General features: G+C 46.5%; 1 protein-coding gene across 2 annotated transcripts; it reads right to left on the bottom strand.

Annotated features, from left to right (window-relative positions):
• Positions 1-70,666: 70,666 nt before the first annotated feature.
• LOC147098519 (paladin-like) lies at positions 70,667-285,014 on the bottom strand. Of its 2 annotated transcripts, XM_085970316.1 has the most exons (18): positions 284,906-285,014; positions 277,848-278,027; positions 270,789-270,953; positions 267,373-267,533; positions 264,493-264,568; positions 258,157-258,308; positions 257,398-257,494; positions 254,543-254,647; positions 250,648-250,743; positions 249,545-249,679; positions 236,540-236,650; positions 234,866-235,045; positions 232,148-232,345; positions 223,601-223,741; positions 222,205-222,276; positions 220,965-221,105; positions 131,230-131,385; positions 70,667-72,047 (listed from the first exon to the last, which is right to left on the bottom strand). In XM_085970316.1, the coding sequence occupies exons 1-18, from the start codon at positions 284,975-284,977 to the stop codon at positions 71,898-71,900; spliced, it is 2,388 nt and encodes a 795-aa protein (XP_085826442.1). In that variant the 5' UTR covers positions 284,978-285,014; the 3' UTR covers positions 70,667-71,897. The 2 variants fall into 2 exon arrangements, with proteins under 2 accessions (XP_085826442.1, XP_085826441.1); XM_085970315.1 differs by lacking the exon at positions 284,906-285,014.
• Between the last annotated feature and the right edge of the window lie 3,344 nt (positions 285,015-288,358).

Here is a 288,358-nt window from a genome sequence, read left to right as displayed (position 1 = left end):
GTATGGCCTACTCCTGCTCCTATTTCTTATGTTCTTTGTGATGTCACCTGGAGACAGGTTTTAGCCCCTGGTTACAATTCATCAGTTGTAGTTACCGTGGGCAGGAGCTGGAGTTGGCAGCTGACACCGTGAGTGAGTTTAGTCCTTAGAAATAGGGGCAAGGACAGAAAAGCACAAGGTAATACTAAAGAAATTGAATCAAACACTGTTAATGACAAATATAATGATATTAAATATAATCAGAGTCAGGTAGACAGAGCAGGGTAAAACACAATCGGAGTGGATCACAAGCAGAGTGGAAGCTGGGAATGAGGTGATAGTAAAAATTCGGTGGAGAGGAGGAAGGTGGTTTCTCACATCCAGCTCCGGTTTCTCACATCCAGCTCAAAAGAATGAGTGCAGCCAAGAATTCTAAATTAAGTATCCAATATTTAGGTTCTTTGGCTTAGAAATTCGGTGGCGCCCCAACGCCAGGGCGCCGGAAGTACCGCCCCGGAAGGAGTCGCGAGCGCCCGCCGGAAATTCAGTTTGAGCGCCCCAAACGGAAGCGCAGCGCTACTCGAGGCGCCCCGCATCCGTCTTGGGGCGCTGCAACTGAAGTTCGCAGCGCAACGTGCCACAGCGCCACACGCTGCGGCACGGTGCGCTGCGGTACTGCAGGCCTTCCTCCCCTTCTTAAAGGGGAGGGGCCTGCTGCAGCGCGATCTAAGATCGCGAGTGCCGGCAAAAGAGCCCGGCACCGAGGAGAAGTGCCGGGCTCTTGGGAGACGGCCGGCACAATGCGGGGGGGGGTGCTCAGGAGGCCGGGGACGGCTGCGCGAAGAGGTGCTGGCAGGCGGCTAGCAAAAAAAAGGCCGCCCCACACCTCAGTGCCTCTACCGCCGCAGGTAGGTCCCCTTGAACCGGTTGCAAATTGCGACCGGCGTTACAGCAGGGGGCGCTACCAAATTTCGCGATCGGGGCGGTAGTGGGGCGCTGCGCACACCGATGATGTCATCGGTGGCGGCGCAGCGCTAACGGCTAGCGCCGCCATTAGCGCCCTTCTAAATTTTGCGGGAGGCGTGGCCAGTGGCGCTAAACCCACTAAGTGCCCTCTTTGGGCGCTAACTGGTGGCGCAGCCCACCGAATTTCTAGGCCTTTGTATTTTGTAACTCGGTGGTTCTTGTTAAGCTTGGGTAAATAATTTAGTCTTTGGCTAGTTTGGTATGAGGGGCGAATATAAAAATTGCAGTGTAGTTTAGACATAGTTAATAGCACTTCTATAAATCACCTTGTTTCTAAGTAGATTACTTTAAGATTCTAATTAGAATGGAGGGACAGCTACGACCTGTAGCCTGCAATTCCTGTGCCATGTGGGAACTTCAGGACTCTGCATGAGTCCCGGAGGCCCATGTTTGCAGGAAGTGCCTCCAGCTGCTCGAACTCATGCTGAGGGTTTCTGAGCTTGACGGGCAGCTGGATTCGCTGCAGGACATACGGGTGGCTGAGTGTGTCCTGGATCGCAGGTTCCAGGATGTGGATACTGCTCAGCCAGATGGAATTCAGAATGGCAAGTGGGTGGCCACTCACAAGGGTGGGACGAGGCAGGCAGTGCAGGTATCCTCCGGGAGTGTGGCGCTCTCAAACCAATATTCACCATTGGTTACTGCTGAGGGTGACGACAGCTCAAAGAAGTGCAATGCCGAGCCTGGCACCGTGAGCCAAAGGACTGCACAAGGGCTACTGGAAAGTGTAGGAATGCAGTAGTAATTGGAGATTCAACAGTCAGGGACGGACAGGCAGTTCTGCTACTGTCGATGTGAGACCCGTATGGTATGTTGCCTGCCTACTGCTAGGGTAAGGGACATCATAGAAAGGGTGCAGAACATTCTCCTGGGGAAAGGCAAGAGCCAGAAGTCGTGGTCCATGTCAGAACCAACGACATAGGGACAAAGAGGGCTGAGGTCCCGTAGTCAGAATTTAAGGAGCCAGGGAGGAAGTTAAAAAGCAGGACCTCAAAGATGGTAATCTCTGGATTATTCCCAGTGCCAGGATGCGCTCGTGAGAGTACATAAGAACATAAGAAATAGGAGCAGGAGTAGGCCAATTGGCCCCTCGAGCCTGCTCCGCCATTCAATAAGATCATGGCTGATCTGATCCTAACCGCCAATCCACTATGACAGGACTATCTCCTGAATCTAACAGAATTAGACACACGAAACAGGAGCAGGATCAGGCTACACGGCCCCTGGGCCCGCTCCGCTACCCACAGGGCCATGACCTATCCGAACCTAGACTCATGTCCAAATTCCTGCCCGCTCCCCGTAACCCTTAATTCCCTTTTCTTCTAGGAAACTGTCTATTTCTGTTTTAAATTTATGTAATGATGTAGCTTCGACAGCTTTTTGGGGCAGCATATTCCATGGACCTACCACCCTCTGAGTGAAGTAGTTCCTCCTCATCTCAGTTTTGAAAGAGCAGCCCCTTATTCTAAGACTATGCCCCTTAGTTCTAGTTTCACCCATCACCTGGAACATCCTCCCTGCATCCACCCGATCCAACCCCTTCATAATCTTATATGTTTCAATAAGATCGCCTCTCATTCTTCTGAACTCCAATGAGTAGAGTCCCAATCTACTCGACCTCTCCTCATATGTCCATCCCCTCATCCCCGGGATTAATCGAGTGAACCTTCTTCGTGCTGACTCGAGAGCAAGTATGTCCTTTCTTAAGTATGGACACCAAAACTGTATGCAGTATTCCAGGTGCGGTCTCACCAATACCTTGTACAACTGAAGCAATACCTCCCTATTTTTATATTCTATCCCCCTAGCAATGAAAGCCAACATTCCATTGGCCTTCTTAATCACTTGCTGCACCTGCATACTAACCTTTTGAGTTTCGTGCACCAGGACCCCCAGATCCCTTTGTACTTCAGTACTTTCAAGTTTCTTGCCATTAAGATAATAACTTGCTCTACGATTTTTCCTGCCAAAGTGCATAACCTCACACTTTCCAGTATTGTATTCCATCTGCCAAATCTCTGCCCACTTACTTAGCCTGTCTATGTCCCCTTGCAGGTTTTTTATGTCCTCCTCACTCACTACTTTCCCTCCCATCTTAGTATCATCTGCAAACTTTGATGTGTTACACTCGGTCCCCTCCTCCAAATCGTTAATATAGATTGTAAAGAGTTGGGGACCCAGCACTGACCCCTGCGGAACACCACTGGTTACTGATTGCCAGTCTGAGAATGAACCATTTATCCCAACTCTCTGCCTTCTGTTAGATAGCCAATCCTCTATCCATGCCAGAATATTACCCCCAATCCTGTGATTTTTTATCTTAAGCAATAATCTTTTGTGTGGCACCTTGTCAAATGCCTTTTGGAAGTCTAAATACACTACGTGCACTGGTTCACCTTTATCCACCCTATATGTTACTTCCTCAAAGAACTCCAGCAAATTTGTCAAACATGACTTCCCCTTCATAAAACCATGCTGACTTTGTCTTATTAAATTATGATTATCCAAATGTCCTGTTACTGTCTCCTTAATAATGGACTCCAAAATTTTACCCACCACAGATGTTAGGCTAACCGGTCTATAGTTTCCAGCCTCTGTCTGCTGCCCTTTTTAAATAAGGGTGTTACATTAGCAGTTTTCCAGTCTGCCGGGACCTTTGCTGAGTCCAGGGAGTTTTGGAAGATTATTACCAATGCATCCACAATCCGTACCGCCACTTCCCTCAAGACCCTAGGATGTAAGCCATCAGGTCCAGGTGATTTATCCGCCTTGAGTCCCATTATTTTACCGAGTACCACTTCCTTAGTGATTTTGATCGTGTTTATCTCCTCCCCCCCCCCCCCCATAGCCCCCTGCTTGTCAAGTGTTGGGATATTCTTGGTGTCCTCTACTGTAAAGACTGATACAAAATATTTATTCAGTGTTTTTGCCATCTCCATATTTCCCACCATTAATTTCCCGGTCTCATCCTCTAAGGGACCAACATTTACTTTAGCCACCCTTTTTCTTTTTATATAACTATAAAAACTCTTACTATCTGTCTTTATATTTTTTGCTAATTTACTTTCATAATCTATCTTCCCTTTCTTAATCAATCTTTTTGTTATTTTTTGCTGTCTTTTAAATTTTTCCCAATCCTCTATCCTCCCACTAGATTTGGCTACCTTATATGCCCTTGTTTTTAGTCGAATACTATCCTTAATTTCTTTACTTAGCCACGGATGGCTGTCTTTTCTTTTACACCCTTTTTTTCTCAGTGGAATATACTTTTTTTGGAAGTTGTAAAATAACTCCTTAAATGTACACCACTGATCATGTATCGTCTTATCCTTTAACCTATTTTCCCAATCCACTTTACTCAATTCCGCTCTCATACCTTCATAGTCTCCTTTATTCAAGCTTAGCACGCTTGTTTGAGATACAACCTCCTCACCCTCTAACTGAATATGGAATTCAACCATGTTATGGTCACTCATTCCAAGGGGATCCTTTACTAGGACATTTTTAATTAATCCTGTCTCATTACACAGGACCAGATCTAAGGTTGCTTGCCCCCTGGTTGGTTCAGTTACATACTGCTCAAGAAACCCATCCCTAATACACTCAATGAACTCATCCTCAAGGCAGCCCTGCCCAATTTGATTTGTCCAATTTATATGATAGTTAAAATCCCCCATAATTATAGATGTTCCCTTATTACAAGCCTCAACTATTTCCTGATTGATACTCCGTCCAACCGAGTTGCGACTGTTCGGAGGCCTATATACTACGCCCACTAGTGTTTTTTTCCCCCTTATTATTCCTTATCTCCACCCAAACTGTTTCATTATCCTGATCTTTTGACCCAATATCATTTCTCTGTATTACAGTGATTCCTTCCTTTATTAACATAGCCACCCCACCTCCCCTTCCTTCCTGCCTGTCCTTCCTGATTGTTAAATAACCTGGTATGTTTAATTCCCAGGCATTGTCACCCTGTAGCCATGTTTCTGTAATGGCCACAAGATCATACCCATATGTAGCTATTTGTGCCTTTAACTCGTCTATTTTGTTACGAATGCTACGTGCATTCAGATAGAGAACTTTCAAATATGTTTTGTGACACTTAGTTCCTGCTTTTGCCCTTTTTATTACTTTACCTTTTACTCCATACCTTCTGCCCCTTCCTGACACGCTCTGGTTTTTAATTTCCCCACTGCTACCTACGTCTTTGACCTTCTCTGTTGTCATTTTTATTATTTGTTCTCTAGGAAGCTCCCCCCCACTAGTTAGTTTAAAGCCCTCTCTACAGCCCTAGTTATATGATCCGCACTGGTAGAAATAGGAAGATATGGAAGGTTAATGCGTGGCTAGAGACATGGTGCAGGAGAGAGTGCTTCAGATTCCTGGGACATTGGGACCAGTTCTGTGGCAGGAGCGAGCTGTTCAACACGGACGGGTTGCACCTGAACTGAGCTGGGACCAATATCCTTGCGGGCACATTAACGAGTGCTGTTGGGGTGGGTTTAAACTAATTCACCAGGGGGTTGGGCACCAGGGTGTAGTATTAAAAAGTAGAAACAAGGTGCACAGAGGACTGGGAGAGACGGTTCTAGTTAGAAGAGTTCTAAGTGTGTAAATGTACACAGTGTGGTTCATAAGGTTGGTGAGCTGCAGGCGCAAATAGCTGCGTGGGAATATGATGTAGTGGCGATAACGGAGACCTGGCTCAAAAAGGGGAGGATTGGATGATTAATATTACTGGGTACAAGGTATTCAGGAAAGAGAGGGAAGGGAAAAAGGGAGGAAGGGTAGCAGTTTAGATTAAGGGAAATATTCCAGTGCTAGAAAGTGAGAATGTCCTTGAGGGGTCAAAGACAGAATCTATTTGGTTGGAGTTGAGAAACAATAGAGGAGCTATTACACTGCCTGGTGTATTTATGGGCCAACCTGTGGGTTGGAGATCGAGGAGCAGAATTGGAAAGACATGACTGAGAGGTGCAACAACAATAGAGTGGTGATAATGCGAGACTTTAGCTACCTCAATAGAGACTGGGATAGTAATTGTGTTAAGGGCAGGGGGGGGAGGAATTTTTGAAGAGAGTTCAGGAGAATTTTCTTGATCAGTATGTTTCCTGCACAATGAGGAAAGAGGCATTGCTGGATCTAGTCCTGGGGAATGAAGTGGATCATGTGGAGAATGTCACAGAGGAGGTGCATCTCGGGAATAGGGATCATAGTATTGTAAGGTTTAGATTAGTTATGGAGAAGGACATGGAACAATCTAGAATAAAAATACTTAACTGAAAGAGGGCTAATTTCAGTGAATTGATGAGGGATCTGGCCCGGGTGAATTGGAGTCAAAGACTAGCAGGCAAAATGTAATGGAGCAATGGGCGGCCTTTAAAGAGGAGATGGTTCGGGTACACTCGAGGTACATTCCTACATGGTGGAAAGGGAGGGCAACCAAAGCCAGAGCTCCCTGGATGGTGAAGGAGTTGGAGAGTAGCATGAAGCAGAAAAAAGGGGGCATATGACAGATGTCAGCTTGATAATACAAGGGAGAATCAGGCTGAATATAAAACGTACAGAGGAGAATTTAAAAAGGAAATAAGAGGGGCAAAGAGACAGTATGAGAATAGATTGGCTGCTAACATAAAGAGGAATCCAAAGGTCTTCTGTAGGCATATTAACAGAAAAAGGGTTGTCAGAGGAGCAGTGAGACCGATTACAGACCAAAATGGAGATCTATTTGTGGAGACAGAAGGCATGGCTGAGGTAGTAAATGAGAACTTTGTGTCGGTGTTTACCAAGGAAGGGGACTTTGACAAAGCTATGGTAAACGAGCAGGTTGGTGGGATACTGGATGAGATAAAAATAGATAACGAGGAGGTACTAGAAAGGCTGGTGGTAATTAAAGTGGATCATCACCCGGTCCGGATGGGATGCAACCTAGGATGCTGAGGGAAGTAAGGGTAGAAATTGCGGAGGTTCTGGCCACAATATTCCAAGGCTCACTGGATACAGGGGTGGTGCTGAGGATGGCAGGATAGCAAATTTTGCACCATTGTTCAAAAAAGGGTAGAAGGATAAACCTGGCAATTACAGACCAGTCAGTGAAAATTAACAACCACTTGTAAAAGTCTGGAATAATAAAGGACAACCAGCGCGGATTTGTTCAGGGCAAATCATGTTTGCCTAAGGTGATTGAGTTTTTTGTTGAGTTAAGAGAGAGGGCGGATGAGGGCAGTGCAGTTGGTGTTTGTGTATATGGACTTTCAAAAGGCTTTTGATAAAGTGCCACATAGTAGGCTTGTTAGCAAAATTGAAGCCCATGGGATAAAAAGGGCAGTAGCAGCATGGATACAAAATTAGCTTAAATATATATACAGGTATATATAAAAGTAGAGAGTTGTGGTGAGAGGCTGTCTTTCGGACTGGAGGGAAGTATACCGTGGAGTTCCCCAGGGTTCCGTACTAAGACCACTGCTGCTTTGAATAAACATTAATGACTCGGATTGAGGGTAAAGGGCACATTTTCGAAGTTTGCAGATGACACGAACATGAAAGTGTAGTAACCACTGAGGCAGCTAGTAATAGACTTCAATAGGAAATAGACAGGTAAGTGGGTGGGCAGACACGTGACAGATGTAATTCAACACAGAAAGGTGTGAGATGATACATTTTTGGAGGAAGAATGCGGACAGTACAACTTTTAAAATGTTTTCAAATTTTTTTAAAAAATGAAATAAAAGCTGAGGGAGCCTAAAAGGGGTTTGTTTGTTTGTTTGCCCTCCCCCTACCAGCAGTGTGTATGCACAGGGTGCAGCCTGTCTTGGCCTTGGCCATTGAGCCTCCTATCCTGGGCGCCCTCCCCATGGGGAACTAGTGTGTCTTTGGGCCTTGTTTCAAAGGGCGTGCGCTCGGCCTCCCTGGGCGCGTGAGGCGGGCTGTCTCCTCACGCTGGCGCTCGCGCCCTGCTCAACCCTCAGCCGCAGCGTTCTGATTGGCCGCAGCGCCGCTCACGTGTCTCCCTTCTAACGGCCCCGCCCCAGGGGGAGGCGGGCGCTATAAATAGAGGCGGTGTTGCCGGGCAATGGGCAGAAAGCGGGAGGCTGCAGGAGGGGGAAGGAGGTGTGCGGCTGGGCGGGTCTTTCACAGGGCGGGCGGGGAAAGCACATTCTCAGTCATTTCACACTTTTACGGCAAATGCTGACGGATTGCAGCTCAACAAAATAAAAATCCGGTCACAAACTATTTCTGACCAGAAAAGGAACAAAAATATCCTGAGGCAAAACCAGGAGCTTGGCAGGGTTACTTTTAGTGAGAAAGAGACTGAGGTCGTGTTAGTCTGAGGGAAAGTCAGAAGAAAAGACCACTTCAGATATTAGTGCCACATAAACTAAACACTGCTGCTAACAGGAAAGTCTTTCACTCAGATTGGACTTCATTTTAGCCCTGTGAGGTGACAGAAAAAAGGAAGAAATAATCGACCCGGGGGCAAAACCATTGAAAAGACTGAGGGATCGAGAAGGGCACAAAACTTGGAGGGAAAGGTTGAGTAAATAAGGTGGCCAACCTCAGGAAGGTTTGGGCAAAACTCAGAGTGACAGGGAAGATACTGAAGAGGGAAAGGCCGTGTCTGAGAAGAGGAAATCGGAGGTGAGATGAGGGCAGATTTGAAATGGAAACCAGAAAGAAAATGCTGGAGAAATGTATTGTTTGCAACTTGAGATGGGGAAGATTCAGCTGCTCAGTCCCAAAAGATACCAATCACAGTAATACTGTCAGTAGGGAGTGGCTGAGTTCCCCAGTGTTGAGATTGGATCACTAACATTAATATTGAGCAGTGAGGCCATTTGGCCCATCGTACTTATCTTCCAGTAGAAACCTAAAATTCCCTTATCACAATATCTAACTGCTTAAATTAATTCATTTTTAGTTTTTTGCCTCTACTACCCTCCCCAGTGACCATTTCAGGTACTGATAATTCCTGCTGTGACCATATTTCTGAACTTCTCTTTTACCAGGTTTATCCTGGTCTTGTAGTTACAATTTAACTGGAAGTACCGCTGTGGATTTGCCTTTCCTATTCCTATTATTACTTTAGGTCTGATCAGAGACTGAGCAAACCTCCCAAAACATGAGGAGTGATCTGGTCGAGGTGTTTAAAAAGAAAATCCAGCACCATCTTCTCAAAGCAACTAGGGATGGGCATTAAAGATGGTCTTGTTAGCATTGACCACATCCTGAGTAAAAATTAAAAAGTGAATTGACAAGATAGATGAGTTCCAGTACTCATTTTGCTAATAGGGGGATCTGTAATAAAGGGACATCTATTTAAAATTAGAACTCAGCTGTTGAAAATGTAATCCTGGAGAAAATTCTTAACGCAAAATGTAGTCGGATTGTGAAAAGCACGACCACAGGAGGCCATTGATGCAGATTTAATTCAGGTATTTAAAAGGGGATAGATACTTAAAGTGGGGAAAAATGAGGTTGAAAAAGTAGATCTACCATTGTAAATAACATGGCGAAGCTTGCTGAATGGTGTTTTGCTGTGTTCCTTGAAGTTACTAGATTGATCTCGACTATGACGTTCGGGTGAGTGTGAATAATTTCACACTGAAGGGGAGGAATCGGAGGCATTCACTATGGATGTCCTTGAATAACTGGCTCAAAAACAGCAGTACCAAAAAACCTGCTGTAAGTTGTTTGACTACAGTTTTCTATGGAATGTTGCATGTGAGCATAAAGAAGGTGAGGAAGAATAATTTAGAAAAGGGGATGGTGTGTGGTATCATTTTTAGCCATTTTGTTTTGCTTTTCGAGACATCCTCTGGAGCAAGGTAGCACCAACACTGATTGTAGAAGGTCTTGAGACAACTTTCCGTCAAGACATTTCAACATCATGCTGCCACGATATTGATGGCTCCCAATAACGGCTGGCTGTGCCGGCCCATTCAAGTGGTGTGGAGGATATTCTTTTAAAGATTGGCAGATCTGACAGGGTAGCTAATCTTACATTTGTAGAGCTCTAGTTTGTAAAGATTACAGATTTAATGCCTAGATGTATCAGAAATTACATTCATTTTATTTCTCCAGATTCTCGAGAAGCTTACAGACATTGCCGTGTATCGTTTCAAAGATGATTGGGCAGAGCTAAGTGAATGGGTAGACATCCGTTATAAGAAAGTGCAGCAGAACTAAGAAACCATGCTTGCAATAGGTTTGTACAAAATCAATTATTTTCTTCCTTTCAGCATTTCTCCCTTCCTGTCCTGAACACTCTGATTCGTACTGGGATACAGTTCTTCCAATATTACACCCAAGTGGATGTTCTCCTCATATGTGGTTAGATATTTTGGCTGGGATTTTCCATCTCACCGCTGCTGGCACAGATTAGGAACGCATATCAGGAAATGTAGCACCTCCATCCTATGATTCACTGAATATTAATTTATGACTTAATCGGTGCCGTCTCCTGCTCTCGCCCTGAACTAGAAAATTTCATTCACATTTGCTTCCAATTTCCACCCTTCCCTCACCTTCACATGGTCCATCTCCGACTCTTCCCTTCCCTTCCTCGAATTCTCCATCTCCATCTCTGGGGATAGGTTATTGACCAACATTCACTACAAGCCCACTGACTCCCACAGCTACCTGGACTACACTTCCTCCCACCCCGCCTCCTGTAAGGACTCTATTCCATTCTCCCAGTTTCTCCGTCTCCGCTGCATCTGCTCTGACGATGCCACCTTCCATACCAGTGCTTCCGACATGTCTTCCTGTTTCCTTAACCGACGATTCCCCTCTACCGTGGTTGACACGGCCCTCGACCGTGTCCGTTCTATCTCCCGCACTTCTGCCCTCACCCCTGCCCCACCCTCCCGGAACCACGATAGGGTTCCCCTTGTCCTCACCTTTCACCCCACCAGCCTCCACATTCAACGGATCATCCTTCGCCATTTCCGCCACCTCCAGCGTGATCCCACCACCAAACGCATCTTCCCCTTACCTCCCCTTTCAGCATTCCGTAGGGACCGCTCCCTCCGCGACACCCTAATCCACTCCTCTACCACCCCCAGCACCCCTTCCCCTTTGCTCGGCACCTTCCCGTGCAAGCGCAGGAGATGCAACACATGCCCTTATATCTCCCCCCTTACCACTGTCCAGGGCCCCAAACACCCCTTCCAGGTGAAACAGCGATTTACTTGTACTTCTCGCAATCTAGTATACTGTATTTGCTGCTCACGATGCGGTCTCCTCTACATTGGGGAGACCAAACGCAGATTGGGTGACCGCTTTGCGGAACACCTCCGTTCAGTCCGTAAGGGGGACCCCGAGCTCCCGGTGGCCTGTCATTTTAATTCACCGCTCCATTCCCACTCAGACTTCACCGTCCTCGGCCTCTTGCATTGTTCCACGGAAGCTCAGCGTGAGCTCGAGGAACAGCACCTCATCTTTCGATTAGGCACTTTACAGCCCTCTGGACTCAACATAGAGTCCAACAATTTCAGATCATAACCTCGGCCCCTATCACATATATATATTTTTTTTTTCCCTCCCACATGGCAGCTGTCCTTCATTCTGCCAGTGCAATTCACACTCCAACTAGAGCCATCCTTTATTCCTTAATCTGTCCCATTACCATCTCCTCTCACCTTGAATATCTCTTAATGTCTCTTAATCTCTCCTGCTTTCTATCCTATCACTGACCTTCCCTTTTGTTCTTTCATCCCCTCCCCCTTTTCCCAGCCCCTAACTTGCTTTAAAATCTATTCTATTTCCTGCTTTTTTCCAGTTCTGACGAAGGGTCTTCAACCTGAAACCTTAACTCTGTTTCTCTCTCCACGGATGCTCCCTGACCTGCTGAGTTTTTCCAGCGTTTTCTGTTGTTATTTTGGATTTCCAGCATCCGCAGTATTTTGCTAGAATATTAATTTAATTGCCTTGAAAAAATCCTGTCTGAGTGTTGGTAGTCGTGTGATGTGCGGGACAGCACAGCTGATCCTGATCTCACCTGACTATCAGAACACCTCCTATTGTGACAATATGGGTTTCCCCCCACTCTTTGTGCAAAACTACTAAATGATTGTCATTAAAACTAAATGAAGAATAAAAACAGTAAATATTAGAATAAGGGAGGAAAGCTCTACATCTCAGATGTCATCAAGGACCTTCCTTTCCCTCAGAACTGAGAGTGACCGTCAGCTGTCACAAATGTTAATCTCCTTCCTTTGGACTCTCCAATGGGTCCAATAGGGAGCAGTGGCATAAACAAATACTGGGAGAACAAGACTCTTAGAGGGCATGGGTCTGAGTGCTGTGCTCCCAGCTCCCCAGCATAACATAAAAGCACCTTTTCGTCTGATCAGTCTGTGCTGGATTTAAATCCAGATGCCATTGATGAAAGGAAAGCCTCTGTGCTGCTCTTACCTGATATTATTCTAAAATGGTTCGATTCAACAGATGCCTTACGTCAGTAAGTTGTCAAATTAAATACAGGCAATTATCAGCTGTAGATGAGTGGAATATTTTAACTTTCACAGGATTGAATGTACCAAAACCAGTGTTCATGTCAAGACCTAGCAGTGGGTGCCAACCCCGTGTGTATGTTTCTAGTGACTCGGATGAGGAGTGGACGCCTAAACATCTCGTGAAAAACCCACCAAGTAAATTGAATGTGTTTTCTTTGTTTAAGTATTAAATGTGCTTTTTTATCACCCTGATTATAACCAGTTTGTCCAGCAGCTAGTACATATTTTTGTCAGGAGACAGTTACTTTGAAGTTTTGGCGAGCTGGAGAGGTAAGTAAATTGTCTGATCACATTTTCCCTTATACTTGTGTAAGTTTTCTTTTCCAATTTTTATCTGCATAATGTATTGATTTTTTCGAGCCTGAATAAACTAGATGGGGTCGATTTTAACTCAGGTGCGGGGAATTGTCGGGTTCCCCGAATTTCGTGTTTCCCACACGAATCTAAATGGGTGTGTGAGATTGATGCAATTTTAACTCAATTGGCCAATTGATTTCTAACATGTGGGAACCCTTGGCAAATGAGTATTTCCAGTCAGAAAGTCACATAATATGACGTCATCATTGCTGCTGCATTTAAGGTCTGCAACAAGCCTTGCTTCTTCTGCAGGCTGCCAACGTTTTGGCATTTGATGGCACAGGAACCTGCAGGAACAATGCCCAGCGGGAGGCCAAGATCATCTCCTAAAAGCTGGCTTGACATCTGTTGTGAGGGCGGATTGAAGGTTGTCAGCAGCTGTCCAGTGAAGGTGCAGTGTTACTTGTGTCCATTGCTTCTTTCTTAGTATTACTATTTGGCATCTCATTCTACTCTCTAAAGTGCCTCGGGGCACTAACCATGTGAACAGTGTGTTATAAACCCAGGTTATCTGGGGAGAATCCTGGCACTAAACCGGGGAGGCAGTTCCCAAAATAGTCATTCTCAATGTCAATTGAAAATGAAAGTTCTTTAAACTTCCAGGGAGTGAACGGTTAACACTGTGCTGATTGGTTGTGAGTTCTAACACCTGTAATTGAAAGAAGATCCAGTTGTTTCTTGGCAAGCTGTGTGGTAATGAGAGTTTGGGAGTTAAGTACTTCCAAAATAAAGCCTATTATATCCCAAGTTAATTACTGTGCCATTAATGGGCAGCCATTCTGTTTGTTAAAGTGTTATTTAGACCCACTTGTGCCTCGGTAGTCAGTGATTATTCAACAGGTTTCACATTCTGCACGTGTGTGTCTTGGTGCCACCCACAATTATCAACGCGTGCTATTATTTTATTTTGTCGTGGTATATAAATGGCATGAGTCACACAACATGGGTCGCCATCTCTGATTGGATGTATTCCTGGCGCTTTCGTCATGTGACCTGCTAGATGCAACCGCCTTTTTCCCCCGTCTCCAATCTATCTATATATATATAAATCGGTCGATCTGTCTGTCTATCCTTCTGTCTTTCTGTCTGTCTGCAGGTGTGCGTCTGGGCGGCTATGCGCTCGAAAGTTACAGGGCGTACCTACACGTGCGTTACATCGAAAGAAAGCTTACCTTTCCAAAACGGTTTTAAGCGTATTAACGTTTCGGCCGGGCTAAAATTGCGCCCGCGGTATCCGAAAAACCTTAACGTTCCGCTCATTAGCATCTCATTATCCGCTCATTAGCGACAGCGTGGCCTCGAGCTCGACCAATCGTACGCCGGGTTGCTGGCGTGTGCCGCCGGGCCAATCGGTGCGTGTGTGGGCGGGCCTTATCGTTCTGAACCGAGGTGAGTAGCCGCCATCTTGCTTCCATTCTTTTTCCTGCTTTCTGCTTCTTTCTTTTCAAATATACATTTCCAGCACAATAAAATTGAATTTATTAAATTGTTTTAAAATAAATCACTCATTTGTAAATATTTTATCTAACCTGAAGATTCTTTTTCCTACCTTTCCCCGTTTTTTTCTTAGGCCTGAAAGCCTGCGCCTTTCTTGCCCAGCCACGCCCGAGCTAGGTGATTGGGCCTCTGCCAAGCTCCTCACCCCCCCCCCCCCCCGTGTCACGTTACCCAGGGCAACGGCGTCAGCCACGAGGGTCAGGGTGCACGCGCAGCAGGAGCAGGTGAGACGCGGCGTCTCTGTTCCGCGCTCGGCTCGGGCGGGGGGGGCGGGGCTCTCGACAGTGCTCTCGGCCTTGGTGAGTGTTCCGCGCTCGGCTCGGGCGGGGGGGGGCGGGGCTCTTGACAGTGCTCTCGGCCTTGGTGAGTGTTCCGCGCTCGGCTCGGGCGGGTGGGGGGGCGGGGCTCTCGACAGTGCTCTCGGCCTTGGTGAGTGTTCCGCGCTCGGCTCGGGCGGGGGGGAGGCGGGGCTCTCGACAGTGCTCTCGGGCTTGGTGAGTGTTCCGCGCTCGGCTCGGGCGGGGCTCTCGACAGTGCTCTCGGCCTTGGTGAGTGTTCCGCGCTCGGCTCGGGCAGGGGGGGCGGGGCTCGGACAGCGGGGCGGCTGGGGCTTGGAGAGCAGGGCTCTCGAGAGTGCGGGGCGGGGGCTCCGAGAGCGGCCCCTTCCTCCCTTCCCCCCCGCCCCTTCCCCCCACCCGCCCTCCCTTCCCCCCCCACCCGCTCTCTCTCTTTTCCCCCCCCCACCCGCTCTCTCTCTTTCCCCCCCCCAGTCGCTCTCTCTCTTCCCCCCCCAGTCACTCTCTCTTCCCCCCCCCAGTCGCTCTCTCTCTTCCCCCCCAGTCGCTCTCTCTCTTCCCCCCCCAGTCGCACTCTCTCTTCCCCCCCAGTCGCTCTCTCTCTTCCCCCCCCCAGTCGCTCTCTCTCTTCCCTCCCCGTCGCTCTCTCTCTCTTCCCCCCCAGTCGCTCTCTCTCTCTTCCCCCCCCAGTCACTCTCTCTCTTTCCCCCCCAGTCGCTTTCTCTCTTTCCCCCCCCAGTCGCTCTCTCTCTTCCCCCCCAGTCGCTCTCTCTCTTCCCCCCCAGTCGCTCGCTCTCTCTCTTCCAACAACAACATGCCCTCGAAAAAGCCTCGGCACCGCCGGGCACTCCAGCTAGTATATATATAAAAGATAGATCTGTCTATCTGTCTGTCTGTCCTTCGGTGTGTCTGTCCGACTATACACTCGAAAGTTATAGAGCGTACCTACACGTGCGTTACGTCCAAAGAAAGCTTACAATTCCAGAACGGTCGTAAGCGTATTTACTTTTCGGTCGGACAAAAATTGTTCGCGCGTTATACAAAAAACCTTCAAAATTCCACTTATTATCCGCTCATTAGCATTGATTGACTGACGTCAAGGTCGACCAATCCTGTGCCGTCATCATTGACCAATCCTACAGTTCAGTCACCTCATGGTTGGCCAATCGCTGCGTCTGTGGGCGGGACTAATGATTTTGAACTCGGGCATCGGGCAGCCATTGCTTCAACTACTTCCAGCTCAAAATCTGCTAATCCAGCTTCGAAAAAGTTAGTATCTCTTTTAAAAATAACATAAGATTTACCAAAAACGTTTTATAAGTACTTTCACTTTCATCTTTGAAGGTATTAAAAGGTTGAAATGTTGCCCGGCAGCAGATTCACAGAGGGACAGAGAGACAGGGCCCAAAGCCTGGGACTCTATTTAAACCGCCCGGCCCAAAACAGCCCTGGCAACGCGGGGCCCCCCCAGCTAGTATTTTTATAAATGAATGAAAGTGGTCAAAGAAAATGGGGGAAAAAATCATTTTCTTTAATGCCCTGTTGACTTTATGCCAGGTTTGCTCACAGCTGCAATTGGGAATGGTAGCATCGTGGTTATGTTACCAGACTAGCAATCCAGGGACAGACTTAAATTAAACAATCTGTGAGACATGAGTTCAAATCCCACCATATAGCAGCTGGGGAATTTAAATTCAATCACGTAAATAAATCAAGAATAAAAAGCTACCATTAGTAATGATGACCATGAAACTATTGGATTGCGCTAAAATCCCACTTTGTTCACTAATGTCCTTTAGGGAAGGAAATCTGCTGTCCTTACCCGGTCTGGCCTATATGTGATTCCAGACCCACAGCAATGGGGTTGACTCTTTAACTGCCCTCTGAAATGGCCGAGCAAGTCGCTCAGTTGTACCAAACCGCTCCTGTGGGAGTACCTTCACCTCATGGACTGCAGCGGTTCAAGAAGGCGGCTCACCACCATCTTCGCAAGGGCAATTAGGAATGGGCAATAAATGCTGGCCTTGCCAGCGAAGCCCACATCCCACGAACGAATAAAAAAAAAATCCAGGAGATTAAATTCCTGGAGACTCCGGGACATCCTGCAGAGTTGGAAACCCAACACACTACTCTGCCTCTCAGTATATGCCAAGTGTTGTCTTGTTTCCCCCACTCAATTCTTCACCCCCAGCCCCTCCCCACTAGTATTTGTTTTTGTACCAATTCACTACTTTGTTATTTAATTGTGTTTGGAGGAGTTCCTTGACGTGGCCTGGGACTTTGAAAGTGCCACTGGTGTTTTAGTGACTGAATAAGCCCAATCCAGGTTTTACTGACCGGGGGATTTGGCAATTTAGTTACTGGAACTTCAGGGATCACATGACAGAATTCCACCAACTTATAATTCCATCCACTGTAACTTTCAGAAGGGAATTGGGTAAATGCTTGAAAAGGAAAAATTTGCTGGGCTACAGGGAAAGAGCAGGAGAGTGGGGCTAATTGAATAGTGCATTCAAAGAGCTGGCAGAGGCACGATGGGCTGAATGGCCTCCTGTGCTGTATGATCTTGACCAGTCCCTGACAGGACATTACCAGCTACAGCGAGAGTTAGTGGTTAGTTTAGGTTGTCATGTGTTGGGAGTTGGAGAGCAATTGGCCAGAGGTTTTTCCTGAATTGGCCATGTTTCTTTGTCTGTTTCCAGAGATAGCGTAACTGGTAGGTCATACTGTCTACTGGATGGGGTGAGCTTAATGGGCCTGATAGTCTTCATCTACTTTTGTATGTCTTTTTGTATGTTTGTATGTGCAGACTGGGGAATCAATCAGGGTCCAGCCTAGTGTGTGGCTCAAAGAGTTCACCCAGTCAGTAACTGAGCCCAGGGACAATCAGAACTCATCTCTTCCCCTTTCTGTTCCCTTCAATGATCCGTGCACAAATCAGGAGACACACAGTAAGTTTGTTCATTTTCAATCCACGTTTATTTTCAGATGTTAAACTTCTCATATTTCAGTTATTGAAACATGACTTGTAATATACGAAATATCACGTACAGGAAAAGACTCTCTGGTCCATCCAGCCTTGTCCATCGCAATATATACACCCCCCACCATGTGATCTTCTGGGAGAGGCGAAAAGCCAGACATAAAAACCCAGGCCAATTTGAGAAAAAAATCTGGGAAATTCCTCTCCGACCCCCTTAGGCGATCAAAACTAGTCCAGGAGATCATTATGGCCCAAATATTCTAAGACAATTACTTTCTCACTTCAACTCTGCTAACATCAATTGAACACAGTCCCCGGGAGCCTGGTCTTCAACAATCTCCAGTCTAGTTCTGTAGCAGCAGTCACAAACCCAATATTCAGCGATGACGAGAAACTGATTGGCAGGTTGTCTAGAGTTCCCACTTCTGTCGTTCCAGGTTGAATGAAAACTGTCCCCAATCTTTTCTTTAAAGTGTTAACTGTGACACCGTTTAATTTGCTGGGAACATCCATTCCTAAACATTGACAGGCCGAATGTGGATCTAATTACCGGGATGCATCGGCACAATTTGCCTGGGGAAAATCTCAAGGCGTGACCTTCCTTGTTAAGACATTTTGTTAAGACATCCTAACTTTGAAGGACAAACCAACTTGTTTTTCCCCTCCCTCCCCGACTCCCGTGCAGTGTTAACTTTTAGCACACCCCAGAACCCAGTTTGTTGACACCCAAAGACAACCCAGAACGAGGAAAAGACATACCAACACTCCCCACTAGACCCAAGAGACAACCAGGTGGGTGGCAAATGCCGCATCACTTGAAGAATGAAGAGGAGCTTACAAGGGAGCAGCTGACACTGGAACAGCTGACAAGGGAGCTGTGATCTTCATTCAGGCATTCTGCACACAGGGTATTTCAGTGTTGCTGTTTCCTCCTTTGTGGTATCTCTGCTGGCATTGATGTGATTTTGGTCAGGATGTGTGATCCAGTTGTCTTTGTGGTTTTGTTACTCACAACTTTAGTCTGTTGGTAGTTTGATGAAATCGTCCATTTCCTCTCACTCATCCTGACACCAACCGTGTACCTGTGGCAGAAGAAGAAATGACAAAAATCACTGGATTGCAACAAGGACAACGACGGGCATTTTATTGCTCACCTTGTATAGTAAACCATATAACCTGTAAAAGGATTTATCAAATTCCCTTTAAAAAGTCAACACCTGGGCCAGCGTCGAGCTGTGTGGGCAGGTAACAAGCTCGGTCAAGGCAGCTCCAGTGGCATTACTGCCCAGGAGTACATTCTTCGAGTCTTAACCCTGAGCTCTCAGTACTGGTGAACACTTTGAGAAACTGATTATTCAGTTGTTCACTCTCCCTGTCAGCCTCTCTTATTTAGACCCATTCATTCAACACCAATCAACGGTTTCAAGAGGGACGCTCTTGACTTTTTAAATGGTCGGGCTGAGCTATCCCACAGACTATCCCCGTGTCCAGGACAAATTGATCAGAACAACCAGCATGTAATGACCTGGTTTCAGTTTCCAGGATTTGAGCCTTTACATCTGCACGGATTTTGCTGTAACTCACTCTGACTTTCACGGGGAATGATACAAGCTGGAAGTACAGCTCCAAACACAGTTAGTCACAGTCAGTAAATAGTTGTCGACATTTACAGAGCAGGGAGTGAGCATTAAACTCCAGGACTGGGAGGAGCCGGTCAGTGAGGATCTGAGAGTGGGGCTCAGTAACCATCAGTAACCAGGCTCCGGGACCCAGACTACCTATGAGCAATGCTATGGAAGAACTAGCAATAACAAACTGAACTATTCCACCCGACTGTGAATCAATATTACTGTATCTGATAAACTGTTCATATTGCTCATTATGACTTTCACTAATAATACAAGATAAACAGGTTAAGACATAGAAACATAGAAGATAGGAGCAGGAGTAGGCCATTCGGCCCCTCGAGCCTGCTCTGCCATTTAATGAGATCATGGCTGATCATCCAAATTCAGTACCCTGTCCCTGCTTTCTCCCCATATCCCGTGATCCCTTTAGCCTTAAGAAATATATCTAACTCCTTCTTGAATATATTTAATGAATTGGCCTCAACTGCCTTTTGTGGTAGAGAATTCCACAGGTTCACCACTCTCTGGGTGAAGAAATTCCTCCTCATCTCTGTCCTAAATGGCTTACCCCTTATCTTTAGACTGTGACCCATGGTTCTGGACTCCCCCACCATCGGGAACATCCTTCCTGCATCTAGTCTGTCTAGTCCTGTTAGAATTTTATAAGTTTCATTGAGATCCCCTCTCATTCTTCTAAACTCCAGCGAATATAAGCCCAATCAACCCAATCTCTCCTCATATGTCCATTCCTGCCATCCCAGAAAGACAAACCTTTCAAAGTTCACGAACTTCTGTCCACGCCGCTGGTTGATTGTTCGTGTTGTCTACACAAAGCAAAGCTGTTCAGATGTTCGAGCCGACCGCATTCAGTCCTAGACAGAAAAGCCAGTTAGTCAGAGTCAGAGCAGCTCCCTTTCCTTCACTTAAACTGGTTGTATCGCCTCCTGCCTCACATTTATCTAGTTTATAAAGCTATTGTGATGTCTCCTCTCAGTGTGATGTGCAGTGTGAGGGTGAGGCTTACTCTGTGATGTCACGGTTTGACCCGTCCAATTAAAGTGGCCTCACCTTGAAGCCATATTTGGTAAAAGGGGCCTCACCTTGAAACCATATCTGGTAAAAACTTTTGGGCTTTACTTAAGTTACACTGACTTGTTTCGCTAGAAAGCAATAACAGGTTTCCATGTGGTTACGACCCAGAGCACAGTGGGCGATGGGCAGTGATGGGATTGTTTGCCTTCTACCAATTATGTTAAGTAATTGCATACATTTAAAGCAACAGGAGTAGGCCATTCAGCCCCTCGAGCCTGCTCCAGCATAGACCATGGCTGCTCTGCACCTCAAATCCATTTACCTGTCTTTGATCGATATCCCTTGATCAAATTAGGAACAGGAGGAGGCCTTTCAGCCCCTCGAGTCTGTTCTGCCATTCAATTCAAGCATGGCTGACCTGTATGTTAACTCCATTTACCCACCTTGGTTCCACATCCCTTAAAACTCTTGCCTAACAAAAATCTACCAATCTCATTTTTGAAGTTTTCAATTGACCCCCAGCCTCAATAGATATGGGGGGGAGAGAGTTCCACAATTCCGCTAGCCTTTGGGAGAAGGAGTGCTTCCTGACATCACATCCCTGACCAGGCTAACTCTAATTTTAAGCTCATGCCCCTTTGTTCTGGATTTCCCCGCCAGAGGAAATAGTTTTTATTGATCTACCCTACCAACTCTTTGAACATCTTAAACACCTCAATTATATCACCATTTAATATTTTATACTTGAGGGAATACAAGCCCAGTCTCTGCAACCTGTCCTCATAATTTAACCCTCTGAAAGTCCACACATACAAGATCCAGAGACACTCCCTTGTCCATGTTACTGACCTCCTCCGAAAGGTTATTAGATCAGTCAGACATGACCGGCCCTTCACAAATCCATGCTGATTCTCATTGACTACCTATGAGCAATGGCATGGGAGGTCTACCAATGATAAGTGGTTGTCTACATTTACAGATCAGGGAGTGAGCACCAAAATCAAGGGCTGGGAGGAGCCGGTCAACAGTGAGGAGCTGAGAGTGGGGCTCAGTAACCATCAGTAACCAAGCTCCCAGCCCCAGACTACCTGTGAGCAACGCCATGGAAGATCTACCAATAACAATGAACTATTCCACCCGACTGTGCACCAATAGTACTGTATCTGTTAAACTGTTCATATTGCTCGCTGCGACTTTCATTAATAATACACGATCAACAGGTTAAGACAAACCTTTCCAAGTTCACCAGCTTCTGTCCAATCTGCTGGTTGATGATGTTTTCATTGTTCATGTTCCCTTCACAAAGCAAAGAACATAAGAATATAAGACATAGGAGCAGGAGTAGGCCATTCAGCCCCTCGAGCCTGCTCCGGCATTCAATAAGATCATGGCTGATCTAATCTTGGCCTTAACTCTACTTCCCTGCCCGCACCCCATAACCCTTGACTCCCTTACAATTCAAAACTCTGTCTATCTCCACCTTAAATATACTAAATGACCCAGCCTCCACAGCTCTCTGGGGAAGAGAATTCCAAAGATTCACGACCCTCAGAGAAGAAATTCCTCCTCATTTCCGATTTAAAAGGGTGCCCCCTTATTCTGAAATTATGCCCCCTAGTTCTAGATTCCCCCACGAGGGGAAACATCCTCTCTGCATCTACCCTGTCAAGCCCCTTCAGAATCCTATGTTTCAATAAGATCCCCTCTCATTCTTCTAAACTCCAATAAGTATAGGCCCAACCTGCTCAACCTTTCTTCATTAGACACCCCCTCCTTCATAGAAACATAGAAGATAGGAGCAGGCGTAGGCTATTCGGCCCCTCGAGCCTGCTCCGCCATTCAATGAGATCATGGCTGATCATCCAAATTCAGTACTCTGTCCCTGCCTTCTCCCCGTATCCCTTGATCCCTTTAGCCTTAAGAAATATATCTAACTCCTTCTTGAATATATTTAATGAATTGGCCTCAGCTGCCTTCTGTGGTAGAGAATTCCACAGGTTCACCACTCACTGGGTGAAGAAATTCCTCCTCATCTCAGTCCTAAATGGCTTACCCCTTATCCTTAGACTGTGACCCCTGGTTCTGGACTCCCCCACCATCGGGAACATCCTTCCTGCATCTAGTCTGTCTCGTCCTGTTAGAATTTTATAAGTTTCAATGAGATCCCCTCTCATTCTTCTAAACTCCAGCGAGTATAAGCCCAATCGACCCAATCTCTCCTTATACATCATTCCTGCCATCCCAGGTGTCAGTCTGGTGAATCTTCGCTGCACTCCCTCCATGGCAAGAACATCCTTCCTCAGATAAGGCGACCAAAACTGCACACAATACTCAAGGTGTGGTCTCACCAAGGCTCTGTACAACTGCAGCAAGACATCCTTGTTCCTGTACTCGAACCCTCTCGCTACGAAGGCCAACATACCATTTGCCTTCTTAACCGCCTGCTGCACCTGCATGCTTACCTTCAGCAACTGGTGCACAAGGACACCCAGGTCTCGTTGCACTTCCCCTTCTCCCAATCTATTGCCGATCAGATAATAATCTGCCTTCCTGCTTTTGCCACCAAAGTGGATAACCCCGCATTTATCCACATTATACTGCATCTGCCCAATCACCCAACCTATCCAAATCATACTGGAGTTTCTCGGCATCCTCCTCACAGCACACACGCCCACCCAGCTTTGTGTCATCTGCAAACTTGGAGATATTACATCTCGTTCCCTCGTCTAGATCATTAATATATATTGTGAATAGCTGGGGTCCTAGGACTGATCCCTGCGGTACCCCACTAGTCACTGCCTGCCACTCGGAAAAAGACCCGTTTATTCCAACTCTTTGCTTCCTGTCTGCCAACCAGTTCTCTATCCAAGTCAGTACCTTGCCCCCAATCCCATGTGCCTTAACTTTACACGGTAATCTCTTATGCAGGACCTTATCGAAAGCCTTCTGAAAGTCCAAATACACCAAATCCACTGGTTCTCCCTTATCTATCTTGCCAGTTACATCCTCAAAAAATTCCAGTAGATTAGTCAAGCACTTGGAAAACAGTGACAGGATCGGACAAAGTGAACATGGATTTACCCTGGCGACTAACCTCCTCCATGGCCGTAGCCCTCCTCTCCTCTACCGTAGCCCTCCTCTCCTCTACCGTAGCCATCCTCTCCTCTACGGTAGCCAGCCTTACCACGGAGGCAGCAATCATTTCCACGTAGGTTGCCATCCTTTCCGTGTTGATGCGTTCATGCGCCACTGACTCCACAAAGGCTCTGCTCATGGTCGCTATGGACTCCTCCATTCGCTCCACACTCGCAGCAACCTTGCAGACAAAACCTGCCAGAGACTCCTGCATCTGTGCATGGAGTTCCATCACCTCTGATCTTATGGATGGACCCAGAGGCAGAGGGTCGACATGCAGCTGAGCCGAGCTGGCAGAGTCCTGCGCCCTCCGACGAGGACTCTCCACTGCTGTCCCTGTCTCCACAATCTGCTGATGCTCACTTGTGAGCTGTGATACAGCAGGTGACAACACTGCTCTATGTCCCGAAGCTCCCCCCGAGGTGTGAGTGTCTGCGCTGGTGCTGGGTGCGCTTATTTCTGCTGACGCTGCGCCCTCAGAGGTTGCAGATTCCTCTGAGGAGTCTGGCTGCTCAGGCTCTTCCTCCTGCACAGTGGGGACGGGGGCTCTCGATGATCCTGTGGGGGAGTAATGGAAAGAGTTAGAGATGTGATGCCAAGGTTACATGCACATTGCATTTTGCAGATGATCATAAGTCCATATGATGTAGCTTCAGAATCATTATCAGCGACTCATGCAATGTCAATGAGAGATGGAAAACTATTCTTTCACCAGCTTGCGGGGATGCACCTGTCTGTCCTTCCCCAACTTCCACCTCTCTATCATCCCCGACAATCTCCAGGATGGCTTCCTCCCAGGGGGTGAGCTGGGCTAATGAGGGTGGCCCTCCTCCTGTCCTGGCTTGCTCTCTCCTGTTGTGAGCTCTCTTTTCCTGCAATGAGGGAGACAAGTGGAGGGTGAGTGTAGAGATTGCATAGCATTGATACTTAGAAGGAGACAAAGATGGAGTGAGGTTGCAAGACCAAGGGCCCTCCCTGTGTGTTGTCAGTTGTGTTCAAAGCATCAGAGTGAGAGGGAGTGTGAGGGCTGCATGGTGGCATAGTTCTGTGAATGTGAGCATAGAGAGAGAGGGAATGGGTAAGGGTGCATGGATGTCAGTGTCAAGTGGGATGTGGAGGAAGAGATTGCTAAAGCTGAGTGCTGGTGAGGAAAGGCAATGGGGATCAGATTGAGGGTGATGGAAACTTCATACTTACTTTTCCAGTGCGGTGAAGGTCATGGAATCTTCTCCTGCACTGCATCCAGGTGCGCCATGTGAGCCCCAAGGAGTTACCTTCCCCAGCCACCTGTAGCCACACAGCCTTCGTCTGACTGGGAGGCCTCTTCCTCCCTGTGGACCCTAGCCCCATCCAACAATGCCTGCAGTGACGCCTCATCAAATTTAGGAGATGATCTTGGCCTCCCGCTGGCCATTGTTCCTGCAGGTTCCTGTGCCATCAAATGCCAAAAGGTTGGCAGCCTGCAGAAGAAGCAAGGCTTGTTGCAGACCTTAAATGCAGCAGCAATGATGACGTCATATTATGCGACTTTCTGACTGGAAATACTCATTTGCCGAGGGTTCCCACATGTTGGAAATCAATTGGCCAATTGAGTTAAAATTGCATCAATCTCACACACCCATTTAGATTCGTGTGGGAAACACGCAATTCGGGGAACCCGACAATTCCCCGCACCTGAGTTAAAATCGACCCCCTGATGTTTTGCATACTGGCAGGATCTGACTGTGTACTCTTTGGATCTCACTGAACATCACAGACAGCCCTTTCCTGCTCTTGCTGGTTCTTTTTAGTCACTTTCAGTACCAGTGGAGCATTACATCCAATGTCCATTGTAGGCAAAATACTGTGGGTTACAACTCATCTATGTAGCTGATAATGTGCCAATACACCCAAGCATCTACCGCCTCTGCTCAAACATTGAATTAACATGCACTGCACATGCAATTTGAGAAACTTGGAAAATGGGGCAAGTACTGACTGAGCTAACCTGAACAAGCCTAATCTGAAATGCTATAGTGCTGATAAACCATTTTCTCCCAAAGGTAATGGCCCAGAAATTCCGTTCGCAGCCCTCCCGCGGGCCGAGGGCTGCGATTTGGAAAAATCTCCGCCTGGACCGGAGGGCTCCCGGGAGGCGCAGAATTCCGTTGCTGTGCCTCTTCAAACTGCCGGTGTGCAGGGCACGCATATCCCAGGGGCGCAGGTAGTTCGCAGCGTCCCTGGGATCACGTGGGCCATGGGGAGTCAATCAGAGCAGGGAATCTCCATTCATAGATTTGACAGGAAGCCCTGTCAAATATGAATAGAGATCAGCCCCAAAACATAAGTAAAACTTCAAATACATTTTTTTTTTTAAATCACATTTTTAAAATGACTATAAATTACATAAATTAACTATTTTAAAGAAAAATTTAAATTTTTGAAAAAATAATTAAAGTTTTAAACGGGGCTAAAAATAAACCTACCTTTAAAGTATTTTAAAATGATAAATCAGTGGAAAAATTTTTTTTTTTTTTTTACTTCACCTCTTAGCCTGGTAAAAGCAGGCCTTGCGCCTGCTTTTCCAGGCGCAGCTGTTTCAGACTTACCTGGACTGAAGCAACTGTGGAAAAAACGGAAGTTTCAGCCGTACGCGCTGCCTCTCCGGCGCAGGCGTTTGACCTGTGAAGCCCTTTCTTCAAAGAACGGAATTTCCGGTTTCCAGCGCATGCGCAGTGCATGCCTAAAACCAGCACTTCTGTTGGCCCTACGGGTGAGTACACAGCGCGTACACACCCGTAGGGAACGGAATTTATGGGCCAATAGTTTCCTCTTACCCCTGCTCCACTGAAGGTGATGACTCATGCTTAATGTACTGGGCCAGAGGTGCCAAAACCTTTCCAGTACGTCAGTGTTCCCGTGCGAGTCTGACTAGTGAATATTAATAAAATATTCAAGTTTTTCTTAAAAGATAATCTGCTTTAATTCCTGGGAAGATTCTGAAAAAGTGAAGAGATTATAGTGTTCAGCTTAAGTCCTTCAAAAGAGAGACTCTTTCTAACAAACAAATAGCAAAGTAGGAGTAACTTCGATGTTAAAATTGCCTACCTAAAATCCTCTCCTTCAATATTGCAAATTCTTCAACTGTGTACTGTTTCTCAATGGTACTGCAATACGTCACTTGACAGGAAATAGCTACACACATTTCTAGAACTATTTCTTAAAGTTTGTGATATTGTTTAAAAAGGTGCACAATTAAATTTAATTGGGGTCATGTCCAGTAGTATGATTGATATGCCACAAAGGCCAGCGTGAATTTGACATTCTACAATATCATGGCCTAGAAATTCGGTAGGCTTAGCGCCGCATTTGAGGCGCTAGAGGGCCTAGCGCCGGAGTTATGGCCAGTTGAGAAATTCCCTGGGGCCCTAAATCGGCGTTGCACCGGTAGCGCTGCGCCGGCACCGATGACGTCATCGGTGTGCGCAGCGCCCCGGTTGCCGTGGTAACCCGGCCCCAAGCCGAAATTCAGTTGCGCCCGCCTCGCCCGTGGCAGGCGCAACTAAGACTCTGGCAACAGAGTCTTCCCCCAGTGTGCGCCGGCGCATAAAGGTGGAGCGGCGGCCGGCCGCGTTCCCGGCGGCCGCCTGCCCGCACCTCCCTTCCCGGACTCCTGCATTCCCCCCCCGCGGCCCTGATCAGTGTCTCATGCGAGCCCGGCACTTCCCCGAGGTGCCGGGCTCAGATGTCGGGTCAATCCGCCGGACAGTTGTCGGCTGCAGGCAGCTCCTCCTTAACAGGAGGAGGAGGCCTGCAGTTCCACCGCCTGCCGCACCGCATCGGGTGCCGCAGCGGGGGATTAGCGCCGGGAAACCCAAGTTCACGCCCGTTTTGAGGCGCTAAAGGAGGGTTTTAGCGCCCGCCGCCGTCTGGGCCCGGCGCACCCGAATTTTCGTTGGGCGCTGCCGCATTACCGCTGGCACAAACTTTCTGGCGCTACAGCCCTGGCAAGACCAGAACCCAATTTCTAGGCCCATGACTGTATATAAAGGGGGAGAAATTGGGTTGTGTAGCGCCCGTCACTAATAAATCCAATAGGGAATTTAGGAGAAACTTCTTTACCCAGAGAGTGGTTAGAATGTGGAACTCGCTACTGCAAGGAGTAGCTGAGGCGACTCACATAGCTACATTTAAGGGGAAGCTAGATAAACACATGGGGAGAAAGGAATAGAGAGATATGTTGATGGGTTCTGACGAAGGGTCATCGACCTGAAACGTTGGCTCTGTTTCTCTCTCCATGATGCTGCCTGACCTGCTCAGTGTTTCCAGCATTTTCTGTTGTTATTTCAGATTTCCAGCATCCGCAGTGTTTTGCTATTGTGATATGTTGGTGGGGTTAGATGAAGAAGGGTGGGAGGTGGCTCATGTGGAGCATAAACACCGGCATGGCCCTGTTGGGCTAAATGGTCTGTTTCTGCGTTGTAAATGCTATAGCCTTGAAATTGGGGTGGGTAATGACGGTGAACTGTCAGTGTTCGCCGTCATTACCCCTCTGAAACTGACCGCAACTTCAGGATTTAGCACATGCGCATCAAAACGTGGAAATCCTGAAGTTGCGGTCGGTCATTTATTGCTTCGACACAGGCTGTGCTGTGGACGCTCCCCCTCCATAGCCAGTAATCAGTGAAACTGATGAAAACTTGGGTTTTTCCACGCTAATATTACTGCTAAACAAACGGTCTGGCCCTGAAAAACTAATTTTTATATTTGTAATATTTGTGGAGTGTCAAATTTCTCCATTATGATAAAAATTTAAATTGTTTAAAACTTTAAAAAAAACATTTTTTAAAGTTTGTTCATGATATTTCAGCTTCTACCTGTTCCCTATGTGAAATATCCAATCTTTATTTCGCTCTCTAACATTTTAAAAATGTCCAGATTAAAACAGCTTCTCATTTCTTGGTTTCCTGTCTCTGAGAATTCTTCAATGTGATTGGCTGCTTAGACAGCTTGTTGACGTCACAGCAGCTCTTCACTGGAATTCCCCATGACAGAGCGCTGCGATCAGTTGAACGTCAAAAAAGACAGCAGCTTTCTTCGGGGCCAGCAGCGAGTGCCTTTGCTTCACCGCTGACCGCAAATTACACGCCTATGTAATACTTTGTAACTTCAATCATGGATGGCAAGGCTCCATTTATTCCCAATCCCTAGTTACCCTGAGAAGGTGGTGAAAATCTCTAATGATTACAACAGACTTTGATAGGTCTCTTTAGAGAGTGTGAAGAATCAGCCACATAGGGCTGGATTTTCCGCCCGGAGGCGGGATGGTGGCGGGTCCGCTGTTTGGCGGGTTCTGATCCTGCTGCCAGTTGCAGCCGCCCTGCAATAATGATTTTCCCTAGATTGGCCTCATTAAGGACGCCGTGTGCACTACCCGGCCCAATCGGTGGGTGCGGGTCGGGTGATCATGCTTGATGACGCGCTGGGAGCCTCTATATTTAAGGGGGCCATGTCCCCTTTGATTATAACTTTCTTTTTTCTGCACCCGAATGCTGGTTGCTACAGGCATGGCAGCGCAACGATTAAAGGCTGCTCCCCGGTTTGATGATGACTCTCTCCATGCTTTTGTGAAGGGAGTAAGAGGACGCAAGGAGGTCCTCTTCCCTTCAGATGGAAGGAGGAGGCCTCCTCAGCACATAAAGGCAGCCTGGCTGCAAATTGCTGAGGTCGGTCGGTCTTTACACGCACCTGGGTGCACCCTCACCCATCCCTCTCTATGTACAGAATCACTTCACCATCTTACTATGCACCCCTCACACTCCCTCTCACTGTTATGCAATGACAACAACTAACAATGCACAGGGACGGACCTTGGCATTGGCACCTCACTCCATCATTGTCTCCCTCTAAGCATCTATGTTATCCATTATTTACATTCACTCCATCAATATCTCTGAAAATCCAATTGTGTCCCTCATTGCTGGAAAAGAGAGCCCACAATAAGAGGGAGAGGGGGAGGACAGGGGGAGGCCCACCATCCGTGGCACATCTAACAACCGCTGAGGAGGCAGCTCTGGAGATCATCGGAGGTGGAGAGGAGCTGGAAGTGGAGGACGGAGAGACGGACGCAGTACAGCAAGCTGGTGACAGAATTGATTTCCAACCCTCTGATTTTGCATTCATGAGTGACTCATATGGGATCTGATGTTCATAGAAATTGAGTTCTGATCATCTGCACAATGGGATGTGTCTGCAACCTACATATCACGTGTCTAACTCATGCCTTTACTCCCCCACCGGACCATCGAGAGCCCCTCTTCCCACTGTCCAGGAGGAAGAGCAGGAGGACTCCCCAGAGGAACCTCCAGCCTCTGAGGGAGCAGCGTCAGCAGAAATGAGTGCACCCTGCACAGCGCAGAGACGCACACCGCGGTGGGTCATTCGCGAGATAAATTAGTGTTATCACCTGGTGTATCACAGCTCACAAGTGAGCAGGAGCAGATGGTGGAGACAGGAACAGCAGTGGAGAGTCCTTAGCGGAGGCCACAGGGCGCTCCTAGCTCTGCTCAGCTGCATGTAGACGCTGTGCATCTGGGGCCATCCAGAAAGAGAGCAGCGCTGGAGCTTCAGGAACAAGAGCAGGAGGCTCTGACTAGGTTTGCAACCACAGTAACTGCGAGTGTGCAGAGAATGGAGGAGTTCATGTCAAACATGAGCAATGCCGTAGTGCATGCAATGGCAAATGTAGGTGCTGCCATGAAAAGGATGGCAACCTCCATGGAGAACACAAATCACCAGACACAAACCAATATGGTGACTCTTCTAGATAGATGGTCAGCTATGGAGCATAGATGGTCAGCTATGGAGCATAGATGGGCATCTATCGTGGAGAGGAACCAGAGGTACATGGACATCCCCATTATGAGAACTGTCAGTACAGAGAAGGATCCACATGGCCCCACTGATGTGCAGCAAGGTGCTCCCCAGCTACTTGCTAGCAGTGAAGTGTGGGTGACCCATGAGAGGGATGGTGGTGGTCAAGAACAAGGAAGTGGGGGCTCCTCTCCAAGCGCTCACACCCCCATGCCACTGCCGAGCCCTCGGTCAAGCCCCAGATGCCTCACCCAACAGAGATAGCCATCTCTGCCCCTGCACAGCCGCAGGAAGATCAGACTTTGGCAGTTAATTAGGGAAACTAGATTAAACTGGTTTTCCTGTAGCAGGGCTCAGCCAGCTCCTTTGTTTCAGGGCCTATAAAAACAGGCTTCGCAGTGTCATTTGCACTGAGTGCGGTTTAAACAGAGTGCTGGGAGTTGGGTGAGTCGGGGAGTTAGGTGAGGAGTGGAAGGAGGAGCTCCCTTGCTTCGCCTTTGCTTTTCCTAACTTTTCACCCTGTAGGAATTGGTTCTCACTTTACACCAAGGAAAGAGTCCGAGAGCAGGAGCAGCCAAACAACAACAACAACAACTGCAAAACCGCTAAAGTGACGTCACAACCAGGGAAGGAGCTGATTGGTAAGTTGGACCTGGTGAGTATTTCTACAGTCCAGCCATTAAAGTAAAAGTAAGGTCTCTAGTTTAGAGTAAGTAGTGTGTAAAGTGAAGTAAGGTCCCTAGTGTATTTAATATTCTTTAATTTAGAGGAAGTAAAGGGTGTAAATTAAGGGTAGGACATGGCAGGGTAAGCTCGGCAGCGTGGAGTGCTCCTCCTATGCTATGTGGGAAGTCAGGGACACTTTCGGTGTCCAGGGCAAACACATGTGCAGGAAGTGTCTCCAGCTGCAGCTACTCGAAATCCACATTTCGGATCTGGAGCTGCGGCTGGAGTCACTGTGGAGCATCCGCGAGGCTGAGATCTACGTGGATAGCACGTTTAATGAGGTGGTCACACCGCAGGTAAAGAGTGCACAGGCAGAAAGGGAATGGGTGACCGCCAGATAGAATAATAGAACTAGAAAGGTAGTGCAGGAGCCCCCTGGGTCCATCTCCCTCTCCAACAGATTTTCCATGTTGGATATTGCTGGGGGAGATAGTTTCTCAGGGGAATGCAGCAAGAGCCAAGTCCGTGGCACTACGAATGGCTCAGCTGAACAGGGGGGGAGGAAAAAGAGTGGGAGAGCAATAGTGATAGGGGATTGTATCATAAGGGGAACAGATAGATGTTTCTGTGGCCGCAGACGTGACTCCAGGGTGGTATGTTGCCTCCCTGGTGCCAGGGTCAAGGATGTCACTGAGCAGCTGCAGGACATTCTGAAGGGGGAGGGTGAACAGCCAGAGGTCGTGGTCCATATTGGTACCAACAACATAGGTAGAAAGGGGGACGAGATCCTGCAAGCAGAATATAGGGAGCTAGAAAATAAATTAAAAAGCAGGACCTCAACGGTAGTAATCTCAGGATTACTCCCAGTGCCACGTGCTATCGAGAGCAGAAATAGGAGAATAGACCAGATGAATACGTGGCTGGAGAGATGATGTAGGAGGGAGGGATTTAAATTCCTGAGGCATTGGGACTGATTCTGGGGAAGGTGGGACCTGTACAAGCTGGACGGATTACACCAGCAGAACCGGGACCAATATCCTTGTAGCGGGGTTTGCTAGTGCTGTTGGGAAGGATTTAAACTAGTTTGTCAGTGGGTTGGGAACCTAAGTGTGGGCCTAGAACGGAGAGAAACAAAGCTGGAAGTGCAAGTTAGAAAAGTAGTCAGCAAAACTAGTAGGGAGCAGAAACAAAGGCCAACAGTAAAGGGCAGAAAAATATTAAACAGGCAAAGTTGAAGGCACTTTATCTAAATGCACATAGCATTCGCAACAAGGTGGATGAATTAATGGCACAAATAGAAGTAAATGGGTATGATGTAATTGCCATTACAGAGACATGGTTGCAGGGTAACCAAAGCTGGGAACTGAATGTTCCAGGGTACTCAACATTTAGGAAGGACAGACAAAAAGAAAAAGGAGGTGGCGTAGCGCTGTTAATAAGGGATGAGATCGACACGGTAGAGATAAAGGCCTAGAAATTCAGTGGCCTGCGCCACCAGTTTGCGCCCAAAGAGGCCACTCAGTGGCTTTCGCGCCACTGGCCAAACCCACCGCGATATTTAGCGGGGCGCTAATGGCGACATTAGCCTGTAGCGCTGCGCCGCCACCGATGACGTCATCGGTGTGCGCAGCGCCCCGCTACCGCCCCGATCGCCATATTAGGTCGCGCCCGCCTCTTCAGCGCCGGCCGCAAAGAGCGACCGGTTCACAGGGGCCTACCTGTGGCTGTAGTGGCGCTAGTTAAGGTGGAGGTGCGGGGCGGCCGCCTGCCAGCACCTCCGTCCCCGACCTCCTAAACACCCCCCCCCCCCCCCGCGGCATTGCCGGCTGTTTCCCGAGAGCCCGGCACTTCTCCTTGGTGCCGGGCTCATTTGCCGGCACTCGCGAGCGGGGCTCGCGCTGCTGCAGGCACCTCCCCCTTAACAGTGGGAGGAAGGCCTGCAGTACCGCAGCGTGCCATGCCGCAGCGTGTGGCGCTGCAGCCCTTAGCGTGCCGAAATTCAGTTTCAGCGCCCCAAGCGGGGCGCGGGAAGCCTCGATTAGCGGCCCGCTTCCATTTGGGGCGCAGAAACTGAATATCCGGATGGCGCAAGTGGCTCCGCTCGCAACGGTAATTCCGGCGCCCAGGCGAGCTTGGCGCCCCAAATGGCGCCCAACTGAATTTTTAGCCCAAAAGATCTTGGCTCGGCCGATCGTGATGTAGAACTGGAATCAGTTTGGGTGGCGCTAAGAAACAGCAAAGGGCGGAAAACATTGGTGGGAGTTGTGTATAGGCCACCAAACAGTAGTGGTAATGTAGGGTGACGTAAGAAAACTACTAGGCACTTGGTCTAAGTGTTAAACAAAGCTTTAATCAACTGTTTTACAACATGGAGGTCTAGTTGTGTCCTTCACTAGTTCCTGTTAAGAATGTCCTATGCAAGCTGGGCCCATGCCCGAGTATTTATACTCTCCCTGGACAACGCCACCCGCAGGCCGCTCAGTTGATTCATATCATAGGGCACAGTATCAATCAAGAAATTAGAAGTGCATGTAACAAGGGCAATACGGTAATCATAGGGGACTTTAATCTACATATTGACTGGGCAAATCAAATTACCACTAATGGTGTGGAGGACGAATTCTTGGAATGCATACGAGATGGTTTCCTGGATCAGTATGTGAAGGAACCAACCAGGGAACAGGCGATTCTGGATCTGGTACTCTGTAATGAGAAAGGGCTAATCAATAATCTTGTGGTAAAGGGGCCTTCAGGGACAAGTGACCATAATATGATTGAATTTTACATTAAGTTTGAGAGTGATGTAGTCCAATCTGAAACTAAGGTCTTCAATCTAAACAGAGGAAACTACAAGGGTAAGAGAGACAAGTTGGCCATGGTAGATTGGGAGACTACACTAAAAGGTATGAAGGTGGACATACAATGGCTAACATTCAAGGAAATAATGCATAATTTGCAACAAACATATATTCCTCTAGGGCATAAAAACCCAAAAGGAAAAGTGATCCAACCATGGCTAACAAAAGAAATTAAAGCTAGTATTAAGTCAACGGAGGAAGCTTACAAAGTTGCCAGAAAAAGCAGTCAGCCTGAGGATTGGGATCTTTTTAGAAATCAGCAAAGGGGGACCAAGAAATTGATAAAGGAAGGGAAAATGGAATATGAGCACAAACTAGTGAAAAATATAAAAACGGATTGTAAAAGCTTCTATAGGTATGTGAAAAGGAAAAGACTGGCGAAGGTAAATGTAGGTCCTTTACTGTCAGAAACGGGAGAATTTATAATGGGGAATGAGGAAATGGCAGTGAAATTAAATAAATATTTTGTTTCTGTCTTACGGAGGAAGACACAAAAAACCTCCCAGAAATACGAGAAAGCCAAGGGTGTGGTGAGAATGAGGAACTTAAAGAAATTACTATTAGTAAAAAAACAGTACTAGCAAAATTAATGGGACTAAAAGTCGATAAATCCCAAGGACCGGATGACCTACATCCTAGGGTTTTCAAAGAGGTGGCCATTGGGATAGTGGACGCATTGGTTGTCATCTTCCAAAATTCTATGGATTCTGGAACGGTTCCTGCAGATTGGAGGATAGCAAATGTAACGCCGCTATTTAAGAAAGGAGGGAGAGAGAAAACAGGGAACTACAGACCTATTAGCCTCACATCAGTAATTGGGAAAATGCTGGAATCTATTATAAAGGATGCAATAACTGGGCACTTAGAAACTAATAGTAAGATTGGGCAGAGTCAACTTGGATTTATAAAAGGGAAATCCTGTTTAACAAACCTATTGGCGTTCTTTGAGGATGTAACGAGTGGAGTAGACAAAGGGGAACCGGTAGATGTGGTGTATTTGGATTTTCAGAAGGCCTTCGATAAGGTCCCACACAAGAGGTTGATGAACAAAATTAGGGCACATGGAATTGGGGGTAGTATACTAGCATGGATTCAGAATTGGTTAACAGACAGAAAACAAAGAGTAGGGATAAACGGGTCTTTTTCAGGATGGCAGGCTGTGACTAGTGGGGCACCGCAAGGATCGGTGCTTGGGCCCCAGCTATTCACAATCTATATCAATGGTTTGGATGAGGGGACTAAATGTAACATTTCCAAATTTGCTGATGATACAAAGCTAGGTGGCAGTGTCAGTTGCGAAGAGGATGTGAAGAGGCTTCAAGGGGATCTCGACAGGCTCAGTGAGTGGGCGAGAACATGGCAGATGGAATATAATATGGATAAATGTGAAGTTATCCACTTTGGTAGAAAAAACAGAAAGGCAGAGTATTTCCTAAATGGTGAAAGATTGGGGAATGCAGATGCTCAAAGGGACCTGGGTGTCCTTGTACATGAGTCACTGAAAGTGAATGTGCAGGTGCAGCAAGCCATTAGGAAGGCAAATGGTATGCTGGCCTTCATTACAAGAGGATTTGAGTACAGGAGTAAAGAAGTCTAACTCCAATTATATAGGGCCTTGGAGAGACCACACCTGGAGTACTGTGTACAATTTTGGTCTCCTTACCTAAGGAAGGATATACTTGCCATAGAGAGAGTGCAACGAAGGTTCACGAGATTGATTCCTGGGATGGCGGGACTGTCATATGAGAAGAGATTGAGTAAACTAGGCCTGTATTCTCTTGAATTCAGAAGAATGAGAGGGGATCTCATTGAAGCATACAAAATTATTACAGGGCTTGATGGGGTGGATGCTGGGAGAATGTTTCCCTTGGCTGGGGATTCTAGAACCAGGGGCCACAGCCTCAGGATAAAGGGTAGGCCATTCAGGACTGAGATGAGAAGAAATTCCTTCACAGAGGGTGGTGAATCTTTGGAATTCTCTACCCCAGAGGGCGGTGGAGGCTCAGTCATTGGGTATATTCAAAACAGAAGTCGATAGATTTCTGACTAGTAAGGGCATCAAGGGATATGGCGATAGGGCCGGTGAATGGAGTTGAGGCAGAAGATCAGCCATGATCTCATTGAATGGCGGAGCAGGCTCGAAGGACCGAAAGGCCTACTCCTGCTCCTATTTCTTATGTTCTTATGTTCCAAGGCTCCCAAACCCAGAGGACGACCGCCAAAGGCGTCTAAGCAGGCGCAGCAGGGAAGTGAGCACGCTGCCTCCACATCTGCTGAAGCCACAGGGGAAGCACCACGTAGAAGTGCGCATAAGAGAAAGCTAAAACACAAATAGTCACAAGGGTATCACTTGTGTGTAGTAGGCGCAGGCAGGTAGTGCAGGCGTCCCCTGTGGCCATCCCCCTCTCAAACAGATATACCACTTTGGATATTGTTGAGGGAGATGGCTTATCGGGGGGAAGGCAGCAGCAGCCAACTTCCTGGCACCATGGGTGGTTCTGCTGCACAGGATGGGAGGAAAAAGAGTGGGAGAGCTATAGTGATAGGGGAATTCTATTGTAAGTGGAATAGATAGGCGTTTCTGCGGCCGCAAACGAGACTCCAGGATGGTATGTTGCCTCCCTGTTACAAGGGTCAAGGATGTCTCGAGGCAGCTGCAGGGCATTCTGGAGGGGGAGGGTGAACAACCAATTGTCGTGGTGCATATAGGTACCAACGATATAGGTAAAAAATGGGATGAGGTCCTAAAAGCTGAATATAGGGAGTTAGGAGGTAAATTAAAAAATAGAACCTCAAAGGTAGTAATCGCAGGATTGCTACCAGTGCCACGTGCTAGTCAGAGTGGAAATAGAAGGATATTTCAGATGAATACGTGGCTAGAGGAATGGTGCAAGGGGGAGGGATTCAAATTCCTGGGACATTGGAACCGGTTCGGTGGAGGTGGGACCAGTACAAAGTGGACGGTTTGCACCTGGGCGGGACCGGGACCGATGTCCTAGGGGGAGTGTTTGCTAGTGCTGATGGGGAGGGTTTAAAGTAAAATGGCAGGGGGTTGGAAACCTGTGCAGGGAGACAGAGGAAAGGGAAGCAAGGATAGAAACAGGAAGGAGAAAAGCAAAATGGAATGCAGAGAAATCAAGGGTGTAAATCAAGCAGGGCTACAGTAAATAATAATTCTAAAAGGACTAAGGGTGTTAAAAAAACAAGCCTGAAGGCTTTGTGTCTTAATGCGAGGAGCATTTGTAATAAGGTGGTTGAATTAGCTGCGCAAATAGATGTTTTCGGATATGATGTAATTGGAATTATGGAGACATGGCTCCAGGGTGACCAAGGCTGGGAATTCAACATCCAGGGGTATTCAATATTCAGGAAGGACAGGCAAAAAGGAAAAGGAGGTGGGGTAGCATTGCTGGTTAAAGATGAGATTAACACAATAGTAAGTAAGGATATTAGCTCTGATGATGTGGAATCTGTATGGGTAGAGCTGAGAAATACCAAGGGGCAGAAAACGTTAGTGGGAGTTGTATACAGACCCCCAAACAGTAATGCTGAGGTTGGGGATGGCATTAAACGGGAAATTAGAGACGCGTGCAATAAGGGCACAGCAGTTATCATGTGTGACTTTAATCTACATATAGATTGGGCTAACCAAATTAGTAACAGTACTGTGGAGGAGGAATTCCTAGAATGAACACTGGACCAATATGTCGAGGAACCAACTAGAGATCAGGCCATCTTAGACTGGGTATTATGTAATGAGAAAGGATTAATTAGCAACGTTGTTGTGCGAGGCCCCTTGGGGAGGAGTGAACATAATATGATCGAATTCTTCATTAAGATGGAGAGTGAAGTAGTTGACTCAGAGACTAGGGTCCTGAATTTAAATAAAGGAAACTATGATGGTAGGAGGCACGAGTTGGCTAGGATGGATTGGGGAACGTTACTTAAAGGGTTGACGGTGGATAGGCAATGGCAAACAGTTAAAGATCGCATGGATGAACTACAGAATTTGTTCATCCCTGTTTGGCATAAAAATAAAACAAAAAAGGTGACTCAACTGTGGCTAACAAGGGAAATTCAGGATAGCATAAGATCCAAGGAGAGGACATATAAATTGGCCAGAAAAGGCTGCAAACCTGAGGATTGGGAGCAGTTTAGGATTCAGCAAAGGAGGACAAAGGGATTAATTAAGAGGGGGAAAATAGAATATGAGAGTAAGCTAGCAGGGAACATAAAAACTGACTGTAAAAGCTTCTATAGATATGTGAAGAGAGAAAGATTGGTGAAGTCATGCATAGGTCCCTTGCAGTCAGAATCAGGGGAATTTATAATGGGGAACAAAGAAAAGGCAGACCAATTAAATACATACTTTGGTTCTGTCTTCACAAAGGAGGACACAAATAACCTTCCAGAGATGTCGGGGAACATAGGGTCTAATGAGAGGGAGGAATTGAATGAACTCAGTATTTGTAGGGAAGTGGTGTTAGTGAAATTGACGGCATTGAAGGCCGATAAATCCCCAGGGCCTGATAATCTACATCCTAGGGTACTTAAGGAAGTGACCCTAGAAATAGTAGATGCATTGCTGGGCATCTTCCAAAATTCTGTAGACTCTGGAATAGTTCCCACGGATTGGAGGGTAGCTAATGTAACCCCACTATTTAAAAAAGGTGGTAGAGAAAAAACGGGGAATTACAGACCGGTAAGCCTGACATCGGTAGTGGGGCAAATGCGAGAGTCCATTATAAAAGATGTAATAGCAGAGCACTTGCATAACAGTGACAGGATCGGACAAAGTCAACATGGATTTACAAAAGGTAAATCGTGATTGACTAATGTACTGGAATTTTTTGAGGATGTAACTAGTAGAATAGATAAGGGAGAACCAGTGGATGTGGTGTATTTGGACTTTCAGAAGGTTTTCGATAAGGTCCCGCATAAGAGATTGGCGTGCAAAGTTAAAGCACATGGGATTGGGGGGTAAGGTACTGATTTGGATAGAGAACTGGTTGGCAGACAGGAAGCAAAGAGTTGGAATAAACGGTCTTTTTCCGAGTGGAAGGCAGTGACTAGTGGGGTACCACAGGGATCGGTGCTAGGACCCCAGCTATTCACAATATATATTAATGATCTAGACGAGGGAACTAGATGTAATATCTCCAAGTTTGCAGACGACACAAAGCTGGGTGGACGTGTGTGCCCTCAAAAAATTCCAGTAGATTAGTCAAGCACGATTTACCTTTTGTAAATCCATGTTGACTTTGTCCGATCCTGTCACTGTTTTCCAAGTGCTCTGTTATTACATCTTTTATAATGGACTCTAGCATTTTCCCCACTACCGATGTCAGGCTTACCGGTCTGTAATTCCCCGTTTTCTCTCTACCACCTTTTTTGAATAGTGGGGTAACATTAGCTACCCTCCAATCCATGGGTACTGTTCCAGATTCCATCAAATGCTGGAAGATGATCAGCAAAGCATCAACTATTTCTAGGGCCACTTCCTTAAGTACCCTAGGATGTAGATTATCAGGCCCTGGGGATTTATCGGCCTTCAATCCCATCAATTTCCCTAACACCATTTCCCTACAAATACTGATTTCTTTCAGTTCCTCCCTTTCATCAGACCCTATGTTCCCCGACATCTCTGGGAGGTTATTTGTGTCCTCCTTTGTGAAGACAGAACCAAAATATGTATTTATTTGGTTTCCATTTCTTTGTTCCCCATTATAAATTCCCCTGATTCTGACTGCAAGGGACCTACGCTTGACTTCACCAATCTTTTTCTCTTCACATATCTATAAAAGCTTTTCCAGTCAGCTTTTATGTTCTCTGCAAGCTTACTCTCATATTCTATTTTCCCTTTCTTAATTAATCCCTTAGGACTGAGATGAGGAGGAATTTCTTCACCCAGAGAGTGGTGAACCTGTGGAATTCTCTACCACAGAAGGCAGTTGAGGCCAATATATTCAAGAAGGAGTTAGATATATTTCTTAAGGCCACAGGGATCAAGGGATATGGGGAGAAAGCAGGGACAGGGTACTGAATTTGGATGATCAGCCATGATCTCATTAAATCGCGGAACAGGCTCGAGGGGCCGATTGGCCTACTCCTGCTCCTATCTTCCATGTTTCTATTTTTCTATGTTCATATAATCCAAAGTTAAGTTTGTTATCTTTATTTCTATTGTATTAAAGTAATGCGATGTGAATGATTCAATGCGTTGCCCTATGTGTGCTTAGAATTGGAAGTCCCACAGTGAGGGTTGAGGGCGGCTTTCATCTGCAGTGATGGTGGGGAGAGTGATAGGAATGCACAGTTCATTGTACAGATGCTGTATGGTGTGGAATGGAGGTCCTGCCAACCCTCATGTGCATGTGCCAGCCACATGTATGTGCTGCATTAAGTTACGCAAATCTGGCATGGATTAGTCCATCCCTTGCCTCATGGCCAGCAATGAACTCCCGTGCTAGTAGCACTGGGACAGCCGCCTCCGCCAGGTGTTCCTCAACTGCAGCCTCATTCAGTTCTTCCTCCTCCTCCGAGGAAGCTGTGCGCTCTGCCACTTGTTCCTCAGGCAGCTGTAAGCCACGCTGCAGTGCGATGTTGTGCAGGGCACAGCAGACCACAATGATTCTGGACACCCTAGCTGGTGCGTGTAATGATATCAGCAAATAGTGATGGTATTTGCCTGTTTGATTATGATGCCTTACCAGCATATTTGCCTGTTTGATTATTTATGCCTGACCAGCAGAGGGCATGTGACAGAGGCAGAGTTTAGTTTTAGTTTCGTTTTAGATGGATCTCTAACATGGTGTCTCCTGTAATGCTGTTAACAGAGTTGAACATACTTTAGATTAAAAGACATTCTCTTTCATAAATGTCTCGTCATTGAACCCACAAAGAAATCAATACATGGTGTCAGAAGTGATTGAAAGAGACGAAGAGGAAAAATCTGAAGTTAAATCAGCTCTCCACATATTAGCAAGCCAAAAGAGAACATCGTTACTTACCATTGGAGAATAGCTAACGAAGTGAAAAAATGGAAGGTTTACTCCCACCGGCGAAGCTTCAGTTGACAGGTAATGTGGCTGAAAATTGGAGGAGATTCAAACAACGTTTGGAGTTGTATTTAGCGGCAATCGGAGCTGACGAGAAAAGTGATAAAATGAAAGCGTCAGTGTTCTTACATGTCGTGGGTGATGAAGCGCTGGAGGTGTATAATAACTTCACATTCGCTGCTGATGGAGACAAAATGAAGCTGGATAAAATAATGGAACTGTTTGAGGCCTACTGCATACCTAAACGTAACGTGACGTTTGAGAGGCATAGATTTTTCACGTGTACAGAAAACGGGAGAGACTATTGATCAGTATGTGACTGAACTGAGAAACCGAAGCAAAACATGTGAATTTGGGGGACTGACAGACTCGCTGATAAAAGACAGACTGGTGTGTGGTATTCCAGATAATGGTCTAAGGGAAAGACTGCTAAGAGAGCAAAATCTAGACCTGGGAAAAGCCATAGCACTGTGTAAGGCTACAGAGACTGTGAAGTCGCAGGCAAAGGAGCTGTTCAGTGACAGTAGCTGTGACGTGGATGCAGTGAGAAAGAACGGACACAAACCGTTTAACAAAAAGAGCGCCAATGTGAAAAAAGAGGCGTGGCCAGCGAACAAAAATGAAAGGGGCAATCGAAAGTCATGTAGTCGATGCGGTACACAGCATACACCAAAAAAGTGTCCAGCATATGGTAAAACATGCAATAGTTGCAACAAAAACAACCATTATGCCCGTTGCTGCAAGAACCAAGCGCAACAAAGCAAGGTCCATGCAGTAGATGAAAGCGGGATAGAGGAGTTTTATGTAGATGTTGTGTCTGAAAACAAAAAAGAAAAAAGAGACTGGATGTTGACACTAAAAATGAATGACATACACATTCCATTTAAATTGGATACTGGAGCACAAGTTAATGTGATATCAGAGACTGATTTTAAGAAAATTAGACCCAGACCAAAGATACATGGAATAAAAGTGAAAGTGACAGGATACTCAGGTACTGATATACCAGTGAAAGGAAGATGCATTGTCAAAGTAACACACAAGGACAGAGAGCACACGCTAGCATTAATCGTGGTGCCAAAGGATGTGCAGGCCATACTAGGTTTAAAAGCCTGTGAGAGACTGAACCTGGTAAAGAGAGTCCTCGTTGTGGAAAGCGAAGGAGAGACAGTCTATGATGAACTCATGAAAGAGTACAACGACCTATTTAAGGGTCTAGGCTGCATTCCAGGAGAACACACGATCAGAGTAGATAAAAGTATGCCAACGGTCATACATCCATGCAGAAAAGTTCCGTTTGCTCTTCAAAAGCAACTGAAGGCAGAGTTGGACAGGATGGAAAGCCTGAACGTGATTCAGAAGATAGATGAGCCAACTGAGTGGGTGAGTTCCCTCGTCGTCGTGGACAAAAAGAATGGAAAGCTTAGAATTTGCCTGGATCCAAGAGATCTAAACAGAGCAATAAAGAGAGAGCACTTCAAGCTTCCTACACGTGAGGAACTCATGTCACAGTTTGCAAATGCAAAGTATTTCAGCAAGTTAGATGCATCATCAGGATTTTGGCAGATGAAACTGGACGAGGCAAGTTCAAGACTGTGCACGTTCAACAGTCCATTTGGCAGATACAGATTCCTAAGGTTACCATTTGGCATTGCCTCAGCTCCTGAAGTGTATCACAAAACTATCCATATGATCTATGAGCACCTGGAGGGAGTTGATACATCAATGGATGACATCATAGTATGGGGAACCACGAGAACTGAGCATGACGAGAGACTGAAAAAAGTGCTGGAAGCAACAAGGAAAACAAACCTGAAGCTGAATAGAGAGAAATGCCAGCTCGGGGTGACAGAACTGACATTCGTGGGAGATATCCTTAGCAGTGAGGGCATCAGACCAGATCCCAGAAAGGTGTCCGCCATTGAGAATATGCCAAAGCCACAATGCAAAAAGGACGTGCAGAGGTTTAATGGAATGCTCAACTACATGGGTAAATTCATATCCAACCTCTCAGAAAAGATGGCGCCACTGAGAAGAATAACTGAAAAGAACATAGAATGGGAATGGAATCATGAGCATGAGAAGTCATGGAGCGATCTAAAGAAACTGCTCACAGAGGAACCAGTTCTGAGGTTTTATGACCCAGTGAGACCCATCAAGATATCATCAGATGCATCACAGAGTGGGCTCGGTGCCGTTCTTCTGCAAAAATATGACTACTGGCAACCTATTGCATATGCATCACGCTCAATGACAGACGCGGAGACGCGATATGCTCAAATAGAAAAGGAGCTGCTCAGTATCACATACGCCTGTGAAAGATTTCACCAGTTTGTGTCAGGACAAGCAATCAGTGTAGAGACTGACCATAAGCCCTTGATTGCATTGTTCCAAAAGCCACTAAATAGCTGTCCGCTTAGAATACAAAGAATGATGATCAGGCTGCAACGCTATACACTGAATGTTGCGTACACCCCGGGTAAGCTGATGTATACAGCAGACACGTTGTCCAGAGCTGTAGAGCCAAGTGAGCCCGCAAACACCATAATGGATGAAAAAGTGAACGCCTACGTGGACATGATCACAAGTGCACTGCCCATAGCAGATGCAAAAATGGAGCACATAAAGACTGAGACAAACAAAGATGAAACAATGAGACGACTGAGGAAAAGCATCTTGGATGAATGGCCCAACATGAAGCAAGACTGCTCACCTGACATGGCAGAGTACTGGAACTGCAGGGCGTAACTATCGCTGGTCGAAGACATCATCTACAAAGGAAGTAAAATAGTTATCCCAAAGAGTCTGAGAAAAGAGATGCTAAAAAGGATCCATGGAGGACATCTGGGAATCGAAAAGTGTAAGAAAAGAGCACGAGAGGTGATGTACTGGCCACGAATCAACCAAGATGTGACAAATGAGGTGTCAAACTGCACAATATGCCTGAAATATCAAGCAAGCAATCCGGTAGAACCACTAAAGCTACACCCAGTGCCAGACAGACCTTACCAGAAGGTAGGCGCTGACCTATTCGTATGTCAAGGGAAGGACTATCTTGTAGTCACAGACTATTACTCCCTGTATCCAGAGGTTTCTAGACTGTACACCACCACTGCAGATACTGTGATAAGATGTATGAAAGCAATATTCTCCAGACATGGCGTGGCAAGTGAGGTCTTCACAGACAACGGACCCCAGTTTTACAATGCAAGTTTCCGACACTTTGCCAAAGAGTGGGACTTTGTCCACACAACGTCAAGTCCTCACTTTCCACAGTCCAATGGACTAGTGGAAAAATCGGTCCAGGCAGTGAAAAGACTGATGTACAAGGCAAAAGACAGTGGAACTGACTTCTACCAGAGCATGCTTGTATACCGCACAACGCCGCTCGAGTGTGGTATGTCACCAGCCCAACTCCTTATGGGACGTCTGCTAAGGTCAAACCTACCCATCCCAGAGAACCTCCTGAAAACAAAAGAGGGGGAGAAAGTGAGGAAGTTCAAAGAACAACAGAAAGAAAAGCAAAAGTACTACTATGACAGAGGAACACAAAACCTACCTGAACTCCACACTGGTGACCAAGTAAGGTTCAAAGACAAAACAAACTTATGGACTCAGAAGGGAACTGTCCTGAGTGAAGTCCAACCAAGATCATACACCATTCAGACACATGAGGGTGCTGTTCTAAGAAGAAATCGTCGGGATCTTCTCATGGGACCAGCCACAGCAAGTCAAAAGACTGATACTGTTGAACAACCTGATCACACAGCAGGTCAAAAGACTGATACTGTTGAACAACCTGATCACACAGCTGAGAAATCATCATCTGAGGCAACAACTCAGATTCAAGGACAATCAATCAGAAAATCCTCAAGACGCGTGAAGCCTCCTGAGAGACTCATTGAGCAAGTTTAAGGACTATTGTTATAGAAGGAAGTAATGTTATCTTATTCTTCAAGTTCTAGTGTATTTACATATTTCATGTGAACACACAAAACAAGGTTAAAAAACCTTGATAATGATAATGTAAGTTCATTAAGTGTTACAGTTAAAATGCAGAGTAATACAAAGAAAACATGTTGTTAGATAAAAGTAAAATACTTTTGTTTTAAGAAAGGGAGATGTAATGATATCAGCAAATAGTGATGGTATTTGCCTGTTTGATTATGATGCCTTACCAGCATATTTGCCTGTTTGATTATTTATGCCTGACCAGCAGAGGGCATGTGACAGAGGCAGAGTTTAGTTTTAGTTTCGTTTTAGATGGATCTCTAACATGGTGTCTCCTATAATGCTGTTAACAGAGTTGAACATACTTTAGATTAAAAGACATTCTCTTTCATAAATGTCTCGTCATTGAACCCACAAAGAAATCAATACAGTGCGTACTATAGGGCTCCACCAGATCTGTCCAGGCATATGAAGCGCATTTCGAGCAAGCCTATGGTTTGCTCTATGATGTTTCTGGTGGAAATGTGGCTCTCATTGTAACACTCCTCAGCTTTGTTTGCTGGCCTCCTCATTGGTGTCATTAGTCACGTCTTCAGGGGATAGCCCTTGTCTCCAAGTAGCCATCCAGAAAGTTGGGTTGGCAGATTGAAGAGCTGAGGCACAGTGGACTGCCGCAGCATGTACGAGTTATGCCAGCTGCCAGGGAACTTTGCGCACACATGCATAATGTTCTTCGTGTGGTTACACACCAGCTGCACGTGAAGGGAGTGGAAGCCCTTGCAGTTCACAAATACAGCTGGGTTGTCCTGATGGCCACATGTGTGCAGTCAATGACGCCCTGCACCCTTGGGAAGCCTGCCATATTGGCAAACCCAACCGCCCGCGCGGTAACACTTGCTTCATCCGTTGAGAAGTGGATGTAATTGGCCAACTTGGCATCGGTAACCTGCGTTATGCATCTGTGTGCGGCCGACTGGGAGATGCTGCTGATGTCTGCAGCTGATCCCTGGAAGGACCCTGATGCAAAGAAGTGGAGGGCGGTGGTGACTTTGACAGAGTGTCCACCTGCTCCTCTGGGCTGCAGGTCTTGGTGCAGCATTGTGCAGATGTCTGCCACTACCTCTCGCGAAAGTCTCAGCCTCCTTTGGCACTTCTGCTCAGTCATGTTGAGGAAGTTCATCCTCTGCCTGTAAACCCTGTGTTGGGGGTATTTCCTGTGGCGTGGTGCAGCCCTGCACTGACGATTTCTGACTTGTGCAGCATCAGGTGACTGAGGAGACGGTTGGCGCTCTTGTTGTTGGTGCTGCTGGTGTGCCTGGTTCTGCTGCTGCCGCAGCTGCTCGTCCTCTGAATATGAGGACCAGGATGAGAGAGTATAAATGGTTCCCATTCTGCTGGTATATACGTCACTTGAGGATGAAATGTTATAATCACTCTGTCAATGTGGAGAGAGGTTATTCCAAGGAGGTCACAGTGCATATAGATCTCACAACACACACTTACAACCTCAATACACCTGAAATATGTCTTCCAAATGCTGAAATCAGAAAGTTCTGGCATTTGAAATTGAACTGATGTGGCAGGTTAGCTTTTATGGTGCATTTGCAGGTGTGATCTATTCAGCTTGTTGGAACACATATGTGTCAAATGCCGTGAAACACGGTGAAAATGTGGCAAAATTGAAAAACCCTGTCAAAATAGCTTGTTAACTACCTTAAGTGCCTCCCCTGCCGCTTGGTGTCAGGTCTGATCTGGAGTCGCAGACCTGACACTTTGGAAAGTCGTGTGGAGGCGGGTTCGTGGCGGGTTTGCCATTTTGGATTTAACTCTTGACCTGCCTCCAAACCCGCCCTCTGAGCGCCAGCAAAATCGCAGCCATAGTGTGGGGACTGGAATCACATGTAAGCCAGATCAGGTGTGGCAGGTTCCCTTCCCTGAAGGGCATTAGTGAACCAGTTGGGCTTTAAATGACAATCTGCCAGCTTTCATGGTTAATTTTTACAGCTCCCAAATTGCCAGATTTATTAAATTCAATAAACCTCTGGATTGCTAGTTTAGTGCTGTAACCAATATGCAATTGTACCCCTTGTGTGATAATGACATGAAATTTTGCTACTGTATTTGTAACAAGCGAGCATGTCACAAGGCTTGTGAAAGAGAGAGTATTTTGAGTGCGAGGAATTTAGGCATCATGTATGTCATTCAGAAAATAAGCTGGTTCCTGAAGCAAAATAATTGGCATGAGGGATTTATCAAGTTTCCTCTCCCCTCCCCCTCCTCATTTAGCCCTGACAAGTCTTACGGAATTTTCTTAATGTGTCTGAATGAACTAAGCCTTCTCCACTGCGGGAGCGGATAGGTACAGTTACTTCTGAAATATAAACAGGAATTTCAGATGTTTAGTCTGTTCGGTGAGCCGTCGTGTCCGCAGGTATTTCTGCCAATGACAATCTCTTGGTTACAAAAACATAAGCTGAATGTCATATTTTTTGGTCTACTTCTCATTTTTAGTAAAAGGGATTATATCAACAGTTTCATTTTGTTTCTTAGACACTTTAACATGAAAGCTTCTATTTCTGTAATCAGATCTCAGTTTTAAGGAAAATCTCACATTTCTCGAACTGCTTGAAATGCGTACACCGAGTTCTGTTCAAGTTCTGAAGAAGGGTCCACACCCAAAGTGTAAACTTGTCTGTTCTCTCCACAGATGCTGACTGACTGCCGTGTCTTTCCAGCATTTTCTGTTTTGATTTCAAATTTCAGTATTTTGCTTTTTATTTCAGTTAAAGTTGATCTGGAGATGTTTTATTCCTCAAGCTGTAACAAAATTCCCAGGTTGCATCAATCATTGATAACCTTTCACAAAATGGTAATGAATGTAATTAAGCACAAGTTAATAGCAGGAAACAGGAAAACAAAATTATCGGACTGATTTTAACTGGAGACTAGTCTGCTGAAGTAACCAGTGAATCACACATTTACTCACTTCTACATTTTGTTTGTAAGTTTTTACATATTACTTCTCTCTGGTCAGTCACATAAGGCTGCGATTTCACCACCGGAGGTGGTTGGCGGGTTCCGGTTCCATTCCCATTCCCGGCTGCAGCCGCTCTGCAAAAAGGATTTTCCATTAGTAGGGCTTGTTAAGCCCGCCCTGTGGGGTTGCCAGCCAATTAAAAGGAAGCGAGTCTGATTAAATCATTTGATGACATGTCATCAGTCGGTTTCCTTAAAGGGACCATGGCTAGATTCATTTTGATAGTTGTGCTGTCAGTGTTCTTCAGATGTGAGAAGTCACACACCAGGTTATAGTCCAACAGCTTTATTTGAAAACACAAGTGTTCTTCAGCATTGAGGTGCTGCAAACACTGACAAGCACTGCACAAAGGTGCACGGCTGCACCCACGCTCTCGCATGACACCCTCCATATGCTTATGGAGGGAGTCACAGCACGCAGGGATGTCCTCTTCCCTTCCAATGGGCGGAAGCGACCTCCCCAGGAGACCAACGCAGCCTGGTTACACATTGCACAGGAGGGCAGAAGCAGGGATGTCGTCAGGAGGACCAGGCTACAATGACGCAAACCTTTCAATGATCTGAGCAGATCACGAAACGTTACTGCCAAGCCACACTCAACCTCATCCTGCTGTGCCACTCATCACATCCCCATCACTCTGCCTTCCCTACCATACTCCTGCACATCTTTACCCAAACCAACTTAGCTTGCACCTCCACCCCTCTCTATCTACATTATCACTTCCCCATCTCACTAGCCACCCCTCACACTCACCCTCACCCTCATCCTACTGCAAGCATACCAACTAACAACACACAAGGGTAGGCACTTGGGTAGTTTATCCAATGGTCATGTGAAGTTTCTGTTCATGTGCTGTCAAACATTGAAATCTTTATTTTTAACACTTTGCATTCTTGGACAGATTTGAACCTTATGAAGTGGCTTAGTGAGTTGCAGTGAATGGTGAGACATAACCTCCCCCCACCCCCACCCCCCAATGGCGATGAGTGTGAAAGCAATGGCTTGGTCATTGTAGGAATGCTTTATGGTGCTGGTGTGGGGTGGTGCCAACCTGATGCATCATGTGGCAGCCAGGGTGTACAGTGTTAAGTGAAGCAAATCTGGACATGGTGAGGCCATTGCTGGCATCCCGGGCAGCAGTGTGCATGGTTGATGATGCCCTGTGTCCAGTGCAGCATCAGTTGATTGCGGAGAAGGTTGGTGTGGATGTTGGCGTGCCCGGTGATGTTGGTGTTGGGGCTGATTGTGAAGGGATTCAGATGACCAAGGTGAGATTTTTCAAGGGCACCGATGTTGCTGGAATAGATGGCAGCTGATATTGAGATGACAGAAGTGATCTGTCAATGGTGAGAGAGCTTGCTCCAAGGAGGTGACAGTGGATAGAGAGTTTACTCCAAACACTTCCAAACTGCATACAGCTCAAACGTTTCTTCCAAGTCATGAAGGCTCAAGCTTCTGACATTGGAAAGTGACCAGCTGTGAAATGGAGGCTTTCATACCACTTTTGCAGCTGTCACCTATTCACAGCAATGGGGAGACACAGAGAACCCGACCCACTTACCTGACATGATCTCCGAACGACGTGAATCCCATTAAAAATGTGGTAAAATAGAAAAAGGCTGGCAAAGTTGTAGTGTATGTACCTTTAAGAGAGAACTACTTTTACAGCTCCTGTATACTGTAGTACCGGCAGTGACCACACCTGTATATAAGCCTTGAGCATGCCTCTGTACTGTTAGTCTTTAGACTACCCTCCTCCAGTAAACACCTGTTGATTGTTAATTTACAGCCTCCGTCTAGTTATTGGAAAACATCATACTTTAAGAATCACGGATTCAACAAAAATAGTAGTAAACAAGCACTTAACAAGCAGTTAAGTATCTTAAATGCCTCCCCCGCCGCTTGGTGTCGGGTCTGTTCTGAAATCGCAGACCCGACACTCTGGAAACTTACATGTGGGTGGGTTCGCAAAGGGGTCCCAACCTGCTGTCAATCATTTCGATTTTGACAGCGGACCCACCTCCAAACCCACACTCTGAGCACCGGCAAAATTCTGCCCAAAGAGTTTGCACAAGGTGTTTTACTGACATTAGCTACACTCCACCTTTATTTTTTTCCTAATTGCTTTGTGGACCTTTTGAGCTTTACTGCATATATCACAACCTAACACTCTGTCGATGAGTTAGCTATGTGAATATTGTACCTTTTTGATTTTGTAGCTTACCTCATCACCCATTAATGAATCATAACCACACAGCAAAAGCCTCGAAACATGTTAATACTGGCAAACTATTCATGAAAGATGAGAAGATAATGCAATCTTTGTTCAATATATATGTTATTTTAAGCATTTTCTGCACTCAGCCGTCTAACAGTTTGGTTTGCTTTTGTATAAAACCTTTACTTAATACTGAAGAACCAGGATAATGCATTTAATTAGCAGGTTAAGCAATTCTAAATAATTCATTAGTACGATAGCAAAATACTGCAGATGCTGGAAATCTTCCCGATGCTTTGTTTTAATTAAACAGTCGGATTCCCCTGGTCCGCACCAGTTCTAAGTCAGCTGCTAGGCGCCGGCCGAGGCCACTTGCCTGCCCGGAGGCCAACGAGCACCGCAGCTGGGGCAATCCACAAACAGGACTGCCCTGGTAAACCCATCGTTTCAGCCTGTTCTTGCCCCACGGAACTTATCTCTTCCTATCTCGACTCTATCTTTTCTCCCCTTGTCCAGTCTCTTCCCACCTACATCCGCGACTCTTCGGACGCCCTCCGCCACTTTAACAGTTTCCAGTTTCCTGGCCCCAACCGCTTCCTTTTCACCATGGACGTACAATCCCTCTACACCTCCATCCCCCACCAGGATGGCCTGAGGGCGCTCCGCTTCTTCCTTGAACAGAGGCCCGACCAGTCCCCATCCACCACCACCCTCCTCCGCCTGGCTGAACTTGTTCTCACATTGAACAACTTCTCCTTTAACTCCACTCATTTCCTCCAAATCAAAGGTGTTGCTATGGGTACCCGGATGGGTCCTAGCTATGCCTGCGTTTTCGTGGGATATGTGGAACACTCTTTGTTCCAGTCCTACTCAGGTCGCCTCCCTCACCTCTTTTTCCGATACATTGATGACTGTATCGGTGCCGTTTCCTGCTGTCGCCCCGAACCAGACAATTTCATTCACTTTGCCTCCAATTTCCACCCTTCCCTCACCTTCACATGGTCCATCTCTGACTCTTCCCTTCCCTTCCTCGACTTCTCCGTCTCCATCTCTGGGGATAGGTTATCGACCAATATTTACTACAAGCCCACTGACTCCCACAGCTACCTGGACTACACTTCCTCCCACCCCGCCTCCTGTAAGGACTCTATTCCATTCTCCCAGTTTCTCCGTCTCTGCCGCATCTGCTCCGACGATGCCACCTTCCACACCAGTGCTTCCGACATGTCTTCCTTTTTCCTCAACGGAGGATTCCCCTCTACCATGGTTGACACGGCCCTCGACCGTGTCCGTTCTATCTCCCGCACTTCTGCCCTCACCCCTGCCCCTCCCTCCCGGAACCACGATAGGGTTCCCCTTGTCCTCACCTTTCACCCCACCAGCCTCCACATTCAACGGATCATCCTCCGCCATTTCCGCTACCTCCAAAGTGATCCCACCACCAAACGCATCTTCCCCTCCCCTCCCCTTTCAGCATTCCGTAGGGTCCACTCCTCTATCACCCCCAACAGCCCTTCCCCTTCGCCTGGCACCTTCCCCTGCAAGCGCAGGAGATGTAACACCTGCCCCTATACCTCCCCCCTTCCCACTGTCCAGGGCCCCAAACACCCCTTCCAGGTGAAACAGCGATTTACTTGTACTTCTTGCAATCTAGTATACTGTATTCGCTGCTCACGATGCGGTCTCCTCTACATTGGGGAGACCAAACGCAGATTGGGTGACCGCTTTGCGGAACACCTCCGTTCAGTCCGTAAGGGTGACCCCGAGTTTCCGGTCGCCTGTCATTTTAATTCACCGCTCCATTCCCACTCGACCTCACCGTCCTTGGCCTCTTGCATTGTTCCACGGAAGCTCAACGTAAACTCGAGGAACAGCACCTCATCTTCCGATTAGGCACTTTACAGCCTTCCGGACTCAATATCGAGTTCAACAATTTCAGATCATAACCTCGGCCCCATTACATTTTTACTTATATTTTTTTTCCACCCCTTTGTTTTGGGTTTTCCCTTCCCCCCCACTTTCCTTTTTTTTTCTCTCCCACATGGCAGCTGTCTCTCATCCTGCCAGTACACTTCACACCTAATCTGAGCCGTCTTTTGTCTCCACTAGTCCTATCACCATCTCGTCTGGTTTTGAATACCTCTTAATGTCTCTTTACTTCTTTTGTTCTATCGCAGCCCTGCCTTCGATCTATTTCATTTCCTTTCCAGTTTTGAAAAAGGGTTCACCCGAAACATCGATTCTAATTTCTCTCCACGGATGTTGCCTGGCCTGCTGAGTTTTTCCAGCATTTTCTGTTGTTATTTCTAAATAATTCATGGTGTGATCTTTCTGATTTTTGGTTGACGTGGGCTATGACAAAAATAGAATCTACAAGAATGTAGGAGGATTCTTTTGATCAGGAATTAATTCATATAAGAGTTTTCTTTGATCCCAATCACACTGTGGATCAATCACATCCTGCATGAAATGCAAATAAAGATTGCACACTGTCAGAACCTGAGCAGACACTGTAACACTACTGTCAAGTACACCTCAGCACGATATAGTTTAGCCTCATTTGGGTAGATTTTGTCTTCACCACATGGGCGGTAACCTAGCGGAGCAGATCACCCACTCATTGTAAATGCCGCCGATATTCATTCCATTGATTTCACTGTAAATGATGCTGATTCACTCCACCAGATTACCGTCCAGGTGGTCACGCTGGGAATCTACCCCATTGTATTTTATACAGGGTTTCTTTATCCCTCTACAACAGTTAGTTCCTACAATATTGTATTTTAATTTTACAGTTTGCATTATTGTCATATATCAAAATTTGATATTTTATTCAAACAAATTTGACTGGCAGTGATACTTCAAAAGCGGAAAGTGTCCATAAAGTGGGACTGTATTTACAGCTTTGACGTTCATAGCCTAGAAATTCTGGAAGGCCCGCTCATCCAACAGAGGTGTGGCTAGATGTGATTTCAGCCTGCCCATCTGTCCTTGCCCCAAATGCCAAGGGTAGGGTCTATAACTAACAGGGGCAGGTGCCCATGTCATTAATGCCACTACTGCGAAAGAAGTAAAGCAAAATTCTAATGTGTTCCTGCCGTTAAATTCGACAGGACCTCCGCCTTCCCGGTATTCCCGGCCGGTGACAGGCACCCCCATTCCCTCTCTGCCTTCCCATAAATATCGGAACCAATAGGGGGAATTTTAACACGCAAAAACGGGTGGGTTTAGGTCGGGTGGGAAGTAAAATGCAAAAAATCTCAAATCCAAAACCAACCCGCCTTGAACCCACCCACTTCCGGTTTTAACGGAGACGGGACGGGGTGCACCACCAACCCGCTCTCAGGAGGTGGGTCCCTCATTTAAATATTTTAATGAGGCTGCGTCCCTCAGATTTTTTCACTGTTCCAGCTGTAGCACTGGCCGGCCGGGTTTCTTGGGAAGCCCGGCAGCTGAAGGCGGCGAAGACTGCTGCATGGAACAGGTAAGTGCCTTTACAGTATTGCTTGTGGGCCAGGAGGAGCAGGAATGTGTCCCCCCCGGCCCACCAAGGAAACCTATTAATCTCCCCAGCGATCGGACCCACGCCCCACCACGATTCGATGCCCTCCTGATGTATTTTTTTCGTTCATGGGATGTGGGTGGTGCTGGCAAGGCCAGCATTTATTGCCCATCCCTAATTGCCATTGAGAAGGTGGTGGTGAGCCGCCGCCTTAAACCGCTGCAGTCCGTGTGGTGAAGGTACTCCCACAGTTCTGTTAGGGAGGTCTCCCCATTCTCTCTGGATCCCCGTGATCTTCTCCCCTCCTCCCCTGAACTCTCTGGCCCCTTTCCTGATCTCCTCCCCTCAATCTCTCCAGGCCACCCCATCGATATTCCCTCCGTAGACAAATAACATGTCTATGGATGTTATTTATATGGACCTCCAGAAATCATTCAATAAAGTTCCTCATAAGAGACTGTTAGCTAAAGTTGAACTAACTAGGTGAAGCTAAAGTCATGGAATTGAAAGCAAATTATTGACCTGGTTAGGAAATTGGCTGAGCAGCAGTAAACAGAGAGTTGGGATAATGGGTAGATACTCTAATTGGCAGGATGTGACTAGTGGTGTCCCACAGGGATCTATGTTGAGGCCTCAACTATTCACCGTATTTATTAACGACTTGGATATGTGGCTCTCTATCCCATCACCTAAGTTTGCCGATGTCACAGAGATAGGCGGCATTGTAAACAGTGTAGATGGAAGCATAAAATTATAAAGAGATATTAATAGATTAAGTGAATGGGCAAAACTGTGGCAAATGGATTTCAATATAGGCAAGTGTGAGGTCATCCACTTTGCACCTAAAAAGGATAGATCAGAGTGGTGAAAAGCTAAAAACAGTGACGTCCTAAGAGACTTAGGGGTCGATGTACATAGATCGTTAAAATGTCATGGACAGATACAGAAAATAATCAAAATGTCTAATGGAATGCTGGCCTTTATATCTAGTGGATTAGAATACAAGTAGAAGTTCTACTACAGCTATACAAAGCGCTAGTTAGACCACACCTGGGGGGATAATTCGGTTGCTTTGTGCCTCCCGTTAGTGCCCTCTTAGGGTGCTAACGGGGCGCAAAGCAACTAGCGCCCAGGTGCAGCGATGTTTGTGCCTCTCGCGAAATTGACCAGACATTTTGTGGTGGCGCTAAACACTACCGCCACGATCTCCTGCGCCCGCAGATCGTGGTGTCAGTCAAGCGTGCAACACCCCGGAAGCATCCTGGACCGGATATTGAGTGGTGCCCCCTGCCTTTCCGCCTGCCGCTAGCAACGACAGGTACAGGGGAGCGTTTTGCAGTCAGGAAGGGACTGGGGGAGCGCTATTTAAAGCGGCCGCTTCCTGCCTTTTGTTGTTGGTGACATTTTTGCACCACGCATTCAGAGAGAGAGACTTCTGAAGAGATTCAACGCTGTATGAAGGAGTTTTGGGTACTGAGCAGCACTTTGCAGGTTTATTTTGATTTGCCCTTCCTTGCTTCGCCAGCACTCTGAGGTAGCACCTCACTCCTCGGCGTTTGCGCCTTAAGACAGGTGTGAAGCGCCTGATTTAGCGCTCCAATCACCTCCAGGGGCGAGAAAAGCCAAGTTTGCTGTCGGAGGCGATAATTAGCGCCAGGCGCTGAACTTTGCGCACGGCCGATAATGGCACCCCAAATGGGGCAATACCGAATTTTTCCCCCATGTTTTCTACAACAATATTGCTTTTCATAGCCTCAGGTGATTTAGAACAGGGCAGAGATTGCTTGGCAGACAGAACCTCAATTGGGCTGGAAAACAAAGGGGTGGAAGTTAGTTACAGTTATATAAAACTGTAACATTAACTTAAGAGATATTACATCTATATAAAGATATTATATAGATGTAATATCTCCAAGTTTGCAGACGACACAAAGCTGGGTGGGCGTGTGTGCTATGAGGAGGATGCAGAGAAGCTCCAGTATGATTTGGATAGGTTGGGTGATTGGGCAAAAGCATGGCAAATGCAGTATAATGTGGATAAATGCGAGGTTATCCACTTCAGTGGCAAAAACAGGAAGACAGATTATTATCTGAACGGCAATAGATTGGGAAAAGGGGAAGTGCAACGAGACCTGGGTATCCTTGTGCACCAGTCGCTGAAGGTAAGCATGCAGGTGCAGCAGGCGGTTAAGGCGGCAAATGGCAAGAGGATTCGAGTACAGGAGCAAGGACGTCTTGCTGCAGTTCTACAGGGCCTTGGTGAGACCACATCTTGAGTATTGTGTGCAGTTTTGGTCACCTTATCTGAGGAAGGATGTTCTTGCCATGGAAGGAGTGCAGCAAAGATTCACCAGACTGATACCTGGGATGGCAGGAATGACGTATGAGGAGAGATTGGGGCGATTAGGCTTATATTCACTAGAGTTTAGAAGAATGAGAGGGGATCTCATTGAAACGTATAAAATTCTAACAGAACTAGACAGACCAGATGCAGGAAGGATGTTCCTGATGGTCGGGGAGTCCAGAACCAGGGGTCGCAGTTTAAGGATAAGGGGTAAGCCATTTAGGACTGAGATGAGGAATTTCTTCACCCAGAGAGTGGTGAACCTGTGGAATTCTCTACCACACAAGGCAGTTGAGGCCAATTCATTAAATATATTCAAGAAGGAGTTAGATATATTTCTTAAGGCCACAGGGATCAAGGGATATGGGGAGAAAGCAGGGACAGGGTACTGAATTTGGATGATCAGCCCTGATCTCATTAAATGGCGGAACAAGCTCAAGGGGCCGAATGGCCGACTCCTGCTCCTATCTTCTATGTTTCTATGTTAGCTCTGGCTAGACCTCATTTAGAGTCACTGTGTTCAATTCTGGGCACTGCACCTCAGGAAGGATATATTGGCCTTAGAGGGGCTGCAGCGCAGATTCACCAGAAAGATACTGGGGCTAAAAGGGTTAAATTATGAGAGATTGCATGGACTGGGCTTGTATTCCCTTGAGTATAAAAGATTAAGGGATGATGTAATTGAAGTGTTTACGATGATTGAAGGAGTTGATAGGGTAGATGGAGAGAAACTATTTCCTCTGGTGGGGGAGTCAGAACAAGGGTGCATAATCTTAAAATTAGAGCTAGGTCATTCGGGAGTGATGTCAGGAAGCACTCCCCCACACAAAGGGTAGTGGAAATATGGAATGTTTTCCCCAAAAAGCTTTTGAGGCTGGGGGTCAATTAAAAATTTCAAAACTGAGATTGATAGATTTTTTTCAGGCAAGGGTATTAAGGGTTACAGAACCAAGGTGGTTAGATGGAGTCAAGATGCAGATCAGCCATGATCTAACTGAATGGCGGAATAGGCTCGAGGGGCTGAACGGTCTACTCCTGTTCCTATGTTCCTAAGGGCTGATTTTCCTGGGGTCAGCTCTTAGGGAATACCTATTTCCTGGGCGCAAAGGTGAAGCAAAAGTGGGCAGAGACCCAAAGTGTCCTGTCTCTGCCCCCTTGTTTAGCCCTAGGATTTGCGGGGCTGCTCGAGGGGCGGAGCAGATTCTGTGCCTAGTGGGTACAAATGAAGCAGCGAGATTTAAATGAGGGGGGAAGGAATGTTCACAGCTATCCCGCCTCATTTTTCTGTACTATGACTGGTTGGGTACCCAGCCACAGAGGCACCCTAAATAAACTGGCAATGGGCCTTCCATCTGGACCTTCCTCAGTTCAGAGGTTTTCCAACAGCCAAAAGGTTTTGACCATGGCAGCCATTGGTGCAGCATCAGGGACTGACTTTTCTACCCAACTTCCAAACACAAGGCCCTGCCAGGAGGTGAACCTGCACTGAGAGCAACTGGGCCATCAAGTTCAGGTGTTCCAAGGCATGGACAGGTGCAGTGCACTTTGGGATTCTGAGCCTGTCCAGCATCTGAATTCAGGAAACCCAAGAAAACCATTCCTCTAATATCGTGAGGGCTGGAGACAGGAAAGTTTCTGATTTCTAAACATTGATGAAGTTCCGACCAATTTCAGTCCTCAAAGAAGAGAATAGGAAAGGTATACTTACACCTGAAAATTCTGGCCCCACCTCCTGTAGCGCTGTCGGAGGTAAGGCCTTGTTTGATGCAGTACTAAGTCATACAGACTAAAGGGTCGCAGGTCTGTGTTGAGATAGTCGGCTTCAGTCGAAGTGGCAGTTGGACACCAAAACTGGAATCAGTGTCCCTGGGCTAGGGGAGGGGGAAATCAATCTTCCGATTGCTGTCCACTTACTCCAGTTGGGGAGGTGTAATTGCTTTGCGATCAGCATCGGACTCGGTTATGTTACTTTTTACGGTAAAATAGCCTGTCAATACTCAATGTCTAGGATCAATTACAAAGAATGGCTACTTGGGCAAAGTACCCAAAGGTCTCTGGAACCCAGTAAGAGTCGGATTTAAATAAATAAAAAGGAAGACATTTCTGGCATTATAATTCTTCACAAAGTTTGCGCCGAGTGGAGCTGGATTGCTTAATTTTCTTCATGTGCATAAAGAACAAACTTCCATTTATGGAGCATCTTATCACATCTGTCAAGATGTACCAAACAATATAATGGATTACTTTAGTATATTTTGACTATTAACTATTGCAGTGTCATGGTTTTCATTCAGCCTTTTCAGCCATTTTGTGCAGAGCAAAATCCCACAAACAGCAGAAGAGATGATTAACCAGTTAGCTTACTTTTGGTGGCATTAGTTGAGGGTAAAATGTTAGTCAGGAGAGCTTCCTGCTTAGTGCCATGAGATTATAAACATCCACCTGAATAGCCAGACAGGGCCTTGTTTAGCATCTCATTTGAAGGACAGCTCTGCCTCAGTACTGCTATGGGGTCAGTCTGATTTATGTGCTTAAGTCTTGGAGTGGAATTTGAACCCACAACCTTTTGACTGAGGCGAGAGTGCTACCAACTGAGCATAACATGGCTCACAGACTGAATATAGACTTAAAACTATAAATAGTGAATGTATGACTCGGGATGAAATTTCCAATGTGGAAACAGTTACAGGAAACTTTCAATTTACCGGCACCTAAATAACCAGAAATCTCGGTTAACTGGCAAAATTCAGGAGTAGGGTCAGGTAAGTTTTACTTCATATTGTACTTGCCTTCCTCCATCTGTTGCTGTGCAAGGGTGTGGCTGCAGCTGTTGCTAAGCTACAGAGACGCTTGGAACTTGTGGCCATTGTTCTGCACTTGTTGCTAAGCAACAGGGTTTGTTGCTTTATACGGAGCTGTCAGCTCTCCGTATCTTTTACTATAGCTTTCGGTTATCCGGAATTTTTGATGAACTGGCACCACGTCGGTCCCGTCGGTGCCGGATAAAAAAAAGTTTCCTGTATTAGGCGTGGTGTAAAACGGATTGCTGATTTGCTATGAGCCCGTTTCGGGCTACTGATGCTGAAGTTTCTATGGTGATGAAATACTTCTACAAGTGACCATTTGGGCCATCATGCCCGTGCTAGCTCCGCATTGGAACTACCTACTATAATCCCATTTCCCTGTTCCTTTCCTGTACCATTCAATATTTTTCCATTTCAAGCCTTTAACTAATTTGCTCTTAAGGTCAATGATAGATCTGGTTTTGATAGCCCCTATGCTAATTCACTCCATATTCTAATAACCTTTTGTACAAATGATTTCTTTTCACCTTTCCTTTGGTGCTTTTACTACTAATCCTAAATTTATGCCCTCTTCTTAATGATATACTAGCCAGTGGAAATAATCTTTCACACTTTGCCCTATCAAATCCTTTCAATTAAAACTTAATCATCATTGCTCTATTGAATACAACCTAGTTTTTTCATGTCTCTCACCATAACTATAGTCTCTCATCCCTGGCATCATCCTAGTAAATCTAAGTTGCATCTTTTCTATGACTCCAACATCCTTTCTACAATAGGGTTTTGAAAACTGAACACCCTAAGTGCAACCACCAACAAGATGATAGCAAGGACCACCACATGTATCACCAACACACATATGCCTGTGTCACACTCCTGTATATCACATACTCTGTGTCACGCTCCTGTATATCATTGCCACCCAGGTACTTTTGCTTTGTGCATAGGTCTCTGTTTGAAAGTGCAGTACATAGCCGGCTTTGAACAGCAAATATTGAAAAGCGGCATGTTCCTAAATAGTATTTTGACTGCTGCCGAAACACTGCTGCTGCTAACTATCTGCAGCAGAATGAAAGCAGGGTGGGGGCATAGAGCAGAAGAGGGTTCCAGGAGCAGTGGGTATCAGGAGTAGGGGACAGGCAGTAACACTGGTTTCTGAGTTAACATGAGGTGTTATGGGAGCAGAAGAAATGGCACAACAGTTTGGTATGGACGGAGAAGCTTACATAGTATAGGCACTTTGCCTCCTTCTCCCCCAAACATGTGTTGGTCAGGACTTTAATGGTCACTGGCTGCACCGAGCACTTCAACTTTGGTCTAAGAAATGTCTTGTACAGATTTCATCTCTTCCTTTTGTATTCAGTGCTCCTCGATATAAAGCTCAGAATCCAGTTTCTTCTTTTATAGCTTTTTGCATCTTCAGCATCTGAGAAAAGAATATTTTTAAAAGACTGGCATAAAATACCAATGATATGATTTCTTAGCAGATTTTATGGAATGCAGATATAAGTCAACAATGTGCTGTGTGCTTGTATGTGGTGCGATTTGTTTTGGCATCTAGGTTATAGCAACCTAAATTGGCACATACAGCAATCCTGTGTGCTGATTTTTTTTTTAAAAGTGAGCGATATAATATGACAAAAAAAACAAGAATTCATTAATGTGCTCTTGGAATCATAGAATCTTACAGCAAAGAAGGAGGCCATTCTGCTCATCGTGCCTGAAAGAGCTATCCAATTATTTCCACTCCCCTGCTCTTTCAAAGAGCCGGCACAGTTACTATTGAAACTGCTTCCACCAACCTTTCAGGAGGTGCATTCCAGATCATCATAACTTACTGTGTAAAAAACAGTCTCCTCATCTCCTGCTGGTTCTTTTGTCAATTACATTAAATCTGTGTCATCTGGTTATCTTCCCTCCTGCCAGTGGAAACAGTTTCTCATTATCTACTCTATTAAAATCCTTAATAATTTTGAACAGCTCTATTAAATCTCTCCTTAACCTTCTCTGTTCTAAGGAGAACAATCCCAGCTTCTCTAATCTCTCCACAAAACTGCAGTCCCTCATCCCTGCTACCATTCTAATAAATCTCTGCACCATCTCCAAGACCCTGACGTTCTTCCTCAAGTGTGGTGTTCAAAATTGAACACTCTACTCCAACTGAGGTCTAACCAGTGATTTATAAAGGTTTAGTATAACTTCCTTGCTTTTGTACTCTATGGGGGGGTGATTTTCATTCAGAAGTCGGGAAGGAGGCGGGACTACAACTTTCGGGGTTGTAGTCCCGCCTCCATCGAGATGCAGCCAATCCACACGATTTTAACTTGATTGACCTTGTTGAGCCCACCCAGCGGGCTCAGCAGGCCAATTAAGGGCCACCCGGCAACAGGTGACGTCACAGACTGAAATTTCATCTGTCAAGACGTTTTGACAGATGAAATATCAGTGTTTCACAGCTGTTTGAAGCTGTCAAACACTGACAGTCTTACTTCTAACCTGAGTCCTTCTACACAGACTCAGTTAGAAATCTCACCGGCCCAGAAAGCTGCAGGCTGTCACTTTTGACAGTTCGCAGCCATTCTGCTTTCTGTGCTGGTTAGATGATGGACGCCCGAAACCTAGAGGAAGGAAGGCTGTAAAGGTAAGTACAGATAATTTAAACTTCTTTAGACACACCAAACACACTTACCTTTGCACTCATGCACCCATCACTCACCTGAACACCGACATCTCGACCCCTCCAAGTCCTTCAACCCGACGGCCCGACTCCTCTAACTTGGTTTGGAGCCGTCGGGAATCCCACACTTCAAGCTTTAAAATAGGGATTAGGCTAAAAACTGCCTGTTAACATGCAGTTAATTGGCACTAATCCCTTCCCGCTTCGGGTAGGCGGGTCCCAGTGCGGGGCAGGTAACCGTCTCCTTTGAAATTTACATGGTGGCGGGATGGTGTCAGGACTCCCGAATTCGGGACTTTAACCCCCTGCATGCCTCCAATCCCGACTCCACGGGTCAATGAAAATCGACCCCTATGCCTCTATTTATAAAGCCCAGGATCCCATGCCGTTTTTATAGCCTTATCAACTTGTCCTGACAACCTTCAAAGATTTGTGTATGTGAACCACTGAGATCTCTGTTTTCCTGCACCCTTTTAAAATTGTACCATTTAGTTTATATCCTCTCTCTTTCTTCACACTTCTCTGCATTAAATTTCATCTGCCATGTGTCTGACCATTTCACCAGACTCTCTATGTTCTCCTGAAGTCTGTTACTATCCTCCTCACTGTTTACATTTTGAAATTTTGTCTCATCTGCAAACATTGAAATTATGCCCTGTATTATCAAGTCTAGGTCATTAATATGTATCAGAAAGAGCTGTGGCCCTAATACCAACACCTGGGGGACACCACTGCACACTTCCTTCCAGTCTGGCAAATGACCGTTTACGACTACTCTCTGCTTTCTGTCAATTTCGTATCCATGCTGCCACTGCCCCTTTAATCCCATGGGCTTCAATTTTGCTAACAGGCCTATTATGTGGCATTTTATTGAACACCTCCTGAAAGTCCACACACAAAGCATCAACTGCACTACCCTCATAAACCTCTCCGTTATCTCATCAAAGAACTTTTCTCACTAGAAAGGTAAAGGGGGAGAAATTCGGTATCGCCCCGTTTGGGGGTGGTAACTTTTGAAAGCTGGGAAACTTAGCAGCAGGCGCTATTGATCCCCAGCTTTTTCTAAATTCGGTGTTTGCATTGCAGGAAGGAAGTGGAGTGCTAAATCAAGCGCTCCACTTCCTTCCTGCAGTGCTAAAGGACGTAGGCGGGGCGGTAGAGGTGCAGCCCTGCACAATGTCCCGTGCAGCGCTGCCGTGATCCGAGGCTCCTTCCTTCCCTTAAAGGGAAGGCCTATCGCTGTAGGCTCTGCATTGAGACCAGTTAGCGGGTCCCCGACGGCAGCCGCGATCTGGCCCGATCAGCACCATGCACTCCATCAGAGTGCTGGACTGATTGATTGCGGCCAAGGAGAATTGAAAAAATGTATTTTAGAAATTTTCCTACTTACCTCGGCAACCTCCCCTTTAACTTCCGTCACCGAAGTGCCCAGCCTCCCGAACAACGCCTCCCAAACAATCGGCCGGCGAAGCTGCAGGGGGCGGAACCGAAGTTCGGGTCCAGGGCGCTGTACACGACAATGACTTCACCATCTCCGGGCGCAGGAGATCGTGGCACAAAGTGTTACCGCCGCCACAAACCTCCCGGCCAAGCTAGCAGGAGTCGTTCATCTCGCTCCTCTTCCTGCTCCCGCACCATTACCTCTGGAGTCCCCTGAGGATCTATCCTTGGCCAGCTTGTATTTCTTATCTACATGTCGCCCCTCAATGACATCATCCGAAAACACGTCAGGTTCCACATGTACGCTGACGACACCCAGCTCTACCTCACCACCACCTCTCTTGACCCCTCCACTGTCTCTAAATTGTCGGACTGCTTGTCCGACATCAAGTACTTGATGAGCAGAAATTTCCTTCAACTAAATATTGGGAAGACCAAAGCCATTGTCTTCAGTCCACGCCACAGATTTGGCCCCGAGCCACCGACTCCATCCCTCGCCCTGGCAATTGTCTGAGGCTGAACCAGACTGTTTGCAACCTTGGTGTCGTATTTGACCCCCAGATGAGCTTCCAACCACATATCCGGGCCATCGCTAAGACTGCCTACTTCCACCTCCGTAACATCGCCTGACTCAGCCCCTGCCTTCGCTCACCAGCTGCTGAAACCCTCATCCATGTCTTTGTTACATCTAGACTTGACTATTCCAATGGACTTCTGGCCAAACTCCTATCTTCCACCCTCCATAAACTTGAGCTCATCCCAAACTCTGCTGCTCGTATCCTAACTCGCACCAAGTCCCATTCACCCATCACCCCTGTGCTCGCTGACCTACATTGGCTCCCGGTTAAGCAGCGCTGGGATTGTAAAATTCTCATCCTTGATTTCAAATCCTTCCATGGCCTCACCCCTCCCTATCTCCGTAACCTCCTCCAGCCGTTCAACCCTCTGAGATGTCTGCACTCCTCCAATTCTGGCCTCTTGCGCATCCCCGATTTTTATTGCTTCACCATTGACAGCTGTGCCTTCAGCTGCCCAGGCCCTAAGCTCTGGAATTCCCTCCCTGAACCTCTCCACCACTCGTTCCTCCTTTAAGACGCTCCTTAAAACCTACCTCTTTGACCAAGCGTTTGGTCAGCTGCCCTAATATCTCATGTGGCTCGGTGTCAAATTTTGTTCGATAATGCTCCTGTGAAGCGCCTTGGGACATTTTGCGATGTTAAAGGTGCTTTATAAATGCAAGTTGTTGTTGTTGCCCTTGATTGTATCAATACGACTGTCCAACTCCTTTTTTCAGTTTTGATACAGGGATCACACACAAAACGTTAACATCTCTGCTCTTCCCACCAATACTGCTTGATTAGCTGAGTGTTTCCAGTATTTTCAGTTTTGTTTCAGATTTCCAGCATCTGCAGTTTTTTGTTTTTTTACTTAAGCACATCTCTTTTTGCTGGAGTAAGTACTTTTGACCTGATGCATCTTCAGCCTTGCTGAATTTTTACAATGTGCCACTTTCTGCCTTGCCAGACTTTTGAGGTCATTTTGCCATTCCTGCAATTTTCTAAATCCTTTTTGAGAATGTATTTAATTGAGTCATTTTAGCTGAGAACTTATTTTCTGTATACACATGGCTTTTTTGAGCCAAGAACTGCAACTTTTTTTTTAGAATCTTTAACTAAAATATGGAACTTATAATCGCTAAAGCATGCCTTACTGAATTTTGTTTCCTCCCAAGTCTACAAGATTACTGAAGGTCAACTGGTTGATTTCCAGTTAAGTTTAATTTGCAAGATTGCATCCGGCATTCTGTGGGATGGTGTAAATTACTGCCGGGGATAAATTAAGATGCAAAAACATTGCTCATTACCGCTTCAGTGGGTAAATACCACTAATTGCTCCTGCTCAGTGCTTGGGCAGTTAATAGCAGTAATTACCCCAAGTTTAGTTTTTTAAATAGAATTGTATAGAATATACAGCACATAAACAGGCTATTCAGCCCAACCAGTTTATGCTCCACTCGAGCCTCCTCCCATCCTCTCTCATCTAATTCGATCAGCATAACCCTCTGTTCCCTTCTCCCTCATATGCTTATCTCCTTTCCCTTAAATGCATCTATCCTAGTCACCTCAACTATTCCCTGTTGTAGTGAGTTCTCACGATTCTCTGGGTAAATAAGTTTCTTCTGAATTCCCTATTTGATTTCTTGATGACTATCTTAAATTAATTGCCTCTAGTTTTGCTCTTCACCATAAGTGGAAATAATCTCTCTGTGTCTACTCTATCAAAACCTTTCATAATTTTAAAGACCTCTATTAGGTCACCCCTTACCTTTCAACTCGCAGTTCTGGTATCATCCTTGTAAATCTTTTTTGTACCCTCTCCAGTGCCTCTATATCCTTTGTATAATATGGCGACGAGAACTGTACACAGTACTCCCCAAGTGTGGTCTAACCAAGGTTTATAACTTCTCTACTTTTCAATTCTATCCCTGTAGAAATAAACCCTAGTGCTTGGTTTGCTTTTGTTATGGCCATATTGACATGAATCGCAACTTTGTGTGTATTTTTACACCCAGATCCCTTTGCTCCTCTACCCCATTTAGATTCTTATTTTCCAAATACTGTACTCTTAAATGGCTGCAGACAGGGTGATTCATCCGATTGATTTTCAAAACCATCTATCCCATACAATGGGTTTTAAATTAGTGCTATCCGCAGTAAATTTAAAATTGAGCACTTTCCTTCCAAATGCTGTTTCCCCACACCCACCCCCTTCCTGCAAGCAGTACCATACACAGACCTAGGATGGTCTGAGAGTATGACCTCTCTGGACAATTGTATATCAAAAGTGGTGCATTCGGATTAATTTTAGTACACATTTCTACTTCACAGTTGATAGATTATTAATATAAAGAAACATTGGGGGGGGGGTGGATAGTCTTAAACCCCCCCACAATGGGCAGGAGAGAGTCAAGGGCGGGATTAAATCAGCAAGTATACGAAACCCGACTACAATCCGCCGTGAAAGCGCCTACTTCTGGTTTAACCACGGTAGGTTTGGGACATTAGAGTAACCCGCTCTGGAGAGGCGGGTCTGTGATTACAATATGTAAATAAGGCTCTGTTCCTCAGATTTTGGCAATCATTTAAATTTAACATTTGCTGGCTGGGTCGGCAGCTAAAGGCAGGCGGCAGCAGCTGGATCCAGCAGGTAAGTGCTTTTTAGAGCTCTGCTTGTAGGCCAAGAGGAGTACTTCCCCTCTGCCCCTCAAACAAACCTTGTGCCACGATTGGCCAACTCCCCCCCCCCCAACACCATGATCTCTCCCGGTCCCCCCTACCTCCCGATTGCCTTTCCGACCCCCACACCCCACCGAGCTGCGACATTCCCTGTTGCTGGCGACTGTCCCCAACACTATAATGAGGTCCTGCTATTAAATTTGGCAGGACCTTTGTCTTCCCAAGTTTCCCTCCCGCAAACTTGTGTCTCCGCCTCTCTGTAAATATCGGGCCACTGAGTCATTTTAATGAGGTTAAAGAAAGAACCTGTGTTTATATAGCACCTTTCACATTTTCAGGCTATCCTAAAGTGCTTCACAGCCAATGATGTACTTTTGAAATGTAGCCACTGTTATTATGTAAGTAACAGCGAAGCCAATTTGCACTCCGAAAGATCCCACAAATAGCAATGAGGTAATTGGCCAGATAGACTCTCTTGGTAGTGTTGGTTAGGGATAAATGTTGACCAGACCACTAGAAGTCCCCTTCTCTTCAAATAACGCCAATGGATCTTTTATGTCCACTTAAGGGGGCAGATGGGGCTTCAGTTCAACATCTCTTCCAAAAGACAGCACCTTTGACAGTGAATTACTCCCTCAGTACTGCACTGAAATCTCAGCCTAGATAATATACACAAGTCTCAAGACTGGGGCTTGAACCCATAACCTTCCGAGTTAGAGGCAAGAATATTACCACCGAGCCAAGGCTAACACTTTAGGGTAGTTACTGTAACTACTTTGAATCCGACATTCGGGGGGAATTTTAACTCCCCTGCAGAAACCAGGGTGGCAGTTAAAATGAAACGGGTACTGCTCATCTACTGCTTCCCCGCCCCAATCTGGCCGATGTCTTTAAATATGCAAGTCAAGCTCTGAAAACATCATCGGGGCCCGATCTGCTATTTTTACCTTAGGTCTGAATGAGGGACCTGTGGTGGTTTCCCCGCCAGGCCAACTTTGTTGAGAGAACAGCAGCCACAGCCAGAAGAAGCCCAGCAACGCAAGTTTTCTTAAAATTTCTTTTTTCTTTCCTTGTGGGCCAGGAGGAGCAGGATGCCTCCCTTGCCCTCGGCTTCCCCCCCACCCACCCTCCTTCTCAACTGGGATTCCACTCCAATGGACTTGCCTTGTGCTGGGTTCCATTTCTGTGGGTCCCTGGTGAGCCACTCAATTTTAACGGGCGGGCAGCCGCTTCACGTCAACTTCCTGGGCCATTTGGTCATGTTAACGAGGCCTGGCCGTTAAAATAGACTGAACCTCGCCGATGGGCACACGGTTCAATTTGCTGCGTTCCCACCTGGGAGTAAAAATCGATCCCTCAGAGTTATAAGAGTAGAGGTCACTTTTATCAATGGACTGAAAATGGCTCGGGACATGACATACACTGTGGGCACAAGTTATGTTTATTGCAAAGTTGACCAAGGTGCCTACAGAAAGAGAAACACCTTGATGACAGATCAGGGAGTCAATCCTACTGATTTTGGGTATCCTTGAATTTGAATCACCCATTTGACATTCATCGATTAAAATATAATCTAATTAAATTAAATACCTTCCAAGGTTATCTCCCAGCAATTATAAATAATTACCACCAAATGAATTATTGAACTGGAAAACTGGTAAAGAGCACCTCACTTTAAAAAAAACTTAACGATAGGATTACATACAGGGTTCTGATCCAGAATTTGTTTCCTTTAAAATTTCAAACCTTCTTTATCAATTGCAAAAGATGCAAGATTCTTTTCAACCAAGAATCCCGACTTGACTAATTGGGAATTTAGTTCTGTCATACCTTGGTTCCCTCTCAAATGTTTCAACATCAGCTGATTTTCCACCCACCACAGGAATAAAACGTCCACATTTGCATGCACTGACTATGCCTGACTACGCAGGTGATGCAAATATGTGTCTCGAAGATCATTGCCGTAGTCCATAAATTCATTCTCCTGAACAGGGACTTGCATCGTTTCTTTTTACAAAGTCAAGGAGATTTGGTGCAAAACATTTAATAATTTACTCTCAAGTACTACAAAATTAAGCAGTGTGAAATGTGTTGCAGTTCAAAGAAAGTACAGTACTTTTTAAATTTAAAAACATTACAAACAAATTGCTCGCTGCAAAAAAAAGTTTACAATAGTTAAACATTCAAGCTACTAAATAATACCCCAGCAGCACATTGCCATTTTGACTCAGCACCGAAATCCTTTGGGATAATATTCAACACTGTTTGTAACTGGCAAAGGGTCACAGACCTGAAACGTTAACTCTGTTTCTCTCTCCACGGATGCTGCTTGATCTGCTGAATGTTTCCAGTATCTTCTGTTGTTATTCCAGATGATTATATTTCCTTTCTGTTGTCTAAGGATCTCACTTTCACTCCAAATCACGTCTAATGAGGTGAGCATCCCAGCCAATGACTTATTACTGGGAGAAATATTGGTCTCCCAGTCTAATTTGTTACAACACTGGGCTGGCACACATATTTCTATTTTCATTAACAGGAGCCAATATCTAACTAAAAAGCATAAAACAATAAATTAAATCCTTAATGAGTCAAATGGACTCTGTTGATTGGTTCTCCATTTTTTAGGATTGAAAAGATCAAATTGTTTGCTTAGGTAAAATAATGAATATTTGGTTCTAACCAGTGCATCATGCTACAGGAAACTTTCTGGTATCCGGCACTGACGGGACCGAGCTGTTGCCGTCCCATCAAAACTGCCGTAGAAACCAGCGCCAATGTTAAAACATACGGAGCTCAGAGAGCTCCGTGTGAAGCAACAAACCCTGTTGCTTAGCAACAGCTTCAAAACAGTCGGCTGCAGCTGTAAGCGTCTCTGTAGCTAAGCAACAGCTTCAGCTAGACCTTGCAGAGCCTGACTGGAGAAAAAAAGCAACGAAAAGAAAAAAAACTTATCTGAACCGACTCCTGAATTTTGCCGGTGGATAGAGCTTTCCGGACATTTAACCTCCGGATAAACAAAAGTTTCCTGTACATGGAAAAAGCTGGTGGTGACTGACTCTAGTAGGTTGTGTAACATATCTCAAGTAGATTTTCTGCCATTATGGGTTAACAGAAAAAGAATTATGATGTTCCTTTAACCAATATAATTAAATGTGAATGCGTTTTATTTCTTTAAAAACTATTTTACTCTAATCCTTATTGTAAATAATTAATCTACACTCACAGAACAAAATTGTAAAAACAAAAATATGTATCACAGTTTGTCATTTTGTAACACAGAATATTGCAACGAACAAAAAGATCCTGTTGACCTGTTTATTAATATATTTGTTCGCAGCTGATCTGAATGATGCATTCTCTGCTCTTCAGGTATATGTAATGCATAGACAGTTTGATGCAGTGATTGGCAACATCTCCAATAAAAACATAAATGGTCACATTTACAAAGCCAGCTGCCATGTTATTCCTGAATCTCGCATGAGAAAAAGTGATGCATCTAAATGGTCTGCAGTTTTTTGAAAGCACTCACCATCAGGTGCAAATGTGGCTGCCACTGCCTCTAGTATAAAAGGTAAACAAGCATAAAGAAAACTGAAGGAAAATATAATTGAAGTACAAGGTGACTTATGCTAGATTTGGGGGCAGGTTGCACATGAATATTCACCGGTCTTAATGATGAATTCTCCAATCTGCCATAGCCCACCATCTGGCTTGGCACCAAGACTGCTGGGTGCATTTTTGGGTTCTCTAACATGCAACATATATATTCAGCCCAGACATTCCTTTCTTCTCCCCCTCACAGCCCCACACATCTGCTTCCCATTCTCCAGTGGAGCCTCTGTGCCTCCATTTAATTCCTAACTCAACCAGTTGCCTGTGGCAGGATTCAGCGCTGGTTCCTCTCCAGCTGGAAAGCAAAGGGATGTTATTTGGCAGCACCCAAACCTCGACAGCGACTGCAAAGTCTGTATGAAAACCATGACACTACAGTAGTTAATAGTCCTTTAAGTGCTGTTGAATAGCATTCTCTTGGTTTCTTTCACCGGCGACTGTGCCCGAGTAGCACGGAATCCAGGAAAGGCAACTGGCAACAACAGTTAAGTGGAGGAAAAAGAAGTGCCAAACTCTTGCAGAGTATGGGAACACTGTAGACTATAAAAACAGCACAAGAAACAAACTGCGGGCACTACTCTCGATGCCAGACTTGATGCTCATTATGATTTCAATATACAGTTCAAGTAAATTGTTGTTTGAATGTTAATTTTCTGTAGATCAGGAAAACAACATTACCTGTGACGTTAGCTTGTTATAAAATAGCCCAAAGAACAGTGAAGATAATTAAACCAGCAGCAGGTAGATTCTATCTTTTGGGGGGAAGAAACACCAAAAAGGTGTAATCCCCCTCATTAAGGTTATTCATGATACAGGTTTTTAAATACATAAATTCTCTAAAAGTAAAAAACAAATATTCCCTTTATTTACAAATACTTTTCAGCATCAACAAAATCTTCATTAACTGACTGATTGAGCAAGTTTTTGTCCTCAAAGTTTTTGTCCTCAAAAGAATACTCAGATGAACAGCCCTTTTATTTTGAAATGAGCCACATTATGCCTTGCAGTGTTTACAAAGTCTTATTGTAATAATAATAAAAACATTCGCAACTGTTAAAAATATTTTGAGTAAAATATATACTTAGCAAAAGCCCAAATCAAGACTCCTTTAGCAGTCTATCTCCATTTTAAAAGGCAGGACAGAGATAAGCTTTGCAGCTGAAAATAGTATTGTTTGTGATAACACTCTTACATTTAACAGCAATGGCACAAAAATACGTCAGATCTACCAAAACAGCCTGTAACTCCGTAGAGTTGACTGGAGAAGAAGATAGTGTATCTGGAATCTAAGTAGAAAACTTAACCAATGCATTTCACTTCAATTGTTTCTTGTGCCAAATGATTGCCGCATACTCCAACAGAAATTAATGTACCACATTTAATACACAGCGGAAATGCTTTGAGTTTGATGTGACGTTCAAGATCCGAAAATGCCAAATTACCACATGAGCTGGTGTAATATGATATGACTTCTTATAAATTTAACAGATGCTCTACAGTATATTCGCACTGCAATTCTGAAAAGTAAAGAGACAGGAGGATATACAGCTGTGGGTCACTGAAAAATATTCAAAGATTGAGTGAAAGGTTCTGATGCCAAAAGTTGCTGTTTCCTATTCAGTGGCCCACAATTATATACTCTATATATACCATGGAAGTGCTATTGAATACTTTCACCCCATATTTATTTAATTTACTTGACATTTTGTAGTAATGCTCATTTCTGTAAAGGCAGTGTAGTGGCGAACGATGATGTCTTAATGGAGTTGGAGTTAGTTATTAAATGGACTTTCAAGTCACTGTAGGGCTCAGCAGAATGTCTTAAGTCTTGTTCTTTTTTTTGGTTAAAGGGGCCTCTCGGATAACTTTCATGGTATTGTGTATACAAAAGTACTCAATAACATCCTGGCCTTTTCACATAAAACCATAGAAGACCTTTCGGCCCATCGTATCTGTGCTGGCTCTTGACTAGAGCAATCCAAAACTAATCCTATTGCCCTGCTATCTCTCCACAGCCATGTCATTTGTTTTGATTCAAATGTTTATCCATTTGTCATTTTACTTTATCAGTGTTATTCGGCTAGGATGTGCATAAAACAAGCAGTTCTAAAGACTTAGGAAAGTCAAAGCTGTACAACCACTGACCAAACAGTAGGTATCTGGCAGCTTAGAGGGTAAAAAAAACAACTAAACAAACTCTCCTCGGAATGGAAGGGTGTTTGTACTTTGCTGCAGCCAGCGGTAACGTAGTCTAGAAAGTGGTGTGTCCTCGGGATCTTCAAATTCAAGGAACCCCAAGCGATTCAGGAGCTCATAAATACCAGCCTTCGCTGCCACCTGAATAAAGACATAGAAAGAAGATTGTTTAATTAAGATTCCGCCGTTCCTTTTAACATCAGTTAGATTTACAGCATGTTAAAATAAAGAACCATATTGGAAATATCAAAAGGAAAAGCCAGGACTATTACAATTTATATTAGCGGTACAGTAGTATCCAGTGCTCTAAGAGGAGCTAATACTTCTAAAAAGCTGCAGGTAGATTAAAAACAAAGATAGTTAACCTCTGACTGTGACTCAGCATTAATGCAAACAGTAGGTATGCATAAAGTATTACCCCACAATTGCCAAATGTGGGCGCTAAAGAACATTTGGCATCACATCAGACATGTTGAAAAGTACAGCATATGCTTACTATCCCTTTGGACATCATTCACCTTAACGCACTTAAGCACTTTTGACCACTGCAAAATGAATTCATGTAGGTCCGACAAAACATACTGTAAACGGAAATCTGTTATTAAAAATGAGTCCATATGTCTGTGAGGCTCATTAGCTAAAGCTGACAATGGAGGCCAGAAGCCAACTTTGAAGCCCTAAATTTCTCTGATCTGGTTGATCCATTAGCTGATTCCAGTGCTGATATGGCAATTGTTGTTTTGCGGATCTTCTACTAAAGGGAGAGGTCTTAAAGGCATTTCCCCCGAGAGGTTACCAAAGGCAATTTTTTTAAATTACCAGAGTGATGGAATATGATTAGAAAGCAAGGATCAGAAAATGTGAATATATTCCAATGCAAGATTTACCTGAGTCACGTTTTCCATGCTTACTAATTATCTTTTTCCATTTGTGGTGGTGGCATACAGATTCCATTATCCCAATATACAAGAGAATGTGGAAGGGTTAGGGTTAGGCTTATTCCTGCTAGGACTAGAGATGGGCACATTAATGCTGGATATAGCCTGTTTCTGTCACTAATTCCAGTTAGCCAGTAGCAGTGTTGATCAAAATTACCACCATCAGTAAGAAAATCCAGCTCAATGTACCTTAAATCAAAGCCAAAGATAAAACTCAGGAAATGATTGTATGATGCGCACTGCCCACAGGGAACTTTGCCCGCTACTCATAACAGGAAACACAGGCATGCTGCCTACCATTTTCTGTTTATTAACATAGTGGCACGTGCCTGTAATTTCCCAATAAGCACAGCCGGCCAGTACAGCACATTCATGATATGCCGCTTTGGTGTACCAGCATGTTTATGTATTACCTATTAGCTATAGTTATCGCTGGGCGAGTTTGCCCAAATAGTGGCAGATTGTGAGATGTTTCATTAAAGACACAACTCCCAAATAGCAAAGATTGTATTCACAGCCCTCTCATTCCCTACAACACTCAGTTTCCAGACAATCACTATAGGAACAGTTGGTAAGATGTAGATCTCGCACAGTAGTGTCAACTTCCTGCTTCTCTTTCTAGCAGGTCACCATTTCTTTACTCACAGTTGTTTTAGCCTTCTAGCGGCCAGGATAAATACAAATGTAAAGCAAAATATGCACCAGAAACTATTTAGAAACAGTAGATTGATTGTTGATTATGGCAACGATGTACCTTAACATCACAAATGAAATTCTTGTGTTCATTTATTTAAAAATTCCATACAAACACATTAAATTATTCATTACTAATATCACACAGTATGATTTCAATCACTTAATGTGTTTCACTTTAAATCACAGTTTGAATGAAATGATCACTAATGCACGAATCTAATCAGCTAATTAATCTATATATATAAAGCGATGCTTCTGTCCTTCTGTCTGTCATTCTGTCTGTCTGTCATTCTGTCTGTCATCGCGTGTGCGTCTGTCGGGCTATGCGCTCGAAAGTTACAGGGCGTACCTACGCGTGCGTTACGTCGAAAGAAAGCTTACCTTTCCAAAACGGTCTTAAGCGTATTTACGTTTCGGCTGGGCTAAAATCGCGCCCGCGGTATCCGAAAAACCTTCAACATTCCGCTCATTAGCATCTCATTATCCGCTCATTAGCGACAGAGTGACCTCGAGGTCGACCAATCGTACGGCGGCTTGCTGCCGTGTGCGGCCGGGCCCTCCTACGGTCGAGTGACGGGACGATTGACCAATCCTACGCTTTGGTCACCTGACGGTCGACCAATCGGTGCGTGTGTGGGCGGGCCTTATCGTTCTGAACCGAGGTGAGTAGCCGCCATCTTGCTTCCATTCTTTTTCCTGCTTTCTGCGTCTTTCTTTTCAAATATACATTTCCAGCAAAATAAAATTGAATTTATTAAATTGTTTTAAAATAAATCACTCATTTGTAAATATTTTATCTAACCTGAAGATTCTTTTTCCTACCTTTCCCCGTTTTTTTCTTAGGCCTGAAAGCCTGGGCCTTTCTTGCCCAGCCAGGCCCGAGCTAGGTAATTGGGCTGCTGCTAAGCTCCTCACCGCCCACCCCCCCCGCCCCCCCGGGTGTCACGTTACCCGGGGCAACGGCGTCAGCCACGAGGGTCAGGGTGCGCGCGCAGCAGGAGCAGGTGAGACTCTGTTCCGCGCTCGGCTCGGGCGGGGCTCTCGAGAGTGCGGACCTCGGCCTTGGTGAGCGGGAAGGGTTACCCCGGCAACGGGAGTGCGGGGCGGCTGGGGCTTGGAGAGCGGGGCTCTCGGGAGTGCGGGGCAGCCTCGGAGAGCGGGGCTCTCGGGAGTGCGGGGCGGGGCAGCTGGGGCTTCGGGGGCGGGGCTCTTGGGAGTGTGGGGCGGTGCGCCAGGGTTACCCCGGCAACCGGGCGTGGCCGTCTCTCAGCCTCAAGCCCTCCCTTCCTCCCTCCCCCCCCGCCCTCCCTCTCTCCCTCCTCTCCCTTCCCCCTCTCCCCCCCTTCCCCCCCACGCTCTCTCTCTTCCCCCCCATCGCGCTCTCTCTTCCCCCCCCTCCCCCCGCTCTTTCCTCCCCCCCCTCTCTTTCCCCCCCCCCCACGCTCTCTCTCTTCCCCCCCGTCACGCTCTCTCTCTTCCCCCCCCCCCCACACGTCGCTCTCTCTCTCTCCCCCTCTCCCCCAACAACAACATGCCCTCGAAAAAGCCTCGGCACCGCCGGGCACTTCAGCTAGTTATATATATTTCTAAATATTGAAAATGTAGCGGTACTACCGAGTGTCCCTTACTTACCGGACATAATTCCCTTCAACGATGTCGCAGGCAAACACGATGACGCAGGCAAACGCGATGACATCACGTCGCACATCACGTGATGGCCCCAAGCGCGGGCAATCGCGATGACGTCACGTCGCGTATCATGTGAGTACCCAAGTGCGGGAAAACGCGGACAACGCGATGACATCACGACGCAAACGTGATGACGTCATCGCGCAAACCTCCGGACTGCCTGGTCAGTCCTCGTGGCGTCCCCACTGGGGAAAGACCTGTTCCACGACTCTCCTACATCGTTCTACGTTGTTTGCTGTATTCAACATTAAAATCCTGTTTGTTGTTCTTCCGAGTCAAGCTCCGTTATTTGTTAGGAATACACCTATTCCGACATTGGTGATCCCGTATCCGTGAACGTTTTTCGCAGAAGAAACGCACAGCCTGAACCTCGTCTTCACAGAAGACGACCGACGTGCACAGCCGAATTCGTCCAACATCTACATTGGTGACCCATCGACGTGAGGACGGGGAAACATCAATACCTACAGGGGTACGACAAATCCTACGATTGGTGACCCCGCCTCCGTGAATGTTTTTCACGGATGACATGCACAGCCTGAACCCCATCTCTGAACGATTTCACAGAGGAAGAGTACGGCGAACAACATCCGACAAGCAACAACCAACGAACACCAATTCCTACATTGGCGACCCCGCCTTTGCGAACGTATTCGCAAAGGAAGCGCAGCCTGGAGGTGAGCCCGTTTTTCACGAACGTAACGCAGCCGGATCCCGATTTTTGTGAACGATTTTCACAAAAGAAGCACGCCATGGAAGCATCAGCCATTTCGCTGTCGCTACCGCAATTCAGGGAGCAGCAACCGCCCTCGTGCTTTCTTCAGGTAGAAGCCCCGTTCGCCAAGAACATCGATGCGGCGCAGACCACGCACCTGCTTACGGTCTCCGTATTCAACATTTCTACCGCCACACGGATCGTCCACCTCCACAACATCTCCCAACGCAACAGCAAGTATGAATCCCTCCAAGCGCGGGTTCTGCAGGTTTTGGGCCCACGAGATCGGAGCGCACCCCCGCGGAGATGCCACGAGGACTCGCTCCTCACGAACCACGAGGACGCACTCCTTGCGAACCACGAGGACTCACCCCTCGCGAATCACGAGGACCCATCCCTCGCAAACCACGAGGACCCATCCCTCGTGAAACATGAAGACTCATTCCCCGCCAACAACGCACCAGCCCGTCAGCCTGCTGGTTGTGTTTTCTACCACGCTTTTCGGCACGAAAGCGAAGCGTTGCTGCCCTCCCGGCAGTCTTTTCCCCTAAAGCAACAACAACTCGAAGCGTTGCCACCCTCCCGGCAGTTTTCCCCCTACCGAAATCAACGACAACACGAAACGTTGCCGCCCTCTCTACGGTTTTCCCCTCAACAAAAGCAAACATCTACTGACGCTGCGACCATCGAGGACAGGTCCAACGGGCATCCCGCGGCCGCGATCGGCCACGCGAAAATTGCTGTCACCACTGATCACCGATCAACACAGCAATGGTTCACTCTTCTGTGTTACCGTCATAGCACTACGGCACGCACCGTTCCGTGCGTTCCTGACTGCCGAAGAGTTCACCGACCCGCCAAGACCCACATTCCTTTCCTCCTGGATCACCCGTTCAGCGTTCCTGCGTTTTCATCAGACTGGGGACTTTGTTTTTTTTTTCCAACGTCGACAGAGCCATAGTCCGCGCCTGCCCGGCTTGCAAGCCACCACGAGTTGGCCAGCATATTTCGACCTCGCCCGCCTGACCATCAGCCGCCCATCGTCGTTACGCCACACCAGGTACGATCGTCCGCCTCTAGGACGCGGCCAGCTGTTTCGCCCCGGCGCCCGCTTCGAGCCACGAGCTGCAGAGGTCACACGTCTCCACGGTCCTTCGCATGGCTGAATACGTTTTATTCGCCATGGCGCCACGGTCCTTCTCAAGACTGGATACGTTTTATCTGCCATCCGCTCACGACCAGCACCTTTAGACCTCGCCCGCCAAGTCGAGACAGCACGACCGCCGAGACCACTGGCCACCATCATCGTCGTTACGGCACATCAGGTACGATCGTCCGTCTGACCACCAGCCACCCGTCGTCGTTACGCCAACCCAAGTACGACAGACCGCCAGCCACCCAGCAGTCTCCGTTTCGAGACTACAGGAGTCGTTCGGACAGGCTCGTCAGGCCATCTCATCGTTTGACGTCGACCGTTAAAGTGAATTCTGGGGGGGCGCATGTAGCGGTACTACCGAGTGTCCCTTACTTACCGGACATAATTCCCTTCAACGATGTCGCAGGCAAACGCGATGACGTCACGTCGCACATCACGTGACGGCCCCAAGCGCGGGCAAACGCGATGACGTCACGTCGCGTATCACGTGACTACCCAAGCGCGGGAAAACGCGGACAACACGATGACGTCATCGCGCAAACCTCCGGACTGCCTGGTCAGTCCTCGTGGCGTCCCCACTGGGGAAAGACCTGTTCCACGACTCTCCTGCATCGTTCTACGTTGTTTGCTGTATTCAACATTAAAATCCTGTTTGTTGTTCTTCCGAGTCAAGCTCCGTTATTTGTTAGGAATACACCTATTCCTACAAAAATGTATTTTTCAAGCAACATTTAGAAAACCATGATCTATTAGTGAAAAACAAAATTATAATTATTACTAAATAAGATTATAAGTGGCATGCCTGCTTAAAGTTCTCTTTTGATAGGTTACAAGTCGTTCGGAAAGACATTTATCCTGATACTGGACTACTACAATGTTAAAGGGGAAGACAAGTCTGACATGAGAACTTCTATTAAACGCAGCCCCCATTTTATAATCGGAAAAGATTGATTTGCCAAAACCTAGACCAGATTTGATAAATCTATATTATTCCTACTTAAAATGAGCGAGTATTTTGAATAGAATGTACTTCTTAGACTTGCCTTCCTGTTTATTTTTTTGTAATTGTTTAGGTAAATCCAAAATGACAGGTTTGTTGGTTAAAGGTCTTTTTTTCAATTAAATCACCACATGCAGTCAAACAATTATCTTGAATAATCTGGAGAGTAACATTTACAATTCACAGGAGACATGAACTATGATGCCAGGATACCACAAAAGATTTTACTACTTCCAGTTAGGTCATGGTTAACCATTTGAGAACTGTTCTGCAGTGATACCTTTAAAAATATGATTTAGTTGCTACCCTACATAAAGTAGAACTCATTCAGAACGCTGCTGTTGACAGCCTTACGGGCTGAAAGCCCCACAATTCTGTTAGCCTGGTCGAGTCCATTGGCTCCCTAAGTCCCATGCTTCTGTTCCACTGGTCTAGGCTCCACTGGCTCCCCATGCCCCAACAAATCAATTTCAAGATCCTTATCTTCCCCTTTAAATGCTGCAAGTCTGCTTTTTTATGTCTGTCCCAGGAGATTAGGGAAGGAAGGGTTGGTACACAGGGATGAAACTGCTGAAAGATAAGGGTGTGCACAGAGGCCTGATGGCCTTTTCTCTTCCTGGATACATAAACATTAGCAACATTTGAAGTAGCTAATATCTATAGTAGGAAATGTCAGGGGTTCACTAAACAACAAACTTGCAGGAAGATTTTCGTGGAAGAAAGAAACTTTCAGGTTTGTTGCTAAAGCAACCAAAATACAGTAAACACACCTTATGTTTTTGATGTTTTGTCAAATACTTAATACAACTGAAAACATGTTCTGCATAATTTGATACTATTTAACATGAAGGAAACGTAGGATTCAAAACAACATTTTAAAATTCCAAAACGTAGAGCAAAAATATTTATTCTGTGACTGAAATAACACAGCAAACAGGTCGATTAGATGAATTGTCATCTAAAGATAACAAGTGTCAGAATGGAGGTTTTACCAACATTTATTACATAAAACTGCTCACTATGATGCCAGAAGATATTCAGATACTTCCAAATTGTTGTTGAACATGACCAATCTGGAAGTAATGATATACCTGTACTGGCATGTTTGTGGTAAATTTGGGAACTGAGTTAATTAAAGTGGGGTGTGGGCAAGTGCTGTATTTAACTTGAGGTTTCCAATTCCAACATAACACATACTGGAAGTTCATTGTTGCCTTTGCAGGTAGTAAAATATCAAACGAAATTTTATTTAAATTCTACTGAAAATAGTAGACTTCATAATCTGACCATTATAATGTTTCATCTGTGTGTCAGGTCCTGTGGATTGTATTGAAACTAGATCCAAGTTCTGTGCAGTTGCAAGGAGGTGCAGTCTCATCTTCATTACTCTTTTATCTTCCATAGTCCTCCAAAGAAACTGAATTGAAATTTTGACTCTGGACCCAGATTGTGAATTACTAGTTGTGAATTACACTAATCAGAGCAGTTGAAAAAATTGTTCTTGTGGATCTGTGTTCAATTTTCAACTGGCTGATGATCAGATTCTGAAAAACCCAGTGAAGAGCTGTGACACTGGATCAAACTGCTACTCACATTTACCCAATGAGCTTATTCTAGCATTACAGATTTTATCATGCACCAAATATGATTTCTGAACCAATCAGAACAGCAAAATGTAATAAATATAATTGAAGTGGAGCAAAAGTAAAGTCAAGGATGGAGTAAGGGAGTTGGTTCCCTTGAAGTTCACTAGTCGACTACCTATTATACTCTCCTACTATACATCCAACTTAATTTTGAGAGTTTTTAATATTTCTGTCTCCCTAACTCTGTGTGGCAGAATATTTCAAACATTTATCAGTCCTTTGGTAAAGACGTTCTTTCTAATGCCTATTTTAAGACTATGAGTGACTTTCCCGTGGCCTTGCTCGCACTTAGATGAAATGGTATGTGTTTGTTGTAACACAACAAAATGGCAGGTTGACTGAGGCAATTTGTGCCACCAGTGATGGAAGATCTAAATAGTAGGTGTTGCATTGTTAGCTATTAAAGGTAATAGTAGCAGACTTATATCTAACCTGTTAATATATCCCTCTATTCCTTTCTCCCTCATGTGTTTATCTAGCTTCCCCTTAAATGTATATGGCCCCCTAGTTCTGGTCTCCCGTGCAAGTGGAAACATCTTCTCTACATCTACCCTATGAAACCCTTTCAGAATCTTAAAGACCCCTATCAGGTCACCCCTCAATCTTCTCTTTTCTAGAGAAAAGAGCACCAGCCTCTTTAATCTTTCCTGATAGGTATAGCCTCTCAATTCTGGTATCATCCTAGTAAATCTTTTTTGTACCTTCTCCAGTGCCTCTGTATCCTTTTTATTGCCTTATTAACCTGCATCACTACTTTTAGTGATTTGTGTATCTGTACCCCCAGAGCCTTCTGCTCCTCTACCCCATTAGACACTAGTTTCCAAGGAGTGTGGGGCCTCCTTATTCTTACTACCAAAATGTACCACCTCAATTGGAGTAATTTTTTAAAAATTAAAACAAATCTCTCCATGTTGCCAAGGCCCATTTGAAATATCTATCCTGACAACAGAATAGTTGGCTTGTACTAATCTTCTATAAAAAGATTAAAAGAAGCACAATGTTTGAGATCATTTGGCAAAGCACCTTTATTGTGCTTGAATGGAACTCTGATAAACTGCCACATAATGCAGGCTAATAATTAATGTTTGTAGAGTATTTACTGTTCTTAGAAATGAGCTTGCAACATACAAGGTTGTATATTCTAACATATATTTTGAGCTTGCAGATGCAGAACCATGAAGGAAGGGGGGAGTGGTGGGGGGGAGATACAAAGCACAGGAATTTGGTGCTTTCATATAGCAAAGGAAGTAATAAAGGACTTATAGGAGGAAACATTAACTTGCTATTTCTGATTGTACTGTGCCTCTTCAGTTCATTCCAAGAGCAATACAGCACTCATCTCTTCCATTTTGTGGGTGATGCTTGAATGCCCCATGCCAGTATTTATATTTTAAGAACCAAAAGTTCTGAATTTCCATAAAGATTCATTCTTATACACAGGATAAAAGATTTCTTGTGCGGGGGAGCATTAGAATATTTCTGCATGCCCAATACCCAAGGAGGTCAATTAAATCACTAAATGCAGAGGAAAGAATGATATCACTGCATCTTTAAACAGCCAATTAAAGGAGCTATATATGTGCATACTTCCTTATTCTGAAAGTATGGCACAATTTCATTTACTTTAACACCCTGTTAGAATACAAACACTTAGTTTTTTCTTTACAAAAAAATAAAATTACTCTGCTTCAAGCTACATCTGGAACTGAATCCCACAACTGAAGATTTATTGAGAAGTATTGTGGCATTCTATGTTCATATCCTTACACTGGGTAAGTGGTTAGCTTGCACTGTAATATCCATAATTAAAAAACACAATTATTTCTAGCATAATTCTCCCAGTTTCCTTTAATGTTTGTGAAATGTATGACTTGTATTAAAATGGAACTTCATATAGCTCCTTCTCAGAGCAAGGCTGATTCATAAATACAAATGTTTATTCTAAATAGTCGCAAAGAGCTCACACTATGGGGGAAAAATTCAGTTGTTTGCGCCTCACATTAGCGCCTTAAGAGGGCACTAATGGGGCACAAAGCAACTAGCGCCCGGGCGTGGCAATGTTTGCGCCGCTCGTGAAATTAAATAGACATTTTGCGGCGGCGCTAAACACTGCCGCCACGATCTCTTGCGCCAGCAGATCGCGACGTCAGTCGAGTGTGCAATGCCCCGGTAGCGCCCTGGACCGGATATCGGGTGGCGCCCCCTGCCTTACCACCTGCCGCTAGCAACGACAGGTTGAGGGGAGCGTTTTGCAGTCAGAAAGGGACTGGGGGAGCGCTATTTAAAGGCGACCGCTTCCTGCCTTTTTTTGTTGGTGACATTTGTGCACCACGCATTCTGAGAGAGAGAGACTGCTGGAGAGATTCAACGCTGTGTGGAGGAGTTTTGAGTACTGAGCAGCACTTTGCAGGTTTATTTTGATATGCACTTCCTTGCTTCGCCAGCGCTCTGAGGTAGCGCCTCGCTCCTTGGACTTTGCGCCTTAAGACAGGTGTGAAGCGCCTGATTTGGCGCTCCAATCACCTCCAGGGGCGATAAAAGCCAAGTTTGCCGTCGGAGGCGATAATTAGTGCCAGGCGCTGAACTTTGCGCACGGCCGATAATGGCGCCCCAAACGGGGTGATACTGAATTTTTCCCCCTTAATTTCAAAACAATTGGCTTCATACTTTTATATCATTTTACTTCTATTTCTGAATCCTCTTTCTCCATTTTCCTGCTTTCAAAGTGTACTCCTTCAGTTAGGAAGGCAGCATAGACCACACACACGTCATTGGCCACCATCATTGCCGATCCCTATTCTACAGTAGTTAGGTCACCTTAAATCATTTTCCTGTCTGTGACTCTGAAGACTTAGTATCCAGTGTAGTGAAATGCCCGACTGAGAGCCAGGAAAACTCATTGATAAGAGGCCATCAGGCTTCAAGTTAGAGTAAAAACTCAGACTTGAAGCTGGGGCGTGTAAATATTAGTTCAATTCTCTACTGTTAGAGCTTTGAGGCTGCCCAGTCTCAAACTGTTTTCATTTTCCTGATGGTTCTCAAAGATCCTTTGGAACTTCTGGGAGAGGGAAAAAATGCTTCCTTAGTATGATTACTGAGACACACAAGGGACATGTGTATACTCAATAGCTTTATATATAAATGTGTTGTGGATTACATACTAGTAAGGAAAAATAGTTTCACTGTGCTGTGATCAGTTAATGTGAATAAAGCATTTATAGTACAAATGCATATGCTTCCACAGACGTTTGCATTTCCTTGAATTTAGATAGCAGCTCTCTTATGGTAAGCTTCAAATGATGTCTCTCAGCCAGCTTACATTGAACACAAGAGGCATACTCTCCCATGCTGATTGATACGTGATTTGTCCCCAATTATATATCTGGCAACAATGAAGTGAAGAGTTAAAAGTCGGTAAATGGACATGTATTAACATCTGTACGATAGCAAAATACTGCGGATGCTGGAAATCCGAAATAACAACAGAAAATGCTGGAAAAACTCAGCGGGCCAGGCAACATCCGTGGAGAGAGAAAAACAAAGTCAACGTTTCAGGTCGAAACCCTTCGTCAGGACTGAAAAAACACAGGAAATGAAACAGATTAAAAGGCCAGTTTGGGGGCTGGGAAATGGGGATGAAAGAACAAAAGAGAAGTGAAGAGAAATTAAGAGGTATTCAAAACCAGACGAGATTAATTAACATCTCATTTGCATTAATTGAGCAAAAGATGTATTACTTTACATTCATTTAGGATCCTTGATGCAACTGATCATTCAACTATAACCTCAGTGAAGCTGTGCCAAAGACAATCTATTATTCCTGCATGTTTCCTGTTTTTCTTTTCCAATCACTGTTTTTCCAAAATAGTTAATTTCACAATCAACAAGAGAAAGTGCTGTAAAGAGTCAGTCAGACTGGTACATTTTGGTGGAATATAAAATGAGAACATATTATGCCAATATCGCCATGGATCAAGCCAAGTCATTAGGGACTCTACAAAGTGGTGCCAGGCCCATAATTCAGCAGTTGATAGATTAAAACCATTCTGCTCTTTAGGAGATTAAACAGGTCTGATAGATTCTACAGTAGAGGAGTTTGTACATCATCTGGAAAAAGCAGGCTTGGTATGCTTAATGGCCATTTCTCCTTATATGCTTAGGTTCTTTCTCGTTCTCGGGTATGAGGAAATACTGTCTTGTGAGAATCTGGAAAGATACTTTGAATAGATAGCTTTTTAACCCTTCTCACCACTCATTGGAATAATGCCTGATCACTGCTGCCAGAGGAACAAATGGGATATTTACCTCAGACTATAGAATCTGGAAATATCATGCAGAGGATTTATTAGGGATTTTTGCACTAGCTTTTAACAGTATAGAATGGATAAGTATTGTGACAGTATCAGTACAGTTGTATAATGATATTCTGGAATTGTTCATTCCAGTTAGGAAGAATAGGTTGTCCACTGCTTTAAGTATAAGGTCAGAGAGATACAGTGCTGAAGTGTCTGACTTTGTCCACCATGGCTACTATCGACACCACAAACTGCTGGCTCAAAGTGAGAGGATCTCCAAGAAGATCGCGCATATCGACACAGACATCAAGTTTCTACAGAGATGCAAGAAAGCAGACAAGATCCTGAAAGGACTACAGATCACGAACCCACTCAAGTCGACCTACAACACAGACTACGCTGAGAGACTCTGCTGTCGTACCTCTCGCACACTCCTCAACCATCTCGTACACCAGCTCCACAGCAGACGCCGCAACCTCGAAACCGAGATAGAGTCCATGTTCTCAGCCTGTGCTCAGGACACAGCAGACCAGCTACGAGACACCGCCAAACAGACGAGGCAACGGAACTACACTGCTTACATGCACACCAAGAACAGGAAGCTTGAGAAACTCGGCATCACCACCAGCAGCAACCAAGCCTCCCCCGGTACCATGGTTAAAACCACAGGGAAGTCCATCGTCAACTTGTCCGACCACACCCTTCAACCAGACGAAATTGAAGTTCTCAGCCGAGGGCTCAATTTCTGCCCCACCACCAAAATGGACCCCATCGGTCTCGCGGCAGACGCAGAGGAATTCATCAGGAGAATGAGGCTCCGGGAATTCTTCCACAAATCCCAAGATGTCAGCCGCGAACCCAATGAGACAACCAATGATCCGGAACAGCAGACAGAGGGATCCGCAGTGCAGCAACCGAAGAAGAAAGAGTCAAATTGGACCCCTCCGGAGGGTCGCTGCCCTAAGCTTGACATGTATGCTCAAGCTGTCAGGAGATGCATCAATGCCAGATTCATCAGCCGCACTCGCAAGACAATCCAGAATGTCACCCGAGCACAACGCAACGCCATCCACGCTCTCAAGACCAACCGCAACATCGTCATCAAACCAGCAGACAAAGGAGGAGCCATCGTCATACAGAACAGAACGGACTATTGCAAAGAAGCATACAGACAACTGGACAACCAGGAACACTACAGACAGTTACCCGCAGATCCGACCAAAGAACACACCCGCCAACTCAACAGACTGATCATGACCTTCGATCCAGACCTTCAAAGCATCCTACGCACTCTCATCCCACGTTCTCCCCGCGTGGGAGATTTCTACTGCCTCCCAAAGATACACAAAGCCAACACACCCGGACGTCCTATCGTATCAGGCAACGGAACCCTGTGTGAGAACCTCTCCGGATACGTCGAGGGCATCCTGAAACCCATCGTACAGGGAACCCCCAGCTTCTGTCGCGACACTACAGATTTCTTACAGAAACTCAGCACCCACGGACCAGTTGAACCAGGAACACTCCTCGCCACGATGGACGTCTCGGCACTCTACACCAGTATCCCCCACAATGACGGCATCACTGCGACAGCCTCAGTACTCAACACCAACAACAGCCAATCTCCAGACGCCATCTTGCAACTCATCCGCTTCATCCTTCACCACAATATCTTCACCTTCGACAACCAGTTCTTTACCCAAACACACAGAACAGCCATGGGGACCAAATTCGCACCCCAATACGCCAATATCTTCATGCACAAGTTTGAGCGAGACTTCTTCGCTGCGCAGGACCTCCAACCAACGCTATACACCAGATACATCGACGACATTTTCTTCCTATGGCCCCACGGCGAAGAATCACTGAAAAGACTACACGATAACATCAAGTTCCATCCCACCATCAAACTCACCATGGACTACTCCTCAGAATCGGTTTCATTCTTGGACACACGAATCTCCATCAAAGACGGACACCTCAGCACTTCACTCTACCACAAGCCCATGGACAACCTCAGGATGCTCCACTTCTCCAGCTTCCACCCTAACCACGTTAAAGAAGCCATCCCCTATGGACAAGCCCTGCGAATACACAGGATCTGCTCAGACGAGGAGGAACGCGATGGACACCTACAGACACTGAAAGACGCCCTCGTAAGAACGGGATATGACGTGCGACTCGTCGATCGACAGTTCCGACGGGCCACAGCAAAAAATCACATAGACCTCCTCAGAAGACAAACGCGGGACACAACCAACAGAGTACCCTTCATCGTCCAGTACTTCCCCGGAGCGGAGAAACTACGCCATGTTCTTCGCAGCCTTCAACATGTCATCGATGACGACGAACACCTCGCTAAGGCCATCCCCACGCCTCCACTACTCGCTTTCAAACAGCCGCCTAACCTCAAACAGACCATCGTTCGCAGCAAATTACCCAGCTTTCAGGAGAACAGCGACCACGACACCACACAACCCTGCCACAGCAACCTCTGCAAGACATGCCAGATCACCAACACAGATACCATCATCACACGTCAGGACACCACCCACCAGGTACATGGTACATACTCATGTGACTCGGCCAACGTTGTCTACCTCATACGTTGCAGGAAAGGATGCCCCGGAGCATGGTACATCGGCAAGACCATGCAGACACTGCGACAACCGATGAACGGACACCGCGCAACAATCGCCAGGCAGGAGTGTTCCCTCCCAGTCGGGGAACACTTCAGCAGTCAAGGACATTCAGCCTCCGATCTTCGGGTAAGCATTCTCCAAGGCGGCCTTCGAGACACACATGACAACGCAAAATCGTCGAGCAGAAACTGATAGCCAAGTTCCGCACTCATGAGGGCGGCCTCAACCGGGATCTTGGGTTCATGTCACGCTACATGTAACCCCACCTGACGTAGGGTCATCCAGACTCGAGTCGTCATTGGCTTGTTCTCTCTACACAGATGCGGCCGGACCTGCTGTGATTTCCAGCAAAGAAAATGTTTTTTGTCTTTTTTGTTTTTCATACAGACCCCAGCATCTGCAACATTTTACCCCTTGTGACCCCACCTCATTGTTCTTTGATGTAATGTTTTCCTGACTGACCTGTTTGGACACCATTCACACCTTTGATTGCTGTGATTATCTCTCTGCCGAGTTGTGATAAATGGCAGTTAGAAAGATTACCTGTAATCATCTGGCATTATTCTCTGACTATATAATCTGTGTCTATAGGCATCTCCCACTTCACCCGATGAAGGAGCAGCGCTCCGAAAGCTTGTGATTTCAAATAAAACTGTTGGACTATAACCTAGTGTTGTGTGACTTCTTACATCTGTCCACCCCAGTCCAACACCGGCATCTCCACACCTTTGTAAGACAGAACAGAGGAACCTTGGAGTGCAAGTCAACAGATCCCTGAAGGCAGCAGGACAGGCAGATAAGGTGGTTAAGAAAGTATACGGGATATTTTCCTTTATTAGCTGAGGCATAGAATAAGAGCAGGGAGGTTATGCTTAAACTTTACAAAACACTAATTAGGCCACAGCTAGAGTACTGCGTACAGTTCTGGTCACCACATTGCAGGAAATATGTGATTGCACTAGAGAGGGTACAGAGGAGATTTATGAGGATGTTGCCAGGATTGGAGAATTTTAGCTATGAGGAAAGATTGGATAGGCTGGGGTTGTTTTCTTTGGAGCAGAGGAGGCCGAGGGGAGATTTAATTGAGGTGTATAAAATTATGAGGTGCCCAGATAGAGTGGATAGGAAGGACCTATTTCGCTTAGCAGAGAGGTCAATAAACAGGGGACCCTTAGCAGAGAGGTCAATAAACAGGGGACATAGATTTAAAGTAATTGGTAGAAGGATTAGAGGGGAGTTGTGGAGAATGTTTTCACCCAGAGGGTGGTGGTGGAACTCACTGCCTGAAAGGGTGGTAGAGGTAGAAACCCTCCTCGCATTTAAAAAGTACCTGGATATGCACTTAAAGTGCCGTAACTTACAGGGCTACGGACCAAGAGCTGGAAAGTGGGATTAGGCTGGATAGCTCTTTTTCGGCTGGCAGAGACTATCGGCCAAATGGCCTCCTTCTGTGCAGTAAATTTCTATGATTCTATGTATACAAAAAATAGAAAATGAACAGTAAAGAAGCTGCTGAGTGTACTGTGAATAAGAAACATCGTTACAGAAAATGCTTTTCTTCTTTCTCTTTTAGAGCATAAACCACGTTCCTGCTTCTTCAAACTGAGGAGTGTCCTCATTTCATTAAAGTTCGATGCTAGGTACCAGACCCCTGGGACTTTTTAGGATATGACCCAATGGTGCCAGATGTAAGGTCAGAAGGTGTCAAAGCTAGTTTCATGACTCAGTGAGAAAGAAACTGCCAGTACTTAAAGCATCAGCTCCTTTGCCTTCAACAAGTAGAAATATTTTTGTATGTCTGCTGTTTGATCTCTACAGACAGCAACTATTCTCTTGAGGACATGGAAACTTAATTAGCAGGGTAATATATTATAACTCAAACATTACCGATATGTATAATCTCTGAGAATTTGTCTAAATTAAACTGATATGCATGCGGCAGCATTTCCTCAGGGATATGGGGCAAAGGCAGGTATATGGAGTTAGGTCATAGATCAGCCATGATCTCATTGAATGGCAGAACAGGCTCGAGGGGCTGAATGGCCTACGCCTGTTCCTATGTTCCTAGACGTTCTGCTGCACCATCGTAACCTCGCTGGAAATGCAGTGGAAGTCCTGATTAAGCATGTGAACAGGGTTTCTGCTGCACTTCCAGCAACGCTATGGTGGCGCAGTGGCAGAACGTCCAAGGAAATCAGGGACACAGTATCCTTGTTTACAGTACAGCTGTTGACCAGGTAGAATTTCTGTTTGCTTGACAGAGTGCGCACTCTTTCCACATAGGGATATATCCCACTTACCTAAAGCAGGTTGGCAACAGCCATGGTTTATGTTCGCCAAATGAACATAGGAGTATTTATGGAGTGTAGGCAGTTAAAGGCCACACGTTGCTAATACAGTGCACTAGGAAACCTGGTGTTTGTCCAGTTAGGACCACGCTACCTTTGGTTTTCTCTTTCATGGTTATCTGTTGTCTAATCGGAAGAATTCTAGCATCTCCTCCAATAATAGGTCTTTCCCTCCTGGTCCCAATGATGAGCCAGGCTAGCTAGTCAACCATCAGTGTACTTCCACACCTACCTAGTTCAGATATCACATTACCAAGGCTGCTACAGTAGACTAAGTGAGTTGCATTCTTCTATCATCAGGCAGGCTATCTTGCCAATCCAAAAATGACCAGTTTATTCCTACTCTCTATTTTCTGTCCGTTAAGCAATCCTCAATCCAAGCTAATACATTACCTGCAATCCAATGAGCCCTAATCTTATGCAACAACCTCTTGTGTGGCACCTTATCAAATGCTTTTTAAAAACCCAAATATACTAAATCCGCTGATTCCCCCTTATCTACCCTGCGAGTTACACCTGCAGAAAACTATAAGAAGAACATAAGAAATAGGAGCAGGAGTAGGCCATTTGGCCCTTCGAGCCTGCTCCGCCATTCAATAAGATCATGGCTGATCTTCTACCTCAACTCCACCTTCCCGCACTATCCCCATATCCCTTCATTCTCTTAATATACCAAAATCTATCAATCTCTGTCTTGAATATACTCAACAACTGAGCATCCACAGCTCTCTGGGGTAGAGAATTCCAAAGATACACAACCCTTTGAGTGAAGAAATTTCTCCTCATCTCAATCCTAAATGGCCAACCCCATATTCTGATACTGTGATCCCTAATTCTAGACTCCCCAGTCAGGAGAAACATCCTCCCAGGATCTATCTTGTCAGGCCCTCTAAGAATTTTATATGTTTCAATGAAATCATCTCTCAGTCTTCTAAATTCTAGGGAATATATCCCTATATAAAAAAAATGATTTTCTAAGTGCCGTGTTAATAATAGATTCTAGCATTTTCCCTACTACTGATGTCAGGCTAACTGGCCTATAGTTCCCAGTTTTCTCTCTCCCTCCTTTCTTGAAAAGCGGAGTTACATTTGCTAACTTGCAATTTCCGGGTCCGTTCTAGAATCTCGGGAATTCTGGAAGATCAAAACCAATGCATCCAGTATCTCTGCAACCACCTCTTTTAGAACCCTAGGATGTAGGCCATCAGGTCCAGGGGGTTTGATGGATTTTAGCCCCATTAATTTCTCCAGTTCTTTTTCTTTACTAATATTAATTACTTTCAAGTTCCTTACTCTCATTAGACCCTTGGTCCCCCACTTCTTCCAGAATGTTTTTTGTGTCTTATACTGTGAAGACAGGTACAAAGTATTTATTTAATGTCCCTGCCATTTCCTTATTCCCCATTATAATTCCCCATCCTGTCTCTGCCTCTAAAGAATCCACGTTTACTTTTGCTAGTCTCTTTTTACATACTTGTAGAAGCTCTTACAATCTATTTTTATATTTCTTGCTCATTTACTCTCATTCTATTTTCCCTTTCTTTATCAATTTCTTGGTCATCCTTTGCTGATTTCTAAAACCCTCCCAATCCTCAGGCTTACTAATCTTTTTGGCAACATTGTAAGCCTCTACTTTTAATCTAATGCTATCTTTAATTTCTCTAGTTAGCTACAGTTGGACCACTTATCCTATGGAGATTTTATTCCTCAAGGGAATGTATATTCGTTGAAAATTATGAATTATTTCTTTAAATCTTCACCATTGCTTATCTATCATCATAGCCAATTCGACCCTCATACTTGTGTAATTGGCTTTGTTTAAATTTAAGCCTCTAGTTTCAGACTTAACCACATCAGTCTCAAACTCAATATGAAATTCTATCATATTATGATCACTCTTCCCATAGAATCCTTTATTATAAGGTTAATCATTAACCCTGCCTCATTACACAATGCTAGATCTACTAGCCTGTTCCCTAGTTGGTTCCTTGACATATTGTTCCAGAAAACTGTCACGAATACATTCCATGAACTCGTCCTCCAAACTACTTTTGCCAATTTGGTTTGCCCAGTCTATATGAAGATTAAAGTCCCCTATGATTATTGCATTAACTGTGTTACATGCTCCTCTAATTTGCTGATTTATATTCTGTCCAACACTGTAACTTCTGTTAGGGAGCCTATAAACTACTCCCACCAGTGTTTTGTACCCTTTGTTAATCCTTAGCTCCACCCATACTGATTCTACATCCTATTTTCTGGGCTAAGAGCCTTTTTTACTACTGTCTTTATCTCATCCTTTATCAGGGCTACTGCCTCCCTTTTTCATTTTGCCTATCTTTTCTAAAAGTCAAGTGCACTGGAATATTTAGTTCCCAAACTTGGTCACCCTGCGCCCACATCTCAGATCAAACCCTTTTATCTCTATTTGTGCCATTAATTCATCTATCTTGTTACAAATGCTTCATGCATTCAGATATAGCGCCTTTAATCTTAACTTTTTACTATTTTTCCCTGATAGGGCCTTAGTCACCAATGCCCTATTACCTTTGTTAAGTTCTCTGTCCCTTCCTAACACAATCTGTTTGGTTTTACCCAAATCGCTACTCCAGATATTATTACCTTTAAGGTTCTGCCTTTTCATTTGGACCCTAGCTCCTCAAACTCCCTCAGTAAAACCTCATTCCTAGTTCTACCTATGTCATTGGTTCCTACCTGGACTACAATAACTCCATCCTCCCCCTCTTGCTCCAAGTTCTTCTCCAAGGAGATGACCTTAACCCTTGTACTGGGAAGGCAACACAGTCTTCAGGATTCCCCGTTGCTGATGTGGAGCACAGTATCTATCCCCGACTATACTATCCCCTACCATTACCACATTCCTTTCCCTCCCCCCCACTTGAGTGACCTCCTGTACCACAGTGCCATGGTCTATTTGCTCTAAACTCTAAAGCCTGCACATCTGCCAATGCACTTTATTATGGTCATATTTATGTTAATATACTACAAGCCAAATGTATGTTGAATGTTTAAATGTCTTAATCCAAACGTACACTCTCGGGAGCCGCAAGCCTACATTTCATTGTACTGCACTTGTGCACTAACAATGACAATAAAAGTTGATTTGATTTGATTTGATTTTGATCCTCCCTGTAGTCTTTGTTCTCATCCACACAGATAACAAGTACCTCATACGTGTTGGACAAGGGCAAAGGCTGAGGCTCTTCCATCACTGCATCTGAGGTCCTCTTGCCTGCCTGACTCGCAGTCACATCCTTCTGTCTCTGACTACTAACCAAATCTAAACCACTTCCTAACCCAAGAGGTGTTACTGCCTCCTGCGTCAAAATGTTCAAGTAACTCTCCCCCTCCCTGATCCATCGCAATGTCTGCTCCTCGGGCTACAACAACAAAAACTTGTATTTATATAGCGCCTTTACCATAGTAAAACGTCCCAAGGCACTTCGCAGGAGTATTATAAGACAAAAAATTTGACACGAGCTACATAAGGAGAAATTAAGGCAGGTGACCAAAAGCTTGGTCAAAGAGGTAGGTTTTAAGGAGCATCTTAAAGGAGGAGGGAGCGGTAGAGAGGCGGAGAGGTTTAAGCAGAGAATTCCAGAGCTTAGGGCCTAGGCAACAGAAGGCACAGCCACCAATGGCTGAGCAATTATAATCAGGGATGCTCAAGAGGGCAGAATTAGAGGAGCGCAGATATCTTGGGGGGGTGGGGGTGGGGGGCGGGCGGTTGTGGGACTGGAGGAGATTACAGAGATAGGGAGGAGCAAGGCCTTGGAGGGATTTGAAAACAAGGATGAGAATTTTGAAATCCAGTCGTTTCTTAACCGGGAGCCAATGTAGGTCAGCGAGCACAAGGGGTAATGGGTGAATGGGACTTGGTGCGAGTTAGGACACGAGCAGCCGAGTTTTGGATGACCTCAAATTTACGTAGGGTAGAATGTGGGAGGCCAGCCAGGAGTGCGTTGGAATTGTCAAGTCTAGAGGTAATAGATGAGGGTTTCATCAGTGGATAAGCTGAGGCAAGGCCGGAGACGGGCGATGTTACGGAGGTGGAAATAGGCAGTCTTAGTTATGCCGCAATTTTGTGGTCGGAAGCTCATTTCAGGGTCAAATATGACACTAAGGTTGCGAACAGTGTGGTTCAGCCACAGACAGATGTTAGAGAGAGGGATGGAGTCAGCGGCTAGGGAACGGAGTTTGTGGCGGGGACCAAAAACAATGGCTTCGGTCTTTCCAATGTTTAATTGGAGAAAATTTCTGCTCGTCTAGAACTGGATGTCGGACAAGCAGTCCGACAATTTAGAGACCATCGAGGGGTCGATAGAAGTGGTGGTGGTGTAGAGCTGGGTATCATCAGCATACATGTGGAAGCTGACTGTGTTTTCGGATGATGTCACCAAGGGGCAGCAAGTAGATGAGAAATAGGAGGGGGCCAAGGATAGATCCTTGGGGGACCAGAGGTAACGATGCGGGAGCGGGAAGAGAAGCCGTTGCAGGTGATTCTCTGGCTATGATTAGATAGATAAGAATCAAACCAGGCGAGTGCAGTCCCACCCAGCTGGACGACGGTGGAAAGGCATTGGAGAGGATGGAGTGGTCAACCATGTCAAAGGCTGCAGACAGGTTGAGAAGGACGAGGAGGGATAGTTTACCTTTGTCACAGTCACAAAGGATGTCATTTGTGACTTTGATGAGAGCCATTTCGGTACTGTGGCAGGGGCGGAAACCTGATTGGAGGGATTCAAACATGGAGTTGTGGGAAAGATGGGCACAGATTTGGGAGGCGACAACACGTTCAAGGACTTTGGAGAGGAAAGGGAGGTTGGAGATGGGGCGGTAGTTTGCAAGGACGGAGGGGTCAAAGGTTGGTTTTTTGAGGAGAGGGTGATAATGGCAGATTGGAGGGCGAGGGGGACAATACCTGAGGAGAGAGAACCGTTAACAATGTCAGCTAACATGGGAGCCAGAAAAGGAAGTTGGGTGGTCAGCAGTTTGGTGGGAATAGGGTCGAGGGAGCAGGAGGTGGGTCTCATGGACAAGATGATCGCAGAGAGGTCATGAGGGGAGATCGGAGAGCAACTGGAGAAAGATGAGAGTTCAGGGCTAGGGCAGGGGGGAACGTTAGAGGAAGATTGGGCCAGGCGAAGGAAGGGAAGTGGCAGAGGCAGCTGAACGGATGGTCTCAATCTTAGAGTGAAAGATGTCCATGACCTCCTCACACTTGTTGTCCGAGGGGAGGGCGGAGGAGACAGGGGAGAGGGGTTTAAGAAGCCGGTTAGCAGTGGAGAATCGAAGCCGGGGTTATCTTTGTATTCCAGAACGATCCTGCAATAGTGAGCAATTTTGGCAGACGAGAGCAGGACCCGATAATGCTTTATGTGGTCCAGCCAGATCTGGCGGTGAATGGCTAAACCAGTTGTCCGCCATATCCGTTCAAGTCTGCGTCCCTTGGACTTGAGGGAGCGAAGATCAGGGCTGTACCGAGGGGCATGGCCAGTGTGAGGGTGTTAAGTCTGTGTGTTATATTGAGAATTACTACACAGACCACAAGAGTAAAATTTAACAGGTCTTTACTAGTCGAAGGTCAGGGCGGAACTGCCCAATAAATCATTACACAGCACTTATATACCGGTGTGGTCACCACCGGTATTACAGTATACAGCAGCCAAGATAAAGTAGTGCAACCCTTAAAATAGTTCTCTTAAAGGTGGAACGGTTACATACACTACAATCCTCCCTTTTTAGCTTAACAGTATATATATTCCCCATTAAACATAACATCATAACATATATATACACAACTTCATGTAAAAACAGTTCACAGATTCAGTCTCTGCGGAGGCGCCTCCTGCGCTTTGCCTCGGTGGTGTAGTAGTTCTCGGTGGTGTAGTAGGTTCTCGTTGCTGGGGTGACTCATCTAATAGTCCTTCACTGGACTTAACAGCTTGAACTTTCGTAACTTCAGAACCAGCCTTGCTGACTTCTAAAGGCTCGAGTACCTTGGGAAGTTTTTCTACTTCCAGACTGATTTGGCTCAGTTCAGAGGGACCACGTGCGTGACCTGGTAGGGGTGATAATGGTTCAGATGAGTCATCATCTTCTGCTTCTTCTCTATTGTCTTCTATTTCCTCCATCACTTCAGCTTTTGCCTCTGCCACCAATTCCCTGAGTGGCTTATTACTGCTGACACTGCTCACAAAAGGGTGCTCTTTCTTCTTAGCTTTCAACTGATCGATGAATTTGACATATTCCCTTTCTTGCTCAGCTTTGATTCGTTTGGCCTCATCGCGCAGATGGTTTGTGTGTTCCTGATTCATTTTCTCAATCAGCTGCTTCTGCTGTCTTCCCAGATTCTCCAACTCTGTGTCAAAGAACTTTTTCTTTGCATTCATCTCCTGCTCAAAACGGCGAATCATTTGTTCTAATTGCTGTTGTAGTTTGAAATGGAGTTGAGTTCGAGCCCGGTGTTCCTCAGAAATGTGCATGTCTGTAGACTGGACAGACTCAGAATTCTCTGTCAAACTATGTTGTTGTTGTTCAGTGGAATTCTGTTCTGATACTTTGTTCTCTTCTGAAGCATTTATGCACTCCTTCGTTTTTCCATCATTAGTCTGCAAGTCCATTTTAGACTTGTCTTTTGCACATGGGCTGGTCTTACCATCATCAGTTCCAGAGTCTGAGCTGATTGTCTTCACCGAGTTCTCACTCTCTGCTTTGTCACTGTCACTGTTGCATATGCCCTCATCCACTATTCTGGACAATCGTTCAGGTTTGACATCTTTTCTTTTTCCGGAATCTACCGTCATTGCTTTTAGGGAGTGCCAGTCCATATTTATTTTCCTGATCCACTCCCGTCCCAGAAGTGGTGGACCTCCCTCAGGTAGTACATATAAATCCATTCCTTGGTGTTCTTTGCCCTTGTGTCTCACCTTGACTTTTATCTTCCCGATGGGGTATACTCTTTGCCCCGTGTATGTCTGCAATACTATCTCCGTATCCCGTAGGGGAATATGTGTGAATAACCTTTTGTAATCTTGCTTATTCATGACCGTCAACGCCGATCCGGTGTCCAATTCCATCTTCACATGGACTCCTGCTATCTGCAGTGTGACCCAGATAGTTTGTCGGTCAGCTTCCTTACTCACATTGTGAATTCTCAGACTACCCAGTTCCTTGCTGTTGGAGTCTGAATCCGAATTCTGTTCATCCGAACTCTTCTCAGCCACCTTATGTACCTTTCTGCACTTTTCCTGCAGTGACTTTTTGTTGCTGGTCTTCTTTCCTGACCGGCATACTTTAGCTATGTGACCAAGCTTGCCACATTTTCTACATTCCTGGTTTTTAAACCAGCATTGGTTCTGATCGTGTGTTGTCTTCCCACAACGATAACATTTCGTTGTACCCAAAGCCATTTGATCTACGCTGAGTACCGCTGCCTTCAGCTGCATTTCCGCAGTGCCTCTCGCTGCGGCTTCGTGGGATGCTGCAATAGAGACAGCCTTATCAAGTGTAAGATCATTCTCTTCAAGCAGCCGCTTTTGTGTTCCTTCTTTCGACAATCCACACACGAATTTGTCTCTCAGTGCCTCTGTCAGACTTTCCCCAAACTGACAGTATTTCGCTAGCTTACGCAGTTCAATTAAGTACTCCGCGTTGCTTTCCTCTTTCAGTTGCGTTCTCGCATAAAATTTAAATCGTTCCGCTAACATCAGCGGTGTGGGGTTCAAATGATTCTTCAGGACAGCAACAATATTAGCGAAAGTCTGATCCGCCGGTTTAGCTGGTGATAGAAGATGCTTCAATAGCCCGTATGTCTTCGCACCCATTGAGTTTAGTAAGGTTAGTGCTTTATCTTCATTTGATATTTTATTTGCCTTACAATATATCTCTATGCGTTCTACATACGTGGCCCAATCTTCAACATCGGGATCGAAATCGTTGATGTTACCACGCTTAGGCATCCTCGCAATCTTCTTGAGAAACAAAAAGAAATTTTTCTTTAACTTTTTTTTTCCAAAATGGCGGTTTCCCGCGCTTGTCTTCTTCCCCGCCTACGAAAATGGCGGCTTCCGCGTTTACCTTTCTCCCCCGCTGGCTGTAATGGCGATTGCCGTATTGCTGCGTTCGCCCTCCCCAGCGGTTTTCAAATCGTGCCTCCCAGCCCCTCTTGCAGTCCGGTCCTTTCCCCCGGCTGCGGCTGAGTTCTCCTCGTTTTTTTGTTTTTTTTTATTCCGCCCTTACGCTGTCCCGGTCGCTGCGCCTCGCGGCCTCAGTAGCTGCCCGACCTTTCTCACGGTCGCGGTCGATCAAATCGTGCCTCCCAGCCCCTCTTGCAGTCCGGTCCTTTCCCCCGGCTGCGGCTGAGTTCTCCGCGGTTTTTAAAAAAAATTTCTCCCGCCCTTACGCTGTCCCGGTCACTGCGCCTCGCGGCCTCGGTAGCTGCCCGGCCTTTTTCACCGGTCGCAGTCGAGCTCTCTCTCGACGCTGTTGCGTCTCCCAGCCCGCTTGCAGCCCGGTCTCTCACACCGGCTGCGTTTGCAGTCACCGCGGCTTCCGTGCCTTACGCTGCCCCAGTCTCAGCGCCTCTGGCCCCGACTTCTGTCCGGCTCTTTTCCCCGGCCGTGGTCGAGTTCTCCGCCCTTATATCCTCCGTTTTTCCCTCCCCTACTTCACAGCCAACGTGGCCGACTTGCTTCTCGTCGCTGATCGGCTTACCCACCACCGTGATAGAAGGGATGATCACTGCCTGTTGCTGATGGAAGGCTTCGTGTCAGAATTCTTCCTTTGCTCTGCAGACCCGAGTCTTCTCTCAGCAGAATGATGAGGGCGGATGCCTCTTCTCGACGCCCGTTAAACTGCCTTGGATGTATCTCTGCCGCAGGGTAAGATCGTACACGTCGCCACTGTTAAGTCTGTGTGTTATATTGAGAATTACTACACAGACCACAAGAGTAAAATTTAACAGGTCTTTACTAGTCGAAGGTCAGGGCGGAACTGCCCAATAAATCATTACACAGCACTTATATACCGGTGTGGTCACCACCGGTATTACAGTATACAGCAGCCAAGATAAAGTAGTGCAACCCTTAAAATAGTTCTCTTAAAGGTGGAACGGTTACATACACTACAGAGGGGGAGTCATTGTTTTAATAGGGCATCAAAGGTGGTGTTGAGGGTGTGGTTGAGCAGATCTGTAGCTGCAGAAATGTCGTGGTGAATGGAGGGCCAAAGGCTGGACAGTTGGAATTTCATAAGTGCAATTGTAAGAGAGTTGGGAGGGAATTTTTTCCAGGGGCGGACACAGAAGGAAGTAGGTTTGCGGGGGGGGGGGGGGGGGGAGAAGGTGGATGGGGGTGGAGAGCGATACGAGGAAGTGGTCAGAGATGGGCCTACGATTGACATTACAGCTCAACACCTCTGAACCAACGTTTCTTGAATTGCAGACACTTGCTGCAGATGTGGTCACCTGGCATCACGCTGCTCTCCACAAACTCCCACATGTTGCATATACAGCACACTCCATCTAACCTTGTTTTATTTATTTAATTATAAAAGTTTTTACGTAATGTTCACTTAGTTTATTTTTAGTTTTTTTTAAACCAATTAATTTATCTAGTTTAAATTAATTTAATAATGTGTTAGCAAGTTATAGGTTCTTCGTTCAAACCACTCCCCTAGCTCTTAGCACCTCCTTCCCCCGCTGCACTAAATTCCCACTCTCACCAAATTCCCGTTGACACTCTATTTAGCAAGCCACTCCGTTTAGTAGATTTCCCCAGCTCTGTGCACACAGCTCTTTGGAGAATCAGGGTTTTATTTTAATTTTTGTTTCCTGTGCCACTTCCTGGGTGGAGGATTGGGGCGGCTGGGGGGTTGGGTGGGGTGGGGGGTTAGCAGTGCAGATAACCTAATTCCACCCATCGATGAGGGCCACTCACAACTGGGCACAAAAGCACTGAATTAATGGGTCTAATTCGGATTGTCCTCCCCACCCATAGGAAAGTGTTTGTATTTCCCTACAGATATGGCGTTGTAAGCTACTGTACGGGATTACAGACACCTTACTACACCCCAGCATCACCACAGCATCTATGTTGCAGTCTGCTTTATCGATTACCATTCTCGCTGTGTCAGCAAAGTAATCACTGATCGAGACCTATGGATCTATTAGAAAATTCTTAATCCCACAACATTAATTATTTTTGTTGCCTTTCTGCATTTAATTTATCCTTGGAAAAGTAAGCTGCATTTCTGAAGGTGCAGGAGGCAGACAAGTCTGGCATGATTTTCAAGTCAGCCAAACTTACTGAACCAGTTATTTAATCCTCAGTAGAAGCACCAGCTTTGGCTGGAAGCCCAATACCAATCAGTTCAAATGCAACGCCGTAAGGATAATTTTACAAAATCCTATTCCTGGCGCGACGCTTTGCCTACGAGGAGCGCCCGTCGGGAATCTAGGCAAGCAGCATTTTCCGAGTTTAAAATTAATGGACAACTCCACATTAATGAATGGAAAATTGTGTGGGCCACGCCCAACATGTTCTCCCCATGGGCAAATATTCGGAAAATTACCCCTCGCTTTTTTTCAAGCTCCTACAATTGCACTTCATTAAGTGTGTAGATTTCTACAGTGTTATTTAACCAGGAATTCTCTCGCATGTGGTTCTGTACACTGCTTAATGGTGATGTATGTATATATTTTTCCAATAAATGTTACAGACATTGACGATTTAGGTCTTGTTCTCAAAAGAAAACAAATACAAAGGGCTAGATTTTCGGGGAGCCGTCAGGTGAGGTTTCAGGCGTGGGGGGGGGGGAAATCCCGACTTTGGGGGTCCCGACACCATCCCGCCCAAAACCCCGCCCCACGTAAGTTTCAGGGGCAGCGGGTACCCGCCCCGCACTGGGACCCGCTGAAACCAGGCGGGAAGGGATTAGTGCCAATTAACTGCCTGTTAACAGGTAGTTAACAGGCAGTTTTTAGCCTAATCCCCATTTTGAGTGGTTTCGTGTGGGTTTCTCGATGGCGCCAAACCACGCCAGGTTGGAGCGGCGGGCCGTCGGGTTGAATGAGTTGGAGGGGTCGCGATGTTAGCGCTCAGGTGAGTGATGGGTGAATGAGTGTAAAGGTAAGTGTGTTTGGTGTGTCTAAAGTGTGTAAAGAACTTTTACTTACCTTCACAGCCTTTCTTCCTGTAGCCGTCGGGAGCCCATCACTCAGCCAGAACTTAAAGCTGAGCGGCTGCGATCTGTGAAAAGTGGCAGCCTTCAGCTTTGAGTGCTGCTGAGAGTTCTAACTGAGTCTGCATAGAAGGACTCAGCTTAGAAATCAGAGTGTCAGGGCTAAAAATTCGGTGGCACCGCGTTTGGGGCGCCAAGCTCGCCTGGGTGCCAGAATTTGCACTCCGGGCGAAGCCGCTTGCGCCCTCCCGATATTCAGTTTCAGCGCCCCAAGAGGGATGCGGGGCGCTGCTCGAGGCACCCCGCGTCCCACTTGGGGCGCTCAAACTGAATATCGCAGCGCTACGTGCCGCTGCGGTACTGCAGGCCTTCCTCCCCTTCTTAAGGTGGAGGGGCCTGCACCAGCGCGATCTCTGATCGCGAGTGCCGGCAAAAGAGCCTGGCACCGAGGAGAAGTGCCGGGCTCTCGGGACACAGCTGGCACTGCCCGGGGGGGATCAGGAGGCTGGGGAGGGCAGCGCGAGGAGGTGCTGGCAGGCGGCCACCGGAAAAAATGGCCGCCCCGCACCTCCCCCTTAATTTGCGCCACTACCGCCACAGGTAGACCCCCCTGTACCGGTCGCGATTTGTGACCGGCGTTACGGGGGGGGGGGGGGGGGGTGACCCAATATCGCGTTCAGGGCGGTAGCGGGGCGCTGCGCACACCGATGATGTCATCGGTGGCGACGCAGCGCTACAGGCTAACGCCATTAGTGCCCCGCTAAATTTCGCGGGAGGCGTGGCCAGTGGCGCTAAAGCCACTGAGTGCCCTTCTTTAGGCGCTAACTGGTGGCGCAGCCCACCGAATTTCTAGGCCTCAGTGTTTCACAGCTTCAAACAGCTGTAAGACACTGATATTTCATCTGTCAGAAATCTTGACAGATGAAATTGCAGTCTGTGACGTCACCTGTTGCCGGGTGGCCCTTAATTGGCCTGCTGAGCCCGCTGGGCGGGCTTAACAAGGTCAATCAAGGGAAAATCGCGCGGATTGGCCGGACGTCGAAGTAGGCGGGTCAGAAACCCGAAAGGGGAAGTCCCGCCTTCTTCCCGACATGTTCCACAAAATCGACCCCAAAGTAAATATTCAACACCCCAAAACTGTACGTTGCATCTTCCTATAGTCTTTTGGTTTATAAAACCCATGCTTGCCATGACCTAGACACTATTTCTCACCTACTCTTTCAAATTTTCCGAGTGAGCACTTCACCTAGATTTCTCAGTTTAAAAAAAAATCAAATACAGTACTGAACCATTTTTTGCTGTCAATTTCAGGCTATCATTAATTGTACTGAAACAAACTACAACTACTAATTAAAACTTAAAGCTGAGCTAGACCAGATATGTTTGGACATAATACGCCAAACTCGACTATGCCAATGCTCTCCTGACCGGCCTCCCATTTGCCACCCTCCATAAACTTCAGTTCATCCAAAACTCTGCTGCCCATATCTGGACTCGCACAAAGTCCCTTTCACCAATCACCCCTGTACTCGCTGACCTACATCGGCTCCCAGTCCAGCAACGCCTCAGATTTAAAATTCTCATTCTTGTGTTCAAATCCCTCCATGACTTCGCTCCTCCCTATCTCTGTAATCTCCTCCAGCCCTACAACCCTCCAAGAACTCTAATTCTGATCTATTGTGCATCCCCGATTTCCTTCGCCCCCACCATTGGCGGCTGTGCCTTCAGCGGTTTAGGCCTTAAGCTCTAGAATTCACTACCTAAACCTCTCTGCTTCTCTACCTTTCTCTCCTCCTTTAAGATGGTCTTTAAAACCGACCTCTTTAACAAAGCTTTTGGTCACCTGTCCTAATATCTCATGTGGCTCCGTGATGGATTTTGTTTGATAACGCTCCTGTGAATTGCCTTGTGGCGTTTTTACTACGTTAAAGACACTACAGGAAACTCTCGTTTAAACGGCACCTAAATATCCAGAATTCTCTATTAACCGGCAAAATTCATACTCCGAAAACAACACCTCAATAACCGGCAATGTTGCCGAGTCCGAGTCTCCTGCGGTGGCCGAGTTAGTCAGTGGGGGTAGTTCTCCAAACTGCCACTACTCGGCTTCTTGGCGCTGTCGGAAGTCCGAACACCTCAATAACAGGAGTCTGACTCTCCCGCGCTGCTGGTCGTCTCTTCCGATCCGCCATTTTTCTGTTTACTGTATAAGTTTTATTTTACTGTTAAGTAATTAAAGAGTTATGGATTACCCTCAACTGGCGGTACTGTACTAAGCATCTTCCACCATCCATTTAACACAACATTCTGTAGGTGAGTACCCAATTACTGTATATTTCTTGATTTTTTAATTTTTGTTTGTTAAAAATAGCCTTGGCAGATAACCCTCTCCGTCATCCGGAATTTTTAATCAACCGGCACCATCCCGATCCCGTCGGTGCCGGATAACGGAGAGTTTCCTGTATATAAATACATGTTGTTGCTGCGTTTTATCTTGCACAATGGCCTGGAAATTTCTCAGAGCTGCTCCTGCTGTGCCATCATAACTTCAACAGAAGTGTGGTGGAAACCCCGTTTATACGTGTGATCGGGGTTTCCACCACACTTCCGGCAAAATTATGCAGGCGGAACTGGAACAGCGCCGAGGAAATTCTGGGCTAATATCTTTTCACAACTCAAAACCCAACTGGAGACTTTGGAGCTGAAATTGCTCTCCATGAAAAATGGAAGAACGCCTGGTTTTCTCCAAGTTAAAATTCCTGGGACTGCATGCTTTGAAATGCGCAATTTCATCGACAGATCATTAATTACAAATGAAAGCAGGCATTGTCTTGCTTTTCATTAGGAGAAATGGCGACCACTTTACGTTTGTAGTGGTCAATCTTACAAGAACACATCCTTAATCTAACTTTTACTCACATATTTTATAATCCATTCCAAGTATATCAGTAAATAAAAAACATGGTTAAAAGCGACGTGGGACCCCCCAAGAGGAGAGGATCGTCACTTTGTAGATAGAAATTTACTCATAGAACCATAGAAATCTACAACTCGGAAGGAGGCCATTTCGGCCCATTGTGTTCGCGGCGGCTGACAAAAAGCTATCCAGCCTAATCACACTTTCCAGCTCTTGGTCCATAGTCCTGTAGGTTACGGCACTTCAAGTGTACATCCAAATACTTTTTTAATGTGGTGAGGGTTTCTGCCTCTACCACCCTTTCAGTCAGTGAGTTCCAGACCCCCACCACCCTCTGGGTGAAGAAATTTCCCCTCAAATCCCCTCTAAACCTCCTAACAATTACTTTAAATCAAATCATAGAAAGTTACAGCACGGAAGGAGGCCATTTCGGCCCATTGTGTCCGCGCCGGCTAAGAAGGCAATGCCCCCTGGTTGTTGACCCTTCTGCTAAGGGTCCTTCCTATCCACTCTATCTAGGCCCCTAATAATTTTATACACTTCAATAAGGTCTCCCTTCGGCCTCCTCTGTTCCAAAGAAAACAAACCCAGCCTATCCAGTCTTTCCTCGTAGCTAAAATTCTCCAGTTCAGGCAACATCCTCATAAATCTCCTCTGTACCCTCTCTAGTGCAATCACATCTTTCCTGTAATGTGGTGACCAGAACTGCACGCAGTACTCTAGCTGTGGCCTAACTAGTGTTTGATACAGTTTAAGCATAACCTCCCTGCTCTTGTATTCTATGCCTCGGCTAATAAAGGGAAGTATTCCATATGCCTTCTTAACCACCTTATCTACCTGGCCTGCTACCTTCAAGGATCTGTGGACCTGGACTCCAAGGTCCCTTTGTTCCTCTACACTTCTTAGTGTCCTACCATTTAATGTGAATTCCCTTGCCTTGTAAGCCCTCCCCAAATGCATTACCTCACACTTCTCCGGATTGAATTCCATTTGCCACTGTTCTGCCCACCTGACCAGTTCTTTGATATCTTCCTGCAGTCTACAACTTTCTTCATTATCAATCACACAGTCGATTTTAGTATCATCTGCAAACTTCTTAATCATTCAAGTCTAAATCATTGATATATACCACAAAAAGCAAGGGACCCAGTACTGAGCCCTGCGGAACCCTACTGGAACAGCTTTCCAGTCACAAAAACAACCATCTATCATTACCCTCTGCTTCCTGCCTCTGAGCCAATTTTGGATCCAACCTGCCACTTTGCCCTGGATCCCATAGGCTTTTACTTTCATGACCAGTCTGCCATGTGGGATCTTATCAAAAGCCTTGCTAAAGTCCATATACACTACATCAAGCGCACTGCCCTCATCGACCCTCCTTGTTACCTCCTCAAAAAATTCAATCAAGTTTGTCAGACACGACCTTCCCTTAACAAATCCGTGCTGACTGTCCTTGATTAATCCGTGTCTTTCTAAATGGAAATTTATCCTGTCCCTCAGAATTTTTTCCAATAATTTTCCCACCACCGAGGTTAGGCTGACCGGCCTGTAATTACTTGGTCTATCCCTTTCTCCCTTTTTAAACAAAGGCACAGCGTTAGCTGTCCTCCGGCACCACACCTGTAGCCAGAGAGGATTGGAAAATGATGGTCAGAGCCTCTGCTATTTCCTCTTTTGCTTCTCAACAGCCTGGGATACATTTCATCCGGGCCTGGGGATTTATCCACTTTGAAAGCTGCTAAGCCCCTTAATACTTCCTCTCTCACTATGTTTATGGTGATGATCAAAAAAGTCTTTAAGTACTTTGCATCGGCCTTTACTAAAGAGAAGGATATCGGAGAGGAGGTGAATCCTGAAATAGTTGCAAGCAAGATGAGACGCTTTGTGATGGATAACAGAAAAGTTTAGATATGTTCGTTAGGCTAAAGGAAGACAAAGTGCCACGGCCTGATGGGGTACATCGTAGGGTCCTGAGTGAGGAAATTGTTGAGGCCCTAGAAATTAGGAGGGTAATTTTAACCTAATCTACCTGGTGCAAAAATGGCAAAATCAAATCAGCCACCCATTTTACACCCTGCCCGATTTTACTTTCCAGTGAATGGAATGATCCCGTCAGTTTCCCGCTGGGCGGGTTAGGTTAAAATTACTCCCTATATTTCAAGGCTCTATTGAATGTGGCTGTGTGCCAGAGGACTGGAGAGTGGCCAAAGCAATAGCCATTTTTAAAAATGGAAACAGAGCTAATTTGGCTAATTACAGACCAGTTAGCTTAACATTTATAGATGGGGAAATTTGAGAGTCTTTAATTAAGGATGGAATTACTACATATCGAGATAAAGAGAAAATAGTTAGAAGTAGCCAGCATAGATTCAAAAGGGAAGATCGTGTTTGATAAACCTCATCGAATTCTTTGAGGCGGTAATAGATATGGTAGATGGGGAAATGCAATGGATGTAGTGTACATGGACTTCAGGAAAGCCTTTGACGAGGTACCACACGGGAGTTTAAGGGGTATGGAATTAGAGGGAGGAGAACAAACTGGATTAAAAATTGGTTAGAAAGGAGAAAAGAGAGATTAGGGGCTGGATTTTAATTCAGGGGCGGGCTGGGGTCGTGTAATCCGCATTTCGTGTTATCCACCCGAATCTAAATCGATGTGGGAGATTGATGCGATTTTAACTTAATTGGCCAATTGAGTTCCAACGTGTGGAAACCCATGGCAAATGAGTTTTTCCAGTCTGAAACTCGCCTCCGATGATATCATCATTGCTGCTGCATTTAAGGTCTGCAACAAGCCTTGCTTCTTCTGCAGACTGCCAAGCTTTTGGCCTTTAATGCTACAGCGACCTGGAGGCAGAATGGCCAGCGAGAGACCTAGGTCTGCTCCCAGGTTTGATGACGTTGCCTTGCAGGCTTTAGTTGAGGGAGCAAGAGCTCATAAAGAGGTGCTCTTCCCTTCTTCAGGGAGGAAGAAGCCTCTCCAGCAGACCAAGGCTGTGTGGATCCAGGTGGCAGAGGAGGTCAACTCATTATCAGTAACCTGCAGAACCTGGATTCAATGCAGGAAGAGGTTTCATGACCATCTGCGCACTGGAAAAGTGAGTATGACTTTCCCATCATCCTCAATCTGATCCCCATTGCCTTTCCTCACCAGCACTCAGCTTTAGCAATCTCTTCCTCCACATCCCACTTGACACGGACATCCATGCACCCTTACCCATTCCCACTCTCTCTATGGTCACATTCACCTAACTATTCGACTATGCAGCCCTCACACTCCCTATCACTGTGATGCTATGAAAACAACTGACAACACACAGGGAGGGCCCTTGGTCTTGCCACCTCGCTCCATCTTTGTCTCCTTCTAAGTATCTATGCTATGGAATCGCTACACTCACTCCTTCATTCTCACTCAACCTCCACTTGTCTCCCTCATTGCAGGAGAAGAGAGCTCACAATAAGCGAGAAAGAGCAAGGACAGGAGGAGGGCCACCCTCAGTAGCCCACCTCACCCCTGGGAGGAGGCGGTCCTGGAGATCGTAGGAGTGGAGGAAGATGCGCAAGTGGGGGACGGACAGAGGGGTGCATCACAGCAAGCTGGTGACAGAATAGTTTTCCATCTCTCTCATTGACATTGCATGAGTTGCTGATAATGATTCTGAAGCTCTAACAGATGGACTAATGATCATCTGCAATATGCAATGTGCATGTAACATCTCTGACTCTTTCCTTTACTCCCCCACAGGACCATTGCAAGCACCTGTCCCCACTAGCCAGGAGGAACAGCATGAGCCTCAAGACTCCTCAGAGGAAGCTGCAACCTCGGAGGGTGCAGCATCAGCAGAATTCAGCGCACCCAGCACCAGCGCAGACACACCTCGGTGGGACCTTCGGGACATAGAGTAGTGTTGTCAGCTGGTGTATCACAGCTCACAAGTGAGCATCAGCAGATTGTGGAGACAGGGACAGCAGTGGAGAGTCCTAGTCGGAGGGCGCAGGACTCTGCCAGCTTGGCTCAGCTGCATGTCGACCCTCTGCCTCTGGGTCCATCCATAAGATCAGCGGTGCTGGAACTCCAGGAACAGGTGCAGGAGTCTCTGGCAGGTTTTGTCTCCAGGGTCACTGTGAGTGTGGAGCGAATGGAGGAGTCCATAGTAAACATGAGCAGAGCCTTTGTGGAGTCATTGGTGCATGAACGCATCACCATGGAAAGGATGGCAACCTCCATGGAGGTGATAAGTCGCCAGAGTGCAGAAAACATGGTGAGTATTCAGAATAGAATGACATCTCTGGAGGAGCGATGGGCATCTATTGAATAGAGAAACCAGACCTTCATGGACGTCCTTCTGAGTAGGACTGCCAGTGCAGATACGGGTCCCCATGGCCCCCCTGATGTGCAGCAAGGTGCTCTCAAGCCACTTGCAAGCGCTGAGGGGGACCTGACCCATGAGAGGGAAGTTGGTGGCAGACCTCAAGGAAGTGGGGGCTCCTCTCCAAGCGCTCACACTTCCATGCCACTGCAGAGTCCTCGGTCAGAGCCCCACCAGAGTCCACACCCAGCTGAGATCGGCGTCTCAACCCCTGCACAGCCACAGGAGCAGCAGACTGTTGCCGAGCCCTCACAGGTTCGCAACCCCAGAGGACGCCCGCCAAAGGTGTCGAGACAGGAGCAGCAGGAAAGTGAGCAAGGGGCCTCCACATCTGCTGAAGCCGCAGGAGAAGCACCACGTAGGAGCACGCGTAAGAGAAAGATACTGCACAAATAGTCACAAGGATAGTCACTTGGGTGAAATTTGATGTTTTCTATGAAAAAGCCATCAGATGGATAATGTAAATAAAAAATCTAAAGGCTACTGCTGTAGTTGTGGTGTGTGTCATTTCGCGAATGGGACTTTCACATTGAAGGTTTAGAATTACTTGCAATTGTCAGTATGGTGGTCAAATTGCTAGGAATCCGCTGGTCCTTGGCCATTGTCGATGCTCAGGTAAGAAGCTGCGAGGCAAAAGTGCTTGATTGGCTAGGCTAAGCAAATCTGGCCAAGGTGAGTGCGTTCCTTGCATCCCGGGCAGCAATGTTCTCGCGTACTGCTGCCGCTGGTTGATGGGCCTCTGCAAGATGTTCGTTTTCGCTCTCCTCCTCCTCATCTGAGGAGGATATGTGATGAGCCACTTGGTCCTCAGGAATCTGCAAGCCACGACGCTGTGCCATGTTGTGAAGTGCACAGCAAACCACGATGATTCTGGAGACCCTGGCTGCTGAGTACTGCAGGGCTCCACCTGATCTATCCAGGTATCTGAAGTGCATCTTCAGCAAACCGATGGTTTGCTCGATTATGGCTCCGGTGGACATGTGGCTGGAGTTGTAGCTCTCCTCAGCTTCATTGGATGGTCTCCTCAACGGCGTCATTAGCCATGTCATCAGGGGATAGCCTTTGTCTCCAAGTAGCCATCCGTTAAGTTGGTCTGGCAGACTGAATAGCGGAGGCACACTAGACTGGCGAAGGAGTCATGGCAACTGCCAGGGTACTTGGCACAAACATGCAAAATTTCCTTCTTGTGGTCACACACCAGCTGAACGTTAAGGGAGTGGATGCCCTTGCGGTTGACAAAAATACCTGGATTGCGATGGGGTGCCTTAAGGGCCACGTGTGCAGTCAACGACGCCCTGCACCCTTGGAAAGCCTGCCAGATTAGCTAATCCAACCAAACGCGCCGTGACACTTGCTTGATCCTTGGTGAAATGGATGTGATTGTGCGCAATGGCAAAGAGGGCATCGGTTACCTGCAAGTGTGTGCGGCCGCCTGGGAGATGCCGCTGATGTCTGCTGCTGATCCCTGGAATGAGCCCGAGACAAAAAAGTTGAGTGCAGTGGTGACTTTGACGGCCACTGGTAAAGGTTTTCCACCTGGTCCTCTGGCCTGCAGATGTTGTTGCAGCATTGCGCAGATGTCACCCACTACCTCTCGCGAAAGTCGGAGCCGCCTTTGGCACTGCTGCTCAGACATGTTGAGGTAGCTGACCCTGTGTCTGTAGACCCTGCTTGGGGGGTATCTCCTGCGCCGAAGGGCTTCCATGCGCTGGCCCCTTCTGGCCTGTGCAGCTTCAGGTGGGTGAGCAGCAGCTCGGCGCTTCTGGTGTTGCTGCTGCTGTTTCTGGTTCTGCTGGTGCCGTGGCTGGTGTTCGTCCTCATCTAATGTCCAGAAGGGAAGGAAATAAATGGCTCCCATGCTTCTGGTATATGCCTCAGTTGAGGAAGCGCTCAGTGAGGGTGGCGAGAGGGGTTTCCCAGGAGGTCACACTGGAGATGGGTGTCAGGCTCCAAACTTCCACAGCTGTGGTTATGCCTTCTAAAAGTTCCTACAAAGTCCTGCCACCTGCAAATGATGGCTGATCATATCTCTTTAATGGTTGAGCTGCAGCTGATAGTCAGCAATCCAATTGTGCTCCCGCCAGGTTTCACCGTCGTATTTCAGAACCAGGCGTGTTTCACGTGGGAAAAGGGTTAAAATCGCAAAGGCATATCAAAATGGCATTATAGAGGCAATTTAATGCTTGTTAAGGGCCTTAACGGCCTATCCCGCCTCTTGGAGGCGGGACGGAGACGGGACCATTAGACACGAATTAATGAAAATTGCTTGGAGGTGGGATGGAGGCGGGGTTGGGCCCACACGCCAGTTTTTGCAATTTTTAACCCCCCACACGCCTCCAATCCCGCGTCCACGGCCCAATGAAAACCCTGCCCAAGGAGTTAAGGGCAGTTTTTCCAGAGTGGTTGTAACTGGGTAGTGGTGTCCCACAGGGGTCAGTTCTGTTTACTGTGTGTATCAATTATTTGGCTATGGGCCTAGAGGGGGTAATGTCAGAATTTACAGATGGTACCAAAATAGTAGGTACAGCTAATTCTTTAAAAGGACCAAAGGAAGCTGCAAAGGTATATTGATAAAATGGCTGAATGGGCTGAAAATTTGCCGATGGAATTCAATGTCATTAAGTGTAAGGTGATTCATTTTGTTAAAATAATAACATTATAATTTGAATGGAAGTAGGCTCAGTGCTGTGGAAGAGCAGAGGAATTGGGGGTTACAGGTTCATAGAAAAAAACCATTAAAAAAGCTAATGGAATTCAAGGTTTTATCATAAGAGGTGTAAAATATAAAAGCCAAGAGGTAATGATGAGCCTATGTAAAATCTGAAGACCTCAGTTCGAGTTGTGTGTGCAGTATTGGGCACCACACTATAGGAAGGATATTGAGGCTATTAAGGGAGGGTACAATGCAGATTCACTAGGATGCTGCTTGGTATGAAGAAATACTAATATGAAGAAAAACTTGTAAAATTGAGGCTTTTTTTGTTAAAACAACACAGATTACATGTCATGTGATAAAATTATGATTGAATGGGACAAGGTAGATAGACACAGACTTTTTCCAGTCGTTGAGGGATCTAGAATGAGGGGCCGTAGAGAAAAAATTAAATGTAAGAGATTTAGAACACAGCGCAAGAGAAACTTCTGTACATAGAGAGTTGGGATTGTGGAATTCACTTCCAGGTTTAGTGGTTGAGGCAGAACCTGTCAACATTCAAGATTGTCTCGGTGGATGAAAGAAAGAGGAATACAGTAACTGGATATGGGAACTGGACAGGTAAATATGATTCAGATTATTTGCTCACGGGGAGTGTAAACTCTGATGCAGACTGGTTGGGCCAAATGGCATGTTTCCATGTTGTAACTTCTGTGTACAGGTTGAGCATCTTGAATCCGGCAGCCTAGCCGGTTTTCGTGTTTTTCCCGGACTTCGGAACGTGTTTCTGATGTCCGAAGTCCGTAAATATCGCAACCTGGGCTCGGGCGTTTCCTGGACTTCGGACATTAGAAACACATTCAGAGTCCGAAAATGCCTGGGCCGCTCCGCATAGGGCTGTCGCGTTTCTCCGCCCCTCCCCTTCTGTTAAAGGGGAGGGACGCTGCGAGCTCTGCAGAGGATCCGATGGCCCACACTAGGCCACCAGGGCGGCGTGGTGCCGCAGCTTGGCGGAAACACTTAGTTAATGGCTTTTTGAAGTACAGGTTGTGCGTCCAAAATCCGGATTCCGGACGACCCTGCCACCAATCGCCCCGGATTCTGGAACATTCTGTATTCCGGAACTCCGGATTTTGGACGCTCAACCTTTATTTCTATGTATTATCTTATGCCTACTGTTGGATAAAAGAAAAAAATCTTGAACTTATATAATGCTTTGCATGTCCTTAGGATGCCCCAAAGCACTTCACAAACAATGAAGTACTTTTGAATTGTAGACACCTTTGTAATGTAGGGAAACACAGCAGCCAATTTGCACACAGCAAGGTCCCACAAACAATCAAATAAATGACCAGATAATCTGTTTGGATGGCATGGCTGAGGGATAAATGTTGTTCAGGACACCAGGAGAACTCCCCTGCTCTTCTCTGATTAGTGCCGTGGGCTCTCTTGTGTCCACCAAAAGTTTGTGGTGATTTCTTTTGCTGATCAGGGTAAGGCGTATTAATGGTGAAGACTGGAAATCTTTACCACTCTTGACACTGACTGTCAGCAATGAAGTACTTTCAGGGCAACTATCCGACAGAAATACGCAGAGTAAAACTCCCTCCCATCAATGGTTCAGTATGTCTCGTAACTACAAGCTCATAAGAATACCCCTGGCTACAGCAATGTATTTTTTCTCCATTTCTCTCAGCAATCTTTCCTATGGCCTCTCTGATTGGGATTGCCAATTTGTGGATGCTTGGTATTCAGAGTCCATACCGGCTATAAAAGGGGTTTAAACTGGCCAAATTTATTTCACTTAAGACTCAGGCAGAGAGAGGAGACTTTTGTGCCATTTGTTTGGATCAAGTACAAACTATTGTTGTCTCATAGCTGATTTTCACTGGCCTTGCTAGTTTTTTAAAAATTGCCACCAGCTGTCATTTGAAGGTTTTAACTAGCAATACAGCAGCTAGATTTTCTTAGCTAAAATATTTTTTAAAGCCGTCATTGGTTAAAACTATCAACTAATTACTAGTGTCAATTTCAAATAGTCAGCCAGGCTAGCAAGAACTGACCAGCTACCAATTGTATTTCAAACCCAGCTCCCAACAGGACAGTGGGTTAACTCCATGGGCTATCAAGTCCCCACTGTCTAAATAATTAATAACTCATGACACGTGGACATCCTTGACCATTTCAGACATGCTGAGCACTGCAAAGCTCGAGAGTGCAATCCTGGAAATCTCTCCAGACATACTACATCAGTATTACCATATACTTTTCATTGGCTCCATAAAATTACAGGAGAGAAGAAAATGGCCCAGAAATTCATCTCGGACGGTAGCGCAAAATGGGCGGTATTGGATAGTCAATGCAACTGAATATCAGGCGCTGTGTATAACGGGCGGCCTATCCAATACCGCCTGTTTTGCGCCTCTGCCCAAGATGAATTTCTAGCCCAATATATCTACAGATGAAGCATTACACTTAACTCGGTTCACCCCACACAGGCCTTCACGACGTAAGTGATATTGTTGCTGTCATTTGTTAATGATAGTTCTAACTTTAATTTTCTTGTAGTTTGTACAATCTTGCAGCGATCAAGTGCTCATTATAAGAGTGCTACACTTAATTTCTAAAACTGCTTTAACAATGTGATCCATCACCTCAGATACATTTTAAGGCAGAAGATGAAGTGCACAATTAGAACAAAATGAAATGAATACAAGGGATGCAAGGACTGGCTTCAGTACATTCATTACAGGGCTTAGATGGTATTGACTCCAATGAACCTTTTAAGTGAACTTACTACACTCTGAATTCATCAGCAATGATTGTGACTGAACTTGGCAGATGTCTCTTTCATGTGCCATTGAGTAGATCAAACATGCCAATATGAATTATCAGGGCTAATGGAGATGCAGAAGGTAAATGTTTCCCACAGCACTTTGTCGTGGGCTCTTCATGTGCTGTATAGATGATGGGATTGGGCCATTTGCAACACCCCACATGCCAGGAAGTCCTTCATAATCCTTTTGAGTTTCATTTCATTCTCTCCAAACTCTGGGATTGAAATTTCTGATCAGATCTTGGACAGATACACTGCTAGTTACAGAGGGTATGCTGTAACACGCCTGATATTTTAAACACTTCTTTACTCTATGATTTATCCTTTTATTAAATGCAATTTATTTTGCTAAGGATGACAATAATTACAGCAAAGAAACTGATAGAAAATATAGATTCAAAGCAACTTTGCTATACTTTCAAACTGGTATATCACTGAAAATGGAAAACTGATTACTTGTTATCAGAGGCAAGTAGACCTGCATCTCATAATATCAATATCTCGTAACACAACCAAAAGAAGTTCCTGTGACTTTGTGGCCCATCAGCATCAAAACTTGTGTCACATAACTGACTAACATTTGGCCAGTTAAACATGAGGATGGATGTTAGTACGATGCAGTTAGACGATAAAGCTACTTTATAGAAATAGCTGCTGGATGTTTGTCAACAGCATGCGACTATTTTGGTTGTGTGGCAGGAGAACAGGATGTTAGAATAATTAAATGATTATAAGCAAAAGAAATGACCATCACAGAAAGGAAACCCGTTCAACGTTTGCCAGTAGAAGTAAACCATAACGCTCCCATCCCATCAATGGAATTGTGATACTAAATTATAAGGAAAGGAAGCCTACGCTTGGATGAGCCACCAGTAATGCTGTTTGAAGCACACAGGCAACAGATAAAATCAATGTGTGCTACTGTAGAATCATAGAATGATACAACACAGAAGGAGGCCATTCAGCACATCCTGCCTGTGCTGGCTCTTTGAACAAGCTATCCAATTAGTCCCACTCCCCTGCTCTTTCCCTATAGCCTTGTATTTTTTTTTCCTTTCAAGTATTAATCCAATTCCCTTTTGAATGTTACTATTGAATCTACTTCCACCACCCTTTCAGGCAGTGCATTCCAGATCACAATTGAGTAATTTTCTTTTCCTCATGTTGCCTCTGCTTCTTTTGCCAATCACTTTAAATCTGTGTCCTCAGAGTCCACAGTGCTGTGCTTTGTCTGGTCAGAGAGCAATGTGAAGCTGGCAGTTTAATTCATGTGTGATGCCACATATCAACCTCAACTACACGATAACATCAACAAGTTCCATCCCACCATCAAACTCACCATGGACTACTCCTCAGAATCGGTTTCATTCTTGGACACACGAATCTCCATCAAAGACGGACACCTCAGCACTTCACTCTACCGCAAGCCCATGGACAACCTCACGATGCTCCACTTCTCCAGCTTCCACCCTAACCACGTTAAAGAAGCCATCCCCTATGGACAAGCCCTGCGAATACACAGGATCTGCTCAGACGAGGAGGAACGCGATGGACACCTACAGACGCTGAAAGACGCCCTCGTAAGAATGGGATATGACGCTCAACTCGTCGATCGACAATTCCGACGGGCCACAGCGAAAAATCGCATAGACCTCCTCAGAAAACAACCAACCAACAGAGTACCCTTCGTCGTCCAGTACTTCCCCGGAGCGGAGAAACTACGCCATGTTCCTCGCAGCCTTCAACATGTCATCGATGACGACGAACACCTCGCTAAGGCCATTCCCACGCCACCACTACTCACCTTTAAACAGCCGCCTAACCTCAAACAGACCATTGTTCGCATCAAATTACCCAGCTTTCAGGAGAACAGCGACCACGACACCACACAACCCTGCCACGGCAACCTCTGCAAGACATGCCAGATCATCAACACAGATACCATCATCACACGTGAGGACACCACCCACCAGGTACATGGTACATACTCATGTGACTCGGCCAACGTTGTCTACCTCATACGTTGCAGGAAAGGATGCCCCGGAGCATGGTACATCGGCGAGACCATGCAGACACGGCGACAACGGATGAACGGACACCGCACAACAATCACCAGGCAGGAGTGTTCCCTCCCAGTCGGGGAACACTTCAGCAGTCAAGGACATTCAGCCTCCGATCTTCGGGTAAGCATTCTCCAAGGCAGCCTTCGAGACACACGACGCAAAATCGTCGAGCAGAAACTGATAGCCAAGTTCCGCAGTCATGAGGACGGCCTCAACCGGGATCTTGGGTTCATGTCACGCTACATGTAACCCCACCTGACGTAGAGTCATCCAGACTTGAGTCGTCGTTGGCTTGTTCTCTCTACACAGATGCGGCTGGATCTGCTGTGATTTCCAGCAAAAAATTTTTTTTTTTTTTTTTTTAAATTGTTCTTTTTTTGTTTTTCATACAGACCCCAGCATCTGCAACATTTGACCCCTGGTGACCCCACCTCATTGTTCTTTGATGTAATGTTTTCCTGACTGACCTGTTGGACACCATCCACACCTTTGATTGCTGTGATTATCTCTCTGCCGAGGTGGGATAAAGGGCAGTTAGAAAGATTACCTGTAATCATCTGGCAGTGTTCTCTGACTATATATGCTGTGCCTATATGCATCTCTTCACTTCACCGGACGAAGGAGCAGCGCTCCGAAAGCTTGTGATTTCAAATAAAGCTGTTGGACTATAACCTGGTGTTGTGTGACTTCTCACATTTGTCAACTGGTATTGTCCTGAAACTGGTACCTATAGTGTAATAAACATCCTTGTATAATTTTAAGCTTTCATCTTGGATGATTATGAACTCTGGTGCATTGATACTTTCACAAATATTTATCTAAAATGTATATAACACATATCTATAGAGCCAAGGGACTTGTACAATCCTTGCATTTAACAAATAAAACAACTTGCATTTATTGAGTGCCTTTAACAACGTGAAATGTTGCAAGGTGCTTCATAAAAGGGAAAGGAAACATGTCAGCAAGCATGTGTGAGGAGAAAATTTTGGAGAGGCAAGAAATGTAGCAAGACATAGGGGCTTAGGAAGTGAATTTGGGAATGCACGGTTGGCCAGAGGTTTTGGGTTAGATGTGATTAGAAGGATTTATGGGCCAACACAGTCTTCTGGAGCTTAATTTGATTGCCTTAAGGAGTTGGAGAAGAATATCCCAGAGCTTTTCCTAAATTAGCCTCTGATCTTTTGCTTCTCCCAGGAGACTACATGACTGGGGGGTGGGGGAAGGGGGGTTGAGACAATAGTCTGCATACCTGCACATGTCTGGATAGAGTGGGCTTGATGGACTGGATGGCAATTTCTAATCTTTTTCTATGTTCATATGTTAAGCCATCAGGCCTCAGCAAATGCAACTTTAGAAAACTGCTTATAATTATATAAAAATAAGCAGGAATTTTGCACTCCCCAGAGTGTTTATCCACTGCCCTAATGTGATGGCCAAGATCAGGCCTGTAGGGTGTGGGGAATTCCAGTTGTGAAATTGTTCCCACCATTGCACGTAATGTACAATCATGCTGTCTGTGTTAGATTCTTTATGTATTATGGAATCTATAGAACAGTTACAAACTTGGAACTGTAATTATAATAATAAATCAAACAAAAATTACACATTTTCCAGAAGTCATGCAATATGTTACATTTCCATAGAAAAAAAATCAGCTGCATTAAATTGTAATTGTTTGTTGCTTCATGTTGGACCTTTGCCAACTTTCTCTGTCATCTTAATCTCATCTTTATAGCTGGTATCATAATACATGGTAACCGAAACAACTAGGAAGCTGACACAGCTTTTGAAATATTGTCTTTATGACACATGAAGACGGGTAGTTACACTGAAAGTGCAGTGGGACATAAGTTGTTATAACTTAAACTGCAGTATACTCAATGTTAATGCAAGGGAAAAAACCTCATGTACACACAAACACAGGTTCCAGCACTGGCAGTTTGTTTTTTCTTTTTGTACCAAGTGAACACACTTAGAAGTGTGATTCTCCAAAGCCATCAGCTCATCTTAAAATGTTTCAGCCTCAAGTTCATGTACAACCAAGCGGGTGAAAGTAATGTCTAATTGATTAGTTCTAGTAGTGAGCTCATTAGTTCCAAAAGTCATGTCTGAATGGTTAATACTGATGACCTCTGATTTCAGTGATAAAAGCTGATTTTTCTCATGGAACACTTAACAAGTTGACATGGATTGAAACACTGCCAATTTAAAACATTAGCATTGGCTGTATGAATCGTTGATAGCGTGTACACCTGAAAGGGAAGAATGTAAAAATTTGCATGTTTATCTTTAATTGGAGTCCAACAATTTGAAGAAGGGTTCGACCCGAAACGTCAACTCAAATTTCTCTCCACGGATGTTGCCTGACCTGCTGAGTTTTTCCAGCATTTTCTGTTGTTATTCCAAAATTATTAATGTTTGTTAAACTGGTGTGGTAGAATCTGTGTGCTAAACCAGTTTGGGCCTGGAATGAATTTAGGGTTAACATGGGTATAAATGATGTAAGGCACCATTGATATTGATAAAAATGCACTAAATTACTACACACAGAGTGATCTCGCCCAGTTTTGTACAAAATTAGAGGCAATTGTTTTTGCTGAGGGCCCCAAGCTGATTTTGCAATCAGACCTTGTACAGACAGCACACAGAGACTTCCATCCCCTCAGTCTGGCTGGGTATGATCCAGGTCCCAGACGTGAAAGGCGATTGTCTACCGCACTGTGCTAACTTGTCTGCCTGCTCTCATTTTCATTGCAATGTTTTCTAATCATTTCAAAGATATGATTAAAATTAAACTGTGAAACAATGTTATTGATGCTGCTGTTACATTGCACCCTGTGGCACTGAAACACCAATTAGTTTGTTGGTGCACTGATGCTAAAAGTCCTCCATAGTGCTGTTGGTCACAGCCAGTATAAATGTACATCAGACCATCTCTAAGATGTTTCAAATGGTCTTTCACTGCTTTTGCTTTGTTGTGAAACTCTCCTTTTACTTAAATTTCTTTTTATTCAACATTTTCTACAACTTCACCAATTTTCTCCCCTCCCCCATCCTGAAGGTACTGTCTCCTTACTGAGGTATAGTTCAATGGGCACCCTCCGGGACCACACCCAGTGACCAATATGCAATGTGAGCCTTGACAGAGAGTCAGTACTGTAGTTGATTGCAGGGCACATCAAGCAAGCCAACTTTCAAAATACTTAGAACAGAAGTAACTGAATAGTAATCAGGAGTGGAGATACTTGCTGAGAACAGCTAATCACCAGAGACCAGGGATTGAACTTGGGACCTTCCTATGCCTGTGGAGCTCATCTACTCATCGGAAAACTTGCTGAGCCATCAGGGCAGGGTGCAGAAATGTTAATGGTCCCCTGTGGTACCAATCAATTTCTTGATTGTGAAGAACTGACAGGAGAATAAGTGCTTTTCAATCCCTAGAAATTCCACCACAGTCAGAGACCAGAAATCTACACTGAATAGATGCGTTAGCGTGTGAGTGTGTAGAGTTATGTCACCCCTTCCCTGTTCCATCATTGTGCAACTGATTTTGATTGCAGACACCTGTTCACATTAGTGCTCAAATACTGGCAGTACTGCATCAGCAAGCAGTGTATAAAAAAATCACCCCATGGCCAATGGCCGCCACAATGTCTGATAGCTCCAATAGGGGAGTGGGACTTACTGGAAAGCTGTACCAAAGAGTCAGCACAGGCACTGGGGGCCAAATGGCCTCCTTCTGTGCTGTGTCATTCTATGATTCTATAAATTTGACCCTGAGATTTTTGGCTTACAATACAATGTTATTTATAAATTCTTAGGTAAGAGTACTTTGCATAGACCTGATATGCAATTAAAGTACAGAAAAAAGGAGGATAAAATCAAATTTATGGGGAAAAAACAGCACCACATTGGAAACAAAGTGGAAATGGTAATCCGTACAGAGTGTTCTTCTGTGAAGATTGAAAGCTTTTTTAAACAATGAGAGAATATCTCTGCTTGTGCTGTGTTGTGTACCAGCCAACAGGATTCTTTCATAACCCTTGTTAGCTGATTGATTGTTGTGCCCCCTCATTTCCTGAACATGACCTCATCCCCTCAAGTGATGATGAACTTTGCCCTTACTTGTTTCAAGGGAAGCATTGTTACTGACCCATGAGTTGGTCTGAAGATGTACAAACCCTTAGAGTCATTAGTAATCAGCAGATCTGTTGGAACAGTGCTATTGTATTGTTTGTTTGCGGAAAGTTTGTTTTCCTGGTTGTTGACAGAGGCAATGCTACAGAAAACAGAAGATCTGCAGTAACGAGGCACAGTTCCTGGTAATGCAATCAAAATGCAATTAATTCAACACCATAGCCAACAGACAGCTATTATTTCAGGGAAACAAGTCACTGCAGATTATAACATTGCCAAACAAGAACAGCTGCTCTCCTATACAGCACAACAGCTGTTTCTGCACAAATTGAAATTTCTATTTTTAATCCAGTTGCAAGTATTGAATAAACTGCAAACTGAATGGCTTAAAGGCATCGCACAGTCTTCTCTGATACTATAATACTGTACAGGAAAGTAACTTAAAAAAATTCAAACATTTAGTAATAGTTAGAAAATTGGCCCAGGTTTTCTGATCATAATACTGGCAATAACCCATTCATTTAGGTCTGTTACCATCAACATTACGATTGGAAGATCTTGGCTATTATTTTAATTCATCCAGTGTTCTAAAATCGTGCACAGTCTCACCTTTTACCCTCATGTTGCCTATGTCACAACAGTGACTGTATCTCAATAGTAATTTATTGGTTGTGAAGTGCTTTGTGGATGTCCTGAGAAAATGCTATCGATACTCACCCGCTTTTACAACTCTTTGTAATTTCAGTTTGATAAAGTTATCTTTCAACAACATGAAGTCAGCACTTTTGTTTTTTTAATTAACCAATGAATTTACTTTAGAAAACCTCAACTATTTCTTAAATTTCCAGAGACCCAAGGGGTAATTTTCTGAATTTGCGACCAGACATGGAGCCATGCACGCCAGGAACACATCTCGGAAATTTAAGCATGCAACCCCAACTTCCTGTCCATAACACACCCAAGTTCCCAATATGCACTCTTGGCAGCTAAAGGTTCATAATCGGAGGGCAGATTCATATCATTTATCCCTCTGACGTATACCAGTTGGGCCAAATGGCCTGTTTCGGTGCTGTACACTTGATGTAACTCGATATAACATAAGCCCAGAAAAGCCAACGACAAATGCCGTAAACAGAATCTGCCAATTTGGTTTCTAGAATTTGCCAACATTGTGTATACACAAACTACATGGCACACCTATCACACCCTTTGTCATTTTATCACCATATTATCCTCTGCTATCACACACAGGTTACTCCATCCTACTAGGTAATACCCTACATCCTCCTTGCACTGTGTGTTCCAAAAGCATCCAGCGTCTGCTTCCATGTCTTTACTGGGGTCTAACCCTCAGCACCATACAGAAGTCTCAACTGGACACCAGCCTCATACACTCTCTTATTCACATTTCATATCTCTCTCCACCCCTTGTATAAACAACTCCCAGCTACAATGCATCGCTTCACCTTTTTCTTTGTCAGACCTACAACTTCCCAGCTCCACACCTTTAATGACTACTTTTTTTTAGTCTTCCTTTCCTCGTACTATGGGCACAACTTTGTTCTTTGGGACGCTGTTGTTGAATCTTATTTCTTTTCTTCCTTAGTGATAGCAATGACCAAGAATCCAAAGTGGAGTTATTGTGATGAATTGTGGTATTGACATAGCCAAAAACCAATGGCCTTCTGGTTGTTGTTCAGGAGATGTAAATTTTGAACGCATATGAAAAAAATAATCAGTACTAGTCACCTTCAGGCCAGGCGTACCAGGCCTAGGGTGAAACTCTCTCTACATTGCTTCATCAATGCACCTTAACCCACTACTGTGATGTTTTAATTTCCCACCTCAAAACTGGGCATCCATAAGGTGCTGTGGGCCATCAGCAGCAGCAGAATTGTATTCCACCACAATCTGTAACCTTATGGCCCGGCATAGCCCTCACTCTACCATTACTATCAAGCCAGGATACCAACCCTGGCTCAATAAGGAGTGTAGAAGAGCATGCCTGGAGCAGTACCAGACATACCTAAAAATGCGGTGCCAACCTGGGGAAGCTGCAACACAGGACTACATGCATGCTAAAAAGTGGAAGCAGCATGCTATAGACAGAACTAAGCAATCCCACAATCAGTGGATCAGATCAAAGCTCTGCAGTCCTGCCACATCCAGTCGTGAATGGTGGTGGACCATTAAACAACTAACGGGAGAAGGAGGCTCCATGAATATCCCCATCCTCAGTGATGGTGGAGCCCAGCACGTGGGTGCAAAAGACAAAGCTAAAGCATTTGCAACCATCTTTAGCCAGAAGTGCCAAGTGGATGATCCATATCGGCGTCCTCCCGAGGTCCTCACCACCACAGAAGCCAGTCTTCAGCCAATTCGATTCACTCCACGTACCATCAAGAAACAGCTGAGTGCACTGGATGCAGCAAAGGCTGTGGGCCCCGACAACATCTCGGCTGTCGTGCTGAAGACTTGTGCTCCAGAACTAGCCACGCCTCTAGCCAAGCTGTTCCAGTACAGCTATAACACTGCCATCTATCCAGCAATGTGGAAAACTGCCCAGGTGTGTCCTGTCCACAAAAAGCAGGACAATCCAATCTGGCCAATTACCACCCCATCAGTCTACTCTCAATCATCAGCAAAGCGATGAAAGATGTCATCGACAGTGCTATCAAGCAGCACTTACTCACCAATAAGTTGCTCACTGATGCCCAGTTTGGGTTCTGCCAGGACCACTCAGCTCCAGACCTCATTACAAACTTGGTCCAAACATGGACAAAAGAGCTGAATTCCAGAGGTGAGGTGAGAGTGACTGCCCTTGACATCAAGGCAGCATTTGACCAAGTGTGGCATCAAGGAGCCCTAATAAAATTGAAGTCAATGAGAATCGGGGGGGGCAAAACTCTCCACTGGCTGGAGTCATACCTAACACAAAGGAAGATGGTTGTGGTGGTTGGAGGCCAATCATCACAGCCCCAGGACATTGCTGCAGGACTTCTTCAGGGCAGTGTCCTAGGCCCAACCATCTTCAGCTGCTTCATCAATGACCTTCCCTCCATCATAAGGTCAGAAATGGGGATGTTCGTTGATGACTGCACAGTGTTCAGTGCCATTCGCAACTCCTCAGATAAGGAAGCAGTCCATGCCCGCATGTAGCAAGACCTGGACGACATTCAGGCTTGGGCTGATAAGTGGCAGGTAACATTCGCGCCACAGAAGTGCCAGGCAATGACTATCTCCAACAAGCGAGCGTCTAACCACCGCCCCTTGACATTCAACGGTATTACCATTGCCGAATCCCCCACCAGCAATATCCTGGGGGTCACCATTGAACAGAAACTTAACTGGACCAGCCACATAAATACTGTGGCAAAAGGGGCAGGTCAGAGGCTGGGTATTCTGCGGCGAGTGTCTCACCTCCTGACTCCCCAAAGCCTTGCCTCCATCTACAAGGCACAAGTCAGGAGTGTGATGGAATACTCTCCACTTGCCTGGATGAGTACAGCTGCAACAACACAAGAAGCTCAACACCATCCAAGACAAAGCAGCCTGCTTGATTGCATCCCATCCACCACCTTAAACATTCACTCCCTCCACCACCGGCACACCGTGGCTGCAGTGTGTACCATCTACAAGATGCATTGCAGCAACTCACCAAGGCTTCTTTGGCAGCACCTCCCAAACCCGCGACCTCTACCACCTAGAAGGACAAGGGCAGCAGGCGCATGGGAACACCACCACCTCCAAGTTCCCCTCCAAGTCACACACCATCCTGACTTGGAAATATATAATAATAATAATCGCCGTTCCTTCATCGTCGCTGGGTCAAAAAATTCTGGAACTCCCTCCCTCACAGCACTGTGGGAGTACCTTCACCACCGGACTGCAGCGGTTCAAGAAGGCAGCGATGCCCACATCCTGTGAATTAATTTTTTAAAAATCCTTGTGAATCTATGCGGAACCTATTCCATTGCTTTTAGATTCTTCTATAATGGAGTGCCTAAACCTGTACACAATAATCAAAGTGCAGCCTAACTAAATTCAACCTTATCCCGATTGCTTTTGATTTCTTCAACTTCACACCAGCTGCAGCACAATTTCATTTGTACCATTAGAGAGCCGACTACCTAGTCAGCTCTAACATTAACATTTAGACCTCTCCTTTTTGCTGACTGGTTCCGCAAAGCTCAGCTGTGCTCTAAGCAGGTGTCAGACTCAATCCAGTGTTTGTACAACCGTGCCTCAAAATAATTAGATGCAAGGCTAAAGAGAACGAACAGTCTTAGAAATATAATTGCAGTAAGAAGTAAGTAGTATAGAATAAAGCAAACTGGAGATTTATATTTCTCCATAATTTCCAAGAAAATTGGATTAGAATATGATTTGCTATAATAAGCATTATTACTACAAACTCACAAGGCCTGGCAAAGTGGTCATCATCCTATTGACATCTGAACTCTCCTCCTGAATATAATGCTACCTGGTAATCTAAAATCCGGTAGAAGTCTTGCTAGATGCCTACCTTTATGAAAGCCTACATATTAAACTATGTAAAAAAAAGATAATGGAGAATAAGTTTCTAATGTAAGAAATGTGTCCAACTCGCGAAAAATAAGTTGATTGTATCTATTATTGTAATAATACATCCTAAGTTAATGTCAAGTTAGAACATCTGGGGTTGGTGGGGGACTTGACTGCTGGACAGTAATTTGCAAAGAATGCGCATAAATTCCAGTCTTTACTATATGAGTACAGCTGACCAAACCACAGATAGCGATTAATGTAACAACGAAAACAAGAAACCCAGACTTCATTACGTTTAACATGTGAAACAAGCAGTGACAAAAGAAGCGGAATAAGCTTGTAAATTCCAGCTGAAAACCTTTTTGAAACTGCAGTTACGGATCACAGCGTAGAAAAACCCAGACAGTTAAACACATCTCACAAACAAACAAACTACAATATCTACATCATTTATGAACTGGTTTCAACTTTATGCCACATTGACTGCATTCCTGTAGATCCTATTGGCTGGTCCATTTGAACTAAATTTACAAATACTTATATTTTAATGAAATACCAAAATTGTGCAACATGTGTACAGTATTGCTTAAAAAACTCTCTGCCATTCCCATGAGAATAAGGTTATTTTAATCAATCTATTTCAGTTTGGGATACTTATTTACTTTATTAAAACAGATTTTCATTGTGCACAACACCCTGTAACATTGCTTTTCCAAATAAAGTCAAAATTCCTGCATCAGTGACAGGGACAAGCAAATTGGTAGATTAGGTTCAGTATGTAAAATTTAGATTTTCCAAAACCAAACCAAAGTTGAATTTTGCAAAGAATGATCAAGATATGGAATGGAGTCATTTTAAGAAACAATTGGCTGGTGCAATGAGGGGGACTGTAGCCATCCCCATCCACAATTGTGAGCTTTAAAAAAAAGGAAGAAGAATCTAAATATCAAAAAGATTTGGAATTTGACTCATTCACAACCACAAGCTTGTGAGAAACATTGGGGGAGCAAAACTAACTGTCAACTGATTGCCTGCCAACTACAGGAAACTCTTTTTTATCCGGCACCGACGGGACCAGCGTGGTTGCCAGTTGATTAAAAAGTCCGGATTACAGAGAGGTATACCTACTAAGGTAGGAGAGCCCCGTACACGGCCACAGATCCAGGCATCCCTGTTGCATGGCAACAGATCCAGGAACCCCGGTTACACGGCCACTAATATGAAGTAAAACTTACCTGAACCTACTCCTGAATTTTGCTGGTTATGAGAGATTTCCGGTTATTTAAGTGCCAGTAAAAAGAGAGTTTCCTGTATTTCTCACCTGAAAAATGGGTGACTGGCAGTTGAAAGGCTGGTGGGGATCTTGTGTACCCATTTACCCGCCCGAATCATCCTTCAAGCAAGCCTTTAATTGGGCACCCAGCACTCCTGCTTAAAACAGACAGGAGGCTGTATAAATATGCAAATCAGGGTCCTACGCCTGTTGGTAGAGCCTGATTGCAATTTTCAAGGAGAAATGGGCAGAGCATGCACGCGCATGTCAGTCACACTTTCTCCAGGAGTTGAGGCCTAACTGGTGGTCCTTAAAGGGCCTCTTTCAAAAGGTAAGTTTTGGGGATTATTTTAACATTTTTGCATAGTAGATTTCAATATGCTCTGCGACAGAAAGGTTGGACTCAGATTTTGTATACGGTTAGTTCCTGATTTCAGTCGTGCAGTCACCAAGAGGCACATCAGACATCTGCATATAGGGTGAGGCCAGATACTTCCCCAAAGGGAGGGGAGAATACTTAAGCAGAGAGTAACCCTGGGTCGCCCTGTCCTCCAAAAACAGAAATCACAAGCGCACTGAAGTTGGGCTGGAGCTGGTTGTCTGCCTGTCCTCTTCTTGGGTGTGAGATATGGGGATGCCTAGTGAGATAAGGGAAGGAAATGTTTGTTAAAAGCTTAACTTGAGTTCAAGCTAGAGTAGGCAAGAGGCCAAGAGAAGCAAATGACTAATTACCACATTCAGCTGGCTGCCGTGAAAATGAGCACATAATGGAGAGTGCGGGAAAAAGAGTCAATGACCTTAAGTAAATGGACTGCAGGTCAGCAACTATAGGAAAGGAATGGGGAGTGTAGGGTAAAGAAAGGAAATCAGATAAATGAAGCAATCGGAGAAGGCATTTTGTCATCACACGCAGATCAAATTTACAAAGTTGATGTATTATGTCTGGTGTTCAGCAACGAGCCATCAATAAGAAAGAAGCCTTGTGGCAGGAAAGCTTGTAACTTTTTAGAATCATATTCAGATTCAACATATTATTCAGGCAAGTGCCAAACATGGGGGCGGGGAAAGGCCAGACTTTAACAGAGTAGCATTTTGTGATACAAGACCAGAGTTCAGCAAATTCTTCTGGAAAACTTTATTAAATGGCAGCAAAACAGATGAGAAATTGAATTTCTTTTTAACCAAAGATCTGAAGTTAAAATCTTTTCCAGTGACAGGAGAGATTACTATCTTGACCAAGGTCGAAGTAATAATGGGGGCAAGAGAAGTACAAGGGAGGTTCGTAAGATTAAGGAATTGGCAACAGATGAAAACTGGGGCTAATATAAAGGATGTTTGAAGATTTTTTTTAAATTACAATTAGCCATAAATATGGGAAAATAGAGAAACGTAAAGGACATCTCAGGAAATTAAAATTGAAAATCTTAGTTTGAGTAAACTGGTCATGTAAAGCTGATGAATGTTCACTTGGTGGAATGAGATGCCCTTAGTCTATGTCACCCCAGGACATAACTTTACTACCATAGAGAATCTCTACAACTGCCATTTTTTAATAATTAAAAAAATATTGAGTCACCTTGGACTTATATTGGGGGCAGTGCTTAAAATTTTGATGCAAAGCTCGAAGAGATCAACTGGTCAGGAAATCATAGGTCTTCTATCCATTTAAATAAAATTCCCGCCGAATGGGGAATCCGCCTTTAAGTTTCTACTTCACATCAACATTCTTGAGAGAAATGTCTCCAAAAACTGAGAATAGTGCCTGAGATATTAAGGGTTGCTAATGTACTGGTCTTCTTTGTGTAAATGGCTCAATAGTAGGTTGTGATTAAACTGGTCTTTCAAAAGGTATTTGGCTAGAGCGAGCATGGGTGATTAATGAAGGCAATGCCTCAACCTTTAAAGGGAGCATTTGAAATGTGAATTGACAATTGGTTGCACAATGAAAGCAAATAATGGGTGGCAACTGAGGAAACTGGATCATGTTGAAGAGCAAAGGCTAATGGATTTTCACAAGAATCTGTGCTTGACCCTCAAATATTCACCATCTTCATTAACAATCAAGAGGATCAGGTACATAAGCAGTATTCATCTATTTCCATATGACACTTCACAGTGAGGCACAGGGTCATAAAGATGAGTTCTGATGGAGTTTTTGGTGTTCATTGTATTTCGATCCACTTTGTATTCTGAGTGATTGTGGGGCTATTTTTGTGCATCAATTTATTTCCTGCCTGTACAATAACCGTATCTGGTATTTTCGCACCGATCACAACTCCATTCACAGAAACATAAAATGGCCATTAAAGTCTCCAAATTCTTGGTTAACCTTCACATCAATCTGAAGTGGGGAAGGTGCTCGTGTTAAAGGAAAGCTAGTTTCATTTATTAGCCTATTGTAAAAATGGCAGTTGGTTATCTAGATATACTAGACCTACAAATAGAGAGATATCTCTCAGAATTTACAGAGTTTATCAATGATTCATTGAATACGGAGTGTTTTCAGAGATTCATTATTAGATAATCAGGTGATGTATGGTTAGGAGCACATGGGTATCATGCCCTGGTGCCAAAGAAGCTGAGCTGTTCTGTGTAAGTGGCCATAATGGTTCAAATGGATGTTTCCTGTATCATATGACCTCTGCCTTACCTTATATCCTTCCGGCATCTTTCAGATTCCTACCAAAGAAGCAGTAGGTACCAATGGGCATAGTAACTTCTCAAGTCACCATTGTTTTGCTCAGGATGGCGCGTTGCTGCATTTATTTCCCTGTATTCCTGTAGCACCAAAGAACCAGAGCCTCTCTTGTAGCAATATTGACTTACCTAGTGTCATGCATTATACTATAACTAATTGAATTATGGGCAGTTCACTACTACCATAAACTAGGCTGAAACTGTCCACGGTAATTTCACGGAATACCCCTGCAGTCAGCAGAGATGAAAGATTTTTTTATCTGATCGATCTGAGTCAGATTCAAAACCAGGACTCAAAAGATGAAAGGACAGTGCACAAACCCACGACACCACCCAATCCCCTTAGATTACTGATTATATTAACTTTGTGTGTTTAAAACCATCAAAGCTCTTTACAAATCTAATCTGAATTGAAATCCCATTCCAAATGTTTTTTGAAAAATCACTTGCAGCTGTTTTCTGTGATTTTGTAGTTTGCCCAGATGTTGCTATGTGACATCAGCAATAGAGAGAGGTTACAACTTCTCTCTCTCTCACCCCTCCCCACTGCTGACTCAGTCAGATGTAGCAACGAGGATAGACCGTACTCATATCAGACCTACCACTGTACTCCGGTTGATAACAACAAATAGACATCATCAATTAAATCAGCCAATGATTCATCTGCTATAGTGTCCTGTTGAACTATAGGTTGTGTAGTGTTATATTTTCATAGGGTAAATTCTGCGCCAATCAAATGACAGCACACCTGCGCAGAAGCCGCGTTGCCAAACGTTGTCTTTTCAATTATATTAGCTGGAATTATTTATAGGTGTGAAATGAAAGGAAGTATTACAAAAGTACTCAAGCCTTTTGCGTACCAACAAAAGACTTGCAATTTTACCTTGCATATAATGTAAAACATCCTGCAGAAACTGAAGCCAAACTTGCACAGATTTTTCACAAACCAAACATTGTTGCAGGATGATTTTTCCAGTGGCTCACAGCATGCACAGCCTAAAGAAAACACCATGCAGTTTGCCAGTATCTACTGAACCATGTTTTTCACTCTCTACCTTCCTGCCAGAAAGATGAAAGATGGTTTCCCCTACAACATCTCTTGGGAAACAGCAGTCATTCAAATGACTATCAACTAGATATTAAAGGATTACTCATTTCAATCACTGTGTACTCTTTACGAACAGTAACTATTAAAATCTCAGAAGATGGACAAATCATAGTCGCCAACTATGATTCTTGCTCTCTGGTCCCTCCTGCAATAGGATCCCCAAGAACAGAATTGTTAATCACAGCTTCTGTCTTAATAGTATTCTATTTATAAGAATAACTTTTGAAAGCTAGAACACACCTTGGATGAAATAAAACAAAAGAAATCTTATTGTAGTTGATAGATCTTGATAGGGATAGATCCCTGTATGACCTCAAGCCCCACTAGATGGAGATTAAAATTGATTTTTTTTACACATTGCTGTGAATTCTCTGAAGTTGTAGGCACAGTTATTATGGAGAACTGATTACATGTGCAGTCAAAGCCCACACCCAACAGGGTAACCCATCGATTCTCTCTCTAGATACTGACTGAGCTGCTGCATATTTCCAGTGCAGATTTTTGTTTTGATATCAATTCAGCAATTTGTACAGAGGTGGTGAATGGCATTACTACCCTGGATATTTCAGAAATAGCAGCAGCGATGGAAGGTGCCTACCTAGTTCACTGCAGTCTCTGGGAGGAGGGGGAGCTTAGAGTAAAGGTGTTGCTGTGATATTAAAGTGAGTTAACTAAAGTCAAATTATTTACATGTATGGATATTTTCGAAGTGATGTCTTTGACTAAAAAATGTTTACATCCAAACAAATGAAAATAAATTTTTACATGCTTCCTGAAGAACTGACATATATATTTAGCAACTTTAACATGTTAAAACGTCCCCAGGCACTTCAGAAGTGGCTGGGCATGGAGCATTAACACAAGAAATTAGAGAGGTGATCAAAAGCTAGGTTTGAAAAGGAAGAAATGACCATCAGTGTGCCTCACGGGGGCTGAGATCCCTATCAAAGATTTTACCAAGAAAGACAGAGTAGTGCAAAATCCCTCTTTGTATACGCCAACTTTTTCACCTTAGAGACACTGGGAAAGATCTGAAATTCTCAGAGGTTCAACTCACAGTCAGCACAGACAGGCCTCTAACATATCACAATAATTCAAATCCCGTTGTCTCTCATAAAACATGACATGTTCATCTAGCATCCTCACCGCACACACATGCAATTGTGAAATCCATGGATAATGCTTGTTCGCTGCTTAGAAATGTGATTTACAAAAACTCCCTCTGTAACCAAAGCCATTGCTTTGTAATGTAAGTTTAATCACTTGGTCTTTACATGTAGGAATCAATCTGAACCATACCTCAGTGAAAGTCAGAAAGGCTTAAAACCACGTGTAATAGAAAACCAGACAGTGAACTTTAAGACAATATCCTCCTAGACAGGAGCTTATTGTTTATAGTTCCAAAGTCCTTTCAGCTACAGTAATCATTTGGTTAAGGTTTTGATGCACAGATATGATGGACTGAATGGCCTTCTGTGACAGGACAGTGGGATTAGTTTTGGATTGCACTAGCAAGGAGCCGGCATAAACATGATGGGCTGAATAATGTCCTTCTGCGCTGTAAACTTCAACGGTTCTTCCCTCAACCAACAGTACTAAAACCGATTAATCTTATTGCTGTTTCTGGGATCTTACTGTGCACGTTTGCCTACAAAACAATAGTGACTACACTTCGAAAGTAACTCATTGGCTGCAAAATGAGGATGTGAAAAGCATTGTCTAGATGCAAGGTCTTTCTATGCCTGTAGAAAATCAGTGGTACTGTATGGCAGGAGTGTTCAAGCTTTTGTTTTCATTGGATGCATAGGTGTGTACCATGGGGCTTTGAGTGCTACATACAACATTTAAATCCATGTTCCCATTAACTTGCAGGTGTATCTAGTTGCTAACATTGACAGATCTTGGTGTTCTGATTTAGGATTTATCCACCAATAAGGCAATGGTGCTAAAACAGCTTTGCAAACCTCCAGATCCACAACATTCATAGAATCATAGAAATTTGATTTGACTTCGATTTCTGTCAGTGTAACTCACCTCAAAGGAACATTTTAGCTGTCAGGTCTAACAACAGACAATACACTGCCTTGAGCTCGGTGCGCTTCTCCACATTTACAAATGCGAACTATGACCCTTCCACTAAAATATTTTTCATATCCAGCAATACTCAGCAATTAGGACCAAAATTGCGTGCTAAGCCAGACTTTCAAACAGGCGTGTCTTATTCGCACAGCAGCCATTTAGCGTCTGTTTTCACCCTTTCACCAAAATAACCCCCTTGGAGTGCACCTCAACAGCCAGCTACCAAGGATGCATTGCTCATCTGTTTGAGATCGTAGATTATCTCTTTAAGGAAGAAGAATAGGTTAAAACTATATCATCACAGTAACAGGCTCATACATTATGTAACTTTACCTCATACATCCAAACACTGAAGGGTCTTTGCCAGGAATCTCTCTTTTCCAGATGCAAGTAGGTATTGAAGAGGATGAGGTAAATATATCGTTCCAGGTACTGCAGGCTCCGTAGCTGCAACAACAGTATTTCCTTCTCCGATTTAGCTGTTTTTACCTGCAACGGCCAAAACAGAATAGCTGCATTCAGGACAAGGATACAGAAGCGCAGAAAACATAAACATTTATTTTTAAAAAAGCACATCATCTGAATTCATAACACTGACAAACTGTCTCCCAGGAGAATGTCGAAGAAACAATTTATTAAACAAATATACTAAGAAACATTTTCTCAATGACCCCAATCTCGACCAATGTCTGACGACCCCCCCCTCGCCCCCCGCCAACCGCCGCTGCTCAAGTCATATTCCCGAGTCTCGCATTCCAGCATTTACCCTGGGAACCTTGATGCACTGAAATGAGAAGAAAATGTCTACACAGCAAACTTTGAGCCTCAACCACCTCTCACAATAAAAATCTCTTGAATTGCCTGGCCACAGCTGCAGACAAACAGTGCCTGGGCCTGCTGAGGCATTCACTGAGGGCCTATGTACATTAATAAAACTCTGAGCTTAGCCCGACTGGCAGTTTCACTGCTCCTTTTCTCAACTTATCAATCTTTTGACCTTCTTGTGCATAACACAGTGCTGCCTTACCCCCTTTTGACAGGCAGTACAAAATGGGAATGATTTGTTGTGTGGAAACTAAAATGATATGGACTCCCAGTGAAAGCTCCTTTTATAAGAATGTGACGGCATTTAAGAGACACAGCAAATGTTTACAATTGAAGCATTAAAACAATGGTTTTTACACACTGTTGGACTATATACCATTTATTAATGGGTCTAAAGTCCTTTTACTATGTATCATGAGGTGCTGTTGCATTGCGCGATTCAATTCCATTTGTACCTCTTTCAAACAATCTAATTAGTATCTTGCGCAATTGGTCATTCTTCACACGTGAGCCTAGACAGCGAGTGTCACCAAGCTACTGAATTTTGGGAAGGACATCACATCCGATCCTGTCCTCACCCAACGTCCCCACATTCACACTTTCCAGCAGGAGTCACTGGATGATGAGAAGTTGGAACCTTAGCTGAGGTTTTTTTCCCCTTCTTCCTATCCATGGGACCCCCGAGACCAGAGGGCCAGTGTAGTGCCTCTTCCACAGCTCGGCCGAGAACAAATCTGGGTTCAAAGTTTTAACCTTCCTTGTCGTCACAGCGACTTAAAGTGAGGTATGGGAGGAATGAGACTTATGATTTATGCATCTGAAAAACAACTCACCAACGTAACAATTCAAATCCAATGAAAAGTTTCACAATAAAAAGTTTGAACGTGAGGAAAATGTCAACATTTGAAAGAGTCATAACAGCACAGAAGGAAGCCATTCGGCCCATCGAGTCCGTGCCGGCTCTCTGAGCAATCCAATCAGTCCCATTCCCCCGCTCTATCCCCGTAGCCCTGCAAGTTTATTTTCCTCAAGTATCTATCCAGTCTCCAATTGAAAACATTGAATGTCTCCGCTTCCACCACTTCCGTCGGCAGCAAGTTCCAGGTCATCACCACTTGCTGCGTAAAAAAGTTTTCCCTCACATTCCCCCTGTATCTCTTGCCCAAAACCTTAAATCTGTGTCCCCTTGTCCTTATACCATCAACTAGTGGGAACAGCCTTCCCCCGTCTAGCCTATCCAAACCTGTCATAATCTTGTACACCTCTATCAAATCACCCCTTAACCTCCTTTGCTCTAATGAAAACAAATCCAGCTTCTCCAACCTGTCCTTGTAGCTAAGATCCCCCATCCCCGGAACCATTCTGGTAAATCTCCTCTGCACCCTCTCAAGGGCCTTCACATCCTTCCTAAAGTGTGGTGACCAGAACTGGATGCAATACTCCAGTTGTGGCTTAACCAGCGCTTTATAAAGGTTCAGCATAATTTCTCTACTTTTGTACTCAATACCTCTATTTATGAAACCCAAAACCCCATATGCTTTGTTAACCACTCAATATGTCCTGCCACCTTCAGGGACCTATGCACATTAACTCCCAGGCCCCTCTGTCCCTGTACACTCTTTAAAACTGTGCCATTAAGTGTATATTGCCTCTCCCTGTTCCTTCTGCCAAAATGCATCACCTCACACTTCTCTATTAAATTCCATCTGCCACCTGTCTGCCCATTCTGCTAGCTTTTCTATGTCCTGTTGCAGTCGATTGGTATCATCACTATTTGCCACACCACCAAGTTTGGTGTCATCGGCAAATTTAGAAATTCTACTCTGTATTCCAATATCCAGGTCATTTATATAAATCAAAAAAAAGCAGTGGCCCCAGCATTGACCCTTGGGGAACACCCCAAGTCTACCATCCTCCAGTCTGAAAAATAGCCATTTACCACAACTCGCTGTTTTCTGTCCTTAAGCCAATTCCTTATCCAAGCTGCCACTGACCCACCTATTCCATGAGCCTCAATCTTGTTAACCAGCCTTCTATGTGGTACTTTGTCAAACGTCTTCCAAAAATCCATGTAGACAACATCTATTGCATTCCCTTCATCAATCCTCCCTGTTACTTCATCAAAAAATGTAATTAGATTAGTCAAACACGATCTGCCTTTTACAAATCCGTGTTGGCTCTCCTTAATTAGCTTAAACCTCTCCAAGTGCCTGTTAATTTTTTCCTTGATTATAGTTTCTAAAACTTTACCCACCACTGATGTTAAACTGACTGACCTGTAGTTACTCGGATTGTCCTTACACCCTTTCTTAAACAGTGGTGTCACATTTGCCACTTTCCAATCCTCAGGCACCTCCCCCGCATCTAGGGAAGATTGGAAAATTATGGCAAGCCCTTCCGCTATCTCCTCCCCCAATTCCCTTAGCAACCTTGGACCAGGCGACTTGTCCACTCTAAGCATACTCAGCCTTTCTAATACATCCTCTCTATCAATTTTCACCCTTTCCATTGCTTCTACCTTTTCTACTTCTACCGATATTTTGTCAGCATCCACCTCCTTAGTAAACACCGATAGAAAGTACTCATTGCCCTGTGCCTCTAAGCATATATCACCTTCTTTGTCTCTAATAGGCCCCACCCCGTCTCTTACTACCCGCTTAATGTTTACATGCCAGATGATGATTTTTGGGTTCCCTTTTATGTTAACCGCCATTCTACTCTCATATTCTCTCTTTGCCAATCTTATTTTCATCTGCACATCCCCTCTCAACTTACTGTATTTGGTCTGGTTCTCACTTGAAGAATTCACCTGGCATGCATCATACACCCTCTTTTTTGTTTCATCATCTTCTCTATCTCCCTCGTCATCCAAGGAGCCCTTGCTTTGGTTTCCTTACCCTTCCCTCTTGTTGGAATGTACCTAGCCTGTACTTGGAACATCTCCTCCTTAAAGATCACCAATTGCTCCATTACAGTTTTTCCTGTCAGTCTTTGGTTCAATTTTACCCTGGCTAGATCCTTTTGCATCCCATTGAAGTTAGCCCTATTCCAGTGAAGAATTGTTGAAAGATTCATCTTTAATCAAATCATTTTGCAATCATAATGCAATTCTTCATCTTGATTCCACCCTTTCTGAAGGTGACATCATAATTTACAGCTGCAATGTCAACTGTTAAGTTGTCTGGTTGGCACGAGCAACCCTCGACATACCATGAAAGAATGTGCGCCATCTAGATACATGAAACAGTTGTCTGAATTTCTAATATAGCTTCAAATACATCATTGACCAAAATGAATAGCATTACATTACTGAATTAATCAGCTGTAACAACACTAAATTGTCATTTGCATGGTAATTTGACTGGTTGGTTGACACTTTCAACGGTGAGTATAGTCACAATGATTCACCATTTATGAAAACAATAAATATCAGCTGTTTTGTTCATATCACAGCAGCTCACAAGCATTCAACACACTTGAAAAGAGAAATGATTTAGGTCACCTATTGCAAATGTTTTGACCAGGTAGAGTATAGATATTAGGATAGACCAGTGACATTCACACACAAGCACTTAACGTATCTGTGCTACACTACTCTGTATTATTGTTATACAGACGTTAATCGGCTTAAAATAAATGGGTTAATGCCTGCATAAAAATACCACATACAGGAATGTAGTAGGAATCTGTCAGCCATTCGTACATGAACTTCACAGATCAGTTCTCTAGCTTAAAAAAAGCATAAGTACCAAATTGTCTGGTCCTTCTTTAAAGCCAACATAAGTCACCTCTTGCAGACTCCATAAAATATCCCTACAGATGGAGGCACCAGCTAATGCCAGGCAGGCAATGGGAATGAGCAACCACGTACTCTCTATTTCTGGCTAATCTCTGTCTCCCCCCACCCCCCCATCCCTATTACAACAGCCCTGATCCTGAAGCCAATGGTTCATCCCTTAAACCTATTCTAATGACTCCTATATCCACGCAGATGCGCAGAAGGTAAGTAAAATTTATCAACTGTTGAAGGAACATTTAAGGGATGATTTTAACTTGGGGTTGGAATTAGGGGTGCGGAGGCTGAAGCTGGCAGCGAACTGTCAAGCCCCCTGGAGCATGAGGCCCGGGAGATTTTAACACCCTGGTCTCATTTACATGCCCCAACTCTGATTCCCACCCGAAGCTGGTGAGAATTATGTCACTGCCGGCAGGCAGGAGTCAGAATTGATAAGGGGGTGAGGCTGCCACTGGGGACCCACAGAAATGGGCTCCGACAAGGTAAGCACGGCTTTATGGGGGGGTTGACAAGTCCGTGATCGGGGGAGAGGAGGCAAGCCCGGGGCAGAGGGGCCCCAAGATATCCTTATGGGAACAGGAGGAACATTACAGCTCCTTCTGGCCCACAAGGAACCTTTGGGGAAAAAAATGTTGCGGTCACCTACCTGGGCCTCCTGTGGCCTGGATCATAGCTGCTGTCAGGTTCGACTAGCAGACTGGAAATTGTGTCTTAGTCAAGCCCTTGGTTAAAATGATGTGCATATCCCGATGATGTGATCGGGATGGAACACTGACATTTAAATTAGGCCGCTCCTCTGGGGTGGGTGGCCGTCTCGTGCCTGAATTCAGGCAAGTAAAAATGGTGGGTGGGGTGGCGGAAACGCAGTGCGAACACCCCCCCATCCCCCATTATCTTATCCCCCCGCTCACACCATTCCGGGGAGGGTGGGGGGGAAATCTGCCCTTTTGTATATAATTAAAACGTGCCTTTAGGATGCTTGGTGGTGGTGAATTATACTACAGTTTTCAGTCTGTCATACTTTGTGATATCTTCAGTTTTCCACAACATACTCATTCAACAAAGCATGAGTGAATATCTACAGAAGTAATCTTCTCTATTCATACTGTGGTTGAGAAACCCATAAGAGCCAAGGTTATCTGAAAGGGTAACATTTTGCCCAAGATTGCCCTCACTGATGCCCTATGTTATAACTCAACTGGTTTCCAAAATGAGGTTCTCCACTGGCATCTATAAATCCTGAATTTGAGTTTAAGTAAGAAACATTTAAATACACTAACATAAAAGATGGGCAAAAGAGAAATGATTAACAGACATATATTTTTAACATGTTTTTAAACAGTTTCTCTTTGGTGTCTGAGGAACTTATTGTAGGTGAGTGCTGTGGCTTCAGACCGCTCATATTATCTCGCCAGAGGATATTAAGGGTGCTAAAGCTGTGGTGGCACCCACATTTATTGTTGGCAGAATTATGTTCAGCACAAAGCCCCCCTCAGTAAAGTTTCTGCAAGGTGCTCCAGAGAAACAGGTTGCATTCACGAATGGATAGTACTAGAAGCATGAGTCAGGACAACTCCATCACGTGATCTTAGTTCAGAGCTTATGGGTGATCTCACACAACCCTGATTGCACCTATTTCCATTTAGAATGTGCTCTAAACATGATCAAACTGGATGGAAGACAGAAAGAAGTCAATTTAGATACTAACATTCATTTGTTTTAGTTTTCGGAATCCTTCAATTAGAATACCAAGCACAAACTCATCACAATATTTTGCTATCCTGCATTTTAGCCCTTTCCCCTTTATAATGTCATTAAAAAACCCAATTGGTTCACTAAGGTTCATCAGGGAAGAGAACCTGCTACTCCTACTCAGTCTGGCCTATATGTGACCCCACTCCCACTCTATGTGATTGGCTCTTAATGCCCTCAGGACATCTGGGAATGGGTAATAAATACTTCCTTGCCAGTGTCACTGACTTCGCAAGCACAAATATAAAAAATAAAATTCTGTAAAAAGGTATTTTGGGCAAAATTACAGATTTTATGGAGTCATGTCATTGTTTTATGTACTCTTACAATTTTCTTGTGAATAACATACCTAACCTTCCCCACCCGGCGCACCCCCCCCCCCCAACAAAACCCCGACCCTTCACTTTTTAAAGGTCCAATGTGGAACAAAATGAGTAGCATGCAATCAAATGTGTTTTGCAATATACAGCATAAAAAAATCACTGTGTAATTAGTGTGCAAAGGATAGTTTTATATTGGCCAGCTTTATTGTATTTTGATTCTTTGGAACACTTGCATACAGCGATTGTAATTGAATACAAAGACATCCCTAAATCGAAAGTAAGGAAGAAGAAAGAATTTGGCTTCTGTCTGCAAAGTGCAGGCAGTGAAGGCTGACCTCTGGTGATTCTATGAAGAAAGGGTGGCTGAGAGGGAGGCAGCACTCGCTCCTTGATATGCTGCTTCCCCTTCCATTCACCTCGCCAAAAACCCCATCCCAATGGAGAGTCATAATTTAATCGCTTCTTTCAGACTCCATCAATTCCAAGCTTGGCGCCAGTTTGAGTCAGAATCTGGCATCCTACCTTCGTGCTGGTTCGATTCTTAAAAAAAGAAATATAAATTGGCTGATTGTCCAAAACAAGAAGCAGTGGATGTGAGCAAAATATGGTGAGAAATTCAGCACTTGGATGGTCTGTTGGAGATATCATGAAACGATGGGGAGAAGGGGACCAAAGCAAAATTCCTGCTGGGGATACAGCACATCCCACAAATTATGTGGTAGAAATGTATGCATAATATTACAGTACAGGAAACTTTCGATTTACTGGCACCTAAATAACCGGAAATCTCGGTTAACTGGCAAAATTCAGGGAGTAGGTTCAGGTAAGTTTTACTTCATATTCTACTTGCCTTCCTCCATCTGTTGCTGCGCAAGGGTGTGGCTGCAGCTGTTGCTAAGCTACAGAGACGCTTGGCACTTGTGGCCATTGTTCTGCACTTGTTGCTAAGTAACAGGGTTTGTTGCTTTATACGGAGCTGTCAGCTCTCCGTATCTTTTACTATAGCTTTCGGTTATCCGGAATTTTTGATGAACCGGCACCACGTTGGTCCCGTCGGTGCCGGATAAAAAAAAGTTTCCTGTACTAAGGATAATTGTACCAAGTGTCTTTGGTGAAATAGTCCCCCTGTGCAATGTTGTACGTACTTCACAATACAATAAAAAATTATCCAGAACAATTGGTAATTGGCAGAGCGGATTTCCCGCCCATCTCAGAACCCGCCAGATCTTCACCCTATTGATTTCAGCAGAACAAAAATCAGGCGGGTTCTACCGCGGGCGATCTGCTCTGCCAATTACAGCCCAGACAGCAACGTTGAAAATGACCACCCCCCCGCACTGCCCCTCTGTGTCTGTATCTAGCCTATTTCTCTCTTACTCTGTCCACTGTCGACAGATCCCTTTAAACTATTCTAATTTGCAGAACACTGCTGTGTAATATTAGACTTCTTTGAACACCAATAATATGCTAACATAGAATTTATATTTTTGTGTTAAAATATTCAATATCTGCAATCGATGGCAAGATCGACTGGGATGAGGAGAAATTTCTTCACTCAGAGGGTGGTGAATCTTTGCAATTCTCTACCCCAGAGGGCTGTGGAGGCTCAGTCGTTGAGTATATTCAAGACAGAGATCAATAGATTTTTGAATATTAAGGGGACTCAAGGGATATGGGGATAGTGCAGCAAAGTGGAGATGAGGTAGATGATCAGCCATGATCTTATTGAATGGCGGAGCAGGCTCGAAGGGCCAAATGGCCAACTCCTGCTCCTATTTCTTATGTTCTTATATACTTGCACAGATAGAAGAGCGTATAATTAGTCTTCCTCCTTCAGTTGCCCTAAAGATTGTAGACAATAAATCCCCAATTTTGCAAGACTGGCAACATCTCTGTTAGGAAAACTAGCCCACAGTGCACTGAGGTGACTGTGCCCAGATTTGTGGGGTTACCTCTTCTTAGGTAATTAGCATAAGCTCCCAGCACAACTTTGGCCTTGTACCTGAAGGTAGCCTTGTGGGTAAAACGCAAAATCTGGCCAACAGTGTAAATTTAAAGGGCTATGTATACTTAAAGATATGTATACTTAAAGATATGCAACTGTGTTTGGGTGGGGGGGGAATATTGTTTCAGCCTTTATAACCCCTAGCAAGTGTAACTTGCATAGGATGCTTGTGAGCAGGATTGCCCTGTTTGGCAATTCAAGTCACCTTCCCCACGAATAGCACTGCACCTTGTCCACCAGGACACTGTGGAGGCTGCATGATCTGTACAGTACATGGGCTACCTACTCCACCCAGTACTCTGGGGAATACTCGCACTACAACCAAAACTCTGCTTATCGTACCCTAACTCGCACCAAGTTCCATTCACCCATCATCCCTGTGCTCACTGACCTACATTGGCCCCTGGTCTGGCAACGCCTCGATTATAAAATTCTCATCCTTGTGTTCAAATCCCTCCATGGCCTTGCTATTCCCTATCTTTGTAACCTCCTCCAGCGCTACAACCCTCCGAGATCTCTGTGCTCCTCCAATTCTCGCCTCTTGCGCATCCCCGATTTCCATCTCCCCAGCATTGGCGGCCGTTGCTTCAGCTGCCTAGGCCCTAAGCTCTGGAATTCCCTCCTTAAAACTCTCCGCCTCTCTACCTCTCTCTCCTCCTTAAAACCTACCTCTTTGACCAAGCTTTTGGTTACCTGTCTTAATATCTCCTTATGTGGCTCGGTGTCAATTTTTGTCTGATAACGCTCCTGTGAAGCGTTTTGAGACGTTTTACTACGTTAAAAGTGCTATATAAATGCAAGTTGTATATAAATTACATTAACTGGTATCTGAGCCAAAACATTAACCGATAATCTCTGTCAGATGCTCAGCAACCTGCAGGCTATTTCCAGCTTTCTTTGCCAGAAGGGACTGTAATCAAAGAAGTTGTTTATAAAATAGTTCAGGGGTTTCGGATGAAACGGGACTCACCATTGATTATCTTGGTTTCCATTCTACACTAGTTTTGTCAGAATCAATTTCACCAAATGATACAGCTGGACATCAGCATACCCTCATCACACCAGCTAATGCTCTCCATGTATCAGCACAGCCATACCCTGCCAAATGGGCAAATCCTGAGTGAAGGAACAAATAAAACAGGGTTCTGGAGTCCCGTAAAGCCTGATCATTCACAGCCACACGGTGTCTGAAATTCTTTATGCACATTGTGCATTTCATGAAAACAGATGGGCTCTGGGAAATCCATACCAAATTCCTAACTTTAGTTGTCTGATGCAGCAAAAGACTTTGGAAGTATTTACATATTTGGAATTCCAGTACGTACTTGGCAAGAGATGCTCTGTGATGGTTACTTAAAACCCATTTTATTTTATTTCTTAAACCTATCATTCTCCAACTTATCTTAAAAAGCCTTTAAAGTTCGGTATCGCTGTCAAGGTCACCTGATGTTCTATAGATCACTGGTACATCCAATTTGAGAAGAAGATATTTTGCTGGTTGACATTTTCAGACTGGCAGAAAGAGACTAACCCTTTTGCGGATCAGCAGAGTATAAATAGATGGGGTTAGTCTATCAAAAAAGGAAGGCCAAATGGCTTTTTACTGTTTCTAATATTCTAACCCACAGAAGTAGAGCTTTGTTCATATTAATCTTCTTAAACTGTTCTTTCTATGCGTAAAAAAAACAGGAGTCTCTTTACTAAATGTTGCTTAAAAGCCTTTGATCTCTAAGATACAATAAATGTTTGATTTGTGGTACTAAATGCCATAACCTGACTCAATTAATCACAAGTCACTGCAACTAAGCATGACTCCAAGCATTGATCTCCTCAGCAGGACCAGGCATACAGGAGATGCTGCTTTTGAGTCAAAAGGCCAGAATTCCATTTGACAGTTCTTACAAGGTTAGGTTCATCATTCCTTTGTAGGGAGTCAGCCTTTATTTCATCCAAATCCAGACCATATGTTGAGTTCTGCCAGCCTACTGACAGACTTGGCTGGAACAATCTACAGTCACACAAAAGCAGACATGGGGTCTGCTGGGGGCTGAACCAACCCCGTCTCGTGTCTGTCTCAGGATACTTTCCCGGAGAAACAATTAAGTCAAAAGAACGAATCATAAATTTCATCAAAACAAAGCAGAAGAGTGTAAATGTAAATAAGTCTGATCGGCTTGAAATTTTGTGTGCTTTATTATGCGCTATTTCTTAATGGAAAATAAATTTCAATTTAACTTTGTTGTCAAAAATGTAAAAGAAGGTTTTGTTATGTGGAAATAAAAGATGGATTTCACAGGCAGCAGTGCATTTCGAGAAATGGCGGATGTGCAGGTGATGAATTTCTTTCCATTAAAATTGATTGACTGAAAATCGTAGTCAGTATATTCACCATTTTCTGATATGCATTGCTGAGTCCCTGTCGGAAGCAAGTATTGGTGAAATTGGCTCTTCATTTATAAACAATCTACCATCAAACTTTGGCAGCGCAATTTAACTGCAGTGTGTGATTGTCTGTAAGATCACACACGAGGTTTTGTTACTTTACAAAAAGTTTGAAATTATTTCTGGTAGGGTCTGTTGATAGCTCAGTGGCTAAGTATGGTTCAGATACTGTGCCACACAGACCAGCAGGGTACAGGGTTAGCCTGCCTAACTTTGATTTACATTCAGTCCTGACACCAGAGAGAAAATGTTCCAACTCCTCACCTCCGGTGGGGAGAATCGCCTCAACAGCAGCAAATGTGGGAAATGGGGGTACCGTTGAAAGAAAATGTCTCATCCCTGGTCCATTCAGCCAAGATGGTCTCCTATTCATTTTGAAGAAGGGATGGTAGCTGATTTCATTGACAGGCCCACTGGCGAATCACTGAATGAGAACAGGTCAGAGGGACAGTCCTCTCACTGGGAACACAGAGATAAAGGAACAAAGAGACATTTGGACAGCCCACCAGGTCTGGGGAGGAGGCCCGGTCTAGCAAGGAAAACCTGCTCATTTCAAGTACGGAGCCAATCAAAATCAGAAAGCTGACCAACAAACATTAATGAGTCTGGTAATAGTTATTTTCACTATTGTTCCTTGTTCTCTGGGAGGTTCTGTAGTTGGTTTAATCAAGGTGAGATTTGCCATAACCATTCTCCGTGTATTCACTTGCTATCTATAAAATGAAGAAGCTCAATAACTACTGTCGATTCTCGTCTCACTAAGTGTATCATTCTGCGTTCAGAAAGATTAAAGAAACATGCAAATACACATATGAAAGACACATTGTCCAGTTCAGATCACAAGGGGACTCCATTGTTGTACCCCTGCGTTACGCTATTGTATAATTAGATATTGGGCAGTACGGCACACTCCTGAACATAAGATGCTCGAAAACAATTACAGGAGTAACCAGCACCACTGTAGCTGAGAGACTATCTAAGGCAGACTCAACACTTGTAACAGACACATTTATTATCCTAGCTGCCCTTGATGGCAATTGATTGTACAAATCGAGTGCATTCAGAGGGCATTAAGAGTCAACCACGTACATACACCGTGAACTGGAGTTATGTCTACCTCAGGTAGGGGTGGCAGATCCCCTTCCCTGAAAGGCATTAATAAACTAGTTGCGTTCTTTTTTTAACAAAAAAAACCAGCGATCCAGTAATTTTCAAGATAATTATTTCTGGTGTTAGTCTGCATATTACCAGATTTATTGAATTCAGTTTCATAACTTGCCAGGCTGGAATCTGAACTTAATCTTTGCGTCACTAGTCCAGTATCCCAACCACTACATTGCTGTATGACAGTATGACTTTAACATAGAGGATTAACAGGACAGACCATCAAGAAGAACAGCACAAAACTGTGATGCACTAGATGAAAAGAAAGCTTTAGTACAAGTGAAAGCCTGCACTTAACAAGATCTTACTGTCATAGGAGAGGGAAATATGTGTAGTTAGATAAACTTGTCCTTAAGCAGAAGATTGCAATATTCAACTTGTTGTTAAAGGGACGGAATGTCTATTAGAAACATTCAAGGCTCAGATCTTCCACTGGTTGACATCCACAGTCATCTGTAATTATTTGGCAAACACAGAATGGGAATCATAAACCGCAGACAACCTTGGGGAGTTCTAGCCGTGGGTTAGCGGTTTTGGACTCCAGACTTTCTACTTTTATGTCTGGAGACCTACTTCAAAACCACTGTTCAAAATGAAGTAATGTCCCGTCTGAGGACCAGAATCCCAGTATCAGCCCTAGAGATGTCAAAATGCTTTGGAAAGAAGTAAAAATTTATCTCACTCAGTATTTACTATCATAGTAACTTACAAGATCCTGTCATCCCTATTGGTATGTTTTGTGTGTACCCTATGGATGAAGCAAAAAAAAAATGAAAGGAACCAATTGCTACTGTTGCTTTACCAAGCACTAAAATTATTTTATAGTCCATAATGAAGATGCATTAGGGGAGATTGATGAGGATGTGTACCTGGTCACACTGGATCAGAAGATCGGGTGGGTTCACTTACAGGTGTTCACTCCAACCCACCCAATCCTCCGTTATTCACTGCATCCAGGCACCAACCCAGGTAAATCTACCCTATCCACTGTACCCAGGCACAGACCCAGGTAAATCTGCCCTGTGCTAAGAATCCTGAGCACAACAAACCTTAATACACTGAGCTCATTTAAAAACTCAATAAACCAAGTAAAGAGTTTGTAAATGTAGATAATGAAATTAGCCAGAAGAAGGGCAAAACGAACAAAGTCTCTATTAAATAAAAGTGTCTCAAGTTTGCATCATTTACTGCCTCTAAAACATGCAGGGCTAATTCCATTATCTTAATTGAAACAACTGGCAAACTGCCTTGATACTGATTCCACGTAACCTTGCTTCATTACGGGACTCCTTACAGCACTTTTGTTCATCTCTCCTTCCACTTACGATACAAATAGATCTGTTACCTGACCTGTTGAAGGACTGCAGTTTACAGGAATATAATTCACTCAATGACATGGAAGGTCTTTCATTAACTTTGACACTTTTCGGAACAACCTCCCTTCCCCCGCCAATTCCTCTTAAAGCTATGACTCCTGCTGTTGGGACTCAGTTCCACAGGAGATAGACCTCACCCATTCTCCGGATGTGAACCTAGACAGTGAGTACCAGCTATTCAGCAGCAAGGAGGGTTGGGGGCAATGGGGAGCTGAGCATCGCAGCAGAGTCTGACCCTGTCCTCACCCAATATCTACACTTCCAAGAGGGTTCACTTGACAGCAATCAGCCACCCTTGCCAATTTTCCTTTCTGTAATTCAGATGTAAGTATGGGGTGGGGGTGTGGGCAAGAGGAGAGCAGCAAGCTCTATTCCCGGCCCCACGTATGGCCCGAGTGATTTGAAATCCTGGGCCTCATTTCAATGAGTAATCATTACTTGGCCGGTGGGTAGGCGAGAAGTTTTGGGCAGCGGGCAACCGCCACCAGGGACCCCCCAAAACTAAGGTAAGTGGTGACGGGGAAAGGTGGGGGCGGTGTCTCGGGGCTGGGGAAGGCCCAAGATTTCCTTGCGGGCTCTAAAGGAACACTCTTGCTATGCCTGGACCACAAGGAAACAGTGGCAAAAAGTTTAAAACTCACCTTCCTGGGCCTCCTCTGGCCCCGATCCTGTTTGCCGCCAGGTTTCTCTGGTGGTTATGGAATTGGTTGAGACTTGCACGACCGAGGGGTAAAATCGTATTAGGCTCTCACCTACCCACAGCTAATGCCACCGACGTATCCCGAAACCTAGGAGTTAAATTGGCAGCAGGCAAGACCACCGCACAAACAGGGAGGGAAGTACTCTGCCCCTATTTTAACCCCTTGTGCGCCCCATTCTCGTCGGTTGTGGTGGGTATAAATCGGTGCTATTGGTACTGAGGCCAACTATATTACCTCCATCACCATCCCGACTGTGACTACCTAACAACGACATTAATTTCCGCGCGGATTCTCCCGTTTAACCAATGCAACATTGATGGAAGATCCCCAGAAAACCCAATGTAAACAACATTTACGCAATTTTTCCGGGTCTTCAGTGAATCTCCGTCGAAGTTAGCCCGTGTTTGGAGAACTCAGTGGCACCAGCACGGGTCCCACACAATATAAAAGTGCCTTTTGAACGGTCATTAAACCTCTCTGATTTTAATGCATCTATTCTGCCACGCATGCACTTCACTGTACGAAAACAGATTAAAATCAGTACAGCACTCTTCTCAACTTTCCTCAATGTTGTTACAAAAGTAGGGTTCTCTGATGACGGAGTTGGATTAAGAGCCTGCCACTGTAGCATTAGGCTGCGCAAAGCACAAACATTTCAAGTCCAATTACTGGTTTGCGGAGTTCAGCAGAGGAAACAGTTGGGATGGTAGAATTGGCACCAAACACCCTTACGCCAAATACAGGAAACTTTGTGCTATCCGGCACCAACGGGACCGAGCTGTTGCCGTCCCATCAAAACTGCCGGACAAACCAGCGCTAATGTTGAACATACGGAGATTTTGAGCTCCGTATCTGGCAACAAACCCTGTTGAGCTTCTAAACAGTCGGCCGTACCTTGCAAGCATCTCTGTAGCATCTCTGTAGCTTAGCAACAGCTTCAGCGAGACCTTGCAGAGCTTGACGGTTGAGAAAAAAGCAACAAAAAGAAAAAAAAACTAACAAAACGGCTCCTGATTTTTGCCGGTGGCTTGAGCATTCCGGACAGTTAACCTCCAGATAACACAAAGTTTCCTGTAGATGGAAAAATCAGCCATGGGTTCAGTCCTGATCACTGTCTGGTATCTCCTGCCAGAAAGTGTGTGTGTGTGTGTGTGTGTGTGTGTGTGTGTGAACATCAGATGTGGATCAGGCTTCGCTCTGATGCTCACATGATATAGTAACTTGCTCACTAATAAAGAATGGCCCACTTGGGTGATGGTACCCATAGAAATGTACCCCAATATGAGTCAGCACCTTCAGAGCAGGAGGGGAGGTGATAATATTGTATTTTCCAAAGATTCAAACCGATCATTCTGTTTTTGCATCTGTCTTCCAGATAGTGAGCATGAAAAAAGACTTACATTTATATAGCGCCTTTCACGACCTCAGGACATCCCAAAGCGCTTTACAGCCAACTAAGTTCTTATGAAGTGTAGTCACTGTTGTACTGTAGGAAATGCGGCAGCCAATTTGTGCACAGCAAGCTCCCATAAACAGCAATGTAATAATGACCAGATAATCTGATTTTTAGTGACGTTGATTGAGAGATCAATATCGGCCAGGACACCACGGATAACTCCCCTGCTCTTCTTCAAAATAATGCCATGGGATCTTTTACGTCCACTTGTGAGAGCAGACAGGGCCTCGGTTTAACGTCTCAACCAAAAGACGACACCTCCGACGGTGCAGCGCTCCCTCAGTACTGCACTGAGGTGTCAGCCTAGATTCCTGTGTGCAGGTCTCTGGAATGGGACTTGAACCCACAACCTTCTGACATACGAGTAGTGTGGCAGGGTGATTGAGGGCCGGTATATCAGCTGCAGGCTGAGGAGGGTCCTGATCCCAGAGGAAGGGTATGGCTCCTTTAAGAACCACCCCTTTAAAGATAATTACACCTGGAGTGGGAGGAGACTTTCCCCAGCGAGCTAAGCATAAAAGGGGACGTTTAAAGAAGTAGGCCCTGAAAGACGGACTGTGTGGTCTTGTTTTGTGTTATGTGCATTAAAAGGTGTTTGGAACTTGCATTGTTCAAGGACTTCTGTTTGTAAGTAAAAGGAGGCTCCGAGTCGGTAGGACCTTGTAACAATAGATATTCAACTGCAGGGAGCATCACACACAAGCCCAATGCTGCCCTCATCTGGCCCCCACCCACACGCACCCCCAAGCAAGGGTTTTCTGGATGGAGATCAAAAGCCGAGACCTTATCCAATGTCCCCTGCTAAATCCAGCGGCACTAGACCAACCACATCACATTTAACCACTGCCCCAGCTTAAGTCAGTGAACTCCGCACAGACAAGGGGTTGAGCCTCGTGGCTCAGTGGTCGCACTCTCGCCTCTGAGTCAGCACATTGTGGGTTCAAGCCCCACCCCAGAGTCCTGAGCACATAATCGAGGCTAACACTACATTACAGTACTGAGGGAGTGCTGCACCGTTGGAGGTGCCAACTTTTGGATGAGATGTTAAGCCGAGGCCCCATCTGTTCTCTCAGGTGTACATAAACGGCACTATTCGAAGGAGAGCAGACGAGTTCTCCCGGTATCCTGGCCAACATTTATCCCTCAACCAACACCTAAAGCAAATAATCTGGTCATTCATTTCATTGTGGTTTGTGGGAGCTTGCTGTGCACAAATTGGCTGGCACGTTTTCCTACAGTGGCTACACTTCAGTGACTTCGCTTCAAAAAGTATTTAAATGGCTGTAAAGCGCTTGGGACATTATGAGGTTGTGAAGGGCGCTATATAAATGCAAGTCCTTTTTTTTCCCCCACAGACAGTTACTCACTGGATAAACTCACTGAACCGTTGTAGCACGTCACCAGAAACTAGATTTATTTCTTGGCATTTCAAACCTCAGTGCTAATATAAGTGATTTTTAAAAAGTCTTCTTGCTACACTCGAGCCTTTCATTCCCCCTTCCCCCAAGAAATCTGAGAAGACATTTCTCCGATGCATAAAACACAAGGAAGAGGAAACCTCAAATTCCTAAAACAAATTCACACAGGGCTGCAGCGTCGCCTTGCATTTCCAGCCCTACAAATCACCTCGGAACTTTGGGTCATCAAATGGAGGCACATTAGCACCAGCATTCTGTAAACTACGCTAAAAGAAAAGCAAGAACAAAAAAAAAATTCTGAGAAGACACCAATTCCCTGGCCCGATGGGCAACACTGGCATAGAATGCCACATGGGTGTTTTTGATAGCATAGCTGCATGCTGGTTAGTGGAACTTACTCGCAGACCAAAGCAATCAGTGTACTGTCAGCATGACAATGAAGAACTGACTGCCTCAGACTCCAGGTATAGTTTTCCCTCACAAGGAAAGTATCAGAAATTTTTAAGACAGATTTTTGTGCACAGATCTCTACCGTACCGCATAACTAACACTCTGAAATACCACAGCAAAATCTAGACCGCCCTCACTCAAACTGCCTCTAGAGAAAGGCTGCAAGTTTATTTAAATGCTTGCTTGAGTTTGTACGCACACGTGTAGCATTCCAAGCTGCCATCCACCTCCATTGCCAAGAATTCCTCACAAGTTTTCCAGTGATAAAGTTAGCAGCAGTTATGCTGAATTCTGGCCTTTACTTTCAATATCTTTCAGTAAAAAAAAAACGTGGATGTGACATTTGCCGGATGGTTCTAAAAAAATTAAAAATACAGCCAAGTGTGCTAGCTCACATTCCTGTTACATTCCATTAGTATTTTTAATGGGTTCAATATATTGAAGGTTTTTCAGGCTATGAAAGGCAACTTCATGCTGACTCAGCACCCAACGTTAATCTGGATTTAGATCAAGTGTCACTTAACTTCAAGCTAGGCTGTGTGGATTTTTGAAAAATGACCAGCAATTCTCAGGGAAAACAAATCCCTGATCATTTTGCCACTGACTCAACCTCACGTCTGTTTCACATATCACTGGAAACGTCACAAGATATCATAGTCTGCGGCACCCTGGATCAGCTGTGCTTCTCCGGTTACTAATTACCGCAAGAAAACTCAGCACATTGATAGGCTGCATTAAGCTGGTGCAGCAGACAAGCAACTGGGAGTTTACTTAGACTCAGCAAGCATCGAGTTTTATATTTCGCAAAATTGCAACAGTTTCAATGGTGCCCTCAGAGATTCACCTTTCTCACACTCCCGTGCAACATACAAGATAAAGGTCATCACCCAAGCCACCAACGGCCCTTCCCCCGACCCCACCCACCAGCGATACCCTCTCTTGCCTTTATTTTGTTGATACATATATTACTATGAACGTCCAAAAAATGGCAGAAAGGAAAAGACCACCACGGTGTCAGCCATGGCTCAGTGGGCAGCACTCACGCCTCTGAGTCAGAAGGTTGTGGGTTCAAGTCCCACTCCAGGGACTTGAGCCCATAATCCAGGCTGACACTCCAGTGCAGTACTGAGGGAGTGCTGCACTGTCAGAGGTACTGTCTTTTGGATGAGACATTAAACCAAGGCCCAGTCAACCCTCTCAGGTGGACGTAAAAGATCCCACGGCACTATTTTGAAAAAGAGCAGATGAGTTCTCCCCGGTGTCCTGGTCAATAGTTATGCTTCAAGCAACATCACTAAACCAGATTATCTGGTCGTTATCTCATTGCTGTTTGTGGGACCTTGCTGTGCGCAAATTGCCTGCAGTATTTCCATACGTTACAATACTGTCTACACTTCAAAAGTACTTCATTGGCTGTAAACCGTTCGGGACAGCCTGAAGTCATGAAAAGCACTATATAAAAGCAAGTCTTTCTTTTACTGCTCCATCCAGCCTGTCCCATACAGTTGTGATGTCTTGTGCATCACAATACAGACACTTCCCACCCCACCTGGAGCCATGTCATCTCCTGGTGAGATAAAAGCCCAGGTCAATTAGGGAAAAGTAATCTGAAAAATAATCTGAAAAATTCCTCTCCAACAGCCCCCCCCCCCGCCCCCTTAGGCGATCACATTAGTCCAAGAAACCACTCTGGCCCTGTTTAACATTACCAGGTACGTACCTCTTGTGCTTTCTTGAGCTTCCCTCTATTGTTCCTCCTAAACTCCAAATACATCACACTACATGCTCCTCCTCCATTAACAACTGCTGAAATCAAGCATCATTTGCTACTCTTTCCAGGATTCCCTTAACTCACTTAGTCTTCCCTTCCTCCTACAATCCTTCAAAACCCAAGCTTGCTGCCTCTTAAGCACCAGTATTTAATTTACTTGACCTTGTGCCTCAACCTTTTTTCAGGTGATGTCCTGCACTATGGGCCTTAGCCCTCCATTAAGATTTCTGATTTGTACAAAATTAAGGCGACAAGAATAAGCCAGCACTGCCTGAGGAGCCCAGTGGAATCGCCATGGGGAGCACAGTGGGTGCTACTAATGAAGTGACAGCTGTCAGCTGCAGTGCTGACGGAAAAAGGGATCTGCAAAAGGAATCTTGCAATGCAAAAATGCAACAGCAAACAGCAGCAGAAAGCAATGCACCAAAAGATGCATCACAAAAAGAGAGCTTCAAACACAATACCAAACTGAAACTCAGGTCTTTTAAGAATCAAGCTCCAAAAGGCCAGAGCAGGAATTCCCAGCCATGTGTCTGTTTTATACAGACACATGTGTCTCGTGAAGAGTGAATAGGTGGAAAAGTTTGCGGAGTTCAGCACGAGGCCAATTTATGGAGGATTGCCTATAATGAAGGTCTAATGAAGCTCCTGCACAATCTGTGCGATGCCCTCGAAAATTTGCAGCTCACTCAATTTAGTGCCGCACTAAATCAGGTATTCAAGTCTAATCCTCCGATTCAATGAGGCATGCTCCCCAAGTTGGTCCCTCTAACTAGCAGAGCTCCCATGGTGTTGCTCAGGATCAATTGGAGGGTATGCTGATTTACTGTTGCTATGTCCACATTTGCTGCACGGACCAATTTCTAGGCCATTATATTGGTCTGGTGTCATTAATTCATTCATTTATACGTTGGTGTCACAATTCTTCTGGAATCAGCCGTTAGAAGAAAATACCTGCTCTCCCAATTTCCTAGTTACAGGAAACTTTGTGCTATCCGGCACCGACGGGACCGAGCTGTTGCCGTTCCCTCAAAACTGCCGGACAAACCAGCGCTAATGTTGAAACATACGGAGCTTTTGAGCTCCGTATCTGGCAACAAACCCTGTTGCTTAGCAACAGCTTCTAAACAGTCAGCCGTACCTTGCAAGCGTCTCTGTAGCTTAGCAACAGCTTCAGCGAGACCTTGCAGAGCTTGACTGTTGAGAAAAAAGCAACGAAAAGATAAAAAACCTAACGAAACGGCTCCTGATTTTTGCCGGTGGCTCAAGCATTCCCTCCGGATAATCCAAAGTTTCCTGTACTTCTTAATTTATGTTCATAGATTTAGAAATCCTAGGTTTCTACACTAAAAACAAAGCACTGTGAAACCTCTTTATCGTACAGTGGGGAGCTTAGGCAGGCCACACCACGGACATCATGGGATCAACTAGAGGGCGCGAGAGATGGCTTAAATCGCATGAGGGGAATGTGGCCGTTGGGGGAGTACAAGTAGGTGGGCTCAAGGAAATCTATGAGAAGTGGGTGGTCAGCAAGAAAAAGGAGGGGGAATGCCGTAAGAAGGGGAAAAGTCACAACTCATAGGAGGTGGTTGGAAAAGGCCAGTGCAATTGCAGGATAAGAGAGGCTGAGAAGAGGAGTGGGTCAGCAAATGGAGCCCAGGTAAAGATAACCAAGCAGCAAAAAATCTAAATGGTGGACAGACCTCGGTGACTCGTGCCACAGTGCCACCTCTGGTAGGAGGACTGAAATGCAAAGATAGATAGATATAATGGGCATTTTAGCAGGTATTACATACAAACATAGAAAAATAGGAACAGGAGTAGGCCATTCGGCCCTTCGAGCTTGCTCCGCCATTCAATATGATCATGGCTGATCCTCTAGCTCAATACCATATTCCGGCTCTCTCCCCATACCCCTTGATGTCTTTTGTGTCTAGAAATCTATCTATCTCCTTCTTAAATATACTCAGTGACTTGGCCTCCACAGCCTTCTGTGGTAGAGAATTCCACAGGTTCACCACCCTCTGAGTGAAGAAATTTCTCCTCATTCTCAGTCCTAAATGTCCTACCTGTTACAGCATTAGCTATGATGCCAGTTTGCCCGTTGTTACCTGCGAGAGTCTGGTGGCTTTGTAACATGTATAAACTTGACTGGAGCTAGGGAATGTACTCAATGAATTGCTTTTAAAATTTCACCATGAACAACACTATGGGAACTACACTGGTACAGATAAAATACACATACAAAATCAGCATTAATCTTTAGTATTAGCAATGTTAATTTTACATTATTGTAATATTTTGGTCAAATAACAACAATATGTATAGATATTTTTGTTCCACAGTACTTGAATGGAAACTGTAAAGTATGTGACTATACTTAATACAATAATGAGGAGACAGCTTGGAAGGTTCAACTTAGGTCTTTACTTCATACCAACAGGTGGGAACTGAGGGGAGATCAGTACCCACAGTACTATTTATACCCCTATGGCCAGGAGTGGTACTACGGTATCACTACGCCCTACAAAGTAGTGCTGCCCTGGCCATAGGTTTAAAGTAACATACATATTAAATACACAACATTCCTCCCCTTTTAATTAAAACGTACCCGTGCAATTAAGTCAACAGATGCACCATAACTAGGGCTAATAACATTTGGTAACACAACATACATAACATATTTACATCAGAGTTGTCTACATATATATATATATAAAAAGAAACATGTTATAGATTCAGTCTCTGAGGAGGCCCCCTGTCTCGACTAGGATAACGTCTTTCTCTAGTCGGTCTCGGTGTAGGCGGCGGTACTTCCGTCACCACTTCATCGCTGGAGTCGTCGGTGTCTGATGGCACATCCTGTGCCGTGGAGCTCACTGGAGTGATGAACTCCTCGCAATCCTGAGACTTCTGTAGCGACGAGCTGGGCCGTGATTCCGCTGGAACAATGTGCTGAGACGTTTGAGGTAGTGAATCAGTTGGGTTTCTGGACTCCACAAGTTGATCAGCATGTCGTCTGATTATGCCGTCCCCAGTATCCACTGTGTACATCAAACGTCCCTGGCGGGCCTTTATCGTACCAGACCGCCACTTTTCATTTCTATAATCACGGGCCAACACTTGCTGCCCCACCTCGAAGCTCCGTGTCTGTCTGTCAGGAGCCCTACGAAATACTCGGTTTTCCACATCTCTCCGGATGTTTGGTCTGAGCAATTCGAGGCGAGACCTTAACCTTCTATTAAAGAACATGACGGCGGGGGCCTGGTTGGTCACCGTATGTGCAGCATTACGGTACGCGAATAGGAAATTGTCCACCTTGTGTTGTAGTGGCAACCTTTCCTCCCCCATCGCCTTGATGGCCTTTTTAAAAGTCTGTACAAATCTCTCTGCCAGCCCATTTGTAGCCGGATGATATGGTGCGGACGTATAATGTCGCACTCCATTCCTTTTTAGGAATGCTTGAAACTCTTCTGCCACAAATTGTGGCCCATTGTCCGAACAGGCTTGCTCGGGCACCCCGTTTCGGGCAAAAATGGTCCTTAAGGCTGCGACCGTCTTTTCGGCTGTCGTTGATGACTTCTTTATGACCTCCGGCCATTTTGAGTGGGCGTCCACTACAATAAGGAACATCACATCCATGAAGGGCCCAGCGAAGTCCACGTGGATCCTTTGCCACGGCGTTGAGGGCCACTCCCACGGATGTAGTGGGGCTTGAGGTGGTACGTTCTGTACCATCTGGCACCCTTGGCATGCTTTTGCTACTTCCTCGATGTCCCTGTCGATGCCGGGCCACCAGACGTAGGCTCTGGCGAGGCTTTTCATTTTGACACCCCCCAGATGACCTTCGTGTAAGTCCCGCAACACTTTATGTTGTAATTTTTGAGGGACCACCACCCTGGCTCCGCACATCAATGTGCCCCGGCAGACGGACAACTGGTCCTTCCTTGCCGAAAACGCCGGCAATGATGCGTCACCCTGCGCCGGCCAGCCTTTCACGGTCAATTCGTAAACCCTTGCCAGTGTCGGGTCGTTCTGTGTTTCCCGCTCGATACATTGGCTGGTGATGGGCAAGTGTTCCATAACCGCCGTATGATATATTTCCACGGGGTCCTGTACTATCTCTTCGATCTCGGCAGGCAATGGTAGCCGCGACAGGCCATCCGCATTGCCATGCTGTTTGGTACCCTTATATTCGATAAGGTACTGGTGTGCTCCTAAGAACAGTGACCATCTCTGTAGCCTTTGGGCCGTCATCAGGGGCACCCCTTTTGTTGGATTAAATATGGACACCAACGGTTGATGATCCGTCAGTAGTGTGAAACGTTGCCCATGTAGATAGTGGTGGAATTTTTTTACACCCCACACCAGACTGAGGGCCTCCCTGTCGATTTGCGCGTAGTTTCTTTCGGCTGTAGTTAACGACCTTGAGGCAAATGCTATTGGCCTCTCCGTCCCATTGGGAAATTTGTGTGACAACACTGCCCCTATACCATACGGGGAGGCGTCACATGCCAACCTCATTGGCATTTTTGGGTCAAAGTGTGCGAGCACTTCCTTTGATGTAATGAGTTGTTTACCCTTTTTAAAAGCAGCCTCACACGCTTCGTCCCAATTCCAGGAGACTCCCTTTTGCAGCAATGAATTTAGTGGATGTAAAATGGACGATAAGTTCGGGAGGAACTTATGGTAATAGTTTATAAGGCATAAGAATGATCGTAACTGAGATACATTCTCAGGGGGCGGGGCCTTCACTACTGCCTCGATCTTTCCCGGTGTCTTATGCAGGCCTTCCTTATCTATAATGTCACCACAGTATGAGATACGTTCCTGGAAAAACTCACATTTCTGCTTGTTCGCCCTGAGTCCGTATTGTTGCAACCGCAGAAGTACTCGCTCCAGGTTAGCGAGGTGGTCGTTATCCATTTGTCCTGTCACCAGGATGTCATCCAGGTAGCACTGCGTTCCTGAAATGCCCTGTAGGACCTGTTCCATGGTCCTCTGCCATATGGCTGGGGCGGACGCCACACCAAATACCAGGCAATTGTACTGGTACAATCCCTTTTGTGTGTTAATCGTTAGGAGCTTTTTCGAGTCCTGCTCCGCCTCCATCTGTAAATAAGCTTGACAAAGGTCAATCTTCGTAAAGTGTCTACCCCCAGCTAACGATGCGAATATGTCCTCTATCCGCGGCAGCGGATACTGTACCGTGTGCAGGACTGGGTTAATAGTTATCTTAAAATCCCCGCAAATGCGAACCTTCTTTGGATCCCCCGGCGTGTTATTTGCAGATTTCTTTATAACTGGGACGATGGGCGTGGCCCACTCACTCCACTCAATCTTTGTAAGGACACCTGCACTCTCTAAGGCATCCAGTTCTGCTTCCACAAAAAACTTGGGGTTTGCGTCTTGAGCAATAGTTATTTTTGCTCTAATGTCCTTTAAGGTCCCCAGCCCTTGTTGGAACACCTCTGGCGTTTTTGCCAATATTTTCGACAGCCTGCTTGTAATGGTTGTATCATCCTTGGTGGTCTCTACTTTTATCTTGTGTATCGACTTCCAGTCGAAATGGATTTTTCTTATCCATTCCCTACCCAAAAGTGGTGGTCCACCGTTTGGTAAGACGTATAAATAAAGTCCTGGCACTTTTCTGCCGTTGTATTTAACTGTTACTTGCATTTTTCCCTTCGGGTAAACTTTTTGTCCCGTATATATTTTTAATTTGATTTCGGTATCCTTTAAGGGAATGTGTTTGAACAGCCTGTTATAATCTTGTTCATTAATTACTGATAGGGCTGAACCCGTGTCCAGCTCCATATTAACTTCGACGCCTGCTACCTTCATTTTAACCCACATTGTGCTGTGGTCCTCCGTTTTGTCTACACCATATAACTTGAGACATCCCAGACCTTTAGGCTCTGCTTTTGTGCCTTCCTGTGACTCGTCTGAGCTACTGTCAGATATCTTATGTATTTTTGTCCTTGCCTTGGTACTGCTCGGATTGCCCCCACTATTGGGTTTCGTACCCGACTGACAAACTTTCGCTATATGCCCCTTTTTCCCACACTGCCGGCATATTTTATCACGAAACCAACAATTACTTTGGTCGTGGGTGGTTTTGCCACAACGGTAGCATTTACCTTTGTGAAATGTCACCTCATGGGTGTCATAGCCGGTTGTGTTTTGTCGTATTTGAGCAGCACCCTGTGCTGCTGCTTCATGTGACGATGCTATTTCCATCGCCTGATCTAGGCTGAGCTGTTTCTTGGCCAGCAACCGTTTTCGTGTACTCTCATTTAACATGCCACAGACAAATCTGTCTCTGATCGCTTCCGCCAAAAAGGCTCCAAACTGGCAATGTTTGGACAACCGTCTGAGCTCAGCCAAATAGGCTGCCTGCGACTCATCATTCCTTTGGTCGCGTCTGTAGAAGCAGTACCTTTCCGCTATAAATGGTGGCTTAGGGTTTAAATGTTCCTTTAACGTATCAACAATTTGGGCATACGTTTTGTCTGCTGGCTTTTCTAGAGTAAGAAGATTCCTCAGCAGACCGTATGTTTTTGCCCCCATAGAATTTAATAAGGTTGCTGCCTTTTCGTCATCTTTCACCTTGTTTACTACGCAATAAAGTTCATGCCTTTCGACACATGCGTCCCATTCTTCTGTGTCCGCAACAAATTCTGACAACCAAGCTTCTCTGGACATTTTAAAACTGAAGAGGTTTTCCCGCCTTTTTCCACTAGATGGCGTTTGTTTTTATTTTAAACTGCTGAAGAGAAAAACGTTCCCCCTTTTGTCCACTAGATGGCGCTGTTTTTTGAAGAGAAAAACTTTTCCCCTTTGTCCACTAGATGGCGCTTTTCCCGCCTTTTCTCCCTCTGCTGTCAACGACCTCTCTCCAGCGTCGTTATTTTTTTTTCTTGCAGCTCCCGTTATTGCCACCGCCGCTATTACAACGACCTTCCCCTCTCGTGGCCCGCTAGTCCTCGTGGCTCCGTTTGTTCCCCAGATCGCCTGCCCGTCCTGGCCCTTGCAGCTCGCATTCCCCGGGAAGGATTGCAGTTTACCTGGCCCTGGGTGGACTTTTGCCCCGTGTCTGGAACGCCCGTTCAGCCTCTTCTCTCAGCTGCCGCAGCCTCCGCTGGAAACCTCTCTCTCTCGCTCCGTTGCTGCCGCTCCTCCCGAACTGGGCGGCCTCCTTCGGTTGACGCTGGACTCCGCAGGCTGGCTGGTAAGAAGCTTCTCTCCTTCTCTCTCTGTACTGCTACCGATCCTTGTTGCACCGTGTACTGGTGAGTTCGAACGTAACTCGTCGCCAGTGTAAAGTATGTGACTATACTTAATACAATAATGAGGAGACAGCTTGGAAGGTTCAACTTAGGTCTTTACTTCATACCAACAGGCGGGAACTGAGGGGAGATCAGTACCCACAGTACTATTTATACCCCTATGGCCAGGAGTGGTACTACGGTATCACTACGCCCTACAAAGTAGTGCTGCCCTGGCCATAGGTTTAAAGTAACATACATATTACATACACAACAGAAACAAACTTTTTTTGAGCCAATTTCTTCCTTATAAACATGAATATGTTCTCCAACAAGCGAGAGTCTAACCACCGCCCCTCGACATTACCATCGCCGATTCCCCCACCATCCTGGGGGTCACCATTGACCAGAAACTTAACTGAACCAGCCACATAAATATTGTGGCAACAAGAGCAGGTCAGAGGCTAGGTATTCTGTGGCGAGTGTCTCACTTCCTGACTCCCTAAAGCCTTTCCACCATCTACAAGGCACAAGTCAGGAGTGTGATGGAATACTCTCCACTTGCCTGGATGAGTGCAGCTCCAACAACACTCAAGAAGCTCGACAGCATCCAGGACAAAGCAGCCCGCTTGATTGGCGACCCCATCCTCCACCTTAAACATTCACTCCCTCCACCACCGGCGTACCGTGGCTGCAGTGTGTACCATCTACAAGATGCACTGCAGCAACTCGCCAAGGCTTCTTCGGCAGCACCTCCCAAACCCGCGACCTCTTCCACCTAGAAGGTCAAGGGCAGCAGGCGCATGGGAACACCACCACCTCCAAGTTCCCATCCAAGTCACACACGATCCTTTACCGTCGCTGGGTCAAAATCCTGGAACTCCCCACCTCATAATCATAATCAACTTTATTGTCATTGTTAGTGCACAAGTGCAGTACAACGAAGTGTAGGCTTGCGGCTCCCGAGAGTGTACATTTGGAGACATTTAAACATACAACATTCATTTGGCTTGTAATACATTAACATAAACATAATAAAGTGCATTGGCAGATGTGTAGGCTTTAGAGTTTATTTGTGGAGTTCAATAGGATGACAGCCCTGGGAAAGAAGCTGTTCCTAAATCTGGTCGTTCGGGTGCGAATGCATCTGTAGCGTCTCCCAGATGGCACTGTGGGAGTACCTTCACCACACGGACTGCAGCGGTTCAAGAAGGCAGCTCACCACCACCTTCTCAAGGGCAATTAGGGATGGGCAATAAATGCTGGCCTTTCCAGCAACGCCCACATCCCATAAAACGAATTTAAAAAAAATATCCTTCTAAGAAGATTTACTAATTATTATGTATGCAAAATAAATCAAGGACTTATCCCATCCCCTTTAAAAAAATGTTGATTACAAGTGTCCATCAGCAAGGAGGATATTACATAGAATTAAACAGAATGTACAGCACAGAAACAAGCAATTCAGCCCAACTGGTCTGTGCCAGTGTTTATGCTCCACACGAGCCTCCTCCCACCCTATTTCATCTAGCCCCATCAGTGTAACCTTCTATTCCTTTCTCCCTCATGTGTTTAGCTAGCTTCCCTTTAGATGCTTCTATGCTATTCGCCTCAACTACTGCCTGTAACGAGTTCCAAATTCTAACCACTACTCTGGGTGAAGAAGTTTCTCCTGAATTCCTTATTGGATTTATTAGTGACTATCTTATATTTATGGCCAACATTCCCGTTAAGCTGCGCAGCCATGGAGCAGTCTGGAGGTCGCTCACTAGCGTTACAATGCAAGAAACCGCGCATGCGCGAAAATTTGAAAGGGCCGCCCAGCCCATTAAAGGGACGGCACATCCAAAAAAATTTAGAGACAACATTGTTTATGGCCCCTAGCTTTGGTCTCCCCCACAAGTGGAAACATCTTCTCTACGTCTACCCTATTAAACCCCTTCATAATCTTAAAGACCTCTATCAGGTCACCTCTCAGTCTGCTCTTTTCTAGAGAAACGAGTCCTAGCCTGTTCAATCTTTCTGGATAGGTATAACCTCTCAGTACTGGTATCATCCTTGTAGATATTTTTTGCACCTTCTCCAGTGCCTCTATGTCCTTTTTATAATATGGAGGCCATAAGTGTACACAGAACTCTAAGTGTAGTCTAACCAAGGTTCTATACAGGTTTAATATAAATTCTCTGTTTTTCAATTCTATCCCTCTAGAAATCAATCCCAGTCGTTTGTTTGCTTTTTTATGGCCTTATTAACCTGCGTCGTTACTTTTAGTGACTTGTGTATCTGTACCCCATATCCCTTTGCTTCTCTACCCATTTAGACTCTTATTTTCCTACCAAAATGCACCACCTCATACTTATCTATATTGAAATTGATTTGCCCATTCTGCAAAACAACATGGCATTTTTTTTTCCTAAATGGGATCTTTTAAATGGGATCTTTTAAACTCTCCTAATTAAACATTTGCCTTCTGTGCCAAGTTGGGTATATCTACCAGATCCCATCCTTTGACCACTATTTGACTAAATATTCTTGAAAAAAATCTTTCAGAACCCTTATGCAAAGCATATAGCATGTTGTCAGAAACTACTGCAGAATTTTAAGATGTAAAATGCGTTCAAGTGTAACCAGAAAGTAGTTTGCTTTGTGGTGTCAGTTGTGACTCAGTTGGTAGCACTCTCGCCGCTGAGTCAGAAGGTTGTGGGTTCAAGTCCCACTCCAGAGACTTGAGCACAGAAATCTAGGCTGACATCAGTGCCAAGGAAGTACTGCACTATTGGAAATTTTGGACGAGACGTTAAACCGAGGCCTCGTAAAACGATCCCATGACACTATTTCGAAGAAGAGCAGGGGCGTTATCCCCGGTGTCCTGGCCAACAGTTATCCCTCAATCAACATCACTAAAAATCAGATTATCTGGTCATTATTACATTACTGTTTGTGGGAGCTTGCTGTGCGCAAATTGGCTGCCGCATTTCCTACAGTACAACAGTGACTACACTTCGAAAGAACTTAGTTGGCTGTAAAGCGCTTTGGGATGTCCTGAGGTCGTGAAAGGCACTATATAAATGCAAGTCTTTCTTTCTTTAACAGCAAAGGAACAGGGATTGAACCTGTACACTAACATCACAAAATACATTGTGCTCTAGGGGATTTCCAAATCTGGAATGGCTGCTTTAACTTTGCCTGTTATCTATTTACTTGGTTTTGCTGCTAACTTCTGGGTGAATAGTTCATTCTCTTGAGTCAGGCTCGGTATGGTTACTATTAGGAATGAACGCTGACTCAGGAATAGTCATTCAAACTGGACAAAAATGAAGCTTCTTTTCTCAAGAAAGTTTCAACTTAGCCAAAATCAGGGGGAATTTAGATTCTGATGCACATATCTTTTGAAACTGCTATGTGCATGATCAAAAGGAACTGGCCCTTTTCCAGTCCACCCTTTACACAATCTGTACCTACAGATTGGGGGGGGGGGGGGGGGGGGAGAATATCCCATGTACAAATTGTAGCCCGTGCCTCAAATCTGCCTTCCATTATAGGCAGCAAGAAATGCTTTTAAAGGGTCACGGTCATCATGTAAAAGGTGTTTTTTTTATTATCTTTTGCTAATAAATATAGGATTTAGTAACTTAAATCACACAACTTCATGACAAAAATAATGCCTGGCTTTTCTTGCTCCCAAAAAACAAAAAATTACCAAACATTTGTTTAGGAAGACAAAGGCCCTGAATTTCCTTGGGGATTCTGCCAGACTCCCATCATAATTCCAGTGGAAAGAAAAAAATAACTTGCATTGATATAGCGCCTTTCACAAACTTAGGATGCTCCAAAGCATGTTACAGCCAATGAAGAACTTTTTTTGAAGTGTAGCCATCTACCGATTTCGAGATTTTCTAAGCTTTCAGCCTTGGCTCAGTGGTAGCACGCTGAGTCAGAAGGTCGTGGGTTCAAACCCCACTCCAGTGACTCGAGTACGTAATCTGGGTTGCCAGTTAGGGCAGTATTGAGTACTGCACTGTCAAAGTTGGCGTCTTTTGGAGGAGTCGTTAAGCCGAGGCCCAGTCGGCCCTCTCAGGTGGACATAAAAAATCCCACAGCATCATTTGAAGAAGAGCAGGGCAGTTCTGTTTTGGCCAATATTTATCCCTCAACAAGCTGCCAGAAAAATACTGATTATCTGGTTATTCGTCTCATTGCTGTTTGTGGGACCTTGCAGTACACAAATTGTTGTATTTGCCCACATTACGTTAGTAATTCATCGGCTGTGAAGCAATTCAGGACGTGCTACGGTTGTGAAAGGTGCTATGTAAATGCAAGTACGTTCTTTTAGTTCTTTCTTTTCTGGACAGCCTTGTAAGGACGGAACCTCCACCCACCCTTAACAAGCCAATGATATCACAGGGTGGTCGGGGCGGGGACTTCCTACACCAGGACTTCTTGATTCACTCAGGACCAGGCGTAGAACTGGAGGCAGTGCATCAAGTAGGACAAAGAATACCAGTCTCTAGATGGGAGCGAGTGGATCCCATCGGTAGGCGGGTGTATCTAAGAGAGGAAAGCAGTTTCATCCCCCATAGATAGATTTTTTTTTAAATTTGCAATATCTGCATCAGCCTCCTTTAAAGGGGCTGAAGGGGACCTGGCTGGGGTCTTCAGTGAAAATGAGGGATTTTCCAGCCACATGGAGTAGACCGGCGCTAGGGATGTATCTGCAATGGTGTGGGTGCCACTGGCCACTGTGTACATGAGGTGCCGTTCCACAGATCCTGTGAATCCTGGCGGGGTCAGCACGGAAGGGCACTAGTGGGCACAATCACTTGTCAGTCTATTGGGACAGAGGTAGACACTGGAATAGGAAAGTGTTCTCCAGCATTAAAATCTTTCACCTCACACATACGTAACTAAACACAAGACCAGCCACATCAATTGAAACTTTCCAAGATGGAAAACAGAATCATCATAATGAAATTTCGGAACAAAATAGCAATTTTAGGAGGGTGAGCCTTTCAAAATGAACCTTTAAATCAGAGAATAGAATTATAGAAATTTACAGCACAGAAGGCCATTTGGCCCATCGTGTCTGTGCCGGCTGAAAAAGAGCGATCCAGCCTAATCCCAAATTCCAGCTCTTGGTCCGTAGCGTTGTAGGCTGTGAGATAGATAGGTCTAAAGAAGGAAAAGCTCCGCTACCTCGAAGTGCCCACCCCAACTGGGTGCAAGTTGTTTGCAGCCTGCAAACTCATTTAGATTTGACACTGCCCTCATCCCCTTCAACCCTGAAAAATCTCAAATAAAGACACAATTTAGCCTTTCACTCAGAAGGTTCTTTTTTAACCAGGAACTGTTCCAATGATTTTGTAAAGTAGTCTTTTAAAGATTTTGCCTGAATACAAATGCACTACAGTCTTGCTAAAAAGGGAGTAGGTTATATTAGTTTTCCTGCAACATTTATATGAAACAGAATTGAAAAACTGTTGCCACAAAGCATATGTTGTCAATTATTAGTCTCTGGAAGTTACTGGGGTGAAAAGGCCACTATAACTTACTGCCTAATTGTTCTCCATACCAAGGTTACAGAGTTTGAGAGGACTCCAAGTAGCAATTCATGCAAAAACAAACTTACTGTTTATCTAACCTAAATGAATTCATCTATCATTATATTTAGTTTATCAAAATTATGATATCTCTATTGGTCCCACAAAATGTGATCAGTCCAAAATGAACACAACTAATCATCTACATCAATTGAAACTTTCCAAGCTGGAAAACAGAATCAGCATATTGAAATTTCGGAACAAAATAGTAATTTTAGGAGGGCGAGCCTTTCAAAATGAACCTTTAAATCAGAGAATAGAATCATAGAAATTTACAGCACAGAAGGAGGCCATTCGGCCCATCGTGTCTGTACCGGCTGAAAAAGAGCGATCCAGCCTAATCCCACTTTCCAGCTCTTGGTCCGTAGCCCTGGAGGTTATGGCACTTCAAGTGCACATCCAAGCACTTTTTAAATGTGATGAGGGTTTCTGCCTCTCCCACCCTTTCAGGCACTGAGTTCCAGACCCCCACCACCCTCTGGGTGAACAGCAGTGTATTCTAATTTTAAAAAACAAATGACAAATACCACCTTTTAAATGGGGGACCTGTAAGAGTTCCTGTTCAGTATTAAAGCTTCAACATGAGGTCACAACATGAACAGGTCAATTCATCTTAGAGCAAATACACTTATATCCAGAAATTGTTTTAATGAAGGTTTCATTAGATACATAGAATGTTACGGTCTGTTAGTCTTTAAAGGAGGCCACTTCTTAAGCAACATGTTATTAAGTGGGTTAGGCCTGTAATCAGTCATTTCACCAAATCAGATCAAGCCCAAAAATATTTCAATGACATCCTTCACTTGGTTTGGAAGTACCCAGTCCTCTTTTCCATGCAGCCCAACTGATAGTCCGATTGCCAGCACACAGCAATCAACTCCATTAATCTTAAAGACCATCCCCAATTAGCAGGTTACTACACTGACTGACGGCCTTTGTTTGGAACAGACGTCCTTTTCTACGGAATCTGCTACGTCCCAGTGTGAAAAAGGTTTTTCACACTGGGACGTAGCAGATTCCGTAGAAAAGCACGGTGGCATAGTGGTTAGCACTGTTGCCTCACAGCGCCAGGGACGCGGGTTCGAATCCGGCCTCGGGTGACTGTCTGTGTGGAGTTTGCACATTCTCCCCGTGTTTGCGTGGGTTTCCTCCGGGTGCTCCGGTTTCCTCCCACAGTCCAAAGATGTGTGGGTTAGGTTGATTGGCTATGATAAATTGACCCTTAGTGTTAGGGGGATTAAATACATGGGGTTACGGGGATAGGGTGGGATATGTGTTGGTGTAGGGGTTACAGGGATCGGGTGGGATATGTGTCGGTGCAGGCTCGATGGGCCGAAATGGCCTCTATCTGCACTGTGGGGTTTCTGTTTCTGCGATTTCTGTGAAAAAGGCTGTATTTTTCTTGCAGGGGGTGGAGGGGGGGGCGGCGACACATGCAAAAGGTTCAGTGGAAAGTAAAATGGGACGGGGTGTAAAATCAGCGTCTGGCCCAATCCAGTTAGGTTAAAATTACCCCCCCCCCCCCCCGTATGCCAGAATTACATGAAGAAGTGTTTAAATGCAATATAAATTCAGCCTACATACCTCCTGACAAGAGCAGTAACAGGATTTTATCCATTTAAGAGCATCATATTGGTGGTTATTTGCATATATAATCAGATATAAGTAAACAATTCTATGTAAACATCCCTCTTGCACACACAGCAATGTAGAAAAACAATATACAAAACAAGATAGATCACATGAAGGAGCTTTGCATTAATCAGACCCATCTGTGTCTCCTTCTTCTTTTCTACTTTGAGTAATTTGGTGCAGAGTTCATTTCTGTGTTTACATGCGATGGGATAAAATCCGTGTTGATCTTTGCAGAATGAGTTGGCGGTAAAGTAGCTGACCTTTTCCCACCTACGCACACCATTAATAGAGCTATTGCAACGTCAGTGTGCTTCCAAGTGGTTACAGTGTAGTAATTCTACATTAAAAAAGACACAGGAACATTTGCTCACAGAACAACAACAACATGGAAGTTTAGATGTGGTTAAAAAAAATTGACCCGAGAGTGGAAAATTAATTTGAGAATGGCTAGGCAGGGACTTGGTTCAAAAGTTGTTGGTGAAGTATTATGTGCTACACTGAATGAGTGGAATTGTGTGGAGAGATTGCATTGAGTGCAGGGGCACAGCTCTCTGTAACTGGCCCTCAGAACTACATTTCCAAATTTGTCAGAAAGGAAAGAAGTGAGAGAGATAAAGCCCAGGAGAAAGAAAGACTTGCATTTATATAGCAACTTCCTAAAGCATTTTACCACCAAAGTATTTTTGGAGTATAGTCACTATTGTAGGAAGCATGGCAGCCAATTTGCACACAGTAAGGTCCCACAAACAGCAATGTGATAATGACCAGATCATCTGTTTTTAGTGATGTTATTTGAAGGATAAATATTGGAAACTAGTGAGAACTCCCTTGCTCTTCTTTGAATAGTACCATGGGATCTTTTATGTCCACCTGAGAGGACAGACAAGGCCTCAATTTAAGACCTCATCTGAAAGACGGCACCTCTGACAGTGCAGCACTCCCTCAGTACTGCAGCGAAGTTTCAGCCTAGATGATGTGCTCAAATCTCTGGAGTGGGGCTTAAACCCACAACCTTCTGACTCAGAGGCGAAAGTGCTACCAGCGGAGTCACGGCTAACTACCCAGAAGGAAGTAAATTGTACAGGGGTGAGTAGAGAGGTCTATAACAACACCACGGTTAAGAATTATTTTAGATGATTCAATGAACCACAAAGCAGTGAGGACTGAGAGTCATACAAAAGGATGGTTAGAAGGAGGTAAGAGGTCAAAGAAAGATGGATTGTAGATCGTAGCAAAATACATCCAAATTTTCCTAGCAATATATACAAAGTGGATACAGCAAAAGGGACATGTCAGGTAGAAATAATGTAGAAGTTACAGCAGTCTGGACTCGATTTAAATGCTGGTCCCAGAGGTGAAAGGTCAGTGTCTAACCCACTGCAACGCCTATTTCCGTAATCTTTGATGGACTTGTTCTCCATTCTGTTTACTGCTCTACCATTGTATACCATTCAGCTCGACATTTCTAAATGTCACAACAGAACAGTACTGTGGCCAGTACCTCTACATTTCTGTCACCAGTAAGTTCGGAGGATCTTTCTCCTTTCCATGCTGTCAGTTTATTAAGAATTATACAATCATTTTAAAATCCTTGAATGATCAAGTTCCCAATTGGTTTTTGGATGGGTTACCAAAAATAGCCAATGCATTAAAATGTCTGATGAGGCAGAGTTCAAATAAACTGCTAAATTGCATAATTTTTTATTGAGGATAAACAGAACCATGGCTACAGCCAAGTAGTTACCAGCTTTGGTTCCAAAATCAACCATGTAGCTACTTAGAGCCAAACGCAATTTACTGTTTAGTGTTAAACTATTTTTATATGGGTACTCCCAAGTTCACTGACATGACTGGAGTGAAGTATTTAGTTCCTACTGCAATATTATGTAAAGATATTGTCAACGCTTCCTTGACTCATGAGGACGTCGCATGGAGCTCAGCTCAAGTGCACTGGATGACTCCAACTCTGTACTGGAAAGAGATGTACATTTTACTCACTTGGAGTCAATTCAGCACGCCTGTGTTTGGCTCCTGAAGCCAAGGCAACTCTCACTGGGATCAAAAATTGGCGGTATGGCTCTTGTTTGCCTAGCCAGTTGGCAACCAGTAATATAGCATAATACAGTGATGTGTGGTGCAGTGAGAATCCCTTTGTTCCCTAATGCCACACTATATGTCCCTGTGGGCATTTTCAACCATCTGTGGAACAGGGGTCAATACATTTTTGGGAATTAAGGGATATGGGGATAGTGCGGGAAGATGGAGTTGAGGTAGAAGATCAGCCATAATCTTGTTGAATGGCGGAGCAGGCTCAAAGAGCCAAATGGCCGACTCCAGCTCCTATTTCTCATGTTCTTATGATTGCATCCTTCCACCGCATTCTATTAAACAGTGAGGTGAACCTCAGTAGAGATTTCAGAAAGCTTCACTGTACCAACATGGAGTCTGGCTCATGTTGCTGTTGGCCATTTTCATTGAAGTGTTCTAAGTAATCACGCTAGAGGTTATCTAGAAATTGGTTTGTTTGAGCTAAACATCAAACCAACATGGGCTGGAAGGCAGTGGTCCTTGCCATAGCAGTACCATTACAGTTGTGCACTTTATTCTGTATGTTTATTTAAAAAATACATACACTTTGACAGTTTGTAAATTTGGAAATCTAAGTTTGGGAAAGCCAAATGAGTTGGAGAAGGTGGATACTCAATACACCAAACTTACAGGAACTTTATTGGTTAACTGCACGAGAATCTTACTCCTATTATACAAGTAAGAAATATTGAGGACTCCCCTTTCTGAGAGAGAGTACGTTTTAGACTAGAGAATCATTTAGAAGAATTGCAGCAATCTCCTTTTCCTACATTACAACAGTTCAAAAATATTTCATTGGCTGTGAAGTGCTTTGGGATGTCCTGAGGTCATGAAAGGCACTATACAAAGACAAGTTCTTTCTTTAACAAAAGCAAAATACTGCAGATGCTGCAAGTCTGAAATAAAAACAGAAAACGGTGGAAATACTCAGCAGATCAAGCAGCATCTGTGGAGAGAGTAACAGAGTTGGAAATTTTTCAGGGGGTCAGCGGGCACGTTTGGTGGTGGGTCGGCTGGGACATTTTTTTTTGACAGTGGGTAGGGGACCCGCCGTCAACCCGCCTCCACGCTAGTCTCCCAGATCTCGGGTCTGTCATTGCTGAACAGACCCAACACCAAGCGGCAGGGGAGGCAACTTAGATTATTAAGAGCTTGTTAACCGGCACTTATTTTAAGCTCACCTTTCGATTTTGAGAGTTCACCAACAGCTTCCCCGCTGATCATGTCAGATAAGGAGGTTGGGTGTTGTGTCAGCATGGAATGATTTCTTAACTTGACAGCTGCAAATGGTCTATAAAAGCTTCCATTTCATAGCTGTTCACTTTCCAAGGTTAGAAGTTGTTGCTTACTGCATTTGGAAGACAGATTGAGCTTTATGCAGGTTGCAAGTGTTTGCAGCAAACTCTCTATCTAGTGTCACCTCATTGGAACAGCCTCTCTCACCACTGACAGATTGCTTTGGTCACCTCAACCTCACCTGCCATATATTACATCAGCATCGGTGCCCTTGAAAATCTCTCACCTTGGTCCTCAGAATCCCACCATGATCAGCCCCAACACCAGCAGCACCAACAACCTTCTCCACAATCAGCTGATGCTGCACAGGACACAGGGCATCAGCACCTGACCACATTACTGCCTGGGAGGCCAGGGATGGCCTCACCATAGCCACATTTACTTCACTTGACGCTGTACACCCTGGCTGCCATTTGATGCGCCAGGTTGGCACCACCCCACACCAACAACATAAAGCATCCCTACAATGCCCAAGCCATTCCTTTCACACTCATCACCATTGCGGGGGTACCGTTTTGTCTCACCATTCACTGCAACTCACTAAGCCACTTCCAAAGGTGCACACAAATCTCTCCAAGAAAGCAAAGTGTTGAAAATAAAGATTTCAATGTTTGACAGCACATTACCAGAAACTTCACATGAACATTGGCTAAAACACCCAAGTGTCTAGCCTTGTGTGTTGTGACTTGGTATGATTGGACTAGGATGAGGGTGAGTGTGAGGGGTGGCTAGTGAGATGGGAAAATGATAATGTAGATAGAGAGGGTTGGGTGGAGGTGCAAGGTAAGTTGGTGTGAGTAAGGATGTGCAGAAGTAGGGTAGGGAAGGCAGAGTGATGGGGATGTGATGATTGGCACAGCAGGATGAGGTTGAGTGTGGCTTTGCAGAACATTTCCTGATCGACTGAGATCATTGAAAGGTTTGCGACACTGCAGCCTGGTCCTCCTGACGACATCCTTGTGTCCTCCTGTGCAATGTGCAACCAGGCTGTGTTGATCTCCTGGGGAGGTCTCTTCCATCCATGGGGAGGGAAGAGGACCTCCCTGCGTGCTGTGACTCCCTCCATAAGCATATGGAGGGAGTCATGGGAGAGCCCGTATGCAGCCGTGCACCTCTGTGCAGTGCTTGTTAGTGTTTGCAGCACCTCAATGCTGTAGAACACCGACAGCACAACTGTCAAAATAAATTTGCGCATGGTCCCTTTAAGGAAACCGGCAGATGACGCATTATCAAGTGATGTCATCAGACCCGCTTCCTTCAGTTGGCCGGGAAATGCGCTGGGTGGACTTAACAAGCCCAATCATTGTAAGATCACGCTACAGAGCGGGCTGGAGCCAGCAGCAGGCTTGCACCCCGCCCCCGGTCCCACTGGACCCACCTTGGTAGGCAAAATCGCGGCCAGAGTTTCAGGTTGATCACCTTTCATCAGAACTGGAAAAAGTTAGAGATGTAACAGGTTTTAAGCAACTACAGTTGCTGGGAAAGCAGGGAGGGGAGGAAAGAACAAAAGGGAAGGTCTATGATGGGGTGGAAGGCAGGAGAGATTAAATGACAAAAGGGATGATGGTGCAAGGTAGAAGGAGATGGTAATGGGACAAGTAAAGAAACAAAAGATAGTTCTGGAGGAGGTGTAAATGGGAATAGCAGAATCATCAGCAACAGCTGCCATGCGAAAAAATGGGAGCAGAGGGTATGATCTGAAATTGCTGGACTCAATGCTGAGTCCGGAAGGCTGTAAAATGCCTAATCGAAAGATGAGGTTCTGTTCCTCGAGCTTGCGTTGAGCATCATTGGAACAGTGTAGGAGACTGAGGACAGAGAGGTCAGAGTGGGAGTGGGGCGGAGAATTAAAATGGCAAGCAACCGGAAGCTCGGGGTCATGCTTGTGAACTGAACGGAGGTGTTCCACAAAGCGGTCACCCAATCTGCATTTGGTCTCCCCAATGTAAAGGGGGCTGCACCGTGAGCAGCGAATACAGTACACTAAATTGAAAGAAGCACAGGTAAATCGCTGTTTCACCTGGAAGGAGTGTTTGGGGCCCTGGACAGAACCTCTCCCTTCCCACCGCCTGAGAGTTTTGCGGCACTGAATGATTATTGAAAGCTTCAGCAGCAGGCCTTCATGCCAGACAGTGTCGCATGCCGTGACAAGTCTATGAAGGCAACTCCAGTCTTCAGCTGCGCCTGGGACATTTTACTACATTAAAAGGCGCTATATAAATGCAAGTTGTTGTTTCAGTTGAAGGAGAGCCTTATAATGGTGGAATGTTCAATTCATGATCATACCGAGTATTACATCAGAAAGAACACAACAGAAAATGTTATTCCACAACAACGTCTCAGCTGAACAACAGGCAGCAGCTCGACATTCCGATCTATGCACATCTGTGAGCTTCTCTCAATGATAGCACTCTCGCTCGAGTTACAAGGTTGTTAGGTGGAATGTTAAGGCGCCTTTCGCCTGCTGAGATCACTATTTTAAGATTACCGAGTTTGTCTGGTCTGCACATTGTGCTGTCCTCAACCAACACCAACAAAAACACATTCACTGGTCATTCATTCAATTTCTGTTTGTGGGATCTTGCTGTGCAAAATTGTCCAGCGTATTTGCCCACATAACAACAGTGTTTGTACTTCTGGAGTAATACATTGATTATAAAACACTTTGGGACATCAAGGGATGTGAAAAGGAGATATATAAATGCAAGTTATTCCTTTCTTTATAATCGAGTGTTCCAGTACCAACATCTGTGGCGTTGGTCCCAGAATAAAAGCAACTTAACACTCCTGAATCCTCAATGGGGTGATGATGAATCTAGTTGCTAACTGCTCAGCTGCCACCGGATTAAAGTGTTCAAGAAAATGCCTGGTGATCCATCCAATACTCATCATAGAAATACATAGAAGTTATAACACGGAAACAGGTCATTCGGAACAACCAATCCATGTCCGCATTTACCCTCCACGTGAGCAAATAGTCCTGATCAGACTTACCCACCCTGTTCCCATATCACTTCAACCCCTTTTCCTTTGTCCACCATCCAATCTGATCTTGAATGTTGACATATTTTCTGCCTCAAAGACTAGCCAACAACAACAACTTGTATTTATATAGCGCCTTTAACGTAGTAAAACCTCCCAAGGCATTTCACAGGAGTATTAAAAGACAAAAAAATTGACACCGAGCCACATAAGGAGAAATTAGGGCAGGTGACCAAAAGCTTGGTCGAAGAGGTAGGTTTTAAGGAGTGTCTTAAAGGAGGAAAGCGAGGTAGCGAGGCGGAGAGGTTTAGGGAGAGAGTTCCAAAGCTTAGGGCCTCGGCAACAGAAGGCATGGCCACCAATGGTTGAACGATTATAATCAGGGATGCTCAAGAGGCCAGAATTAGAGGAGCGCAGATATCTCGGGGGGTTGTGGGGCTGAAGGAGATTACAGAGATAGGGAGGGGCGAGGCCATGGAGGGATTTGAAAACAAGGATGAGAATTTTGAAAGTGAGGCGTTGCTTAACCAGGAGCCAATGCAGGTCAGTGAGCACAGGGGAGATGGGTGAACGGGACTTGGTGCAAGTTAGGACACGGGCAGCCGAGTTTTGGATCACCTCAAGTTTACGTAGGGTAGAATGTGGGAGGCCAGCCAGGAGAACATTGGAATAGTCAAATCTAGAGATAACAAAAGCATGGATGAGGGTTTCAGCAGCGTATGAGCTGAGGCAAGGGCGGAGAAGGGCGATGTTATAGGTGGAAATAGGCGTTCTTAGTTAACCCTGGAAGTGCTGTGGGCTGCTTAGAAACTAGGGCACGTGCACCACCGAATCCCTGGACCATGTGCACCCCCGACTCCCTGGGACACGTGCACCCCCGACTCCCTGGGCCACCAGTACGCCCGACTCCCTGGGCCACGTGCACCCCCGACTCCCTGGGTCATGTGCACCCCCGACTCCCTGGGCCACCAGTACCCCCGACTCCCTGGGCCACCAGTACCCCCGACTCCCTGGGCCACCAGTACCCCCGACTCCCTGGGCCACCAGTATCCCCGACTTCCTGGGCCACGTGCACCCCCCGTCTCCCTGGGCCACCAGTACCCCCGACTCCCTGGGCCACCAGTACCCCCGACTCCCTGGGCCACCAGTACCCCCGACTCCCTGGGCCACGTGCACCCCCGACTCCCTGGGCCACGTGCACCCCCCCGTCTCCCTGGGCCACCAGTACCCCCGACTCCCTGGGCCACCAGTACCCCCGACTCCCTGGGCCACCAGTATCCCCGACTTCCTGGGCCACGTGCACCCCCCGTCTCCCTGGGCCACGTGCGACCCCGCCTCCCTGGGCCACGTGCGACCCCGCCTCCCTGGGCCACGTGCGACCCCGCCTCCCTGGGCCACGTGCGACCCCGCCTCCCTGGGCCACGTGCGACCCCGCCTCCCTGGGCCACGTGCGACCCCGCCTCCCTGGGCCACGTGCGACCCCGCCTCCCTGGGCCACGTGCGACCCCGCCTCCCTGGGCCACGTGCGACCCCGACTCCCTGGGCCACGTGCGACCCCGACTCCCTGGGCCACGTGCGACCCCGACTCCCTGGGCCACGTGCGACCCCGACTCCCTGGGCCACGTGCGACCCCGACTCCCTGGGCCACGTGCGACCCCGACTCCCTGGGCCACGTGCGCACCCCCGACACCCTGGGCCACGTGCGCACCCCCGACACCCTGGGCCACGTGCGCACCCCCGACTCCCTGGGCCACGTGCGCACCCCCGACTCCCTGGGCCACGTGCGCACCCCCGACTCCCTGGGCCACGTGCGCACCCCCGACTCCCTGGGCCACGTGCGCACCCCCGACTCCCTGGGCCACGTGCGCACCCCCGACTCCCTGGGCCACGTGCGCACCCCCGACTCCCTGGGCCACGTGCGCACCCCCGACTCCCTGGGCCACGTGCGCACCCCCGACTCCCTGGGCCACGTGCGCACCCCCGACTCCCTGGGCCACGTGCGCACCCCCGACTCCCTGGGCCACGTGCGCACCCCCGACTCCCTGGGCCACGTGCGCACCCCCGACTCCCTGGGCCACGTGCGCACCCCCGACTCCCTGGGCCACGTGCGCACCCCCGACTCCCTGGGACACGTGCGCACCCCCGACTCCCTGGGCCACGTGCGCACCCCCGACTCCCTGGGCCACGTGCGCACCCCCGACTCCCTGGGACACGTGCGCACCCCCGACTCCCTGGGACACGTGCGCACCCCCGACTCCCTGGGACACGTGCGCACCCCCGACTCCCTGGGACACGTGCGCACCCCCGACTCCCTGGGACACGTGCGCACCCCCGACTCCCTGGGTCACGCGCACCCCCGACTCCCTGGGCCACCAGTACCCCCGACTCCCTGGGCCACCAGTACCCCCGACTCCCTGGGCCACCAGTACCCCCGACTCCCTGGGCCACCAGTACCCCCGACTCCCTGGGCCACCAGTACCCCCGACTCCCTGGGCCACCAGTACCCCCGACTCCCTGGGCCACCAGTAACCCCGACTCCCTGGGCCACCAGTACCCCCGACTCCCTGGGCCACCAGTACCCCCGACTCCCTGGGCCACCAGTACCCCCGACTCCATGGGCCACGTGCACCCCCGACTCCATGGGCCACGTGCACCCCCCGACTCCATGGGCCACCAGTACCCCCGACTCCCTGGGCCACCAGTACCCCCGACTCCCTGGGCCACCAGTACCCCCGACTCCCTGGGCCACCAGTACCCCCGACTCCCTGGGCCACGTGCACCCCCGACTCCCTGGGCCACCAGTACCCCCGTCTCCCTGGGCCACGTGCACCCCCCGACTCCCTGGGCCACGTGCACCCCCCGACTCCCTGGGCCACGTGCACCCCCCGACTCCCTGGGCCACCAGTACCCCCCGACTCCCTGGGCCACGTGCACCCCCCGACTCCCTGGGCCACCAGTACCCCCGACTCCCTGGGCCACCAGTACCCCCGACTCCCTGGGCCACCAGTACCCCCGACTCCCTGGGCCACCAGTACCCCCGACTCCCTGGGCCACGTGCACCCCCCCGGCTCCCTGGGCCACGTGCACCCCCCCGGCTCCCTGGGCCACGTGCACCCCCCCGGCTCCCTGGGCCACGTGCACCCCCCCGGCTCCCTGGGCCACCAGTACCCCCGACTCCCTGGGCCACGTGCACCCCCGACTCCCTGGGCCACGTGCACCCCCGACTCCCTGGGCCACGTGCACCCCCGACTCCCTGGGCCACGTGCACCCCCGCCTCCCTGGGCCACGTGCACCCCCGCCTCCCTGGGCCACGTGCACCCCCGCCTCCCTGGGCCACGTGCACCCCCGCCTCCCTGGGCCACGTGCAACCCCGCCTCCCTGGGCCACGTGCAACCCCGCCTCCCTGGGCCACGTGCAACCCCGCCTCCCTGGGCCACGTGCAACCCCGCCTCCCTGGGCCACGTGCAACCCCGCCTCCCTGGGCCACGTGCAACCCCGCCTCCCTGGGCCACGTGCACCCCCGACTCCCTGGGCCACGTGCAACCCCGCCTCCCTGGGCCACGTGCAACCCCGCCTCCCTGGGCCACGTGCAACCCCGCCTCCCTGGGCCACGTGCAACCCCGCCTCCCTGGGCCACGTGCAACCCCGCCTCCCTGGGCCACGTGCAACCCCGCCTCCCTGGGCCACGTGCAACCCCGCCTCCCTGGGCCACGTGCAACCCCGCCTCCCTGGGCCACGTGCAACCCCGCCTCCCTGGGCCACGTGCAACCCCGCCTCCCTGGGCCACGTGCAACCCCGCCTCCCTGGGCCACGTGCAACCCCGCCTCCCTGGGCCACGTGCAACCCCGCCTCCCTGGGCCACGTGCAACCCCGCCTCCCTGGGCCACGTGCAACCCCGACTCCCTGGGCCACGTGCAACCCCGACTCCCTGGGCCACGTGCAACCCCGACTCCCTGGGCCACGTGCAACCCCGACTCCCTGGGCCACGTGCACCCCCCGACTCCCTGGGCCACGTGCACCCCCCCCGACACCCTGGGCCACGTGCGCACCCCCGACTCCCTGGGCCACGTGCGCACCCCCGACTCCCTGGGCCACGTGCGCACCCCCGACTCCCTGGGCCACGTGCGCACCCCCGACTCCCTGGGCCACGTGCGCACCCCCGACTCCCTGGGCCACGTGCGCACCCCCGACTCCCTGGGCCACGTGCGCACCCCCGACTCCCTGGGCCACGTGCGCACCCCCGACTCCCTGGGCCACGTGCGCACCCCCGACTCCCTGGGCCACGTGCGCACCCCCGACTCCCTGGGACACGTGCGCACCCCCGACTCCCTGGGACACGTGCGCACCCCCGACTCCCTGGGACACGTGCGCACCCCCGACTCCCTGGGACACGTGCGCACCCCCGACTCCCTGGGACACGTGCGCACCCCCGACTCCCTGGGTCACGCGCACCCCCGACTCCCTGGGCCACCAGTACCCCCGACTCCCTGGGCCACCAGTACCCCCGACTCCCTGGGCCACCAGTACCCCCGACTCCCTGGGCCACCAGTACCCCCGACTCCCTGGGCCACCAGTACCCCCGACTCCCTGGGCCACCAGTACCCCCGACTCCCTGGGCCACCAGTACCCCCGACTCCCTGGGCCACCAGTACCCCCGACTCCCTGGGCCACCAGTACCCCCGTCTCCCTGGGCCACGTGCACCCCCCGACTCCCTGGGCCACGTGCACCCCCCGACTCCCTGGGCCACCAGTACCCCCGACTCCCTGGGCCACGTGCACCCCCCGACTCCCTGGGCCACCAGTACCCCCGACTCCCTGGGCCACCAGTACCCCCGACTCCCTGGGCCACCAGTACCCCCGACTCCCTGGGCCACGTGCACCCCCGACTCCCTGGGCCACGTGCACCCCCGACTCCCTGGGCCACGTGCACCCCCGACTCCCTGGGCCACGTGCACCCCCGACTCCCTGGGCCACGCGCAACCCCGACTCCCTGGGCCACGCGCACCCCCGACTCCCTGGGACACGCGCACCCCCGACTCCCTGGGCCACGCGCACCCCCGACTCCCTGGGCCACGCGCAACCCCGACTCCCTGGCCCACGCGCACCCCCGACTCCCTGGGCCACGCGCACCCCCGACTCCCTGGGCCACGTGCAGCCCCCGACTCCCTGTGCCACGTGTACCCCCGTCTCCCTGGGCCACGTGCACCCCCGACTCCCTGGGCCACGTGCAGCCCCGTCTCCCTGGGCCACGTGCACCCCCCCGTCTCCCTGGGCCACGTGCACCCCCGACTCCCTGGGCCACCAGTACCCCCGTCTCCCTGGGCCACGTGCACCCCCCCGTCTCCCTGGGCCACGTGCAACCCCCCGTCTCCCTGGGCCACCAGTACCCCCCGACTCCCTGGGCCACCAGTACCCCCGACTCCCTGGGCCACGTGCACCCCCGACTCCCTGTGCCACGTGTACCCCCGTCTCCCTGGGCCACGTGCACCCCCGACTCCCTGGGCCACGTGTAGCCCCGTCTCCCTGGGCCACGTGCACCCCCCCGTCTCCCTGGGCCACGTGCACCCCCCCCGTCTCCCTGGGCCACCAGTACCCCCCGACTCCCTGGGCCACCAGTACCCCCGACTCCCTGGGCCACGTGCACCCCCGACTCCCTGGGCCACCAGTACCCCCGTCTCCCTGGGCCACGTGCACCCCCCCCGTCTCCCTGGGCCACGTGCACCCCCCCGTCTCCCTGGGCCACCAGTACCCCCCGACTCCCTGGGCCACCAGTACCCCCGACTCCCTGGGCCACGTGCACCCCCGACTCCCTGGGCCACCAGTACCCCCGACTCCCTGGGCCACGTGCACCCCCGACTCCCTGGGCCACCAGTACCCCCCGACTCCCTGGGCCACGTGCACCCCCGACTCCCTGGGCCACCAGTACCCCCGACTCCCTGGGCCACGTGCACCCCCGACTCCCTGGGCCACCAGTACCCCCGACTCCCTGGGCCACGTGCACCCCCGACTCCCTGGGCCACGTGCACCCCCGACTCCCTGGGCCACCAGTACCCCCGACTCCCTGGGCCACCAGTACCCCCGACTCCCTGGGCCACGTGCACCCCCGACTCCCTGGGCCACCAGTACCCCCGACTCCCTGGGCCACGTGCACCCCCGCCTCCCTGGGCCACGTGCACCCCCGCCTCCCTGGGCCACGTGCACCCCCGCCTCCCTGGGCCACGTGCACCCCCGCCTCCCTGGGCCACGTGCAACCCCGCCTCCCTGGGCCACGTGCAACCCCGCCTCCCTGGGCCACGTGCAACCCCGCCTCCCTGGGCCACGTGCAACCCCGCCTCCCTGGGCCACGTGCAACCCCGCCTCCCTGGGCCACGTGCAACCCCGCCTCCCTGGGCCACGTGCAACCCCGCCTCCCTGGGCCACGTGCAACCCCGCCTCCCTGGGCCACGTGCAACCCCGCCTCCCTGGGCCACGTGCAACCCCGCCTCCCTGGGCCACGTGCAACCCCGCCTCCCTGGGCCACGTGCAACCCCGCCTCCCTGGGCCACGTGCAACCCCGCCTCCCTGGGCCACGTGCAACCCCGCCTCCCTGGGCCACGTGCAACCCCGCCTCCCTGGGCCACGTGCAACCCCGACTCCCTGGGCCACGTGCACCCCCCGACTCCCTGGGCCACGTGCACCCCCCCCGACACCCTGGGCCACGTGCGCACCCCCGACTCCCTGGGCCACGTGCGCACCCCCGACTCCCTGGGCCACGTGCGCACCCCCTACTCCCTGGGCCACGTGCGCACCCCCGACTCCCTGGGACACGTGCGCACCCCCGACTCCCTGGGACACGTGCGCACCCCCGACTCCCTGGGACACGTGCGCACCCCCGACTCCCTGGGACACGTGCGCACCCCCGACTCCCTGGGACACGTGCGCACCCCCGACTCCCTGGGTCACGCGCACCCCCGACTCCCTGGGCCACCAGTACCCCCGACTCCCTGGGCCACCAGTACCCCCGACTCCCTGGGCCACCAGTACCCCCGACTCCCTGGGCCACCAGTACCCCCGACTCCCTGGGCCACCAGTACCCCCGACTCCCTGGGCCACCAGTACCCCCGACTCCCTGGGCCACCAGTACCCCCGACTCCCTGGGCCACCAGTACCCCCGACTCCCTGGGCCACCAGTACCCCCGACTCCCTGGGCCACGTGCACCCCCGACTCCCTGGGCCACCAGTACCCCCGTCTCCCTGGGCCACGTGCACCCCCCGACTCCCTGGGCCACGTGCACCCCCCGACTCCCTGGGCCACCAGTACCCCCGACTCCCTGGGCCACGTGCACCCCCCGACTCCCTGGGCCACGTGCACCCCCCGACTCCCTGGGCCACCAGTACCCCCGACTCCCTGGGCCACCAGTACCCCCGACTCCCTGGGCCACCAGTACCCCCGACTCCCTGGGCCACGTGCACCCCCGACTCCCTGGGCCACGTGCACCCCCGACTCCCTGGGCCACGTGCACCCCCGACTCCCTGGGCCACGTGCACCCCCGACTCCCTGGGCCACGTGCACCCCCGACTCCCTGGGCCACGCGCAACCCCGACTCCCTGGGCCACGCGCACCCCCGACTCCCTGGGCCACGCGCACCCCCGACTCCCTGGGACACGTGCACCCCCGACTCCCTGGGCCACGTGCACCCCCGACTCCCTGGGCCATGTGCAACCCCGACTCCCTGGCCCACGTGCACCCCCGACTCCCTGGGCCACGTGCACCCCCGACTCCCTGGGCCACGTGCAGCCCCCGACTCCCTGGGCCACCAGTACCCCCGACTCCCTGGGCCACCAGTACCCCCGACTCCCTGGGCCACGTGCACCCCCGACTCCCTGGGCCACGTGCACCCCCGACTCCCTGGGCCACGTGCACCCCCGACTCCCTGGGCCACGTGCACCCCCGACTCCCTGGGCCACGTGCACCCCCGACTCCCTGGGCCACGCGCAACCCCGACTCCCTGGGCCACGCGCACCCCCGACTCCCTGGGACACGTGCACCCCCGACTCCCTGGGCCACGTGCACCCCCGACTCCCTGGGCCATGTGCAACCCCGACTCCCTGGCCCACGTGCACCCCCGACTCCCTGGGCCACGTGCACCCCCGACTCCCTGGGCCACGTGCAGCCCCCGACTCCCTGTGCCACGTGTACCCCCGTCTCCCTGGGCCACGTGCACCCCCGACTCCCTGGGCCACGTGTAGCCCCGTCTCCCTGGGCCACGTGCACCCCCCCGTCTCCCTGGGCCACGTGCACCCCCCCGTCTCCCTGGGCCACCAGTACCCCCCGACTCCCTGGGCCACCAGTACCCCCGACTCCCTGGGCCACGTGCACCCCCGACTCCCTGGGCCACCAGTACCCCCGTCTCCCTGGGCCACGTGCACCCCCCCGTCTCCCTGGGCCACGTGCACCCCCCCGTCTCCCTGGGCCACCAGTACCCCCCGACTCCCTGGGCCACCAGTACCCCCGACTCCCTGGGCCACGTGCACCCCCGACTCCCTGTGCCACGTGTACCCCCGTCTCCCTGGGCCACGTGCACCCCCGACTCCCTGGGCCACGTGTAGCCCCGTCTCCCTGGGCCACGTGCACCCCCCCGTCTCCCTGGGCCACGTGCACCCCCCCGTCTCCCTGGGCCACCAGTACCCCCCGACTCCCTGGGCCACCAGTACCCCCGACTCCCTGGGCCACGTGCACCCCCGACTCCCTGGGCCACCAGTACCCCCGTCTCCCTGGGCCACGTGCACCCCCCCGTCTCCCTGGGCCACGTGCACCCCCCCGTCTCCCTGGGCCACCAGTACCCCCCGACTCCCTGGGCCACCAGTACCCCCGACTCCCTGGGCCACGTGCACCCCCGACTCCCTGGGCCACCAGTACCCCCGACTCCCTGGGCCACGTGCACCCCCGACTCCCTGGGCCACCAGTACCCCCCGACTCCCTGGGCCACGTGCACCCCCGACTCCCTGGGCCACCAGTACCCCCGACTCCCTGGGCCACGTGCACCCCCGACTCCCTGGGCCACCAGTATCCCCGACTCCCTGGGCCACGTGCACCCCCGACTCCCTGGGCCACGTGCACCCCCGACTCCCTGGGCCACCAGTACCCCCGACTCCCTGGGCCACGTGCACCCCCGACTCCCTGGGCCACCAGTACCCCCGACTCCCTGGGCCACGTGCACCCCCGACTCCCTGGGCCACGTGCACCCCCGTCTCCCTGGGCCACGTGCACCCCCCGACTCCCTGGGCCTTGTCATTACCTTTTATTATGAACTTTCAGATGCTTTAGCTCTCCATTATCCAACCACTAATGCGGTGACTGTGGAGCCATTCAGCTAATTGAAGGAATATGGAAAGAAAAACAGCAAGAGAAAAGTCTGCGATTTCATCATATTTTCTATATATAATTGAATACTTCAAATCAATCATGGGGCTTAATAAACTTCACTTGCTGTTTTGCCAGCACAATTTTATGGAGTTAAACTGCGGAATTCTAAATAGTCACTACCTAGAAGTGGAGCAAGAAGCAGTGAAGTGCCTCCAGCATCAGGCGGGGATGGAGTCTGACATTTCACACAGCTTCAGGAAGCGTCTGGTTTTAAACTGATAGTTTGAATACAGAGAGGCATCTGTGCTCCTGCTCTGTGGCTGCAGACATCTCGGAGACCAGATTCCACAAAAACACATTGCTGCTTTTTTTGTCAAATCACTGCACCCACAAGCACTTAATCACTTTTATCCTCCCGACCCGCCAGCATTTTGGAACAAACCTGATGCAGTCAAAAAAAAAGAGAGGCAATGCTGATCTCAGCAAATGCACACAAGTTTATAATTGCATCTGAGCCCGGTTGTACAAAATCCAGTCAGGTCCTCTGGGCTTTAAGCACTGTGTAGGAGGGTTCAAAGTGCTGAATTAACCTTTCACTGCACCAGCCCCTAATACACAGCACTCCTAATGCTACCAGCCTGCTCTGCTGGGAGCTGAAAACCTAGTGGAAAGGTTGGCACAGTTCCACCCAACTTCTGCCAGAGTCTGAAAGCACTGCCCGAGCAAATATTAATATACAGGTTTTTTAAAAATTACGTTTGTTTATGGCTGAGGCTGACCACCTGTGTGGGCACTGCCAAGCACCCAAAACAAGGAAGTTAGATATTTGTGGAGGCCATGATTATAGTTTGCAGATTCCTGCGTTGACGTGCAGTAGAGTCTGTACTCAGAGCATTTCAAATTTTAAAAAAGAGAGCCTTCACTCAGTGAAGTCACACTTGTTGGATGCAAGTGCGTCGTGTTTCAGTAGAACAGTGCAGTGCTCCTGTTTCAGCCCCCACCAGCTGACCTGTATTTCCCAGATAAATTGGCCCAGAACTTCGGGTCTCCACGGGTGAGTACGCACGGGGTACTCGCCCGTAGGCCCAATGGAAGTGCCGGTTTCCTGCATGCACTGCACATGTGCGGGAAACCAGCACTTCCGTTCCCCTGAAAGAAGGGGTTCAGAGTTCGAATGCGTGCGCAGGAGAGGCTGCGTGTGCGCATCGAACTTATGTTTTTTTTCCAGGTTTTCCCGGGAGGGTAAGTCTCCAGAAGTTACACTTTTAAAAAGCAGGCGTAAGGCCTGCTTTTAACAAGGTAAGTGGTGAATTAATTAAAATTAAAAAAAATTTCCACAGGTTTATTATTTTTAAATACTTTAAAGCAAGGTAAGTTTATTTTTAGCCCCGTTAGAAAATAAAATTATTTTTTTCAAAAATTTAAATTATTGTTTAAAATAGTTATTTCATGTAATTTATAGTTTATTTTAAAAATGTGATTTAAAAAAAAAATTATTTGAAGATTTAGTGATGTTTTGGGGCCTGTAGTATTTATAAGTTTTGACAGCCCTTCCTGTCAAACTTATGAATGAAGCATTCCCTGCTACCATTGGCTCTCCATGGCCCACGTGATCCCAGGGGACGCATTGAACTAACTGCGCCCCTGGGATACGCAAGCACTGCGCGCCGGCAGCTGGAGCAGGCCCAGGATCAGAATTCCACGCAGGCCCACAGCTCAACGGCCGGCGCGCAAGCTAAGTGCAGGTCAGGGGCTTACACCCGTGGGAAGCCCCCGACCCGAATTTCTGGGCCAATATACAGCAGAATAGGCTCACTACCATGTCTGTTAATCCTGTTGATGTACAGGAAGTCATGACTAGTCACATTTGGGAATCGATTCTCTTAATTATGTTGAATAAGATTTTCTCAGAAGCTCTATCCACATTTGGGGAACTGGTACAGATTGGGAATTATCTGTTTTTTGGTTCACAATCACCTCCACCCCACCCACCACCCACCCAGAAGCTGGGAATTCATGCTTCCTGGGATTGCAGAATTAGCCCAAGTGACCCATGCTAGAAAGTATCTGGACATTGGACAGGATGGGGCTTAGAAGTAACTTCTCTCCTCCCTGAATGGTTAAATAGTTTGCCAAAATTCAGCATTACAACTGAGTTTTGTTCTATGCCTGCCCAAAACATGCACACTTTCCAGCAGGAGTTTCTGCATTCAATTATTAACGAAGACAAGACAGAAAGAACAAACAAACCTGAGATAGATAGATTTTTGGAATCAAGAGATACGGGGATCGGGTGGGAAAGTGGAGTTGAGGTTGAAGATCAGCCATGATCTTACTGAATGGTGGAGGAGGCTCCTAATTCTTATGTTCTTATAAAGAGCCTTTCACATCTCTCCAGTTGTAAAGTCTGTGGGTTGTATAGCGAAGTAATACACAGACTACAAGAGTAACTTAAACAGGACTTTACTATTCGAAGGTCAGGGCGAATCTGCCCAATAAATTCTTCCACAGCACTTATATACCGGTGTGGTCACCGCCGGTATTACAGTATACAGCAGCCAGGATAAAGTAGTGCCACACCTAAAATAGTTCTCTTAAAGGTGGACGGTTACATACAATAGTTCTCTTAAAGGTAGAACAGTTACATACACTACAATCCTCCCGTTTTAGCTTACAACATACTTATTCCCCATTAACATAACATCATAACATATCCAACTTCATGTTACAACAGTTCACAGAGGTAGTCTCTGCGGAAACAGTTCACAGATTCAGTCTCTGCGGGAAACAGTTCACAGATTCAGTCTCTGATCTTCTTGACTCCGTCCGGACCACGCCTCCGTGGTGTAGTCGCGTCACCTTGCTAGAGGGACTCATCCCATAGTCCTTCCCTAGACTTAACAACTTTACTTCCATCACTTCTGAACCAGCATTGCTGACTTTTTAAAACAAACAAAAAACAGTTGGATTGCCTTGGGAAATTTTCCTACTTTCCAACTGATTTGGCTCCATTCGGGGGACCACGTGTGTGATCGGGTAGAGGTAATAATGGTTCAGATGGTTATCATCTTCTGCTTCGTCTTTTCCTTTTTTGCTTCTTGGAGACTCTCGGGGCTCCATTGTCAGCTGCCAGCTGTAACGCCACCATCTCCCTATGTTCCTTAGACTTTAAGTGATTCATCCTGATTTCGGCACTTTGGGAGTTCTCGGCACAAGCTGGGCAGACCAGGACCTCGTAATATTCAGTGTCACTCAACAGATCATGGTAATATTCGGTGTTGTCCTGAGCTAGGCCAGCGAGAGGGTCTTCTATTTCCTCCTTACCCAGCTGGACGTTAGCCGACTTTTGTTCCAAATCCCGACATCTGTCCTGAAGAGACTTCATCATGCGTTCAGATTCATCCCGCTTTTTCTGGGCTTCCTGCAAGTCTTTTACTAATGACCTCATTTGTGATTTCAATACTTCAACTTCATTCGGAGATTGATTGATCGGCCTATTCAATCCCTCTACTGAAGTAGCTGTTTCAGTATTCTGTTGTTCTACATTGCCGTGCGTCAGCGTACTTTTGGCATCCAAGGGCTGTTCTGCTGCAGACTTCTCAGTCTGGGTTGCCACCTCAGCTCTTCCAATGACTTTTGAGAGCTCCCTTCCCTTTGAAGATTGAGGCTCGTATTTAAGTTTTTCCCATTTTAGAGTTTTATCCCTCAGCATATGAATGAGTTGGCTGACTGTTAACTCTTCTGCCATCATCCCTTTTCCATTAACTACAGGGCTGTTTATAACCTTGCCCTGGAGGAGTTGGCTGACTGTTAACTCTTCTGTCCTCATCCCTTTTCCATTAGCTGCAGGGCTGTTTAGAACCTTGTCCTGGGGCTCCTTTGCTGCTTCTACTTCGCCATCATCCGCAGCCCCCATCATTCGAATTTCCACAAATGAATCGTCCGGTGATGCTGCACCCAACTTCAGTAGGAGCTCGGAAGTCATGTCGACCAACTCAGCTTTTTCTGCCTGCAACCTGCTAACCAGCGCCTTCAGTTGCGGCACATCTTGTTCCACCGGATTGGAGCACGCCCCTTCAGAAGCCGAATCAGCTTTGATTCGTTTGGCCTCCTCGTGCAGGCGGTTTGTGTGCTCCTGCTCCCTTTTCTTCCCCAGCTGCTTCTGTTGTCTTTCCAGATTCTCCCATTCGGTATCATAGAACTTTTTCATTGCTTTCATCTCTTGCTCGAGACGGCAATTCAATTGTTCTAATTGCTGTCGTAATCTGAAATAAGTTTGCGTTCGAGCTCGATGTTCCTCAGTAATATATATGTCTGTAACTTGAACAGACTCAGAATTCTCTGTCAAGCTATGTTGTTGTTCAGAGGAATTCTGTTCTGAAGCTTTGTTCTCCTCTGGAGCATAAGCCTTTATGCCCACATTCGTTCTACCAACCTTAGTCAGCAAGTTCATTTTAGACTTGTCTTTCATGCTTGGGCTGGTCTTATCGTCATCCGTTTCAGAGTCTGAGCTGATTGTCTGCCCCGAGTCCTCACTCGTTATTGCTTTGAGGTAGTGCCATTCCATGTCTATTTTCTTGATCCACTCCCGTCCTAGAAGTGGTGGTCCTCCCTCAGGTAGTACGTATAAGTCCATTCCGGGGTGTTCTTTGCCCCCGTCTCTCACCTTGACTCTTATCTTTCCCATGGGGTATACTTTATGCCCCGTGTATGTCTGCAATACGAACTTGGTATCTCTCAAGGGTATATGCGAGAATAGCCGGTTGTAATCCCTTCGATTTATGACTGATAGGGCTGATCCAGTGTCCAATTCCATTCTCACTTGGACTCCGGCTATTTTTAGCATGACCCAGATAGTTTGTAGGTCAGCTTCCTTACTCACATTATGAATTCTCAGACTACCCAGTTCCTGGCCGCTTGGGTCTGAATCCGAATTCTGTTCATCTGAACTCTTCTCAACCACCTTGTGTACTTTGTTGTACTTTTCCTGTGATGGCTTTTTTTTTTGGTTGTTGGTCTTCTTCCCTGACCGGCATACTTTGGCTATGTGACCCAGTTTGCCACACTTCCTACAGTCCTGGTTTGTAAACCAGCATTGGTTCTGGTCGTGTGTTGTCTTCCCACAACGATAACATTTCGTTGCACCCGAAGTAATTTGATCCACACTGAGGACCGCTGCCTTCAGCTGCATTTCTGCAGTTCCTTTCGCTGCGGCTTCGTGTGATGCTGCAATAAGGACAGCCCTATCCAGTGTAAGGTCGTTCTCTTCGAGCAGTCGCTTTTGCGTTCCTTCCTTCGACAACCCGCACACGAACATGTCTCGCAATGCCTCTGTCAGATTTCCTCCAAACTGGCAGTATTCCGCTAGCCTACGCAGTTCGACCAAGTATTCCGCGTTGCTTTCCTCTTTCCGTTGCGTTCTCGCATAAAATTTGAATCGTTCCGCCAACATCAGCGGTGTGGGGTTCAAGTGATCCTTCAGAACAGCAACAATATTATCGAAGGTTTGATCCGCCGGTTTAACTGGTGCTAGAAGATGCTTCAATAGCCTGTATGTCTTCGCCCCCATCGAGTTTAGCAAGGTTATAGCTTTATCATCATCCTCTATTTTATTGGCCTCATAATATATCTCAATGCGTTCTACATACGTGGCCCAATCTTCTACCTCGGAATCGAAATCGTTGATGTTACCACGCTTAGGCATCTTCACCTCCCTGATAAATAACAACGAAATATTTCTTTAACTCTTTTTTTAAATTTTTGTTTTGTTTTCCAAGATGGCGGTTTCCCCGCGCTTATCTTCTTTCCCCGCCCCTTTCAAAATGGCGGTTCCCGCTTCTGTCTTTTTCTCCGCCTACTGGCGGCTTCCCGCGGTTTCCCGCGCTTATCTTCTTTCCCCGCCCACTTTCAAGATGGCGGTTCCCGCTTTTCTTCCCCTGGCGGGAGGGGTAAGCTTTTCCCTCAGGCGACGGCCGCTGGCTTTCGGGGTTCGCAGCCTGCTCTTCAGCTTCAGCGCGTTCCCTTCTCTCGGCCGGGCAACCGGCTCTGGGTACAACCCGTTGACGGCGAACGGTCTCAGCCGCTGGGCTGGATCTCGCTCAGTCTTCCTCGGGCTCTGTCTCTCTCGCTCGCTCTCTCTCGGGCTCTGTCTCTCCCGTTCGCGTGGCTCTCGCTCGGGCTCTGTCTCTCCCGCTCGCGCGGCTCTCAATCGCGCCTCCCAGCCCTCTCGCAGTCCGGTGCTTCCCTCCCCGGCTGCGGCTGAGTTCTCCGCGATTTATTTATTTTATCTCTTCCCGCGCCTTACGATCCCGGTCGCAGCGCTTCGTGGCCTCGGTCACTGTCCGACCTTTTTCACCCAATCGCTCCTCCCAGCCTCTCGCAGTCCGGTGCTTTCTCCCCGGCTGCGGCTGCGTTCTCCGCGGTTTATTTATTTTTATCTCTTCCCGCGCCTTACGATCCCGGTCGCCGCGCCTCGTGGTCGCGGTATTTGTCCGGCCTTTTTCGCCGTAGCAGTCTAGTCGTCTCACGACGCTCCCCAGCCCGCTTGTACCGCGGCTTCTGCTCCACGCTGCCCCAGTCTCAGCGCCTCTGGGCCCGACTTCTGTCCGGCTCCTTTCCCCCTCGACCGTGGTCGAGTGCACCGCCCTTATCCTCTGTTTATTTGTTTCTATTTTCCCTTTACTCACAGTCACCGTGGCCGACTTGCTTCTCGTGTTGATCGGCTCACTCACCACCGTGGCAGAAGGGACAATCCGTGCCTGTTGCTGATGGAAGACTTCGTGTTTGAAATCTTCCTCCTTCCTTGGTCTGCTGACTCGAGTTTTCACTCAGCAAGACGACGAGGGCGGGTGCCTCTTCTCGACGCTCGTTTACTTCTTCAGAAGTATTGTTGCCGCAGGGTAAGATCGAACTCGTCGCCACTGTAAAGTCTGTGGGTTGTATAGCGAAGTAATACACAGACTACAAGAGTAACTTAAACAGGACTTTACTATTCGAAGGTCAGGGCGAATCTGCCCAATAAATTCTGCCACAGCACTTATATACCGGTGTGGTCACCGTCGGTATTACAGTATACAGCAGCCAGGATAAAGTAGTGCCACACCTAAAATAGTTCTCTTAAAGGTGGACGGTTACATACAATAGTTCTCTTAAAGGTAGAACAGTTACATACACTACACCAGTGACATCACATCACAGCCAATTAAGTACTTTTTGAAGTGCAATCATGTTTGTTATGCAGGCAAATGGGGCAGCCAAGTTGCAAACAGCAAGATCCCACAATGTGAGCTGCCTCATCTATATATATAATATATATCTCTCTCTCTCTCTCTCAAAGGCCAGTGAATGTACCAACTGAACCATTTAGGACACCCAAATTAACTTTACTGTAAAAGTACATTTAATGTAGTGAGTCCCTTAACAAAACTATAAAAACCAGCAGGTTTTTACTAACACTACACTAATGGTGGTCACTGGCTAAAGGAGTTTAATTTAAAAAAGTTTTAACACAAATAGCTCATTTATATTACAGAACGTCTTTAAATTCAGAACTATAACTAGCTCACAAAGGTTTGGAAACAGTGTGCAATGCATCTATTAAACTTTTATGAACAGTTTTTGTTCCATCAAATGATTTCATCATTTGACGTGCCCAGTACATTATTATAAATACTTTTAACAGGTAACAGATTTTTTTATTTCATTGTTGGGATATAGGTATCGCTGGCAAGGTCAGTATTTATTACCTATCCCTAATTGCCCTTGAGAAGGTGGTGGTGAACCTTTTTCTTGAACTCCTGCAGTCTATGTGGTGAAGGTACTCCCACAATGCTGTTAGGGAGGGAGTTCCAGGATTTTGACCCAGCGACAATGAAGGAACGGCAATATATGTCCAAGCTGGAATGGCGTGTGACTTGGAGAGCAACTTGGAGGTGATGGTGTTCCCATGCATCTGCTACCCTTGTCCTTCTAGGTGGTGGAGGTCATAGGTTTGGGAGGTTCTGGGGAAAATTTGCTTTGTACAAACTATGGACTGATTACAACAATGTACTGACTACTTCTCTTAATGGGTCTCTGTCCTCGGTTTCCTACACTGATCCAATGAAGCTTAACGCAAGCTTGAGGAACAGCACCTCATCTTTCGATTAGGCACTTTACAGCCTTCCGGACTCGACATCAAGTTCAACAATTTCAGATCATAACCTCGGCCCCATTTTTTTTTCGGACAACAGCTGTTGGTAATGATTCTGCTATTCCCATTTACACCTCTTCTAGACCCATATTTTGTTTCTTTTCTTGTCCCACTTCCATCCCCTTTTGCCTCACACCATCATCCCTTTTGTCATTTAATCACTCCTGCATTCCACCCTATCACGGACCTACCCTTTTATTCTATCCCCCCCGCCACCTTGACCCGCCTCTGTACTTGCTTAAAACCTGTTACATCTAACTTTTTCCAGTTCTGACGAAAGGTCATCAACCTGAAACGTTAACTCTATTTCTCTCTCCACAGATGCTGCCTAACCGGCTGAGTATTTCCAGCATTTTCTGTTTTTATTTCTCTTAATGGGTTAATGGATTCGGTTCAAGGATGATTCCCAGCACAGGCTCCGTTACACAGTCTCAGCCAGAGCACCAGTTGGGATGTTCTGAATGGTCTCGATACCTGGGCTCGGAAGGTGGGGAAATAAATCAGCCAGAGTTGCTACTCTTGATCACTATCCCATAACTCTTGCTGGAGAGTGTAAATGTTCCAATATCCTCCTTCCCGTAGCCAGGTGAAACTTAGCATCTATACTCGCACTTGAGAAATGGCCACTTGGGAGAGGCACGGTGGTGGGGGAGGGGGGGGGGGGCGGGGGGGAGGAACTGAGGAACCATATCCAGCACAAGTCAACACCTTCAGTAAAAGAGAAAAAGAAAATAGGGGAAAAATATTCCTAGATATCTTCTTAACTCGACGATACAGATCCCTTTTCAGAATATTAACCTGAATGAGAATTATACACAGGCAGTCATAGAAACATAGAAGATAGGAGCAGGAGTCGGCCATTCGGCCCCTCGAGCCTGCTCCGCCATTCAATGAGATCATGGCTGATCATCCAAATTCAGTACCCTGTTCCTGCCTTCTCTCCATATCCCTTGATCCCTTTAGCCTTAAGAAATATATCTAACTCCTTCTTGAATATATTTAATGAATTGGCCTCCACTGCCTTCTGTGGTACAGAATTCCACAGGTTCACTACTCTCTGGGTGAAGAAATTACTCATCTCTGTCCTAAATGGCTGACCCCTTATCCTTGGACTGTGACCCCTGGTTCTGGACTCCCCGGCCATCGGGAACATCCTTCCTGTATCTAGTCTGTCTAGTCCTGTTAGAATTTTATAAGTTTCAATGAGATCCCCTCTCATTCTTCTAAACTCCAGCGAGTATAAGCCCAATCGACCCAATCTCTCCTCGTACGTCATTCCTGCCATCCCAGGTATCAGTCTGGTGAATCTTCGCTGCACTCCCTCCATGGCAAGAACATCCTTCCTCAGATAAGGCGACCAAAACTGCACACAATACTCAAGGTGTGGTCTCACCAAGGCCCTGTACAACTGCAGCAAGACATCCCTGTTCTTGTACTCGAACCCTCTCGCTACGAAGGCCAACATACCATTTGCCTTCTTAACCACCTGCTGCACCTGCATGCTTACCTTCAGCGACTGCTGCACAGGGACACCCAGGTGAATCTTGGATCATGGAATGAAGTAAATGTTGACAAGTTTTTATATAACTATTGGCCAGTCTTTATTAGGAACTAATAATGTCCTGCATTGTCACCTTAGTCAATAGGCATGTCATAGGTTCAAACTCCACTCCAGAGACTTATTAGGTTGGCTTCAGTACTGAGGGAGTGCTGCATTGCAAGAGATACTATCTTTCAGATGAGATGTTAAAATGAGGACCCATCTCCCCCTTCAGGTGAACATAAAAGATCCTATGGAACTATTTCAAGGTGAGGAAGGGAGTTCTCCTTGTGTCCTGCCCAACACGTATCCCTCAAACACCAGCACTAAAAACAGATTATCTGGTCAATTATCTCACTGCGATGCGCAAATTGGCTGCTGCGTTTGCTTACATAACAACAGTGACTACACTTCACATTTACTTAATGGATTGTAAAGTATATTGGGATGTCCGGAGGATGTGGAAGGCGCTATACAAATGCAAGTTCTTTCTTTCTCTCTAACACGTCTCTTGAACATGTTAACTATTTACAGCAACACTCTTTTACATATAACTAATTTAGCAAACAAAATTTAATTTTTGTTGAGGGGATTTCCAAAGTAAGGCCAGCACTTGTACCCACGCTTCGAGGGAATGTTGTCTCTTATGGGTACAATATTTTGGATGAATAAATCACTTAAGCATTTCACTCACCACTCCATTTAGTCAGCTGGAATAAAGTAAGGTATTTTAATATGTATCCTGTGCTTATGAAAACAGCAACTTGCATTTATATGGTGCCTTTAATGTAGTAAAGGCACTTCACAGCAATGTTATCAGACAACATTTGATCCAGAGCCACTTGATATATTAGGACAGGCAACCAAAAGCTTGGTGATGGGTGAATGGGACTTGGTGCGAGGTAGGACAGAGTCAGCAGAATTTTGGACGAGCTCAAGTTTACGGGGGGGGGGGGGGGGGGGTGGAAGGGGTACAAGGTGGGAGGGCTCACAGTGCCGCTCCCGGTTCTGCTGCTCAGTTCCGTTCCCGGCTCCAACCTGTAGCTACTGCTCCGGGGCATTGAGCGCCATGGTACACTGTGGGTGGGAATCTTTGCAACATCTGGAACTCCTGTCCACATAGGGCCTGCACACAGGATGTTAGCCTGTTTTCCTCATGTCAGGACTGGCAGGCCTCCATGCGTTTTCAGCATATTCTGTTTCCAGCTCAACCTTCTGTAGATGCATTTTTTTCCCTCCAATTTTCCCATTGTCTTGCCATTTTCCTTCTGTGGCCTTTTCACTATCGTAGCAATTTGCAAGATCTTCTAATCTTTTAACGTCTTTCCATTACCTCACTGAGGTGATCTTTTATGTCGTCCAACGGCTCCCTACTTTTCTATTAACCAAACAGCAAATTAGTTAACCCATGAACTTCCTTTCAGTGACTGCAGTATCTGTTATCGCTACTACTCCCCCTTCTTTTTTCAGACTTTACTAAAATGCTGTGCTAACATTTCAGTTTTCGGTTCCGATAAAGGATTACATTCAAAACATTAAACTCTTTCCTTTCACAAATGCCGATGGGCATTTCAAACCCTTTGTGCTTTTATTGACGGCTCATTTATGCTGTTCACTGAATTTTTTGATGCAATTTTATAGAATAATATCATAGAAATTTAACAACACAGGAGACCATTCGTCCCGTCGTGCCTGTGCTGGCTCTTTGAAAGAACAGTCATGCTTAGTCCCACATCCCCGCTTTTTGTCCGTAACCCTGTAAGTTCCTCATCCTCAAGTACTTGTCCAACTCCCTTTTTAAATTATTTATGGAATCCGCTTCCACCACCTTTTCAGGTAGAACGTCCCACATCCTGACAACTCTCTGAGGGGAATAAAATTCTCCTCATCTCTCCTCTAGATCTTTTGCCAATGATTTTGAATCAATGATCTCTAGTTATTGACCCACTTGCCAGAAGAAATATTTTTTCCCTATTAACGATCAAAACCTCTCATCTTGAAAACCTCTATTAGGTCACTCCTTAACCTTCTCTGTTCCAAGGAGAACAGTCTTAACTTTTCCAACCTTTCCTCATAACTGAAGTCCCTCATCCCTAGTAACATCATGGTAAACCTCCTCGTACCATTTCTAAGGTCTTTGTCAGCCCTTTTGAATTAATTAATGTCTAGCAAATGGCAGGGGAATGGAGACATAAGGAAGCATTTTGGTGAGGCCCCCTTGTCAAGAAAACAAATAATTCTTATGTGGATCAGAGATTTTTATATTTCTCTCGTGCTCATTTTACCTTCAGTACAGCCTCAGGCTTTCCATAAATTTTATGGAAAAAATGTAGTTCATTGTGGGTATTGCTTAATCAAACGAGACACACGGGGGTAAATCTTCCTGTCCGGGAAAAGCAGGTACAGTGGGTTTCTGAACCGCCAATTTGTTTGGTGGAGTGTTCCACATTCAAACTTCCATGGCCGCCTCATCGACATAACTCCATTAAGCTACCAGCGAGTGTGACCGTATTGGGAGCTCAGGACTTTCTGGGTTGTAGATTCAGTTTGTTGCCAATTTTAGAAGCTGGTAGCTCGGCCTTAAAGGGGGGGGGGGGGGAGAAAGAGTCTGTGGATGTGCAATATGTATTGGAGTAGTACAGAAGATGAAACAGACTGCACAAGCAGCACCAAGAATCCCCAGGTTCCCAGATATCAGCACTGAGGACCTCTTGGAGCAAGAGCATCACAGGAGGGTGGCTATCCAAATACCCACAGGCTTCTTACAAAAGTGGCCCAAAGTCCATGACAGGCAGTGGCAATTCATGTCAATGCACACAGCAACTCCTGAAGGACATGGCTTCAAATTCACAAGGTCAATGACCGCAAGACAGTCCGCTAAGGTTGGTCCAAGCATTCTTTGAAGTAGAATTCCAAATGCAAGGTGAGCCGTACTCTCCGTCTTTTACATTAGCTTTTATTTGAATGCTTTCCATGGATGACTACTTTGCCACAGGGTACTTTTGAGATCTTCTATCAGTATCCTCAATGCTGCCATTGCTCACTGTGGGTTCAAGTTCCACACCAGAGACTTGAGCACAAAATCCAGGTTGACACTCCAGTGCAGTACTGAGGGAGTGCTGCACTTTCAGAGGTGCTGTCTTTCAGATGAGATGTTAAACCGAGGCCACATCTGTCCTCTCAGATGGACGTAAAAGATTACATTTCGAACAAGAGCAGGGGAGTTCTCCCTGGTGTCCTGGACAATATGTATCCCTCAAACAATAGCTAAAACAGATTATCTGGTCATTATCACATTGCTGTCTGTGGGAACTAGCAGTGCGCAATTTGGCTGCCTTATTTCCTACATTACAACAGTGACTGCGCACTTTGGGGCATCCTGAGGATGTGTAGGCAATATAGAAATGCAGGTTTTTCTTTTTTTAGTATATTACCCAAGCTCAAGACATTTTTGAGGGCAGGTTTGACGAATTTGTGCTTCTGGTGCACACACTGGGGATTTGGACGCAGAGGTCAGCATTCCCTGCGGGATTCTCTGTTGATCGATGGACAACCCGGTAGGGCCTGCTGACCTCTACTCCCTAATTCCTGACACGTGCTCCTGGTGCCCTAAGCTGCGTGCTAGGGGCACAAATGGTTAAATTAACCCTTTGAAGTGCAAGAAAGGGTGTCTTAACAATTTCAAAGCAAAATGGTTGTACTGTTAAGGTCCACTGAGGAAAGCATCATCACTCCTCTAATAGGTTTCACAGATAGGTCAGACCACTTGTACAGTGCTTCCAGACAATGGCACCCTGTCATGTGGCTCAGACCATGGCTCATTACAGAGATCCCTTATTAAACACAGAAGTCTCACTTAATGGTGAGTTGTGATGCTGACCACGCCACGTGTGATGAGCTCCTGGGACCGACTGTCTGCCGAGAGAATACTCAAACCCAAACTTGCCAGTTATCTTATAACCAGCTGGTGGTCATCGTCCTCGGGGGAGGGAGGGGAGCGGTGTCACTTTGGGTGCGAGTTGACTCCAAGATGATGAACCTGATGATGGAAGTTTGAAACCAATTCAACTCTCTGAGATGAACTTGGTAATCAGATACCTGAACCAGATGAGTCCACAGTAGACCATGACACTGTTGGCGAATGACCAGCCTGGCCCACTAACAGAACCAGGAGGGGTAGATCTATCACTTGTGCTGGCATTCTTTCCACTCAGCCCCATCATACATGAGGGAGAAGGGAATAGAGTGACATGGGGGCAGAGTGAGAGAGGTACTTAGATCGGTAGGAGGCTCAGGTGGAGTATGAACATCAGGAGAGACCAGTTGGGCCAAATGGCACCTGTACTGTAGATTCTATATAATTCTATATAATTTGACAGTGAGCAGTAGGAACAATTGTTACTCCAGAATAACTCCATCCAGTTTAAGATGAATAAAGAATAAAAACTGTTAACAGCTTACACAATGGTTTAGAAAAAGAAAGACTTGCATTTATATAGCGCCTTTCATGACCTCAGGATATCCCTTTACAGCCAATGAAGTACTTTTAGAAGTGCAACCTTACTGAAAACGACAATCCTAAAATAAACTAATCAAATAGATCACATGTTTGTCCACGATATCGTCAAGGTTAACATAACCTTTTAATAAAAAGCGCAAGTGATATTTGTACTTAACATCTGCTTTCACACTACAGCAGATCATGTTCAAAGAAAAGGTGACGTTTAACCTGTGCAAGTGTCATAGGATTAAATTGTAGTTTAGTGTTCAGCCAATGAATGTGTACTAAACCCATCACACAGTGATCCTAAAGTCTTAACCTGATGCTTGACCTGTAACATGGTTGTAGGACTTTAAAACCCATGATTGTTTGAGGATAGCATTTTACATGGTGGATGGGTTGAAATCAATGGTTAGAAGGCAAAAGAGACCAGTGGTCTGAGTAGGAACTGGCAGCATCAATATAAAAGCAAATGATGTTTATTCTAATAATCATCAGTCCATTCTTCAGCAGCCGACTGCAGCAATGCTGAGTCCAAACAAGCAGGTCAGAGGCTAGGCATTGTGCGGCGAGTGTCTCACCTCCAGACTCCCCAAAGCCTTTCCACCATCTACAAGGCACAAGTAAGGAGTGTGATGGCATACTCTCCACTTGCCTGGAAGAGTGCAGCTCCAACAACACTCATGAAGCTCGACACCATCCAGGACAAAGCAGCCTGCTTGATTGGCACCCCATCCACCACCTTAAACATTCACTCCCTCCACCACCGGCGTACTGTGGCTGCAGTGTGTACCATCTACAAGATGCACTGCAGCAACTCACCAAGGCTTCTTCAGCAACACTTCCCAAACCCGCGACCTCTTCCACCTAAAAGGACAAGGGCAGCAGCCGCATGGGAACACCACCACCTCCAAGTTCCCCTCCAAGTCACACACCATCCTGACTTAGAAGTATATCGCCGATCCTTCATTGTCGCTGGGTCAAAATCCTGGAACTCCCTCCCTAACAGCACTGTGGGAGTACCATCACCACACTGACTGCGGCGGTTCAAGAAGGCGGCTCACCACCACCTTCTCAAGGGCAACTAGGGATGGGCAATAAATGCTGGCCTTGCCAGCGATGCCCTGATCCCATAAACAAATTTTTAAAAATATACTAAGATACATGTAGCCAACATTTCCATTTGTCCTATTATTAACACTCAGTGTTGCAAATTCTGTAAGCCCCCTCTCAAAACAATTCCAGATCCTCAACAAAACTAAGGATCGCAACATCAGTTATTTTGCCAATGCCCATCTTGTTGAGTATCGAGTGAAAATTCCCGTAACACTGCACCACAGAGTGATGAGATGCAGGTCTACGCCTACCATGTCATGGGCTCCTGATATATCCTTGTGGCAACTGTGCAGTGGAGGCCACGCACCTCTCCACAGGACATCAAACATCTTCACAAAATATGGTGAGCAGATAAATTGTCAAAGAAGATAGTCAGAGAAAGAACAAAGCTGCTGCCTGCAAACCAACTTGTGAAGAAAAATTGCTTCAGTTGGTTAGGTCACGTGGGAACATAGGCACGGGAGAAGGCCATTCAGCCCCTTGACCCTGTGTTGCCAGTCCATTAGATTATGGCTGATCTGTAGCTTAGTTCCATATCCCTCGATACCCTTACCCAACAAAAATCTACTGGCGATAGCAAAATACTGCAGATGTTGGAAATCCGAAATAACAACAGAAAATGCTGGAAAAACTCAGCAGGTCAGGCAACATCCGCCTCAGTCTTGAAAATTTCAATTGACCCCCAGCATGCACAGCCTTTTGGGGGAAGAGAGTTCCACGACCCTTTGTGTGAAAAAGTGCTTCCTGACATCACCTCTGAACGGCCTGGCTCTGATTTTAAGGTAATGCCCCCTTGTTCTGGACTCCCCCCACCAGAGGAAATAGTTTCTCTCTCTCTACCCTATCAAACCCTTTAAACATCTTAAACACCTCAATTAGATCACCCCTTCATCTTTTATACTCAAGGTAATACAAGCCAAGTCTATGCAGCCTAAATTATCTAAAATGAAGGAACTAAAGGAGACGCAAAGCCAGAGGGCCTTATAAATGTAAGTGAATCCCAATGTTAGGTTGCAGCTTTTAACCCACTTATTATGGTATCAGTTATTTTACAATACCTACATAAGCAATGTCTGCGGTTTTACAGTTATAGTTATTATCACTCTTTACAAGAGCCCTGTTGCTTCCTCATGTTTCCAGCCCATTCTGGAGTCTCATTGCCATGCTAGGTGACGTCCACTGAAGGGCACTACGCTGCTTTGTGTTGCTATTACCACAGGATTCACAGAAGTCTACGTGCAATAAAAAGAAAAGAGCTGCATTTCTACAGCGCCTTTCATGACCACTGGACGTCCCAAAGCGCTTTACAGCCAATAAAGTACTTTTTGAAGTGTAGTCACTGTTGTAACGTATGAAACGCGGCAGCCAATTTGTGCACAGCAAGCTCCCACAAACAGCAATGTGATAATGACCAGATAATCTGTTTTAGTGATGTTGATTGAGGGATAAATATTGGCCAGGACACCGGGGATAACTCCCGTGTTCTTTTTCGAAATAGTGCCATGGGATCTTTTATGTTTACATGAGAGTGCAGACGGGGCCTCATCTGAAAGACAGCATCTCTGACAGTGCAGCGCTACCTCAGTACTGCACTGGAGTGTCAGCCTAGCTTTATGTGCTCAAGTCTCTGGAGTGGGACTTGAACCCACAACCTTCTGCCTCAGAGGCGAGGGTGCTACCCACTGAGCCACAGCTGACACGATAAGATTACTAATAAGGATACTTTTAATGGAAAACCGTATGGGACACATTCCTCCCTCATCTGTTTTACCTTAAACTATCGTTTTAATTCAAATCAGGTGAATTTTATAGAGAATGGAACATTCCATTGGCATTCATTGATTTGTGTTGGACGCAGTAAGATTGAGGACATTGCTGTAGAATTCTGCTCATCATGGAGTCAACCTTCAGACAAAGTCAAGCTTTCATTAGGCTGTAGATGTCTCCTAAAGACAGACTGCAAGTCTCCACAATACGATCAACTTTCCATAGCTGGCATTTATTATTCATGTCAAATAAGCATGCTGGACTATCGCCATCCATATTGGTTTCTAAACTGAAAATAGAACGTTGCTTGTTAAATTAACTGTATCATTCTGCACCAGTCTGTAATATTATAATACAATACCTAACATCACCAACACAGACACAGGTGCATTCATCCCTTAATTCAACTATACCATATCTTTGTTTTGAGGTTGACACAATGATTAAATAGTCATCTAGACTCAGCCATATCTTATTGTGGTTGTGTTCATCACATTTCCATGAAATATTTTTCATATTTAACAGCATGTCTCATCATATTCTAATAACTTCAATTACTTTTCCTTTGCAAAGGAATGTTCAAAGTATAAATGATTCTAAACCTAAGTCTCACAGTAGACTAAATAAACACTCTCACTGCCCTCAGCTACATGACAACCAAACCACAAAATATTCTGCATCATTTAGAGCTTATGTTTTGCATAATTAGCTTTGTCTAATTCCTCAACCGGTTTACATAGAATTGACAGCACAGAAACAGGCCAATTGGCCCAACAGGTCCGTGACAGTGTTTATAGGCTCCACACGACCCTCCTCCCACCTTACTTCATCTCACCCTATCAACATATCCTTCTATTCCTTTCTCCCTCACGTACTTATCTAACTTCCCCTTAAATGCATCTAAGCTTTTTGCCTTAGTCATTCTCTGTGATAGTAAGTTCCACATTCTAACCACTCTCTGAGTGGTTTAATTTTTAATGTATGGGGGCCAGAATGGCAGCAACAACTTGCATTTATATACCACCTTTAACGTAGGTTTTAAGGAGCATCTTAAAAGAGCTGCTGCCAGGTGGGAGAGTTGGACTATAGTGTTCTAGCCTTAACTCTGACCTGAGCTGGAGTCTAGTGAGACTCCTCACCAGTCCCAGGACCTCGCAAGTTAAGCCCAATTTTATAAACACTACAGGGACTGATCTATAAGTGTGGCACACTTCAGGATGGTGGCGAGATCCGCACCGCCCGATCAGATAGTCAACAATCAAACATCATTTGAATTGGATCGTCAATCTGGGGAGGGAGCGGGAAATCCGGTGGGTCCTCCACTGAGCTTGGCCAAAACTTAAACATAGAAGCGGGACGGGGGGGCGGGCGGTGGGCACTGAGCAGCTGCAGCAGGTGGGAAGATGTTTGTGGGGCCAGGAGGCTGATCCCGATCCCATCCCTGTCGAGTTTATGCATGGGGCTGGGGATGGGAGGGGCGGGGCCCTCGACTGTTCCTTAGCCCGTGGTGCTAAGCCCAAGCGCAGTGCTCGCCCATGACCACCGCCAGAGATCAACGAGGGTCTCACAGGCCATGAATCGAATTTGGGAGCAGCTCGCTGTGTGAATCCCAATTCACATTGGGCAGTCCACTCATCGAATGAGGCAGCTGGACCGCAGATCTCCATTTATATTAATAATAAAGGGTGCCCGTGCACAAAGCAGCCTGGGCATTGCTGCAAGGCACGAGTGATTGGCAGGAGCCCAGAGTGCCTTTGGACAATTCAGCCACATAAGGGTGTGTTCCCATTGCTCTGGGCTTCAAAACACTAAAATCCTTTGACTTTTTCCAGCCGAGCACCCACTGGCTGGTTGACCAGTGATGCTAAGAGCAGCGCCTATCGAATATTCCAACATGTAAACTTCATGGAGATGTTTTTCCAATAGAGCTCGAAATATCTTTTAATGTAAATGTTTAGGCTCGATGCAATGTTGTCTATATTTGCTAAACAAACTGCCGATAAGTATGACTCCAGATTCAGAGAGCAGCATTCTAAACACTTAGCCAGTGTAGCAGGCTTCATGTTGAATTTTTCTTTTAAAGATTAAAAGGAAAAAAATAAGTGACCGTGCACAATTACTAGGTTACATGGAACAGACAGAGACTAAAGGCCCGTAATTTCAAGACTTTATTCCCTGTGCAGAGTCTCACTTGAATGCGGGGCGTCAGGATGGCTCAGAAACCCAAATCCCCAAAATCATTTTGAGGTCAGCCAACGCGGCTTTGGAGAAACAGCCTCCATTTCGCTCCCAGGAACCTCCGTCACCCGTCTTCAGCCTTGAAGTCCGGCCTGCGGCTCTGTGCGGTTCTTGGCTCAGCCTTCCGACTAGGCAGGTCAGCATTCCCCAGTCCCCAGTGTCCTACCAGGTCGGTCAAATCTCAAGTTCGACCCCCAGGAAGAGTCTGGGCCGTTGCTGTCACTGGTTCCCTTCTGCACCCAGTACAGGAATGGAAGAAGCAATTTGGAAACCCTGCCAGAAAGGATTGGAAATAAGCTGTTCTCCCACTGTGTGATTGGCAACACGCACATATAATTAATAAGAAGAATGCAATCAACAATGGTCTAAGGCCCTGTTAAAAATAAGCATTTTTTGGAACAGGAAAAAGTCATTGGGCACAAACAGCAAACACAGCAGGACTAGAGGCTGCAATATTGGGATAATCTCATTGCCATTTGGCAAAACCAGTCACTTCATCAATTAGCTACACGACTCACTACCCTAGGTCTGAGAGTTATGTTCAGACATGAATCAGGATCATATCTCACTTCAAATGTAGCAAAAAGAATTTGCATTTATAAAGCGCATTTCATGTCCTCAAGACATCCCAAAGTGCTTTACAAGCAGTGGGTTACTTTAGAAAGGCAGTGACTGTTACGTAGGCAAAAAGTAAGAAAGAACTGAAGTCCTTGTCCAGTCAGGACAGTCCAAACACATTCTTGACCATTTCCTGTACATCTCGCCACCCAAATTTCCAGGCATATCAAGATTCTCCAACCTGCTTCATTCCAAAATTAATTTGCTGATTCGATGACAGAAGATTCCAAGATTGCTGTTCATGCAGGTCATTGGAAATCGTTCCTTCCATATCCTAAAAGATGTCTGCACTGCTCGAATGCCAGGACTGTGTCGTCAGTAATGGTCATTGAGAGCATCGTTACTGGGCAGAATATGTGACAGAGGGCATTTTAACTGAAAGCCGTAAGTACAGGTAGACTATCCTTTATCCGAACTTCCGAAAACCTCTAAAAACTGAAAGTTTTTTCGTTCAGCGTAAGTCGTGCCCCCGACCCCCGACCCCCCCCCGCCGACCCCCACCCCGACCCCCCACGCCGACCCCCCCGCCCGCCGACCCCCCCCGCCGACCCCCACCCCCGACAAATTTCCCAGTCTTATAAAATACCTTCTGAAATCCGAAATTTTCCGAAAACCGAAACACGGCTGGTCCCGAGGTTTTCGGATAAAGGATAGTCTACCTGTAATATGTGTTCTGTCAGAAATTACAAGACAGTACAGGAGGGCACGGGTGGCATGGGGTAATGCTACAATCTGTACTGCTGGTGGGCAGTGTCTCCTACCAGCAGCACGTGGCGGATGTTTGGGTGTTCGATGCTCAAGGTGGAAAACCACAGGACTTGAGCCTGAACTTCTGCTCTGTCCCACAGCGAATGACCAGTACAGCTTCAAACTCCATTCAACAAGGGGTGATTTCACAGTCAGTGTGGAGCTGCGTTAGATGCGAGTGTGGATCGAAGGTCAGGGTAGAACACCATAAGCCCTGAATCTCTGACTTGTGCTCGCGACTAGCAAGACCCTGCATCAGCAGCAGAGCCTCATGAAATTACCCATGTCCAGAAATATATGGCGCAATACATGCACTGCAAGGTACATGCACTGTATGGTACATATACTACATGTAGATATATTGTATATTGATATACCATACACCGGTATACTGTATATATCTGTACATAGATATATACTGTACACACGTTGTACCTAGACCTGCTGTATATATACTGTACAGATATACTGTATATATACTGTGCATATACTGCTCTACCTCTATTCACAAGAGTTTTGCAGAATTTCTAAATTATATTTTCCATAAATGCCATTTTATGCAAATAAGCTAGGTTATTGGATACAAGCCACCAGCACAAAACTGCACATTGATACTAAATGGGCAGCCTCGGGTCACAAGGGTGGGACGGACCAGCTGATAAAGAATTTCTTTCTTGCTCCCTTCCCCTTTTCTCCTGAAGGTTTAAAATGTTCATCCCATAAACCTGGGCTGGATTTGAAGCCAGGATATGGAGGTGTGAGGATAACATCTAGACAACCGTGTCGCCCAGTCATTGAGTGTTGAAATAATTGTGTAGCTCCAGGTTTCAAATGAGTAAATAATCCCACATACAGGATATCAAATAATCCCACATACAGGATATGCGCAATTTTAAAGGGAAGTGTCCAATAACCCCATCTGTATGTGTGTTGGTTTTAAGAGCAGGGGTTTTATAGAGGCGGGATTTTATAGAATCATCAAAATTTACGGCACAGAAGGAGGCCATTCGGCCCATCATGTCTGCGCCAGTCGAAAAAGAGCTCTCCAGCCTAATCCCACTTCCAGCTCTTGGTCCAAAGCTTTGTAGGTTACGGCACTTAAAGTGCATAACAAAGTACTTTTTAAAATGTGATGAGGGTTTCTACCTTTACCACCCATTCAGGCAGTGAGTTCCAGACCCCCACCACCCTGTGGGTGAAAAAAGTTCTCAACTCCCCTTTAATCCTTCTACCAATTACTTTAAATCTATGCCCCCTGGTTATTGTCTGCTCTACTAAGTGAAATAGGTCCTTCCTGTCCACTCTATCTAGGCCCCTGATAATTTTATAGAGACGCGGTTTTGTAGGGATGGGGTTTTATCGAGCTGGCTCCTAAATCACAAAGGCCTAGAAATTCAGTGGGCTGCGCCACCCATTAGCGCCTTAAGAGGGCGCTAAGTGGGTCGGAAGCCACTGGCCACGCCTCCCGCTAAATTCAGCGGGACGCTAATGGTGGCGCTAGCCGTTAGCGCTGTGCTGCTACCGATGACGTCATCGGTGTGCGCAGCGCCCCGGCCGCGATATTAGGAAGCACCCCCTGATTTACCGCCGGACGCTATGTGCGACCGGTTCAGGGGGGCCTTCCTGCGGCGGTAGAGGCACAAATTAAAGGAGAGGTGCGAGGCGGCCATTTTTGTTGTTGGCCGCCTGCCAGCACCCCTCTGTGCTGCCGTCCCCGGCCTCCTGATCCCCCGCCCCCCCGCGGAGTGCCGGCTGCGTTCCAAGAGCCCGGCACTTCTCCTTGGTGCCGGGCTCTTTTGCCGGCACTCACGACCCTCGGGGGCCCAGCTGGGCCCCAGATCGCGCAGAACAAGGCCCCTCCCCTTTAAGTAGGGGAGGAAGGCCTACAGTACTGCAGCGCGACGTGCCACAGCGTGTGGCACTGCGGCACGTTGCGCTACAATATTCAGTTGCAGCGCCCCAAGAGGGATGCGGGGTGCCTCCAGTAGCGCCGCGCGCTTCCCTCTGGGGCGCTCCAACTGAATTTCCGACGGGCGGCCGCGAATGCTTCCAGGGCGCTACTTTTAGCGCCCTGGCGAGGCTGGCGCCCCAAACGGGGCTATAGTGAATTTCTAGGCCAAAGTCTTTGTTGTTTCTGAAAATCAATTTGTGTTATCTGCCAATTTAAAATTAATCATTAAGCCTCCATTATCAACCTAAATGCATCATATTGACAAGTAAATGCACGGAGAGCTCTAGCTGAGGTAAAACCACTATGTGCAATGAAGTAACCTTCAACTATTTGACAAATTGTACTTGCATCAACTGATTGGTCCAGTTACTAATATACACATCATACCTCAAAAGTTATGAAACTACTGTGTTTAGGTCTGATCTGCCTTTAATAAATCCTGCATGGGTAGTAACTTAGCTCAAAGTTGAATCCGTACACATGCCGGGAATGTCTTTGGTTTTTACGATCGTCAGCTGTAATTTCAGCAGAAGATTGGCAGAGACCCGGTTTGCGTGTCTGTCTTCTCCCCGGTGTCCTGGCCAATCTTTATCCCTCAACCAAGGTCATTAAAACAGATGATCTGGTCATTGATACACTGCTGTTTGTGGGACCTTGCTGTGTGAAAATTGCCTGCCACGTTTCCTTCATTACAACAGCGACTACACTTCAAAATTATACATTATAATGATGCTGCTGCAGTCAAGAACATATATAAAGTGAAGATCATTTAACCTCTGGCTCATTAAAGAGCACAGCCTGTGCTTTCACTTTCTATCTCTTTACTGCCTCTTTCTCGTTCTCCTCCCCTCTGCTCTATTATGTCACCTCCTTTAAGTCTTACTTATCTCCTCTCCCTCCTGTCTGTTTTCAATCTTAGGCTCTCTACCTGCTCCCCTCAGTGACCCAACTGTGAATTCAGTTACTACTTTTCACTCCCCTCTCTGCCCACCAGCTCGTTCCTCTTTGTTCTTTGAGTTCCCTGTCACTTCTGTGAATGAAAGAGACTGTGCAGCACAAATGGAAAAAGATAAAGTGCACGTCAAACTGAGAACAACGACGACTGGAAAGAGTCCGACAGTGATGGGTGGCAGAGGCATAAAAATATAAGGGTGTGGTTTATAGATCGGCTTCTCCAACTCCAACCCTCACTGACCTCCACACTTCAAACAGCCTGCAGCCTCTATCCTCTAGTGCATTCGGTCGCACATTCCCATTGCTGAGCTCCACTGGCTCCCTGCCCACAAACATGTTGATAGCCAGGTCCTTGTCATCATGTTCCACTCCCACCATGGCCTCATTCCTGCCTACAAAAGCAATCGCCTCCAACTGTACGGTCCAGTGTACGCCCTCCACTCCTTTGATTCTCTCCAAAGCTCCCTCCACTCTCTACTCAAGTCACAAGATAAGGAAGACCATTCAGCTCATCTTAGCTCATCCATTTGGAAAGACTCTGCAGTCCCGTTACCACCTCCCCCCCACCGCCACACCCACCTCCCCCACCCCATTACAGCATACAATTATTTCTTAAATGATTCCAGGGTTTTTGCCTCCACTACTCTATCCAGGAATCCATTCCATATGTTCACTCCCTTCCTTTATGTGTGCTCCTAATCTCTGCACATCACTTCCCCTCAGCAACATAGCGGAGAGTGACAACTCAGCGATATTGAGAACTCATTGATTGGTTCTCTTATGTAAATTCAGCTTACCCTTTTATATCTCGGTGGCTGGAAGGGGTGAGGGTTTAATGCTGCTAGAGACACAGGCCCAGAAATTCAATGATGCTGCACCTGATTCACAGGCATAAAATGGGTGCGACCTGCCATGTTAGAATATAGGCATCAAAAGAGGCATAGAAGATAGGAGCAGGAGTAGGCCATTCGGCCCCTCGAGCCTGCCCCGCCATTCAATGCGATCATGGCATCCAGGGCCCACACTCGACACAGGCATTAGGCCCTCTGCACATGCAAATAAAGAGCTGGCTTTTGCACGGAAAAGCCGGCTGCACGGGATCCCTGGAGCGCTGCACAGCTTAAAGGGAACATTGCTTTAAAGGGACATCTGCAGGCCGCCACCAGAAAGGTACGTTTTTAAAGAATATTTACTTGAATGTGGAGCTGGGAGGTGCAGGAGTGCTCCTCCTGATCCCACATTACAACTGTGGGCTGCTGCCAACTACTGCTTCACCACCACCCCCCCCCCCCACTCCCGATGATTCCCCTCTCCCGCTCACCCACCCTTTCTCCCAAGATGTACCTGACCCATTGGCGATGCAGTGACCCCAAATTCAAACTTTCAAATGAGTGAAAGTGGTAAATATACCCTTTTCAGAAAACTGCCTTCTTACAGTTTCTTTGGACGAGTTAACTGAGCCTCATTTTTATTTGGGACAGTCTGCATTCTCAAAGTGCATCATTTTGGATCTGACGCTACATGTGAAATACATGAGCCTCAAATTCCTAAGAGTCAGAGGGGGAGAAATTGGGTGAGTAGCGCCACCTGTTAGCGCCTAAAGAGGCAGTCAGTGGCTGTAGCGCCACTGGCTGCGCCTCCCGCGATATTCAGCAGGGGCGCTAATGGTGGCGCTAGCCTTTTGCGCTGCGCTGCCACCGATGACGTCATCGGTGTGCGCAGCGCCCCATTCGCGCCCCGATCGCGATATTTGGTAGCGAACGCCGCTGTAGCGCTGTTCGCTACCCGCGCCCGGTTCACGGGGCCTTGCTGCGCCGGCAGAGGCGCAAGTTAAGGTGGAGGTGCGGGGCGGCTGCTTTTTCGGCGACCGCCTGCCAGCACCTCCGTCCCCGGCCTCCTGGTTCCCCCCCCCGGCATTGCCGGCTGTTTCCCGAGAGCCCGGCACTTCTCCTTGGTGCCGGGCTCTTTTGCCGGCACTCGCGATCGGGGCTCGCGCTGTTGCAGACCCCTCCCCCCTTAACAGTGGGAGGAAGGCCTGCAGTACCGCAGCGTGCCGTGCCGCAGCGTGTGGCGCTGCGAAATTCACTTTCAGCGCCCTAAGAGGGACGCGGAGCGCCTCGAGCCGCACCCCGTCTCCCTCTAGGGGCACTTCAACTGAATTTGCGGCGATCGCGGCGCAAATTCCAGCGCCCAGGCGAACTTTGCGCCACTTGGACGCCTCAGGCCAATTTCTAGGCAGAATTTCTAACCACTGAAAAATGTACAGGAAACGTTTTTTTATCCGGCATGGACAGGACCGACGTGGTGCCGGTTCATCAAAAATTCCGGATAACCGAAAGCTATAGTAAAAGGTACGGAGCTGAGAGCTCCGTATAAAGCAACAAACCCTGTTGCTTAGCAACAGGTTCAGAACAATGGCCACAAGTTGCAAGCGTCTCTGTAGCTTAGCAACAGCTGCAGCCACACCCTTGCACAGCAACAAATGGAGGAAGGCAAGTAATAAAAGTTACCTGAACCTACTCCTGAATTTTGCCGGTTAATCGAGATTTCCGGTTATTTAGGTGCCGGTAAATTGAAAGTTTCCTGTACTGTTTTATACCTTTTTTTCCCCTTTGATGGAAGCGCTATCCATCAATCAAGATCAAAGGAACAATGCCATAAAGACAATTACGTAGAATTCTAATGAGAAGTTAAATCCCCAATGTCTGAAACACAAGTCTCTCAACATTACAGTATACAATTCAACAACAACAACTTGCATTTATATAGCACCTTTAATGTAGTAAAACATCCCAAGTTGCTACACAGGAGCGTTATCAAATGACATTTGACACTGAGCCACAAGGAAATACATAAGAAGATTGAGAAAGGACTAAAAGATCAAGAGCACAGAGCTGAAACCAAAAGGATGAGGGTGGAAAGGGAAGATAAAATTCTGGAGTAATTTAAAGAATGACATACAAGGGGGATAGGGAGAGAGAGACCACGAGACAGAGACAGAAAGAGAGTAGGAGAAAAGTAATAAAGAGGGGAGCGATGGGGAGAAGGAGAGAGAGAGAGGGAGGGCGAGATGGGGAGAGGGAGAGAAAGAGATAGGAAGAGGGAGAGAGATGGGGAGAGAGAGAGATGGGGAGAAAGAGGGGGAGGATGAGAGAGATGGAGTGAGGGAGATAGGGAGAAAGAGATGGGGAGAGGGAGAGAGAGAGATGGGGAGAGGGAGAGAGCGAGATGGGGAGAGGGAGAGGGAGAGAGAGATGGGGAAGGTGGGAGAACGAGGGAGAGGAGAGGGGGAAGAGATGGAGATGGAGAGGGGGAGATGGGAGGGAGAGGAAAGTGTTTAATGAAAATGTCTTGTGACCACCCCATGACACTGGAACTTTCCTGTGGGAAGTGCTAGTACTGCCCTGGGTGATCCTGGGGTGGCCCCAGTATGTATAATTATCAATGTTTCTTTGGGTAATGTTTAAATGCTGCAGACTTTTAAAACCCCAACCTATTCTCTTTTTTTGATCCACCTCATCTTGTCTTCTTTTCTGGTGTCCAGCATTAAGGGCCTTGGGCCTTTAATTAGAGAGAAAGAAATAAAAGGTGTATATGATAAACACTACAAAATGTAATTAAAGATATAGGCCTAGAAATTGGGTTTTGGTCTTGCCAGGGCTGTAGCGCCAGAAAGTTTGCGCCAGCGGTAATGCGGCAGCGCGCGACGAAAATTCGGGTGCGCCGGGCCCAGACGGCGGCGGGCGCTAAAACCCTCCTTTAGCGCCTCAAAACGGGCGTGAACTTGGGTTTCCCGGCGCTAATCCCCCGCTGCGGCACCCGATGCGGTGCGGCAGGCGGGGGAACTGCAGGCCTCCTCCTCCTGTTAAGGAGGAGCTGCCTGCAGCCGACAACTGTCCGGCGGATTGACCTGACATCTGAGCCCGGCACCTCGGGGAAGTGCCGGGCTCGCATCAGACACTGATCAGGGCCGCGGGGGGGGAATGCAGGAGTCCGGGAAGGGAGGTGCGGGCAGGCGGCCGCCGGGAACGCGGCCGGCCGCCGCTCCACCTTTATGCGCCGGCGCACACTGGGGGAAGACTCTGTTGCCAGAGTTTTAGTTGCGCCTGCCACGGGCGAGGCAGGCGCAACTGAATTTCGGCTTGGGGCCGGGTTACCACGGCAACCGGGACGCTGCGCACACCGATGACGTCATCGGTGCCGGCGCAGCGCTACCGGTGCAACGCCGATTTAGGGCCCCAGGGAATTTCTCAACTGGCCATAACTCCGGCGCTAGGCCCTCTAGCGCCTCAAATGCGGCGCTAAGCCTACCGAATTTCTAGGCCATAGTTTGATGTTAGTCAGCTGTGGCTCAGTAGGTAGCACTCTTGCCTCTGAGTCAGAAGGTTGTGGGTTCAAGTCCCACTCCAGAGACTTGAGCACATAATCTTGGCTGACACTCCAGTGCAGTACTGAGGGAGTGCTGCACTGTCAGGGGTGCCGTCTTTAAGATGAGACGTTAAAATGAGGCCCCGTCTGCTCTCTCAGGCTGGACGTAAAAAATTCGAAGAAAAGCAATGGAGTTCTCCCCGGTGTCCTGGCCAATATTTATCCCTCAACCAACACCTAAAAACAGATTATCTGGTCATTATCACATTGCTGTTTGTGGGAGCTTGCTGTGCGCAAATTGGTTGTCGCGTTTCCTACATTTCAACAGTGATTAAACTTCAAAAAAGTAGTTAATAGGCTGCAAAGCGATTTGGGACGTTCTGAGGTCGTGAAAGGCGCTATATAAATGCAAGCTCTCTCTTTATACTCATTTTCAGCAAATTGTACTGTATAAAAAGCCACGTGAGAACTGAGGTCTAACCTGATAGAGGTCCAGCTGCACAAAAAACTTTCCAAAACCTTTTATTAACTGTTTAAGAATCTCCCAAGGGACATTAACCTGCCTGCTCACAATTGAAATATTTTGATTTTACAATGAAAATGTTCATTTCTTTCTCCAAGAGAAGTGCTTTTCACCTGCTCCAAATGACGAAAAGTGACCGTGTTTCTGCCCAATTGGAAATTCATTTCCTTGCCGTGTGCTGTAAATATTGCTTTTGGCACCATGCATGTAACAACGCTGGGGAAATCAGACAGTGGGAAAAAAAACACTTTTATTCAATACTTTAGTGGCCCCTGTTTCATGAGAGAGACTGCGTTTGTCTCAAGCAATGTACACTTGGAGTATGAAAACTGGCTGAATGATCAGCAGGGTTTGAATTCCAAGACATTCCACTGCAGGGAATTATCTGTGGCTTTTACAAGATGAGATGCAGTGCACGGCTCCCAACTTTGTGAATTACAGCTGCACAAAAGACATAAAACTGTGCAAACTTTTACTGGAATGGTGCCCTCTTTAACAGCTAACAACCATGCTTCCTGCAAAAGGCAACTCTGGGGTCGGGGGGGGGGGGGGGGGGGGGCGGCGGCGGTAGGCGGTGCAGGGGGGGGGGGGGGGGGGGCGGTAGGCGGTGCAGGGGGGGTGGGGGAGGAAAAAAGTGTTTTATCAGCCCGGTGATCAAAAAATGTTGCAGAAAAAAGCTCCATTGTATCCTCGGATCCCATTAATGTTCTTCAGGGCTGAGGTAATTCACCAGGGGGTTGAAGGGCCACATATGGCTATGATTGGTCTGCTGAAATATACAGCCATCAAGTGAAAGAGCCCTTAGATAAAGGCCCGTTTGTTCTTAAATGGGAATTAATGGCAGGAGGAGGTTTTGCTGGGCAGACACAAGATAGGGAAAGGCACGGCAACAATTCATCCTCAGTTCAAAGCTACTTTCTCTCATCACCTTCCCCCTCCCCCAAGAAACTGTGACTTTCCGATTTAAAAAAATCAATGGTACCTAATAAATTGTCATATACCTTCACGTACCCAGAAAGCTCTCAGAGCCGTTCACACAGTCACTAGGTTCTGAAAGGAATTGTATAAATTACCCACCTACTGCAACCTAACACAATCCTTTCTCAAAGTGGTAGTACTCACTGAAAATGGTTTCTAATCAGTTACCAGATCTCTTTGAAAGGACTTCTTGGGTTTCAAGGATAGAGTGGGCCTGAAATCGAGCAGGAACGCAGGGGGGGGGGGGGGGTGCTGGGGCAGGAGAACGAGGCCGAATCGTGCGGCCAGGCCTACTACTGCCTCCTGGCCCCAAACTCCATTCCCCCACCCCCCTCTTGCCGGTCACCCCCTCCTGTCCCACCACCTAGAAATGCTAGTGGAGTGGGGCCCAGCTCCCTGGCCCATTTCCCTCCCGTCCACCCCTCTTACTGTCACATCCCAGGAAGGATACATCAGCCTTGGTGGGGGTGCAGCACAGGATCACCAGAATGATACCGGGACTCAAAGGGTTAAAGTAGGAGGACAGGTTGCATAGACTAGGATTGTATTTCCCTGAATTTAGAATTGCACAGAAACAGGCCGTTCGGTCCAACTGGTCTATGCTCCACACGAGCCTCCTCCCACCTTACATCATCTCACCCCATCAACATATCCTTCTATTCCTTTCTCCCTCGTGTACTTATCCAGCTTCAATAACAGCAACAGTTTGCATTTATATAGCACCTTTAACGTAGTAAAACATCCCAAGGCGCTTCACAGGAGCGTTATTGAACACAATTTGACACGGAGCCATATAAGGAGATGTTCGGTCAGTTGACCAAAAGCTATGTCAAAGAGGTGGGTTTTAAAAGGAGGAGAGAGACATTTGGTGAAGTTTAGGGAGGGAGTTACAGAGCTTAGGGCCTAGGCAGCTGAAGGCACGGCCGCCAATTAAAATCGAGGATGCGCCAGAGGCCAGAATCGGAGGAGCGCAGAGATCTCGAAGGGTATTCGGGCCGGAGGAGAATACTGAGATAGGGAGGGTCGAGCCATGGAAAGATTTGAAAACAAGGATGAGAATTTTATAATTGAAGGGTTGCCGGACCAGGAGCCAGCGAACACAGGGTTGTTGGGGGAATAGGACTTGGTGCAAGTTAGGATATTTCCCATTAAATGCTATTCGCCTCAACTACTACATGTGGTAGCAAGTTTCACATTCTCACCACTTTGAGTAAAGAAGGTTGAGGGGTGATCTAATGAAGGTGTTTACAATGATAAAAGTATTTGATAGAACAGATAAAGAAAAAATATTTCCTCTGGTCTGGGAATTACAATTAGAGCTAGGCCATTCACGAGTGAAATCAGGAAGCACTTTTTCACACAACGGTGTGTAGAAATCTGGGATTCTCTCCCCCAAATGGCTGTGAATGCTGGGCAATTGGAGCTTTCAAGTCTGAGATCAATAGATTTTTGTTAGGTAAGGGTATCAAAGGATATGGAGCAAAGGCAGCTAAATGGAGTCGAGATACAGATCTAATTGAATGTTGGAACAGGCTCAAGGGGCTGAATGGCCTACTCCTGTTCCTATATTCCTATCTCCACTCCCTAAGGCTACACAGTGAAATCATATGCCCATTGTACAAGTGTCAATGTAGAAACAGGGCCAAGATGAGGCTTTCTGTCTGTCTGACTCTCTCTCTCTCTCTCTCTCTCTCTCTCCAAATACAGGAAACTTTCAATTTACCGGCACCTAAAATAACCGGAAATCTCGGTTAACCGGCAAAATTCAGGAGTAGGCTCAGGTAAGTTTTACTTCATATTGTACTTGCCTCCCTCCATCTGTTGCTGTGCAAGGGTGCGGCTACAGCTGTTGCTAAGCTACAGAGACGCTTGGAACTTGTGGCCATTGTTCTGAACCTGTTGCTAAGCAACAGGGTTTGTTGCTTTATATGGAGCTCTCAGCTCTCCGTATCTTTTACTATAGCTTTCGGTTATCCGGAATTTTTGATGAACCGGCACCACGTCGGTCCCGTCGGTGCCAGATAAAAAAAAGTTTCCTGTAGGCTCCCTTATGCTTATAGGCCTAGATCTCTGGGGCGATTCTTCTGCAGCACCACCTGATTTGCCTGACTTGCAGCAGCAGCCTCCCTCTCAGTGGTGGGAATCCCACTGGAGCCCATCCTGCACAGAAAATGACCCAGGACCCAGGGAGCGGGGCAGGCAATGGCAGCTCCCCACCACTACACCACCCCAAAGACGGAAATCAAGGTTAAGCAACTTATTTTGTGTGGGCTGGGATCTCACATATTTAAATAGAGATTCTGCACTTCCTTGCTAAAGTAGTGCTGTTTATTATAACCTGCATCCAGTGAACCCGATAGTGGATTACAGCCCTTCTCCCATCCACCGACAGATTGATCTGACACCATTAAAGATCATGGCTGGTGTTGACTGCACAGTACATGGAAAGCACTGAGCTGCAATTTTACCTTCTAAATGAAAGAATTTCTGATAATTTGCAACAGTAAGCATGTTTAAAGTAAGGGGAACACGAGCAAAATATTACAAATGCTGGAAATCTGAAATAAAAGCAGAAAATGTCTTATGAGGAAAGGTTGAGCAGGTTGGGCCTATACTCATTGGAGTTTAGAAGAATGAGAGGCAATCTTATTGAAACATATAAGATTCTGAGGGGGCTTCACAGGGTAGATGCAGAGAGGCTGTTTCTCCTCGTGGTGGAATCTAGAACTAGGGGGCATAGTTTCAGGATAAGGGGTCGCCCATTTAAAACAGAGATGAGGAGGAATTTCTTCTCTCAGAGGGTCGTGAATCTTTGGAATTCTCTACCCCAGAGAGCCGTGGAGGCGGAGTCATTGAATATATTCAAGGCGGAGATTGACAAATATTTGAGCTACAGGGGAGTCAAGGGGTATGGGGAGCGGGCGGGAAAGTGGAGTTGAGGCCAAGATCAGATCAGCCATGATCTTATTGAATGGCGGAGCAGGCTCGAGGGGCCGAATGGCCGACTCCTGCTCCTACGTCTTATGTTCTTAAAATGCTGGAAATGCTCAGCAGGTCAGGCAGCATCTGTAGAGAGAAAAACAGAGTTAACATTTCAGGCCGATGACCTTTCGTCAGAGTTCTGATAAAAGGTCATCGACCTGAAGCGTTGACTCTGTTTCTCTCTCCACAGATGCTGCCTGACCTGCTGAGTGTTCCCAGCATTGTCTGTTTCTATTTTACATTTAAAGTAGACGGCATATTTATTGTTACTTCTTCGACACACAAAGAAAAAGAAAAAAAAAAAAAAAAAATCGCCAAACTAAAAGGAATTCTGACTGGGGAGGGAAAGCTAAGAGAGAGGTTGTCACAATTTATTTATTTATAAGATATACAGCGGGTGATTTTAACCTAACCCATGGGAAACTGACGGGATTGAATCAGATGCCTGTTTTACATGCTGCTCGATGGAGAGTAAAATGGGCGACCATTCCAATCCCATCAGTTTCCCGCCTGTTAGGTTAAGTGGAAATGAACCCCCACAGTCTCTCAGTGCCCCTGGGCTCTGGGGTAGGGAAGCTCAGCCAGTGTCCCTGGGCTCTGGGGTAGGGAAGCTCAGCCAGTGTTCCTGGGCTCTGGGGTAGGGAAGCTCAGCCAGTGTCCCTGGGCTCTGGGGTAGGGAAGCTCAGCCAGTGTTCCTGGGCTCTGGGGTAGGGAAGCTCAGCCAGTGTCCCTGTTTTTGATGGCTGTCCAGGTACCCCCAGCTGGAAAGTGCAGCAATGCGGAATTCAGGCCTAGGACAGCACCAGGCTCAGCTGCGATGTCCTCCATGGTCAAATAGCCTGCCAAGGCCCACGGTCTTCAGCTGTGGCTCAGTGGTAGCACTCTCGCCTGGGAATCAGAAGGTTATGGGTTCGAGTCCCACACCAGAAACTTAGGCACATAAAACTAGGCTGACAGTCTAGTGCAGTATTGAAGGAGTGCTGCACTGTCGGAGGTGCTGTCTTTCAGATGAGACATTAAACTATGATCCTGACTGCCCTTTCAGGTGGAAATAAAAGATCCCACGGCACGATTTCGAACAACAGCAGGGGAGTTCTCCCTGGTGTCCTGGACAACATTTATCCCTTAAACATCACAAAAACAGATTACAGTATCTGGTCATTATCACATTGTTGTTCTGGGACCTTGCTGTGATAAATTGACTGTTGTGTTTCCTATATTACAACAGTGACTACAATTCAAAAGTACTTCATTGGCTGTAAAGTGTTTTGGGACGTCCTGAAATTGTGAAAAGCGCTATATAAATGCAAGTCTTTCTTTTTTCCATTATTTCCTTCCCAATAACGGGATGACAGAAGCTTGTGATTTTGAAATCTGAATTTTGATAATGCGATTTCATTAACACGTTGAAGGACTAGCAGCCAATGACAACGCAGCTGTAGCAACAATCTGTTAAAGCTTTGGTTGCAGTTAATAAGACCCTTAAATGAGAAAACACGTAGAACCAGCTGTCAAGCGTGCAACATTTGCGCTCAACAAAGGTTGAGTAAATGCCGATCAGTGCAAGAGACTGCTTTTCCAGACACACATCTGCAACGGTGTAAGAGGAGACGGAGGTGACTTCAACAGCCGTCTGGCCATGGATTATGTTTTCTTCCAAATCCCCACAGACCCACTCCCATTAAAATGTAGTCCTTTTTTAAAATAGTTTTAAAAGTGATTTTTCCACAAAACATACAATGTGAGTAGGGTTGCCAACCCTCTCCAGGAATGAAAGATTAATCTCCAGGGCAGTGCTACAAACGACCCAGGAGGAAAACCATTCAAATAAATGGGTTGTGTTTACGTTTTTTGAACACGTTTTGTTTATTAGTTTTTAAAATATTGGAGATTGGAATAAAGGCTGTTTGAGTGACAGTCAAGATTCATCCCATTGGGTAACAAAAAGTTTATTCGCTTTCCGATTGGCCGTGCGAAGGGGGTGAAACGCGAGGATGGACGTGTCTGGTGACCAATAGCGGGAATGTGGGGGCGGGGCGGTTGAAGGCAGGCGGTCATGTGATGAAACCTGGAATACGTCCAAGCTGAGTTAACAACCCTAGAGACGCGAGTGTTTATCTTTATAAAAAGCTGCATCATATTAGGCATCCAATGTTTTAAGCTTTGTTGGAAATTATAAGAACTACAAATGAGAGCATACTATGATTTTCACATGGTATCTTGATAAATGCATTTGCTATACTGTACATACGCACTTCAGTTATGTACAAAGTTTATTTTATCTTAATAAAGCTTCTATTAAATCCTATAGTTTTTCAAACAATTACCTTGATATAATATTCTCTTTCCTGAAAGCAAGAACTGTTTTTAAATGAAGTTAATGTGGTGTTGAATTCCAGCATCATACTTACAGACATCTTACCAAATATTTACATTTATTAAAGGAATAACTTGCATTTCTATAGCGTCTTTCACGACCAATGAAGTACTTTTGAACTGTTGTATTGTAGGAAACGCGGCAGCCAATATGCGCACAGCAAGGTCCCACAAACAGCAATGATCAGACAATCTGTTTTTGTGATGTTGGTTCACAGATCACAGAATCACAGAAACCCCACAGTGCAGATAGAGGCCATTTCGGCCCATCGAGCCTGCACCGACACATATCCCACCCGATCCCCGTAACCCCTACACCATCACATATCCCACCCTATCCCCGTAACCCCACGTATTTAATCCCCCTAACACTAAGGGTCAATTTATCATAGCCAATCAACCTAACCTGCACATCTTTGGACTGTGGGAGGAAACCGGAGCACCCGGAGAAAACCCACGCAAACACGGGGAGAATGTGTAAATATTGTCAGGACACTGGGGAGAACACCAAAACGTTAATCTCATTGCTATTTGTGGGGCTTTGCTGTGTGCAAACTCTCTACCTCTCTTTCCTCCTTTAAGACGCTCCATAAAACCTACCTTTTCGACCAAGCTTTTGGTCACCTGCCCTAATATCTCTTTATGTGGCTCAGTATCAAGTTTTGTCTGATAACGCTCCTGTGAAGCACCTTGGGATGTTTTACTATGTTAAAGGCGCTATGTATGTTGTTGTTGTTGTTACTGAATTTGCCTAGCTAACAGCGACTACACTTCAAAACCAACTCATTGGCTGTAGAGCACTTTATAATGTCCTGAGGATATAAAAACCACTATCTAAATGAAAGTTCTTTCTTCCCATTAGGTACACTTATCAAGCTTTGTAGGTGATATCAGAATTCAATGAATCAGCTTCATTACTGCAGCAACATTAACGTAGAAGGAATCTAGATTTAAGTTTTAAACAATACACCACAAATCTGCCACTGATCTCTAGTAATATTTTTTCCTTTCCAGCTATTTTAATTTTTCTTTCTGTTAGTCGCTTTGTCGCTCTCTTTTTTTCATTGGCTTCAAATGGCAAGTACAATCTGAATTGCAATGCTATTCATTTTATTTGATGGGGAAGGAAGTTCACTCCATGCTTTGCTGTCCATAGTTTCACTACAATCATCATGCAACCCACAGGCCTTTAAAACCCAACCTTAGCATTGTCTAAGCCCCACGCCTCGATTTATGATAAATACAACTTCCATCTCATTCTGCTCAGAGCTGGCATTGTCCTGTGATCCGGGCCTTGGCCCTTCACCCGGGTTTCTCAATGAAAAACACACCACGTGCACGACTTTTCCATTTCCATTCACATCTTCTTCCCGTACACCCTCACTCTCAACACGTACAATTGTCTAAACGACAGGGCAAATCCTTGTATAAGCGTTTTTGTTCACAGTCAGCCACGCACACACTGCATCACCTCAGCCCTGTCCCGATAGCTCCAACAGTCCGGGCACCCAGCCTAGAATCTGAAAGTTGGTAATAATAGTGTGGTAATTTTGTAGCTCATCTTAGCCTGATGGGAGAGTTTCCAGAGACAGTAATGTGTCGACAGTACTCTGGTAAAAGCCACAAATAAACAGGGAATTAAATGATTGTATTTGAACCTGTGTAAGAGAACCTGCCTCTGCCAAATCAGCTCCAACTCTCGCATTACTCTTCCTTTATTAAGCCAGCACAGATTTGTTATCTTCTGTTCTTAAAATGCTCATTTCAGCTTTCCCCTCTTCTTCCCCCCCAGCTATAGAAATTACTCGCCCAGCCCAAGAGGCCGAGTGTCACCCAGCAATCCCCTGTGGATGGATGTTCCTCACTGGCAGGGTCACCTTCACACATGTAAAGTTAACAGTTTAGACCTTCTCTGAGCCAATTACGGACAGCAATCAGAAAAGAATTCAAAGTCACGAAGGTCAGGGCCCATTCCCTCTCTCCGTGCCCGTTCTCTCTCCCTCCGTGTGCCCGTTCCTTCCCTCTACTTGTACCTTCGCTTCTCTCACTGCAGTGGGGGTACATCTTCAATGTCACTAACTGCAGGTCTGACACCTGCGGAATGCTGCACCAGCTCCCATTAATGATCTTCAATAAGAACCAAACAATTTGAATATGGCTTTTCTCTGAAATTTTTGCTAACATTTGTCAATCGATTTTTGGAGGGATACAAATCAGCCCTCAGTCTGTTTGCACTTTCTGCCAATACTGCTTCATCTTTTGCTGATGTGGGTTCTTTCTGTAAAATGATTGAGCAGAGGAAAACGCGGCTCAATATTGTCACTTCCTCACGGTTAGTTCACTGTGCGTGAATGGCTGGATCATAAAGTAGAGCAAATGCGCCACCTACTGGTGAAATTCAATAACAAACTCTGTTTTAATTCATGGATTAAACGCTATATAAAGTTATAACTAGCCAATGATTGAATGTACAACAAGACAGCAGTGTACCTGTTGATATACAGGAAACTTTGGTTTATCCGGAGGTTGTATGTCCGGAAACCTCCATCTACCGGCAGAAATCAGGAGCCGTTTTGTTAGTTTTTTTTTCTTCTCGTGGCTTTTTTTTCCTCGTGGCTTTTTTTCCAACAGTCAGGCTCTGCAAAGTCTCTCTGAAGCTGTTGCTAAGCTACAGAGACGCTACCAAGGTACGGCCGACTGTTTAGAAGCTGTTGCTAAGCAACAGTGTTTGTTGCCAGATACGGAGCTACAAATCTCCGTATGCTTCAACATTAACGCTGGTTTGTCCGGCAGTTTTGATAGATCGGCAACAGCTCGGTCCCGTCGGTGCCGGATATCACAAAGTTTCCTGTAACAATGTGAATTATTTGTTTCTTTTCCAACATCTATTAATATTGGCAGGTCACAATCTATGTTCTGAAAGAAAGTTAATATACTTGGGGGGAGAAATTGGGTGAGTAGCGCCACCTGTTAGCGCCTAAAGAGGCAGTCAGTAGCTGTAGCGCCACTGGCTGCGTCTCCGGCGATATTCAGTAGGGGCGCTAATGGTGGCGTTAGGCATTTCCGCTGCGCCGCCACCGATGACGTCACCGGTGTGCGCAGCGCCCCATTCGCGATATTTGGTAGCGAACGCTGCAGTTGCGCCGCTCGCTACCCGCGCCCGGTTCACGGGGCCTTACTGTGCCAGCAGCGGCGCAAGCTAAGGTGGAGGTGCGGGGCGGCCACTTTTTCGGCGGCCGCCTGCCAGCACCTCCATCCCCGGCCTCCTAACCACCCCCCTCCCACGGCATTGCCGGCTGTTTCCCGAGAGCCCGGCACTTCTCCTTGGTGCCGGGCTCATTTGCCGGCACTCGCGAGCGGGGATCGTGCTGTTGCAGGCACCTCCCCCTTAACAGTGGGAGGAAGGCCTGCAGTACCGCAGCGTGCCGTGCCGCAGCATGTGGCGCTGCGGCACGTTGCGCTGCGATAATCAGTTTCAGCGCCCTAAGAGGGACGCGGAGCGCCTCGAGCCTCACCCCGTCTCCCTCGAGGGGCTCAGGCGACTTTTGCGCCACTTTGGCGCCCCAACCCAATTTCTAGGCCTTGAAGTCAACTGCCGCGGCCTTGCATTCTCCCCTCCTCCCAGTCATAACACCACCCCTTTCACAGAAAACATATGGTATTGAGCCACAATGATCAGATTTAATCCCAAGTTAGCTGGGATCAGTTGGAGTGGGGTTGGGGAGTCTGGAGGCTCTAGTTATTTGTAAGAGAGAGATGGAAGAACAAACTTGCATTTATAAAACACCTTTCACAACCTCAGGGTGTCCAAAAGTGTTTTATAGCCAATTAATTACTTTTAAAGTGTAGTCCCTGTTGTAATGTAGGAAACGTGGCACAGCACAGCAAGGTCCCACAAACGGCAATGAGATTAATGGGCAGATTATCAGTTTTAGGCTGAAGGAGTAATATTGGCTCGGACACTGGGAGAACTCTCCTGCTCTTCTTAAAATTGTGCCACGGGATCTTTTACATCCACCTGCAGGAACAGGTGAAAGGCAGCACCTCTGACAATGCAGCACTCCCTCAGTACTGTACTGAATTGTCAGCCTAGATTACATGCTTAGGTCCTGGAGCAGGGCTTGAAGCCATAACCTTCTAACGCAGGGAGAATGCTACCATTAAGCCAAGGCTGACTTCTAACACCTTTAACGTAGAAAAAACATCCAAGGAGCTTCACAGAGCCATAATCAGAAATAAATAGACTCTTAGCCAAAGAAGAGATATCAGGAGGTGTGGCCACAGCTGGGTCAAAGAGGTTGGGTTTTAAGGAGGGTCTTAAAGGAGGAGAAGGGGTGGAGAGTTGGAGGAGTTTAGGGAGGGAATTCCAGATCTTAGGGCCTAGGCGGCTGAAGGAACGGCCAACAATGGCGGGGCAAAGGGAGGAGGTGATACACAAGAGGCTAACGTCAACGGAACGGATAGTTTAGAGGTGGAATAGTTTAGACCTTAAAATTAGAGCCAGGCCGTTCAGGGGTGATGTCAGGGAGCACTTCTTCACACAAAGGGTAGTGGAAATCTGGAACTCTCTTCCCTAAAAGGCTGTTGAGGCTGGGGGTCAATTGAAAATTTCAAAACTGAGATTAATAGATTTTTGTTAGACAAGGGAATTAAAGGTTATGGAACCAAGACGGAGTTAAGATACAGATCAGCCATGGTCTAATTGAATGGCGGAACAGGCTCGAGGGTCTGAAAGGCCTACTCCTGTTCTTATGTTCCTGTGAAATGAAACTTCATTCAATGGCAACTCAGTTTAGTTCCACCTGCGTTTATCCTTTGATTTTCCAGTTTCTTTCTCTTCTGATGTGGTGTTGACCATGAATGTAAATGGTAAGCTGACAGTGCGGAGGAAAGCACTACCTCCAGTTCATCAACACACACCTCATGTGACCGATAAGGCTCACATGAAGGCAGACAGTAGAAACAATGCTAATGTGATATTCGCCTCAAACTCCACCAAATGGCTGTCATCCCAGCTCACAAACTCATGTTAGAATTACAGCCCACTCCAAACTCGCAGCTAAGATATAATTGTCCTGATACTTATGATCATCACAAAATACAAAATATTGAGATCACAAGAGAAATGTGGTTGAGGGAGGCCATTCGGCCCATCTTGTGCTGAAAGGCCCCACAGGTTTGCAATTCGTTGCATCCAATTATTTCTCGATTGACTCCAGTGTTTTCACCTCCACTACTCCATCCCATGTATTGAAGAACTTCATGACATCAAACCTAAATTTGCTTTTTACTCGAATGAACCAGTGTGCCTTTGTCCTACTCACAGGGTTTTGTTTGAAGTAATTTTCTGAATCCTACTTTTCCATCCTGTTTACTATCTTATATACCTCTACCTCAAATTGTAGTTTTATTAGATGTGCTAATATCATTTACAAAGCTATTCTGACCCACAGACAGATTTTAATTTGCATGTAAATGGAAGCTTCTTAAACAGACGTTGTGCCTGATTATACGGGCAGTGACTCACCTGTCTGTAAGTGCAGATGATGATTTCCCTCAGATGATAATGCATAGGAGTCATGGTCTCGCTCACAGCATCCAGAGCCAGGTCCACTTCCTTCTTCATTTTATGTCCATCAGGCAGGAGTCGAACTATCTGCATCACAACCTGGTGGGAAAAAAGTCCGCAATTAATGCTGCAGCTCTGCAATTGGAAACATTTCCTCCTTGCTGGACTTTATGTTAAAGCAAATGGCAGTCTTGACGTAGGCCAATGGCAGCTTTGTCATAGGTGACATTATTATTGTAAATAAATGAGCCTCCAACACACTGAAAAGCCTTGTTACAACTCATCTGGGCATCACTGAACAACTGGGCCCAGTTACCATAGCAACGGTCACATTCCCCAAGACCGGCAAGTATAGGGGAGCCAGTCTGGGCCTCGAGTAGGTTTATTTTGGAGAGGGTTGCAGAACTGTGTAGAAGTGAGTAAAATAAATGTTTCCGATCTGTGTCAAATTAGAAGGGAAAACTGCACGGCAAGATTCTGACAGCTTGACCAAGCACTGTTGGGTGCAGCAAGGTGACAGTGCCAAGTTTACAGAGCTTCTGTTAAAAAATATAAGTTGTTCAGCAACGTTGCCAGTGGGTACTTATCGATATTAGTAACTGCAAGGAAGGTAAGGGACCCCACGGGTTATGGGTACCTCAAGCTGCCAGTGGCCCTCCTGTGGCAGTCACTCAGCCCACCCATGTAGTGCACAAACCTAGGGGGTGAATTACCTCAGGGCTGATCACTCTTTGCCGCTGTAACCGTGGGGGAAGTTTGACAGAAGAAGTACATGCATAAACGGGGTGTGCACCGAAGTTACAGCGACAGCTGGAGAAGTCCTGAGGAAATCCACTCCCAATCCCCCGGTAGTTTTCCCACAAGCCTTTCGCAGCCAACAGAAAGTGACCACTCCACAGCTCCTCTCCTGCGTCCAGAGCTGGATCTCCATCGCTCTAGAATTTGTTCTACAGCTTAAGTGGAGTGGAGCCCAGCACACTGCCAGCCCCAGCGCACAAAAGGGCCACAGAAGGACCATAATACGAAGCGGGTCCAAGTATCAAAATGCAGAGCCTTAGAACTGGAAGGAGGTTCCAGGGTAGATATTGTGAACGGTGATGTTCACATATGGACGGTGAATTTGTGTACCACAAATATTCAGTGAGTCATGGAGAGAGCTGGGAGGTCCCGATTACCCGGCAAGCTGGCTTTCACGTACCTCAAACTCTCCCTTTGTGTATTTGGCATCCGGCACGCTCACAAGTTCATCCTCGGTGTTTTCAGGAATACCCTGGAACAAGAAGAATGGGGAACCAGATGAGCAGTTTGTCAGTTTGCTCGGTTAGATCAGTACTAAACAGTGTAAAAGGAGGAATTTCCCAAAAAGTTTTACCCTCTACTGACCCACAAGACACGGGGCCCTGAACAATGATTAAGCTCTCCTGGCTGTTTGGAAATCATTTTCTCCCCTCCCTCCGCATGAAACATCGACTGGCGTGCGGAGATGGTTCAACAAGCACCAAACGTTCTCCAGCTCTCAACAAAGGGACGATTTTTCTTGTGTGAGCCAGGTATTCGACCATGGAGAGCATCACATCACACCCGGATCCAACCCTCATCCGATGCCTACACGTGTGCACTTTCCAGTAGGATTCGTGGACAGTCATCAGCAATCCCAGTGGCTGCTTTTCTCTTCTGTAGCCCAGGCCACTTGAGGTCAGTTCTAAACCAGCCTCCCCACCGCCTCCCCCCCCCCCCCACACAGTTGGGATAGATTTTCATCTTCACACCCAGGCAGTGATCTGGTGGAGGGGACCGCACGTCCGTTATAACCTCATCCAAAACTCAGCTCACTGTATCCTAATACACATTAAGTCCTGTTCACCCATCACCCCTGTGCTCGCTGACCTGAATAGGCTCCTGGTCCTAATGTCTCTTTATATGGCTTGGTGTCAAATTTTGTCTGATAATGCTCCTGTGAAGCGCCTTGGGATGTTTTCCTACACTAAAGGCGCTATATAAATGAGTGTTGTTGTTGTAGAGCCAGCCCGATTTTCATTCTGTTGAAATCAATGGGTTCAATATTGGACGGGCACTTTGCTCCACCAGGTTACAGCCCAGGCGGTGAGAACAGAAATCTGCCCCTGTATCTATAAATCTGTAAAACAGGGAGCTACAGTATAAAGTGTTTGCCTCGACAGTGGTACAACCATTATAAAGCCAGGAGATCTAGGCCAAGCTACGGCAAGCAACCTTTGGCAATTATATAAAGTTGTTCAAAAAGACGGAGAATATAACAGGGATGTTGCTGCATTAATCCTGGATCAGTTAAGTCCGAGTGCCCTGCACTAACCAGTGCCAGGCAATGTTTCCTTTAAGCGGCACGGCTGTGCAGCACGCTGCAGCTCCCGCACAGCTGGCTCATCGGCTTTTAAATGGGAAAAACCACGCATGCGCAGTATTTTGAAAAGGCCATGCATCCAAAAAATATTAACGGGAACATTGATGCCAGGAGTGAGCAACTTAAAGTCATCTGTGTCACATAACCCAATTAACCTGACTGTGGGTAAGGGCCCATCAAACATCGCTGACGAAGACTGGAGAAAGGCACCAACCTTGAAGTGCCAGAGAACGAGGACAGATATCACCATGGCAGTCGTTGTCCTTCCTTTTCCGTTATGACAGTTAAATACGATGGCCGAACAGGAATTTTCTGCTAAAACCGTTTTCATGGCTTCCATCAACTTATCAAAGTCCTTGAGGGGAAACGAAGTAACAGCAATAAATGACAAGTCAGTTAGGAATTTAAAAAGAACAATCTGTTGAATTCAGACAAAAGTCCTCAAGTGAAGTTTACATCTTTTTTGTTAAAAACTGTTCCCTTTATTTTCCTCCTTTCTTTCCCGAAAACATCCTGCAATGCCTCATCCAAAAGGGCATTTTTGGGAAGTGCACGACCCTGGGTGTCGAGTGAGGACAGGTTGTGTCACCCATCATAGTTGAATAGTCTGCCAATACTCAGTCGTGAAGAATGTTAACTTGGGTGAGGGTAGTTAGCGTGTGCCTCAGCACTTTTAGAAGGCGAGGGGGGGGGGGTGGCGGGGGGGAAGGGGGGGGGGGAAGGTGTGGACAAATTATTTTATGAGAAGGAAAGCTCTGAATTAACTTAAAGAAAATAGACACAGGGCTCGGTAAATGCAGCTGTGAAATGTTTTGAACAGATTTATTGTGGGAGTGGGCCTGGGGTCTCCTTCCTCAAATATTCACTCTGAGCAAGTGGCACGGAGAAGCTTCTGGTTTTATTGTTAGCTGTTCTAGTTGGGCACAGTGGAGGGGGGGAATATTCCGAGTGCTCTGCGTCTCGCCTGCAGGCTGTGCGTAGCGATGAATTGTTGTAGCATAGCCCATGAATAAAAAAAAGTTTCCCGTTGTGACTAACAGGTGTTCTGGCTAGTGTTCAGAACAAACACTTGAAGGCAGTCGGCTTGTTTTGCAATAATTATTCAAATTTGCAGCAATTCTGGGATGTTTGGTGCATGCATTTGTGAGGATTAGAAATTCATTGTAGCCACTTTTGGGGCGTTAAAGTCAGGCGGCCGCTAAAGTTTGCGCCCGCCGCCAAATCGAGGCCACTTCTGCGATATTCATTAGCTTCGCCCTAAGAGTTTGCTCGAGCGCTAAAACTGGTGCTGGACGCCTCTCTTTAGGCGCTAAGCCGGAGGTGCTGAGCGAGAGCGCCCAGGCCGGGCGCAGCGCAGGTGCGGCCATCTCGTGATTGACAGCAGACACCCTGGCGCCGGCCAGCTCTTAAGGGGGAAGGGTCGACTTTGTCTGCTGCCACGCCCTGGATAGTGGAGCCCTCCAGCTAGGCCTGAACACTGCTGCTGGACCCAAATAGCGCCTGAAGCCATGCAGAGGGCCCGTGAATGAGCGCAGCGCTTCTCAGAGCGTGATCTGAGTGTGCTGGTTGGTGGTGTGGAGAAGAGGCGCCATATTTTGTACCCGGACAATGGCAGGAAGGCGTCGCTCCGCGCCTACCGGAGAGCCTGGAGGCATGTCGCCAGCAAGGTGTCAGCCAACAGCGAGGTCCCCAGGACCGGTGTCCAATGCCGCAAAAAGTTTAATGACCTCACGCGGATTGTCAGGGTGAGTACCCTTTCCAGTGACCTCCTCATCCTTGCATGTGCACCTCACATTATGGGCAAAGGGACCTGAAAGCCCTAATGGCCAGCCCTCATCCAGCAGCTATGGAACAGGCATGAACATCAATTGCACATTCTGCACTTAACACACTGGCCAAGCTATTCCACCATGGGAGGCAGTGCACACAAGATCAGGGCGACACACTGGCCAGGCTATTCCACCATGGGAGGCAGCGCACACAAGATCAGGGCGACACACTGTACTTAGAGGCCGTCCTCTCTCTTGCAGGCCAAGCTGGCTAATAATCGAAGAGCCGGACTGCGACCGGGGGAGGCCGACCCCAGATCCAGCCGCTCACCGAGCTTCAACATCGCGTGGAGCGCATCATGGGTGCCCGGGTGATTGGCCCCGTTGCATGTGGAGATGCCGACCCTGTTCTGGGCACCAATGGTAAGGACATCCACGTTTGGACCTCTCTCGTCCCACTTGCGCATCAGATCTACATCCTTTGCCACTGTCCGACCAATGCGCTGAATGCCACCACTCATGCATCCCTCGCTGACGCCCTCTCCTCACTCTGAAGCTACTCTTGTGCCTTCCTGGTTTCAGATGATGAGGAGGAGGTCCCTGAACTTGCCAGTGACAGCCCCTCAGAGGAGGAGGAGGAGGAGGAGCAAGAGGAAGGCGGCCCATCAGGGGAACCCTCAGCCGTGGCAACCCATGCCAGTGTAGGGGACACGTCTTCCCTGGAGGGGAGCGTCGCGGAAGTGTCGGAGGTGAGGGGAGCTCATGGGACCTGCGGCCTGCAGAAACGCGGGAGGGGGGTGCCAGGTCGGCGGCCTTCTCCCCAGAGGGGGGGTCGGAGGGGAGTCCAATTGCTGGGCCCAGCGGCCTCCAGCAACGCAGGAAGGGTCAGCCAGCTCGGCGGCCTTCTCCCCAGAGGGAGAGTCCGGCCTCCAGTCCGGAGATGGTCTTCGCCGAGGAGATGGAACGCCTCGAGGACTTGTCCGCGGACTCGGAGCGCCGGCACACGGAGCTCATGGGGGTAGTGGCACGGTTGCCCGAGGCCATCGAGTCCCTCTCTCGGAGTGTCACCGACGTCGGGGCCTCACAGGCCATCAGTTTGGCGGAATTCGGGGCAGAGCAGGCAGCGAGTCGGGCGGCATTCGGGGCAGATCAGGCAGCGAGTCGTGCGGCATTCGGGGCAGCTCAGGCAGCGAGTGGGCAGCTGATCAGTGGTGCCGTGCAGTCACTGGGTGCTCTGATGAGGTCACTGAACAGGTCAACACGGGCACTCACTGCTGCCACACTCGCTGTGTCAGCCAGGCATCGCCAGGGCACCCGGCGCGCTGCAGCAGCACAGCAGTCTGTCCCTCGGCAGATTGGTGCGCATGCTGCAGTGCTGGCCCGGGCGAGTGCCAGTGTCTCAGGCGACCAGCGAGTGCCTGCCATCCGCCAGCTTGCCCCCATTCCTCCAGCCGCCACTGCCACTCCCCCAGTGGAGCTGCTGCAGCGACTGATGCTGGCCAGCCACAGCTGCAGCATTCAACAGCCGCCCGCTCGACGGCCAGACCACGACTAGGCCGACCCCCAAGGGCATCTGCCGTCACGACATGTGCCCCTCTGGAGCCTGCCCCCAGCCTTGCAGCAGCCAATGGCCTTACTTTGAGGAGCAGCAGGGCGGGCAGGGGCCACACAAAGATGGCCAAGGCATCGACCTAGCGGGCCAAAAAGTCGAATGTGTGGCCAGTTGTATTTGTTTTTTTGAGGCCGAGAATTGGATGTTTGTTTTTTACGAAGGCCGAGGATGACGGCCATTTTAGTTGCACTGTTTTGTTAATCCTCTCCAGGTTGTGGGAGCGAGTAATGTGTTTGAGTGTTTTTTGGGGGTTTCGTCTGTTTTTGGTTTTCATGTGGGAGGGGCCCTGAGTTTGTACAATAAACCATTTTATTTATTAACATTGTCCATGTTTGATCTTTGAAGTGTTTGTTGCCTTAACCGGCTGAGGGCTTGCGGAGCGGCTGCAATCATGTTCTTTCATTGGCACAAGCCATTCCCTGACAGGGGGCCTAGAAGTGACGTTCAATAAGCCACCGACGGGCGGCCCTTCGACCTTGTGCCTCCCTCCTGGGCTGGTACTCCTCGTCCTCCTCCTCCTCCTGCTCCTCCTCCTGAGGTGGGGGTCCAACGTGAGGTGGCAGTGCCCGAGTCCTGCGGATAGCCAGGTTGTGCAGCATGCAGCAAACGACGACGAATTGGGAGACTCGGTCCTGCGAATACTGGAGGGCTCCCCCGGAGCGATCGAGACAGCGGAACCGTTGCTTGAGGATGCCGATTGTTTGTTCTATGATGTTCCTAGTCGCTTGATGGCTCTCGTTGTATGCCTCTTCAGCAGGGGTCGTGGGCGCGCGGAGCGGGGTCATGAGCCAGGTACACAAAGGATAGCCTTTGTCCCCGATAAGCCATCCTCTTGGGGGAGGCTGTGCCTGGAACATGTCAGCCACAGTTGTCTGTCGCAGGATAAAGGCATCGTGGCTGCTGCCTGGAAAGCGGGCATTGACAGCTAGGATGCGCTGCCTGTGGTCACACACCAGCTGTACATTGAGGGAATGGTAGCCCTTCCGGTTGCGGTAATCCTCGGCATGCTCCAGAGGTGCCCGCAAAGCCACATGCGTGCAGTCAATGGCGCCCTGCACCATGGGGAAGCCCGCTATTCTTGCAAATCCCACTGCACGCTGCTGCTGCTTGTCCAGGGTCATGGGGAAGGAGATGAATTGATGTCTCCTTGTGAAAAGGGCTTCGGTTACCTGGCGGATGCAGCAATGCATGGCGAACTGGGAGATGTTAGCGATGTCCCCAGCAGCGGATTGGAAGGAGCCGGTGGCATAGAAGTTGAGAGCCACCGTCACCTTCACTGCCAAGATAGAATGGAAGAATTCCAGAACATGTTTATACCGGTTTGGCATAAAAATAAACCTAAAAAGGTGGCTCAACCGTGGATAACGAGGGAAATTAGGGACAGCATAAAATCAAAAAAAAGGGCATATCAACTGGCAAAAAAAAGCACCAGACCGGAAGATTGGGGGCAGTACAGGATACAGCAAAAGAGGACAAAGGGATTAATCAGGAAGGGGAAAATAGAATACGAAAGTAAACTTGCAGCAAACATAAAGACAGACTGCAAAAGCTTTTATCGGTATATCAGGAGGAAAAGACTGGTAAAATCCCAAGTCGGTCCCTTGCAGTCCGATTCGGGAGAATATATAATGGAGAATAAGGAAATGGCAGACCAATTAAACTCATACTTTGGTTCTGTATTCACAAAGGAGGACACAAATAACCTCCCAGGAATATCGGCAAACATAGGGACTAATGAGAGGGAGGAGCTGACAGAAATTAGTATCTCTAGGGATATGGTGTTGGGTAAGTTGAGGGGACTGAAGGCCGACAAATCCCCGGGGCCTGATAAACTACATCCTAGGGTACTTAAGGAGGTGGCCCTGGAGATAGCAGATGCTCTAAGGATCATCTTCCGGAACTCCATTGACTCGGGAACAGTACCCGTGGATTGGAGGGTAGCTAATGTTACCCCAATATTTAAAAAGGGGGGGTAGAGAGAAAGCAGGGAATTATAGACCAGTAAGCCTTACATCGGTTGTGGGCAAAATGCTAGAGTCCATTATTAAGGATAAAATAGCGGAGCACTTGACAAATGGGGAAAGGATCAGACAGAGTCAACATGGATTTACAAAGGGTAAATCGTGTTTGACTAATCTGCTGGAATTTTTTGAGGAAGTAACTGGTAAAATAGATGGGGGAGAGCCAGTGGATGTGGTGTACCTTGACTTCCAGAAAGCCTTCGATAAGGTTCCACACAAAAGATTATCATGCAAAATTAAGGCTCATGGGATTGGGGGCAAAGTATTAACGTGGATAGAGAACTGGCTGGCGGATAGAAAACAGAGAGTTGGAATAAACGGCTCGTTTTCGGAGTGGCAGGCAGTGACCAGCGGGGTGCCGCAAGGATCTGTCCTGGGACCCCAGCTGTTCACAATATATATAAATGATCTGGATCAGGGAATTGGATGCAATATTTCCAAATTCGCTGACGACACTAAACTAGGAGGAGGGGTGGGCTCTGATGAGGATGTCAGGAGGCTACAGTGCGATTTGGACAGGTTGGGAGAATGGGCGGATACGTGGCAGATGCACTATAATGTGGATAAATGCGAGGTTATCCACTTTGGGGGTAAAAACAGGAGGGTAGATTATTATCTAAATGGCAATAGATTGGGAGATGGGGAAGTGCAGAGGGACCTGGGTGTTCTTGTGCACCAGTCACTGAAGGAGAGCATGCAGGTGCAACAGGCGATTAAGAAGGCAAATGGTATGTTGGCCTTCATATCAAGGGGGTTCGAGTATAGGAATAGGGATACCTTACTACAGCTGTACAAGGTGCTGGTGAGACCGCATCTGGAGTATTGTGTACAGTTTTGGTCGCCCCATCTGCGGAAGGATGTTCTTGCCATGGAAAGAGTGCAGCGGCGATTCACCAGGCTGATACCTGGAATGGCGGGAATGACCTACGAGGAGAGATTGAATAGTTTGGGCTTGTACTCACTGGAGTTTAGAAGATTGAGAGGGGATCTCATCGAAACATATAAAATTATGGCAGGCCTGGACAGGCTGAATTCAGAGAGAATGTTTCCAATGGCAGGGGAGCACAGAACCAGGGGCCACAGTCTAAAAATAGCGGGCAAATCATTTAAAACAGAGATGAGGAAGAATTTCTTCACTCAAAGAGTGGTGAGCCTGTGGAATTCCCTGCCACAGAGGGCTGTGAAGGCTAATTCAATAAATATTTTCAAGAGAGAATTGGATATATTTCTGAAGGCTAAGGGGATTAAGGGTTACGGAGAAAAGGCGGGGACGGGGTACTGAACTGGTAAGATCAGCTAAGATCTCAGAGGAAGATCAGCCATGATCTCATTGAATGGCGGAGCAGGCTCGAAGGGCCGAATGGCCTACTCCTGTTCCTATCTCTATGTTTCTATGTCCTGCGCATCAGCTGTGGCTGCAGATCTGTGTGAAGCAGATGGCAGATGTCTGCAACCACCTCCCTTCTGAATCGCAGCCTCCTTACACACATCGCGGCAGACATGGTCAGATAGGAGGACTGCTGGCGGTATACCCTGGGTGGTTAAGGCCTCAGTTGGCGACGCCTGTTGCCCCCTCTGCGTCTAGCCAGGGCTGCCACTCTCTCACGGCGTCTGTAAGCCCTTCTGGCATAAGGCTGAAAGTCAGCGTTGGCACCCAATGCAGCCCCCATTATATGCTGGCAAACAATGAGCTCTCAATGAAGGCAAAGATAATTGCTAAGCTCTGGCCTGAGCCAAAAATACCTGTCCTAGTGTTGGTCCAAACCAGTAAGCTCTCCTCCTTGGTCTCTCTCCAAAAAACCGTTGCACAAGAGTGAATGCTGCAAAATGGCTGCCCTTTATAGTGCAGGGTAAATGCCCTTTAATTAGCGCTCCCCGCGGCCCGCCTCGGCTGTGTACCGTTCCACTTCACAGTCGTTCGGGCCGCGCGAGTGAAGTTCCGGTTCGGGGCGCACAAAGGGCGTTGCACTAGTAAATGACGTCATGGCGCAGCAGGGCGCGCGCTAAGACTTTGCGCCAGCCCTAAATGTGTACTGAAGTTGGGGCGAGGCGCAGATCGCGCTGTGCCCGGGCGCTAAGCGCCTAGCGCTCGAGATCTACTCCTCCTAAGGCGCTAACGGCTGGCGCGCCGAACTGAATTTCTAGGCCACTGACTTTAGCAATGAAGGGCCAAAGTGCTTCATTTTCCAACTTCAGCGCCAATTAAAAATTTTAATTTGTTAATGCCAGAGGACTAAACACAAAATTCATCTTTAAACATGACTATTGCCGGTCCACAGTCTGAATCTAGTTGAGAAAGGACTGGCTGGGTGGACTATTGGTGTGATGTAGCAGGAGAGATTGTACCCCATTCCTCACACTGGAGGGGAGGCCCAGAGTGAAGGCCAAGTGAAAGATCCAAAGGTAAAGCTAGCCCAGGCTGCTCGTGTACACCTGTCACTAACTGGTTACAGGGGCGCACTGTGTATGTCACCGGCCAGTTGGTCTTTTCACATTCTAAGGTGAGACAGCTGCTGGCCAAGGTGTACTGTTCTGGGAGAATGGCCGGATTTCTCATTGATCCACCTTAAAAAGTGATAAAATTCAACAGCTAAGAAGTATTCGCAAAAATCACGACACATGTAGCCTCTTTGTATGCAACTTGCTATCAACCATACAAATTGGATGAGATTTTCTGCTTCAGTGCTCCGGGAATACACTGGGACTGCACATCGGGATATTGTGCACCCCCAGCCAGTGACCTTCTAACCATTAAAGTTAATCATCTGGCTGGTATCCCAGTATGTGTTCCCAGGGTAAACTCCGTAATGCCCCCACTGCTGCTGCCCTGGATGCGATCAGTGGTACAGTGCTCAACAACACTTTTACATTGTGTCCACAGCAAAAGGATGGTTTCCATTAACAGAGCAAGGCTCCTATGATCGAGAACCTATATCTCAAACATACCATGTCTAGGCTAGCCCAAATTTAACAATCTACAAATAATTGTGATATATAGTTCACTGAAGATCATGTTGAAAGCCCATCATATTCTCCTGTCTCTCCCAAAAGGACAAAATACCATGCAGTCAGAGCAATACGTGCAGGCTAGAACTGTCAGTCAGATTTATTTACCAGTTAATTAATAAATAGAAGCCAAAAGTTACATCCATGGAACCAAAGCCCATGTGGGTCACTGGCTTTGTGGGGGGGGGGGGGGGGGGGGGGGGGCGGTGGCGACAGGGAGATAAGGGCAAGGAGTTCAAAACTCATTGTGTAGGGAATTGAGGGTTCAGAATGTGCATCCACTCACTGTCTTTGCACCACAAAGGTTCCTGTAGCCTGGTTACGGTTCTCTCTCAGTTTCAGTGTCCCTTTACCTTTTCTCTTGGAGCGCCGCAGTCGAGGATGGGGACACGTCTGTAATGCAGGCCCTGGTGGGAGCTCTTGAGTTTGTTGAAAATCTCCTGCATGGTGAGGCAGCTTTTAAACAGCTTCATCTGCTTCTCCCGGTCTAGGCGCACTTCAAGCAATTTCTGCGACGCCAGGATCTCGGTTTTAAGGCTACTCTCTAGTTTCTTTTAAAGAAAAATAAAAACACACCACACATTAACATAACCCAGAAATATGTTCATATGTCTTTCATTTTGTATTTTATAAAAAATAAAATGTACTTTATTTTTTTTGCTGAAGAATGACTTTGACCGATGAAAAATGTATAAGTTTGGCGGGTGTTCATTTTAAATAGTTGTCACTCTAATTTATCTTCTTACGGTAAAAATATACTAGGATATGATTAAATTCAGAGAAATACAATCAAATTCACTTATGTGATGCTTTCAAAGACTTTAAAATATTTATCTCCCTCCTCTTATTTGTTTTTTTTCCTCTCGGATGTTGTGACTTGTTGCTAGGCACCCCCTCCAACACAAACCAACTAGGCCCCAGGCCTCTCCTCAGCCAATGCAACGCCTCAGCTAGCCAATAGGAGTCAGCATCCAAGTGAGACAAGTTGGTCCACACCAGCTTTTACTCCTAATCCACTGCTGACTCCTACCCAAGATTTATCTCATCTCCTCAGGGGCTTCCTGCATTACATAAAAATATTTAAGAGGCAAAATTCTGTGTAAAGTTGCCGACGGTACAGAGAATAAACTTCCAGAATGCATTGCAACATGAAAATATTCAATGTTATAAACATGGGTTTTAGCACAAGACAGTAGTACCTGGTCAAGAGCACTTGGGAAAGGAATGTGTGTGAATAAACCATTGAAATCTTGAATTTCAGCCTCTTTTTTACCCCCACCCTGTAATTTTGGAATTATTTTTTCCTGCATCATCAGGTTTCACTCAGAGGATTTAACATTCCACAACCCAACTGGTGGCCTGTTCACCTGTCGATCCTGCTCTGGATCCGGCCTCTGTAGATCCTACTCTGGATCTGGTCCCCGCAATCCCGCTCTCCGTCGATCCCGCTCTGGATCCTGTCTCCGTCAATCCCGCCCTGGATCCGGTCTCTGTAGATATAGCCTCCGTCGATCCTGCTCTGGATCATCTTCACTGCCTGGGCAATAACCTAGTGGAGTGGATCCCCTGCCCATTATAGAACCCGTCTGATTTTTATTCCATTGATTTCACGCTCCTTGTCAACCTGTCCCGCTGCAATTACTCCTCCCTCCGGTGCTGGTGCAGCTGTTCCTCAATTTTGCATCTCCCTCCTGTATTGCAGAGAAACTCCATTGCTCCAACCAACTCTACTTCTCAGCTTCATAAATTGCCCTAAGTTTTGCTCCTTAACTATAAATAAATATTACATAAAATGAAGGACAGTGTGTATGACTTTAAAATGGGGACCCGATTACACCTGCCGCTAGTCCAATTAGCCCCTGACCTCTAACCCCGGTTCACTTGAAGACTACACTTGGTCTTGACTCGCCTTGTGAACTGTCACAGAAGATCGACTAGTCATTTAATACATATCTTGTGCCTAAACACATCGTTATACCACAGCCTTGGATTTGGAACATTATGAAGATGATTTGTCCTAGGAAGCTGTAAGAAATGGGACAATACCTCAACTACGTATTTCCAACATTAAACTGTAGGGTGATGGCAGTAGCCTGAATATTACCTTCAGTGATGTTATCGTACAAATGCTTAAGATGCTCAGATCACTTAGATCCGTGTTAGCTGTGGCTCAGTGGTAGCATTCTCGCCTTTGGTTCAGAAGATTGTGGGTTCAAGACCCACTCCAGACACTTGAGCACGTAATCCAGGCTGACCAGTCAGTGCAGTACTGAGGGAGTGCTGCACTGTTGGAGGTGCTGTCTTTTGGGTGAAAAGTTAAACCAAAAAGTCTGCTCTCTCAGGTGGACGTAAAAGATCCCAGGGCACAATTCGAAGAAGAGCAGGGAGTGTTCTGGTCAATATTTATCCCTCAACCAACATCATTAAAAAAGATGATCTGGGCATTATCTCATTGATATTTGTGGGCGCTTGCTGTATGCAAATTGTCAGCCATTCTTCCCACATTACAACTTCAAAAGTACTTAATTGGCTATAAAGTGCTTTTTGGACGTCCTGAGGTTGTGAAAGGTGCTATACAGGAAACTTTGTGCTATCCGGCACCGACGGGACCGAGCTGTTGCCGTTCCTTCAAAACTGCCGGACACACCAGCGCTAATGTTGAAAGATACGGAAGCTTCTGAGCTCCGTATCTGTCAACAAACCCTGTTGCTTAGCAACAGCTTCTAAACAGTCCAAGCGTCTCTGTAGCTTAGCAACAGCTTCAGCAGACCTTGACTGTTGAGGAAAAAAGCAACGAGAAAAAAAAACCTAATGAAAACGGCTCCTGATTTTTGCTGGTGGCTCGAGCATTCCGGACAGTTAGCCTCCGGATAACACAAAGTTTCCTGTATAATGCAACTTCTTTCTTTTGATTTTTTAAATCAATTCCTCTGCCCTCTATTTTAATGGAAGCAATAATCCTTAGTTCCTCTGTTTAAATAATGGAGAGGAACTTGATACTCGCACAGTATGCTTTTGTATGATAATATCACTGACAGCAATTTCTAGCGAACATCGCTAAGGTTACTCACCTCCAGCTGCTCTGGTGACTCGGTGGGTACACTGATGGGCTGCCCTAAACAGGCCGGTTCCCGGGGGGTGTACACTTGGCCATTCTCATCCAGCACCACCTCCTCTCGCAAGGTCACCCACAGAATGTTGGTGTATTTCCTCTTCTCGTCAGTCAGGTACGTCAGGACTGAGCTACATGCCTGTCAAGAGGAGCCACTGAACCGTGAGCTTAACATTACACTACGTTTAGTCTCGTCTCAAGTGGCTTCACGTTCTGTAAAAATGTCTTGCAAAACAGAAAAGGAACCCTCACCACAGATCAAATTGGAGGTATCCAATATGGCGGCTGTGTTCAAGCATTGGTCTTTGAGGGTGGCACTGATGCATAGTGTGGAGTCTCAGGGGCCACAATCAAGGTTTAAATCCATGCTCCCCTTAACTTGTTGCTATCTCAAGTTGGTGATACCAACAGGTCTCGGTGTTCTGACTTAGGATTTAACAACCATTGATGCAACAGCACTAAAAGTGGCCCTTTTCAAACCTTAGGGCCCATAAATTTCAAATAGGACGAAGCAGCAAATGAGAAATAGAAGCCTAAATAGGACTCAAGTGGTCTTGGTTTTGAGAGCCAGACTGGCAGAGTTCAGGGCCCAGGACATCAGCTTGGATATTTCTACAATATGGCCGCCATTTTCACACCAGTGCTTCTGACCAGTTTCCAGATTGTGACATGGACTTTTTATCTTGCAAGATCCATTTACAAAATGTTGGAGTCACTTTGAAACACATTCATTCTTTTGTCCACATTAAACGCTACTTAAGAAAGGATCGATTTTACAACAGCCACATGTTGAATTCACTCATTTATTGGTTAAAGAACAGCTGGCTGACAGATCAAACACTGTCGGTCGTTTGAAATGTGTTGCTTTGTTCCCCAATGTTTTGTTTTAGGACAGATACCCATCACTCTGCACCAGTAATCTAAACGGTGAGCTTCAGCCAAAAGTAGTTACAATTGTAGAATTTTACAGCATAGAAGGAGGCCATTCGGCCCATCGTGTCTGTGCCAGCTCTCTGAAAAGTCTATCTACTTAATCCCATTCCCCTGCCATTTCCTTTTACACTTTTAAGCTTTGCATTTTCAAATACTTATCCACTTCCTGTTTAAAAGCTAAAATGGATTCTGCTTCCCCCACTTTCTGCTAGGGCACTCCATGTACTAACACCCTCACTATAATAATAAAAAAAATTCTGCTAACTTCCTTGGGCGACTGGGGATTATTCATCCCAGAGGTAGATCTGTGCAGGATCATTGTCTGGGCTTTGCAGTGAGCAATTCAGCAGTGTATTAGGCAAAAGACAACTGATATGTTGGGAAACCTGAACGAAGGGCCAAGATCCACAAGGCAAAGCATCACCAAGGGTAAAAAAAAGAGAAGAGGGTAGAAGAGAGTACGGTAGAAGAGAGTACGGTAGAAGAGAGTACGGTAGAAGAGAGTACGGTAGAAGAGAAGCAGAGAGAAGAGAAACGAGTAGAAGAGAAGAGAAAAGTGAAGAGAAGGTAAATCGAGAAGCCAAGGTAAAGTGATGCCAGGGTTGGGTTTTAAAGGCCTGTAGGAGGGAGGAAAGACTGATCGTGTTATAATACTCTCTACCATGTTACAGTGAGATACCACAAGAATATGTTGAGCTACCTCTGAATTGGGCTGTGCCATGCCATAGATTGGCATCTTTGGAACCCGTCTGAAATTGGCCACTTTCATTTCTCTCGCCGTGCTGAGCACATCTGCAACTTCATCTGCAACCTGTTAAACGAAAACGGGAGTTACTAACCCAATAATTATATTCACAATAAGACAGCTTTTTATCCTTGCTAATTTTCTCTGCTCTCCTTTGCTCCTAAAAGTGGAGTATATGCCCTAGACCTGGACGCCCTCAGGTACCTTCATGTGTTAGCTTCGAGAGTGGGGTTATTGGACTGTGGGGAGCATCACAGTCATCCTCAATTCTCTCCTCACCCAACATTCACACTTCCAGCCGGGTTTGCTGAATAATGGTCAGTTGTGGGAACACTGGCCTGTCTTCCCCTCCCCAACTAGTCTGACCTTCCCCATCCCAATCCATCCGGTCTTCCCATCCTAAGCTGGGAAGACCAGATGGGTTAACAGAGGCTGGTCTTCCCGTTCCCAAACCTGGACAATTCTCTCTAATCCAACTTAATAAAAGACCCAGGAAGCTTTCAGTTTTTACCTTTGTGGACCTTGGAGAAGCAAGTGTGCCTGTTCTGGGCCACAGAAAAACTCCAGCCCACTGCTGGCCCATTCAAGGCCACTCTATACAATCGGCAAGTATCCATACAATTGGCAATGTTCCTGTCAGATCAGTTGGTGATCTAACTCTGAGGAACAGATTCTTTATTTCCTCCCCAATTAGTTCTCCTCCTTTCTCTCCTTAGATCACAGTCTCACACGAAACGGTTTCCCTTCAGAAACTCTTTGAAGGAAGCAGAGTTTTCAAGCTGCATCAAAATAGAAGCCATCTTTCCTGACCCAATTTCAAAATGGAGACGAGAGGTCGTTTGCCTGAGAGACATAGGGCATATTGCTGATCTGTAAATTAGTCAAGATATGCAGGCGTTGCTTATGTGAAAATTAATTTCTACTTCCTTCAGCAACATTTGCTGGGCAAGCAGAGAGTGCGCATCTACTTGCTCATCAGTCATTCTACGTAGTAGTATAAATTCTGGAATTCCCTCCCTAAATATCTCTACCTCTCGCTACTCCTTTAAGACACTCCTTAAAACCAAGCTTTTGATCACCTGTCCTAATATCTCTTTATGATACTCGGCATCAAATATTATCTGATAACTATCTTGTGAAGTGCCTTGGAATGTTTTACTACTTTAAATGTGCTATATAAATACAAGCTGTTGGTGTAGTATGCTGGAGACTTCTTTCAATATCGTCAGTTCTATCTAAAAATCTGAACTTTATGGATTGGTCATTCACATCATCCTCATTAGCATGGTGAAAGGCAGCAAAAGACTGGTTCATCGAAGAGTCCTATCACTTATCAAACTATGTCATGAAACTGGTGCTTCCGACATAACAGTGACTACGATTCCAAAGTACTTCATTGACCGTGAAGCTCTTAGGAATGTCTCGAGGTTGTAAGAGGCGCTATCTTCTTCTCTTCTTAGGCAGTCCCTCGGAACCGAGGATGACTTGCTTCCACATTAAAAATGAGTTCTCAGGTGACTGATGAGTCCAATGCAGGACCTACAGTCTCTGTCACAGGTGGGGCAGACGGTGGTTGAAGGGGCGGGTGGGTGGGGTGCTTGGGTTGACGTGTGCTCCTTGCGCTGACTGCGCTTGGCTTCCGCTTGCTCCCGGCGAAGAGACGCGAGGTGTTCGGCACCTTCCCGGATGCTTCTCCTCCACTTTGTGCGGTCTTGGGCCAGGGATTCCCAGGTATCGGTGGGGATGTTACACCTTGAGGGTGTCCTTGAAGCGTTTCCTCTGCCCACCTGGGGCTCTCTTGCCGTGCCGGAGCTCCGAGTAGAGCGTTTGTTTTGGGAGTCTCGTATCGGGCATGCGGACAATGTGACCCATCCATCGGAGTTGATCGAGCGTGGTCAAAGCTTCAATGCTGGGGATGTTGGCCTGAGCAAGAACACTGACGTTGGTGCGCCTATCCTGCCAATGGATTTGCAGGATCTTGTGGAGGCAGCGTTGGTGGTACCTCTCCAGTGCTTTGAGGTGCCTGCTGTACATGGTCCATGTCTCTGAGGCATACAGTAGGGTGGGTATCACTGCTGCTCTGTAGACCATGAGCTTAGTGCCGGGTTTGAGTTCCTGGTCTTCAAACACTCTCTTCCTCAGGCGACCGAAGGCTGCACTGGCACACTGAAGGTGGTGTTGGACTTCATCGTTGATGTCTGCCCTTGTTGACAGTAGGCTCCCGAAGTATGGAAAGTGGTCCACGTTGTCCAAGGCCTTGTCGTGGATTTTGATAATCGGGGGGCAGTACTGTGTGGCAGGGGCAGGTTGGTAGAGAACCTTTGTCTTACGGATGTTTAGTGTAAGGCCCATGCTCTCGTACGCTTCAGTGAAGGTGTTGATGATGGCTTGGAGTTCGACCTCTGAGTGAGCGCAGGCGCAAGCATCGTCTGCATACTGTAATTCGACGACAGAGGATGGGACGACCTTGGATCTGGACTGGAGGTGACGGAGGTTGAACAGTTTCCCGTTTGTTCTGTAAATTAGCTCCACTCCAGTGGGGAAGCTGGACATGCAAGCTCTTTCTTCTTTCTTTAAGTACTGTCCTTTAAGTAACTCATGTTTTGCTATATCTGTGTATTAGTCAGATTTATTTACTAATAGAATATTATTATTAACCTATGCAATCTGGTCAATTTACCACCTTTCAGAGAAGAGAGGAGAATGTTGTTGGCATCCCACTAGATTTCCAGCAGTCAATGTAACAAAAATAAAGTCACTGTTAATCCTGGCCTGCCATCTCAGACACAGCACGTTTAGGGCAGGGGCTTAGGTCCATAGGAAACTGCTTATAGAAACTGCCTCTTTTGCTGTGAACAAAAGATAAAAAGTTTTGGAAGAAAGCCCAAACTAGAACACCTCATCCATTATCCATGGGTGAGCTTTAACACCAAGTGCTGGGCAGGCTGTGGGAGGACATCACAGCTGAGCCCAGTACAGCCCTTCGTCAGCTTCCACATACGTGCAATAGCATTACTTGTCACTGTATAGATTATATCTAATATATATAGGCCCGTATTTTCCAATCCCTACGGGTGTGTACGAGCTGTGTACACACCCGTAGGGACTTCGCAAGTGCCGGTTTCAGGCATGCGAAGCGCACGCGCTGAAAACGGGCACTTCCGATCTGTCAAGAATCCTCTTGACAGATCCTGCCCTGCCCTGGAGAAGGGCCTCTGCGGGTGGAGAGTTCCGCTTTCTGCACAACCTCTGCCCGCTGAAATCCTTTTAAAATCTTACGCCTGGTAAAAGCAGGTGTAAGACCTGCTTTTACCAGCATAAGAGTTTAAAAAAGTAAAAAAAAAAATTCCCACTCATTTACAATTTTAAAATACTTTTAAAAAAGGTGTTTATTTTTAGCCCCATATCAAAAAATTAAATTTTTGTTTAAAATAATTAATTTAATGTAATTTAAACTAATTTTAAAAACGTGATTTAAAAAAAAAATAATTTAATGTTTTGATGTGTTTTTGGAATGATCCCCATTCATACTTTTGACAGGTCTAAGCTGAGAGACCTGTCAAAAGTATGAAGGGGGATTCCCTTCTTTCATTAGTTCCCCATGGCTCACGTGATCCCAGGGACGCTTGCGAACCGCATGCGCCCCTGGGATACCTGGGCCCTGTGCATTTCGTAGAGCAGAGGCCCAGGAGTGGAAATGTCCGGACCTCCGGAGCCCTCAGGTAAGGGCGTAGATTTTTTCCAGATCGGAGGCCTCAGACGCAGGAAGCCTCCGATCGGAAATTACAGGCCATTATATATTTCTACATTACAACAATGACTACACTTCAAAAAGTACTTCATTGGCTATAAAGCACCTTGGGACGTCCTGAGGTTGTGAGAGGCACTATAGAAAGACTTGTATTTCTAGAGATAGAGAGCAAGGACTTGGTCAATTTTACCTTCTCTAAGTCAGGGTCACTGTAGCCAATTGAAGTTCCCCTAACACTGTCATACTTGAGATTAGCTAACTCAACACAATCCAGATTGATCCTGTAAGAACAAATTCATTTTACAGTGAACATATATTATACACTGGAAATGCACATACACTATATAGTGATATAAACTATATAATGAAGATCTTATACTATATAATGAGGATTTACACAATAACATTATATAGTGTGTATCCTCATCATAGAGAGATTATTGATCCTCACATCGTGGTGCTAAGAAAACAGAAACTGGAATAATGGTGGGACGATCTTGGAATATTCAGAATGTATGAGCTGGATTTTGCCAATGGGGAGCTTTTGGAGGCGGGACTCCCACATGTCAGGATTCAGTCCCGCCTCCATCAACTTCTGGCCAACCCACGCTATTTTCCCTTGATTGACCTTGTTAAGCCCACCCAGCGGGCTTAGCAGGCCAATTAAGGGAAAGCCGGTTACAGAGAACGTCAACGTATGACGTTTCATCGGTCAAAAATTTTTGACAGATGAACTGTCATCATTTGACAGCTCTGTGAAGCTGTCAAACACTGACATTCTCTGTAGTCTGATGAGTTCTTGAATTCAAGGTCTCATCAAACCTCTTTCTTTTGCAGAAATTAGATGGTTGTTGCGTTGGAGAATGCAGCGGCCATCTGTCATCTCTGCCGCGGAGATGCGAGACTCTCCGCATCCCCACCGACTGAAGCCTGCAGGAAGAAACAAAGGTAAGTAAACTTTTACTAACACTTCCCACTTACCTCACATACTCACCTCTCCACACTTGCACCCATCACTTACCTCCACAGCGCACTTTTGCACCCCTCCGACCCCCGCAGACCCACTACTCGCCTCGGTGACCCTGGTGGGGTTCGGAGCCTTCGGGAAGCCCGCACTTGTGGGGGTAAAATGGGGCTAATCCTCTTATCTGCCCGTTAACTATCTGTTAACAGGCAGATAGGAGGCACTAATCCCCTTCCTGCCTCCAAGGAGACGGGACCCGGCGCGGGTCGGCTACCCGCCTCCTGGCAAGATGGCACGGAGGCAGGTTGGGCCCCCGCCCCCAAATTCTGCCATTTTCCTGGCAGTCCCGCCTCCATAGGGCTGGATGTTTTGGATCAAGCTGAGAAGCCAACTTAATGAGCTGGGCGAATGGGCTTATAAGGTTATCTGTGCATGGAGGAGTTTCAATTCCTGGCAAGATTTTACTTATTGACAACATTAATTCTGAAAGGAGTGTTTTCAAAAATACACTGGATGAAGGGCCTAGACTGGTTACTGCAGGGCACCGCGAAAACCAAAAGGAAATCAAGAGAAGGCGAGACAACTCAGTAAGCAATAGATAAATGACACCACGCTTCAGTTTTAAAAGCGTGAAGATGAGAGGTAGAAGGAAAGATAGGAGGAGTTTAAGGAATTAATGGAAAGATGAGTTGAAGTAGGAAATTGCAGTGAGTCTTGATTTCAACACAGTCAAGATTGGACAGAGCATATTGAATGATGTCTTTGCATTGACCATAGCACGAATTTAAAAAAAATTAACATTACATCAGAATGAGAGGTTGGCGGTTAAAGGTAAGAGAGGGATCATCTAGCAGAGGACAAGCTTCCTGTCTCTTTTTCAGAAGAGCCTTTCCAACTATGGGAGAAGTGTTCAGGATTAAGTTTATGTGGGAGTTTAGATATTAAATCTATACAGACTTTAAAAATCTTGCATAGGATGAGCACTTCCTGTCCACAAAATTTAATTCCTGCTGTCACCAATTTTGGTCCCACTTTTTTGCCAACATTTCCCATTGTAAACTGCTACAGCAACATTTACAATTCAATTCTGCTATGCCAACAGTCACAAAGTAGTTGCAGTGTTTGGCTACTAGGTGCTCTGTGGACTGAATTTCTGATGTTTCTTCTCCAACTCCATCATCATCTTGAGTATAAAACAAACTTATATTCATGAACTGTCTGTGGACAATGACACGGATAATGCACTATTAATAGAGAAATGTAAGAAAATATAGTATTAATAGAAATGTTTGCTCAGATATTAATGAATTAAATATATGATTGAATTGCTAGCTGCCTTAATGGTGCATGATGCTCAGTCATAGATGGAAAACCATCTTCACTCCATTCAACATTCAATGGAAGCCACCCTCCATTACTACCCCAAGTGGCCATTCAACAGAGATGGGTTTTCATAGACAACATTATGGATGATGAACTGGAGAGGAACTTCGGAAGATTTTCCCCTCCTTGATCTAGGGATGTTGAGACCAACTCCAGCACTCCTATTGTCGCCTTGGCCAAGAGCCACGAACAGAGCACGAACCAAAGATTCAAACCAGAGAACTTCTGTGCACCTTAGCAACCGAGCTATTTGGGGAACTAGCTCTCATACTTCTTTCCCCCCCTCCTCCATTGCTGAAGGTGCAAGCAACAGGTACCTCTCCCAAATGACTATTCTTCATGTGCAAGTCCACACAAAGTCAGTGTGGTTGAGTTATTTGACCGTGTGGGGTATCGCAGTTGAGGCCAATCCTGTCCTAACCTGACTCCCGTACACCTGCGCTTTCTAATTAGCATCACCAGAACACAAGTGAACACTGTTGCTAACCTAGAAGTTGTGAGACTACTTGTAGCACCCCCATTAGCAGAGATCAGGGATCACACCCCAGGCCATCAACAACAACTTGCATTTATATAGTGCCTTTAACATAGTAAAACGACCCAAGGTGCTTCACAGGATAATCATCAATCAAAATTTGACACCGAGTCACATAAAGAGATATTAGAACTGGTGGCCAAAAGCTTGGTCAAAAAGGTAGGTTTTATGGAACGACTTAAAGAAGAGAGAGAGGTAGAGAGGCGGAGAGATTTAGGGAGGGAATTCCAGAGCTTAGGGCCTAGGCAGCTGAAGGCACGGCCGCCAATGGTGGAGCGATGGAAATCGGGGATGCGCAAGAGGCCAGAATTGGAGGGGTGCAGAGATCTTGGAGGGTTGTAGGGCCGGAGGAAGTTACAGAGATAGGGAGGGGTGAGGTCATGGAGGGATTTGAACACAAGGATGAGAATTTTAAAATCGAGGCACTGCCGTCCTACTCAGTATGGCTCAGTTCCTCATTAGGCAATAAACCTACCAACTGAACTATCGGGGGTCTCGCCCTTCATACTTTTTAGCAGTCAGAGAGAAGTGTGTGATGTGTTTTTTTTCCATCCCTTGACATTAACTGTTTTCTAAACAATCACAATCTCTGCCAGAAACTGAACCTCTAACCTTACAAAGCAAGCTCACAAAGCTATGCTCCTGATCACTAACCTATTCTGGACCGAGAAGACTTTTGTTCCCAGATCTGAAAACTGATTCCCAGCCAGGAGAACGCTGTGGTTTCCTATTTTAGAACATGCCTGTTGGAAGATTGTCAAGGTATTAAGGCCAGAACGCTACAGTTCAATCTAAAAAAAAAACTGGAATATTCCAAGATCTGCTGTTCAACACTCATTCTCCACTGCCAGAATTGTGGATTTTGTTAGTGTAGAAACCAAGGCAAAGATGTCAAGGACCATAGGACAGGATACCACTAATGTTGGAAAGGAAGATGAAATATGTCAAGTACTGATTAGGTGATGACAATTTTAGGTTTTCCGTAGATTACATAGAAATTACAGCACAGAAACCGGCCATTTGGCCCAACTGGTCTATGCCGGCGTTTATGCTCCACACGAGCCTCCTCCCACCCTACCCTGCAGGAGGAAGAGAAGACTGAGGGAGGAAAGGAGTATCACAGTTTTCTCCTGAGTTAATCTAAGAGGAAATGTATAATTGCAGACCCTTAGGATGCAAAGGGAGGAGGGAGAGTACGTCAGATGGCATATTTGAAGCAACAACTGAAGATGATTTGGAGGAACAATGAACATGTTGGAATCGATAAAAGAGGAAAATAGGAAAGGTTGCAATGGAGAGTGTTGGGAGACTGGAGGTGACAGCGAGATCACCTATCAGATGACAAGGTTATGTATTCTGTACAGGTTTCAAGCATACCTTGCATGTTCCTACATAACAACAGTGACTTCAAAAGTAATTCATTGTTTGCAAAGCCTTTTGGGGAATTCCGGAGGATGTAGAACTTTCTCCGTGCCCACTCTCTAGTCAACACTCTTCTTCCATCTGACAACCAACAAACAATCTTTCACTTGTTTTGTTCTTTCTGCCTCCCTGTTCCCCTCCCTTCTTGACCATTTCAGAAAGGGGAGCACCTTTGTAAAATACAGAACACCTAAGGGGATCAAGGGGTATGGGGAGAAAGCAGGGACCGGGTACTGAACTTGGATGATCAGCCATGATCGCATTGAATGGCAGAGCAGGCTAGAGGGGCCGAATGGCCTACTCCTGCTCCTATCGTCTATGTCTATGTCTGTCTGTCTAAATGGCTAAAAACCAGCTCCAAAGGCCCATTTTTTAATTAAATGTCAAAGAACTCAAGGTTGATGGGATTGAGTAAGGACAGTCTTTGGTAGGAATAGCATTTACCATGAGCCTCAGGAACAAGAGTGTGCCAAGATGAATAAACTCATCCACCACAGGGTGAGAGTCAAGGCTGAAACCTCCTGAAGCAAACTGGATGCTCTGAACACAGCTATGGAGTTACTGAATCTACAGGAAGAATTAATCAGCATATTTGGGGTTAAGTTCTGAGTCGGCGCTGTGGAGTCTCATCTACTAGCTGTGCCAATCTGAAAGTCATAAGCACAGCACTGATTTTTCACGCAATATGATCCCAAAATTTCTGATTAGCACGGTCCCAAATTATTTGATAGTTCACAGCTTCCAAAAATATTACGATTGCTACACATTTTCCACATTATCCTGTCTATCCTGAGGAAAACCGTCAACAAGCTAGAAATGAAAGGTGAATTAGGATTACTTCTTGTCTGTTTGGCACAAATGAAAAACAGATCTTCGGCAGTCATTCGATCACAGTAACACCATGGGGTCGTCATATTCAGCAGTAATGGGGAGGAACACACCACCCCTGTGCACACACATGCACATACAAACGCACACCAGCATGCACATGCATGCACACATGCACGAACACACGCACGCGTGCACACATGAACACACACACATTGAATAATAGAAAATTGACAGATATTGGATAATCCCTACAATTTAGTGCTGCATGTAATGTACAGTAATATCCTAGTGACAGGAATGAAGACAAGTATCAAAGTAATATTAGCCATTGTGTACTGAGGCAACATCTTCCGCACAGCCTTGTCTCACAAATATTCTGGCAGATAATTGAGGAGGCCGATAATTAGAGTGCAGGTAATGGCACGTACGCTATATTTTTAAAAAAGACGGTGATACAGTACATCACTCAGAAACATCACAAAACGTTTCACATCCAGTGAGTCATTTTGATGATCATTATGGGGTGTGGGAGACTAGTGGTCCTGGTTCTGGACTGGTAACCCAGAGAGTGGGAGTTCAAATCCTACCATAACAAATTGAGATAACAGAATTCAATAAATCTGGTTATTTGTGAGCTAGCACTGGGAAAATGATCAAGTAAACTGTCGCCCCTGTCTGGTCTACACGTGACTCCAGTCCCACACTATGTGGTTGGCTCTTCATGACCTCGGGTGTTGGCTGAGGGAGGAGTTTTGGCCAGGGCACCGGGTAGCAGAGTCTTGACAAAGGGTTTGACCCGAAACGTTGACTCTAATTTCTCTCCACAGATGTTGCCTGGCCTGCTGAGATTTTCCAGCATTTTCTGTTGTTATTTCGGATTTCCAGCATCTGCAGTATTTTGCTATCGGCAAATTTCCTGCTCTGCTTCCCACCCCCCCCCCGAGGGATTTTTGATGTCCACCGAACCGCTGGATGAGGTCTGGGCTCAACAAAGATGAGAGAGGATTTAAAATTATATTTTATACTTTATCATCAAATCACATTTTTTGCCCATTGAGCTGTGACGACACACTGATCCTTGGATGCATCGCTTACGAACTGTGAACTAATCCTTTGGATTACAAACAGTTATTTCCTCTCCCACATTAACAATATTTTAATACTTTTTGAATCATTCTGGTGTGACCACTTCTTCTGCCCACAGAGAATCTTTTCAAAGCTTCCCACACAAAGGCTCAGTTGGTAAGTTTGCCGCCTATTGTGGTACTGAGTCACAGATAAGGAGGATCCCGTGTTTGATCTCCATTTTGTGCTTAACCGACAAAGGCAGCCACTTAAAGCTGTCTAACTTGCACCAATAATGAGGACATTATGCACCACAGCAGGGTGTGTCTCCAAGAAGATTATTGAGCTATAGTAAGGCTGCGCTGTTAAAATATAGTTTGACAAGGTTGTGGTGTACTCCTCGAGCGTTGCCAAGGCAGATGTTGCCAACCAGCCATTTTGGTTACATCAGGAATTTCTGGCTAATTTCCTCAGTCTCAGTGGGTAAGTACGCTGGCCAATATGGAACGGAGATATACAGCCCTAGGCCCCAGGTTCAATCCCCAGTCTGTGCTGAGTTGGCTGATCTCAGAGCAGGCAGCAGTGGAGGCACCACCAATTGACTTAAGTGCCCTTAGGCCAAAGAGAGCGGGGGGGCAGAAAATCCAGCACAGGCTCCTGCTCGCTATCCAGCGACCCGTGCTGGACAGTGTGCGTGTGAATGTTGAGGGAGGATCGGATCAGGCTTGGTTTAGATGCCTCCCACAGTCTAATAGCCTGATGACACTCGCTGACGAGATGGAGATGTGAAGGGCGGCGATGTGGGAAAGGTATTGAAGACTGGTCGGTGCTCACAAGATATACTCCAACCAATAAAAGCCCTAGAAATTTCTGACGATGATGCCTCTTGAATAGCAAGCAGGGGTCCCTTTCGCAGCATATTGCTTAACTATTTCTGGTCCAAAATAACACACACACCAATAACAGCAACTTGCATTTATATAGCGTCTTTAATGTAGTGAAACATCACAAAATTTGACACCGAGCCGCATAAGGAGCTATTAGGACAGATGATTAAAAGTTTGGTCAAAGAGGTAGAGAGAAGGAGCGTCTTAAAGGAGGAGAGAGGTGGAGAGGTTTAGGAAGGAAATTCCAGAGCTTAGGGTCTGGACAGATAAAGGCACGTGGTATGAATGCTACATGAGAAAAGTGCGCAAAATAAAAGCCATCAACAACATGGACAATCTCCAAATCTTAACACACTGGGGGGAATTTTTCGGGGGGTCAGGGGGTGCATTTGGTGGCGGGTCGGCTAGGAAAATGTATTTTTGACAGCGGGTAGGGAACCCGCTGTCAACCCGCCTCCACGCTAGTCTCCCGGATGTCAGGTCTGTCATCGCTGAACAGACCCGACACCAAGCAGCAGGGGAGGCAATTTAGATTATTAAGAACTTATTAACAGGCACTTAAAAAACAATTTTAAGTTCACCTTTAGATTTTAAGAGTTCGCCAACGGCATCCCCGCTGCTCGGGGATCACGTCAGGTAAGGAGGTCGCGTGTTATGTCAGCATGGGATGATTTCTTAACTTGACAGCTGCAAAATAAAAGCTCCCATTTCATAGCTGTTCACTTTCCAAGGTTAGAGGCTGTTGCTTACTGCATTTGGAAGACAGATTGAGCTTTATGCAGGTTGCAAGTGTTTGGAGCAAACTCTATCCAGTGTCACCTTATTGGAACAACAACCTCTCACCACTGACAGATCGCTTCTGTCATCTTAAGTTCACGTGCCATCTATTACATCAGCATCAGTGCCCTTGAAAATATCTCACCTGGGTCCTCAGAATCCCACCATGATCAGCCCAAATACCAGCAGCACCAGGCACACCAGCAGCACCAGGCACACCAACCTTCTCCACAATCAGCTGGTGGTGCACAAGACACAGGGCATCATCACCTGTGCACTTTGCTGCCTGGGACGCCAGCGATGGCCTCACCATGGCTAGATTTACTTCACTTGACACTGTACACCCTGGCTGCCACATGATGCGCCAGGTTGGCATCACCCCACACCAACACCATAAAGCATCCCTACAATGTCCAAGCCATTCTTTTCACACTCATTGCCATTGTGGGGGGTACCGTTATGTCTCACCATTCACTGCAACTCACTAAGCCACTTCCAAAGGTGCACACAAATCTGTCCAAGAACGCAAAGTGCTGAAAATAAATATTTCAATGTTTGACAACACATTAACAGAAACTTCACATAAACATTGGCTAAAACACACAAGTGTCTACCCTTGTGTGTTGTTACTTGGTATGATTGCACTAGGATGAGGGTGAGTGTGAGGGGTGGCTAGTGAGATGGGGAAGTGATAATGTAGATAGAGAGGGATGGGTGTAGGTGCAAGGTAAGTTGGTGTGAGTAAAGATGTGCAGGAGTAGGGTAGGGAAGGCAGCGTGATGGGGAAGTGATGAGTGGCACAGCAGGATGAGGTTGACTGTGGCTTGGCAGTAACGTTTCGTGATCTACTGAGATCATTGATAGGTTTGCGCCACTGCAGCCTGGTCCTCCTGACGACATCCCTGCTTGTGTCCTCCAGTGCAATGTGCAACCAGGCTGTGCTGTTCTCCTGGGGAGGTCTCTTCTGCCCATGGGAAGGGAAGACGACCTCCCTGTGTGCTGTGACTCCCTCCATAAGCATATGGAGGGAGTCATGGGAGAGCCTGCGTGCAGTCGTGCACCTCTGTGCAGTGCTCATCAGTGTTTGCAGCACCTCAATGCTGTAGAACACGGACAGCACAACTATCAATTTGTGCATGGTCCCTTTAAGGAAACCGGCTGATGACGCATCATCAAACGACGTCACCAGACCCATTTCCTTCAATTGGCCGGCAAATGCGCTGGGCGGGCTTAACAAGCCCAATCAGCGTAAAACTCATTTCACAGAGCGGGCTGGAGCCAGCAGTGGGGTCGCACCCCGGCCGGCGAAATCGCAGCTACTGATTATGTTCAGCTTTAAACTTACCAACGTTCTGATGCCTTTTGTTACCAAGTCGCAAGGAGCTGTAAGCTGAGACATATTCATACCAGCCAAGAGTCTGTACATCCAGGGGTGCCTGCACATCCACCTGCTGAAGTTAAGCGAAAAGGCCAAAGGATACTGGAAGGCAACACAAGTGTTAGTATAAGTCAGCAATACACAACAGGACAGCATCTGCAAACTATTTTCAGTTTATTCCTCCCGCCTCCCAGTGCCACAGAACTACTACTGCTGCTTCCAGTGGAGTTAGGGTCGCCAACTCTCCGAGATTGTCCTGTAGTCTCCAGGAATGCCAAGAGCAACCCGGGGAGAAAAAATCATTAGGGCATTAACAAAATGTTTTCTTCATTTTCTTTGAACAGTTTTGCTTCGGAGTTCGAAAAATATTGGGGATGGAGGATGGTGGGAGGCAGAATGGCTGTTTGACAGGGGGATGTGGTTGGTGGTGGCTGGTCATGTGGTGAAACCTCCAGTAATATATCCAACCAGAGTTGGCAACCCTAGTTGGAGCAGAGAGGAAAGCGTCACCATTCACCGGCAGCAGCCAACGTGCAAATAGGAAAATGCAGCACAGACAGTTCAGTGTTAATCAGTGGAAGGAATGCTTCATCTTTACTTCTCTGTAGCATGTCCTTACTGTCGCATCACCAAGTTCAGCGACAGCATTCAGCAACCTGCTCCTGACCTTCAAAACAACTGCTCGGGAATTGGATGGTGCCGTGAGTTAGACACTGATCTTTCACCTTTGGGCCCTGGGTGATGAGATGAAAGTTTTCCCTTTCTGCTGTATGTGTGCGTCCTCTGTGAAATGACTTTGGGCAGTCTAAATCCAGTTCCTAACCTACAACAAATCTCTAATGCAGGGCTAATTGAAGCACGGCCGCCAATGGTGGGCACAGTGACTTCTGCTCCCATCGAGCGAGGCTCTGTGTCTGATTGATCCGCACTCCCATCTGAACAGGGCCTCACAAAACCTGGAGTTACATTTTAACAACAGGATACATTTAGTCCCGAAGCTCACAATATACTGGTCATTCTACTGAATGACACACAAGTCACATGTCATTAGCTCTCTCCAATGCACGTACCTGTTCATGAAGATAGTAGTTAAAAGCGACAAGATAGAAATAGCGCTCTGTGCTCTGTAGTACTCTTTGGAGAAAATATTCTTTCGTGCTGTTTCCCTAAACGTAGCAAGAAAATAAAAAAATACTGAGAAAAAAATAAGCCACAAACGTCCACTTTTTTTGGAATGGAGAAAGATCCAAGGCCTAGAGTATAGGACGACCAAGATTAAAAAGAGTAGGAGGAAAGGCGAGGTGAATCAAGAAATAGCTGTTAGATGAGGCCAACCTTGGGTTTTAAAAGCTTGTAAACAGTAGCAGTAGTGGAGGCCAATGCTTTTCACAGAACTGAGCTCTTGGGAAAGAAGGAGTTAGAGCAAAACACAGCTATGATGGCCGTGAAGAAGTTAGCACAGCAGACCGCAACTCACAGAGGACCTCAATCTCATTTTCAGCCAAAAACAATAGCATAAGATGGCAGAAGGGTCGGTTATCAGAGGTCACGGATTTAAGGTAACTGGCAAAGGAACCAGAGGAGAGATGAGAATTTTTTTTACACAGCGAGTTGTTATGATCTGCAGTGCACTACCTGAAAGAATGGTGGAAGTAGATTCAATAATAACTGTCAAAAAGGATTTGGCTAAATACTTGAAGGGGGAATATTTGCAGGGCTATGGGGAAAGGTGCAGAGGAGTGGGACTAATTGGATAGCTCTTTCAAAGAGCCAGCACACACACACTCGATAGACTAGATGGCCTCTTTTCTGTGCTGTATGATACTAGAAAGTCTAAGTTATACATTATAGAAACATAGAAGATAGGAGCAGGAATAGGCCATTCGGCCCCTCGAGCCTGCTCCGCCGTTCAATGAGATCATGGCTGATCATCCAAATTCAGTACCCTGTCCCTGCCTTCTCCCCATATCCCTTGATCCCTTTAGCCTTAAGAAATATATCCAACTCCTTCTTGAATATATTTAATGAATTGGCCTCTACTGCCTTCTGTGGTAGAGAATTCCACAGGTTCACCACTCTCTGGGTGAAGAAATTCCTCCTCATCTCTGTCCTAAATAGCTTACCCCTTATCCTTAGACTGTGACCCCTGGTTCTGGACTCCCCGAACTTCGGGAACAGCCTTCCTGCATCAAGTCTGTCTAGTCCTGTTAGAATTTTATAAGTTTCAATGAGATCCCCTCTCATTCTTCTAAACTCCAGCAAGTATAAGCCCAATCGACCCAATCTCTCCTCATAAGTCATTCCTGCCATCCCAGGTATCAGCCTGGTGAATCTTCGTTGCACTCCTTCCATGGCAAGAACATCCTTCCTCAGATAAGGCGACCAAAACTGCACACAATACTCAAGATGTGGTCTCACCAAGGCCCTGTACAACTGCAGCAAGACCTCCTTGTTCCTGTACTCAAACCCTCTCGCTACGAAGGTCAACATACCATTTGCCTTCTTAACCGCCTGCTGCACCTGCATGCTTACTTTCAGCGACTGGTGCACAAGGACACCCAGGTCTCGTTGCACTTCCCCTTCTCCCAATCTATTGCCATTCAGATAATAATCTGCCTTCCTGTTTTTGACACCAAAGTGGATAACCTCACATTTATCCACATTATATTGCATCTGCCATGCATCTGCCCAATCACCCAACCTGTCCAAATCATACTGGAGTTTCCTCGGCATCCTCCTCACAGCACACAATCCCATTATCTGGATAGGAACACACTCATAAGCGTATTTAGTTATATAAAAGAACTGCGCCTAGCACACGTCCGTCACACACCAGAAGCATCACGTTTTGTTACAGATGCAAAGCTGGTCACTGAGCAGCAGCCTGAAATTTACAAGCATTTTCCAACCTGCAAAGTTCACTCACCAAACAACAGATACATTCTGATTGAGCCGAGCCCGTGTTGACTTAAAACTTAAGACATGTGGCCTTAAAGGCACGCAGCTGTATGTCACATGGTATAACACTCCTATCCTTAGAAAACAGTGCATCATCTGGCATACTCGAGGCAAGTCCACGGGAGATGCACTAGTAACTTCATGAACGCATTCTATTATCAAATCTGAATATTAAAAAGGTCCAATTACAGGAGGCTTTTGCTGCAACAATTAGGCTGCAGTAGAATATCCTCATTAAAATTTAGTGTCATTTTCTTGGCATCATCGAATGAAATACTTCACTTCGAATGAGCCTGCTACTAAACACATAACGCTTGACATTTCCATTCCATTAAAAGCATTTGCACCAGCCACCGATTTTTCTAATATGCACTCACCGAGGTTACGCTCTGTGAAACTGCACCATGCATAATGAGAGATAATGAATTTCTTTGTAATTCATCATCAGAAATTATCCGGTACAGTCCAGTGCTGTAACAGTGAAAGGCAGCACTCCCAGTAAGCTGACCCCTTGTTAACGCTTATTAAACACGTGTCCTGTTTTATATTTTCCACCATTAAAAACTGATATAAAAACATAACTGGGGAGATTTTAATAGTGCCGCTCACACTCCCCTGCGATTGGCAGACAGGCACGGCCAGCGGGTGCAAGTGCCCAATGGTAGCACCCGTTCATAAGGTCAGCCCTAACGAGTGCATTGTCTGTTTTACGTACATGAGGGGGTATATTTTACCATTTAGTGCTCCTGACACAGGGCTTCGCGCACCTGGGGGAGATTTTAACCCTACTCGCTCAGCCGAAACCTGGCGGGTGGGCAGTTAAAAATCGCTCTGGCTCTTACCTGTCCGAAAGCCACCATGGTCCCAACGTCTGCAATTTTAATGTGCTCTCCTGAGCAGGCGGCGAGGACACCTACCCGGAGCCTACGGGGTCCTTCTTTACATATGCATGTTGCGGCCCGATGACAACATCGAGACCTGACTGTAATTTTAACTCGGGCCTGAGCACGGAAACCATCTGGAGTTAAACTCGGAGCCGGGTCTGCGAGCCCAATACGCAGCCCGCATGGCTTTTCCACCGGCGGAAAATTGGGCGTGCTGACCCCTCTGACCAAATAGCTGCTATATGCTGCCATCACACAAAGTTCTGCACTAGGATACTAAATCACTATTAAGATTACTGTTCCAAATAAATCATCATCACATATGGTACTTGGTCCAACCAATTTGGATGCATAAAACTATTCCACTAGACTCAGCATCGTTTCCATCAACAACTCCATATTCTGTGAGGTTCTGAGTTACTTTATACCTGTGACCAAATATGGAGGCAATTCTTTTCACTTAATTGCCTACTTACATTAAAATACTGCAATGATAACAGATTATAGGCAGGAAGCCAATCTCAGGAAGTAACTGAATTCTAAAAATTTGAATTTCACTCTCCTTTTAATTTGCCTCCCCCACACCCCAGGTTTCTCCCCTCCTCTCCAGAAGGATCTGACTCTTGATGGGTGCAGTTCCACAATTGTGGGATGCCTGCCGATACTTCACCTCAAGAGGCGTTTCTCCATATCAATCTAGACAGTGACCGTCTGCAGACAGTTTTGTCACAGAGCACATCATAGCCCACCCTAATTCTGTTCTTATTCAATATCTGCAAATTTCCAGCAGGGGCCATGAGATAGCCATCAGGAGTCGGAACCCTGGCTGATTTGTTTTCCACTCCTTGGCCCAGGGGGGGTTGGTGGGGGCCGGGTGGGGGGGGGCAACTGCACTTTTACTGCTTCATGCCAGAGACCAGCTAACCCATCCCAGATCAAACTGCGACCTCCCTGGTCTATATTACTCAGGTCAACATTGGGCAGTGCAGTCACACACTGTGCCACCAAGAGGTGTCTTACTGCCATGACTTGTGGTATCAACTGAACCCCTCAGTTGAATTACTGCCTTGTACCTTGAGATCCTTCCCCCAAAACCCTGCAGTTTCCTGAGCATCTCACTTACCTGAACCTGGTAATTCTCCCCAATGGCCTCCAGCTTCTGCTTGTACTCATAAATGGCTTCTTTAATGTCATGCATTTCAGAACAGAGCGTGATGGCTGTGTCCACCTGATTGAAGGGAAATATAAGAGCTATGAGAGATTGGTTAGGTGTTCTTTGTTTCTCTACAGTTTGCTCTCCTGGTCTCCTGTAGGCAACAGCCTCATAATACCAAATCCAAGAGGCTATTATTTGTGTGAGACTAGACTGTGAATCTGAGCAGCCTGTTTGACCTAGACTGTGGTCATTTGACATCCATATACAGGCTGGATAGCAATCAGGTGCTTCCTGAAGATAACTTTAGTGTCCTCTCTAATGCCCTATAATAAACTAACTCAACACAGACCAGGGATCGAATCTAGGGACCTCCTGATCGCTATGGCTCAATACCAAGATGGTGTGTTAACCTATTGAGCCATCAGGGACTAGTTATGTGCTTTACATCCTCTGCATGGTGGGTTTGCCAATACTTTATAAAACAGCACATAATTTATTAGAGGAGATTTACTGGAGTGATACCAGGGATGAGGGACTTCAGTTATGTGGCGCCACCGGAGAAGCTGGGATGGTTCTCCTTAGAGCAAGAGAAAGTTACAGGGAGATTTAATAGGTGTTCAAAATTATGAAGGGTTTTGATAGAGTAAATAAGGAGAAACTGTTTCCACTGGCAGGACGGTCGGTGACCAGAGGACACAGATTTAAGGTAATTAGTAAAAGAACCAGAGGGGAGATGAGAAGAATTATTTTTATGCGGCGAGTTGTTACGATCTGGAATGCACTGCCTGAAAGGGCGGTGGAAGCAGATTCAATAGTAACTTTCAAAAGGGAATTGGATAAATACTTGAAAAGGAAAAAAATTGCAGGGCTATTGGGAAAGAGCAGGGAGGAGTGGGACTAATTGGATAAATCTTTCAAAGAGCCGGTATGGGCACAGTGGGCTGAATGGCCTCCTTCTCTGCTGTGTGAATCTATGATTTATCAACCTAGAATTTAACTCAGGCCAGAAAGCCTAGTTTCAAACAGCTACGTAAAATTTGCTAAGTTGATTCACAGCTTCACAATTCAGAAATGGTTGCGTCAGTAACCAAAGACAACAGTAATCTTTTTTCCTTAAACTCCAAATGGATGGCAGAAGATCATAGGCAAAAAACAATCTCACGGTTCAGCTGAATAATAAATTACTTGAGCATCACTTTCACACTTTCAAAATAATTCTCCCATTTTTTTCTCCTGAATACTCTGGTTCTTGCTCTGCTCCTTACTCTTTGGTTCTCCCCAATTACAAAGCCTGGAAATTCAGTTCCAAGAACAGCAACGTGCCCATAAGATCCAAAATCTCATCTCAACTACAAACATACCTTAAAGATTTCTGATTTGAAGTTCAGGGCCACTTAGAACTTAAACCTGCCCACCTCAGTCAGATGCCTTTTCCTCAAATCTTAGCAAGATTGCTGTTTTTAAAAAAAATTCGTTCCTGGGATATGGGCGTCGCTGGTAAGGCCAGCATTTATTGCCCATCCCTAATTGCCCTCGAGAAGGTGGTGGTGAGCCACTGCAGTCCGTGTGGTGAAGGTCGTAGCAGGTTGTGTACAACCGAGTGGCTTGCTAGGCCATTTCAAAGGGCGGTTAAGAGTCAACATCGGGAGTCACAGAGGCCAGACCAGGTAACGACGGCAGATTTCCTTCCCTAAAAGGACATTAGTGAACCAGATGGGTTTTTACGACAATCCGGTAGTTTCGGGGTCACCATGACTGATACTAGTTTTTTGTTCCAGATTTATTTAATTAACTGAATTTAAATTCCTCAGCTGCCATGGTGGGATCTGAACTCACGTCTCCAGATCATTAGTCCAGGCCTCTGGATTACTAGTCCAGTAAGGTAACCACTGCTGTGGAGAGTGTTATATAGAACCACAGCATTCCATGTTAGAGAGAGGCCATTCTGATATTGCCCTGATCTCCTTTCTCACCACACATGCTCCTATTACACTTGCTACAATCCACTGAAGGAAAAGTGGTGGTGAGAGTCATAAAGAACCCAGACTGTCTCACCCTGCCAAATGTCCCAGTGGAGGATGCCATCCCGAAATAATAATCAACATCAACTTGCTTTTATATAGCTCCTTCAATATAGAAAAACCTCCCAAGATGCTCCTCAGAGATGCAAGGAAATAATTAGCATGGGTTATCAAAAAGAAGTGGATTTTAAGGAAGAGAGTTGGAGAAGGAGTCTAGGGAGGAAATTCCAGAGTGTGAAATCTAGTTGGCTGATGGCATGGCCACCAAAAGTGACGGGGGTGGGGGGGAGGGGGGAGAAAAGCACATGAGGCTCGATTCAATAAAATGGGAGGTGACGTAATAAAACTCACTACGCACTTAGTTCAAGTATAAAGCGAAGCTTTAATCAACTTGTTTCAGAACATGGAGGTCTAGTTGTACTTCACTAGTTCCTGTCTTACAAAATGTCCCTGGGCAATGCCCGAGTATTTATACTCCTTGGACGGCGCCACCAGCTGGCCGTCCAGTGTTATTTCATGAGTTGTTTCTTCATGATAATGAGATTTATAACAGGAGGGTTCAGTGAATGAGAGGATTGTATGCTGCAGGAAGTCAGAGATAGGGAGGGGCAAAGCCATGGAGGAATTTAAAGATAAGGACAAAATTGTTAAATATAAGGCACTCAGCAATATACAAGCAGCCAATGAATCCAGTTCTAGTTCTAGAATTAGTTCCCAAAAAGGGGACTATGTTTTCTAACCATTAACTCGAGTTGTTGGAAAATCGTGCCTGTGTACTCAAATGACAAAACTAACACTGACCTCTTCCACAATTTGTTGTCCCTTTGGTATGGCCTTGACAAAGTTTTGAATAACCTGCAATTGCTCCCTCTTTTTAATGCTGGTGTTCTGGTCAGCTCTGCAAATGGGCAAGAAGGATAAGTTAAGAAAGAATTTGCATTTGCACAGTTCCTTATCACACCCTTCCATCCCAAAGCAATTTATAACCAATGGGTTGCTTTTGAAGTGCAGACACTGTTATGTCGGCAAACACGGTAATCTAACCTTTTGGACAGCAAGTTCACAAACAGAAAATGAGATGAATGACCAGTTTTTGGTTGTGGGAGGAACAGGAGAGTTCCCTACTCCCAGTGGCATGAGATCTTTAAAAGCCACCTAAACAGGTGAATGCAGTCTCATTTTAACACCTCATCAGATACACAGTACCTCTGACAGTGCAGCACTCCTTCCGTACTGCACTGAAGTGTCAGTTGAGATTATGTACTCGAGTCCTGGAGTGGGGCTTAAACACACAACCTTCAGACACAAGAGTGAGACCAACTGAGCCAAGCTGACAATAGACAAAGTTAATCAAACGATATTCCAGCATTCCTAGAAACCCGTCTCTTTTATCTTCAGGTATCAAGATTATGGGCCTGAAAATAAAACAAACAGACCGTGGGAAACCTCAAGCAGTATGTTAGAACATTATGGCAAGAGAAAATCCACCTATATTTACATTTTTGGTTAAGTTCACTTTTTTGGTTCAAATTTCTACTAGATGACAAAATGTCTACTCACCCCCAGTTTTCGGGAAAACCTTTCCTGTGATACAGCACAAGAGTTCCCAGAATCATCGCTAAATTTGTCCTGCCAACTCCAACTTGACAGCTGAAGACTAACGCAGGAAGAGGTCTTTTGGAGTCCTGAAGAAGCAGGAGATTTGGGGTCCCCTACAAAACACGATCCACATAAACATGGTTGTGATGAAGGATATTTTAAAAGGAACAAATGTTTTCATTCTGCTATCTAAGTAAAACAGACATGACTTGAACCATTTGACTCATCCACTCCTGTTATTTTAAGGCACTCGGACCAGGGGCTTGGAACATCCTGAGGTCGTGAAAGGCGCTATATAAATGTAAGTCTTTCTTTTACTTTATGGGGAGTGGATGGTGGCAGTCAGCTCGGCTCCCAATAGGTCATCGGAGGTGTCCTTGATTAAGTAAAACAAGCAAGGGGTTATCAAACCCAATGTTTCAGATCAGGGGCAGACCTTGAGGGAGAAGAGACACAGGTCTGTGAGAAGTGTATTTTTGTCTGTGAACCCAACAATACAAGTGTGCAGGAGCACTGAACTGCCTTTAGTTGACTAGGTTGAATTGATGTTGAGAATATAAAGGGGTGATACAAATGCTGGCCATGCTGACGCAAGGGGCACTTGATCACAATATTTAACTACATTAATGGCTTGTGGCACTCTCTCAGGGCAACTAGGGATGGGCAATAAATGTTGGCCTTGCCAGTGATGCCCACATCCCGAAAATGAATAAAATTTCCCATCTCTCTGGCTCAGATTCACTGCAGTGATTTACTATATACCTTGACAGGATACACTAAAGTAATTTATGACATTCAACACATGTATGACAAATTATTGCAACCCTCGTCAGAAATATATACATATTAATTATGTCAAACATCATCTCAGGACTGTTTAAACTGTGCACAGCAACAGATTCTCTTTTTTATTAAACAGCACGCAATTTATTCTTCAGATCACTATCTGTTAGATTCTATTACTATAATGTTTAACTCAATGAATGTTGCATACATAAACACAATAAATTCAGCTGCACACTTGTCTAAAAGACTCATGAAGCAAGGGTTTTTCTTCGGTTACTGTAAACTGCAGAATGTAGCCTCAAATACACAAACTTGCAAGGGCTCTGGCACTTTGTATTAAAATGGTCAGCCTGCCCAATGCAGAGTGATTAGTCTGCACTGTATAACATGCTCAAAAATGGGAAACTGAGAACACCGTGCAAAGGAGAGGAGGACAGAAGCCAAACTGTTTTCAGAAGGGTGAAGAAAAGCAGAACAGGCTTGAAACACCACAGAGTCAAGCCCGTCGGTTAATTTAACGCTTTCAACTGTTGTGTCACTGATATGTGCAAAAAATGATCAATAATTTATTTTTCCAAAATGTGATGAGATATAAAGAGAGAAATGTAGGAAACTTTAGATAGCCCTGGTTTTAACCTATCCCGCCTGGGTTCGGGTTGGATGTCTATATTACATCCCCCTCGCCCCACCGATTCTACTCTCCATTGTAGTCAAACGGGTGAGGAGTAAAGCCTGCGTCTAAGCCAAACCCATTCCATTCTCGTTGAGCGAGTTAGGTTAAAATCAGGGTTTCCATCTGAATATACACAAGGTGCCTGCTACTGCAGACGTCATTCGCCGAGTACACCACAGCGAGGCAGAACCTCGCCTATTGCCAACCCATACCGGAAACATGTGGGCATAGTGCCTGCAATTTCTTCTGATGTACTAACAGCCGGCGAGCTTCCTCGCTGCCAATGAATACAGTTCCCCAGTTGTTAATAGCAGTATGTAATGAGCCACACTGATTAGAGGGCCCCAGGTTCAATCCCTGGTGTTGGGTGAATAAAATAATCCCAGTCTGGGGCAGTAAGAGTGCTAAAGGTTGCCTCAATGCCCGCTGGCTAGACAAGACAAAAAATAAATCAGCAAAGGGTTCATGCTTCTGGTTAGTAGCCAGCAACTCCTGCAGGAATTACATTACATTAAATGTACAGCACAGAAACAAGCCATTCAGCCCAACTGGTCTATGCCGGTGTTTATGCTCCCACCCCTCTTCATCTAATCCTGTCAACATAACCTTCTATTCCTTTCTCCCTTATGTGTTTAGTTAGCTTCCCCTTAAATGCATTTATGTTCTTCTGCTCAAACTACTCCTTGTGGTAGCGAGTTCCACATTCTAACCGGAGTTTGCACATTCTCCCCGTGTTTGCGTGGGTTTCCTCCGGGTGCTCCGGTTTCCTCCCACAGTCCAAAGATGTGCGGGTTAGGTTGATTGGCTATGATAAATTGACCCTTAGTGTTAGGGGGGATTAAATACGTGGGGTTACTGGGATCGGGTGGGATATGTGTCGGTGCAGGGGTTACGGGGATAGGGTGGGATATGTGTCGGTGCAGGCTCGATGGGCCGAAATGGACTCTATCTGCATTGTGGGGTTTCTGTGATTCTGTGAATAAAGAAGTTTCCCCTGAATTCCCTATTGGATTTATTAGTGACTGTCTCCCCACAAGTGGAAACATCTACTCTACCTCTACTCTATCAAACTGTTTCATAATCTTAAAAACCTCTAATCAGGTCACCTCTCGGCTTTCTCTTTTCTAGAGAAAAGAGCTTTAGCCTATTCAATCTTTCCTGATAGATATAACCTCTCAGTTCTAGTATCGTCCTTACAAATCTTTTTTGCACCTTCTCCAGGGCCTCCAAATCCTTTATATAATAGAGACCAGAACTGTGCACAGTACTCCAAGTGTGGTCTAACCAAGGTTCTATACAAGTTTAACATAACTTCTCAGCTTTTCAATTCCATCCATGACGTATGAGGAGAGATTGGGTCAATTGGGCTTGTACTCGCTGGAGTTTAGAAGAATGAGAGGGGATCTCATTGAAACTTATAAAATTCTGACAGGGCTGGACAGACTAGATGCAGGAAGGATGTTGCCGATGGCCAGGGAGTCCAGAACCAGGGATCACAGTCTAAGGATAAGGGGTAAACCATTTAGGACTGAGATGAGCAAGAATTTCTTCACCCAGAGAGTGGGGAACCTGTGGAATTCTCTACCACAGAGGGCGGTGGAGGCCAATTCATTAAATATATTCAAGAAGGAGTTGGATATATTTCTTAAGGCTAAAGGGATCAAGGGATATGGGGAGAAAGCAGGGACAGGGTATTGAATTTGGATGATCAGCCATGATCTCATTCAATGGCGGAACAGGCTCGAGGGGCCGAATGGCCTACTCCTGCTCCTATCTTCTATGTATCTATGTATCCCTTTAGAAATGAAATCCAGTGCTTTGTTTGCCTTTTTTATAGCTTTATTAACCTGTGTTGGTACTTTTAGTGATTTGTGTATCTGTATTAGTGATTTATGTATCTGGAACATGTAGGTAGGTGGGCACTAGGATGAAGAAGGGAAGAACTTGCTTGTATATCGCACCTTCCATGACCTCAGGATGCCCCAAAGCGCTTTACAGCCAATGAAGTACTTATTGAAGTGTAGTCACTGTTGTGATGTAGGAAATGCAGCAGCCAATATGCACACAGCAAGCTCCCACAAACAGCAATGACATAATGACCAGAGAATCTGTTTGAGTGATGTGGGTTGAGGGTTAAATAATGGCCAGGACACCGGGGAGAACTCCCCTGCTCTTCTTCGAAATAGTGCTATGGGATCTTTTACGCCCACCCAAGAGGGCAGGCGGGGCCTCGGTTTAACATCTCATCCGAAAGGCACCTCTGACAGTGCAGCACTCCTTCAGTATTGCACTGGAGTATCAGCCTAGATTTTGTGCTCAAGTCTCTGGAGTGGGCCTTGAACCCACGACCTTCTCACTCAGGGGCAAGAGTGCTACCCACTGAGCCACGGTTGGCACATGAAAAGATTGGCCTGTCAGCATTTCTGGCCATTTCTCTCTTTATTTTGAGTTCCCAGTACATCCAGTTCTCTTTTTGCCTTTAACCCTAGTAGAGGGTTTCTGAGTGAAAAGAAGAACAGTAAAGTCTCAGATTCGGTCTCTGCTCTGTGCTGGGTCAGCATTAGGAGCACTGCAATTGACCTCTGTACCCCTGGGCGAGGGGGAAAAGCAATTCAGCCAGGGTTCCCGTTCCTGATCGCTGCCTAGCAGCCTCCGCTGGAAGTCCACTGGATGAGGGCAGGATCCAGCTTAACTGTGTAGAGATTTATTGAATAAAATGACTGAAAGGAAATGTTGAACGACAGTGTGCTGGTGCATCACAGCATATTTGACCATGTTCTCAACCATGTTGAGCAAGAGACATTCTTTGTAAATTCCTTGTCTTCATGTGAGACAGAAAAGCAAAGGATCAAAGAATGTGATGTGTCAAGGACAATAAATTACAATATTTCTCATCAACGTGTTGCCCCTTGGCGACATCATCCGAAAACACAGCATCAGTTTCCACATGTACGCTGACGACACCCAGCTCTACCTCACTACCTCTTCTCTCGACCCCTCCACGGTCTCTAAGTTGTCAGACTGCTTGTCCGACATACAGTACAGCGCCTTGGGACGTTTTACTATGTTAATGGCGCTATATAAATACAAGCTGTTGTTGTTGTTGTTGTCTTCATGCGAGACAGAAAAGCAAAGGATCAAAGGATGTGATGTGTTAAGGACAATAAATGTTGGCAAAGGTATGAGACCAGAACACAAAGTGTGATGGGCCTGCAGACCATCAAAGAGCAGATGGCTGATTAAAGCCACCCCGACACAGAATATGCTGTTTTGTGCTGTAAATAAGTGCTGAACCAACAGGTTAGACTGATGAGGAAAAATGTGTTGAACCAAGGAACAGACTTAAACAATGCTAAGTGTAGAAGCAAAAGACTGAGATCATAAGAGCCCCAGAAGCACCACTGGCGGAGGCCGTGTCTTTAATGACATGAGAACACATACCCGGAGACAGGATGGGATTGGCAGATTCAAACAACAGTGCAGGGAAACTAAACAAGCAGTGATGGTGGATATAAGGAGACCCTTGGGCCCGCCTAGGTTGCTAGCCAATGGTGGAGATGAAGGAACAGTCTCCGAGGAAGAAGAGGGCATTCCTGCATGGGAGAATCTCCAGGGATCGAAGGAGTTGATAGATCACTTCTTGATTCCGGGTGCAGTACAGTCCAAACAAAGGTTGTATGTATTTGGCTACTGAATTTTATAGTAAATTTAGTTACTACAGTATATACTAATTTGTTAAACTCTGTAATACAAATTGTGATTGAGTAGTGGGTTTGTTTTAATAAAATAAATAAAAGGGGAATTACTCTCTGTCTGCAGCTATGTTTATCACTCCACTCAGTAGCTTGTTTAAGCAGAGCCTCAGTGTTAACAAGAAAATCCTACAACTGTGATGCTCACCTCCCCCCATGATTGTAAAGTCTGCCGACACTCACTGTGAAGACTCGCACATAAACAAAGGCCGAGTTACTGGATAAGTTCCCGAATAATAGTCGAGGTGTCCAGCAAATGAGGGGGAAGAAAATTAGTACAGAAGGGAACATACACATTTTTATAACACTCCAATGCCAAAGGATACATGCTTTACTAAGCAGTGAAAACATCCAAATGGAAATGTACAATCAATACAGCACAGTTCATTTTCTTTTGCTGTTTGTCCTGGCCAATATTTATCCCTCAATCAATATCACAAACAGATTATCTGGTCAATATCACTTTGCTGTTTGTGGGAGCGTGCTGTGCACAAATTGCTACTGCGTTTCCTGTGACTGTACAACCGTACCCCAGCAAGATACTGTAGAAGAATGACTTGCATTTCTATAGCGCCTTTCATGGCCTAAGGATGTCCCAAAGCGCTTTACAGCCAATGAAGTACTTTTGAAGTGGAGTCATGTGGGAAATGCGGCAGCCAAAATGCGCACAGCAAGCTCCCACAAACAGCAATGTGATAATGACCAGATAATCTGTTTTTAGGTGTTGAGTGAGGGATAAATATTGGCTAGGACACCGGGGAGAACTCCACTGCTCTTCTTCGAAAAAGTGTCATAGGATCTTTTACGTCCACCTGAGAGAACAGACGGGGCCTCGGTCTAACATCTCATCCAAAGGACAGTGCTGCTCGGTACTGCACTGGAGTGTCAGCCTGGATTAGGTGCTGAAATCTCTGGAGTGGGGCCTAAACCCACAACCTTCTGGTCCAGAGGCAAGAGCGCTGCCGACTGAGCTACGACCAACACCTTGGCAGGACCATCACAAGAACTGGAGGGGAAAAAACACCAAGGGTCTGCAGATTTAGAAGTTTTCAATGGTCCCATTTTAGATTGAGTGTGCATACTAACCCTGAGTGAATTAATAAAGGTGTCTATCTGCCTTTGCATCGGCAGCCCATCCACGGACAGCGGTAACCGATGGTACCTAAAATAGCAGGCATCAAACAAGACATTATCACAAACATGAACCAATACACACACCCTCAGCCCATTATAAACCCTTATATAATCGACTGTTAGCAGCTACATACTAATGACTGTTCATTACTAAGGCCCATGGGATGTGATTTAGTGGCTGAACGAATAACGTACAAATGACAAATTTGCGAGCAAGTTCTCAGCACCTTGTCTGGAATTATAAATTAAATCCCACTGGTTTTCATCGGTTTCCACCACACATTGAAAATGAATCCAGGAAATAATTAGCTAATATCAATTAAGAAAAAGTAACAATGGGCAGTAGCGTTTGGGGGGAGGGGGGGTTTAAATGGGACACTGTGGGGTAAACATGGAGAGAAAATTATGTTCTGGGAGTGCACGAATGTGGTGAATGTTCCTTGTTTTGGTGCCAGTAGTGAAAAGGTGGAATTTATACTCTGATCCAGCTGGGGGCGGTGTGAGCTGAATTAGGTCACGGTTGGATCATGCTAGTGTTCATAAACACTTCAAATACAGTAGATTGTATTTTAATTCCATTTTTAAAAAAACAATGTTGAAAAATTACTGAATCGAAGTGTACGGTGTAAATTCAATGTGCCCTCAATCACGAGGCTACTAAAAGGATGTTTGGACGGTGATTTAAATATGGTGACCGTTGGGAATACAATGGGGTCGTTTTATGAATTAGTGATTCCAACACATGGGGGAGGCATGTATCGGGAATTTGGGCGCTGAGGATGTTATCAGCAAAATCATGCAGATGTGTCGACCTCAGTGTCCAAATTCCTGGAATGCACACCCAGTTTTTGAAGCCGTACACAAGTATCACTCGTTCATATAATCCACCCCAATAAGAACAGAGTGCAGGTTATGCTGCTACTATCATATTGATGCAATGTGGTTTCAGATAAATAGAAGTGGTGAGCCAGGTCAATCATTTAACCATCAAGCCCACTGAGCGATCACCCCACTGGACTTTACACCAATTGTAGTATAATTTTAACCCAATGCAAATTTGCAGTTTACAAAGTGCTTAAAGGGTCTGTTGGAACTGCTCCACCTATCTCTGAATATTAAACATTAGCCACCTGGGGAATAGGGCTCTGCACAGCCACAGAAACATCATCCACTTACCCCACTCCACGACTTCAGCACATGACCCTGCCTGACATTTGAGGGAGCACTGCATTGCTGAAGGTGCTGTCCTTCGGATGACACATTAAACCAAGGTCCTATTTGCCTGTTCAAGTGAATATTAAAGATGCCAAGAAAGGTTTGAAGAAGTGCATGGAGTTTTCCTGGTGTCCGGGTCACCCATTCCTCCCTCAACCACTTAAAGCAGATTAACTGATCATTCATCTCATTACTAATTTGTGGGACCTTGCGATGTGCAAAGTTGGGGCCTTGGTTTAGTGTGTCATCCGAAAGACAGCGCCTTCAGCAATGTAGCACTCCCTCGAGTGTCAGGCTGGATCGTGGGCTGAAGTCATGCAGTGGCGCTCAGAGGCAAGAGTGCTACCAACTGAGCCAAGCGGACATCTTATACAGAACGTGTTCCCTTCCAGGCACCTGATGTAACGTAGGACGTTCAAAATAAACAGCAAAGGAAGGTTCCAGTAAAACAGTGGGAAATGTATCTCTTTTACATAAACATGGAAATGTCTAGAGTTTTGAGAGAGAGAGCGCTGTGGCATCTTGCAAAGGTACATCAGTGAAATCAGACTAAACAACTCTAACTAGGGCTTTGGTTCAAACATTTGTTTTTTCCTCAGGGAGATTTCAACACATTGTGAACATGACCTGACAAACGTCAAAAATTACCCTCTTGCACATTTTGTTTTGTTCCTCCCCCTCCCGCACTCCAAACTGGTATGGGTGCCAGGATACAAGTCCTTGGGCTATGCCATGGCAGCATGCTAGCCTAGAGTGAGATGGTCATAGGACTGGCTCACCCAGGCCAGGACATTTTACCTATGTGAGTGTCAGTGAAAGAAGGCACAAAAAGATCTGTCTTTCACCATGGTCATTTAACATATGTTCTCCCCTTTTCTCGGCAGTGTGCTAGGGTACAGTTCCAAGGTTACTGCAGCCCTTCAATAACTCACCCAAGTTGTCAGTCTTCATGTGCGAGCCTGAACAGAAAGAGCAGGCAGGCGACTAAACTGAGGGGGAGCTTCACAGCTGATCCCAATCCTGTCCCCAGTCCAGTCCCGCCCCTGTCACTCATTCTAGCAAGGCCATTGGACAATGAGCACGAACCTAGACATATTTTTCCTCTCCCATTCTGGTGATTCTTGAAGGTAATTGTAGCATCTCCAGTAATGCCCTCATTCCAGACCAAGAATCAAACCATGCCTCTGGCACAGCACCGCCCCAAGGGATACATTAGAAGCGCTTCTTATCTGTGTCCTTAGTTTGCCTTACAGGTTGCTGTCTTCTGCTGAGGAGGGTACAGATGCTAGGTCTCCATCAAGCTAGAAATTAGTCGATATCTCGTGGCACAAAAGAAATACATATCTGAGCAATTTTCCCACCCAATCATTGAGGGAAGTACCCTCAGGTAGTTACTTATCCTCGAGTAGCAACCTCGGAGCAGCAGTCTATTTTGCACCATATCCCAGCCCAACCATCCTATGAGTGAGGGTGAGGGTGCCCAATTAGTGTTGTATGTTGTCGCAGTTAGATGTTGTGGACTCACTGACTACATTTGTTTCAAGAAAAAACATCCCAAACTTGCATGTCATCGGATCTTTAACCGTTAGGATAACCATAGTAACTCATGCTCCATACCTGCAAGAAGGCTTAGTAAAGAAAGGTCGTTTGTAAACCTCTTCTGTTACATGGATGTCCTCTTCACAGCGAATACAAATGGCCTGAGGCTCATCCTTAAAGTGTTCTATGTCATTATAGACATAATTGATATTTCCATTCAACCGGGCAAAATTATAGAGCTGAAAATTGAAAGCAAAAATATATATAATTTTAATTTCTAATAACATGTGATTGCTGCGATATTCACTAGGCACAATCTCCATTTTGGTTACTATGGTAGCACTGTTAGTTTGGGTGCAATGGTATGCCCAAGTTCTCTGATGGCACCATTGGCACAAACACTGTTCCCATGTGCCAGTTATCATGCCCAGATTGAGCCGAGCGAGTTGATCGCAGCTGGTGCAGCAGTTGGGTTGGACAATTGGCCACACCATCCCTAAGGTACAAAAAAAATCAACTAGAATTCCCAGTGCTGACCACTATGTAGTGACACCTCCTGAAAAGGGTTGTCAGGTTGGGCTTAGCTGTGATGCTCCAACAGTCAACATTCACAGTATAGGCTTGCACATGAAGAATAATCAGTTGGATATGGCACTGGAGCCTATGAAACTCAGCAAGAGTCAACATCGAGAGGGTTTCAAGTAATGACACCATATTATCCTGGAATTCAAGTTTCACACATTTTTAAAATGTAACTTCACTGAGATCTCACATATGTGCCTAATTCCTTACATGCTATTATACTGCAATAATGGCCCAGAAATTTGGGTCTCCACGGGTGAGTACGCATGGGGTACTCACCCGTAGGCCCAATGGAAGTGCCGGATTCCTGCATGCACTGCACATGCGCGGGAAACCGGCACTTCCGTTCCCCTGAAAGAAGGGGTTGAGAGGTGGAACGCGTGCGCAGGAGAGGCAGCGCGTGCGCATCGAACTTACGTTTTTTTTGCAGGTTTCCCGGGAGGGTAAGTCTCCAGGAGTTACACTTTTAAAAAGCAGGCGCAAGGCCTGCTTTTTACAAGGCAAGTGGTGAATTAATTAAAATTAAAACATTTTTTCCACAAGTTTATTATTTTTAAATACTTTAAAGAAAGGTAAGTTTATTTTTAGCCCCGTTAGAAAATGTAATTAATTTTTTCAAAAATTTAAATTATTGTTTAAAATAGTTATTTCATGTAATTTATAGTTTATTTTAAAAATGTGATTTAAAAAAAAAATTATTTGAAGATTTAGTGATGTTTTGGGGCTTATAGTATTTATAGGTTTGACAGGTCTTCCTGTCAAACTTATGAATGGGCATTTCCCTACTACCATTGGCTCTCCATGGCCCACATGATCCCAGGGGACGCATCGAACTAACTGCGCCCCTGGGATACGCAAGCACTGCGCGCCAGCAGTTGGAGGAGGCCCAGGATCGGAATCCCACGCGGGCCTACAGCTCAACGGCTGGCGCGGTAGGTAAGTGCAGGTCGGGGGCTTGCACCCGCGGGACGCCCCCAACCCGAATTTCTGGGCCATTATCTTCCATGACTATACTTTTAACTTTTTATGAATATTTGGGGCTAGAAATTCACTATAGTCAAGGAATGGGTGGTATTAGGACACAAGATGGTCAACTAGCGCCAGGCGAAAATGCTCTAGACTGCACGCAAAATTCATCCTCACTGCTCAACAAAATAATTGGAGTCTAAAAACCCAAGCTCATTGGCGATACATTTAAAAGATGGACCAATATCGGGTGTCATCTAATCATAACTCATGATTGCCACAGGCTTTTTTCACTACTTAAAGGGGAGGTTCATTGATGCTGCAGCACCTCAGCATTGTTGGCTGTGCAGCTGCCTCAACAACCATAAGAGGAAGGACAAGGAGAAGTAGCACTTATTTACAAATCCTCATGGCAGATCGCTGCCCCAGGGAGAGCGCCTGCAGGTTTTCCCATGAAGCTTTGGAGGCATTGGTTTTAGAGAGAAGGCAGGCAGTCCTGTACCCACTATTATAAATCTCATCATCATAAAGAAACTACTCATGAAATAACACTGGACGGCCAGCTGGTGGCGCTGTCCAAGGAGTATAAATACTCGGGCGTGGGCCAGCTTGCCCAGGGACATTTTGTAAGACAGGAACTAGTGAAGTACAACTAGACCTCCATGTTCTGAAACAAGTTGATTAAAGCCTTGCTTTATGCTCAAACCAAGTGCGTAGTGAGTTTTATTACGTCACCCACCAACTGGCAGGAGGCCCTCGCCACAAATCTGCCACACTATGTGGAGGGAGGTGGCACACTACATCACGGACCGCCCATCCGGAAGCCCAATTGTCCGGCTGCCTTCTCCCTCCCTCCTGTTCCTAGTCTTCTTCCTCATCCTCCTCCCTCTGCACACATGTTCCCATCTTTCTCGCTGCCTATGCTCCATCCGCCGTAGATCCTGGAGGGCGAAGTAGCATGCCAGTACAGCCCCCATTAATCTTACCAAGTGTTGCAATTTGAATCTTTGAAGAATAAATGTAGCTACTTTGTACTTGCCACAAGACTCCTGATACAAAAGAACCTTGAAATTACATAATGAAACTGTTACAGTAGCTGAAACTAACAAAACGCGACTGAACCTGCACTAACATGATAGGTGTGAGTGATTACTGATGATCCCTTTAAATAATGTCCCTGCAGCTGGCTTCCTGGTGCTGCACGCCAGCTCTCCCTGTCAGTGTTTACTCCAGGCGGTGAGGTAAGTGGCTAAAAGCAATTTGGGAAATCGGGCGTTCAGTGAACGTTGCACACTCACTGATGTCACGATCTCCCTGGCATTGAGGTCCCCAGCGATAGCTGTTACCGGCAGCGCTACAGGGGGGTCCCGATTTGGCATGCGACGCTGGATTCGCCTCGCCCTGTCGGTACTGATCTCACTGCCACATTAGTGCCATCTACGGGCATTAACGGGCAGCGCTAAGGGGATGAATTTTTCTTCCTTGGTCTATTGCATGCAGGACAAGGAAGGAAAGAGCACACCAGCATTTATCTATCACCTCATCAACAACAACAGTAACTTGCATTTATATAGCATCTTAAACGTCATGAAACATCCCAAGGCACTTTACAGGAGCTCCATCAAACATAAAACTGACACCGAGCCAAAGGAGGAGATATTAGGACAGGTAACCAAACCCTTGGTCAAAGGGGTAGGTTTTAAGGAGTGTCTTAAAAGGAGGAAAGAGAGGTGGAGAGGTTTAGGGAGAGAATTCCAGATCTTAGGGCCTGGATGACTGAAGACATGGCCGACAATGGTGGTGTGAAGGAAGTGGGGCATGTACAAGAGACCAGATTTAGAGGAATGCAGAGTTCATCATGTCTCTCAAACATTTCAAAGCACTTCACATGCAGTGAAGATATTAGCTACAGTAAAATGTTCAGGATGAATACTATCCAAGTCTACCTCCTTCCTGATGGTCAGCTCTAGGTTTTCCACTTTCACATCTCTCCCTAGGTCGTGCAGGTTTTCGTGAAGATTTTCTTTGCTTCTGGGAGTGTATGGAATAAAGTCATTTTTCACATGCAAGAATACCACAGGCTCTTCACGAACACAGAAAAACAGAATTTCCTGCAAAGAAAAAGAACATTTAATAAAAAAGAAAGGCTTGCATTTCCATGGCGCCTTTCACGACTTCAGGATGTCCCAAAACTCTTTACAGCCAATGAAGTACTTTTGAAGTGCAGTGACTATTGTAATGCAGGAAACGCAGAGAATTTGTGCACAGCAAGCTCCCACAAGCAGCAATGTGATAATGACCAGATAATCTATTTTAGTGATGTAGGTTGAGGGATAAAGATTGGCCAGGACACTGGGGAGAACTTGCCTGCTCTTCTTCGAAATAGTGCTGTGGGATCTTTTACATCCACCTGAGAGAGCAGACGAGGCCTCAGTATGACGTAGGTCATCTTGTTTTTTGGCTGTCTGCCTTGACACCTGCAGTGGAGGGAGGAAGGGGTGGGACTACATTTACTCTCAGGTTGTGGGAAACACTGCATTTATTGCTCTTCCCAGTTGTTCTGAGGCTACTTCAGAGTGACATCAAGAGTCAACCATATTGTGGGATTGGGTGACATGCAGACCAGACTAGCTAGGAGTGGCAGGTTCTCTTCCATGGGATCAATGAACCAACTGTTTTTTTTCACAACAATTTGGCAGCTTTTCATGGTCATTTTTCTGGTGCTAGCCCACAAATGACTAGATTTACATAAGAACATAAGAAATAGGAGCAGGAGTAGGCCAATCGGCCCCTCGAGCCTGCTCCACCATTCAATAAGATCATGGCTGATCTGATCCTAACCTCAAATCTTCTATCACTCTGCATCCACCCGAACCCATGTGATCTCCCGGGAGAGGCGAAAAACCAGATAAAGACCCAATGGCCAATTTGGGAGAAAAAAATCTGGGAAATTCCTCTCCGACCCATCTAGGCGATCGAAATTCTTCCAGGAGATCACTCTGTCCCTATATTTTCTACAGTACTTACCTTCTGTAAAGGCGATCTCCACCCCAGCCAGGAACAGGAATAAAACCATCTCTTGATATCTAACACAGAATTAGAACACAGCAGGAGCAGAACCAGGCTACACGGCCCCTAGGCCCACTCCACTACCCACAGGGCCATGACCATTCCGAACCTAGACTCATGTCCAATTTCCTGCCCGCTCCCCGTAACCCTTAATTCCCTTTACTTCTAGGAAACTATCTATTTCTGTTTTAAATTTATTTAATGATGTAGCTTCCACAGCTTTCTGGGGCAGCAAATTCCACAAACCTACCACCCTCTGAGTGAAGAAGTTTCTCCTCATCTCAGTTTTGAAAGAGCAGCCCCTTATTTTAAGATTATGCCCCCTAGTTCTAGTTTCACCCATCATTGGGAACATCCTCACCGCATCCACCCGATCAAGCCCCTTCACAATCTTATATGTTTCAATAAGATCGCCTCTCATTCTTCTGAACTCCAATGAGTAGAGTCCCAATCTACTCAACCTCTCCTCATATGACCACCCCCTCATCCCCGGGATTAACCGAGTGAACCTTCTTTGTACTGACTCGAGAGCAAGTATGTCTTTTCTTAAGTATGGACACCAAAACTGTATGCAGTATTCCAGATGCGGTCTCACCAATACCTTGTACAACTGCAGCAATACCTCCCTGTTTTTATATTCCATCCCCCTAGCAATAAAAGCCAACATTCCATTGGCCTTCTTGATCACTTGCTGCACCTGCATACTAACTTTTTGAGTTTCGTGCACCAGGACCCCCAGATCCCTTTGTACTACAGTACTTTCCAGTTTCTTGCCATTAAGATAATAACTTGCTCTATGATTTTTCCTGCCAAAGTGCATAACCTCACACTTTCCAGTATTGTATTCCATCTGCCAAATCTCTGCCCACTTACTTAGCCTGTCTATGTCCCTTTGCAGGTTTTTTATGTCCTCCTCACTCACTACTTTCCGTCCCATCTTTGTATCATCTGCAAACTTTGATATGTTACACTCGGTCCCCTCCTCCAAATCGTTAATACAGATTGTAAAGAGTTGGGGACCCAGCACTGACCCCTGCGGAACACCACTAGTTACTGGTTGCCAATCTGAGAACGAACCATTTATCCCAACTCTCTGCTTTCTGTTAGAGAGCCAATCCTCCACCCACGCCAGAATATTACCCCCAATCCCGTGATTTTTTAATCTTGAGCAATAATCTTGTGTGGCACCTTGTCAAATGCCTTTTGGAAGTCTAAATACACTACGTCCACTGGTTCCCCTTTATCCACCCTGTATGTTACTTCCTCAAAAAACTCCAGCAAATTTGTCAAACATGACTTCCCCTTCATGAAACCATGCTGAGTTTGTCCTATTAAATTATGTTTATCCAAATGTCCCGTTACTGTCTCCTTAATAATGGACTCTAACATTTTACCAACCACAGATGTTAGGCTAACAGGTCTATAGTTTCCAGCCTTCTGCCTACTACCCTTTTTAAATAAGGGTGTTACATTAGCAGTTTTCCAATCTGCCGGGACCTTTGCTGAGTCCAGTGAGTTTTGGAAAATTATTACCAATGCATCCACAATCCCTACCGCTACTTCCCTCAAGACCCTAGGATGCAAGCCATCAGGTCCAGGGGATTTATCCGCCTTGAGTCCCATTATTTTACCAAGTACCACTTCCTTAGTGATTTTAATCGTATTTAGTTCCTCCCCCCCCTAGAGCCCCCTGTTTGTCCAGTGTTGGGATATTCTTAGTGTCCTCTACTGTAAAGACTGATACAAAATAATTGTTCAGTGTTTTTGCCATCTCCATGTTTCCCACCATTAATTTCCCAGTCTCATCCTCTAAGGGACCAACATTTACTTTAGCCACCCTTTTTCTTTTTATATAACTATAGAAACTTTTACTGTCTGTTTTTATATTTTTTGCTAAATTACTTTCATAATCTATCTTCCCTTTCTTAATCAATCTTTTAGTTATTTTTTGCTGTCTTTTAAAGACTTCCCAATCTTCCATCCTCCCACTAGATTTGGCTACCTTATATGCCCTTGTTTTTAGTCGGATACTATCCTTAATTACTTTACTTAGCCACGGATGGCTATCTTTTCTTTTACACCCTTTTTTCCTCAGTGGAATATATATTTTTTGGAAGTTGTAAAATAACTCCTTAAAATGTACACCACTGATCATGTACCGTCTTACCCTTTAATCTATTTCCCCAGTCCACTCTAATCAATTCCGCTCTCATACCTTCATAGTCTCCTTTATTCAAGCTCAGCACGCTTGTTTGAGATCCAACCTTCTCACCCTCTAATTGAATATGGAATTCAACCATGTTATGGTCACTCATTCCAAGGGGATCCTTTACTAGGACATTTTTAATTAATCCTGTCTCATTACACAGGACCAGGTCTAAGGTTGCTTGCTCCCTGGTCGGTTCAGTTACATACTGCTCAAGAAACCCATCCCTAATACACTCAATGAACTCATCCTCAAGGCTGCTCTGCCCAATTTGATTTGTCCAGTTAATATGATAATTAAAATCCCCCATAATTATAGCTGTTCCCTTATTACAAGCCTCAACTATTTCCTGATTAATACTCTGTCCAACAGAGTTGCAACTGTTCGGAGGCCTATAGACTACACCCACTAGTGTTTTTTTCCCCTTATTATTCCTTATCTCCACCCAAACTGTTTCACTATCCTTTTATCATTTATTGAGTTCAACTTCACAACTTGACATAGTGTGATTTGAACTCAGTGTTGTTCGTCTAATACCATAACCAGTAGGCTACTGTATCCTCAGGCGGCACCATAGACCATTCAAGTATGACTGTTCCCTCTGTTGTTTTGCCATGTCTCCACCCTCCACGCTCCCCCACTTCCTCTCAGCTGGGAGATCCCATCTCTGCTTGATATCTCACCACGTGACCCAGGGCATGACTTGAACCGGCTTCTGTCCCTCTGGCATTGAACACCGGCTAACACTCAGAACCAACTGCATCAGCAACAAGGCAGCAAATTAATACAGCAGGGTTCACTCTACAAGCAAGATTATAATCAAACACATTCAGCCCCTCAAGCCTGTTCTGCCAACAACAAAAAAGTAGGAACCAGACAAATGTTACAGTTCATGTTTGGTAACACATTCAATTAATGGAATATATGAATGCATCGTTATATCTACCAACAGTTATGCATTCTTTTCACGCTCCTATTGATAGGAAGACTGAGCTCAGCAGAGAATGAAGGATTCCTAAGGTTGCATCTCTAGTTGATACCTTAAGCTGTCAATCAAAGTTTAACAGGATAACACACCTATCTCTATCTGTTGCCTCAACATGGTTGGCTGCCAGATTTTGGTGAAAAGGAAGGAAAGAAACACCTTTCACATTCTCAGGATGTGCCAAAACTCTTCACAGCCAATGAAATACTTTTCAAGTGTAGTCACTGTTATAATGTAGGGAAGCACAGCAACCAATTCGCACATAGCAAGCTCCCACAAACAGCAATGAGATAAATGGGCAGATAATCTATTTTAGTGATGTTGGTTGAGGGATAACTGTTGACCAGGACACCAAAAAAACTTCCCTACTCTTCTCTGAATAGTACCATGGGATATTTCACACAACAGAGGGCAGACAGGGCCTCGGTTTTACATCTCATTTGAAAGGCAGCGCCTCTGACAGTGCAGCACTCCTTCAGCACTGCACTGAAGCGCCAGTCTAGGTTTTGTGCGCAAATCTCTAGAGTAGGGCTTGAACCCACAACCTTCTGACTCAGAGGGAAGAGTGATACCACTGACCCAAGGCTGACTCCTTGGTCCGCGTAGATTGGAGAACTGGGACTTGCGCCTCGCAAAGCTCCAAGTCAGCAGCAGAGCCTCATGATGCTGCCTTAAGGCTGTAATGATAGAGCAAATTTTACCAATGGTTTATCTCCTTTACATGAAAATAGTTCCTTCTGATATTTGATCTATTTCTTTTTCACTAGTTTATATTAATGTCCTCCGTTCTTACCATGTGGCCTAATGTTAACATTATACTCAGGATTTACCTTTAACAATAAGTTAATATTTTATATACTACAACAAGATCCCTCCTAACCTTTTGTTGGGCGGCATTGAATTCATAGGTCATTCAAATCTTTCACTTGGTCTACAATGAATCACATTTATCTCCTGTAGCCAGGCGAGAACAATTTGAGCATGTTCTTTTGGATGCCTTTTTTGTCAGTTGTCAAGTGTCAGTTTGGCTCAGTTGGTAGTACTCTCGGCTCGAAGTCAGAAGGTTGTGCATTTAAACCCTGGACTGGAGCACATTATCTAGGTTGACAGTTCAGTACCGAGGGAGTGCTGGACTGTTGAAGGTCCTGCCCTTCAGCCATTGAACTGATGCCCTGCCTCCAGGTTCCAGTAGATGTTAAGAATCTGCTGCACTGTTCAAAGAAGACACTTCTTGTATCCAGGTCAACATTCTTCTCTTAACCAACACTGCCAGAAGTAGAGTAACTGATCAAATGTCTCATTTGTGTTTAATCAGGCCTTGCTATGAGAAACATGGCTGCTGCAGTCATCTACATAGCATGGATGCACTTCAAAGTAATTCATTGAAGGTGAAGTGCTTTAGAATGTCATGAAAGACTTGATGAGGCACTATGGATGTGTTTTATTGGTGTTTTCCACAACAACCAGCCATAGATCCAGGGAAAAGTGCCCAGATCAAGAACCGAGATCAATCGACAGACGTGACTGTGGCCTAACCTCCGGCAAATAAATTACTGGGTTATCCACAGGGGTCAGTTTCAGGAGTGGGCCTACACCAGGGGTGTCCTTGCATCTTGCCTGGGGCAGGAAATCCCAGCAATTCTAGGGCTGGACAGGATTCACGTGAACTGCTCCCATCTAGCACCAGGCCAACAAAGTGAGTAGTGACAGAACTTGTCAGCCAATGAGTTGGAGGCGGGGTGGGACTTACGGCAGGACTCACAGCAAACAGTGTATTTACTCAGCAAAGGGCCTATTTAGAAAGATCTCTACGAACTACAGCAAACAGAACTCATGACCGAAACTACAGCAAAATCTCCTGATAAAAGCAGGATTATTTCTCCAGCAAAATGCAATGAGTGGAGGATAGTTACATACAAATTATGTGCGCAAAATCAATCCCAGTTATTTACAGCAGTGCGGTCTATAGGCGTGATTGACAGGGGAATTAGCCAATCATCTCCATTCTGGCCGGTACTTGTGGTGTCACGATATGCAGCCTTTTTAAAATTATAGAACTAACAGGAAGTACCAAAACCCCAGGGTACCACCGAGGTCAAAACGAGAGAAAAAAGATGACTAGGTAAATGGGGAAGCAGTGCTAAGCAATGTTCCCCCTAATTTCTTTTGGGTGCGTAGCCCCTTTAAGGGGCGGCGCGACCCAAAGCTTTACGCATGCTCAAAATTTCACATTCGAATAGCCAGTCCCAGGCTGCGCGGGACCGGCAGACAGCTGCATGGCTTAAAGGGAACGTTGGTGCCAAGGTGTCATTAAACTCGGGTTTTAAAAGGAAGGAGTTTCACAGTTTCGATATCCCAAAATGCAATGAGTTTGGGTAGGAGAGTTTGTGAGGAGTCATGATTTTAGCTCATTAGCCAAGATTATCCAACTGGTATTATTTTAACACTGGGGATAACCCCATTTGTTTTAAACTGGTTAATGTTGTAATAAGACCAAATGTCCTGGCTAGTCAATCATTTTAATACAGCTTCACCTTCAAATCTGCCGAGATAGTGCTAAGCAAAATAGGAACTGGCTCTGATAACCAATTCCTGTACAGAAGATGGTCACTTACTAAAATAACATAGGAAGTTCAATTTTTGGCAACAGCATTGAACAACTAGACAAAATTCTTGAATTGTGTGGAATTGGGTTTCCACACAACAGACTGAAAGATTCAAAGTGAAACAAAGCTGGGCACTGACCTCATAGCCTTCCTGCTGAAACACCTGGAGAACCTGTTTAAAACCGTTCAGACTGGGTTGTCCCATTCCAAACACTGGATAGCTCCCCTTGGCCTGCCGGAAGTTGGGCACTCCGTGGCTGCCGGTAGTGTTCAAGACATCTATCTTGTTGTAGATGTCACAAACCATAAAATATTTTCCCTGAAACACAATAAAAAGTTAAATTCTAGACGAATCCAAAGGCACACCGAGTAAGAGTGGCAGGACTCTGATATCATCATTTAAATAAACGACGGTGGTTAGAGATGGATCACCAGGAATTCCCTCAGACAGGGTCCCCGATCGGTCACCTTAACTTCGCCTAAAATCGGCAGAAACCCAGTCTCCACAGTTTGACTAACAACAACAACTTATATTTATATAGCGCCTTTAACATACTAAAATGTCCCAAGGTGCTTCACAGGCGCGTCATCAAACAAAATTTGACACCGAGCCACATAGAGATATTAAGAGGTAGGTTTTAAGGAGCGTCTTAAAGGAGGAGAGAGAGGTAGAGAGACGGAGAGGTTTAGGGAGGGAATTCCAGAGCTTGGGGCCTTGGCAGCTGAGGGCACGGCACCAATGGTGGAGCGATTATAATCGGGGATGTGCAAGAGGCCAGAATTGGAGAAGCGCAGAGATCTCGGAGGGCTGCAGGGCTGGAGGAGGTGACAGAGGTAGGGAGGGGCGAGGCCATAGAGGGATTTGAACACAAAGGTGAGAATTTTACAATCGAGGCGTTGCTGGTGCGGGAGCCAATCTCTGTCAGCAAGCATAGGGGCGATGGGTGAAATTGTTTGACTGCAAGATCCCCTGCCAAAGATTTTGCTTTATTAATCCCTTCAATTTAGGGCAACTTTGCAAACAAACAATTGACAACTACACAGAAAGATGGAAGCTAGAAGCTAAAAGATGGAACTATCGAATTGATGGAACATCTCCTTTTATTTTATTGAAAATACTGATAGTTGCAAACAATGTGTAAGGAGAATCTCTGCTTTACAGATATTGGAATAACTAAATACTTTTTCAAATAAAAAAATTCAATGCACGATTTCAAACATTAGTTTTCAAACCTTTACCCACCCATTGATAGGTCTTGGCTATCAGATCTTGGCTATCAGATCGGTTATTGTAACAACTGTTCCTGTCCGTCCCTCCACCCTTAAAGACTCTGGAGGGCACCCCAGCCGAGACTGATCTGGTTGACATTGGATGCCCAATGCGACGCATTTTTCAATAAGGTCACTGGATAATAATCAGGAGCAGGAAATCCATGTGTTCTAGCTGAGATCTGCAAACTCAGTACGCATTGAAGCGGAGACCTGCCTTGTCTGTATGACTCAGTGCCACACTGGGGCTGGGGCCGAGGGGTGAGGAAGAAAGGAGGGGAGGGGAGGAGGAAAGGAGGGAGGGGAGAGGATGAAAGGAGGGAGGGAAGAAGATGAAAGGATGGTGAAAAGAGAAGGAAAGGAGGGGGAGGAAAGGAAAGGAGGAAAGGGAGAGGAGGAAGGAGGTAAGGGGGAAAGGAGAAAAGGAGGGAGGGGAAAGGAGCAAAGGAGGGAGGGGAGAGGAGGAAAGGAGGGAGGGGAGAGGAGGAAAGGAGGGGAGGGGAGAGGAGGAAAGGAGGGAGGGAAGAGGAGGAAAGGAGGGGAGGGGAGGGGAGGAGGAAAGGAGGGAGGGGGAAGAGGATGAAAGGAGGGAGGGAAGAGGATGAAAGGAGGGAGGGAAGAGGATGAAAGGATGGTGAAAAGAAAAGGAAAGGAGGGGGAGAAAAGGAAGAGGAGGAAGGAGGTAAGGGGGAAAGGAGGAAAGGAGGGAGGGGAGAGGAGGAAAGAAAGGGGAAAAAGAGGGAGGGGAGGAGGAAAGGAGGAATTAAGCACAGATCAAACCCGTGACCCTCAGTTCTGGACAGTTCAGTTTAACACCGTGTGTTGCAGCTACTCACTGAGCTGTCAGGGTAGCCCAGAGAAACTCTTTAACATGCGCCCAAAGCCCACATCTGATGTGAAATTATAGATATAAATAATTTCATCCGAGAACACAATATCTGAAGATAATTGCAGATGAGGAAGGCCATTTGGCCCATCTTAATTCATCCATCCTGTCATGCCCAATTGTTTCTTAAATTATTCCAGGATTATTGCCTCCACCGCTCTAGCTAGAAATTTATTTCACAAGTTAATCACTCTCTGTACAAAGAAGGATTTCCTGATATCAGTCCTAAAATTTTTTATTTTTATTTTTTACTAGTTTATACCTGTGTCCCCTAGTCCTCGTCCAACAGTTTAATTTCATATATATTATATAGTAATATTCTGGGTTAACTTTTCGTATACCGTTAACTATCTCATACACCCCCATACAATAACCTCAGTCCCCTCCTTCAAGTCAAGCTTGCTTTTATACTGCACAATATACAGGAAACTTTTTTTCATCCGGCACGGACGGGACCGACGTGGTGCCGGTTCATCAAAAATTCCGGATAACCGAACGCTATAGTAAAAGATACGGAGCTGAGAGCTCCGTATAAAGCAACAAACCCTGGCTTCAGAACAATGGGCACAAGTTGCAAGCATCTCTGTAGCTTAGCAACAGCTGCAGCCACACCCTTGCACAGCAACAGATGGCGGAAGGCAAGTAATAAAAAAGTTACCTGAACCTACTCCTGAATTTTGCTGGTTATCCGAGATTTCCGGTTATTTAGGTGCCGGTAAATCGAAAGTTTCCTGTACTGTCAGAGTTTGCCACACTGGCGCAGACTTGCACTCAAGATGAGGGGACATAATCTTAAAATTAGAGCTAGGACATTAAGGAGCGAAATTAGGAAGCACTTTTTCCACTCAGAAATCCGGAATTCTCTCTCCCAAAAGGCTGTTGGGGAGGGGGGGGGTGGGGTCAGCTGGAGCTTTCAAGACCGAGATTGATCGATTTTTGTTGGGTAAGGGTATCAAGGGATATGGAGCTAAGGTGGGCAAATAGAGTTGAGGTACAGACCAGCCGTGATCTAATTGAAAGGTGGAGTAGGCCCAAGGGACTGAATAGCCTACTCCTGTTCCAGTGTATGATGAGTGCACTAAAAGGAATTTTAATTGCCTCGGGGTTCTTTCATTTGAGAGACAAGAACCTTTTTACTGTAATATAACAATATTCTTAACAAGGACAACCACTGGGAACTTTCTGTCAACAAGCTGAATCAGCGATAGTCTACACTGGGGCCTGGGAATGTGTCTCTTAAGGTGCACAGGACTGCAACCCCACTCGCTTTTCTTTTTGCGCATGAGGTTTCAGTCATGCTGTTGCCCTGAGAAGTGCCACAGATTGTACACAATCCAATCACTAATACACAGGAGGGTGAGCCAGCGCAGCCCGTTACTGTTGACAGTTTATCACCAGATGTTGCTTCAAATCGCTGTGACGCTGGAGTTTAAATGTTGCGAAAGGACTCAGTGACGGAGCGTGTAAATATGCAAACACTCAACTTGGACTCTAGCCTTAAATAGGCATTGCCTCCATAGGAAGGGGGGAGGAGGAACAACAAGGAAACAAACGAGAAAATGTTCACAAACGTGTGAAGCAATGGTGAAAATCCCATCCGATGCATCACTCGCAGGTAACGTCATTGTGACAAAACTGTTGCTGTTCATTCGCTCACCAAAACAAAGAATAAATTTCCAGCCACCTAGCCCATGAAGACAGTGCCCCTTTAAATAGCACTGGCTGACAGTAGCCAAGCAACATACTATTCTTGCATGCATGTATTACACACATTAACATGGCAATATGATCAGAAACCGATTGCACTGCATTCAGGTAGAGGTTGAGATGAAGAGAATTTTTTTACACAGCGAGTTGTGATCTGGAATGCGCTGCCTGAAAGGGTGGTGGAAGCAGATTCAATAGTAACTTTCAAAAAGGAATTGGATACAAAAGGAAAAATTTGCAGGGCAATGGGGAAAGAACGAGCAACTGGGACTAACGGAGCCAGCACAGGCACGATGGGCCAAATGGCCTCCTTCTGTGCTGTAAGATACTATAAAATCTTGGCAAAGGATGAAACAATGTGCGGTAAATGGAAAGTGTTGCTCTTTTTGGGGATTTTGTGCAAATTCCTTCGATATTCCCTCCCTCCCTTCCCCACACCATGCACACATTAGCACCTCCTGCCCCTGCTCTCCCGTTTTCTGTTCTATTGAAGACCCGGGGTAGAAAATGATCCTAGGCAGTAGCAGACAACAGGCAGTGTAGCACTGGCTGCCCGTTATACGCCCCGCCCGATATTGAAGGCAATGGAACTGAATATCACGCGGGATGTATAATGGGCTGCCGATGCGATACCGCCCATGTCAAATTTCTACCCCACTGATTCATTCTGGGCACAGAGGTGCCAGCAGCCATTCAGTACTTCCCGTCAAGTGGGTGTTGTTTATGTCTGAACCCAAACAGAGAAGCCGAGATTTTCTGATCAGTTTTATTTTAACACTTGTGGGAACTTGTTTAAAATAACGTCGATCAGAACATCTAGGCTCAAGTCTCCGCAGCTATTTTACCACTTGGGCATCACAGCTGATCCCAATTTAGCTCTTGCTCGTTGTCTACAGAAAGAAAAAGAGAGAGAAAGAGACAGAAAGAAAGGCCTGGGTTTAACGTCTCATCTGAAAGACGACACCTCCGACAGTGCGGCACTCCCTCAGTACTGCACTGAAATGTCAGGCCTAGATTTTGTGCTCAAGTCCCTGGAGTGGGACTGGAACCCACAACCTTCTGACTCAGAGGTGAGGGTGCTACCCACTGAGCCAAGGCTGAATAGTGAAGTTGTAGGCTCGTAGTGGGGTGCAGTTATATAGCCATGAGAATTCCTCCGGTACCTAACCTCACCCCAGCAGCAGTTCTTCACTTGTGAGCCAACGTGCTGGATGCTGGCAGACTTTTCATCCATATTAGGCATCATAGGATAGTGATCACTAGTGCTAACCCAGCAATGATTAACCAGTTGTAGACTTCCTACTACATATAAAAAAAGTAAAGGATAGTTAAAGGATGGGTGGGACCAATTAGGGACAAAAAAGGAAATCTTGTGGAGGCAGAGGGCTTGACTGAGGTATTGAATGAGTACTTTGCATCGGTCTTCATAAAAGAAGAGGATGAAGTTAATGTCGCAGTAGAGGAGGGGGAAGTAGAGATAGGATTAAAAATAGAGAGAAAGGAGGTGCTAAATAGGTTGGCATCATTCAAAATTAACAAGTCACCCAGTCCAGATGGGCTGCATCCTAGGTTGCTGAGGGAAGCTAGGGTGGAGATAGCAGAAGCTTGGACCACAATCCTTCAAATCAGTAGAGTATTAGAGGATTACAAATATTACACCCTTGTTCAAAAAAGGGGAGAGGGATAAACCTGGTAACTACGGGCCAATTAATCTGACGTCAATGTTGGGAAAACTATTAGAGACCATTGTCAAGGACCAAATTAATTCTTGCTTGGAGAAGCATGGGTTAATAAGAGACAGCCAACACAGATTTGTTAAAGATAAATCGTGTCTGACTAACCTGATTGAGTTCTTTGATGAAGTAACAGAGAGGGTTGATGAAGGTAGTTCAGTAGATGTTGTGTATATGGACTTTCAAAAGGCATTTGATAAAGTACCACATAACAGACTTATTCGGAAAATAGAAGAACATAGTATTAAAGAGGCGATGGTAACTTGGGTACGTAATTCGCTAAGGGATAGGAGACAGAGAGTAAACAGATGTTTTTCTGACTGGAGAGAAGTATGCCGTGGGGTCCCGCAGGGGTTGGTATTAGGATTATAAATGACCTGGACATGGGTATAAGGAGTACAATTTTGAAGTTTACGATATATACAAAACTTGGCCATGTAGTAAATAGTGAGCAGGATAGTAGTGGACTTCAGGAGGACAGACTGGTGAAATGAGCAGACACATGGCAAATGCAATTTAATACGGATAAGTGTGAAGTGATGCACTTTGGGAGGAACAACACGGAGAGGCAGTATAATCTAACTGGTGACTATTTTGAGGGGGGTGCAAATGCAGAGGGACCTGGGGCGGAGGGGGGGGTTCATATTCACAAATCTTTGACGGTGGCAGGGCAAGTTGATAAGGTGGTTAAGAAAGTGTATGGGATACTTGGCTTTGTAAATAGGGGCATTGAATAAAAAACAAGGAAGTCAGGCTAAACCCTTTACAAATCTCTGGTTAGGCCTCAGCTGGAGTATTGTGTACGTACAATTCTGGACACCACTCTTTAGAAAGGATGTCAAAGCCTTGGCGAGGGCACTGAGGAGCTTTACCAGGATAATACCACGGATGAGGGACTTCAGTTATGTGGAAAGTTGGAGAAGCTGGGATTGTTCTCCTTAGAGCAGAGAAGGTTAAGGGGAAACCTAATAGAGGCATTCAAAATCAAGAGGGGTTTTGATATAGCAAGCAGGAAGAAACTATTTCCTTTGGCAAGTGGGTCAGTAACCAGAGGTTTAAAATAATTGGCAAAAGAACTAGAGGGGAAACGAGGAGAAATGTTTCCACACAGAGGGTTAAGATCTGGAAAACACTACCTGAATGGGTGGTGCAATCAGATTCCATAGGAACTTTCAAAAGGCAACAGAACATGTATTTGAAGAGGAATAATTTGCAGAGTTATAGGGAAAAGGCTGGGGTGTGGAACTAAATTGAAGAGTTCTCTCAAAGAACTGGCAGAGGCACAACGGGCCGAATGGCCTCCTTCTGTGCTGTAAGATTCTACAATACTGCTGCTGCCCAGCTGAAACCATCTGGCTCAGCACAGATAGTCATAGAAGATAGGATAGGAGCAGGAGTAGGCCATTCGGCCCCTCGAGCCTGCTCCGCCATTCAAGGAGATCATGGCTGATCATCAAAATCGATTAAACTTGGGATCTTCCTAATCCACACCAAGCACTGGTTAACCCGGCTGGAGACTGGGGGGAAGCCCACCACAACATCTGCAGTTGCCCCTTACACCACATATCCTGAGACATCTTTTTACTTACACTCTTGTCTTACCTGAACAAGATAGTGTTCCGGCAAGTTATCAGGAAATTCTCCCGATAGTATAATTCGCTTTGAACAAATCATCGTGAATCTGAAACTCTTCCTCAGTTATACCTGAAATAAATAGAAAAGAATTCAGCTGACTAGCAGCATTCCATCGACACATGGATACACTAGACGCAGCCATGAGCATTCCTTGATCTCTCTGATATCTTGTATCCAAGCTTGGTGTTACCTAGCACCTAGTCACTTCCTGATTTACCTTGTCTTCTATTTTAGTCTTTTCAATCTGTTGGTCTGCACTATGATCTTTGTGCCTTTGCCTCGGTTTGTTCTCCTGCTTTAAACTGCAAGTCAAGACCATTTTCTCCCCCAAATCTGCACACCTCACCTCTTGTCCTCTCATGCCAGCTGTTCTTCATGCTACTGGCTATCAATAGAATTATACTGCAGTGAGGGAGTAAGCACTTTTGTTGGAGTGGAGTGGGGTAGGGTTTGAGGAGTGGGGTGGGGGTGGGGTGGGGAGTGGGGGAGTGGGGGGTGGGGAGTGGAGTGGGGAGTGGGGAGGGGAGTGGGGAGGGGAGTGGGGAGGGGAGTGGGGAGGGGAGTGGGGTGGGGAGTGGGGTGGGGAGTGGGGTGGGGAGTGGGGTGGGGAGTGGGGTGGGGAGTGGGGGGTGGGGGAGGGGTGGAGTGGAGTGGGGTGGAGTGGGGTGGAGTGGGGGGGTTTGGAGGAGTGGGGGTGGGGTGGGGTGGAGTGGGGTGGGGTGGGGTGGGTGGGAGCGGGGGGGTGGGAGCGGGGGTGGAGTGGGGCGGGGCGGAGCGTGGGGGGGTTTGGAGGAGTGGGGTGGGGTGGAGTGGAGTGGGGTGGGGAGTGGGGGTGGGGAGGGGAGTGGGGTGGGAGTGGGGTGGGGAGTGGGGTGGGGTGGGGAGTGGGGGTGGGGAGTGGGGTGGGGAGTGGGGTGGGGTGGGGAGTGGGGGGGTTTGGTGGGAGTGGGGGTGGGGTGGGGGTGGGGTGGAGTGGAGTGGGGGGGTTTGGAGGAGTGGGGTGGGGTGGAGTGGAGTGGGGTGGGGAGTGGGGTGGGGAAGTGGGGAGTGGGGTGGGGAGTGGGGAGTGGGGTGGGGGGAGGGGTGGAGTGGAGTGGGGCGGGGGCGGGGCAGAGTGGGGTGGAGTGGGGGGTTTGGAGGAGTGGGGTGGGGTGGAGTGGAGTGGGGTGGGGTGGAGCGGGGGTGGGAGCGGGGGTGGGGTGGAGTGGGGTGGAGTGGGGCGGGGGCGGTTTGAGGAGTGGGGTGGGGTGGGGGTGGAGTGGGGTGGGGGGAGGGGTGGAGTGGAGTGGGGGGTTTGGTGGAGTGGGGGGTTGGTGGAGTGGGGGGTTTGGAGGAGTGGGGGTGGAGTGGGGGGTTTGGAGGAGTGGGGTGGGGTGGGAGTGGAGTGGGGTGGAGTGGAGTGGGGTGGAGTGGGGGGTTTGGAGGAGGTGGGGTGGAGCGGGGGGGTGGGAGCGGGGGTGGGGTGGAGTGGGGCGGGCGGAGCGGGGGGGAGTGGAGTGGGGTGGAGTGGGGGGTTTGGAGGAGTGGGGTGGGGTGGAGTGGGGGGGGTTTGGAGGAGTGGGGTGGGGTGGAGTGGGGTGGAGTGGAGTGGGGCGGATGGAGGAGTGGGGTGGGGTGGGGTGGAGTGGGGTGGGGTGGAGTGGGGAGGGGTGGAGTGGGGTGGGGGTGGGGAGTGGAGTGGGGTGGAGTGGGGTGGGTGGAGTGGAGTGGGGTGGGGTGGGGTGGGGTGGGGTGGGGAGTGGGGTGGGGTGGAGTGGGGTGGAGTGGGGTGGGGTGGGTGGGGTGGGGTGGGGTGGGGTGGGGAGTGGGGTGGGGTGGAGTGGGGTGGAGTGGGGTGGAGTGGGGTGGGGTGGGGAGTGGGGTGGGGTGGAGTGGGGTGGTGTGGGGTGGAGCGGGGTGGGGTGGGAGCGGGGGTGGAGTGGGGTGGGGTGGAGTGGGGGGTTTGGAGGGTGGTGGGGTGGGGTGGGGGGGTGGGGAGGAGTGGGGTGGGGTGGGGTGGAGTGGGGTGGAGTGGGGAGTGGGGAGTGGAGTGGGGTGGAGTGGGGGTGGGGGTGGGGTGGGGTGGGGGGGGTTTGGAGGAGTGGGGGGGGTTGGAGGAGTGGGGGGGCTTGGAGGAGTGGGGGGGTGGAGGAGTGGGGCGGGGTGGAGGGGGGGGGTTGGAGGAGTGGGGGGTTGGAGGAGTGGGGTGGGGTGGAGTGGGGGGGTTTGGAGGGTGGGGTGGGGTGGGGTGGGTGGGGGGGTTTGGAGGAGTGGGGGTGGGGTGGGGTGGTGTGGGGGGGGTGGAGGAGTGGGTGGGGGTGGGGTGGAGTGGGGTGGGTGGGGTGGGGGGGGGGTGGTGGGTGGAGTGGAGTGGGGTGGAGTGGGGGGGTTTGGTGGGTGGAGTGGGGTGGGGTGGGGTGGGAGTGGGGTGGGAGTGGTGTGGGGGGGGCGGGGGAGGTGTGGGGTGGGGTGGGGGGGGGGGTGGGGGGTGGGGTGGGGGGTGGAGTGGGGGGGTTTGGAGGAGGGGGGTGGGTGGGGTGGGGAGGGGGGAGTGGGGTGGAGTGGGGTGGGGTGGGTGGGGTGGGGGTGGGGTGGGGTGGGGTGGGGTGGAGTGGGGGTGGGGTGGAGTAAATGAAATTAAAAGTAGCTGTGTTGCTCAGCCAATCCGTTCTCCTTCTACTCAAATGAATATTTTCTGAGGCTGGAAGGAGGTAGGGGGTGGTGGGCGGGGGGGGGGGGAAGAGGAAAGAGTTTCATTTTTTTTATGGCCTGGTGTGGACATTAATGGTTTCCTCTCCGTGTTTCGGCCCCTCGAGCCTGCTCCGCCATTTAATAAGGTCGTGGCTGATCTGATCTTGCCTCAACTCCACTTTCCTGCCCGCTCCCCATAACCCTTGACTCGCCTGTTTTTTCAAAAATCTGTCTATCTTGATCGCTACCTAGTGGCGTGTGCTGGGAAATCTACGTGGGGACACATGTAGGGTCGTCAACCCTTCAGGATTGTCCTGGAGTCGCCAGGAATTAAAGATTAATCTCCTGAACACTGCTTCGAGCACCCCGGGAGAAATATCATAGGGGCATTGAAAAAACTGTACATCTTTTGAATGTTCTTTGAACACTTCCATTTATTCGTTAAAAAAAGTATTGAAGATGGGGGGAAAATGGCTTTTTGACTGGGCTGGACGGTTGGAGACAGGAGGTCATGTGATGAAAACTCCAGGAATACATCCACTCAGAGTTGGCAACTCTAGACGCATGGCAGGGGAGGACTGGGCCTAGCTGTGACATTCCCACAAATAACCCGCCGAGTTTCACAGTCTGGGCTCTCGCAAGGTGGTTGAGTGCGGTACAGAGGGTGGTTGGCATCAGTAGAACCAACGCTCAGCATGAGTCAGCACTAGGGTTGCCAACTTGGGTTGGATGTATTCCCATCACATGACC

The sequence above is a fragment of the Somniosus microcephalus genome, chromosome 29 (assembly GCF_052327205.1).
Source record: "Somniosus microcephalus isolate GS21.2 chromosome 29, FLI_Smic_1.0, whole genome shotgun sequence".
NCBI lineage: Eukaryota > Metazoa > Chordata > Chondrichthyes > Squaliformes > Somniosidae > Somniosus > Somniosus microcephalus.
The sequence above is the reverse complement of the archived record's forward strand: the minus strand, read 5'-3'. Positions and strand labels throughout refer to the sequence as shown.

What these genes read in the sequence shown, in the direction of transcription:
- LOC147098519 (XM_085970316.1), bottom strand. Translation starts at nt 284,977, where the DNA reads ATGATTTGTTCAAAGCGAATTATACTATCGGGAGAATTTCCTGATAAC. An exon ending in TTTACTAAGCCTTCTTGCAG is followed by an intron (nt 264,569 to 267,372) that starts GTATGGAGCATG and finishes CTGCTATTTTAG; the next exon opens with GTACCATCGGTTACCGCTGT. An exon ending in GGTTTTCCCGAAAACTGGGG is followed by an intron (nt 257,495 to 258,156) that starts GTGAGTAGACAT and finishes GCCCATTTGCAG; the next exon opens with AGCTGACCAGAACACCAGCA.